This window comes from Condylostylus longicornis, unplaced genomic scaffold (genome assembly GCF_029603195.1).
Source record: "Condylostylus longicornis isolate FDR11 unplaced genomic scaffold, ASM2960319v2 ptg000017l, whole genome shotgun sequence".
In the NCBI taxonomy this organism is placed as follows: domain Eukaryota; kingdom Metazoa; phylum Arthropoda; class Insecta; order Diptera; family Dolichopodidae; genus Condylostylus; species Condylostylus longicornis.
Window position 1 is genome coordinate 1,532,731 of NW_026577986.1, and position 288,358 is coordinate 1,821,088.

At 23.1% G+C, this 288,358-nt stretch overlaps 4 protein-coding genes across 12 annotated transcripts; 1 reads left to right on the forward strand and 3 right to left on the reverse strand.

Annotated features, from left to right (window-relative positions):
* Positions 1 to 17,291: 17,291 nt before the first annotated feature.
* LOC129606150 (leupaxin) lies at positions 17,292 to 119,935 on the reverse strand. 7 transcript variants are annotated; one of them, XM_055516275.1, is made up of 12 exons: positions 77,366 to 77,549; positions 51,503 to 51,651; positions 50,037 to 50,283; positions 49,807 to 49,963; positions 49,452 to 49,558; positions 49,252 to 49,385; positions 46,789 to 46,863; positions 25,930 to 25,974; positions 22,054 to 22,210; positions 21,693 to 21,955; positions 21,395 to 21,625; positions 17,292 to 17,645 (listed from the first exon to the last, which is right to left on the reverse strand). In XM_055516275.1, the coding sequence occupies exons 1-12, from the start codon at positions 77,448 to 77,450 to the stop codon at positions 17,379 to 17,381; spliced, it is 1,917 nt and encodes a 638-aa protein (XP_055372250.1). In that variant the 5' UTR covers positions 77,451 to 77,549; the 3' UTR covers positions 17,292 to 17,378. The 7 variants fall into 7 exon arrangements, with proteins under 7 accessions (XP_055372250.1, XP_055372251.1, XP_055372252.1 ...); XM_055516276.1 differs by lacking the exon at positions 77,366 to 77,549 and adding an exon at positions 54,967 to 55,108 and having other exon boundaries at positions 17,293 to 17,645; XM_055516277.1 differs by lacking the exon at positions 77,366 to 77,549 and adding an exon at positions 119,763 to 119,935 and having other exon boundaries at positions 17,294 to 17,645.
* Positions 42,590 to 45,227, forward strand: LOC129606152 (PRA1 family protein 3). 2 transcript variants are annotated; one of them, XM_055516282.1, is made up of 5 exons: positions 42,590 to 42,649; positions 42,775 to 42,908; positions 43,946 to 44,068; positions 44,221 to 44,515; positions 44,691 to 45,227. In XM_055516282.1, the coding sequence occupies exons 2-5, from the start codon at positions 42,876 to 42,878 to the stop codon at positions 44,831 to 44,833; spliced, it is 594 nt and encodes a 197-aa protein (XP_055372257.1). In that variant the 5' UTR covers positions 42,590 to 42,649; positions 42,775 to 42,875; the 3' UTR covers positions 44,834 to 45,227. The 2 variants fall into 2 exon arrangements, with proteins under 2 accessions (XP_055372257.1, XP_055372258.1); XM_055516283.1 differs by lacking the exons at positions 42,590 to 42,649; positions 42,775 to 42,908 and adding an exon at positions 43,649 to 43,755 and having other exon boundaries at positions 44,691 to 45,221.
* Positions 119,936 to 128,700: 8,765 nt separating the features above from the next.
* LOC129606079 (CD63 antigen) lies at positions 128,701 to 191,628 on the reverse strand. 2 transcript variants are annotated; one of them, XM_055516176.1, is made up of 6 exons: positions 191,601 to 191,628; positions 134,477 to 134,894; positions 132,914 to 133,273; positions 132,003 to 132,224; positions 129,491 to 129,540; positions 128,701 to 128,783 (listed from the first exon to the last, which is right to left on the reverse strand). In XM_055516176.1, the coding sequence occupies exons 2-6, from the start codon at positions 134,537 to 134,539 to the stop codon at positions 128,780 to 128,782; spliced, it is 699 nt and encodes a 232-aa protein (XP_055372151.1). In that variant the 5' UTR covers positions 134,540 to 134,894; positions 191,601 to 191,628; the 3' UTR covers positions 128,701 to 128,779. The 2 variants fall into 2 exon arrangements, with proteins under 2 accessions (XP_055372151.1, XP_055372149.1); XM_055516174.1 differs by lacking the exon at positions 128,701 to 128,783 and having other exon boundaries at positions 129,266 to 129,540.
* Positions 147,638 to 148,240, reverse strand: LOC129606020 (uncharacterized). The gene has a single exon (XM_055516070.1). It carries the CDS (start codon positions 148,238 to 148,240, stop codon positions 147,638 to 147,640), a length of 603 nt encoding a protein of 200 aa, XP_055372045.1.
* Positions 191,629 to 288,358: the final 96,730 nt, after the last annotated feature.

The following is a 288,358-nucleotide window of genomic DNA, read 5'->3' on the forward strand; positions in this document are numbered from 1 at the left end:
CATTTTTATAAAAATAAATTTTCTATTTTCTAATGTTTCTGAATAAATTACTAGTTATTTTACAGAGGAATAAGATATAGAAAAAGAAAAAAATTTTAATAAATTAAGGTATTGAATTTTAATTTTGTCTCATGAATTTTTTACAAAATTCAATAGATTATTATATTTTCAGACTACATTCACATTCTGAATGGACATAGTCCATTAAATGCCTAATTTAATTTATTTTTAATATATTTTTTAATTATATTACTATTCATTTTTATAATTCCTTTTAAAAATTTTTATGCTTTTCCTTATCAAATTTTATCGAATTCGACTTTATACATAATAAATTTAAATTTTATATCCTCTCCAGCCTCTCACAACACTCCTCTGTAAATGTTAAAGAAATATTTACTTTATTTATTGCATATTCAAAGTTTTTTAATAAAAATCTCAAAAGTGTAATAATTTTGAAATGAACACTTTCTATCGAAAAATAACCTTTTTGCGTAAAATATTTTAACTCTCTACTGCTTTGGTCTAGTTTCATATTATCAAAATATAGTTTTTATGCTGTTAAGAAGACACTGTTTGGATCATTAGAAAATTAGTTTCTTTTTTAAACTTTTAAATCTATGAAAAATCGTTTGTACATTAAATACTGCCTGAGAAAAATAAATTAAAAAATTCATACACAAATTTAAAGTTTAATGAAAAAAACAAATAATTTTAGTGAGAAAAATAGTGATTAATTTTTATATATAAATTAAAATATGTTTTCTAAATTGTAGTCCTCTATTTCATTTCTCAACAGTATACTTAAATTTTTATTGAAATATAACCAAAATATTTGATTATAGGGAATATTATTATTTATAATAATATTTGGTTGTTCACATTTTAATTAAAATGCTCACATTTTTACAAAAATAAAATTTTCTTATAGTTTCCAGTTTCATATAATTTTTATTAACTAATTGGTTGCAATTTAAATTTCAAAGTTGAAATATTGATTTGGTATAAATTCAAAAATGCATTCAACTTTTTTTTTTGGTTAAAAAATTTCATAAAAGGTCATTAGAAGAGAATGAATATGAAAAAGTAAACAAAAAAGTCAAGTTTTATTTTAACATTTATCACAAATATTAGGTTATTAAATTATGATTTTTGTTAATTATATTATTATAATAGTTTAAATTATAAAATTATATAGTTATAGATTAAGAAGAGAATAAAAAACACACCACTGGTCATAAAATTTGTTAAGCTTTATTTAGTTATCGTTTAGTTTTTAAGGTTTTAAGAATATTAATAAATGCAATATATATATGTATATATATGTATACAATGTATTATATAATTTATAACAACGTACATTGTTCTATAAATATTTTATTATGATTAATAATGAATATTTTTTTTTAATAATTTTTAATTTTCTGCATTGTTCAATCAATTTCATATGCTAAAGAAAAAAATACTTAACTTTAATTGGTCAAATTAAATATCTGATTTAAAAATTTATTACAAACCTTAAACAACAAATGGTAAAAATTTAAATTATAATGTCAACTACAGATTCAACAAAATTGATATCATCATTTTTTAAAATGTATTTTTAAAGAAATGCCCTCAAAGAAAAGAAAAACTCAAATATCTTAATAATAAAAATTAAATTTAAAAATTTTATTTACGTTGAACTCTTAAACTCAACCTTTATATTATGTTAATAAAAAGGTTGTTCAAATAATCTTCGTTTTTTATTAATTATGTAGTGTGACAAGAAATTGAGTCATTACAAAATTTGTAATGCAGATAAGAAGAAATAAACTTTTATTTTTTTATTGTAAATTCTTAATTATAACAAAGACAATCCAGTGAAATCCAATTTGTGAAAATTATATTTTTAAAAGATCAAAAAATTTTATATGTAAATAAAAGAATTATAATTTAAAGTTTTTCTCACACCAAGTAGATAAATTTTTGTGAATTTAAAAAAAACATATTTTTTGTTTTTGGTTGTCGCCCGATTCTTGTCTTATTAAAATTATACGATATTAATTTTTAATTTTTAATCTAAAAACTGAATGTTTCGAATTTTCATCAAAATATTGGTAAAACATTATTTTGTGCCTTGGTTTGCAAATTTATCCTAAAAATGATTCATTTCATTTGATTACGATGGATCTTAACAATTTCCATTGATTGTTATCCACATATGTTATGGAAGATGTAATAAATATGAATTTTCTTATTATAAATTTGAAAATAATTTCTTTATATAATTAAATAAAACATTTTTCTCAAATCTCTATTACATTACTGACATAAATCTCTTTACAAATACCAAAAGGAAAATCAAGGTACAATCAAAGTAATCATACTAGTTTAATATTGGCTATAAAATTTTGCTAATGTTTTCCAATACCTTAATTTCTGATATTAAAATACTAAAATTATTGTAACTTCTGAGCTTTACTCAACTTATGATATTCTATAAAAATTGTAACAATCCATTTATAAAAATAAAATAAATACATTTCGAAATCTCTTTGCTTTGAATTAATAAAATAATTCACAAAAACGGATCTATTAAAAATTTTTCCTAAAATTCATACAGAAGTATTGTTTTTAAATGAAACTCAAAATTTAATGAAATTAATTACTTTTATATTTTTTTCTTTTTAAAAAAATTAAACAACATAATAATTATATATTAAATCAAATAATTACAACTAATAAAACAAAACAAGAAAAAAATAATCTAGTCGTGAAAACTATTAAATCTAAAATTAAAAACAAAAAAAAACCTAAAATTATGCAAAAAGCAAAAATATTTACACTTTAATATTAGGACAATTAAAGAATAAATTTTACAAAGATTTTTGTATGATCAAGAAACACAATATTTAAATAAGAAAATAGTTATTAAAAGAAAAACAAATAAGCATTGGAACAAAAAATAAAAAAAAAATATAGTAAATATTTAATAAAAAAGTCTAGTAAAAAATATATATATACATATATATATAAAATAATTTAAATTATTTAAATTTAATATTAAATAGAATTTTCTATGCAAAAAATAGAAATGAAATTCAAAAAATAAAAAAAGGAAACTGAATATATTTATATATAAAAATTAATACAGAAAAAAAATGAACAAAAAAAAACACAAAATATAGAAACTATTAATAAATTTTTAGTATTATTAAAATTAATAACAAAAAATATAAAATATTTAAATGAAAAAGCATACAAAAAACATTATTTAATATTATTATTAAACTTTCGTACATATTAATGAAAAAAATATTTAAATAGAGAAAAAAAAGGAAAATCTTTAATCTTAAAAAGAAAATATTAAATGGAATTCGATAAAATTTAAAAATTACAATAACATTAAAAATAACATTGAGATCCTCAAAACAAAATTTATATTTATGATTTTCAAATATTATAAGATCTTGAAGATTATTAAAAAAATTTTCTAATTGCAATTTTTAAGTAATCTAAATAAAAATTCTTAATATGCTGCCAATTTAATTTAGTGACTGTGATTAAAGTTGACTTGTTATGTTAGATATTCTGATATTTTTTCTCAGAGTAATTCATAATTGTCTTAAAATTAATGAAAAATTAAATACTTATTAATAAATAAAATAAATATTTGTCTTTAAATTAATAGAAATTTAATAATATTAAGAATAATTTCTTGTTCATCTTATAATATCTTGTATTTGTTTTATTTAATATTCGCATCATTTCAATTTATCTAAAGTTTCTCTAAAAAATATTTTATTATTTTGAGAAAAACTATTGCAGTAACAAAATAGATGGTTTATTATGAAAGTTGAACTTAATTTAGAGTTCAAAGCTTTTTTTGGAATGGCTGACACATTAACTATGCAATAAAATCGAATCGAATTGAATTAATATAATTCAAGACCTCATATCATAACGAAACTTTCTTTTATAACACATTCACACACAATAAATTTGAAAATTCTGAAATAAAAAAATTGATTTGAGATTCTCATGTTATTTTTATTATTTTTGTGTATTGCTTTTTTACAATTTTGTACTTGATAAAGAACAAATTTTTTTTTGATTTTACTGAATATTTAATTAAAAAAATTTAAATTTTGTTTAATTGTAAACAAAATTGAAAATTTTTTATTTTTCTTTTATTTTCCATATCATTATTATATCAGTAAAACTTTGTGGTATTTTTAAAAAATTATGCAAAGATTTGTCAATGAGTCTATTTTCCCAGTTCCTTTTAATTCAAGTAATAATTGAATATAGTTATAAAAATTTCTTTTTGCTGACTGTCACAAGTATTTCAAGTACACGGTTATTACAATTACCATGGTAACTGCATTGTCCTTTTTCTAGTTGCTAATTAATTAACTTTTCCATCTAGCTAATTACAGAAAAAGTATCGGTCTTTATGGCAGGTTATTTAATTTTTTCATTAAAACAATAATGTACACATGTTCGAATAAACGAATAACATTTTTGTGTTTTAAATTTATTATTTAACTAGTTAAATAATATTTGAAATCAAAATAATTTTGGTATTTTAAATTATCGAACTATACGAATCAATTAGAAATTATTTTATTTTATTACCATCAAAATTTAATTTATTTTCATAAACTTTACGTATTACAAAAATTTGCCATTCTTAATATTTTTATCTACATATTTACTAAGTTTTGGAAAACAATATTATCTTATAACCTTCCGACGCTCATCTTCCTCTACCTGCTTTTATTTAATTATATAATTTTTTTCTGGAAATCGTAAAACCAGGAAACCAAAATACATATTAGGCATTATCATATCTCATAGCTAAAAGTTATTCAAAAAAAAAAAAGAAAAACGCATATTTATACATAAATTCTAATTACGTAATATTAATTTATAAATTGTATATGTTATATATATAAAGTAAATAATATCATTAATAATAAAAATAAAAACTAGTGTTTAAAACAAAATCTTATTCAAAAATATTGACAAAAAAAAAGAAAAAGATTTCTGAATAAACAAAATAAATTAAGAAATATTAAAACTAAAAATTTAAATCAGAAAGAAAAAAAAAATTTGTTTGTGTTGTTAACAATTTAAAAAACAAAGCAAAAATAATTGGAAAATTTAAAAATTGGAAAAAAAAAAATCGAAATTACTAAGTTAAATATTTAATAATTAAAAAATTAAATTAGATAAAGAAAATATTTGTTTTTTGTTTTAATATTAAATAAAAAATGAAAAAAAAATAAAGTTAAATAAATGTTTTACTCCGAAATTCGGAGTATTATTAAAAGCTTAACAAAATAAATAATTAAAATATTATCTAGTTTCCTTAATCCTTTTATCATTTAATTGTTTTTATAAATAAATAAAAAAAAAAAATTAAAAATAATAGAAAATTAGGGTGGTTTGAATTTTTTTTTGTTTTTTTATTACAAAAATACATTTTGTATAAAAAATTTGTCATTAACATTCTAATTATATGTACATAAGTATATATTTGCTTTTGAATTGGAATTTAAAATCATTTTTATAAAAACGAGAAAAAAAATTAAAAGATTTTTGTTTATAAATTAATTTAAGATTTTCATTGTAATATAAAATAAATAGACAAATTGACATTGTTAAGATAAGTGAATTAAATCTTGTAAACAATTTAAAATGTATTTAATAAAATAACACTTGTGATCGTTAAGTAATATTGATATAAAGCTGTAATATGAGCAAACAGCCGTTTTGTAATTATTACAATAACAAGAAAAAATATAATACAAATTTTTTTATAACAATTTTGAAGAAATTTTATTCTAAAAAATTGATTTTTTAATTTCTGTTTTGATTAAATCAGTTAAAGAATAAATATTTTTAAATAAGTATTTTGGAAACCAAAAAACATAAAACAAGCGTATGAAAATGTATATTTTATAATATTTTAAAATTAAGTGTTCATTCAATGTTGCCAAAAATATCAAAATAGAAATAATATAAAAAGTTTTCACAAGCATTCGTTATATTCCAATGCATTTTTTATGCCAATAATCGATAATGTATAATAATTATAATATTAAAAAAAAATTTCGAAATAAAATGTACTTTGTATTAAATTGAAATCATTTAAAATTATCTGCCTTTCATGTTAATTCTAATAATGTTTGCTTTTAAATCAAGAAAACAAAAATAAACAAATGAAATTAAATTAGATTCTTCGGTGATCAATGAAATTAAGCATTATCACTTGTTATTCTAATTATAAAACTTCATCTATTTGAGAAATACTTATAGGCTCTTGCTCTCAAAGAAAAGTTTGCATTTTTATGAATAATGTTCCAAATTTTGTATTCTAATAATCGAATGAAAATAAAATGTTTAAAGTGAATTAAAAATTACACGCTTGGTATTTTGCTGATTCTATTACATGCAAACATAAAAAAAAGATATTTAATATTCCAAAAAAGTTTTTATACCAATCAAATCAAAATTCTTATTAATAAAATCATTACTCATGAGGGGCTATTTCTATTTAACTGATAATTTATTGAAAGAACTTCAAATATTTCGTAAATTATTTTGGTATTTTTAATACACTTGAGTGGAGAACACGTTCTACTTAGATTTCTAAAATGTTATATTTGGTTTTACTTGCATCTTTTAGTCAAATTTATTAATGAAAATCTTAATTTAGAAAGAAATGACGAAAAAATTTTTGAATATTTTTTGATTCTCTTAATATTTCATTGCATACAGAATTCTATAATATCATTTTTCAATTAAAAACAAATTAAAATGAAAATATTATATAAAAAATTAATAATTAAAATTATTAATATAAAAAAATATCGTTGTCGTCTAACCCAATTAAAATTTCTTTCCATTTTTTTTTTTATTTTGTTATATGAATACTAAAAATTTTTTCAAAAGAAAATTCAAAATAAAAAAACTAAATTTATATTATTAAAAAAAAAACAAAAATATAAGAAAAAAAAAGAAATTTGTAAGGGAAATATACATTGCCATTAAATTATATTATGTAATCTTATAAAAATAATTAATAAAAAAAAATTCAAAAAAAAAAAATTATTAAAAATAATGAAAAACTTGACGAAATATTTATACATTATACAGTTATATAATATATATACATATATGTATATATAATAATGCGTATATACACATATATTAATATATGTGCACATAAATTCAAAATAGTATAAATAAAATAATTATATTAAAAAAAGTATGTATTAATGAAAATATTATTAACTATTATTATGATTATTATTATTAATAATTATTAACAATTTTATAATAATTATGAGAGTTATTAAAAAATAAAAACAAAAATTTTTTTTTGCTAAATATAAAAAAATATATTATTAATTGATTAATTATTTAATTAATTAATTAATTAAATGTAAAACAGACACTAATTTATTATTACTATATATATAATTATTATAATAAAATAAATTAAAAAAAAGGAAAAAGAATAAAAAAAAAATAAAGAGCATAATTTGTGTAAACTACAATATGATTATAATATAAATAATAAATATATATACATATAAATAAATAATTAAAAAAAATTATTATTATTATAACAAGAAAATAATTAAAGAATAAAATGTTTAAAAATAATAAATAATGAAATAACTGCTATAACTGTAAATATTATTTCAATTAATATATTAAAAAAAATTATTATTATAAAAAAAAAGAAAATGAAAATATTAAAAATTATATTATTATTTAAAAAAAAGAAAAACAAACAAAAAAAAAAATAAGAAAAAACAAAACAAAATGAAATAAAAAGTAAACAAAAAAAAATAATATAACATTTAAATATTAATTGTTTTAATTAAATATTTTCTCCATATTCCTTAACTAGATTATCTTCACAATTGCATTTACGACGCATCAGAGGGCTTTTTCGATAATTCAGTTCTGTACTGAAAGATCTAACTTAGGTTTGTAAAAGCTTGGGCTTTTTCGATAATTCAGTTCTGTACTGAAAGATCTAACTTAGGTTTGTAAAAACTTTTTACGCATACTTACAAACTTCTACAATCTGAATGACATATCTTTGCATGTCTGAAATGTCTAAAATTTTTTTTAACAAGCTTTTATTTTGTTGTTTGCAAATTGTCAATTTTATAAAAATAAAAAAAGAAAGATGTCTGAAGAACAAAAAAATTTCTAAGCAAATATGTTACAGATCGGATAATTGATCTACTTAATGAAAAAATTGAAAAAAGTAATATACGTTTTTATCTGGAAAATAAAAGAAGACGAAAGCATTTGTTACTAACATACATTAAAAAAAACGAAAAGAACCTTGTACCTAAGGTACCCAATTACTTAGAAACAATCAATTTGGAGCGCGATTGTTTTGTAGTAGTTTGTTTCATCATCAAGTCTGGCTTGTATCAACATTTTTATTTTACATTTATCCCAAAATTTTTAATTTTCTAGCTCTCTATGAAAAAAAAACATAAATTATTAAATGTACAAAACAAAAATTGCATAAATTTACCCCATTAATTCTTCAATATCCGACATTTTTCTATTTTACTAATTTTCACTTTTATTGCAGTATTAAAAAAAATCTTTAAAATTGCCTAAGAACTTAAAGTTCAATCGTATTTTCGAACGAGCTTTTTTTGCAACATGCTACTTTTACAGATTTTGCAGATTCGATTTATCGAACGTGCTTTACATTCAGAACTAAGTTAGAACTGAATTATCGAAAAAGCTCAGACACATTGTATCATCTTCTAAAATATCAACAAAAAAATTTGTCGATGTATTATGCTCAGACGTTATGTGTCCGACGTTCTTAACACTGAAATATTTATCAAATTGTGTATCCAAAATTTTTTCAATACTGGTATCCCTTGATTCCCTTGATATACGGCATTTCTATTTACGCTCTTTTAATTTTTAATGCCACTAATTTACACAACGTCGTTTCCCTCGGTTTAAACTTTTTTTTTCCGAAGTAATTTTCTACCAAAAGAATTTTGTTTTTTCATTTTGACAATTAAATTTGTTGTCTTACCCTGAAAATCTATTTTTTTTATGTATGTACTTAAATATATCATAATATGTATAATAAATGTATAGCAATTTTCTATTAGTTCTACCTGCGAATCTTAAAGAATTTGAAAAATATTTAAAAAGAAGTTGAAATAATTATTTAAGTTTTCTTACATAAATGTATTTACAAAAAAATTTAAATAAATTTTTAAGTTTAAAGGGCATAATTGTTTTATATTTTTTCATAGATAAAAAGGAATGTGTATGTAGGTGTTTAATATAAAATTTTTTTTATGTACCTCGAATAATGTCATTTCGATTTACGTCGTAAATTTTCAGTCCCAAAAACGTACATATGTTTTTTTATAACTTTTTCCAGTTATAAGTAAGTAGAAATTTTTAAAATTAAAGTGAATTGAAACAAAGAATTTTTTTATTAAAGTAAGCAATGGAATGAAATAATAGCATAGCACCAAGATTTTTTAGTTTTCAAATGTAAAGTAATACAATGTCTTTAAAAAAAGATACATTGTATAAAAATTAAATTGAAATTTGATTTTTTTTTCGATTTTGACAAAATCGTAAAACTTTTATTTGATGATTCCGAACAAATCCTTATTATCCTTCGATAGCAAAACTTTGTTATTACTATTCTTATAATTTCGCAAAATATAATACTTTAGCAATATAAGTTGCATAAATTTTGAGAAGCTATTTGCTCCTACCGGTTCGATCGAGATTAGTACACATCGCCGTTTTTTTCAATAATGGCATTTTTAGCCTTATTCTGCTAGATGACGCATTTTAAAATTTATAAGTTGATAGATTACTATTCTAAGAGGCGCGCGTCTCGCTATTTGTCAAGAAAAGCGAACATAATGTTATTCTGCTAGACGCATTTTTGAAAATTCGCCATTTGACATTTTTTTGTATTTTTACATTTGACATTTTTTTTGTATTTTTTTGTATTTTTTGTTATATTTTAAGTGAATAAGTATAATTAGATATTTTAATAGCAATATTGAGTAATTTTATTAATTCCAGTCTAAAAGTATTTCATTTTATTAATTTTTTTTATCGTTTTTATCTTTGCTTTTACCAAAAATAAAAAAGAAAATTATATAAAAAATTATTTTTATATAATTTTCTAATTTTTTAACGTCCAAAAACTTCGAACCTCGCTCGTGCTGTCACATCTCATTTCGCGTCTAGTAGAGTACCAAACAAATGTGAAGCGTCTAGTAGAACATAGCTTATCATAAAAAGTGTAATCAAAGTTGTCATTCTTAATTCTTATATTTAGTTTAAACCCAATTTTAATACAAGGTGATTTTCGTTAATTGAGATATGTATTGAGACTTCTATGTTAAATCTTAAGAGACATATTTACAAATCTGCAGAATCTGCACTTTTGCAGATTTGTAATGTCATTATAATTATATCAAAAAAATACAAACAAAGTACTAGAGTAATTTTTCAATGTCGGAGATCTTTCTATTATGCTCTTCTAATTAATAATATTTTTGCAGTAACTATAAAAAAACTTAAAAATTCCTTTAGAACTTTAAGCACAACTGTTATTTGCAGACTTTTCGGTTTGGATCTAACTAACGGTACTTTATAATGGTCTAACTTAGAACTTTAACTTTAAACTTGAAATTGTTTCGATTTCGAAGATTCCGAAACAAATAATGTTTTATATCAAAATATAACTATCTTGCAAGAAACTAATTCAACCGATATAATTTTTTTTCTTCAATCTTTTCACAAATCAAAATAATTACAAACAACACACTCACGTTAATTGCAAGCTCGCTACAAATCAAACTTTCTGCCAAACATAAGAACCTTATAATGCGAAAACAAAACAATATTAAATTAAAGACGACCTTATAGTTGGTTATTATTACGTTTAATAATGACGCTTGTGGAACACCAATTTTGAAGTTAAAAAAAAATTTATAATTTATTTGTATCTATGTATATGAATAAATCGGAAATACATCAGCAACTGATCAAATGTCAAGCAAAGGAATATTATATATGTATATTATTAAAAATTTTCGTGACATTCAAAGAATTCGAAACTCACAAACAGAGCGTTAAAGTAAAATCAACAGAGATGTTTTTCCCGCAAGTCCAAATTGTGAATTTAATTAAACATGTGCATGGGATAATTAATCCACTTTTTCTAAACGTTTTATTACGGGATTAAATTCAAAAGATCTACAGTTTTTTATTAATAAATTGTATAAAAGTTTGTTATTATTTTATTAAATTTGTATAGATATTGATATAAAACTTGAGAAAACTTATTCAAAACCTTAAATTTAGAATGCCATGAATTAAATATTAAAAATCTGAAAGAAATTTTCATATTTTCTTTTCAAATTGTAGAATTTTATTATTTTAAGACACATGTAATATGTAATAATAATTTCCAACTGTATATTCTGAAATCATTTTACCCAAATTAAAATTGTTTAAAATTTAATCATATAAAAGAATGGCATATTTTGTATCTCCATTTTACCAAGAAATTTTAAGTTTGGATCATTCATGCAAACCGGCACCACCTGAATCAATATATAAATCATCATATCACAATATAACTGAAAAATTACAATTTATGGAACTACAAGCTGATCAAATTAGAGAAACAGAATTAGCAAAAACTGAACAAAGAAAGAGAAGTGCTCAATTTCAAGTCGGGTGTCCAATATTCAAATCAATTTATCAAACTGATTATGTTAGTCCTGCTTCTAAATTAACTTTATTTTCATCAATCAAAAACCATGAGAAAACGGAAGAAATAAAAATAGGGGAAGAGGACGCTATTAAAGAAAATGAAATTCCCAAGGAATATCATAATAAAGAAAATGAAGAAATTTGTAATAATAACAAAGGTAATAAGTTAACAAAAGTTCCGGAATGGAAATTAATCGGCTGGCAAGAGAGAAAATATTGGAATCGTTGTTTAGCAAAACCAAAATGAATTTATGTTTGTATGTAGTTAGTTTTCCAATTACATACTATGTATTTTAATTTTTTGTTCTGATTTTAGAAAGTTAAAAAAGTCTTAAAGGAAAATGTGCGATGATCCTTACCGCAATACCCATATTTAAGTACATAAGAAAAACGGAATTGTAATTGGTCATAAATTGTGTGAGTAAAAATAAATTAATTTACATATGTATATATGTATAATATTTTTACTTTTTTGTAAAGAATCATTACTGTAACCAAATTGTTTGCATTTGCCGAACTAAGAAATTTGTAATTAAATACTATAAAAAATTAGGTGTTCTTAGAATTTTCTTGAGAAGGATTATAACAGCTTAGCAAGAAAAATGATTTTTTATTTTTTATTTTAGGGATTTATCATAATCGGGAAAGCTAATGATATTTTTGACGAATATGTGTTTTTGGTACTATGATTGCCAAATTCACCTAAATTTCAAATGAAAATTCTGTGTGACAAGCTTAGCGAAAGAAAGGTAAATCACAAATAGGTATAAACATTAAAAAAAAATAATTTTGAAGGCACAATGTCTTGAAATACAAATACTTTAAATCTGGCGAAAAAAATTGTTCGCCAATCATCATTTGCAATGTTGCAAAATGCGCTAAATTCATTCGAATTGCTATGTCATTCGTTTTGCTGATCAGGCACATGAAAACAGTGAAATTATTTGGAACGTTTTTTCAAAATCATTAAAAATTTGTTAAGAATAAATTTAACGTTATAGTTTTTTGATAATCCAAACTTGCACTTAAATTGTCTCTTAATCTTAAAAATATGTTTTTGCGTAATAAATTACAAATTTGCAAACAAATGTATGATCTTATCTGCCGTTTGTAGTTTTTTCTGAAAAATTGCTTTTGACAACAGTTGCAAATTCCCGAAATGCTTTCTTTGTACCAGACATTTATAGAACGTTATAGAACAAAATGGAACTTTTGATTTCCCCAACGTGCATTATATTAAGATCTAAGTTAGAGCTAGATTATCAGAAAAAAATTTTGAAAATGTACGCATTAAATTTTGAATCGAATGAATTTTGAATTGAATTATTTTAATAAATTTATTTTTCTTTACTTTAAGAATAATAAATTTATAGACGAATATACCATATTATGTTTGTCTACAAAAGATTTAGTAAATTGATTTGTACTTTTTTTTACAAAAAGTTAAATGAGTATGCACAATGAATAAATTAGAAGTATACAGGTCGTCTGTAAAGTTCCCATACTTTTGGAAATTTTTCTGGTTATAATTCTGGTTTTTTTTTTCAATTTGGTTTCATTATTTGCATACGTCGTGCAATTTTACCACAAGTAGTACCTGTTAACTGTGTTTTATTTTTTGTTAGCCTAGAAATGAATCACCATAACAAGATAATAGAATCGCAATTACTATTATAGAATTACACAGATCAGATATGAAGACATCTGAGATTGTAGGGACGACTGGTTACAAAAAAACGACGGTCTATGATACCGTCAAACGTTACCATTAGTTGGGGAGCACGTAGGAGCGTCCTCATAGCGGTCGTTCTGTCACTAAATGGTCGAACTATATGATGAAATTACCATCGAACTGTGCGCGATCATTGTCAACAATTTTCCAAAGCGTTTCCGTGCAAGTGTTATTGCAAATGGAGCTAATTTTAGCATTTGTTAAAAATTTTATTAAATATTGTTATTACTATTCTAAAAAATGTCCCTGACTAGTTAACAATGTCAGTTAACGATTTCCTAATCCATGTAGTAGTTCTAAGTTATAAAAATATTTAAATTATTTTTCAGACTGCATAGTTTCCTGTATATTTTGAAACAGGTATCTGACTGCTGAGAAGCCTACTTTAATTGAAAATTGATTTGAAAAATTATAACAAAATTAAAATGTGCTTATCTAAGACAACTTTTTTAAAAGATTGCTTCTGTCTGACGTGCAATTGAAAGAGCATAAAACACTAAAATACTTCTAATGCGTTAATTTGTTTCATTGGTCAGTAATCCGAACCAACGACAATAATGTAAGTTATGTATAGATCTTTCATGTAACTTTTGTTTGTTTTACATTCTTTTCTATTCCTTTATATAACACATAGTTTGTGCCGTGATAAATAGATACCCTAAATTCACTTTATAATGTATTTTATAGGGAACTGAAATTAAAAAATATGAAATATTTAATCAATATTACAATAAAATAAAAATCGTTTTAGCTTTTATTTAAAAATATATTGTATATTTTATTATTATTATATCAAAAAAAAAAAAAATAGAACATCGTAATATTAACAGGAAAATAATAAAGCATTATTATTTAAAATAAATTTTATAAATACAATTATTGTTATTATAAAAATAGACGAAGAAAATAAAAGTGGAAGTTTTTTATTTCTTTTTAATTTCTTTTTAATTACAATAGTTACAAAGTAAACATTTTATAAAAAAAAACCGTTTAGCTTTCAATTCGAATAACCAAAAATTAAAAAAATATAATATTAAAATAATAAACCTATTAAAAATTTGAAAATAAAAAAGTGAGAATAGAAATTATTAAAATTTATTAAAATTTTATTAAAATAATTTCTATTAAATAGTAGTAATTTACATTTTTATTTTGTTATTATTATTTCTCATCAACTAGTTAAACAATTAGAATTCTTATTACGCTATGATATATGCAATTTTTTTAAATAAGTTTTCATATTACTACTGATATAAGTTTTTGATATATTCATTAATATATATTTTTATATATGTAATTATATATCAATATAAATATGCTGTAATATATATGAATGATATATATATATATATGTATATAGTAAGTAAATTTAATATTATCAATTAATTGGCACGAGACGGAAATTTTTTTTTCATATTACTTAAAAAACATAGAAATTTTCTTTACTTTTATTTTGCTTTTTTTTTAAATCATTTTTGTTGTAATTAACAAATATTAAAAACTAAATAAAACAATTAAATTGTAAATTAATTAATTAATTAATAATTGAAGACAATAAATGTTATTGCAGTTGTTTGTTTGTATGTTTTTTTTTATTTTAAACTCTTTTAATAATTAATAAATTTTTTAAATATTTTAATTTTTGTTTTTTATACTGTTTTTTTTTATGATTTCTATTTGAATTGAAATTGAGAATTTTAATTTTTTCAACAAAGTAAATTGAAATTTTTTTTCTTTAAATAAATTTACGGCAATCAATTCACATAATTCAAGTCAGAAATTGCTGTTTCCAGTTCGTATTTATTGATTCAGAAACGATTCAAAGATTAATTTTTTGATATAATTTGCAGACATCAAAATCGAATTTGTAGAATTTTGTTTAATATTATTATTTAACAATTTCATATTTGAGAAATATTTTTCTCTTTTTAATTTTCAGACCATTTTAGAATTAATCTGTATTAAACTGGTTTGAGGAACATGTTTTATATTAAAATCTAAGCTGAATTTTTGAAAATTCGGTTCTAACTTAGATTTTAAACCCTTTTTTAAGGGGTCAAAGATGCAAAATGCAAAAAGAATTCAAAAATTTTAATATCTTGCAATAAAATCATTTTTAGTACTAAGACAATCAATTCAGTTTTATTTTATTGCCATAAATTTGTTTAAATTTTTTTAAAAATAAGTAGTATAATTGAAAAAGAAGTAAAATAAATATAATTATGCAGTAATTTAACTATAAACAGTGCGTATATTTTCGTCTAAAATGATATTATGTGTTTAATTTTCAGATTTCAATTATTAACATTTTAGGATATTTAGTGGATTATGTAGCGGAAGAACTATAATTTTTATTGAATTAGAAAATTAATTTACACAGTTAAAAAACTTCTGTAATGTGTAATAACAGGACACACTCATTTTTGTTTAAGATCAAAAATAGCATCTTGCTTTTAAAGAAAGTGATATACAATATATATGACTTCTGTAATTGTTATGTGAGTTCAAAAAATATGAAATTTTAATAACAAAATATTCATTTTTTTTTAAAATAACAGGTGATCGTTTAAATTTTCACTTAAATATTAGTAAGTAGTTATAACAGTAATAATAATAATAATAATTATAATAATAAACATAGAGATTTGACTAGATTGAAATTAGTAATAATATGTATATGGTATGTATATAATTATAAAGATTAAGATATACAATATAATAAATATTATATAAACAGAATGAAAAGTTGGTGATAAAAAAAAAAATTATAATTCTCAATTTATTAATTCTTTGTAATACTTTAAAAGGAAGACTGTCAATGTTAATATAGAAAAATTTAATTTTCATTGAATTTTCGAATAAATTATAAGAATAAATATTTATAAATATATTATACAATAAATTTCATATGCATGTATGTATTTCTATAATCATTGCATTTAAGTAAAATTTGTGTACAAGTACGAGTACACAATGGATGATGTAATTTATTTAACATTTTATTTTATTGAATTATTTCTATTTTTTTAATTGAATTGAACACAGAAAATTGGCATGTTTTACATGATCGTCTCTTTGAAAACAGTTTTCCATTGAAAATTGTAATGTTTTGTTGGCTTTTAAAAATTTAATTTTAATATTGTACAGGTTTTATTACAATAATTATTTGGAAATATTACAGTTTTTGGAATAACTTACATGACTCTTAGTATGAATGAATTATTTTAGCTTCAGAATACAATCTTTTTCTCGTTAACAAAGAAACTCGTCTAGTTTTACAAAAATTAAATTCAAATAGAAATCAAAAATAACTGATTAAGATGCGTTAATAGTTAAAATTGAATTAATTAAAATTTTTTATCAATTGTTTAAATAAAAATTAACAATTTTTTCTACTTTTTCCTTTTACTTTTTACTTATAAAATAACTTATATTTTTTTTTCTACAAAATGACTTCATTTTTTAATAATTTTCTTTTTTTAAATCAGTAAGTGAATACATTCTATTCTTCTTTTTTTAATTTTATTTCAATTCGATTCTTTTTAAGTTCGTTTTTTTGATTTTTTTTTCTTCTCTGTAAATTATTTATGTTTTATAATTTTTCATGTTTTTATCTTCTTTTAGTTTTTTTTCTATATATATTTTAATTTCTTTTGTGTAAATATTTTCACATTTTAATTTTTTGTAAATATCTTTTACAGTTTATAATTAAAATTTACTTAAACTTCTACAATTTTTTTTTTTTATATTTTTTTATTTATAGTAATTAAAATTTTTTTTCATATAAGAGTTATTTGATTAGATTTCGATACATAATGGTTATATAATTTTTAAAAAATTCTTAACCAAATAATTTATCAAAACATCCATGACAATATGGTTTATCATTTTGTTCTTTGAATGTACCCTTATTTAATTGTTTTAAGCAAAATGCACATACAAAATGTTCTGGATGGAATTTCTTAAACATTGCTGTAATACAACGACCAGTAATTGGTTTTGAACAGCCAGCACATAATGAACCACGTTTTGCATGATAATGTGTTTCACAATATGGTAAACCTTCATGATCAAAGAAAGAACCGCCTTGAAATGGTTGTCGACAATCCTAAAATAAAAATTAAAAAAGGATTTTAAAATAAATAATTTTTTAAAAAGAAGGTGAAAACTATAAAAAATGTTGTTCGGAAATAAAATTAAATTATAAATAATTTGCAGTTTGATTTAAAGGAAATCATTTTATACTTTGCTTTTTTTCCTATTAAATAAATTTCGAATCAGAATACCAAATAGCGCACAATACGAAACGAAGTTAAATTGTTAGTGAATAATTTCATTTTTGTGGTGATGAGCTTTTACTGTGTAATAATTAGATGATTGACAAGAATTTCACTTTTTTTTCACATAAACACATTTATATTCTATAATTTTTCGAATATGTTGGTTTGAAAACTGTAAAACTGTAAATATGTACAAAAACCATTGTTTTCACTAAAATTTAATTGTTCTAAACAATTCTTATACTAAAAAAATTAATTTACAAATAAATAACGTATATAACAAAAGTATACCATGTTGTTTACAGGAAGTACGCTACCATATTTTATAAATTTTACCTACAATTAAGGGCTATAATGTACTTGTATAATTTCAAAATAAACTTATTAAAATATAAGATGAATAATTGTTAAATACAACAAATAATGTTAAATAGAAAATAAAAAATATAGAATGTAATGGAGGTAATCTGGAGACGAAATAGAAAATAAGAAATATAGAATATTGTTTGGCAATTTGGTATAACAACAAAATATTGACTATACCATTTTATTAAAATGTTAAGAAAATACTGAAAATAATTTATAAAATATTTAAAGATGAGTTATTTAAGGTATTTTCCATAAATTATTAATTCTTAATCAAAACTCTTAAAACTTTCTTAATCATAATTTTTAAAACTTTCTCAGCGAAAACTCAAAATTCGGATATTTATCAAAAAAAAATATAAGCAATAATAAAAATTGAAACTACAAAATTTGACCGTATTCTTTAATAACCTCAGTTTACAACTACATAGAATTCATCAACTTCCTTATCAACTGGAATTTAGTTCTGCAATTGAAATCAATTATCAAAAGGACTCTTTGAATTTAACGAAAAAATTGAACAAATAACTATAATACAAAAAAAAAAGTTTCCCTAACTTTTCGAACACTCATTTTTGTTTAAGATGAAAAATATCATTTCATTTTAAAGAAATAGATATAAAATGTATGCAACCAATTAATTAAAATCTAAAATAACTACCCATAGCAAAATATTAAAAAAAAAAAACAAAAATAGAAAAAAAAAATCTCTATAAAGGTGTGTAACCGACGACCTTGACAGACTTAGAAAAAAAAATAAAGCAACTAAATTTAAAATAAAAATTTTTTTTTCCTCTAAAAATAGAAAAATAAAATAAAACACAGAACAAAAAAAAAAAAATAATAAGAGCAATGACCGTCGTCAATACTTCGAGCCATAGTTTCTTATTATGTCATATTGTATTGGTATCAAAATAATAAACAAAAAAAAAAAAAAAAAATGAAAAACAAAAATACTATAATAAACAAACAAATTTTAAACAAAAAAAAAATTTAAAAACCTCACCACGTGTTCAAAGCGAAGAAAAAAAAAAAAATACGAGTACAAACGTTACTAATCGAACAAGAATGCAACAAGTATAGAAACAAATTACGAGTAAAAATGACGTATTGTAAATTTTTACAATAAAGGGTGATTTCTTGTCCGTCAAATTGTTATTATGTTTTAGGTCAGGTAAATGACATTAAAAAATTAAGAAAAACAAGACAAAAACCAAAAAAAAAACCATGAAATTATTTCAAAAAAATTTTCGTTGTTATTGTTCTTTGGTAATAAGTGTGCAGAAATTAATTGCAACAAAAAACAAAGAACAAATAAAAATTTAATGTACATATAAAATGCAACAATTACTCTATCACATATGGCAATGTGAAGGTCAAGACATTTTCAGGAATGACAAACTCATTTTAAAAATTTCATCTTTTTGTTTTTATTTAGAAATTATTACACCTTATACATTTGCGTTGTGACAAAATCAATTTAGATTTCACAACAAAAAAAAACGCCGTTTTAAAAATGTATAAGTTAATAATAAAAACATTTAAAATCAAAAACAAAAGTTGAATTTAAAAAATTGTGTGGGTTTGTAAGATAAAGATTACGACTCCGAATAATAATTTAATAAGTATATCATTAACCCATTAAGAACCAAAGTTTTTTCTAATAATAATGAAATTTTAATGAATTCGAAAGCTTTAATTATATTTCTATAGTAGTGAAAAATGTTTGATCGTGTTGATTCCCATTTGGGGAATCATCGGTTCCTAATAGGTTAAAATTAAATATTTCAATAATTTGAAATATCAGGTTACATTAATGCATACCGTTGTTAGAAATAACGTTCGAATGCGTATTCTTTATCTTCTCACCCACTCAAAATGGGAATTGTCTTAACCATTACACCATTTCAAAATTTGAATCTCTAAAACGAGATTCGAGGAGATGGTAGTTTTGTGTATGGTGTTTTTGGTATTTGTTTTGTTTTTTTTTTTGTTTTTATTTGTTTGTTTATTTATTTTGTTTTTTGTTTTTTTTTTTTTGTTTATTTTTTTTTTTTTGTTTTTTTTTTTTTTTTTTATTTCAATTATTTACAAACCAAGTAAATTAATTTAATTATTAAAAATGGTCCTAAATATTAAATTAAGTTTTTTTTTCCTGAATTCTTAAGCCTATCTCATATATAGACGATAAATTATTAAAAATAATTAAAAAAAAAATTTAATTTTTTTTTTTGAATTTTACATTTTTAATAATAATTACTTTTCTCATTGTTTTGAGTTTAGAGTGTTAAATGTAAAATTCATTTTCTGTAAATAGGAGAGAAGAGTGTGTTTTAGTACATTTCTTACAGTAAGTTTTTTTTTTGTTTTGTTTGTGTTAAGCTGAAAAATAAAAAATAAAGGGGCAAAATACAGGGGCATATTCTGAAGCATATTTTGTTTTTCTCTCATTTCTTCTTTGATTTCGTTGTGTGTATAGAGAAAGAGAGAAATATTCCATCATCATCCAATTGTGTAATTTATTAATAACGGTTTGTTTTGTATTTATATCTTAGATTTTGATTTTTTTTCTGTTGTTTTTTTTTCATTTAACACATTCGCCATATTATTTGATTGGATTTGTTTTTAATTTTTTCAATTTAATGTTGCTATTTTGTAAGTGTGTGTGACTTATTATGCGCTATAGTATTAAAATTATTATATTTTGTTGTTTGATTACTTCTGTTGATGTTATTTTAAAATTTATTTGCCGAAACTTATTCCCGAAGAGGGTCAGTTGTGGTCACAAAAGATTATTTGAAATTTTAATATCATTTTTGTTGTTCTTAATTAAATAAATAATGACCACCGGGGTCTAATAATAAATTTTTTTCTTCGCGTACAAATAATTTTTTTATTATAGAAAAAATTAATTTTTTCTTTTGAAAATTTTTGAAAAAAAAAAAAAATTTTTTTTTTTAATAATTTAAATAATTTATTCCTCTTCTTCTTCTTCTTCAACACCAGCACATGGAGGACACACAGGTTGACCTTCCATAGCATAAAATGATTTTCCTTTAACTGCTTTTTTGCAATCCTATATATATTTATGTGTATATGTAATATTTAAGTTGATATATAAATAAAATAAAAAAATATTTAATTCAATTTAAAAAAATTTAAAAAAAAAAATAAAATAAAATTAAAAAAAAAAAAAACGGAATAAACTTACCCGGCAAACGAAACAATCTGGATGCCATTGTGAATTTAAAGCGGAAATATAATTTTCCATAATAGCACGATTGCAACCATTACATTTTGGTGCAAACATTTCAAAATAATCATTACGACAATATGGTTTACCATCACGTTCATGGAAACCATCTTCACCGAATGGCTGACCACATTGGGCACAAAAGAAATGATCAGTATGCCAAGTTTTATCCAAAGCAGTAACACATTTCTATTTAATAAATTCAAAAATTAAATTGAATAAATTCGAAAAATATTTTTTGAAAAAAAATATTTACATCTAAAATAGCACCGTTACAATATGCACAACGTGGACTGAATAAATTATGATAATCTGGTTCACAATATGGGAAACCTTCTCTTTCAAAGAAATTACGTGTACCCAATTCTTGATTACAATGATTACAAACGAAATGTTCTGGATGCCATGTTTTACCTAATGCGGTAATTACTTGACCAACAATTGGTTTTTCACATGCGCTGCAGCATCCCTTTTGAACAGTATTAACTCCTTGACGTGACATATTTGCTTGGAGGTTTCCTGTTTTTTTTTTTTTCGCAAAAAATTTTATTTAATTTAATTTAAAAAAAATTGTTTTAAAATTTGTAAAATATTCAAAATTAAATTTTTAAATATACCTAGCATAGAATCCAACTGATCACCTTGTCTATAATCGTCCTCTTCCCGAATAAAATGTTCTTCGGTTTGAGTTATTGTTTGATAAGCACTTGATACACCTTTATTTGGTTTTGCGTAATCAGTCACCGTTTGATGGTGATGAGAACTTGAGTTGATCTGCAAATAGCAAAAAAAAAATTATGAATAGAAAAAATGAAAAACCTAAAAAAAAAAGCCAAAAAATAAAAGATAAAAAATATTTTTGTTTTCTATTTAAAAATAAAATTTTCCAAAAGAATTTTTTCAAAAAAAAAAAAAAATTAGAAAATTTTCTCGAAATATTACGCAAATGTGCGTTGGCGTTCATCGCAGTAAGAAAAACAAAATTTGTTTCTATTTTTCATTGCTTTTCCTTTTTGGTGTTTGTGTGTGTGTAAATGTTTTCCTCTTTAACTCTGACGAAGAAAATTTCATTTTAAATAGAAATTTAAAAAATTAAAAATACATAGAAAAAACAAATTATGTTAATTTTTCAAAATCCGATCCAAATGATTATGTCAGCATCATTGATTATAATCAACACATCAACTAAAATCATTAGCATAATTTTCTCAATGATAATCATTACTATCTTGATGGTGTAGAAGCAATTTGAAGCGAAATTACTTTTTCTCTTCTTTTTAGTTTTTGCTATTTCTTGTGTTTTTTTTTTCTTCGACGAAAAACTGTGGACAGGTGGTGACAACATTTCTATTTTTAATTATCGCAAAGATTTGGTTAAAAAAAATTGTTGGTCGGATGTGCGTAATTTGGACTATATAATTTTTTTTTATTTTGAAAATTGAACTAATTTTTGAATGTTTCTTTGTGGTTCCTTAAATTTTTTCTTTTATTATTCTCTCCGTATAAATATATATTTATATTTATTTTAATAAATTCCATTCTGTTCGCTTTCAGTTTTAGTTTTGAAATTGTAAAATTTCACCTAAAAGTATGCAAAATTTTTGTATATTTTGGTATTGTTGTTTAAAGCAGCAATTAAGTAATCCATTTTTTAAGTAATTTTAGTCCTTTTAAGCAATGGCTTCATATTTTTTTGTGTTTGTTCGTAATTTCTTACATATTTTCAACAATTTTCGATTGTTGCTCTCGAATTTCAATATTGTTGAAAATTTTTTGATTTTCTTTTTTCCTTTAATTCTTGTACGTTTTTTATTCCCCTTTTTTAAACGCCATCATTAAATCAATTTTTTCTCGCTTAATAATTTAATTTTTGTTTTTTTTTTTTTCTATTTTTTGATTGTTCAATTTTTACTTGCTTCCAGTTTTGGACGAGAATACCATCATCATCTGAAATTTATTGATGTTGCTATATGCGATCAAATTTTTTGTTGAATATTTTGGTTTTGTTCGTTTGTGTTTTTTTTTTCCGGTGCCTTTTAGTTGTTAATTGAGTGACAGACAGATTAACGAAAAAATTGTAAAAAAATTTCCATTAAAAATAGAATTGAAAATATTTTTTTGTTTTTTATCCACCGGCTATAATATTTTTCTAAAAATAATTTCTTTTTTAATTTAACAACATATGTGAGCATGCAACAATGCTCTCATTATTAAATTAAAAAAATTAACGTGAAATATGTTGAAAATTAAAGAAAAAAATATTTTTTCAATTTTTTTGAATTTTGCAGTTGATAAAAGTTCGAAGAAAACTTTCAAAGTTAATTTGAAATTGGATTTTGATCATCGCGGATTTTGTTAATTTTGAATTTTTTGTATGATTTGAGTTGAAAGGGTAGCTTCGTGAAAAACCAAATATTTTGCTTGTAATTTATATTTATACTCCGCTTCAATTTATTCCAAAAATTGAGTCCGAATTATTCAATGGTTTGATTTTCAGTTTTTAAATTCCATAAATATTCCAAAAAAAAATTTTAATCCTGATTTTCTCCTGATTGCCTCCTCAAAATATTTCGAGATAATTTTTTAATTAATTTCTTTTTTAATTAATTTATATATAGAAAATTAATTTAAAATTTTAAAAATAAAAAAATTTAAATTAATTTTTTTTTTGTTTTCTTTTATTTTGGCGATGCTAACCGTTTGGCTGAGAACTTTCAACTGAATAGCAAAGTAGACTGCATTTGTTCTTAAAAAATCTTTTATAAAATGGAAATTTTCTTGGCTAAGATTTTAATTTTTTTGATATTTTTGTTAATTTTCGTTTTGATTTTTATTTTTTTTTATTATTATTATTAAAAATTGTAGTTCTACGTTTTCGTCATCTTTTTGCTTTAAGAGTTTTTCAAAAAAAAATTGTTTTTGTTTTTGGTTTTTTTGGTTTATACGCGCATGAATATTAAATTTTAAATAGAATTATAACGTATTTTAACATCTTTTCCGAAAATATTATTTCGATATATAATTATAATCGTCCCTATATATATACCCATAATAATATTAAAGAATAGGGTACGTAATATGCGACTATGTTTTAAATATACAAAAACATACCTAACATAATATGCTTATATTTTGCATATATAAAGATTCCATTCCTTTATGTTTGTCTGTATGATTTAATAAGAGTATATGTACTTGCATATATTATTGTTCAAATCTACTATATATTTTCGACAATTTTTCAAAAATTCGAACAATTTTAAAATAGTTGTCAAACTGTCTAGTTTAAACAAATAATAAAAAACAATACAATAGAAAATCACTAAACAACTAATTATAAATTTAAAGAGAGTGTAAAGTAAGTTGAAAATTTATTCAATTTTTTGTTTATTGGAATAAAAACAGATTTTAATTTGTTTAAGAAGAAATTGTTAACAATATTTATAAAAACAAAATTTTCTATTTAACAAGTGATTTGGAAACAAACATTTGATTTTATGAGTGAAAATAACAATTAACGCCGTAACAATAAATAGTAGCAAGGTTTGTAATTTGAAAATTTTTAGAGTTTGAGAAATGCCGTATTCTTGGTTTTAAAAATATGGCTTCGAGAGAAAAATTTACGAAATTTGTAAATTTATTTGAATATTTCCATTGAAACAATTTACTGGTGCAATAGGCTAAATCAAAATTAATGAGATCAATTTGGTATACAGCACAATATGAACTATTACAATTATAGTCCAATACAGCCCAAATATGCACGTACATGCTATGTGCAAAGAACATATGAGTTAATTCGATGCACCCTGTATCAGAGGTTGTTTCTCAGTATCCCAATGATTTGATGATTACGTTCATCACTACATTCGGTTGATTTTGCAAGCAACAATCATCTGCAATTAAGCAATTTTTGCAAATTTATATTTTGTTACATACAACAATCACTTATGCATCAACCTTTAAAGAAATGTAAAAAAGAAAATCCTAAAATAGAAATAACTTGCGTTGGCAATACTGGAATTTATAATGCATAAGCCATGTCACGTTACAATTCCTGACTAACTGACTGACTGAGAATATTACCCGTTTTGACTGTAACTTGTTACAATCAATAACATACATGACTGAAGATATTTTAGAATCGAATTGTTACAAGTATTATTTCATAAAATGTGTAATTTTTGCGACTCAGGATCTGTATACTGTCTGAAGTATGCAGAAAAAGGGTAACGAGCTGAGCTATTATTACAAGTTATTAGGACCTGAGACACTTAATATATTTTTTCAACAAAATTTCATTACTTGAATGCGATTTTTTTTTCATATCAAAGAAATTTCTCTAAAAATAAAGACCAAATTAAACTCATTACATTCCAACAACGTGTACGTACAAATAGGAATGAGACTTGTCTCGTAATATTTACGAGACTCGAATTTTGTTCTTTAAAATATTGATAGGATCTTTAAACATTATTCTTAAAATAACTTACCTTTTTATTTTTCTCAATTTCATCTTTTTCAGAAGTTTTAGTCGGCTATTCATTATATAATAAGAAAAGAAAAAGAAAAAAAAATTCATAATTTTTGACAATTAGAACAAATATTGTATAAAATTCGATATTCTAGCTTCGATTTTGCAGCAATGCAGCTATAGTTTATGTGTTTTAACTTTAAAGCATTTTTAATAAAAACGAACTATATTTTAATTATTGCAATGCTCAACAAATTAAAAACAATTCAAACAAATAGTTTTTTTGTTCTATCACATTCAATTTGTACATTTTACAATAAAATGCAGTTAAAAAAGCGGAATTTTAATTAACCAAATAGTAAAAATTTATTTTATTAAAAATTTTTTATATTTATTCTCTATATTATGATTTAAGATCATTAATTTTTTCCATGTAAATGAGAAAATATAAAATCAAAATAATAATAAAAACAAAAACAAAAATCATAAAGAAAAAATAATTTGTTTGGTCCAAAAAGAAAATTGCTATTTCTGTACCTACTACCCAAAATGTCCTAAAAGCAGTTCAAAGTCAAAATCGAATTAAATAGCAATCTATTATAATAAACATCAACTAAGCCAGTTCTCTTAATATCATTAATTTCTAATAATTTAAGCGTTACTATATATGCAATAATAAAAACTGCGACTAAGTGATTTTCTGACTAGGTTTATTAATTTGTATTTACGATGTTTTGCCCTATGAGCACAGAACTATTAATTTTGATCAATTCTTATTTGTATACAAGAACAATATAAGTAGGTAATTTGTTTCTTTTTTTTTAAATTCGACTTTATATAGGGAAAAAAAACAAAACCATAATTATTTCAACCACATATAAAAGAAATTGTATTTGCATGTGTGTATGCATGTATATGTGCACTAAAATCCTCGTGCACACAAGGAATATAAAGGGAAATGTGTGGGATTTTTCAACAAAAAGAAAAACTAAAAAACCCCAAAAACGAAATTAACACACTGTACAAAAAAAAAACTAAAAATTAAAAAAATTTTTGATTACTATTTTTAGAGTTTTTCTCTCATATTTTTTTTCTTTTTTTGTAAGAAATTGGCCAAATCGGCACACGCTTTTTGTCTATATTTGAATTTGTTTATATTTCGTTTGTATAGAGAAAAGATAGAAATTTTTTTTTTTTGTAAATATGTGATTTTCAATTTTGATTTTCTTTCCAATTTTTTTTAATTTTTATTTTTGGATCCGAATCAAATTTAGGAAATTTTAACATAGAATTTTCACTTGTTCGTTTGAAAATTGTATGTTGTTTTTCTTTTTATTATTTTTACAAAATCAAAATTTTTTTTTTAAATCGTATGTTTTGTAAATTAAATATGAATATAGAAGAACAATTATTATTGTATTACAAAACGAAATTGGAGAGGTTAAAAATGTTAATAAGCAAAAATAAAGAAGAATTAAGAAAAATTAAGAACAAATAAAATTTGAAGACCAAGGAACGAAGAACAATATAACAAGAAAGCATGTAAACTTGCTTAAATTTTTAAATTTTTAATATGAGGGAAAACATGCTGTATCTATAATTTGGCAAAAAACGACGAATACAATATAGATTTTTCAGTTGAAATAATCAACTTTTTGATTATTCTACTCTTGTGCAGCAGAATTTATTTGCAAATTACCTTTTAATTTACAAACTACTCCGTTCTTATTTGGGATTTTTCGCTAGAACGGAATTGGTATTAGTGAAATATTCATAGTGACTCCCAAAAATATGCAATTTTTTCCCATATTTTGATAAAAGAAATAGCTATCACCATTTAATTTTAAGACAATTTTCTTATGCAAAAATATTAAAATTTTTTAAAATTTCAAAAACATTTATTTTTCATTTCTATATTTATAAATTATTTTCTAATTGAGATAATAACATTATATTTTTTGTGTTGAAATAAAAAAAAAAAAAAAAAATTGAGAAAATCAAAAAATGTTAATGAAAATTTTTATTTGAATTTTCATTCTTATTTCAAAAAAAAAAAAAAAATAATAAAATTTTTTCAATTACAACAACAATTTTCTATTCCAACGAAATTTTTTATTGTTATTCTTTTTTTTCTCATTATTTCTTTCATTACGAATTAAAATTTTCGTGTATTTGGTTTTATTCGATCGCCTTAGCTGTCGTCGTTCTCATCGTTTTTATCGTTATTGTCGTCGTCGTGTGCAATTTTTTTGTATCTTTAAAAATAATACACAACGAGTAACAAAATTTTGCGTTCAAATTTTTATTATTCGCGCATATTCTGTGTGTGTTTAAAATATTATATTGTTTATACAATAAAATAAAAAACAAAAAAATTAGGAAGAAAAAAACAAAAACAACAAAAAGTATCAACACAAACGTGGCTATAAGTATAATTTTAGTAAAATGTTATCCAAAAATAAATTCTCATCCCTCATCATTCGTTGTTTTATATACAAAATCGCTGCGCTGCTATTTTCAATATATTTAAATATCTAAGCACATACATGTATACATACATTTGTTTGTATACATATATGAAAGAAACATTTATGAATTTATGATTTTTTCAATTTATTTTTATGCTGTTTTCATCATCCTTCTTTTATCATAATTTTTAATATTTAATTTAGTTTAAATATTTTTTTTTAAAGTGTTTTAACGTTGATCTTATTTATGATATTCAACAAAAAAAGAAAAATTTAAAAATTAATAAAATTTAGAGAATCTGACAAACTAAGAGATAAATCGATTAACGGTATATAAGTATATGTTTGTATTTTGTTGTTGTTGTTAAACTTGTTCTAATTAACTCAAAATAACTAATTAATTATTGGGTCGTTAAAAAATATTAGGAAAATTTTAAAATTTTAAAATTTATTATAAATAAATTTTAGAAGTTAATCAATTTTAATGTAGTTATTTCTTGTAGGGAAAATTATCATAAATAAATGTGTATAAATGTATGTAAATAAGAAATTTAAATCTAAATATTTAAAATAGAATTTTTTTTTTAAGTTTGGAATAAAGAAAACTTTTGGCGAGATTTAATTTTTTTGTAAGATATGAAGTACGCACATATTGAATATATTACAGTACTAAACAGCACCATAAAGTCAAATTTAAATCATCATAAGTTTTAGAACCATTCTACATTTTTGTTAATTCTCGTATATACCCAAAGTTAAGGCATATTGGACAATTTTAAAATCATGAAATATCATTTTTGTTTTATATCGGTAATTTGCTGATAAATAATATTCTAATTTGAATACAAATAAAGTTGGGTCAAACCAATGGTTTGCATTGTAGCACTTTTCCTTTCAATAAGTGAAAATACTGCTTTTTAATATAATCTTTGCATACCTATCACACTATTAAAATATTATTTTCATTCATATAGGAAACTATTTCTAGGATTGCATATATTTAGGATGAACGATTTATGCAGTCTCAGAAATAAAGCAAAAATTAATATAAAGTGGGGTTAACATTATGCTCAATTTTAAGGGTTAATTGCGTGAGTTAAGAAAAATAATTAAACGTTTATAGAAATTTAAAAAAGCTTGCCGTTTCGGAAATATAGGGTGTTGAAAATTCAAATTTTTACAAATTTTAAGAGGCGATAACTTGAGAGGAAAACAAAATAAACTGTTTATTAGTGTCTAACAACTGTTAAAATTTTAGGCTCCTACAATTGGGGGTCTAGAAGAAAAACGACATCAAAAATTTTGGAAAAAACGGACTTTAGATAACGGTAAATTTGAACGGCCATTTTGTTTTCTTAAAGTTTAACTATAGTATATTGCGCTAGGGGAAGCAAGCCAGTGCCTTTCTGCGTTTGCAAAATTTCAAAAATGCTTATGGTTTCATTGCAACAAATAGTTAAAATAGGCCATTTTTAGTGCTTTGGGGGGGTATAACTTCTAGAGGGGGGGAGATAGGTAAAAATTTTGTTGTACGAAAATAAGTTTCTAGTAAAGATCTATGTACATGTAAAATTTCAGTTTTCTATCTTAAAGGGCGTAAGAGTTTTGTAAACATGTCCACGGACGGACGGACGGACAGAGTGAAACTAATAAGCGCTTTTTTTCAAAAATTTTTCGAAAAAGTGCTAAAAATAATGTGTTATAAACTGGATGAAATAAATGAAATTGAATATTTCATATATCATTTATTTAATACTAATATCCCCCATTGCCAATCGAGAAAATATTGAAATAGATGAGAATGTTTCAAAATATTAAAAAAAAAAATAAATAAAATAATTTTTCTTTTATTTTGATAAATGGTTAACAAATTTGTTTTGAAAATGCAAAGCAATTACAAATATTGAAAAAAAAAAATTTATTTTAGAACTTTTGAACAACTTACATCATAATATAAAATCTATATATCTGTATATATTAGGATATAGGTTCATAATAATATGCTAGATGAACATATTTCAAAATTAATTTTCGGAAATTTCAAAAATTATGATTTTATTTTTCAAAATTTTAGAAGTGTATCATTGAATTTTAATTGAGATGTTATGTACCTATACTGAAAATCTATCGTTTACTTCCACCACATAATTGTGTTCTTAATATGAAAAATTTAATAAAAATCGATAATATAAATTCAAAATAGCGGCAATAAAAAGAAAATACATAATTTTGATTTTTTATTTAAGTTGAAAATTTTATTAGTCAACAGAAAAATATTATTATATAATAATTTTTAATTAGGAAACTATGTAGACTTTAATATTCGGAAAATGGGATATAATATTATAATAAATGATATTCGGATATTAAAATAATATTTTTTTTTCTTAATTTTTCTAGAACAATCTTATATAGGACCATAAATACTTGAACATATCATATAATGTTTTTAATATTATTTTCCCCCCATGTGGAATATTATTACGTCTTAATGCTATAAATCAATAGAAATTATGTGACATTTATTATTAAATAAAATAAGATATCGTTAAAAAAATATATGTACAACCTGTACATAACATTTTCGGAATATAATAATGTACATACATATATACATAATATACCTATATTACCTAAAACAAAAATATTAAAACTATTTCTAATTTATAATAAAATGTCAAAGAAACAAAGAAATAATTTTAAAGTGACAAAATTTTTAACAAATTAAAATAGAAAAATATATATATATATATAGAAAAACCACTACACACATGTACAATGTGTCTATAATTATAATATTAAAAAAATCTCAAATTAGAAACATTTCTACATAAAGTACGTAAATTCTAATAAAAATTTATTTTTATGGTATTTGCAGTACCATTGTCAAGGTTAATTTTATAAATATTTAAAATCAAAACGAAAAAAAAAAAATATGAAGTGAAACAAAATTTTCTGTTTCCCCCATTTTGTTTGTCTTTTATATTTTCCAATTGTGATCAAAGCTTTTTATTGGTCGGCAACAATAATTTTTTTCTTTTTAATTTAAATTGAAAAATTAATTTATTTTTTTTTTTAAATTTAATTTGATTAAATTCAAAAATATAAAAGTACGCGATTTAAAGCTTTTTTTTTTATGTTGCTTTACCATCCCTTATGATAAAGAAAATTTACCATATCTTCGAAATTAATTATTTTTTTTTTTCAATATTTCCGGTATTCCATTAAAAATGTAATCAGTATACGGTACTAGGTTATTAAATCAATTCTGGTAATCAATATTTTAATAAATTACATATTAAAATCATTGCTTCTAAAAGAATGTTAATTAATAGCCCCTACTTTTATGCACTTTAAAGCACTTTTCCAAAAATTTTTTGAAAAAAATTGCTTATTAGTTTCACTCTGTCCGTCCGTGGACATTTTTTAGTTTACAAAACTGATACACCCTTGAAGATAGAAAGCCGAAATTTTATATGTATATAGATCTTTACTAGAAACTTGTTTCCGTAGAACAAAATTTTTACCTATCTCCCCCCTGTAGAAGTTATACCCCCCAAATCCTAAAAATGGCCTCTTTAGCTATTTGTTGCAATGAAACAATAAGCATTTTTCAAATTTTGCAAACGCAAAATTTGAAAAATGCTTATGCCTTTCTGCGTTTAAAAAAATATAATTAATTTTCTTAACTCATGGAATTAATCCTTAAAATCGATCATTATGTTTTAAGCCCTCTTTAAATTAATTTTTGCTTTATTTCAAAGACTGGATAAGTCGTTCATCCCAAATATATGCAATTCTACAAATAGTTTTCTATATGAATCAATATATTTTTAATAGTGTGGTAGATATACATAGACTGTAAAAGCAGTATTTTCACTAATTGTTGAAGGGAAAAGTTCTACAATACAAACCATTGGTTTGACCCAACTTTATTTAATATTTCGAACATTTAAATAGCAGTTAAGAAAAATTCAAGTAAATATGTAAGTACGGTTTTAAAATTTTAGGTTGAGATAGTTTTTTTACAATTAGATAATTATGAAATAAAAAACCATATTTTGTGATTTTCTTAAAAAAAAAATTCAATTTTATTCGAAAATGAGCAATCATATTCTGTTAGCTGCATTACTTTAGGTGATATTATTAATAACTATTTTGGTTTTCAGCGAAGAATTTCAAATCCAAAATTAATTTTAATAAGAAAATTACAAAATTTTTAAATAACAACCCATCAGTTCAAGCTATGGGACTAACAAAATATGGGTATTTATAACTTTTTGGTAGAGCAATTTTTTATTAATTTTTATTATTCTCAAATCATATTTTCAATTATATTATATACATTGAATTTTGATTTTATAATACCCAACATTTATTTAAATTTTAGCAATATTTCGGGATGTAATGGTGTTACACAAATATGTATATCATAATGCAATAATCCCATATATAAATTATAAATGCCACACACACTAAAAACATAAGTTATAAAACAGATTCCCTTAGACCCTACAAGAATTCAAAAATTTTCTGAGCTTTCTTCTAAACAAAAATTTATAAGAAAAATAAAATTTTACATTTGAGTTGAAAATTCAATATTAGACCAATAAGATCTTACAAAATCTGATGAACTTGCAAATTGGAAATTATGTATATACGAAATATACTCAAATATATTCTGTTAAGTTTATAATAATATCAAAAATATAATCTTTAATGGTTCTAGACCTTCTAATTGAGTATCCTGATCAATCTTATTCGCTATAAGATACACGCAAAGAATTGGGAAAACAAAAAAATAATATTGAAGTTAAAAATTTAAAACACACTTAAAATATGAGCCAAGTCGTAATATACAAATTTATACATACATAATATTATCCCACAAGTTACCATAACACGAAAGGAAATTATAATATTTTATTAGTTCAATAATATCCAAAAATATAATGACAGAAGATTAATTGCCAACTTTTATACATATGTTTCCAGAGTATTGTTTTTTTTTTTTCAAAAAAAAAAAAAAAATATTTTCTTAATCCTTTCAAAAGAAAATTTATTATACGTTTTTTAAATTAGTTTGCGTTTTTGAAATTCTTAAGAAATACTCGTAGTATATCAAAAGAAATTTTATGCGATTTTTTTATAAAATAATAATCAACTTCAATAATACATATAGGTAATAATAAAACATATAAGCTATATTTTATTTCATTTAATTTATAATATTTTATTTAACATAAATTAATAATATAATCCTTTCCAAAAACCAAAAAAAAACCAAAACCAAAACTACATACATAACACATTTTTCCCTTTCCGTACTCAAATTCATTTGTTAAATTTTTTTTTATTATAAATACGAGTGTATGTTTATATTTTGTTTTATTTAATTTTCGATTGTTTCTATTTATAAAAATGAACACGTAAAAGAAGAAAAAAACAATTATATACGAAAAATATTATTATTAAAAAAATTTTTTTTTAATTTTGATAAATTTAGAAATGACCGAATTAGAAATTTTTTTTTTGTTCTTTTTCATTTGAAAAATAAAAACCAAAATAATCAAAAATAACATTAAAGAAAAAGTATAACAAATCACATATGAAATTGGAACAAAAAGGATTGTCGTCTTTCCCATTAGACTGTGCATATTTAATCGTAAAATTTATTATAAAAAAATTTCTTTTTCTTTTTTATAATATTTAAAACATTTAAATAAAATAAAAAAAATTTATTTAAATATTTTTTTTTTTAACATTATTATTTTTAATGATCGCATGTTTGTACGTCAGTCTATGGATGCTATGTCAATAGATTAAAAATGTTTTAATAAAATATTAAAACGGTAGGGTACAATTAAAAAAATTTTCAATTGAAATTGCTTAATCGCCTTTTTTGGGTTGCACACATACAATAAACGTTGACATTCCCTAATTTCAATTTTGCTTTTTTTGGGAAGATTTCAAATTTTTTGTTTTTTTGTTCTTTTTTGAAAATTTTGATTTTGAAGTAGGGGAGTAATATTAAATTGTATATATATATATATATATATATATAGAACATTTAAATTATGGTATGTGATCGTTTTGTGATTTTAATAATAAATTTAACAATAATTTATACATGGATGAATATTTTGCATTTGGCACAATTTTTAATGACTTAAATTCAATTATAAAATTATCAACATTTTAAATTATTTTAATACTCGTAAGAGAAAACAAAAATTTTTTTTATTCTAATCGAAAATTTCAATTTAAAAAAAAATATTTTTTTTGTAATTAAAATTAAGAAAATGACTTGCCATAGATATTTTAATTTAAGGTATGATAAAAATTAATTTATAAATTTTTTGCATATTTTAAGAAATATTCAAAAATTTTTTTTTATAAGAAAGTATTTTTAATGTAAATAAAATCATAAATTTAGAAATTAAATAAGAAATTTTTCTTTAATTCTCTTGTATATTGAAAATGTAAAAATAAATTAATAAATATTAAAAAAACGGTTTGTAAAGTAGCACATTTTCCTTGACCAAACTAGAATTATCTTTGTTTTAAAAAATCTTATATTGAATTCATTCTCATTAATGATATACCGAAATATGTGACAATAATTATGGTATAGAATAGGAACAAATATTTAAAAAAACATTTTATAAGCGTTCGAGCTTGTTAAATATTATAAATGAATTTGGTGACAAATTAAATGAATTAAGACAAATAATTTAATCATATTTTTTTTAATGGCAAAGACACTTTCCATGAGTTTTTTGGATTTATAAAAATTTGCAAGGGTTTGCAGTCTCTGGTTAATAAAGGTATAAAATAATATTATAAAAAAAAACAAATCGAATTTAGTTTTGCAAAATATAATTTGATTTTTTTTGCGAGTCAATACCTTAAAAGAAAAAGGAGATGGAAAAAAACATTGTTTCAAAAAAAATTAAGCATTTATTAATTTTTAAAAACTGCTAAAATCTTTGACTTTAACAACTTTCTATCTAAGAGAAGAACTATGTCAAAAATTTATTAATAACGAGAAAAAAAATAGAAATACCCGTACGAATTTGTTATCCTATGTGCGAATAAAGATGCCATAACTGACTATGGGACAGACTATGACTTTAAGTTGCCGTATTACCGTATATTAATTTATGCAAAATTTCAGTACTATGTTCTTCAAAATGCTGTGTGTGCCAAACTACTATTGAAGTTGTACGGCAGCTACCAGAAAGAGTCAAGAAATTTTAACGAATTTTATCAAGCACATCGGCCCTACTAATATATTTGTTTGTGTGAAATTTCAATACCACAGCTTTTTTAGTTTCTGAGACATAGCCAAATAACTTTTGAAGTTGTACGACAGCTACCAGAAGGAGCCAAGCAATTTTAACGAGTTTTATGAGGCACATTGGCCCTATTAATATATTCGTTTGTGTGAAATTTCAATACCATAGCTTTTATAGTTCCTGAGATATACCCAAATAACTTTTGAAGTTGTATGGCAGGTACCAGAAGGAGCCAAGTAATTTCAACGATTTTTATGACACACATTGGCCCTACTAATACATTCGTTTGTGTGAAATTTGAATGCCATAGCTTTTATAGTTTCTGAGATATAGCCAAATAAATTTTGAAGTTGTATGGCAGTTTCCCAAACCGGTAACCTGATCATGTCCAATTTAAATAGGGTTCTGGCACTTACTACAATAAATCGTTTGTGAAAATTTGGTGAACTTAGCTCTATTAGTTTTAGAGTTATCGTTGGGACGGACGGACGGACGGACAGACAGAGCTAAATCAACTCAGAATTTGACGCTGATCAAAAAAATACACTTGAGTCAATATCTGCACCCTTATTTCTTAGCGTTACAAACGGTAAGGCAATTTTAGTATACCCTTCAAACATACGTTCGTACGGGTATAAAAATGAAATTCTTGCCTTTGCCGTTGTTGCCGTTAGTAGAAAAAATGAAACGCTGAATGTTCTGCTTCTGTAGAATTAAAAAAAAACAAATGTTTGTGTTTTCGGTACAACAAAATGGCGATTTTAAAGAACTTTAAACAGGGTAGGCAAGAGAGAAAAATCTTTCTCAAGAAGATCTGTTCGTATACACAAAATTTCAGGTTTCCATTTTAAACGATGTTAAAAGAACAGAGTGGAACTAATAAAAGTATATATTTGCATTTTCTATATTTAATTAGATAAAAACTTAGAAAAATTATTCGGAACTGACTCAACATAATCTAAATTAATACACTATATGTAATATAAAGATACACCTACTATAACCATTAAGAGGATTATGTTTTTTATATTGTTACTGCTATAATAATAGAGAATAAAAAACAAAACGAAAAACAATATTGTGTACGTTTTTTTCCCTGTTTTTCAGGTACTAAATTAAATTCTAAATTAAATTTTTATTTAAAAAAAAAAAAAATTGCAGAAAAATTATTCAATTCGATTTTTTTTGTTTTGTTTTTTATTAATTCAAGTACGCAATCGAAATTAATGCCAACATCACAAAAAAATTTTACTTAAAAGCTTTATACATAGTTTGTCATGACGGTGTATGTGCAGTGTTATTATTTTAATTGTCAAAAAGGTCGATTATAAATTAACAATCAATTAACATTAATAAAATTTGTTGTTGTTGTTTTGAATATTTTCATATCGTAATTTTTAAAATAATTTTAAAAGGAATAACGTAATTAATGAAATTAAAATAAAATTATTTGCCAAGTTTAGTCAAAATATCTTATGCAATCAAAAAGAATTTGACTTGTGAATTTAATTAAATAATTTTAAAAAATTTTTATATTTTAATATGCTTTGAACAAAATTATATAAGAATTAAACAATTATACTTATATTTAATTATTAAAAATTATAAAAGAAGATAGTTTTGAAGAAATGTGCATTTGTTAATAGTTTCAGTTTTTAAACCCTTATAATTATTTGTAATTTTTGTAAATACAAATATAATCGGAATTACAATTTACAAATAAAAAAACGCTTGTTAGTAGTTTGGAATATGCGCCATCTTTATGCCAATTATGAAATCAATAACATTTATAATATGTGCAATTTAATTAGCAATTTTATTTCCCTTTATACATATTTAAAATTTAATAACTATAGATAAAATTTTTTCTTCTAATAAATTCAAAGAAATCAACTCTAAAACCATTCTGTTTTATTTTCTCACATTTTGTTTAGAATTTTTACATAAATTTTCATATAGCAATTTTTGTTTACTTTACTTTGAAAATCTATTTCCTCTTTAAATAAAATATTAAAACCAAAAGTTACTTTATTATAAATGAAAATGAATTTATTTCTACAAAATAAAAGAGAAATTTTCTTGCAATAAAATTTTTAATTTTAATGTACACATTTTTATACAATGTATACGTGAATTTATAAAAATTTCATTGAGGTATAAGGTTAAGTAAATAATACTTGACTTTATTAAATATGATTGATTGGTTATATAATATGTTCGAATTATGTATAAACTTACAGCGAGGTAAAACTGACCTATCAAAATAATATAGAAATGGAAATAACATTGAAATTATTCATTAATATAATTATTCATTTTCAGAAATATTTGAATATTTCAATGTAACTAATAAAATATGATTGAAGTATTTATCATTCAAATATGGAAGAAATAGGTCTATATAACGTCTCATGTACACAAAAACCGAAAATAAATAAAAATTTTTAAAGAAAAATTATAATTTTAATTTTTAAGTTAATTGGTTTAGATTTGAATTTTTTGCATTTTGGGTAATGCAATTTAATTATCTCATCAAGAGGAAATATTGTTGATCAGCGAATCCATAAAGAATTCAAAGTATAGGGTTTTCGTTTATTCTGTTCTAGAATACTTCTAACATGTATAGTACGTTCGAAAATTCACGCTGCACATATAAAAAATATAGATCGTTCGGAAATTACTGGCTGCAATAAAGTGCATTTGGAAATTCAATCCGCAATAAGGAAATGTTAGAAATGTAGCGCAGACATCTAGTATAAATTTTGTCGCTGCCTCAAGAAATTTTTTTTTCTTTTTTAATTTAAAATTCAAAAAAAAATATCAAATTTCAAAATGGCAGATTCAGATATTGAAGGGTGTTAAAGTAAGTTTTCTTTAAGTCTTCAAATCTTGTTACTGTATTGGGATATAAATTTTCAAAGTATTGGGATATAATTTCATAAACAAAGTCATTTATGTTATTTTCGAGGTTTCAGAATTTGGAGACTGCGTAAACGAAAAAAGGTTAGCTAAATTTTTTGCATAATGTTTAACCATGCATCTTAGAAATTTTAGTTCTAATGTAGAACTTTCAGCGCAGCGTGCATAAGCGAAAACCCCCTATCTGCAATAACAAATACATTGCATATATAAACATCTTCAATATTTATGAAATTCATGGTTAGTTTTAATCCTAATTACTACTTCTCAATTTCGATTCACTTACTCCAACTTCCAAAGCTAATTATAAATACATATATATACAAAACATCGACTAGTTTCTAACATGATTTCGCTGATTATAATATTTTTAAATATTATTAAGTAGGTGTATTGAACATCAAAACGTGTGCAATGTTTTTTTATTTTTCATTTTAATTCAAATTTGATTTTTTGAACTTTTAAAGAAATACGTAAAAGTTTAGGCAATGAGAACATTCTATCCGCTGATGGAAGCTAAAAATTGCAAAGAGGCGTCTTATATATTATAATATAAAATTTCTTTAAAAAATTTTTTTTAGTTTCAATGTTATTAATGCCAATCTTATTTTACAAAAGATAAAAAAAATCATTAAACTTAGCAAATATTGAAACAAAACAAAAAAAACCATTTGTCATAAAATCTAAGATGAGGGTCATATTATATAAAAAGAAAATCTAAATATGAAAGATGAAGCAAATAAAATGTCCTTCATATTATTAAAAATTTGTACAATAAAATAAAATTTCTAAAAATTTTTAATTTATTTAAGCATGAAATATTTTTTTTTTTTATTTTTAAAAATCAACTTTTAATATAAACATTTAAAAATTTTGGAATCATCATCAAAAAGAATTAAAAACAAAAATATTTATTTAGAATCTTTCCTATTTCCTAACATATACATACATACACATATATATATATTTCTGTTACGGGAGTATTATAAATTTTGGAAGCTTACTAATTCCGGATATTTTCTTTTATAAAACATAAGTAAGTTCAGAATTTATTTATAGTTTTCTTTCCAAAATCTTTTCAACAATAAAAATTTTTTATATTTATACAACAAAGATCATTAAAATGATTGAAAATTTTAATTATTTTGAATTATTTTTTCAAATTTAGTACAATAAAATTCTAAATTACATCTAATGAAAAATAATTTTATGTTTCTAAATTATAGAAATTAAATAAAAAGTTCCTTTTTATTTCTTATGGCATTATTTTTGTTTATTAAGTAATTATTTTCCATTTACTGATTTTTTTTGCAAAAAATTTATTGGTCAATTAAATTTAATTTAAAAATTTTCATATGTACAACATTTTATAAATATTTTCAAAAATTTCAAATGAAAAAAGTAAGAAAATGTAGCAAAAGTATTTTGTTTTTTTTTTTTTGTATTTTTCTTATTTCTTATAATTTTAATTTAGAAATGAAATTTTATTTAATTTTCATATATGGATGTGCATATGTACATATAAATGTATGTATGTGCGAAAAGTAAATGTATATGTGTATTTGTTAATTTGATTTATTATCTTAATTTAAATTTAAATATTGTATTCAATTAAATAGCTTATTATTTTAAATAGTTTAGAAAAATAGAAAATTTATATTTAACTAAATCCATTGACTATATTAAAATTTATTGAAATATATTAAAATTAATAAAAAATTATTTCAAATTCAACAAACAAAGGGCATCTAGGAGAAATTAATTTATAAATATCAAATTAATTTATTTTTCAATAGAAAATTGGAAAATTTCTATGAATAGTTATAATTGCAATGAAATATTTATATTGAAAACTATATTGACAGTTTGTTTTAAGTATAATAATGTAATATGTAACGAGAAAAAATAGAATTGACTGTGTCGAAGTGCAGCTACCCGATCATTTCTACTGCGATCGTTCTGGTATTTACTATAATAAATCTCTTTTGAAAATTTGGTGAACTTAGCTCAATTAGTTTTTGAGCTATCGTTGAGAATGCTAAATCGACTCAGAATTCGACGCTGGCCTTCGAACATACATTTGTACGGGTATAAAAATAGTGTTAATGAAAATCAAGTAAAATTAAATAGGTATACGCGTATGCAAATTTATACAATAAAATTTTATTTTCGGATTAAACGATATTTTCTTTACTTTAAAACTGGCATGCTTATCTGGTATATGTTTAGCTGGTATTAAATATTTTTTGCGGCTGCCATAAATTTACGTAATAAAGACTATATGGCTCGAAATAAAATTTAATAATTTCATTAAAATTAATAATTTATTCACAGATTATTAAGGTGTATTAAGGTAAAATTACTTTTTGGAAAAATCAATTAGTAGAAAATTGTACTACACAATTTCAAGAACTCAATAATTTTTGTGTTTTTAAGAAAAATGCAAAAAAAAATATGCACAATGTGTTGAGAATATGACATAACAATTTGTTTTTCGATTTAAAGAAATTAAACAATATTGTGGAATTTTTAGAAATTTTTTCATTACAATTAACTGCCGATGTCTCGACTTTAGCCTTCTAAGGCCTTTTCTTCAGAATATGATGAAAATTACAAAAAAAAAATAATTGAATTGCTGTGGGTAGCTCTTTTCTATTTTACATTTTCGTATGTGGCTCTCTAAATGCATTTCTGCCTCAAAATCACCAAAAATTTGAAATTGAATGCAAAAAATTATTGGTATTTTCAATTAGTATTTTTACTAAAATTGTTGTAAATTTTGACTTTTTCCTAATAAACTATATGTATAATCAATTAAAAATGAACATGTGGTTTAAGATTTTAAATCAAAAAATTAAATTTTGTTTATAAATACGACAAAAATATTCAAAACAAAGAATAAATAAATTTATAAATTTATTCTTTTTTTTAAATTTTTGTTTTGTTCTTTTGTGGGTGCGAACGTCATACTAATAGAAGCAACAATTCAAATAACAAAAAAAAATTTATAAAAAATATAAAAATACATCAAATTTATTCTAAAAATATTTAAATTGTCACAAAATTAAATTTGTATTTTTGTAAACAAATTTAAATTTTATGTAGCTACATATATAAGTATATCTAAAAGCATATACAAACATACTTATATTTACATACGTTTAAAATACCTACATGTATACACATACATATCTAGGTATTATTATTTTAATCCGAGCCACATGTAGCTGATGTAATTGTTATATTTTTAATTGTTTATATTTAGACGAAAATAAAACAAATCAAAATTTGTAATAGCAAGATCGGTTCAAAAAAATCTAAAACGACATTTAAATTCGGGCAACATGACAAGAAATTCAAATTTTAAGTGGATATGAGCACAACAATTAAATACTTAATTAAAAGTTAACGAAAAATTGATGATTTATAGTTCCTGAAATAAACCGGCAGGCATAACGACTATGTGACATGACGCAAAAATACTCATTAAGTAATTGCAGTAATATTTTTTAAAATTAAAGTAGTTGACGAATAATAAAAATTTGGCAATAAGTACTTTACGAAATTAATTAATTGCATAACTATATTAACAAACTATTTTTTGAAATCTTTAATTTTAATTTAACATACAGACAATTCTAATTCAATTTTCAAAAGCTTCCCTTTTTAATGCAATTTGAAAAAAAAGCTGGTTGGTTTGGTCCTCGTAGAATACACACAAGAAGCGAAATTTTATCCGATATGATTTTCGAAAACTTTATAGTATTTATTTATTTGTTTGTTATAAATTTTTTGTTTGCTTATTAAAAACACTTTTGGATTTTATAACGTCCTAAAGGTACAAGAATGATCTTTAAGTAGTTAATAAATTTTGATCTTTAAGTTAGTACATATACCCATCCAAATACGAATGTTCATCTTCCATTATAAAATGCATAACTATATTGAACTTTTATTATTTTTAATGAATCATAACTTTACAGGGTGAGGAACGAGCTATTATTATATGCACAAAAGTCTTTTTATTCATAATAATGTACGTGTAAATCTATAGGTACGGAATATTGTTTTTTGAACTGATGAAAATTATATGCCAATAACATATTATGAACGATAAATAACTACTATTTTAAATTCATATTTCATATACACACATACATTATCTACAAATGTATGTAGCTACCAAATTCGTCGCAGAAAATTTCAGAATATTACAAATTTATTAAAGAAAAAAAGCTTAAGTACCTACCTGCAAAAATAAAAATAAATTTCCATCAGACATGGATATAGTGGAGAATATATTAACATATACGGTTGGTAATATATTATCAAGAAAATTTCAATTATGCCATGTGATTTTTCTTTTCTCCCAATCCAAATTCAATTCGCATAAAAACAATAGGACCTGTTATGTACATACTCATGTACGCAAACAAAAACCTACACTTATGCATAAACATTTCATCATTAATTTTTAATAGCATTTTTTCCCGTTTATATTTACAATAGCAAAAAGTACTTGAGTTTCTTTATTATTTTTTTTTTCTTTTTTTCTTTTTGCTTTAATGTAGAAAAAGTACTTTGAGTAAGTGTTGAATATTTGCGAGTGTAATGTATTTGGGAGAGTGTTGAATATAACAAATTTCCAAGAGAAAGAACTCACGATTTCATCCGATACCCTTTCAATAAATACATAATTTCATACATTTTTATTTTCACCATTTAATATTTATAACCTCTGTTAATTAATGTTAAATGTGAAAATTATACTATTCATATCATACTTTTTTCACAAGCAGCAAGAAAAGAGAGAAAAAAAAAGTTAGAAAAAAAACGCGTATTTGCAACTGCGCACAGCTACTTTGCATCAAAGTGTCAAGAAACTGTAATATGTACATATAAGCATGTATATATGTATATTTCTTGCTATAATGCGCATTACAGAAATATTAACCATCTAAAATTTTTATTGATTTCAAAATGACAAAGAAAATCGAAAAAATTCAACTAATTGTTTAACACATAAAATATTACCATCCCTGTTTGATACTTTTTTGACACATAAAATGTCAACATTGCTCAAAAGTAAAAAGAACAGAAAAAAAGTGATGTCATAAAAATTCTATCTGACTGTGACTGACATCATCATACTAAATTTGTGTAAATATTACGAAATATTAAAAAATTTTTGGAATTGAAGTTTTAAATTGAAAAATAATTTATAAAAAACTATTAAAGTAACAATATAAAGAGATTTTTTCGTTATTCAAATTTTATTTTTTGTTTTCTAATCTTTTTTTATTAAAGTGACTCATTGTATTGATTAAAAAATTTTTTTTGAAATTTTAAGAAAAAAAATAAAAAAATGTCGGCAAGTAATCAAATCCAAGGTTTACATTTAGCTCCTTTAAGGAGATTTGATGATTTTACAGCAAAATTTGAATTGCCTGCTTTTAATGATTTGGAAAAATGGGTAAATATCAATAAAAAATACTTATAAATTCTATGAATACATCCATGCATATATGTATAGTGCATATACATACATATGTGCATGTGTGATGTACAAATAGAAACATTTGATACTTGAATATCCTTATAATTCACTTTTTTTTTTCAATCTAGGGTAATCGTGTTGTAAAAAATTTAATGTATTATCAAACAAATTACTTTGCATTATTTATTGCCGTCTACATAATAATGTTGATAGCAAATCCAACTAAAATAATATGTGGTTTAATTGTAAAGGCAGCTATAATTGCGACAACAGTTTATTATTTTTCAATTGATGGTAGAACAACAAATGAAAACTCATACAAATGGGCGATATTAGCAGCACCATTATTTATTGGATATTTATTATTAACGTGGTTTGATGCGTTGCTATTGTCCGCATTTACATTACTTTTACCATTTTGTTGTAAGTAAAGTCTTTAAAATTTTTAGTAGGTACCGCATTATTATTACATACATGTTTATGATTTAACTCGTTAAAGTTGCAAGAATCTATACTTTATAGAGAAAATTGAACCGAATACATTGAACATTGCGGTTCTTTTAATGTTTAAATTTATTTTCTAATTTTCTAATTTTAGTAACGTTTGTGCACGCATCACTTCGATTACGAAACATTCGTAACAAGGTTGCTAATACTATGGAAAGTTTTGGACCAGCTACTCCTATGAGTGTATTCTTGAAAACAATTAATGTAACAGCTGATAAATTAAGTTTGGAATAAAAAGGTATACACAACAAGAATATTGGCACGAAAATCTTTAACATAATTTAAATTACAAAATCAAAGATCAGTCTTGAATATTAATATTAATATAAATATCTTAATATTTATTATAATGTTATTTCTTTGAATTCTGTTTAAGATGTGATAATATTTTAAAAGGCAAAATATACAATAATATTATATACTCAATAACAAAACTTGACTTTATTCCAATTAAAATGAAATATTACGTATATTAAATTATGTACATATACATTATTTATTACAATAAATAGTTTTGAATAGAAATTAAGATTAATATTAATTTCTTTTCGAAAATTTAGCTTAAGTATGATAATATACTGAAAACCAAAAAAAAAAACAAAAAATACAGCTTTACAGAATTAAGATAAAAAATTATTTAATTATTGTTTTAACATTTCTTTTGTGTTTTGTACATATATAATAATTTTTTTAAATGAAATAAATGAAATTTAACCATAAATATATGTATATGTAATTATTAAAATCGCTTCTTGTTATTTAATGCCAATTACTTAAAAATATGCATAAAGTACAAAATGAAAGGCAAATACCATATTTAGACAAAACCATTAAAACGCCGCAGCGGGATTGTGTAAAGTTTTATGAAATTTCTAATTTAAAATTCCGATTTTTAGAAATACGTCAAGAAGAACGATTTTAAACTATGCAGTTAAATATAAAGGACATAAAAACTAACTTGAGTATCGAAGTGCAATAATACAGCAATTAGATCGGGAATGATCGGGAGTTTTCTGTAATTAAATCCACTTCAACAGTAGTCACATTTCAGTAGGATTAGAATTTCTGCAACACTAAATTTTGGATTCCAGGAATTACAATACGTTAGAATAGAAAATTTTGAACAAGTACAAAAGAAATTCAATTTTATTTTTCTGGTCAATGTCAAAATAAATGCACTTTTTTTTATTATATTGTATAATTCGTATCTTATTCAAAATTTTTCTTTTTAAATCTTAATATTGTTTAAATCAAGAATAATTCAGATATAAATTATGTAGGTGTAAATGACAACGAAAAATAGAAAAAATAGAAAAGATTTTCCATTTTAATAAAAACACGTACCGAATTTTTATTTTTTTTTAACAAAACGAGAGAAAAAACGTAAATATCTAAAAATAATAAAAAGAATATCAAATCATTTTAAAATATATTTTTTAAAAGAAAAATCATAAATTCAATATATGAGAAAATTAAAATAGAAAATTTGAAAATTATGTGCGTGGTCCAGATAAAGTAAAAAAAATCACCAACTGACCTATTAAAATCAATGGATAAAATTAAAATTATGGATACTAGAGATTATTATCAAATGCTTTGTGTGTGCTCCTCTAAAAATGAAAAAAATGAGGCATTCAGAAAAAGCAATATTGCAATCTAATTATAGATTTTTATCAATATTTATTTTTAATTTTTTTAATAATAAATTTTCAACTAAATAAGGTCACAAGGCAAATACACAAAGAAATTCTCATTGTAACAATAACCATAAACTATAATAAAAAATTTAAATAATATTAAAGATACAGCCTGATATTACAAACGTACTGTTTTATTAAATTTATGTCATTCTTTTTTTATAAATATTTATAAATATTTTCTTGAGTTAATTTTTAATGAAATGCCTTCAAGGAGGCCATTTGCTAAAGGAATCTTTATTTTTGTTTGCGAATAATTTATGATATTTGCGAATAATTTTTATATATGTAAGCAATAATGTGAAATTTTCTTTATAAAAATTGAAATCTATTTGTTAAGATAACTACATAAATATGGTTTTTCAAATGATATTGAAAATTAAATATTTTAGCCTTGATCTATAACGATTTGAGTAGTAATACTGAATAACATTATGATCTTACGTATCTTTAATATAAAAATAATTTTACACAAAAGTTTCTTGAAATTACTTTATCTTGTCTGTAATGTACTTTCATTTTTAATTGTAGTTCAATTATTTGTGAAGTTGGTAAGGTGTTGATATTCTGTAAAAGTATATATACATATGTTATATTTTAATTTTGGTTAGAATATTTCTAATATTTGTGACTACTTCCCTAATTTACAGTAATTTGTTTAAATTTAATTGTGCAACTCGATTTAATGAAATCACCAAAAAAAAAAAACGAGAAAAAAACAAATTGGCTGCTTAATATGTTCTTTAAAAATATATTTAAAATTGTATCGTCTTAAATATTCCTAAATTTCACATTTAAATAAATATAAATGAATTTTAATTTAGCAGCACGGAGAAAAGTTAATACATGAAATATTTCACTTTATATATTGATTACTTTTCTCCATAAATGTTTTTGGCGATTTTACTGAATTGAGTAAATTAATTTTACTATATGATTAACGTATTGTATAATTTAAAAAGCAAGTTTAGCTACCTAATTAATTGCAAGTCTTGTATTTTACCGTTGTATGATTGGACTTTTTATTTATTGTGAATAATTAAGTTGAACTCTACAAGTAATGCGATATTATTGAACTTGAAATGTATATGAAAACTTATTTTAATGTGAAAATTAAGTAATCATTAAGACAGTCTTTAAAATTTATTTTCAAATTAAAACTACACCAAATGAGTAATTTACGATTTTATGAGCATAAAATGTAAGATAATTTAATTTTAAAAATCTCAAACTAATATATGACAAATAAAATTTATTTTTCCATTACGAAATGAAAAATTGGTTTGAAATTTGTAAATTTTATGCCCATTTATAATTCAAAACTATTAATCTAAAATTAATTCTTAAAAGATTTGAAAAAATTAAAATGCGTACAAATAAACAAATATGACTTTAAAACTGATTTTTAAGTACCAAAATTGCGAAAATGTGTATAACAATTATAAATATGATAGTAATAGACATGAAAGATAATTTCGTTTTCTATTATTTTCGATTTCTACACCAAGTTTACTTTCTACAACGAATTTATTATAAAACCAAAATTTACCAAATCCAAAAATCCATATTTGAAATTTTCGCGATATTCTCACCCATGGAAAAATCCATATGTATATAAATTTTTGTATGTCATTTATTTTCTAGTAAATTACTTCAAAAATAACAAAAATCATTGCACTAATTTTGAAAATAAAGTAAAATAGTTTTTTTTTTTTTGGCTTAGTATAATTATTTTACGCTTGACATTAATTTTTGAGATTTTTATAATAATTATTCGAGAAAATATTAAAAACAAATATCATTGCCAAAAACTAAATTGAAATTAAATTAGGAAAACATTTTTAGATTTTTAGTTTTTTTTCTAATTACAAATTAATTATTATTGGAAAAACATAATATCAGATAATTTTAACTAGAAATTAAAAATTCATAATTTAATGAACTAATTAATTTACAAACATGTTCATATCTTAAAAAATTTTTTGAAAATTTTTTTAAATATTTTCGTTTATTGCACATTTTTAAAGAGTAGGTACTTTTGTATTTTTCAAAATATAGATGAAAGCAAAAAAAAGTAGGTTTATACACGAAACATAACCAAGAGTTTATTTGAATTGATAATTAAGTATGATGTAGAACAGGAAGTATAATGTAAACATATTGTTACAATTTGATATTGGTTGAGAGGCTGAACAGTGTAGAATTAAATAATATTGAAAAATACGTATAGAAAACCAATAAATCAAATTTTTGGAAGTTTATCTAAATTTCTAATTTACTAATTAATTGGCATGTAGTTTGAATGTTTATATGAAACGCAAGAATTTATTATGAACTAAAAATTTTAAAATTTTGATGTTTATAGGAATTTATAAATGATAAGTTTTAAAGAACGTGTTGACAGGCAATAAATCAAGTAATGAAAAATATTCTAAAATGCATCTTAATAAAATGAAAAGCAAGGTGAATCAGATTTCCACTTCTGAAACTCTTATTCTACTAATAACTTTTGTCTAAGATTTCAAAGAATGATTACTAATATTGTACAAGTACTTCTTGTTTATAACTATATAATAGCTATGATAAACCAAAATATATCTTTCTATATATGTATCTATAATTCTATATTATTAACATAATTAAGTTTATAATTCTAATTAAAGTAAATATCCATTTTTCAAATGATTAAAATTAGACATAAATATTATTTTTACTATTTTGCGCAGCTTTAAATTAAAAAACCATCTCAAAATTTTATGAACGAATGCAGCTATTAAGCATTATAGTTATTTTATTAGTAAATATTCGTAATTTTTAAATATATATACATAACCAAACATAGATACATTTTTTTTATAATAATCTTGTTAAACAGTAGTTTCTCAGTGGCATTGGCATATAATATTTATTTGTTTTATTTAATTAATTATAATAAAAGAAAGAAAATAATCTTACCTTAAAATCAGATAAAGATGCCATAAGATCATCAAGTTCTTTAGTAGCTGATGATGCATAAACACGATGATGACCAGCTGGTGATGCATCTGTACTTATAGCTTCCCTTTGTTGAATAACTTCTTCATGTATTTCTACAAAAAAAAATTAGATTTTGATACAGAATGTATTAAAGATTGTTAATAAAAGAAATTCTTTACCTGGAGTACCAGAAGCAACTGGAGTTAATTTTTCTGTTTTAGTTTCACGAACAGTAATTGTGACATGTTTTCGTCCTGGAACACTTGGTAATGGTGACGTAGAACCACTAAAATTAAAAAAACAGAATTATAAATATGGGTAGGTAATTGATAGTTCTACATATGAGATAATAAATTAAATTTTAAAGAGACAAAATTATTATTTTTAGATTTATACGAACCGAAAGAAGCTACATATTGAAATATGTTAGAAGCAAGATTTAAAAAGTGAAAAAAGGAAGATTAATCAAGAAGTAAAACAAATAGATTTTATCAATAAATAGGAAAATGAAGAATTTTAAGAATAGAATCTTACCCATTTGGCACTGCATAAATTTGATTATTAGAAGCACTTGACAATTCTTCTAGAAGACTATCAACAGTAGGCCGTTTATTCGATTCAATTGTATTATAGGCTGATGATGTTGTTGAGCTAATAACATTCTTATTTGGATAATTCGAATGTATATGCTCTATAAAAAAAAAAGAAATTCAAATTTAAATTAGAATTTGAAAAATATTTTTATCTTATAACTGAATAATTACCATTTTTTTTCTCTAAATTAGCATTGTATCTAGCATTGCTCAAATCTTCTAATAAAGAATCCAATTCTGTTAAATTTGATGAATTTTGTGGTGTTGATGAACGCGGTTGATTCCTAGAAAGTGATGATAAACCGCCACTATTATGATGAAAACTATTATTATGACTAGTTTGATGATGACCGTTAAATGCTGGATTAGTTGTTGTTCTTGTAGTTGTTTGTTCAACAAAATGTTGTTTTACTGTTGGCTAAATATAAAACAAAAATAAAAAATTATTTTACTTTTCAAATTCATACTTGAAATAATTCATAAAATGTAACATTTTATTTTATTGTTCTATTTAGAAACAAAAATTGGTCATAATCTTGACATGATTTTTATGGAGCAAAAAATAATGCCAGCAATATAATAAAATAACAGACGTAAAGAAAAATTTAATATTCGCGTATTTTAATAAATATACAAATGTATTAATGTTTCTGTTTTTAATTTTTACAGAATCTAACAACAGTTGGTCCTTGGCTAATAGCCAAAAATAATTTTACTGTACTAATCTTAAGCCAAAAAATATTCATTTATATTTTGTCGAATTTTTTGAATGTGATACGTATATTAAGATAAGTGACCCCTATGTTCTTTTTATATTATCTTAAGATATAAATGAAAAAAATGCTTTCGAATAGTTACACACAGGTGTAAAGTGAATAATTGTTTTTTTTTTATTATTAGTGAAAATTCATTATATATAATTATAAGTTTTCAAAGTCTATACTTAGGAGGGGTTCAGTGTTGCAAATTCGTGTCGCATTTACGGTTTAAATTTAGATGAACTCTGAGGTATACGCGATGACACCAAGTAGAGTTGTCTTATAATTCTTACAAAATTGCAACTGTTTCTTATTTTTCAACATCAATTTAAGAATAATTGTTTTTAAAATTCAAAATATCTAATTAAATTTAAATTGATAAATAAGATAATGAGCATATAAAATTATTGATAATAAGCAAAGCACATAAAATTTATATTTATAAAAAAATTTATATGTAAGTATACATATATAATAGAAAATTATTTATATATACATATTTATATGTACAACTGTGTTCACAAAATTTTTGTACAATTTATTAATGTACACTTGAAAATATTTTTTAAAAATCATCTGTATCAAATCAAGCAATAATTCTTAACTTCAATGAAGCAAGAAAAATCAATAAATTTCTAAATAATAAATTGAATTAAAAGAATCAAAAAAAAAAAATTATTTTTCTATATTCTAATGCTATTGGCATCATAAATTTAAATAAAAATATTGAAAACGAATTGAAAATTAATTAGAGCATTAACACTAATATTTTTTTTTACGAATATCTGAATTTTCACTAAAATTATTCAATTTTCAAAATTTTATAAAAATTTTTCTTTAATATATAAAAAAAAACTGATGTACTTATCAGATTCTTACCGATTGTGGTGTATTTTTCCCTTTTAAACTTCCATAACCTCCACCACCACCTCCTGCTGGACCACCGCCACTTTGATAAGTTGTATGAATTGTTGATGATGAATTTAAATGACCAGGGACACTGTTTTGTAAATCAGCAAGAAGGGCATCTAAAATTAAAATTGTAATAAAGAAACATTATTAATTTTATAATTTTTATAATTCATAATAACAAATTAATTTAATAAGACCTAAATTATCATAATCCGCTCCATTATCATAAATTTCTTTTGATTGTCTTGTATTATTCATTATTATAGTAAGTATTTCTTTTATTATAATCAAATCTGCTTTCTTAATAGTAATTCAATTGTTAAAATCAATAATATAGCATTAAAAATATTTAAAATATCCAAAGTATATGTTGCAAATATGATCAATTAAAATAAAATAATTTATATTTGAACCCAATAAAATTTTTAAGGTATACTTAAGTTATAAATGATGACGCCACTTGATGAAAACGAAAAAAAAAAATACGTATGTATTCGATTTAAGATTGGCCTCGAAATTTTTTGATTATAATTTTTACCTACTTATGTAAAAAATTTTTAAACTATTTGATATCTTTCACAAAAAAAAAATAAAAAAAACAAATTCTTATCTTTAAATTTTATGAAAAAATTTTAAAGATAAGAAAACTTGAATAGCGCGGTTTTTGTTTTGTTTTTTTATAAAGTTAGTTTGGTATACGGAAAATTATTATTGAATTGAAAATAATAACAATGAACAAGTATTTATTTATAGTATCGAATCTTATATTGTTATATAACATAACAATTTTATTTACTAGGTGCAATCGGAATTATTTTATTGCTTGTTATTGCTACTATTGCTAGATACAAATTTAAAAAAAAAATGTTCAATAATATCGGAAATAAATAGCATATTTACCGTTAATATTTTGAAAAAATAAAAGCTTAAAATATGATTAAAAGCTTTTTGATAGCCATCTATTGGAATATTTTTGTATTAAAAATATTTTGGATCATAATTTTGGTATTGAAATTTTGGTATACATACACATGTACATATTTGTAAAATATGCTTTTTAAAATTCGTGAATAAGAAAAAAAAGTAAAACGGTAGTTGCTTTCGATATTTTGTAAGGAAAATACAAGAGTAGAGAAATTTTATATATTTTTTTGGAAACAATGTTGGCTATTAAATTGAAATTTGGATTATTTCTCAAGAATTTATTGAAATACGATCGAGAAAATAAAAGACAATTGTGAAACAGATTTAGATAAAACGAGTATTTTCTAATAGATTAATGAGTCCGAACAGTTAGAAAGGGTGAAACGCTCTTAGTTGACATTAAATAAAACCGCTTCCTATATTTAAATTTAATTAAAAAACATATTCCTACAATTTTGTTCAAAAAATAATCAATAATTTCTTAAAATTAAAAATATGCATTTTCTACATTTTTTTGATTAATTGAATGAAAAATGAATGTGTACTTATTTTTAAAATCATATACTTAATTCCGCTTCAGAATGCAGAATTCGTCGCATTTCCAATATGTGTTCTTATTTTCGAAAAGGAAAAGTCTTTGATATAGAATAAAATTTCACTTTAATTCTAAATCATTTGCGATAACATCTTGTTCTTAAATAACATTTTATGAAAAGTGTTTAACTGCAAATTTTATATGATAAAATTCTGTCATGCAAAATGTACTACGCATTTTAATTGAGAAGTAAAACAGTAATTATTATCAGGAGTTATTAAAAACAGGAGATATTATCCTATAATTTGATCGAGGTATGAGGAATATGTGTAACTGTTGAATTTTTCAATTTTCTACTTTTATAAGAATGTTTATGGATTAAATTATTTATGTTTATGTTTTTTTCTGTGGGATATTAGGATAAAGAGTCGTACACAAACTCCAGTACAGAAAGTTTTTCTTAAAAGTCTTAAGAATAAATCCCTTATTAACCATCCAATAATTTAAAAGTGAATAATTATTGCCAAAAATTAATTTGTTTTTTGTTTGTTTGCTTTTCTTAAAGTAAATAAGTTGTTTAAATTACATTTGATTTTACATATACAATATAAAAAAAAAAACCCTAAGAAGTTAAAAATTTATTATTTTATGTAGTTAATATAAAATATATAATTTAAACTTGCTCAGTTTGGACTCATTTAATAATTAAATAAAATGTTTACAAAAAAGCAGGAATATATTCTATTTTTTAATAATAACTTTTAGATTGAGTAACTTTGTTGAAACATTCACTCATATTCTGTAAGTCACACCACTTGACGTAATGGGTTTGTTATTTAAAAATATTTTAATTTTCTGAATAAAATCAATTCTAAAATTCGAAATTCTATACTGAAGAAAAAAATTCTTCTAATAACATCCCATCACCTTCAAGTGATACGACTAACATTATACGGGTATTTAGTGATACTAAAATTTTAGTCAATTAAATTATAAAACTTTATTGAAAAAATATTACAAGTTTTTCTTTCTATTCATGGATTAATATTAAAGATTTTCATAAAACAGCAAAGGAATAAGGACTAAACGCAATGCTGCAAAAACATAACATGATGAACATTCAATTATTCAATTTGTTCTATAAAATCAAAACAGTTCGTATGACTTTACAACTCTGCTCATAAATTAATTGCACTAAACTGCAAAAATTTAGCAATGTTTATGAATAAAATAAATTAGGGGGGTTTTCGTTTATGCATGCTGCGCTGAAAGTTCTACATTGGAACTAAAATTTCTAAGTCGCAGCGTTAAACAGTATGAAAAAAATTTAGCTAATACTTTGATAACTCTATAAACTTACTTTGATAAAACTTTGAAAATTTAAAATTTTTGTTGAATTCTAAATATAAAAAAAAAATTATGAGACAGCGACAAAATTTATACTAAATGTCTGCGCTACATTTCTAACATTCCTTTATTGCAGATTGAATTTCCAAACGCACTTTATTGTAGCCAGTAATTTCTGAACGATCTATATTTTCAGTATATGTAGCGTTAATTTTCGAACGTACTACAAGCTGGAACTATTCTAGAACTGAATAAACGAAAACCCCCTAGAAACACTTTTTTATGAACATAAATATAGCGCAGTTTTTTCATTATAAATATTTAATGGGATATGATGCGTTTATAAAAAGGTATATTATTTCTATACAAAATGAACTCATACTTCTGGACTCTGGTACCCACTACAGAATTAACCTTAGCCATAAACAGAGTTTGCAATAGTAAGTGGAGCTTCTATATGTTCATATCCATGAAGGATTGTACAATAAATTCTTAATAAACCAAACATAAATTTTTAAAAAATGAGATAATATTCCGTATTGCAAAGCAATTCATGTTAATTTAGTTGTTTAATTTATAAGTGAAGTAAAATTTAATAGTGAATTTTCTGTATTTAAACACTTACTTATATATCTCTCATAATCACCGACTTTGAAATCAGATGTAAATATTGAGGTTTGAGCTGCCATAATTTTTTTACACAAAAAATTTTTTGTTTTTTTTTTTTGCTATTTAAATTGTTTATTTCTATATAATAAATTTGCTTATTTCTTAAATAAGCAATTTATTTTGTTTTTCTTTTATAATTGAAATTTTTCTTAATAAAAAAAAATTATTTATTTATAATTTGAGTTCAACAATTTCTTTACAACTTTTAATTATCACTCTTAATTAATAATTCAGATGCGCTCTAAAGTGAATAAAATAATTATAAATTATAATTAATTGCACAAAAGAATTTTATTTTAATATAACTATATAATACACAACCTAACATTTATTAGTTACATATACACTTAATTGAGAACAAAAAGTCAAAGTAAATTGTGAAATGATAAAAAAATAAAAACTAATGAAAAAAAATATCACTTTGTTTTATGCTTAGAATTCAAAGGTCATGCAAAAAATAATTCACAAACTACCATATGAGATATTTTAAATTTTTTTTAATAGGGGAGAAATCATTTTTAAAAAATTTGCTAAATTTAGTCTTTAAGAACAGTTTCTGTTTTTTTTTTATTTCTTATCTATAATAGAAGAAACTTGTTAATTTTATGAATCTACATAAAAAGACTATGAGAAAAATCATTTAATCTTTTACTTAAATTTAAAATACAGATTTGTCTTTTGATATAGCGAGGCGCACATGTAAAAAAACAAAAATTATGGTACGCAATTCAAATACAAGCTGCTAAATTCTCATCCCACATAATTTTATATCTTTTGTACAAGCAAATCTCTGCAAACCTTAATATATACGTGGTAGATGTTACAATTTTTTTTGTTTTGTTTTTTAGAATGTATATGACCTTTTTCAGATATTCTTTTAATAAATTGCCATATATACATATGTATGTACATAGAGATTTAAATATCACGTGGGGGCTTTTAATTGTTTCATATTAAATAAAATTCCAAAATACTTAAATAGTTAAAAAAATTAAATAAATAGCGATTTCTTGAAAATGTCAATAATCTACTTAGATTTTAGTTACTATTCATTAGTTACGGAAAATTAAAATGAAGATAATATAACCGTAAGTAAAATATTAAAACAAAAAAAAAATCAAGTATTTCTAAAATTATTTAAAAATCAAGTTGGTATGAAAATAAAGTTTTTTTGAACGAAACATTTTTCTATGTGTTATAACAAATTATTCACTATTATAATACTAGTATAAAACATTTGCATAGATTTTCATTCTATATAGTGGCAATCATACGTTAAATTCAATACAAATCAGGAATTTTTTCGTATTGCATATCACATTTTCTAAAATGCGTATAAATTTTAATTATCATAAATTCATTTTGTTTTTGATGGTGATAGATTTAGTTGATAATTTTGAAAAAGACTGCAAAATCCAATTGAAAAAATGAGTAATCTTATTGGAAAAAAAATTCGAACTTAATCTTATAGCAAAAATTAGAATTCTGATTTGAAAGTGAATAAAAAGCGAGACGAAAAGCAAAATACATAATTAGATTTCAATTTGAATGATGTTATTCTTTATTATATGCGGAAGGATTAGAAATTAATCAGCAAATGTTAGAGAAATTGTTGTTTGGAAAAACGCCGTAGGATTGTGAAATCTATTGTTGTGGGATTATGAAATTCACTGTAAGTACACAAGTTAAATGTATTATTCAAATCATTTAAGGAGAAAAAAGTCGAGTTTTTTACAAAAGAATTTTTTATTTACCATATTAATTATGCCAACTATACCTATAAAAAGTACGAATTGAAGGTACGCATTTGCCCACCGAAGAGTTTAAAACTAATCATATACTTAATTTGTAAATACAGTAATTCATTTTTGATTGAAAAGTAACCTAATAAGGATTGAACCATCTTCATATAATAGTTCAGGCCTAAAATTTAATATACAGTATGTATATTTTGAACTGTTTAAATGAAAATTCGATAGCAACAAACAAAGAATTCTATAATGGCTTCCCTTTTTTTTTCAAAAAGTAAAAAAGAGTAATGTAAATAGCTCTCTTGCTTTCTCACACATTAATAATAAATGTATTTAATGGTTTAAATTAATTTTGGCTCTTTTACGAAAATATTTCAGTCTTTGGCTTTAGCACTTTTCATACGTATGGATAGACAAGTAGATAGACACATAATTTCAAATTTATAAAATTTTCGACTAAACAAATATAGAAAAACATTTTTTTTTGTATTTTTTATTAAATTTGAAATGTTACCAAAAAAGGGTTTTAAAGTAGTTATTAAATTAAAATTTCAAGTTTTTTTTTGTATTTGAATCGATTTTTTTTGCAACAAATCAATGAGAACAATGAACATATCAGAAATGGTTTTTTGTTTCTTCTTATATTATATAAGAACCAATAAATTTCAGTTTATAATTACAGTTTAGTTATGAAGACTTGAAGTAAAAAAAAAATTTAAACTAAATTAAAAAAAAAAAACTTTTTTCCGAAAAAGGAAGTTGCAATTTAGAAAATATGTGCGTGTATTAGATATGAATTTTGCTGGTTGCTGGCTCTGTTTAAGTAGACAAGTTTTTTATTTTATATAATATCAAAAAATAAACAGATTATCAGGAAGATGCTGGTAACTTACTAGTATAACATGACGGGGAAAAAACAAGAAAATTGTATTTGGGGTTTAAAAATTGTAAAATTATCAAAAAATTTTGTTTTTTTTTGGAAATTCTTGTTGAGTAATTAATGTACTAACAGTGATAATTTATAATTTGTCATTATCAAGTTTTGCTTTCAAAATTAAATTTTAATAAATTTTTGGCATAATAAACTTGTATAGAGGTATCAAATTCTAAATAAGTAGGAGTTTAAATCGCTAGAAACTAATTTTGAGAAATATTATTTTTATTTTTTTTTTAAATAAGCAAGTATTTCAAAATTATACCACTATTTAGTAAGTTATGAACCAAAAAATTTTTTATGAACTTTCAATTTAGTTTTTTCTACTGTGTTACTGTGTTTACGTTAAGTATACATAAATTTGGAACTTGTCAGCAATATACCGTATATTTTATATATGTATCTGTATGCGTATAAAGAAATATCACATTAAAGAACATTAGATTTGTTGTCAATCATCTTAATGTCAACTTTTTCCAGCTCCCACCTTTTTTTTTCTCTTCTACTGGAGCATTTACATATATTTTTTTGCTTTTAAGAAAATTTCGAAATTATGAAAATTTAAAAGTAATTTTTGTGTTTTTTTTTTATTTTCCGGTTTCGAAAAACAAACTTTTCGTTCATTAAATAATTAATAAATTTTTTTTTCTACATATTTAAAAAAGCTGAAAGATTAAAGAGATTTTTTTTTGATTTTTATTAATATTTTTATAATTTATGAAGATTTTGTAATTATATATAAATTACAATGTCATTTTCATAGAAATTAAATTTAGATTTTTGGCAATTTTATTATTTTTTTTTGTAACAGGTACAATAGACAAAAAGTTTATAAATTTAAATTTTATATGTTAATAAAAATAAAATATTACAATTAATAAAAAAAAAGAATTATCATTTATTAATCGAAATGAAAGTGAGTTACAAAAACAGAAGAGTTTAAAAATAAATTTAAGGTAAAATATTTTGTACATAAAATTTGAATGAATTTAGAATATCAAAAGGATAAGTTGGATATAGAGCGGTCACTTTAAAAATTTTGTGGACTAAATTTACAATAATGAGAAAAATCGTGAATACAGGCAGAATATTGCAGAAAAAAATAAAAAAGTATAGATAACAAATTCGTATCAAACCTATGGTGTTTAAAGTAGCACTTTTTCCTTGAATACCTGGATTGATTCATGCCCATTAACATATTATATGTATGTATATGTAATGATAGATAGTCAAAGATTTTGTTCTAAAGAAATAAGTTTCTAGTATAAAGATTATTTTATATACATAATTTTAATTTTCTATTTTGAAGGGTGTAGAAGTTTTATAAACAAAAACAGGCGGATGAACCTAAATGCATAAAAGGAATAAAGGCGAACATATAAAGTTGAAACAAAAAGGAAACTTTATAGTCAATTTTACTAACGAAAATTGTTAAGTTCGAATCTGTTGAACCAAATTGGCAACTTTTATTGTTGGCAGTTTGTCGATTTCACATGTATGTCGATTGAGTGTTTCAAAAATTTAATTTTTAAGAGTAAATCCAGTGAGAAGGTCTATAAAATTGACTGAAATATGTGTAATCTGAATTATAATAGGTTGACTAAATATACCAATGCAATATTTTTATTAGGATTAAAATATTGTTCATTTACATTTTCAAAGAGAATCATATAAGAATATGATCCCTTTGCTTGCGATATTTTGAGTATTTTAATATTGAATGAAATTTAATATATAACTGGTAACCGCACATTTATAATGTTAAATTCATTTCTTAATAGGAGAAATCACCTTATATAGCCTACACATTAATTAGCAAAGAGATTTTGAATTCATTAAATATTTGTTAAACATTAAAATTAAATTTGTAGTCCAAGTTTAAAAATACCCAAAAGGAATCTATTTCAAATTATAATTGTCCGACACAAAAATCGCTTATCCACTATAAAACTTAAAATTTATAACTCAAATACGTGTACAGTAATTTAAGACCGTACATATATTATTATATATGTCTGTATAAGGAAACTTTGTATACAATAAACTTAAGCAACTGTTTAGTTATTATAGAGGGAAAAATATATTGATGTTATATATTTTTTTTATTAAAATAATACCTTTGAACTAACAATAAATTTAATGAAATCTCTCACAAAAATAGTCTATTGTTCTTATTTATTCCATTGTTTTACTAGATCACCCAATAAATGCATTCATATATTTTATCTGTGCTTCTATTATAATGTATAATGTATATATTATAAAAGATTCCTGTGGTTAAAAATTATAACAGAGATTAATTTACTCCAGGAGTGGGTTTCCGTTAAAAAATAAAATAAAAATTAAAGACATACTATTAATTTTAGTTTTCTATTGTTGGAATTTTTTAGTATAAGTAGATGGTTTAACTATAAAATATTAAAGTTACAAATTAGTATATATAGATTGATTGTTTCCATTGTTTAGAATTAATATATAATTAAAAATAATGATTAGGCTCATAAAAGAGTTGTAATTTCCATGTAGATATTTCATTTAATTCGATTAAATTTTCTAACAATAACAAGATTTTCTAAAGTTTAACATGCCAAAAACTTTATTATAATTGTAAATAAACCGTTGCGAGAGAAGTATCAACAAATCGTTAAAAGAGCTTTCAAATATTTGCAAGAGCGTCATACAAATACATACAAGATAAAAGTATTTTTATCCTAATATGTACAACTAGTATTAGTGATATAAAGAGAATTGTCATTATTTTATTTAAAAAATCAGGCATTAATTAGTTATTAAATTCGCCGGTAAGACAATTTTTGCAAATTTTGAAGGGTATTTTTTGAAACAACAGTTTTATATTAAATATCAAATATTAAAATCTGTAAATTTTATGAATTTCTGACAACATAATATGTAAGTATTGGTATACAATAATTCTGCCAATTTTCTATTCTATCGTCAAAATTTATACAAATGAAAAAACTTTATGGAAACTATGCTAATTTTACCAAGCGTTTACTGTAATTTTCAGAATTTCAGAATTTTTTCTTTTATATTTCAGAATTTTGTTTGTTATTTTATAAATAAAAAATTGTTATATAAAATCTCGTTGTCTACAAACTAAATATTTTCAACACTTATTCACATTTAATAATAAAATGTTTTTATAGTGTTTAACAATTTCTAAACACAAAATATTATTTCACAGTAATTTAATATTATTTATTTATTATTTTTTTTAATTATCATTTCACAATTTAATTTTATTTCTATGTTATACATAAGTATTTTGAAATTTAATAACAAAAGAAAAATATTTATTCTAAGGTATTTTAAGAACATTTTTAGCCACAAAAAGCTATGTTTGTTTTTGGATTTTTATTTGCACAAAATCATTTCGAAATATTATTAAAATTTTATTAATTATTTTTATTTATTCTTGTATTTTGTTTTCATACAATTACAAATAAATAATATACACGTACGTACGTAAATTTAATAAAAAAATTTTGAATAAATGAGCGAAAAATCACCACTTAATTTTGATTTATGTTTTTTGATAATTTGCTTTTTTTTTATAATTTATTATTATTTTATATTTATATTTTGTTGAATATTTTGTTGAATTCAGTGTGCAAACTGTAGGAGAGACCAACAAAAAATATAAATAAATAAAAATAATTTTCTTTGCAAAACAACACTGAAAAAAAAATCACAATATTTTCTTATTCTTTTAAAAACTCGTTATTAATACATAAGTATTATTGTGAACGAAATAAAAAACAACAACAACAACAGAAAAAAAACATAATTTTAAATTATTTGCCAAAAATACTCAATTTTCAAATTTTATTTTTCTTAACTTAAATCAACGTAAGAAAAATTCACAATCATAAATAAAAATAACACCGAAAATAATAGAAAATAATTAGTTCTAAATTTAGGTCCTTAAATGAAAAATTGCGCATATATGTAATTCTTGTCAAATTTTTCTAATATGACTGACTACACATTATATACTTAACACACATACATATATGTATAATGTAGAATATGATGTTGGGAATTTAGTTTTAATATAAAAATTTAGGCATACGAAGAAATTCAATAAAATGAGATTAAATTATTGTGAATTAAAATAAGCTCTTAAATTTATTTGTATGTTTTTGTTCTGTTTTTTTTTTGCTATTTAGGAGATTACGATCGAGTAAAAATTATAAATCGAATCGTTTTTTAAGTAGTGGTCTATTTTAAATTTAATTTACTTTCACTTATAATTATGATTTTTTATGAACATTATTAATTATACTCGTATTGAGTAAGTAAATGAAGAAATTTTAGCTAATGTTGCGTACTAAAATAATAAGATTAGTACAACTTATATTCAGAATAAAAGTAATTTTGGATTAACTATAAAGTGATTATTATTTAAGAGATAAATGCAGAGAAAATACGGTTTGGTACTAAAATACAAAAGTGATTTATATTAGTAAAATAATTAACTTAAAAGGGTAATAGAATTTATTTCATTTATTATACATTAATTAAGTACAAAAATTATACATTTGAATATTATTTATGTTTAAATTTATGGCAATTAACTAATTTATTCTTTGTAATGGAAAAATTTTGGTAGAAACCCTGCATATTTTTATCATTTCTTATTATTTTGCATTCCAAACGTTCTCTTTTCACAAAACAAAATTCACTTTTTAATAATGTCAACAATATGAGTACTTTGACACTTTCATTATCCTTCAAAAATGATTAAAATTGTCATAAATTCTTACCGAAATAATAATTAAAATTAAAATAAAACAGAAGTTCATGACATCGACGACATATTTTGGCATTTCCAACATTAATCAAATCAAAAATTTTGTAATCACTATCAAAATTCCTAACACTAAGTATATTTCCTCTTAATAAAATAGAAATAAAATAAAAAATAAAATAAAAATTGTGTGTTTTTTGTTGTTGTTGTTGTTGTGTGTAAAAATTATAAAAATATTTTATGCGCTCAAGGTAAAAAACACACACCGTGATCCTACACAAAAGTCTAATTTTATTATAGAAACGCAAACGTTAAAATTTATTTATTTATATTTTTTTTTTATAATTTTTTCATACACTTTTTTAAAATTTATTTATTTTTTTTTCTTCAAAATAAAATCATATTAAAAAATATTACAAAAACAAATAATAGAAAACCGAAACAAAAATATTATTAAGAAAATCTAATGAAAAACCTAATTTTCTTTTGTTTTTCTTCTTCTTAATTTTCTTTTTATTTTTTTATATGAATCACACATATTAAAAACACTATATAGCAATAAGAAATAAAATTTTATGAAAAAAAAAAATAAAAAAAAAATCGGAAAATTGGCACAATGTTCAATATTTTACGCCAGCGTTCAAATGAAAAAAAAAACACTCAAAATGCGAAAACAAAATAAAAATTCAAAAATAAAATAATGAAAAAAAAAGAAAAATTTAGCGAACTGAAAAAAGATCACCACAAACAATTTTTTGTGTCGTCTACACACTAAAAACAGAAACTATAAACTAACTAAGGGAAAAACAACAAAGTAAAACTCAAGACGAAATCTCTGAATGAGTGCGAGCCCATCATATAAAATCATTCGTTCGTATAAAATGAGAAAAAATATGAGGGAAAATACAAGAAAAATAAAATCTAAAAAACAAACAGCAAAACAAAAAATCACAAAACTAAAACGAGAAAAGCGAACTACAAGAACAACAAAAATTCAAAAAAAAAGAAAAAATATTGTTTTTATATATTAACTATAGTTGTTTAGCGGCAGAAGTAACAGCGGAAAATTCTTATAGCACAGTACCAACATACTCGGAGCACAAACATAAGTATATATATGTTTGTAACGTATGTACAAACTGGCATCAATATTATATTATGGGTATATAGATCTTAACAAATAAAATAGACAAAATCTGTATGTATGTATATGCAACGCACATCAATAAATGTGCGTGTTATACACATAACTTAGATTATGAGATACGACATTATTAAAACAAAATACTAAAAAAAAAGACAATAATAATAATAATAAAATAGTGATCTTATGGAAACATAAAATATAAGAAATTTAGAATAGAATGATCATCAGTTCTGACTCCAAATATTTGATTCACGAAAATGAAAAATTATTGTCTGTATAGCAAAAATAAATACTTAAACAAAGTTTTTTATTCTTCAGTTACAAAGTTCGAAAAACGATATTAAATTTTAGTTCTTTCGAAGCAAAATTAGTAAAACTGATTTGAATTTCATTTCGATAAACAGATCTAATTTGTGTTTGCAAAGAAAACATTGCAGGGCTGCGGTAGCGGAGACTAAATGTTTCAATTCTGACTTTCATCCTGTTTCGTGTTTATTAACTTTCAAATTTTGTAAATGAATTAAAAAAAAATAGCTTTTTATAAGTATGCAACTCTTATAGGTATGCAAATGCAAAATTTGAGAAAATTCCGAAAATGAAACTCTAGTGAATCCGTAAAATTTTATTGATATCTAAAAATTTTCAGTTAGTAAACAAATTCTAGCAGTGTTTTTTCTATTTGCGAAAAATCTGAATAGATATTTTTCCTATGTCAATTGGCCTATAATTACTTGTAGGTCATTTCTGTCTCGAAATTTTCAAACAAACCACAACTTTTTTTCATTCAATTCATAAAACTCGGACACTTTGGGAAATTCTTGAAATATTTAAACATGATTTGCTCGATTCTATTCCTTCAGACTTGGACGATTTTTTTCTTATTGTGAATAATTCCAATTATTATAATGAAAAATGGTCAATCCAATGAACAACATTTTAAATTTTTAATTACCGTATAATCTGCTATTATTGATTGTAGTAAATATGCGAGCAGAGCTCATGTTTTTCTTTTTTTGGGCAGATTATATTAAAAAAATTAATACAAGTATGAATGTATGTTTGTAAGTATGTGAGCAACAAAATAAAAAATTATTTTTTAATAATTTTGGTTTTTTTTTTGTCTTAGATTTGAGATTATCAGCCACTGTCATTTTTGGATTACGCATGTTTGTTTGTATGTTTTTTTAGTATTTATTTTTCATATTTGTTGATTATTTTTGGACATTAAAATGCCGTTGTTCTTGTTTTTTCTATTTTTTATGTAATAATTGTCATTTTCCTCCCCACCAAAAAAAAAAAATGTAATGATATTAAAAATATAAAAAACGTTATTTTTTTTTTATAACTTATTATTATTATTTGATTTTATTTCATTTTTTTTTTCTCTGTTAAAATAAAATATGGTGTAGATTTATGAATAAAATTTTTAATTGGCTCATTTAAAGCAGACAATATAAGAATACGGTTTTTTCTTTTTAATGGGTAAAATGAGAGATAGTTAAATAAGTAATAAAAGAAAAATAAAAGTATTGAAATGCATTTTATTACAATATAGCGGAATGTAAATTAAATAATGAATATAAACAACGCACATAACAGCGCATTCATATACCTAAATGAAATATATGAGGGTATTTTTATTACCCGCGGTTGACCTAAGGTTACTGTAATATTATAAAGTAGGATTAAAAAATTTAATTGTTGATTCATACATGTAAGTATCTCTGTTTTAATTTTTTGAAAATTATGAATGTATTTATGTATAAAATGGGAAAATAAATAGTAAAAATGTTGAATAAGCTATAAAATAATGATTATTTTATTATTAAATTTAAAAATAAAATATTCAATATTTTTATTTAAAAGAATTAACAATAAATTCCTTGAATTTAAGATTTAATAATTTAGTTATAATTTTAATGTTGTCATAAAACCTCATATGTAAATGTATGTATTTCTGAAAAAAAATTTTTGATGAATGCGATTATGGCCTATTTTTTGATGAATGAAAATTCTTAGTCATTACAATGGGAAATTTGAAAAGCTAAAAATGTACGTTTGTAAGACTTGCATACATACGAGTATGTATAGCTATTTATAAACATTTGACTTATTGAAAATCAAGCAAATCAAATTTTTTCTAAATTTCATTTAAATTTCCAAGCAAATTTTATAGTGAAATTTACACAAAAAGCAAATATATAACCTACTGTATATGTTATTCGAAAATCAAATAATAAAAGGCAACTGGGTATGTATGTATAGTCAATTATGAAGACCATGTGCATAAGAAAATGTAGATATTGAAATCTTAAAGATTTAATATTTTCATTAAAAAATTAATATACTTAAAAGATTTTAATAGATAAAATTGTTATTCGGCTCCTTCAACTATAAATTCAGGAACTTAACTCAAACAAGTTTATGATCTAGAAAAGCCAAGTAAAATATGAAAATAGCTGATTTAGTTTAGATTTTTATTTAAAACCATAATTAAAAAAACGGGTTTTGTATATGCATTTATATTGGCACTAATTTATTGTGTTAACAATTTCTGCTAAACTAAATAAGATGCTGCAGAATTCTCGAATTGTAATTTACTGTGACTTCCACGAAAACGTGAAATTCACAATTCATCATATTCCAAAATGTATGTATGTATATTAAAAGTTCTTGACATTGTATATGTACATTATTTCAAAATGTATCAAACAAGTAGTCGGAGCGTAAAACAAAAGTAGAACTTGCAGCTAAAAAATCGAAGCTGTTTTTGACATACAATGCAGCGGTTCCTAAAATTTTTCGCTATTGTAGAACTGTATTCAATACCGTTTAAATGCAGTAAAAACTGTAATAAAACTTGTTAAAACTCTTTATATTACGTTTTGGAAGTCCCGATTGATTCGTAATTTACTTAAATCAACAAAAATACACCATTATCAAGTCAATATACAACTTTTACTTAAAAATTCATTTGAAATAATTTTTCTAATTGAATATTATTTAATTTATTCATTTGTTCATTTATTCTTATTGCACAACCATACAACATAAGTATGTACATGTCATACTTAAGTTTTATTTCACTTTTCAAAATCTTAATTCTTCAAAAAAAAAATTGCATATTGTTGTTATCCAATCTTATGACGTTTCACTTTTAGAATTTAAACAGAATATTATGAAAAAGAAAAATCAAATATGTACTTAAGATGAAAAAAGATGAATATATCTACATAATTTTTAATTAGAGCAAAACAAATAACAACAAAAAGAAAAATAATGAAAACAAAACGTCAAATCTCTTTTACATTTAGTTAAGTGTCTCTTTCTCGTTTATAAATATTGAAATTGCAGTATCCGATCGTCGGTCTCATTTTTTTTTTTTTACAGATTATAGAGAAATGAAGTCACAATTCACAATAATTTGAATACAATATTGTTACAGATATTTTCATTATGTGTACTTAGTATAAATAATAAAAAAAAAAACAAAAAAAAAAAAAGATTTTCAGTGCATACTATAATTTATTTTCTCTTCTCTTTGTAAATAACAAAAGAACCAATAACAATAAGTGAAGAAAAGAAGAGAAAATAAAAATAAAAATAAAAAAAAAAATAAATTGTAGATAAAAGAAAATGCAATTTAGAGAATTCCACAAATTTACAGTAAATTGGTTGCATTGCATGCAATGCATGGAATATAATAACACACAGCTGTTGGTGGCGTAATTGTTGTTATGATATTTGAGATTCTTTTAATATACAAACAAACAAAAATAAAATCGGCATATATGTATATACATATATGTATAGATTTAAATCTATTATTTTGTATGTATCAATTGCGTTATTGTACAGTTTTAACACGAAATATTTCAAATATATTAAAGAAAAATAAAGTCAAATAAACATAGGGTCATAGCAGCATTAAAATAATTTTTCTTGTTTTTTTGTTTTTTTTTTGGAATTCGACCTCTTTTTAATAAATTTTTGAATACCGTACATATATGTACATACATACATATGTATATACATATGTGAGTAAAATTTTTTTCTCTTATAATTTTTCTTCAGTTGGTTTGTTTTAATATTGTTGGCTGATGATAAGCGGGTGTCAATTAATGATAGTTTAGGGTAGATTAGGGTTAATATAAAATGAGACTGGTTTCAATTTTTAAATATAATTCATTTTTATTATAGTAAATATTATAGATAAGTATGTTTGAATGTAGTAAGCAACAAAATATGTTTTGATGTACATAATAAATTATTAAAAAATTTTTGTCTATTATAATTTTTTTTAAAATAATAATAAATGTGTAACTTATAAAATAAAATGATAATATAATTAAGAAAAATGTATTTATGGATTTTTATTTCAAGTATAGTAATATAACAATTTTTAATGCTATACATTTAATTTAATTTACACAAAATAATTTTTAATACAATTATCAGTCAGTAGAAATTTAAAATTTCTCTTACAATTGCCAATTAATTTTAACTATTTCATGGGTCTTCACACATCAATACAATATTCCTTTAAAAAATAAATAGATATCGAATCTTAAAATTTTTGTCCATAAATAATTTGAAAAATTACCAATTTTTCTTTTTACATGAACAATATTGTACTATTAAAAATTGCATTACTGTTCTAAACGAAAATAAGTCAATTTATGGAATTAAAGCTCTACACCTCAGTGATATTACCATCTAGGACATGTGATCCTCGCATGTCACAAGTAAGAAGTACTTCAAGAAAATTTAGTTTTAAGATCACTATACCACATTTTTTAGTAAAATTGTTTCCAAAATAACCATAATAATAAAAAATAATATTGTTAACATTTTACTCAAAAATATATTTAAAATATATTTATCTGCAATAATTATGCGAGGATATAGACATATTATACATACCTATAAATTTATAAGTAAATAGGAAATGGCAAAATTTATTCTTAGCATTTTTAAATATTTTTAACATCGTACACTTAACATGTTCAAAATATGTTTACAAAATATGTTTGTATAACATACTTATATACAAAAATATTGTCGTATAGCATATTGAAACATAAAACTGTCAACTTAATTTATTACTAACACCCTATTTTATTACATTTTCAAGATACACCTAAGTATATTTTCCTGCATTTAAAATAAACACCTGCTTGCAAAATAATGAAACACACAAAAAAATTCCGCATTATTAATTTTTCAAAAATTTTAATGTAATTTGTGTATAATTTTTAAGAGAAAACTGCATATCGCCACACAATATTGGAAAAAACAAAACAAGGTTAATTTGTTCAACTATAATTTTAAATAGAAAAAATTTAATAATGTCAATATACGCCATAAATATTTAAAATTCCAAAAGAATGTAGGCTAACTAATGCTCTTTTAATATTATGCAGAAATAAAAATTACCATTCCACATATACATACATACATACTTTTATTTAGAAAAGCCGGTGAAACGAAATTTTATATTTAATTTCAAATTTTCTACAATTTCTTTTTGTTTTGTTATAATATGATTGCACATATGTACATTACATAGTAAGTTATGTAGTAAGCAAAAGTACCTTCACATAGTATAAGTAACAAGAGAAGATAATTTACGAAAAAAAATATTTACAAATGAAAATGAAACCAACATAATAAGAATAACAATAGTGACGTCATACTTTCATCGTAATATTGTTATTTTTACAAAGTTTAACATAAAATTAATTGAGTCACAAAGTAAAATTTTTGTAAGTATACACATAAAGAGGAAAAGCCATAAACCGTGACGAACACAGCCGCATTACAATAGAGTTATTCGCTTGTTCTTTTGTTATTTATTTATATAATTTAATATAAGTACATAAGTAATTGTAACCTAAAACCACGATGATTTAAAATATCTTAACAATAATTTTTGACAATGAAAAATGTTATTCTATATTTTGTTATTAGAAAGACAATGAAAACTTAAAAATTTGAATGAATAATCACTAAAAAAATAAAAATTGCTACCTTAATTCAAGTTCATTGATATTTCCTTTAGATTTAATCAACAAAAATAATCTTATAAAATTTTTAAAAAATTATTAATTTTTCTTTTTTTTTAGTTTTTAAAAATGTATGGGTTTTCATTTACTTTATAAGGCTTTTTATTTCTTATTATACAAATTTTATATTATTTAATAATTTTATAAGAAGGCGTTTTGGTCATCAACCCTTTCAATTTATGTAACGTTATTTTGTATTATGGGTTCACGATATACAAGGTGTGCAATATTATAGGTGTTGGTGCTCCGAAGCAAGGTGTTAGAACACAATATGTAAGTGACAAAGAAGATATGGGATTTTTTTATTCTCTAGCTTTTATTCTTCAAAAGTCAAAGTTATTCTTCGAAAAAGCGTTAAATTTCAACATTTTTGTTCATAACTCAAAACTTATGACAGTGCTCAATTTTGGTGAAAATAGCATTAGATTATGTTCCTAAAGATATTTAACCAAAATTATCAAAAATTTTTAGGGTTTTTTTCAACAAAACTGTAGGTTATTGAAAATTATACGTTTATTTTTTATTTTTTTGTTAATCAAAATCTGCTTTTCCAAAATAATTCCTGATACAAAATAAAAAAGAGGAAACAATCACATAAACTATAGTAGCCCATGGAGTCAAATCACAAGCCTAATAATTGAAAAAATTTTATTATTGCTTTTGGCTGAATCATATATCATACATTATCATATGAAAACTTTTAATCAAAATTATTTAGTCTTTAAGTTTTCAAGTTTCTGTATAGTCATGGAGGAAACCCAAGATATTGAATGTTTGCACAATTTAAAAGAAATTTTGATTAAACTTTTATGATAATTAAAGTTTCAAACAGACAATACGTATAGAGAGTCTAAATTAAACCAATTAAACACATTTTAGAAAATCTTAAAGAATTTTCTTTGTTTCAATTTCAACCTTGGTTTTCATTGATTTTAAAAATCTCTCAAATAAAAATTTTATAAAGTTCCTAAAACAAAGTATTTTGAATAATATAACAGCATATTTTGTATTATTAAATTTGAGATTGGCCGTAATATAACACAAAAATTATATATTGTGAATCTAAAATTGACCAAACCATTATCAATTTTACTCGTTTAAGAGACACACCATCACATTAATCGGTCGTTCTCTAATCTATAATGTAAGAGATCACATTTTAAAATACGGCGTCTACTGCGTACATAAATGGTTGGCATCAGTATATCAAGAACATAAAAGACCCAACGACATTTGTACATATGAATAAACAATGCACATATTCAAACATTTATATACATATATATAACATAGATATGGCATTTGTAATATATGAATATATTTATTAAAATTATATCAAATCTGATAATCTCTAGAAATGGATTGTTTTTGAAAACAAAAAAAAAAAACTCGCATTTTTTTTTGTAACATTCTTAATAAAATCTACAACATTTAAATAATATAAATTTTGTATAAAAATATTAAGTATGCTTGATGTCATGTTTTAAAAACGCTTTTAAGCATTATAAAAAAAAAAATAAAAAATCTAAAAAATAAAACATGACGTGACATTGCTGTCTATATATCCACCTACGATTATTACGAATTTGTAAAAATTACAGAACAACAAAACCATAACAGGGGAAATAAATTTTTTTTTCAGTTTTTTTTTTTTTTTGTTTTTTAAAAAAGGAAAATTCAAAATAAAGAAAATGTAAAAGCAAAACAACAAAAATATTTTATCAAAATAACAAAAAAACATTTAAATTTTATGTATACAAAAGCATTTTGTATTAGAAATTCAAAAATTTTTTTAGTTGATTGTAAGATCGTGTTAACAATACCAACAACAGCAAATTGTACATATTTATTCATTTCATTAATATCGTATTGCATATTGGAATTGCCATGCACATTTTTCATGCCACCTTTCCTCTTACATTCATAAATTTCGTTGTGTGGTAGTAATGCATTATTAAAATGCACATGCAGAAAATATACAGAAAAAAAAAAACATATTTTATTACAGAAGAGAAAGGAAATTTTTTTTTGCTTTTATTTTATTTTTGTTGTAGTCATGCGATTCACACATCTGTCAAAATTTTTATTTTTATGGTTAATAATATGTTGTGTGTACCATACAGTCAAGCAGATATGCTAGCATAACAATAACATTTAAAATCACATCTGATACTGTTTATAATTAAAATTAATTTTCTAAATAAAATTTAAGAGAGTTTCATTTTAAAAGCGATAAATTTTAATTTTATTCTTCATTATTAATGAGAGAAAAATATGGTATGCATGCGTGCACAGAAATTTTTTTTTATTGTTTTTTTTTTTTTTTTTGTAAAGAATGATTCGGCCGATGGAGATTTTCAATTTTAATTAATTTAAAAACAGTAATGTTAATGCATTTATAATGGAATATCGTAAATATTGTATATGTATGAGTTTTACTCTTATAGTTTAATGTGTTAAAAATTTTTTGATAAGAAAGTCACGAATTAAAAATTGTAAATCAGGTGAGTTTGATTTTATGAGTCATGATTTGAGAATTTTTAACGTTGAAGCTTAATTAATTTAGGCAATAAAATATAAAATTTAAGAAATTCATGTGTAAAAGTTCGTGTACGAAAACCTATACGCAAGTATGTATGTGTATATATTTATAATAAAAGATTGTGTTGAATGGACGCCAGTTAAAAGCAATCATATAGCTCAGTTATTTGATCCATTAATGTCATTTTGAAACTATTTTGTTTTTGAAAGATTTTCAAAAAGATTATGCAGATCCAGAGCAAGAAATAAGGTACAATACGCATATAAAATCCCTAAAAGAAATTAAAAAATCTTTCATGTGTACATGAAATCTTGCCTTACTCGTAATCGACAATTTTGCGATCAAAACCATATGGTACAAAATATTTTGTTGCAAATTAAATGAGCTTAAGCATCCAAATAATAAAAAATATTACGTAAAAAATTTATTAATTGAATTTAAACTGTTTAAGTAGTTTTTATATTATACTTTGACGTTATTTGCTAAAAAAAATAATTAATCAATTAATAAACTAATATATTTACTCATGTATGTATATGTGTATGTTTAATGTGAAATATCTTTCTTATACATACACTTTAATTAATAAATGTTGTATAACAAAAAAAATATGTTACTTAACTTTGTATATGATGCAATAATAATGAGAACAAGGTTAAATCCTTCATAAATTTAAAATTCGAATTTGCAAGTATATAATATACATATTATATTACCGATTTTATTAAATTACCCGGAGTCTAAATAATTTTTAATATATTGTATTCCTTTTTAAGAAATTGTCACAAAAATTCAATTATATAACCAATCATTTTCGAAGAAGTAGGTTAAATTAGAAAAACCAAGTATAACTATTTCTATTGACAATAAAATCTTATATATAATTTCAAAATTCTAATTACTCAATTTATTTATTTAATAACTTTTGGAATATAACATTTTATGAATAAGAAAATTATCTTACCAGTCATCTTTGTAAAGTTTTTTAATTACAAAATTATCCAAATTAATAGAAACACCTGAGTGAATAGACTATATAAAATCCAAAATATTTAAAATATAAGTAATTCTATATGTATTTATGTATATATTTTTCAATATTTTCCGAAATATGTACACAACACTGATCGTTTATTTTTTTTTTATAATTATTTCCTTGAGAGAACAAACTGAAGCGCCACTACTTTAGCGAATATTTAAAAAAAATTTTGTTGCACTTTTTGTATTACTAATTTCAAAAACCAGAAAAATAAGTCCGAATAAATTTTTGATATTTTATTGATTACCGATTTTTTTTTTAAATTTTTTATAATGTTTAAATTTTTTGTTAAACTTTACTTAAGTTCGTTCCGTTTAAGACTGAAGAATTCTTTCTGAATACTTTATGAAAATTAAAATCAAGTTCATATTCTTGATGACGGCAATAAATAAATATTGAAATTTTTAATTTAAAAAAAAAACAACAACAAAAATGTTATAATAAAAATATTCATTTTAACACTCCAGCACATTTTTCTTACTTTTAACATTGGATAAAATACATACTTTGTTTATAATTGAAATAAATTCTATTGTGTACTTTAATGAAAAAATTTATAAAAACAAAAAGTGAATTTTTATAGGGTGCTTTGATTTCATTATAGAATATTGTTCGTAACATGTAAACTGTTATACATATTATGCATATTAAGATTCATAAATTGAAGATAAAATGCATTTATTTTTTCTCAAAGAAATTTGTTGTATTAAAAAACTAAGTGGTAAAATGTAAATTTCATTTTAAATTCATACAAAAATCACATTCTATAAACATCAGCCTGTCCTAAACATAACCATTTACTTTGCCTGACAAGCTCAAGAAATTTCGCAAAATTGTAGAAGCAAAATTTACCATAAACCATTACTGAAAATTAAAGAACATCCCGATAAAAACTGTACATACTATTGTAGTAAAAGACTTCTTAAAACATTCAAAATGGGAAAATAGTTATCTCAAATCTTTAATCCGTAATATTTTCTGATAGCTTAATGAAATATTATTAAAAATGTAATCATTTACCAGGTTTATAAGAAAATTTTCAATGCACCCTATACTAATAATTTAAGAACAAAAAACTCTATTCTTAAAAATATACATACAATTTTATTCAAGACTTTTTATAGAGAAAATATATTTACATAAAATATAGAGGCAGAGAGAAAAAATAAAACAAAAAGTGAAACCACTACTACCGCCGCCGCATTATTGTTTACATGTTATTTTGTATAGGTACATATAAACATTTATAATTAAAATATATGAATATTGAAGGCGGTTGAGGTTAAAAATTCATCAACAACTGCGAACGTTCGTATATAAAACAGAGTAATTATGTATTAAAAAATACAATCACAACATAACAAATAAACAAATTCTAATTATATTTTAAATCCAGTTTCTCCAAGTTTTGTTTTTTTTTTCTTTTTTTGTAATTTCATAGGTGTTATAAAACTTTGATGTATGCACATGTATTTAAATAAGTGATTATATGCTATGTATACATACATATATTACCTACATAAGTACATAAAAATAAAATTATAAACAAATTTTGCTTACATCATAATTTCTTACTATGTGCATAAAGTACAAAATTTAAAATTGTGAGCAGCACGTATCACGTAATCTTTAGCACATGTGCTCAATGAAAAAAAAAAAATATAAAAACATTAGCATACTAACTATAAGTATATAAGCATAAATAACATACATATATGAATAGATGCAAAAACTAGAATTTACTCTGAGTAAGTATGTTATATTATGTGGGTACATAATTCGTATACATATACACATAAAATTATAAATAATGTGTACATAGAAATTTTAGAAAATTTTAAAAAGGTTAAAAATAAATTGAAATTTGAAAAATCGATGGGAGATCAATCAATTAAAATTCAATTTCTTCTAATTGAAATTATATATTTCGCTATATTGTATGCATATATGTATGTATGTACATTTTTTATTTATATTAATAATATGTTACTGGGTTACGAATAATTTAATTTTAATAATTATGAAAAATGAAGTGAACAGATTCTGAAAATAATTTCACGAACGCTACTATTAAAACGAACTTGTTCTTTGAGTTTAATATTATTTGTTGATAGATTGAGGTATTTGTTGTTATTCTTCCTGATCATAAATAAATAATTTTGAGACAACCAATTTCACATTTTATTATGAGTTTTCATTCTCTAATATTTGCTTTTGCAATATCACTAAAATTGTACTTGAAATTATGTTCGCTTATTATTATCCAAATATTTTCTCTCATGATAATATGTTACCTATGTCTGATAAAGATTAATTTGACAGTTCCAATTAAAAAGTTTCTATAATAGGAACGAAATCGAAAACACCTTTTCTGATTTATTCTTCTTCAATGCTTTTGTAATTTTTCTCTATATATTTTAGTTGGATATTAATTCCAGAACTTTCTTAATTTCTAAATTTCTATTCGTACTCAACTAATAAACAATTTTTATTCTATCTCGGGCATTAAGTATTTATAGAATTTCAAAGATTTTCTCACTTCGATAAATGAATCTAAAAATTTATTGCATAATTGCATTTTTTTTATATTTGCATATCTACACACACATACATATACTTAGATATTACTACCAGATATTAGAAGCTTTTATCAATGAAAATTCAATATTATTCGGCATGTATGCATGTATGCATGTATGTATATGTACAATATTATATAAAAAATATTTAATAGTGAGTTTTAATAATGCTAAGTTGTTGCTTTCTATACTTTTACCATATAATATTTGCGCTCCCACAAATATAAATCATAAATTCATAAATGAGAAATGATAGAAAAAATAAAATGTATAAAATTCCAATTTTATAAAATAAAAATTTTCTAATGCTGTTGCTGTGGGTGATGAATAACGTCACCCACAATCAAAATTCAAAAATGTTATGTTTGTGGCGGAGTAAATGATAACCAAGTTGAATACGAGTAACAATTTTATATAAAAAACAAAAACTGTAAAAAGAAAACATATAAAAAAATATTCCAAAAGCTTTTTCGAATATAAAATTCATTTTAGTTAAGGCACAAACCATTTTTCTTTTTTTTTAATAGTTTTGAAAATATTCGGAAATTCGGAAAATTTTCCGAAATTAAGTTACATATAATTCATTATCTTGTATAAGAGAGAGAATAACAAACATACACGAAATTACAGTAAAATTATGTATGTTGAAGTGTTGATATCTTAATATTATGATGACAACAGGTGTTACACTATATTGTTTATGAATATACTCGTATCTTTTAGAGTGTGAATTTAATATGAAAATACAAAATTTATTAGAAAATGGAATTACGAGTATGATGGAATTGTTAATTTTTTTTTTTGAATTATAATTTGCAATTGTGATAATTTATGACAATAAGGTAAAACTCCCTAATCAGAATTCGTCGTTTTGAGTTAATTGAGTACAAAAATTTAAGCAATTTTTTGAAATAATTTGAAAAAGTCAAACAACAAGTTTATGTTTGGTGTTTAGGCTAAAATTTTTGTTTGATACCTATTTTTAGTTTTTCTTTCTGTAATAAATTTTATCAGTCTCATATCAGATTTTATGAGAATTTTTCTTGAGAATTGTACTGCTTTTCCAAAAAATAAATAGGTCGAATATTTTGAAGGATATTTTCCACTTTATGATTTTAGTTGATCTTTAGAATGATTTAAGACGATTTCAATTTTATTTATGCTTCTTGCGGTAACATATTGAATTTTTACATTCTCCAAATAAGCTTAAATAAGCTTAGGTTAGTTTTACTGATAATCATTATTTAGCACTATTGAATAGCTTGAAAAGCAAATATCCGTACATCGTATATGAATTTGGCCAAATAATTTTGCGAATATATACTATAAAATTTATTTAGGCAAACTGCGTAAATATTGGTGCGTAATATTTAATTAATAACAATTTTTGTTTAGAGTCATTAAATCTTACTATAATTTACGAAATTTTAAACTTGATATAAAAAGCTCTAAATTATAAATTTAACATTGAAAATTTTTGGTTCATTTTTATTTTATAACCTCAAATTATTTTTTTTGTTTACTTACAACCAGGTGATATTCCTTTCTCTCTGACACATCTGTATGGCTGTCTAGCAGCTGGATCATATTTACCATACATTGTTCTATCCATAATTGTTTTTAATATTTTTTTTTAAATATAATTAATAAATTTAAATTAACTAAGATTATAAATTAAAATAGTAGATATCACAAAAATAAAACGAGATTTAAAATAATTAGAAAATTTTAATTAGAAAATTATTTTACTCTTCTTTTAATTTTTAATTATTCATAAAATGTTAAAAATTCTGTAAAATAATTTTTTTTTACAATTTGTTTTATTATTTTTTCTAGTTTTTTTTTTTCTGTCTCTGAAATTAGAAATTATTTTTAGACATTTTAATTTTTTTTTGACTTTTCCTACTTTTGTTTTTTTTTTTTATTTTTTAAATAAAACTTGTCAAAAATTTTTTGGAACAATAATTAATAATGTGCTGGTGCTTTTATTTTAAAAATATTGTTTTTGTATTTTTTTTTAAAAATAAACTTTTAATTTCTTTAATATTGTATTTTAAGTTTTTTTTATTCTTGTCTTTTTTTTTCGACTTTTTAATTTTATTTGTAGATTAAAATTTATTTATTTTAAAAATATTTTAATTTTTACATACAAACTTGTTGGACAAATTTTTATTGGGTAAGGAGGAAATTTCCGTATTTTATTTTCTATTTTTCCATTTTTAATATTTCGCCAAAAAATATTTTCATTTCATTTTCCATTAATGTTTCGCTTGAATATCAGAGAGTCAATCATAAATTTTACATTGTATTAATTTGCAAATTGAAAAATTTTTTTTTTTTTGATAAAATGTCAATTTTGTCAGTCAAAAATGTCAAATGTTGTATAATGCCAAATGATTAGCAATTAATTAATTAAATTTATAAAATTTTTGTTATTAAAATATTTTCAGGCTATGTAAATATTACATTGAATGCAAACAGAGTGCAATTCAAATTTTTAGAACGCATTTATTTTTGGCATAAAACAAAATAGAGAAACTGTTACATTGAGTTCAATTGAGTTGAAAATTAAATGAAAATTTAAGAGAAAAAAAATGTTTTTCACTTTATTTGTAAGAGTTTAAGAATGAAACGAAATTTTAGTGAAAATGAATTTGCAAACAAATTTTCATAAGAAATGTTTTTTATTTAATCATTTGTAAGGGGGACTGACTTTCTTAAATGAAAACAGAAGAAAAATAATTATAGTAGCATATAAACTTCACCGACATAGACTTCGTTGGTGTTCACAAGTACGAGTACAAGAAAAACTCATTTTTTTTGTCACTCGAGATAATTTGAGCTTTCAAATGAAACTTGTGATTTTTCCGAATATCCAAATAAAAAAATTGTTTTATTAAATTTTTATTAGAAAAATAAAATTATAATCACTGCAATTAATTTAGTAACATGAGAATCAATTTAAATTTTAATTTTGCACAAAAATGGTAATAATTAATTTTTAATATACATCAATAAAATTTCGTTATTCATATTATTTTTCAATATGGACATTGAACAACCATATAAATCAATAGCACATAAATCAAATTTCTAACACGCGTACATATTCCATTATCTGTCAAATTAATTATTTATAAGATATTAACAACTTTTATTTAAAATTGACTCGATAACTTTAATTAAAATGGTGCTTTAAAATTAACTTTTTACTATATCACACATTTAAGAGCAAAAAAAAAACCAAATCCGTGTATTTATTAACAACACTGTATGAAAAATTTGAAAGCAATAAAAAAAAAGATAATTTGCAACAAATTGGCAAACAATTAGGAAGATGAAATCATAAAGTGCCCATAAAAACAGTATCCATTTTTTTCCCGCCTAATTATTATTAACAGAAATTTATAATTGTAAATGCAACGGTAAAACAAAAACTAGGAAAATATAAACACTATATTAAATTATTTACTGTTATTATTTTTATGTTATTTTTGTTTATTTTTTATTATTTTTTTTTTTCAGATGATATGAACACTATGAGATGATTGAATAAAATGTTGACTGATTGCTAGATATACGAATTTTTTTCTGTCAAAAATTTAATTCAATGTTGAGGAAAAATTCGAAGTTGGTTTCGTTGTATTTGTAAAATGTTCACCAATATTTATTTTATATACTATACCGTCATACTGTTATACTGAGATTTTTATTAATAGTGAAAAGTTAAGTGAAAAATTTTATGACGTTTTTGTTGTTTTTTTTTTTTGACAAAAACGTAGAAAACTAAAAAGTTTTTTTGATCTTCGAAATTTTAAAAGTTTTATTATTGCTTTTTTTTTTTTGCACCCACGATTTTTTTTTTCTTTTACTTTATGAATTAAATAAATGAAAATTATAATGTATAATCAAACATTATAATTTTTGGCAGAATTATTGCTCATTTTGTGATATTTTTAATGTTTTATTATTATTTTTCTTTTTTGAAAATTTTGGCACTAGAATGTCGTATTTTCCCTGTCTGTTATAAATTTCATACGTGTACATACGTACATATAAGTACAATTTATAACATAATACATAATGTACTTTTCATATACAAATAATTAAAATTTGGAAAATTCAAGTTTACTTCCTGATTTTTAAAGTTATGTGAAACAAATATGAAATACTACAAAACAGTAATAGTTATTTTTCAATTATGAATTAGACATAAGAGAAAAATTATGAATTTTAATTCATAATCTTTTAAACGAAATACCTATATACGTAATTATTGTGAATTGACCAATCTGGAGAAAGACAGTGTGTAAACAACATAAATGTACATTGGCCAATTAATTAAAAGAAAGTAAAATTTAAAAATACTTGCATGATTTATCCCAAACAACAAATAAACTTTAAAAACATAAGACAATTGCTGTGTTTCGACTTTGACAATACAATCAAATTTCAAGAAAAGAAAACCATTATTAATAACACAAAGTAAATAAAGTAAATTAACCGAAACATTTTGTAGATAATTGACTGAATTTTTGAAGTAACTTCAATAAGTTATGTTATGTATTCATGAGATTTTTGAAATTACAGCAACACGTTATAGGAACAAGTATGTTGAAAAGCACAGTTGACAATTTTCCAAACATGCATACGTGAAAGTGTGATTTTGAATATTATGTAGATAAAAACAAATTTTATGATTGAATATTTTATAACAGAGTTTGTTTGAAAAGAGTTATTAAAAAATAATTTATTTTGAATTTCCATAGGAACTTGGCATAGAACAAAAGAATAAAAATAATAATCTTTTTTTTTTTTTGTAATAAATTAAAAATGTTAAAAGACACAAATTAAAAAATTGTCGTAAAAAATGTCAAAAAATTTCAAAAATTTTTCTATTTTCACAATATTAAAATTTTCTTCATTTTTTTATGAACATTAAACATAAAAATATGAAATATTGTTTTCGCATAACCTTTAGTAATTGTTATAAAAAGTATATTTTAGATAAAATAAATTCTAATTAGAATCTTATTAATTAACTCTTAGTTAAATTTAAATAATTGTTGAGGCTATTAGTTATAATTATAAGAACTTTGATTCAATAAAATGCCTTTTTACTAACCCAAAGTTCAATAGTATAACTTGATTATTTCTAATTTTAAAACAAAGTAAAAGCAATTCATTTTTTGAACCAATAATATAATGATCTGGTTATGAAGAATTGCGAAAATATGGAAAAGCAATATATATACCAAAATTATTAGTTTCGAATTGTATAGAATTTAAGTTAAACTTTTTATTGAACTATTCCAGTTTTTGCTGAGTTTTGAAAGTGTGCCTATATTAATTTTTTTTTCAAATTTAACTAGAAATAACATTTTCTTTAAAATTGAAATTTATGTCCTTCCAAAAAAATATTTATTTGCAAGTGGCGTATTAGCCAATCTTTTGTTTCACCAAATTTCAAAAAGAATGCTCTAAATTAAATATTAATTCCAAATTTTGAACATGAATAATTTATTCCAATGTGACGAAATTTCCAATTCGTTCTAAGTTGTTTTTATAAACATTTCCCTTGTGGCCACAGATTTAATTAAAAAAACACAAAAAAGCAGCAAATTTCCTCATAAAAATAAATTTTCATCAAAAATATTTTTAATGATGTAATTTCGAAATATTATGTATTTGGTAAAATAACTTAATAAAATCAAAATAATAGTAGCTCATAATAATAACGAAAATGATCATAAAACAGAAGCAATTATTAATCGAATGTATAGAAGAAAATTTTTCATTCAATCATTTTAGGTAAATAAACATTTAAAATAAATTTATTTTAAAATATAATTTGCTGTTTAATTTTAACCATTTGGTACATTTGTAATCATTTCAAAAAATTTATGTTATTTTTATTTTTATTTTTTTTCAATTTTCATTGTGAAAAATTTAATTTTCCTTAACCTTAAACTTTTTTTTATATATTTGTGTATGCATGTATTTTTTTTGGACTCAAAATTATTTGATGAATAAGACTTTGAAAGATACCGCCTACGATTTTGACACCGTTTTTATAATTTTTGGCAGGTATATTTAGCATTATTGAGAACCAAATTTAGAAAAAAATAAAAAGAAAAATACAAAATAGAAAAAAAAAACGAGTCAAACTAATGTTATTTATGTTTTTTTATTTAAATTAAATTTAAAAATAGTTCATTTTTTTTTACTTATTTATTTTTGGTGGCAAATTTTGTTATGGTCATTGATTCATAAATTTGTTATTATCAATGTTTTACAAAATAAATCATAATTTTTTCTTTTTTTAAAAAATTCAGAAAAAGAAGTGTCAAAAATGTAAGAAAACTCTACATTTTGTCGTAAATACGACATTTGTATACGATATTTGAAATCGAAATATACGTATATATGTAGTTGTAGGTTTGAAATATAATAACGGCTCGGTTCTTTTAATTATGTACATATACAAGAATTCGCCTAAATATATGCAAATTTATGTGTTTTTCACTTTTAATTTGTTTTCGATGACATTTTTAATATGACGAAAGAATCAAGGTTTCCATTAACTTTACTACAAAAAATTAAAAATATTTAAATAAATTTTGTTGTTGCAAAGTGCGTGGATCTATTTTATACATATTTGAAATAGCGTACGATATTTGATTTTATGTAATTATTAAACCCATACAAATTATACAATTTAATCTCCATTATAATAAAAAATTTAGTTTAAGCTTCAAGCAAACACAAATTAAATAAGTCGAAAAGACAATGAATTTAGTTCAATAAGACATATTTTGAAGACATTTTAAAGACATTAACAAGACAAGTGGAGACATCACGTGCAACTTTATATTTGCGCAAAAATTGAAGCTGCATAAAGTTTTTCAATCGATTTTATTTGTTTTAAAGCAGTTTTGTTCATGAGTTTCGATTCCAAACTATGGTTAATAATTTGAGAACGAAAGCGATTGATATTCTTTAAAATAAAATGGAGTGCTCTTATTAAATCCAAAATATATAAAACAAAATATGGGAAGATTTTATTGAAAAATTTATTTAAGTTTCTGTTAAAAAACTGTGAATTCGGGATGTATTTATGGCATTTTTAATATTCATATAGCTTTGAAACCTGCAAAGCGAGATAATCTTACATCGAAAATTTTTAATAAAGTTTACATACACTGAACCAAAAAACTTACGTAAAATTGACGAAGTGAGCTTAGGTATTAATTTTTGTATGGAGTTTTAAAACTTAGATAAAATCACCTAAGATCTAAGTGACCTAATCTTAGGTAATATGCCTAAGTTTGCTTAGGTATTTTTTTTTATATGGAAACTAAAATCTTCTGTAAAATCACCTAAGTTATTGGTTAACTTAGTTAACAAAGTCTACGGTAATATACCTAAGTGCACTTAGGTGTTTCACTATTTCAAAAAAATAAAAATTTTGTTGGTAAAAACAACTAAGAAATTGGAAAATTACCTAAGTTCTTTTGTAAACCAGCAAAAAAAATTTCAAAAAACAAAAATTTTTTTTGTAAAATTTTTTATGACAAAATTTTTACTTATCTGCCTAAGAACTATGGTATTTTACCTAAGATTTTAGTTGTTTTATTACCTAAGTTCTTGATTCAATTTTTTAAAAATGCGGGAACTATGTTATTTGCGACCGTAAATACATTTTATTACGGCTCATCTAAGTTCTAAGGTAATTTAACTAAGCTTCTTAGTCAATTATCGAACGTAAAAGTTAACTGTAAAATTAAATGTAACTGTAAAGTTAACTGTAAATTTAAGTTTCCTAAAAACATTTTTTAAAACTTGATTATATACTTAAAGTCTGATGCTAATAAAACAGAATACCGGTAAAAATATTTATGTTCAACAAAGTTTTAGTTAAAACACCTAAGAACTAAGTTATTATTAATAAACCTGCTAATATTTTTAATTGTATTTGTTAAAATAAAGTTGTAGTTTGCCTAAGTTATTGGCTATTTTAACAAAGCTTCGTAGTCAATTATCGAACACAAAAGCTAACTGTAAAATTAAGTCTCCTAAAAACCTACTTGAAAATTTGATTATACACATAAACTCTAATGCTAATAAAACATAAAATTAGCATGGCGACAGAATACCGGCAAAAATATTTATGTTCAACAAAGTTTTAGTTAAAACACCTAAGAACTAAGTTATTATTAATAACCCTGCTAATATTTTTAATTGTGTTTGTTAAAATAAAGTTGTAGTTTGCCTAAGTTATTGGTTAATTCAACTGAGCCACATATATATAGCCACATATATAAATAGAACTTTGCCTATGTGTATGTAAAAAACATTTTTTCAAAAAAAAGCACACAGTGGAGATTTTTAACAAATTGAACATAGAAGTTTTTCAGTATATGTATATATACACAGTCGTTCATAGAAAAGTTTGTGCAAAACTATTTTTTTAAAAAATTACTACTCAATTCTTATTGTTATTATTTTCATTATTATTTTATTATACTCAATTAAGTTTTATTATTTTCCAAGATTTTGGTTTAAATTCGGTTTATTTAAAACCAAAACCTATTTGAGGTTCTAAAAATTTAAATTTTTGAAAAAAGTTATTGACTTTGTTGCTAATTACTATTAACTTCCTAAAATATTTTTAAAAAGAATATGTGAGAAAAAAATTTGCTGCACAGAAAATAAATCATGACGTAATGACTAATTAATAAATATTGCAGGTTGATTATTACATTTTTATATTTTTTTCATTACTTTCACTGGTTTGTTCTAGAAATATTAATAAGCCCCAAACTTCATCTGCAGTGCCATCATACCCCATATACGGTTTTTAATAATGTGTTGTATTTATATCTAGAATATTTTAAAATTAAGATAAAACCAAAATTTAATTGAGAAACAATTAATATTTAATTAATAAATAATGTATTAATACTTAAAAAAAAATTATTAAACTTATTTCAAATGCTAAAAGCACGTGGTTTGAACTTTTACAAATAAAGTTTAAGTTTCTATATAAACATTAGACTTATTTCAGTTGAGAAAATAAAAAAAGTTTTACAAATTTAATTTTTCGTTACAGATGAAGTAAGTTGTCATTAAAAAAAATGTTAAGACATTTTTTATACACTGTTTTTATACATTTTGGTCTAATTGTTTCTTTTTTTAACATTTTATTGTATTTTGCAATAAAACGTTTATAATTTAAACTTTTCGAATATATTAGAGTAGTGCATAATATACATATTTTTAAAAATTTGCTATTTATCATATAAGTATACATTAATGCAAATCTCAGGAATAATTATATAAATATATAAGCAATAAATGACTTTATTCTTGTTTTTTTTGTAACTATTGGGATTAATCCTAATAACTAACTAATAGAATTTAATAATAACATTAAAATGAAAAAAATGAAAACATTATCATGAAAATAATGAGTTTTCATTATTGTGTTTATTTGTCAAAATTTATTAAGCTTAATTTAGGTATTGGTCTATAATTTTCGGAACATCTGTAGATGCTGTGCGAAAAAATTTTATTTAAGTATAACATTAAACAGAGCACCATGTAGTAAAGCACTACAAAATTGATATATTACATTAACTGCTACTATATCACATAAACGATAACCCATATACAAATAAAAGCGTGAAAAAGTAACTGTAAAATCATCCGATACCCAAATACAGAAATAATTAAAAACCAGAATTGGCCTAAGTTCTTCGTTAAATTGCTTTAAAATCTTACAAATGACATTAAAATTTAACCTAGTTCTTAGGTAATTTAAGCCGCCACTTTTTACACATATGCATTCGTATTTATGCGTGTATATGAAATTATAGGAGATTTAATCAGTACTCAATTTGCATTTGCTGGTGACGCGTCGTTAATACTTATAAGTAATTTTTAAATATTTTAAAGTTTTAAAGTTGTTGTAAAAGTGCCGTTTTTTATAAAAATTAAAAAGAAAGTGTTTGATTTTGTATGAAAAACATATTTGATTTTTTGCAATTTTAATTTAAAGTTTTCGTCAATAAAGGTGTTAAGAAGGTAAATATTTAGTGAATAGAAGTAATTTTTTAAACATTTACAGTTTCAATTTAATTTCAAGTTAATCTGAATTAAGGTAAAAGCTTCATATTGATTGCATTTGCTCAAATGTGCAATTTAAGAATCAATTATGATTTCCTACTTATACAAAATTGAAATATTTCAATTGTAGGTTACTTCCATAAGTACAAATTTGAATACAAAAATTAATTAACATTGTGAAAGTTTATTTTTCTAATAAATAATTCAGTTTATTGGTTAATTATTATTAGATTTATTGATTAATTATTATTAAGAATTAGATTGTATTCGTAATCTCCTAATGAAATATTTCAATTTAGTACAAAGAGAAATTCTTAATTTATTGGCGCGTGCATTTATATACATATAATTTTTCTATGCATTTATTACGTACATATGTATGTACATACACGAATTTTGAAATTTAATGTATAATTATGTAAGCAGGTACATACATATGCATACCGTGTTTATACTTAAATGTGTAAATCTTCTAAAAAATAAAAAACAAATTTTGGAAGCGATAATTTTTTTGGTATATTCACACTGAAAGTTTTTTTTACAGAAAAAAAGTTTCAATGCGAATATACCAGAAAAATTAATTTTTTCATATTGTGTTCGCACCTTTATCTATTATAAAAAATTCCCGAAAAACAATTATCTATGAAATAGAAAAATGTGCAATTGTTTTTGAAAAAAACTTGTATATAACGTGCCGCAAAAAATCATCAAACTTTTTAGATCATTATGTTTCTTTTGAAATTATAAGTGAAGATGAAAATTTTTTGGAGATTTTACATCTAAATGCTTTCAATGGTCCACCTATAAATTCACATTTGCTTCCGAACGGCAAATTATTAATAAGGCTAAAAAGATATTTTTAATTTTAACGAAAAACAAATTCTTTGTACATTATATAGAAAATGGATGTAAATGTAAACAACGATGGCAAATTTCTTAATCCTACCTATGTCACATTGGAAAACTCAGATTTGATATTTAGTTCCAGTTCTGAAAACGCAAATAAAACTTCTGACCAAGCTGAAATTTTTTCTGCAACAAATGATCCACTTGCTGATTTATTGAGAAAATGGGATTTATTTGACGATCTTTATGAAGTCTTAAAATGTAAGCTTAAACTCAATTTATTTAAAATATTTTGTTTTTAATTAAGAGTTTGTTTTAGCAAAAAGGGTTACTCTGGAAGTACTAATGTATATGAAAGAAAGGCATGTAGATGAAATTTTTAGTGGGCAAAACTTCGACATTAAAATTATATTTGAACATAAACTTGGGGATTGGCAAAATGAATGTGTAAGTATTAAGAAGAAAGTATAAAACAAAACTTTAAGTAAAATAGTCGCACTTCATACATTTTGCCATGTGACATAATATTACTATTTTTTAAAAACTACTTTCGTTAAACTTCTACACATTCATTATATTGAAGGGAATATATAATTTGAAACCCCAATCATGGCCCGGAGCTTCTAAAAATGTTAATTCTCCGATTCATCAGTGGCTTGCTAATATTGGAGAAAAAACACCGTCTTCGACCTGCAGTCACTACTCAGAAGTAAGTACAAAAGTTTTTTCAATATTTTTTTTATAACATTACAAACACACATCAAAATTTCAATTCTGTCATGTAATTGTTCCGTGTTATTATCTTATATATAACATTACCTTATATGTCAGATAATAACATAGTATTATCGACATATCATTTTGGACACATGACATATCTTACATTAGAATTATTTATTATATATTTTACATATGTATATTACAAAATTAAAGACAATTATTCTTTCAGGCCAACGTTTCACGTACTTCTTCACGATGCTTAAATGTTTTTCAAATGAAGTGTTAAATATCAAAATATTGAAATTCGTCTGCTCGAAAATTTAAATTAATATAAAAAACTAATAAATTTAACTTTTCGTGTGGCATATTCTTTAAATGGTAGTACTTATTTCAGCATATAAATTATCTGAAATGTGTGCTGCCATTCGAATTTTGTTAACTTTACTGATATTTTTGAAATAAATTTTTAAATTAACAGACGTTTAGCGTGTTGAGTATTTTGGAAAAAGCTGAGCAAAGTAAATCCTTGTTAAAGAAGTATGAGGAAACACAAAAACTAACACCCGATGATAGAACTTGGATCGTGCATCATATTATACAGCATGTGGTAGAAAATGAGAAGAAAATAACCGTTAATCAGTGTAAGGATTTGGCGGAACAGATTATTAATATTTTCCCAACTGAAAGTGTGGTAATTAGCGAAAAACTTTCAAAATATTTTTTTCCATTTGTGCCTTCAAATATTTTACTTGTTGGAAATAGGTTACTTACTTTAGTCAAGATAATAAAAAAAATCCGCCGAAAGGAAAATTATGGGATCGTTATCAAAATAGGCAACGCTTACTCAAAAAAACTGTGAACCAAAACCGAAAACGAAAACTTGCTGAAGATTTCGAAAATATAAATCCTAGTGAAACGAGTGCTGACTTTGAGGAACTCAAAAGAATTTCGGCTGAATTAAAATATATCAGGGATTGGGAGCAAGTGCTAAAAAAATGGAACCAAACAATTTTGTATAGGAAAAAAAAATTGGACGAAAATAATATGACTCTACAGGAAATTTTAAAAGATTGGCCATTATTCAAATGCTCAAGAGCTCCTGAACTGGTATGTTTTTTTATTTTAAATATGAAGAATAAAGTGTTAATTAATTTTATAAAATTTAAATAATCTCAGGTAAATATCGATTATATGTTTTCGTACCCCGAAAACAATTTCAATTTTTCGAAATGGGAAAAATTTTGCGAGGTTGCAGAGAAAATTTTTTCTGAGAGGGTTAAAGATATAAAATGCAAGGGTTTCCTTAAAAAAACCATTGAAAAAAAGCATTCTCTTAGCTCAGGTAAGATATCTAAATTTTTGAAATATCCTTTTCCTAATATGCACTTAACTCAAGTATTTATGTATATAATTTTAGATAACTTAAACATATGTTTCATGAGATTACTACACGCAATTTTAATTCCTCACACTAAGGTTTTTCAAGGGTCCTTTATAAAATATACAATTAAAGATACTCAAGAATCTTTCACCATGCCTGTATCTCAAGCAAGTGATGTAGATAAAATTATTGCAGAAAAAAGAACAAATTGCATAAAAGAAAAATCAACATTGCAGCCTTTTATAGTTATAGTCGGAAAAGAATTCGAATATAACATTTTCTACGTTTGCTTAGATGACATTAAATTTGCTTTTGAGTCATACGTCGAAACGATACAATTTTGCTTTAAGTTAATGTACACGCTGAATTTAAAATATCCAAATGAAAGCGTTTCATTTTGGACTTTCATACAGAAATTCCTTTTTGATATTCAAACGCAAACAGTAGCAATTCCTATAGTGGATACATTTATAAAAGATTTGAATGATCTTATTTAAATATGTAAGTTTTCTCTAATATTTTCTATGTCTAAAGTTTGTTTTGTATTCTAATATTTCAGTTGTTATGAAGTTGTAAGACGATAAATAAAACAATTTTATCTATTCTTTAAATTTAAACATTTTTTTATTTTTTTAACATCATTAAAATATAAACGAAATATTAATTAACGTAATTAAAATTAAACGTTAATTAAAATTGTGTTATTTTTCATTTAATCCTATACCAGCTGAAATACAAGAATACTTAAAATAAAATTTATTAAAAGTAGTAAGCAAGAATTCATAAAAGTGATTCTAGTTTTTTTTAATTTTCATGTAAAACTATTACAATAAGTCGTAATGTTAGAAAATGTGTTTTCAGTTAAGAGTTGCAAACTTATACTAAAATATGTAACAATTAAAAACAAAAATAAATTCTTAAGAAAAGATACATTTACATTATATTCCATTTTCTTTATTTGAAAATTTTAAATTAAGCTTATTGCAGAATTTATAAAAAGCACTTGTGTAAATTTATTATAATATATATGTGTGTATAATATAAAAGATAGATTTTGTGCACATTTTTAATAAACCTCCACGCAGAATTCAATGTAATTGCATAGCCAACACTAAAAAATTAATTAAAAAATGATTAAAGAACAGATTTTTTTAGTAAACGGTAAAAATGTCATTTTAATATTTCTAATTTAAATGTCAGCAAACAAAGTAATTATTTGTACTTATTTTCCCAATAATGGGGAAAAGTAAAACTTTTTATGTTTTTTTCGAATTTTAAAGTGTATAAAGAATTTTTAAAGACAAATGTTGCATTTTTTAATTATAATTTTGCTTTAGTTTTAATTTATAAGTTGTAAATCACTAAAAAACTTGTAAAACTAATCAGGAACATATAAAATAAAAGTTTTATTTAATGAATTTGAAAAACAGAAATATTTGTTTTTGAATTAAATAATAAAATATCCTTGTACAAATATCAAGAAATTAGTTGAAATAGGTACGTGAAAATGAACAATATTAATATAGTTAATTCATATAAAAATGAATTATAATTCATTTATAAATTATTTTAAAATATTTATAGTTAATTTATGGGAAAGATTTTAATGGTAAATATTTATAATTATATTTCATTATCTTTCAACTTAGGTATACTTTGAGAAAGTTACCTAAGAAGAAGGTAATATTTTACCAAAGATTAGTATTTTAGTTGCCTAAGAAAATAGCTACTTTTTACCTAAGTCTTTTAATTAAATTACCTAAGAAAAAAGTTATTTTTCACCAAAGTCTTTTAGTTAAATTACCTAAGAAAATAGGTAATATCCTACCAAAGAAATTTAGTTGATTTGCCAAAGAAAATGGTTAATAATTTACCTTTGTTCCTTAGGTGAATTATCAAAGTTCAAAGTTGAATTTTATCGAAGTTTTTAGACAAAATTTACATAGACTAAGTTAATTTTTACCTTAAGCTAAGGCAACAATTACCTAAGAACTTCGGTACATACGTCATCATTTTTGTGACGTAAGCAAATATCACCTAAGTTTAAGTTAAAAAATTTAGGTAAATTTTTTGCAGCCTAAGACTTAGGTAATTATCTTAGGTGATATAACAAAGTTTTATTTTCAATTTCAACGAAGAAACTAAGTAAGAATAACATATAACTTAGTTAAATTTTGGATTTTTTTTTTTACTTAAGTTTCTTGGCTATATTACGCAAGATATAAGTTGGCTCATTTCGACCTAAGTTCTTAGGTATGTTATACTCGATTCTTAGGTGATTTTACGTAAGTTTTTCGTTCAGTGTATCAGCTTATAAAAGTTACTTAGATTTACCCGACTAACAAATAGAATTACAAGCTCAAATAACATTTTTATAAATCCTTTGCCAGACAAACTTTTGACATAAATCGTGTTTTTTCTAAAAAATGTAAGTTACATACAGGCTTGTTTTCGTTCTATGGATTATAAAAATTCAAAATTAACTAAAAGATTTGTTTTCTTACCTAATAAATACATTATTTATACAATCTATAAGTAAAACAAAACAGTTTGTAAACCGTGCAATCAATATTAAAGTTGTAAAGTCAAATTAATGTTCCTAATCTCTTGCTAATGTCCTATAAGCAATTTATGTTACAAAAACATAATGTAAAAAATTTATATGTTATAATAAATTGTATTCTCTTCTATTTACGAATTATAAATTCATTATACTTTCGAAGCCAAAATTATTGATTTTTTTTAGAAAATGCGAAGTAATTTCTTATTTGGTTTGAATTCTAATTCATAAATATTTTGATTTCCTGTATACGCACTCAGCTGATACATTTTAAACACCAACTGGTGTTAATTTTAGAAATATACATATATTAAGGGAGTGTTATACATATACGATTTATATATGAGTTTTTCTAAAAAACGAAATTGCAATTTGAATTGGAAAACAATTATTCAAGAAATTATTAATAAAATTTGACATTTGAACTTTATTTTTAATTTGTTTTTGTTCCATGTAGATTGCTCTTTCAAAACTTTAAACCAAATAATCAATTTTTGGTGCTAATGATGTGAAACGAATTTTAATTTGTGAACAATTTATTTATAAATTTTATACTAATGATTATTGTGCTTAATGATTAATTGATTGAATTTTAACATTTATTGTAAATAATGGTTTAAATGTAAAGAATTGAAATTAATTAGAATTAATTTTATTATTTCTATTGTTTAGCTCAATTGTAGACACATTAATTTTTTTTTCTTAAACTAATTATAAAATAATTTTCGTATACAACACAATGATCATGTGTCCGTGTATTTGTATTATTTCCTAAATTTTATTTTATTTAATGTTATAACAAAATTAATTTAATGAAATTACATAACTTATATTTGGTTGTTTTTTGTTATACGTGACTTCAAATTTTAATGTCTAAAATTATACAATTAATAATAATAAGGTACAACAATTTAACGTGCAAGCAAAAGTATTGCTGTTATGCATTGAATAGGTGCGTACAACTATAAATAATTTTTTTCCTTGTAATAGAAATTTCACTATGGAATAACACATGAACATTTTAAATGCGCACGGCTAATTGCACGCTATACAAGCATTCGTTAAAATAATGCACGTATATGAATTTTGCCCTTATTAGCGTCAATTAAAAATCGTTTGTGCGTTTTCAATTAATTCGATTTTCTGTTATTTTTATTGCACAAATGATTTGCATTATCATGTTTTGCATATTATTACAATTTGATTTCAAACTAAAATGTTGAATAAATAATTAATCATAAAAACAATTAAGTTTACAATGATTAATGTCCTATAATTATTATATAGTTAGGTAAACCTTTACTACTAACATACAATCCACTATATTAATGTCACGTAAATTCTATTGTTTATTTTAGAATTTGAAGTTAATGAAAAGCAAAAGTTGTTCTCATTTCCCTAATCTAATTTCTCATTAGTCTTCTTACTTCCTTAATTTATAATATGTATATATAGGACTTTGAACGAAAAATATAGTACGGAGGACTACTAAAAATAAATCAAAATATTTTGAACATTTGATAATTTTAGAAAGAAATTCTTTTGATATTCTGTGTACAGGGTGTTCTCTTAGTTGATGATGATCAGTTTTTTAATTGTGACATAGATGTTTTGATATAAAGATCTGGCATAGTTACATAAATTTCTGGTTAAAAATTTGTAAGAATACTTAAGAGTTTGTTTTTGAATTACAATCCAAAACTAACGTATTGACTTGACTAGTTTTTTTGATTTTCGCCTTATTTAAGTTATATGATTGCTCAGAGCTTAAGCTAAATTTTTTAATGAATGCAGATAACAATTGACTCAAACACAACTCTTTACATCAAGTATTTCAATGTGTTCTTTAATTTTGGGTGCTATAGTACCTAAATTTGGCTTTAGTTTTTGTGGTTTGAATCTTGACTTCCGATAAAAAACTTTGTCTACACCACACATTTTAAAAGGCAAAGTATATACTGTACATTATGTAATCACGTATTCAAAAAAAAATTTAAGTTTCTGATCCGATTCCAGAGCTGGATCTGACTTTCCCTATAGGAAAATTCAGATAAACTTTGAAAATCACTTCTATAGGAAAATTCGGATAAACTCTGTGTCAGTTAAGAGTTTCAGGCTTACGTTTCTTTCGTAATTCTCTCTTACGATCGACCACGGATCATATGCCATTTGTAAAAAAAAGCGAGCTTTAAAATATTGTCATAGTGAAGAAAAATCATTTTTAAATTTACAGCTTATACTGAATCACAGCATTTTATTTTTCATTGTTTGTTTTAAATTTCGTATTAAAAATTAATCAATTTCATAACAAGACAAAAATCTAAATTAATTAATCAATTTATTCTCTTTGGTGGTCGCACCCGTTTTCTTCATTTTATAGGAAGTTATGCAAAAAGATTGAAAGATAGACAGGAAGAAAATTATGTTAATCCTTTTTATTTTCAAACAAAAGCAAATCTATGTCAAAAATTAAATCAGTATAGCCTAATTTTTCGAATTGTCTTTTTCTTTACACTGACTTTATATAGGATCTTATTTAAATAAAACACAACTGCTATAGAATTTATGAAAGTCTATATTTTAGAAAAAAACAAACTTCCGAAAATTATTAATTAATCGAATTGGTTCGCTTTTAAAATATAGGAAGTTGTCATCATTAATTATGTGAAAATAACAAAATAAAATAAAAAAAAAACAAATAATTTTCTTTTTTAAAAATATCATAAATTTATGCCCATATTTGAAAATATGATATTTTCTTCTATCTATAGCCGAAAACTTGTATTTTTAGTCGGAATTTTTAATTGATAGTGGTGATACTTTTCTTTCCCTTTAAAACTCTAAATATATCATATTCTTTATGGAAACTGTTTCATTTGTTAATTAATTTTTGTGACGATACAACCTAGCATTATTATACAAACAACTAACACTTTAGAAATTATTATTAACTGCTTGATTTGAATCGATACGTTATTGTCGTCAAGTAAGTACATATATGTTACCATTTTAATTTAAATGAGGCAATAAAGTAGCATTTTTATATTTATTACAAGTGTTACTTATCATTATTTTTGTCAAATAAATTATTAATTATGAAAATTTATGATAATACATATTTTATAATCATAAGCGTACATCGATATACTGATGCATATGGAAACAAATCCATTGTAATCAACTCCAATTTATTTTCATCATTTTTCGTTCATAATACTCGTAGAATTTCAAGGAAAAGAAATTATTCAATACTTACAGTAAGTATAAAAACAACACATATATACATACATACGTACAACTGTTTTCTGTACATAATTATACTTGTTATTCGTGGTATTGACGAATGCATAACGGAATTTTTAACACTTAAGAAACGTATTACAACTGAGGCATAGAAGGCGGAAGAAAAAAACAGTTCGCTTCTGTAATACGCCTTTCATCTCTTCATAGTTGTTTGAAAAAAATAATAATTAATGATCTATATTTTTACATAACTATGTTTATTTGGAATCTAAACATGATATGCTTAATTAATACATGAAAACAGAGAATATATAATAAGTAGTAGAAACTAGTCATCAAATCAGATACATATATATATTCATATATATTCTACTTTTTATTTTACAGAAAATCAAATATTACTTAATTAATACAGCGTTTAGTTTATCCAACAAAGTGTCGCCCACTTCAACGGGAGCAAAAAGAATTGAACCAAAAATTCCTTATCATAATCCATGTTTCATTTTCCATAGAAATGCTACAATGGGAATTTCAAATACATACATACGTGTTCTTTTAACACACTTGATTTATATCTTGAAAAAGTGACTCTGTATACACTAAATGTAGTATAAGCTATAGGGTAAAACTATTTTTTCTAGCAAAATTCTAATGGTTCGCAAGAACAATAGTTAATTGATTAAATAAAAGTGATCAAATTTTCACAAATTCCTACGAAATCATTTCACTACATCGGACATTCCTCTAATACTCGTATATCTCCCCTAAAGAAAATTTGACATGAAAATTTTGTGCACACATTATAATTTAATGATAATAAAAAATAGAAATATTTGATGTAATAAAAAGCAGCTGTTGTTTTATAATTATTTATTGATAAAATCAAAATCGATATAAATTTAGAATTTTTAGATTCTTTTTCTCGATTCTCAAATTTCAAAGAGAAATAAAAAGAAAAGTATAGAAAAAATATTATAGGAAAATTATAATTGAAAATTATTTTTATTTTTCTACTTTTCTTTCCTCTATTCAATATTATAGAAATTTTAATGTTTCTATTTTTCATAACTTTTTAATTGAATAACTAAATTTCCTCTCAGAAAATGTATTTGATATCAAAGAAAGCTGTTGCAATGCTTTTAATTTCCATGCTTTTGATATTTTTTATTCTTAGTTTTTGTTTTTATCGTATCATATCGTAAATATTGAATATCATAAATTTATAATAGCGAAATGTAATTTTATACAATATTAATGTATTTATTGTAAGAGAGGAAAGAGGAAAGAAAAAACCAAAAATTTTTTAACCACAAAAGTTACCTTTAATTAAGTGTTTTTTTCACTTAACTATACGCTATCGTTATACCTACAAAATGAATAATAATTGCATATTGATTGTAATAACACTGTATAGGAATGCTTATTTTAATAACCATGATTTGAGTACTTACATATGATTTACTTCAAATTGATTTTAAAGAAAAACAAAAGCGTAAAAAACATTTATGTGGTGTTTTTGTAAATTCAAAGTGCAACTAAGTCATATAATTATTTTTCGTTTGGCTTTTGATTTTACTCAATTTATTCGACGTAACTACTTAACTATACTCAATTTATTTCGACGTAACTATTTAACTGACATAAGAAGAAAAAGAATTTACAGTTTCTTTATATACTTATGTACACACAAATAAATCTATATGCATATTTTGGAAATTATTTGGAATTTTCACTGAAATCGACAATAAAAAATAAAATTGCAAAAGCGACCCTTTGGAAGCGTTTAAATTTTATTTTGTCACAAAAATCTATAAAAAGGCAAGGCTACCTAACCTAGAAGTTGTAGTTCCGTATTAATCAATATAAAAAATTAATAATAATGAAAATAAAGCCAATCTGCGGAAAATGTGCGGAACTTAGAGAAAAAATTGTGACAAATATAGTAAGTATTTTCCTTTTAATTTGTGTTATACTGTTTAAGAATTGTTAAGATATGAACAATTTTGAAAAAAATATTGTAAAATTAAAATTGAATTTGTTGAAAATCAACATTTTTGATGGCCATTAAGTGTGACCAGATCAGGTTTGATAGAATTGAATCATATTTTGAGTCAATTTAAATTTTAAATTTAGGAATTTAAATACATAAATAGCCTGTATATTATGTAAAATAGACTTAAATCGTATTGTCTTATTGCTTATTATGTAGCTTGGGACGTTATACAACAGTATATCTATGTAGCTTGGAAAAAAGCTGCATAAATAATTTTTGCATATACAGTGGACATTTCTAATAAAGAAATTCATGTTGTATATTAAAATTTCATAATTATATTTTAATATTATTTTTTAATACTTAATTAAATTATTTCTTATTATGTAGGTATTAATTAATAACACCTAAACATCTATCTTCTTAATCCATAATGAGCATGTGATTTGTCATTTATTTTATTAACATATAAATCCATGAAAAATTTTAATTTTAAATAAATAAGTTTTAATCTCTAATAATAATAGTAAATTTAAGACACCTGAAAAGACTAGACATCTTAATTTATTTATTTATTCTTATTTATACGAATTTCCTGTAATACTAAACTTGTTTCTTAGTCGCAAAATTTTGCGTTACCAAAAAATTATTTGTAATATTTTTATATAGAATATTTAAAATATAAATATTAATCATATGTAGGAATGTATGTTAATTAACAATATTATGAAGAAATTAAAAACACACATATATTTTTTTTTAGAATATTCTAGCTTAATCTATACATGTATAAATTAAAATTAACTAAAATATACTTTTGACCAGTTCAACAAGTTATTTTTCACTTTTGTTTTTTTTTCTGCCACTTTAGATTTAACTTTTCTAATTTATTACTAAATTAAATTAAATGAATTAAAAATGATTTTTTTCTCCCATTGTTTTGAAAAAAAAAAAAATCAAATTAATGAATGAAATGCTAATCAAATTTAATGTTAACGCCAGTCTACGTTTTCAAAAATTATTTAAAAAAAATGACCAAAAAGTTGTCGAATTAATAACCTTTAATTACTAAGAATCAAAATAAGAAATAAAAATTTTCTTACAAATTGTGATAATGGGCCTACATATCTAACTAAAATTATTAGTTTGAAAGGTTCCTATTAGAGCGTATCAAATACAATATGAATTTCATACCCTAACTTTAAAATTAGTACAAAATGAACAGAATATTATTCCTAAATTGTACATCCCAATTCATAAATATAAGAGTTGAATATATTTTAATTAATTAAAATATGAAATTTTTAATTTAAAATGGCACATGGAAATTAAAAAAAAAATTGTAATATTGAAAAATTTTAATTAAAAGTGAAACAATTAATATGCTAAATGAATTGAGTAATAAAATAAATTATTTTTTTTATTGTAAAAAAATATAATAAGAAAAATTTAAAAAATTTATAAAGGATTTCTTAAATAGAATTTAAGAGTTCCTCAATAATTGACTGATACTGTATCTATGTACATATAGAACAAGGTACTATCAAAGAGTTAATAAAAATTTTAAGAACCTATGCCTAAAGAATATGGTCCTTAATCTATTAATTAAATTTTAATCATAGAATTAGAAGAAAGTAAATGCCTTCATAAGTAGGTATTCATATAAAAACAGTTTTCAAGTGAGAAGAATTATAAGCTTTAAAATTTTTGCCAGTATATTGTGTAGAAAGTTGTTTATATTCTTGTTTGAGTAACAAATTGCTAAAGGTCTAAAGGCTAAATATCAGTTTAACCTTGCTAATATGCAAATAGTTCCAAATTTCCGGCAACAGTAAAAGCAGTTGAAAATGGTTTCAATGCCGAAATTATTAAAATTTTTTCACTAGTTAGAACAAATATTAGAAATCTATTAAAAGTCAACTTAAAACGAAAAAAAATATCACGAGATAATGGTAAATGGACACCTGCCCATAATATTTGTTCTATGTTAAAGGGTCTAATTAACTCAGTTTATTTTTTCCTTTCAACATTAAAATAATGGAACTCTGACAACACATTAAGATTATTAGTGCTTGACAAATTTAACAAAAATTGCGTTCGGTGACTAATTAATTTCACGCTTCGGAACTATCAATTTAATGTCGGGATCATGCCATTTAATGTATCTAAATAATTTTGTTTGGGCGTATCATGAATAATAATTGAAATATTATAATAAACGCACCAATTGTTGACAGTATCTATAGTCAAAATTTGCAAAAAGTTACTTCAAAATGTAGAATAAAAACCATGTCGAAAACTTATAAACCGATTTCGACATTTACATTTTAATTTTAAAAAACAAAAGCTTAAAAAATTACCTATTACACTCAATTAAATCTATTTACAATTACGTAGGCATTTTAATTTTTCTTTTGCTTTAGTTCCACAATTTCATATGATAGAAAGAAAATTTTATAAATTTGCAATCAGAACTATAATTGAAATTTATTGGAAAACTTGAAATTTTAAAAATTGTTTCTTATTTCTCTTGAATTGAATTCGTCTTTTATTAATTGTAAAGTTTTAAACAAAAAACAAATAAAATCCAACACGTTGTTTCAAGTGTTTCTATTTATATTCAAATATTTTATTTACGTACGCATATACATACATATGTACATATGTATAAAAATATTCTTTAGAATTCAAATAGGTCGGAATTGATTTAAATTGAAATTCGCGATTTTATTTTTATTCTTTATATTTGTTCCGAATTTTTTTATAGGTTTTCGTTTTTGTAAGATTATTCAAGAAAACAAATACTTATTCGACCGCTAAAAAAATTAAAATGCGTTCTTTTTTTATTTTTTGTTCTATAATTGTAAAATAGAAGCGTGCTATTTCTAAATACATATTTTTTAATGATTTTACAAAATCAATGGCGGGGTGACAATTTATTTATTTTTGTTATTATTTTCTATTCAATTTGAATAAGTATAAAAATTTTTTATACTGAAAGTAGCTATTACTTACTAAGTTGGAATAATATGGAATCAATTAAATTTTTAAACAAAAACAAAGAGGGAAATAAAACAAAAATATAAATAAATTGTGTTCGTGCACATCTAATTTTAATTGGGTAATTGGGGTAATAGTAGAATTATTTAAATGCGGTGACTTTTAAGAATATATTTAAAATTTAAATAGAATAGTTGTGATTTTTAAATTCTATTACAAGAATTCTATTACAAGAAATTCGTGCCTGCTGAAATTTTAAAATATAAAAAGTATAATCAATCGAAAACTTAATATTTGTTAAAAAAATTATAGATTAGCTACCAGGAGAATGAATTTGGGAACTTTTTCAAGCCAACTCTTTAATGATTCTATAGAGTCAAGAGCGACGAGTCTTTCGTATGCAAGGCTTTTACAATCAAGCCTTATGTAACTAGAGTGCTTCGTTTGCTAGTTGCATTATTGTAAAGTTTTACGCCGGTGTATATAAAATTCACCAATCTTTTTGCAAATTACCATTCCCATTTTCCATATCCCAATTAATTATTTTTAATTTAGCTTTTAAATATGAAAACTATATTGTTATTGAAAATAATCTTATTCAAAAAATATTTTAGAACTTTCATACCTATACGAGTATTTTGGTTATAAATTTTCTGTAGTTTGCAAGATTTCTCCTCTGGTTAATACAATTGGTGTATACATATTCTTTTAATCTCTTAGAAAATACCAATGGTTCGGAATCTCTACATAATAAAGACTGGTGTTTTCAAAAATTACCGAATTGAACTTTTTAATTTTTCGCAGCTTCTTTAGGATAAACTTTAAAAATTAAACTAATTTACGAAAAATAAAAAATATGAAATGAACACCACTACACCCTTACCTATTTCCTACTATCAATTCCATATTTCATAATTAGTTATTTTGTCTCAGCTTTCATAGAACTTAATTTATTAAAATACCATACATAAAAGGAAAATATTAAATTTTAAATTCTTTGTACATTTAAATTATCAGAACTGCATTACGAATCATTCAATATTTTATTTACACTGCTGTTTTAATGAACAATAAAACTTTAAAAATCAATTAAAAAAATTTTTCAATTGCAATTACTCATTCGAAGCGTAAAAATTTTGATGATCAAATAGAGAGAAATTAATTAAGTTCTTATAAACCAATAATTGTTCTGCTTTTCCCCCTTAGAGGATGAAAATAATAATTTGCAATGATTGTGTAATTTTAATCTTATTTTGTTTTCTTTCTTATTTAATTCAATACAATTTTTTTTTGAAAAAAAAAATCTTTTGATATCATCAAATTTTCCGCATTAAAGAAAATTATTGAAAAACAATTAATAAATTTTATTTAGTTTTCCTTTTCTAAATTGGTTTTGTTGACATTACATCATCATCATCGCCAACATCATCAACATCGTGTATAGAAAATAGAATGCATATAGAATAAAAGGAATACTTTTACAAACAAAATATAAAAGAACAAAAGATAATGAAAATTAGATACACAAATTTAAAACAATAGAATCACAATCGACCATGAAAGACTAAAGCCATCCCCTATATATCCAACAATAATAATAATAGAAAGCAAAAAAGAACACAAGTATTACACACTTATAATACTTTTCTTTTCAAAAGATAATTAGTATAAAAAAACTAAAGCAGTGATGACCTAATTCTAGATTCAAAAAATATAGATATACATAAAGAAGACAATTTTATCGTTGGTCAAACTTCCCCGAGGATAATTTCACATAGTAAATTTTACGTACTTTTTTTTATGTATGTGCATATTTTAAAATTTTATTCATCTTTTTCAAGATTTCAATCCTACTCTTTATATTATTATTATCAGAAATACCCTCATGAATTTTCATTCAATCCTACTAACTTATAAGGTAAAATACATATGATTTTGCTTTGTACAAGGAAAATGTAATTTTGTACCATGCTTAAATTTAAATAAAATAAAGACAAAAGGGCTTGTGTTGTTAATGGGCCCGAGGTTACACTATTTAGCATTATCTATAAATTTAAAAAACAGAAGAATCTTTAAATAATGAATATTGTAAAGCTGCAAGTTTTATTGGGCAACATAGAGAGTTCTCAGAATAAAATTAATGCTATTTTCAAAAAAATTTGTTACAGTTGGTTCAAAACTGCTTTTTCAAAATTTGCGGAAATGGCAAGTATCCAAAATTTCACAAAAAAAAAGAAGTTAAATTTAGAAAACAAAAAATTTAACTAATTGCAAATGCGTGTAATTTTGGTCAACATTTACAATAAAATATTTGACTTTGAATTTGGGGTTCACATATTTCAAAGCTTTTACATTATTTTAATACTTTTGCTTTGAAATCTTTTCGAACTATGTAAAGAACTATATATTTTAATTTGTGAAATTACGATAAGCTAATTTGAAGTACTGCTAATATGAAAAGAATTTTTGCTTAATATTTGAATAAAATTAGTTTGAACCAAACAGACTCACAATATACGGTAAACCAAATTCACACCTCGCACAACAAACATACTCTAGCGGCCCTACTATGCAATTGAATTTTCGTGAAACGATTGTCGTGTTTGCAGAAATGGAAAGGTAGTATCATACAAATTTATTGGTACTGCCTTACCATTTTTATGTTTAACGAAAATGGAATTGTATAGGAAGGCCCCAGAACTCCATGATTGTTTGATAAAGCAAACCGACTTTCAACTCGATAAATTACTAAAATTATTTATTATAACAGTTTACATTTGATGACTTATCCTTGATTATATAAAATTTTGAATTTATTATTTGAATACTTAATTCTAGCAATATATTGAATAGAAGCGCTAATAATATAAATCAGTTGAAGCCAAAAATTAATGTTGCAATTCCAAATATAAAGTCATAAATTTAAAAGCATACCATAACAGGTCTCTTTCTTTTTATTAGTTAACTCTCATTGCTTAACTTTTCGAGTTTGTTTCTTAGATGCTTTGTCATTCTTTATTTAGCCATGAAAATTTATAATACCAATTACATTCAAACAATATAATCCTCATACCACATACATACAGACATAGATTGATTTAATAATGTTGCATTGATCGATTATCGTAAATTAGAATATTAACATAATAATAAAGTGAAAAAAGAACAAGACAAAAGGAATGATAAATAAAGTATTTTAAAACATAAAAAAAGAAAATGGAAAATTTGAAAAAAAAGGAAATACAACAACAACAAAAAAAAAAACAAATTATCATAAAGAATGAAAATTGAATAGCCCTAAAATAACTCTATAATCTCCAATGCCTTAAAAGGAACAATGTTATATGCCTTTTATATGAAAGCACACACAAATGCACACACATGTATAATATAAAAGTATATAAAGATTATCTCATATGATGAATAATCGTGATTTTAGAATTAATTTACAAAAAAAAAGAGAAAGAAGAAACAAAACAGGAAAAAAAATTATGACACCTTTAGGAGATGACATAATATTTTTGTTGTTTTTATTTATTTTATTTTTATTAATGCAAAACAAAACAAAGTTAAATATATCAGGGTCGGGCTTAAAAAATTTAGTTTTTAAAATTTTTGTATTTTAAAGGCTCGATCACAAATTCTCATAAATAAAATCGCAACTCTTTTTTGTACCTAAGGGATTTTTTTATAGCGAAGTTTATTCTCTTTCAAATTTTTAAAAATCTATTCAATAAAAAAGATTTTCATGGGATTTGAATAGACACAATTTGTTAAATCAAATTTTTTTTGTATTTTGGTAACTAATTTGACAATGAATTTACAGTTTATAAAGTATAAGTAATAATGTTAAATTTTCTTTCGTAAAAAGCTGAATTTTCCCTTAATCCGCTCCTGTACAAATAAATACTTTCATACAAGTTACATTTGGCTAACATGTATTTGAAAAAAAATAATTTATATTAAATGAGAAAAAATTGGGTCATTTCTTTATCTTCTTGCCTTTTCCTTTTTATTTATTTTTTAAGAAAATTACTTTTAGGTTGAATTGAAATAATGAAATATTTTTTACAGCCAAATAAGAAATTAACTAAATTCCTTTTACATAGGATGATGTTAAAATTTAATGCGAAATTTCAGCAAATTTACAGCACATTTAAATTAAAAAAACATTTTTATTTTAAAAACAAATTTCTAATGGCTTGATATAGACGTTAATAATATAATACCGCATGTAATAATTTGAACACCGTAATAAAATTTTTGAAATTCTTGCAAAATGTGCTGACTAAAATATTTGAAATTACTCAGACTTTTAACTATGAAGTCTAATAATTTCAATTATATTTGATCCGAAAATAGAATTTTAATTATTATGTACCAAATTGACCGAAACAAATAAATTGTAAAAATTGAAATTTTAATTGCGATTTATAGAATTACTTATTGTTTTCTTTTTATGTAATTCCAAAATTTAATGAAAATTGATTGTTTTTCAATATTTTGAAATTTTGGAAACGAATTTTAATTTTTTTGCAAAGATTATGAATTTGAAGTTAAGTACGTAATGCTTGCCAAAATTTTTATATGTAGAGATTTTAAGGTAATGAAATATCCCCAAATTTAAACCTTTAGAATTAAAATAAAGTCAATAAAAAAGGTTAAACTGGGTTTCGTAACTGAAAACAATGTTTTTTTCACATATCCTGTAATTGCGATAAATTGCAGTTTAATAGTTTTTACCGATCACATTGCATATAATAAAAAGATTTTATATTTTTGTTTTGTGCATGTTAAGAGAAATAATCAACAAATTTGCTTGAAATTTAATATTTAGATTCAGGGTGTTAAAAAAACGAAATTATTAATTGAATGATCAGGATTTGGAAATCGAACTAGGGACCGATTTTCTGTTTTTTACCATATATACAAAACTAACTGTTCTTTCTTGAAATTTCTTGAGTTCTGGCTGTTACCGAAACTAATTGGTGAAAAGTGAAACTTTGCTATAAACCAAGCCTACATTTTTCTTATTAAGTACGTTAATTTCCTCAAAGTTGGATAGAAGTATTTAAAAGGCATTTCTTCATTATCTTCTGTAACAATTTCATTAAACTAGACAATGCACATTGCGATCGGTTATATGCTGACCACATTAGATTCCTCTTTTCTGATCTAATTGCAACTCTTTTCATATTTCGTATTCATTTTCGAAATGCGTCTACAAATGTGTGCATACGATTAAATATACTTATATAGGCTGAATCTTCAAAGAATATTTTATAAAAAGATCTTTTTCATTCCAAATAATATAAAATATTTTTTTATAGTATTAAATCTCAAGATTCTTGTTGATACAAAAAGATTACGATGCAAAAGATATTGTAATATGCAATAATCATAAATAATTCCTTGTTTACAAAAGTATTAATAAAATATTAGTGTTGTACTTGTATTTAACCCTCACGGTTTTCCAAATTAAGAGTTTTATATATGGAAACGATTTTTTCATTTTCTTTTTTCTATTTTTCCACAAATTAAAACTTTCGTATTTTTTTCCTTTTTTTTTGGTTGATTTAAGCTTTTAATGCTGTTTTTGTATTATTAGAGTTTTGTGTGAACTCTTAGTAATATTAATTTTATTTTTGTATTTTGTTGATGAATATATGTATATGAAATGTTTACAATATGATAAATGAGATATTTTTTATATCAAAAAAATTATCATGTAAATTTATCATGTAAAATGCCACTACTAATAATAAAAACAACAAGTTTTTTTCGTTTATATTATTTGTGCTTTAGATATTCAAGGGGTGCATGAGACGGGAACTCTTTATAAAGAATTCTCTAAAAATATACATATATAAAAAGTGCGTTTCTTATATTATATAGACTAAGAGAACAGTTGTGTTATACGCGCATTAATTGCTGTAATATTTTAGTTACAAATGATGTAAAATTATTATATAATATAAAATATATACAAAATTATGTATACAAGGTGTATCCGTTCAGAACGCATAAATTTTCTGTTTATTTAAAATTAAAAAAAATTGTATTTTTGTGATTTTAAAGAAAAATTTCACATAAGTAAATTTAAAAAACAAAAAAATAGCGTTTCAAGAAAATTAAATTCAAAATTCTTATTTAATTTTTCCAAAAAAATAATGTTGGACTCTTTAATAATTTTGGGACTAAAATTAACATGAAACAATATAGTATAAAAACTAAACTATAGCGTATACTAGAACCAAACTAAATTGTTTGGTTCTATTGACCAAAGATTTCCATTTCAAAAAAAATGGATGATCAAAATTGACTAGTGTGAGCCAAACTAATATCATACACACATAACACCTCTAATGAAACACTACTAATGAAACACATATTTTTTTTTTTTTTGGTCAGAAAATTAAATGATGCCTTTAAAATTTTTCAATCAGAATTTAAATTTACAAAATTTTTCAGTACAAACATGAACTACTTTTTGAACTATTTTGGTTTTGAAATATTTGCATTTTTCTTATTTCATTAACGAGAGCGCACACGTTCAAGAATAAATAGAACTTGTCAATCTTCCCGTATCAACTCTAACGAATACAAGATAGTGATGATACATTTAATCATAGGAATTAGAATAGAAGATATGTAATCATTTTTCACTAAAAAATCAAATATAGAAAAATAAAGAAAAAAAAAATGAAAATATTTAAAATATTTTTTGACATTTTTAAGACAAAATATTTCAAAGGCGAAGTAAAAAGATGAGAGAAAACAAAAAAATATAAGAAAAAAACACACAAAAAAAAAGTCCCACAAATTGTCAAGGAAAATTTTTTTTGCCTTATAACCGGTGAAAATTCTTTGATTTTTTTTTGTAAAAAAGTGGAAAATTTTCTATACTTTAAAAATCGTGACTTTTCTCCAATTTTTTTATAATTTTGCAATTTTAATGTGATTGAAAATTATTTTTCTTTTCGACCATTAGCATCACAGCAATTTCTATAATTGGCACTTTTTTCAAAAGCATTGATATTTTAAAGAAATTATAGACACGATGATGGAACATTAAAGATGAATTTTTTTTAACACACGAATTTCACATGAATTATTAAAAACTTAAAAATATTAAAGTTTCGAATAATTTCGAAAATTATATACCACAAAGTATGATTATACCAAAAGACCAAGTGCTAAAATAATAATCAAATTATTTTTTTAAAGGAATTTAATCATATAGAATTTTAGAACTGTAGGCAAAAATGGCAGAATTTTTTTCATATTTGAATTACAAATTAAATTATTTTTCGTTATTATAGAAAAAATTTTTTAAGTTAATTATCTATGTGTTTCTGATTTTGGTAAGTGAGCTAAAATAAAAGAATAAAGGAAAATTCGTGAATTGTTTTCTGTTTTTATTTTTTCTAACAATTTAAAATTACCTTAAAAGGATTTTTATTAAAATATCATTTAATTTTTCCTTTTTGTTTGAATTTCTTTAAAAATGTTTTTTTTTTCTTTTTGCTTTACACATAGATACTTAATTTTAAAAAAAAAAAAACTTTATTGCACCAAAAATATTTGCTTATAAAATAAGGAAAGCAGGAAATTCTTCTACGTTGTTTGTATGTTTACTTTTTTGCAACAAATCTGCTTAGAATGACAATTATGTAGAAATATTTTGTTGTAAATTTCAACAATTCCAGCTACTTAGCATTGTTAGTTTCACGAATTTTCATTTTTAAATTTATATATTGTTTAGGTTATTCCAATTGAATTCAAAGAATGAAAGTTAATCTATCCTGTATTACAAAAAAATTGTGTAAATGAAAGAAAAAAGTATGTTTACAAGAACCTGAGAAAATCTATAGAATAGAGTTTAACGTTCTTAACGCTTTTATAGAAAGAAAACAGATGCGAAATTTAGGAAGAATTTAAAAATGTATTCACAATTTGAATTTATTTTGAAGACTAATTAATTTGACTGTGAACAAAACCTGATTTAGCATATAAAACGTTTTGCCAAGTAATTTGCGAGAAATTTTATAGAGACCATAATTTATACCATAACTTAATAGCTCTGTCAAAAGTGAAATATTTTTATGTGTTTTTAATATTCACTTACACGCAAATATATTTTTTCTAGGACACTTTTTAATAAAATTATATTGGGTATTATTCTGAGTATCGAATCACTAAGTAATACGAGTAGTGATATTTTATTGTAAAAATTTCAAAAACTTTATAACAGACGCCAATTGAATATTACATTTGCATGAGTTGAGTGTTTAGAATAATATCGAACTTGTAAAGTATAGTGATTCGAAACTCAGAATAAGCCCTATTATTATTAATCAAAACGGAATTAATCCAACAACAATATTCTGAATATTAGATTTTTTAATCAAACAATAAAATGGGTAATAAATAATTTTTAATTAAAATAGTTAAAATTTAAGTAATTTTTAATAAAAACATATAAATAATACATTTGTTTAATACATATACGTTAATATTACAATTTAATAATGTAATGGAAAATATTTCATTCTCACAAGCTTATCGCGTATGCCAAACACATGGTGTCGTTATTATAAAATTCATTAACATTTCACTATATTTGAATAAGTATAAATTATATTCGCAAAGTAATATGAAATTAGGCATGCAACAAAAGTAAGTAGGAATCAGTAAATCAATTAGGAAAAAAAAATCTTGTGAAACAAAATTTGTTAAAATTCATTAAAAAATTATTCAATCTTTCAAAAATGTTTTAATTCCTTCCTATAAGTGCTATAAAAATTACTTCTTCAGTACACATTTTTCAATAATTTGAAGTTCAATATGTAGAGAAATGTTAAAAAAATGGAATAAGAACCATAAAATTGCTTTGCATTTCAAAGTTTATGATTTTTAAAAAACTACAAATAATGTCATAAATAAATTCACTTATAAAAATAAATGAAGCATAAATTTATAAAAAATTTTTTTAACAAATTTTTTTCCAGGAAAATTCTTATCTAGTAAATTAGTAAATTTTATAACAAATAAATTCGTTAAACCTCTTAAAATTTATTCTCTGTTAAAGGTTCAAGACAAACTGTCTAGTTATACAAATTTCAGACTAAAATTAACGGTTAGTCGTTTTCGACTAGTTTTATTGATTAGACGTCGTGGGTGTTTTCAGTGGATTAGAGTCCCACATTACTGTTACTCTTTCGTCTAGCAGTGTTTTTCGAGATTTTCCACACGGCAAAAAAATAAATATACAAATTTTATAATTTAAAAGCTAAGATTCTCTCTCATGGCGCTACAAAAATTGGAATACATTAATTATATTACTCTACAGAATTAAAAAAAAATTATAATTTAAAATTTATTTAAAATTGTGCACCTTTCTTGAATATTAAATATTGTTCCAAAAACAAAAAAAAAACATTCTATTTAATCACTCTCTTTCATATTTACACACATTTATTTTATTTACTTGGTTGTTTCATTTTTATTTTTTGTTTTTATTTTTATAAAATACCTGAACTTTTACGGACAGGTAATGCAAAATTAATAACGTAATCAATACAAATTTATCTTGAAATATTTGTTGTTTTGTTTTTAATATTCATAAATTTTTTTAATTAATTACTCAATTTCAAAATTTTATAATTCTTCATTCAAAATCAAAAAATTAAGAGAATTTTATTCTTTTTTTTTTTAATTTTAGTTTCTTAAATATTTTTCAATATTTATCACTTTATATTTAAATATGTAGAGTGGAGGATAAGAAGAGCGGGAACTAGAAAGATAATTTTTTTTTATCTAAAAAAGCTTTCCGTTTTTTTTCTATTTACGTCAAAATAATGATCAATTTTTTTTTTATTATCACCACGTTTAATGAAGACCAACAAACAACAACAATGTGAATTACTCAAAACGTAGATAAGAGCACGATAATGAAAAACCGGCAATAAACAAAATATACAGTAAGCTCCCGAGAGTAAAAGAAATTAATTACAAATTATTGTAAATTGTGATAAAATTTTCTACAAAAACAACAAATTTAAAACAATTTTCACACTCTTCTTCTTAATTTTATTTATTTTAATTTTGTTTTGCTTGTCGCATTCGTACACACGATGACAGCACTACGGCTGTCGAAAATCTACTGAAATTAAAATGAGCTATCGATATTGCAGGAAAAGCAATAATAATGAGAAAATTAGAAAAAAAAAGAAAACACAAAAAAAAGCTTATAATAGACCAAAACAAAAATAAAAATCGTCACATAAAATATAAAAACAAAAAAAAAAAAACAAAAAAGTAAAATAGAATTATAGTTATACTTGACAACCATTATTATAAAGAAATATATACCACAGGCATACTGTAAAATGTAGAATGCAAAAATATCAATAAATGCATCTCTATATACATATATTATGTATGTATGCCAGAAAATGTAAATTTGTATTTCAATGCGGTTCATTTGAATTCATATAAAAAATATGAACCTGCGCAACAACAAAAGAAAAAAACAAAATAACAAAATACGGTAAATTTACTCCAAAAAAATAAATTGGAAAATTATTCAAGGTTTTATTTTTAATATTAAATACCTTACTATTATGTAAAATATTCTAAAATACTATATATAAAGACAATGTATTAGCAAAATGAATTATTGCATAATAAATAATAATTGTATAGATAGGATAACACTTTCAAAAAAAATAATACATGTGGTGAATTTATTGCATAAATGTTGGATGAACCTAAGTATTCGCATATTTATAATTTTCATAATTTTGTATACTAAAGAGCTAAAAACGAGTCTGTTTTGAGAAAACTTGTCAATAGAAAGGAATTTTTGCGATATCCGGCGGTACTTCAGATATAATTTAAAGGTATTTGACAGTAATCGGATCAGAAGTTTGATCTATGTACTTACACATTGAGCTTGAATTAAGAGCATCATTAATACGTTTTGGCAAACATATACGTGATTTCTACGAATATAACAACGAAAATAAAAATTAAGAAGAGCTTTCGCGTTGACCTGCTGATAATTGATTAGCACTGGTAAACTTTGTTCATAATATACATTATTTACATTATGACATTAACAAAATATTTAAGGCCTCATTTTAAGGATGCGAGTGGGCCTAAAATTAAAACTTATTCAGTTATTAACACTTTTGCAGCCGACTGCAATTAAAATCAATCATTTTCGATAATGGATTACTAATGAGTTATCACTTAAAATTTTTCATGAAACTGTAATCAATTTCATAATACAATTTAAAATTTATCATAAAATTTTCATAATTTTAAATGAATTTTTAATGAAAAACGTGATACAAAAACAAGAAATAATGAAAACAAAAAATAATGAAAACAAAAAATTGTATTTTCATGTAATAAGAATTTGTAAAAATAAAAACAAAAAAACGCAAAGAAAAAGAAAACAAGTGAAAAATTTTAGGCTCTACACTTAGTCAATTTTAAGAGTAATATAAGAAAAAGTAACAAAAATAAGGAAAAAAAAGTGGCATAATAAAAAAATAAGAAAAATAATTTTGTTTGGGTGGATGGACGACAATTGGGTGGTTTGGGTGTTTTAAATTATTTTTCAAATAGATTAAAAAAAACTTCTAGGTACATAAATGTGCTTACACATTATATGCATTTATATATGTGTATTTATATATATATTTAGATATGCGTTCTCTTAGAGGCTTATTATAGACAGCAATCATAACTAAAACGACATAGAAAAATATGTAATAGTGCAAAAACTAATTTTAGTGGCAGACTATATGCTAGACGATTTAAATTACATAAAAATGAAAAATTCAATTATTTTTCAATTTAATTCAAACGTTTAATACTATATATACACACAACTTATATAAATGTATAAGGTAAATTGTATAGTTGTCGGTAAGCGCTATGTTGACGTACAAAATTTTCTTATTTTTTTTTAAGAAAAGTTGATTGAGTGTACAATTTAGAAGAAAATGCTAATTTCTCTGTTGCAGGAAATTAAATATTATTTTTAAGATTGAAAAACGAATAAATAGAAAAATATAAAAATTTCATAATTTAATTTATTTAATAAGGTTGTACACGCCTTATAAGTATTTTACATAGTTGTAATTTTGAAATAACATTAGAAAAGTATATTTAATTGGAATGAATAATTTACAGAGCCGATTGGATTAAGAATCAAATAAAATTTAATTTAATTTCTAAAAAAATTTTTAGCAAGATTGAAATTAGGTTCCAATTAGCGCTGTGGCAATTTTAGAACTCTTAATTTATTGCAATTGAGTACCTGAATGAATGAAATTTAAACCGAATCTTAAGATAAATTTAATGATTAAATCAATTTTTTCCCTCTTCACACCTAGGGCTGGCATAGGGCTTGTGCAATATATCATAGATAGCCATGTCCCAGTTTCGTGTGTTTTTTTAACAAGATAGGTGAATAATCTAACATGGTTTGAATTTATCTAAACCAATTTGATTTTAAATTGATTGTAATTTATTAACAAAAAAATATCCCCAATTACATTTTATTTTTATTTAGAACCAACGGTGTAATAATCGTTTCGACAGTCCATCAATTTACTTTGATTGATAACCTTTGACAATAGAATACTAATGCAGTAGTATACATATTTTTTATGCAATATTAGACGTGTTTTTTATATTTATAACATCTTAAAGAAGAAAGCATAGATCGAAACGATTGAGTTACAAATCAAAACATTTTGACAACTAGTTTAATAACATCAATTCACCAATATTTGAAAAATGATAAAGAGCTAAAAAAAAATAGCAGAAAATAAAAATCATGCTAATATCAGAGACCTCACGCGATTTACTTAATATTTGTCGATCGTCACTATCCATACTTTTTTTTTTATTTTTAAACCAGCTCCATTGTAGATTGTAGACTGCAAAGAAGGGGTTGCAAAGTACCGCGACCAGCTTAAAAGTTGCATTGTGCCGCCCAACTAAGTGTGGAGCCGTACAAGCCGTACAAGACCCCCTCGAGATTCACCCTCCTGATGAATTCGAGTAACTGCCGCCTCGTTTCCTTCTAAGCCAATATGTACAGTCATCCAGCACAGAATAATTCAGTTACATCTATCCAATTTGTTGAGCCTCTCAAGACAGCCCCACGCTATCGCGCAGGATTGAGAAATAAATCAGAGCTCCGATGGCATCCTGACTGACACCAACTCCATATATTCAAGTTAATATAAAAAAAACTAAATAAATATAACATTCATATGTATGTAGCGTTAAATTGAATTTTTTTTTTTTGTAAAACTGAATTTAAATTCCCTTATCGCGTTGTAAATTTCATAAAAATAATAACTATAAACCAATTTATATTATGTAAAAAAAAAATTAGAATTTTACCAAAAATAAATTCAAATTAGTCATATAATCCAATGTTATAGAAGAATTTTGCATGTACGTGTACATTAAATGTAAACTAAACAAAAAAAAATAGGCGACAAATCAACCAACATATTCGTTTTTCCTTTTTTACAGCAATATCTTTATTTATTTTAAATTTAACACCCAACCATATATGCAAGTTCTACAACTTTGAATGCACATATGCATGCACGTATAAGTACTTTAGTATTTTGTTATGTTAATTTTAAAGAGTAATGCAGTGAAAAATTTGCAAAAATCAATTTATGAAAAGATAAAACTTAATTTAAAATATTTTTCAAGTGTGTATAGTTGGGGTTTGTGGGAAAACACTTATACATATATGGATTTAAAGAGTTTTTCTTCTTTTTAAATTGATTTTAAAGAGAAACGAAAAAAATTTAAATAAATTTACATAAAAAATATTTTTTGTTTTTGCAATTTTCATTGTTAACTCTTGAAATCTTTCTTGTTTAAATTGAATGCAACTATGTTGCAAATAAGTTCTTATTGCAAAGTAAACGCTTAAAAAAATATTCTGGAATCACTTAAATCGTGCAACATTTCTTTAACCAAATGGGATAATAAAGGTTATGCACATAGCTGACTTATATTGTGTGTGACAACTAAAAATATTTATAAGGTTTGTTACAGTGTAGCAGAACAATAAATTCTACGCAAATTCAATAAATTTATTTTTTAATACATAGATTTTTGTTACATTTATATAGATTACAGAGGATTTACATCTTTAAAGAATTTCAAGTAAATATAAAATAGAATGACATTACATTTGACATAAATTACTTTAATAATTATACATAAACTCAAACTAGACCTTATAAGAGTTATAACCTTATAAGAGTTGCTATTGTCATTTGACGATTAATTAATGCACAGTCTTTTCAAATCTACTAAGTTTTTGTTGATTGCTAATTATTTTCACTGATTTATATGACTTAACGTACATATCAATGAATCTCGAAAACCTTAATGTTAAGCTAGATGGTAGCTCATTATATATTTACGATAGCTTTTGTAAATTTTAATTAAAGTTATTTAAAATAACATTTATAAAAATCGTAACAAATTGACACGGACAATTTATCGTCTCTATGTTCTATTCTACAACAGTATAGCATTTAATTAGTGGTATATGCATATTCTCTTCATTAATTTAGATTTGTGTCCCATATTTCTATTTTATCATAACTGTATATATACGTATAAAATAGAATTTAAGGTTATTTCTAAAATTGTGCATTAGAGTATTTTTCTTTTGAAATAAATTGTTTCTTACGAATTTTTCAATTAAAATGTAAAAGTGAAATATAATATCACCTACATATTTTGCGAATACATAAATGCATAAAAGTACATACATATTATATAATATAATATAATTATAGAAAAAAAATTTTCTTTAGAAGTCTTAATTATGAATCTAAGATGTTGTAACATCAATTAAACGCAAATTTTATGTGGCAAAAATATAAGATCAATTCAAATATTATTTTTAGACTTTGTAGTACCCTTTTAGTTTACTTACGTTTGTTTTTTGTGTGTTAAAAATTTATTCATAAAAAATATGTACAGGGTGTTTAATTAAATGAAAGAAATTGAAATTTAATTATGGCAAAAATGCTGGCAAGATCAGAATTAGAAGTTTTTGGATTTAAATCCAATATATGAAAAGTTTTCACCAAAACCAAGAAGATTGTACTAGAGTTAAGTTACTTTTGTTTTCGTTTAGAAAATATGTTATCAGATTTTATTAAAAAATTTCTCTAAATTTAATCAGACTTTTGAAATGATTGCATGTTTTCCCAAAATACATTGTGTTGTGTTCAATTCTCTTTTACCAATCTAGAATTGCCGAAATAAAATAAAGTTTTAATGTAATAAGGACTTGAATTTGAGGAATTTAAATATTTTAATGATATTTTGATTTTGTGCTAAAAAGTTGTCTCAGGCAACTATACTTTATTACAACAAATTTATATTTTAAACTCTCATAATGTATAACAAATTACGATTATTTACAATTCTCTTAAAGTCGGAAATATAACCTAAAATATGGTTCATTTTGATCGAGCGTTGTCGCTGCTTAAATCCAAAGTTATAAAAGAACAAGGTACTCATATTTTCTTTATACTCATATATCTTTATATATCTTTCAATTTATTTGAAACAATAATATTATTATTTGCCCCAATTTATTCCTGAGACCGTACTCGTTTATAAAGGTATAACATCAGTACAGAAGCTCAAATTAAAATATTAATAACATTGCAATCAAAAGCAACCGACATCCATACGAAATTGCTCTGATTGAAAAATTTTAATTTATCTATTTTTATCATTTGTAACTAAGAATTTCAGAATTATATTTTTTATATTAGTTATAAGTGTCACAAAGAAAAATATGATTGCTTTAATTTATGCTAAGTTTCTTTCTACCCTCATTGTATTTTTAAATCAGAAAAATGTCCTTCTTTTTTTTTACGTTTTACAATCAAAATTGCACAGACATATTTATAACAGTATATTACCCTTATTGATTTGAGGGTTCTTAAATTTCATTCGTTTTTTTTTTGTCTTCAAAGAGAAGAAATTGCATATATGAAAGATCATAAAAATGATGATGTAGCATACTAGTATAGCACTTTTCAATTGACTGCATTTTCTTGGACATAATCCAGAGTATATAAATGTATACATACATATGTGTATATAGACAATTATTATACATTTGTATATAGCACAAAATTATTTTTCTTTGCTTACGTTTTACAAACCACTCGAATACATCAGACACTTACAAAATATTTATTCAATTTTTAAAAAAAATATTTAAAAATTGAAAAGTCTTGATAATTTTATTAAAGTACAAGGATGTAATAATTTTTTTTGCACTAAATTTATTTTATGTATACACTTGTATACATACTAATTGTATAGCAATATCTTTTAGTTTCCTTTTCGTTTTATTATGAATTAAAGAGAGACACAATGCGCGCAAATGGACGTGTAAAAAAGAAAATATTTTTTTAAAAATTCAAAGATTTTGGCAAATAATTCGACGGTTTTTTATTTTCATTTTTTTTTTGTTTGGATAAGAAACACCGAAAATGTTAATTTTCTTTTAATTATTATAAGTAGCATACGAAATCTGGCAACAATATTATAATGTCGTCATATAGAAAAGAAATTTTTTTTTGGTTCTTAAAGCAAAACTTATGTGTTGCACTTTTAGTGTCATCAATATGTGTATATATATATTATGTATGTATATATATGAGAAAATAAAAATATTGCAATTATGTATGATGAAAGACTGAAAAAGAATAAAATTAAAAAAAAAAATAAAATATTTTTTGGCAAATTTAAAATGAATTTGTGAAAAGAAATTATTGTTGTGATCTGATCTGTGATAAATTTATGAGATTTAAATATTTATAAGTATATACATACATACACACACATTTAATGATGTGTATATCGGCAGTATGTTGTTGTTTCAATTTAATTAGCAATGAATATTTTAAGTACAATGAACTTTTGTTGTTGATTTTTTTGTTAATGATTTTATTTATTTTACAGAACACATTTAAATTGCAATTGTTATAAGAGATGCAAAAACAAATTTGTTATTGTGGTATTTAATTTGATTTGTTTTTATATTTATTAATCTTATAAATTTTATTTTAATTTTTTTTTCAAAATTTTTAAGGACTTTTGAATGAATTTTAATTTTTATATATGGTAGATAAAGTATATGACATTTTGATATGATTAAAAAATTCATTTATTTGATTGAATGCACAAAAATATATTTTTTTTTTGCAATAAAAGTAAACAATTTTAATTTGCCTTTAAATTTATGTCAAGTACCTACGCAATACAATAATATTTTAATTATATACGATTAATTTATTTAAAAGAGGAAATTTCATTTATGTTAAGATATATTTATGTACATGGTTTGGGATTGAAAATGAAAGTATCTGTGGAAAAGTTGTGTGTTGCATTGAACATTATGAAACGAAATTTCATACTTATACTTGTTATAAAATATGATTACTCAAAATTCTGTTAAGCGGAAATAATATTCATAGATATTAAATATTAATACTACTAATATTAGATGAATTACTTGGACCAAGAATCAATTTAAGAGGTAAGTGAACAAAGGGGTTAACTTATATTTGCATTGTGACACATTTTTTCATTAACAAATTGTAAAATAATCACAGTTGAAAATATATGAAATTTCATGATGTTCTATTTGAGATGCTCGATTTTCGTTAAAATGTTAGTTAACCCCTTTGTCCACTTATCTCTTCAATTGTCATACGAATTAATATTGCACGGTCGAGCCAAAAAAATCATCATTTAAACTCATCATTTAAACGCACAATAATGCGATTAAAAGATTGCCTAGTAAAATCATCATCATTTGATCAGAGAGAAAAAGAATAGTACCTAACAAAATGACCCAATATATGATTCCCAACGTAGGGGTCATAAACTAAATAGCGATCATAAAATAAATAGGGATTACTCCTTATTAAATATTAAATATTAGGCTGATTTAGGCCTGTTGTTAACTATTTTATATGTTGACAAATAAAATTGTTTACAATTTTAATTTTTATATCAACTTTTTCAATAATATTAAAATTAATATTCTGAAATAATTTATAATAATTACCAAATATTACCAATAATTATAAATTATAATAATTACCAAATGCTTGTACAATATGATCTAAATCAAGTGCTAAATGCTTTCTCATACACATATGAAATTAAAAAAGGTTTTATTTAATAAATATAAATATTTTTTTCCTTATCTAGTTAGTCATTAGTCAAATTAATTAAAATTTTCATTTCTCTAATTAGAAGCTTAACATTTTAATTTATTCTTTCAAACATTTAATTAATTATTTCAAACATTCATAGCTAATAATAATTATTTTGCAATTAAGCAAAATTTTATTATAATCCCGTATATTTATTGCCTTTTTATTGTACATACATACATATATAATAAAAAAACAACTTTCTATATAATTTATGAATGAAATTATCACATAAATAGTAAAATTATTATAATCTATTTTTAATTGAAATTAATTATTTTCTTCTAATTAATTATTGCATTAAAAATTTGTTTATTATCAATTGCATGTCTAAAACAGAGAGAGAGAGAGAGAGAAAGATATTTAGGTGAAAATTTTTGCAATGTTTACCTAATTAATCACATACGAGTACATACCAACATTAATCACTTACAAGAAAGAGTTTTGCTCTACTAAAACAGCAAAATTAGCAAAATATTTTATATTTAATGAAATCAAAAGAAAAATGTATTAGTCATAAAGAGTCACAAGCAATATGTATGTAGAGAGATTACGATTTCATTAAAAATCTTTAAAATAAATCTTATATTACCTGGTAATTTTTTTTGCGAATAACCAAACAAAAATTAATAATATGGACCTATGGGACATGGTAGTAATATACAAAATAAGAAATATATGTAAAAAGTTTTGTAACGTTGAATGACAGTTAAATTTAACACACAGGAAATATCGTTTTGATTTTGCATTACTAATATTTATTTAAACAAGCAAAAATATATAAAAAAAAAACAAAATGAATCAAAAATTTATGTAGGTAGTTGGAGTAAGGTAGATAACGCGACCATTTATTTGTTGCATATGTACGTATACTTGTATATCAACAACGTATTTCTGCATTCATCTCTTATACATACATACATAGTTCATTATTTTCTTACATATTGCAAATTGCAATAAAGTTTGAATCCTTTTAAGGAGTTATTGCACTCGTGGCGATTATTAACTTTCAAGTGTTGTTTTTTTCTTAATCTTTTCTTTTAACTTAATTTATTTACTTATTCAACGATTTTCAATTACAATAATATAATAAAAATTTTATTTGTCAAGAAGAAAATGAATGATTTTGTTTATTTAATTTAATTCCAATAGGAATTTGGGTACTGTAATTCAATTACATTATTAATTTAAAATCTGAAATATATAGATGCCTATGTACTTGCTTACATACAATCTTACTATATAGTTACCTACTGGTTTTTAAACTTAATTCCTTTACTATTTTAATGAAAATTTAAATTTATTAAAACATCTTAGTTAATTTTCATAGTAGTATTAACAGATGTTGCAATTTAAGTCTTTAAAGACTTCAATTAACAATAACTATAAAATCAATTATTTCCGCAAATATTTCTGCGAATTTCTCTATATGGTTCAATACAACATTGAATAGAAAGCATAAAAAGTGTTGTTTTTTATGTTTTTTTTTTGGAAAAAAACTTTTTGAACCATAGAAAGAAGCAAAAAAACTCGAATACTAAAATATGATGTCACCATCCAATTTTAAACTTTAAGATAAAATTATTTTACATACAAATATCCATATATTATGATAATTAAGGGAATCATATAGTGATGTTGAAGAATTTCTTACATACATTTATAAAAAAAAAAAATCTTTAAGGTAAATAAAAGCAAAGAAAAAAAATTAAAAATTCCAATGTTTTAAAACTCACCTAAATCGTCCATGTTTCTCTAAAAAATTTCTTGTTTTCTAATTAAATTTAATAATTTCACTTATTTTTCAACACTTAATTTTCTTTATTTAAATATCAAAAATACTTAGTAATACTTTTTTTCTATTTTAATTTCTTAAAAATTTATTAATCATTTAAAATGTAAAAGAAAAAATTAAACAAAAAAAATAATAGAAAACTTGAATTGTTTTGAATTCCAGAATTCGCACTCACTTGACTTCTCTTTTTGACTGATGAATCGATTTGATATTTACGCACACATATACAAAATTAATAACAAATTTCCCCTTTCATTTTTTGACTGACATTAGCAAGAATGACAAACAAAAATATAAACAAAAAAAAAATTTGTTTGAATTTTTTTTTGCATTACAAAATAAAGATGTCGCTTTTATTATATATTTGTCGATTATAGCGCTCAAGTGGTAAAACTCAAAAATTAATATAATAAATATAAAAACTCCGTTATAATTTAAATTTTTGTTTTCAAATTTGTAAATTATAAGAGTTTTATTTGTCAACTTTTGAAAATAAAAATATTATTGTTACAATTATGACATTTTGATGTTTAAGTACTTGCTTGGGTTATTTGAATAAAATATAAAGAAATTCTATTTGTAAATTATATTAGTTCGGACTAATATAATTTTAGATGAAATAAAATTATATTGATTTAAATGAATAAATACACAAAAAAATAAAATGGACGTTTTGAGCAAAAATTAAAAAAATATTTTAACTATGAAGCTGTAAAAATTTATTTAAAAATGGAAATGTTATATTCTATTATTATTATAGTAATCTGATATTTCTCACTTTGAAGAACACTTATTCCCGGAATTCGGATTATTTTATCCCACCTGCTAAGAAAAAAAATAATTTTTTTTATAAAAACTCTGTGAACTCAATTTAACAAACAAAATTAAAACTTTTTCCTCCATAAAATTTCAATTCTCCCACATTAAAATATTTTATGAAAACTCTTAAATTAATTTCTTGAACTTGAAAAATATTTTTTAACAATCAACTCGACAGTTTCTTTTTAAAAACATTTTTATAAAATTTTAATACAAAAAATAAAAAATATCAGAAATACGCTTTTGGTTGGTCCATTTGCACTTCTAGCTTAGAACTTGCTTCTGAAAAAATTAAAATTGGTATAGACAAACGTTAACTACTTGTTGAAATTTTCTGTTTTGTAACAGGATTTTCAGAAATAACATGCATCTTAAACTTAAGATCAAATTTTGAAAATTCCCTAACTTAGATCTTAATATAAAACATATATTCAAAAAATCAAAATCTTCAAATGCAGTACTTTTGATAAATCTTTACTACAAAACAAGCACGTTCGAAAATCGTAACACACTTAAAGTTCTAAAGATTTAATTTTAAAATTTTAAAAGATTTTTTAAAATGTTGGAGCAATATTTCAAATTTAATTAAGCATCTGTAAAAGCAAAATACTTAGTTCCTGCAGATCTGTAATAATGCAAGCAAATACTTTTAATATATAAGTTAGAACTTTAAGTGCATATCTGCATAATAGAAAAGCTCCTTCTACATTCTAAAATATCAGGCTCGGAGTGAAAGTTAATTGCTTTTTCTAATAATTTAACAAAAAAAAAATTAAATATAAAATAAATTAAAAAAAGACTACAATTAATTTTTAAAATTCTTTTTTATTACTTAAATGCTTGTGAAGTTGTCTTTTTTTATTGTTTTTTTTTTTATTTTTTTTTATTTATTTTTATTTATTTATTATACAATTTTAAATACTTTGTGAAAATATAATTTTAATTTTATTTAATAACATAAAAACTATAATCCAATTATTTAAAAAATAATAATGAGAAAAAATGTAATTTTTAATAAATTACTTTTATTTTTTTAATTAAATATTTTTCATCATTTCATTTTTTTTTTTTGAACTATTAATTAACTAACATAAAAACTTACCAACAATTTCGAAATAAATTATGTCTAGAATCTAAATAAAATTACATATAGCTACATATATATATATTATAGAAATAACGTTATCAAGAAATATATAAAAACAAAAGTATAATATTAATTTTATAAATTAAAATATTTTAATAAGATTATTTAAATTGTTATTAATCTTATTTTATAATAATTGAATTTAATTATTGTTTTAAGTTAATTTAAAATAAAAACTGTTATATTACTACAAATAACAGTAGAAAAATTTTAAATTAAATTTATTAAGATTCTAATGGTGTAATTTCATGTTATCTGGTTATATAGTTGTTGTATAACAGTTTTTTTTTTTAGTGAAATTTAAATTTAAATAATTTTTACATTTAATTAAAAAAAATTATAAATGATTTTCTGTAGATTCAAATATAATTTCCAAAAAGTTAAATTTATCTTCATAATTAAATAAAAAATATTTCAAATTAAGTAAAAATTTTTACAAATTTTCATAATAATATTAAATTCATACTTTTTTTCTCAATATAAAAATTCATAATGTTAAGAAAAGAAAAATAAACAATTAATTGTAACAAGAATAGAAATAAATTTCTTTAAAATTATAATTTTATTTTTCTTTAATTTCAATAAGAATTCAATGTCATTTAAAATTTGTTTTTTATCTGTATTAAATAATTAGATAATTATATGTTTATTCTTTTAAAAATCACAATTATTTTATATGTTAAAGTTGTATTTTTTCGTTTTATTTATTCATTTTTATAGTTATTTTTATACATTATACCGGTGTAGAACAAATTCAATTCAATTAAATATATAGTTCAATTATTTAGTTTAAGGAATGGTTTTTATTTTAATCAATCATATAATCTATTAGTGATGCAGTCACTTGAGGCGTAATTGGATATTATTCAAAAATATTGAGATTTTCAGATAAAGATTTCAAAATTTCAAAATTGATTTTATTTTGACCTCAAGTGATTAATCTAAAAAAAGATATAGGCAAAATTTGTTTATAATCAAAACAAAAAGATATGAAATTTTACATATAACGTCGTATGTGATAATTTCACATTTGCAACAACTTAAATTTTTAATACTAATGTGAACCAAACACAAAAAATGCTTACAAATTGAGCTATTGAGTTTAAAATAATCGGGCGGATACAAAAATATTATGTAACAATTTGGTATAAGTTTTATAAACAGAAATTTTTTTAATTTCCATAAAAACAGAATTCATTATATTGTATTTTTATTACATATGTAGGTATTTACCCCCAAATAAACCTCATTTAGAAATTTATAATTAAATCGATATTTTTCATAAATGTAATTTAAAAATAATAATTTAAGTCTGAGCTATTACTGTTATTGTCTGTACATTTTGATCCCACTGTAAAAATTGTGTAAAAAATTTCAAGTTAACAAAAATGAATCTGTCTTAACGAAATGAATATATTATAGTTGTACAAATATATTTAAAATTCCATTTCCTTTATTTACATTTATGAGAATAATTTACATTATAGTAAATCAAGAACATTGAGTGATTTTATTAAAACCATTCCTTTTGCTTTAATTGTCTATTTATTAAACTAAAATAAATTATTGTTTTTTTTTGTTACGAGTATACATTCATATATTATGTATATTAAAATTATAAATGTTTGTCGTTTTTGTTAAAATTTAAATGACAATGTAAGAGATTTATTTTATAGATTTACATTTTATTTTTTTGTTGTTAAATTGTTATTATAATGTTGTAATTTAAGTCTTCCTTGATTTCAGTTATTTTTAAAAGGCTTATCTGGCAAAAGAAGCTGTATGTATGTATAAAGAAAATGTATCGCCTAATATGCATTATGAAAGGTTTATTTCACTTTTTAATTTCATATTTAAAATTTGACTTTGTACTACTAATTAATGAACAAATTGATATATTTTAATGTAAACATGTAATGTTGTAATGTAAACATCGTTTTAATCTTTATATGCGTTCGGATACTCTAGTCGACTGCATTGAGAAATAAAATTTTTAGTTTAGATATTAGAAAATTGACTTGCACGTGCAATAACAGCTAAGGCTAATAGAACAATATTTAAGTAGTAGCAAGTGTTTAGTAGTAATAAAAGCGTTAGTAATTTTATAATATGTAACTTTTTTATAATCAGAGTAATTAGAGCCTTTTAGAGAAAATTTATTAAAGTTATTTTTAATGAACCTTTTGCCTTTTTTTCTTAAAAAATGTACATTTGCATTGTGATCTGTGAAATATTAATTTTAAATTGGTTTCGAATTTAAATTATGTAATTTACAAGATTAATTATTCAGACTTTATTTGTTCTATTTTAGTAAACATTACATACATTTAAATTATATTCCAGTATGTCTTTTTATTTATTGTTTCTTTTTTTTTTTAATAAAATTTATTTTAAGTTATATAAAATCAGTTCATTTAAATATTATTATTGTTGTTGAAATATGAATTTGTTATGTATATTCTTTTTTTTTATTTAAATTTTATATAATTATATTATAAATGCATATTCATATTTTATACATTAATGAAAAGTCTTTTATTGTTAAGTATACATTTCTTAAATGTTAATATTTTCATTAAATCAAATCTTACATTGCCCATCATAAAATTTATAAATCTTAATCAAAATAACACTGTTCACAGATACTAAACTTGCAAAACCATCTAATATATAAATATATATATATTTACTATTAGCATTGCATTCATAGTAATATTTATAGCAGAGATCTAAAAAATGATTCTGAACGCTTTTACAAGTAAATTTCAATATTATAATTTATATTTTACTTATTTTGAAATCATCCACAAAGTAATATTTAAATACATACATTTACATATATATTTTTTATAATATTTAATTTCGTTATTCTTTTTTTGTAGATTTTCAATATTAATCATTTTTTAATAATAGATTTCTATTATTTTTGTAGTTTTTAAAATATGAATGTAGAGAGAGAGAGAGAGAGAGAAAAAGAAATAGAGAGCTCAATTATTTTTCCAGGGCAGGATTTTATAATAAAAAACAAAAATTTCAATTTTATAGCATAACACTTTAAAAAAAAAATTTAACCGATATATTGCTGATTTTTGTCATTTTTGAAACCTTTCTTTTAAAAACTATTTTTTATAATTTTTGACTTTGTTTTACAGTATTTAATTTTGATAAATCCTAAACTTTTTGAAAAAAAAAATATTTATGTTAAAAGTTTTAAATAACATTTTTAAGGTTGGTTTTTGAAAATTAAAAATTAAGAACGTGAAATTTGACTTTTGATTAGAGCCCTCTTTTAATTTAAGCACCGTTTGATAAAATATCTAATATCCCTGCTTTCAAATTATTAATTCTGAATATTTTTCTGAAAATTAGTTAAAATTAAAAATATATGTAGGATAGCTGGCTATTGTTTATTTTTGCATCCGATATACTTGGTTTTTTCATGAAACAAAATCACAAAATATTAATTGTATTTCAGGAATAGTTTTAATTTCCGATAATTTTAAGCTGAAGTTAAATTTTAAAATTATAATTAAATTTGAAAGCAGAGAATATTTTATTTGCTTTTTATTGGCCTATTTCTTAAATTTTTACATTATTTTTTCTACTATTATTTTAAATTATTGAGAATGCAATTTTACAATATTAGGTAAATTGTCTTTTTTTTGTTTTATAATTTTTTTTTCTGAATTATTTTATTTTATTTTCAAAATTTTTAAAAATATGTCTTACATATCTCACATATACATTTATATGATTAGAAAAAGGTGTATATAAAAATTATTTTTTTTTTTGTTAAGATTTTTTTTTACTTGATTTTATTTTTTCATTTTGATTTTTTTTTTATTATTTTTTATAATAAAAATTTAGAAATTATGTGAAAATGAACATTTATATATTTAATAATAAATTTTTGTTTTTGTTTTTGTTTTAATAATAATAATAATTTAATAATTTAAATATAATATGGGTAATTATATTTAATATAATATTCTAATATTATATTGTAATATTTGCTTTTATGTTACAATTTTTTTTTAAGATATTTTTCTTATGTTTTCCATATTTCTAAATTCATTTAATTTCGTTTACATATTACTTTTTCAATAAAGCACAAAAAGTTTTTTATTTTTATTATTTTGAATAAATCTTTTAAAAAGAATGTGTCTTTTTTTTTTAATTTTCTAATATAATTTTTTAGTTTTTGTAAAGAGACTTTAAAATTTATAATGTAAATTAACAATGAATTTAAAAAATCAGTGTTTGTTTTTAAAATTTTTCTCAAAATATTGTTAATTTTATAGGTATGTAATGTTAAGTGCTTTGAATTAAAATAAAAATCTGTTCTTTTTCATGAGTAAAAATAAAACGTTAACTAAAAAAGTAAAAAATTAATTTCGGAAAATTTGATTGTCTTTGATGCAAACACAAATATGAATTTAATTTTCACTGATAACATTAAAAATAATTTAAAATTTAAATATTAAATATGATCTGTAAATGATTTTCTTAAAAAAATATTTTATGAGTACAATTTTGAATAAATTGAAATAAATTTGGCACTCCGAGAAAATGTGATAATGAGAGAAAATTAAGAAAATATTTAAATTCTTTATTAAAAAAATATAAAATTGTAATAATGTGCATGTGAATTGAAGAAAAAAAACAAAATTAATTTTTAATATTATAAATGATTGTAGAACTTTTGTTAAAATAAAAATTTAAATGTAGGTACGATAAAACATGTATTTTGCAAATTAATCATTTTTGAAATTTATAAATTTTGAGTTTCTTTACAAAAACAACAGTTTTTCTTTCATTTTTTGTTGTTCTTTACATTTACATATACATTTAATATATTTTAAATTATTATTTTATTATATTTTAAAATTTTATTTTACAAAAATTATAAAATTATGTTTTACATAGTTATATTTTTTTTTTGCCTCCTTTTTTTTTTGCAAAATTTCGTCTTTTGATTAAAGTTAATTTTTATTTTATTTATTTTTTAATTTAAATTTTGATTACATATCATATTTTTCGCTTGTTTTTGTTTTTAATATTATAATTATTTAAAATTTTCAAATCATATTTATGATTAAAAAAAAAAAAATTCTAAGGATTTTTCTTTGTTGATATTTTTGTTTTTTAAATTCTTTCTATTTTAATTTCATATTATTACAATGTATTTTATTATTAACAGACTTAATTTACAATTATTATTAATTTTATTATATAAATTATTATAATTTTTGTTTTTTTAAATTTTGATTATGCATTTTTTAAAAATACTTGATTATGATTGTTATTATAACCGGAGATAAATATAAAGGGAATAATAATGGGGAAAACAAAAAGAATCGTGTATTGTGTATATTTTTGAAAAAAAAAATTTAAAATAAAAATTAAATTAAATGAATAATATGTAAATATAAATGCAATATTATAAAAATCTTAAATTTTTTTAATTTATTTTCTAATTGATATTTTATAGAATGAATTTTATCTGTTACAAAACATTTACAAAAACAAGAAAAGTAAATAAGTTCTAGGAAAATAACTCAGGCCTACAAAGTTAGTCGATGGAACAGTCGATTTTATATTAACGACTTTGAATAACTGTTCTACATTATTTTAGATAAAATTTTGAATATTTAAGAGTTTTCGTTTGTATTGTAACCATTTGTTGTTTGGGTTTTTATATTTAATACTTTTTAAAATATCTAAATTTTCTATAACAAATTTTAGTTGATATCTTGAAATTTTTGGTATAATGGCAAATTCAATTTTTTTTTTTTTAATTTTTAAATTGCAACAAAAATCGTGGGTAATATTTATAAAATTAAAATATTATATGCTGAAGTAAATGATTGTTATGACTATTTTTATAAAATATATATGTTTATAAAAAATCAGATATTAGTGAAATAAATTTTATGTAATATGGGCAAGAATTTATGTTTAACATTCCCTTTTTGAATTTCAAATTATTTAATAATTTTATAAATGTTTTGCTTCGAACAACTATAAAATATCAGAATAAAAATAAATCAATCACAAAATAATCAAATTAATTTTAAATTATAATATACTAAAAGTATTTTTAGAAAAAATTAATTTTAATTAAATTTTAATGATTTAATTGATATTATTTTTTATATTCTATATAATAAAAAGCTTTTCTTTTCAAAAAGTAAATTATTTTTAAATATTCATAAATGAAAAATAGAAAAAAAAATTGTTCGCCAAAACTTTTACAATTTTTGATAAAAAAAATTAATTAAAATTATAATAATGAAATTACAAGAATGAATTAATTAATCTCTAATGAATTTTTAATCTTCAATTATAAAATATTTAAATAAATGATGTTATACAATTTTTATATCGTAAAAAACACAAATCAATATACAAAAAAAAATTTTTTGTACATATGTAAATTCTGTGGCAACAATAAATAGTATATTTTTTTTAATTCGTATTTTGCTAAACAATAAAATTAATATTTTAAGAATAAAACAGTTATAAATCTATCAAAAATTTTAGCTACCTGTTCTTACTTAACTTTAAATTATTAATTTTGATTATGAGTGCACAAATTGAAAGAAAAAAAAAATTTAAATGATGGTAAAATATTAATATTATTTTATATTGACTTAAGCTCTACTGTTTATTGTGGCCACAGAACATATAAAGGATCTTTAACTCAATAATTTTTTATTTTAGTAGAATTCCATTTTTAATTTTTGATAAACATTAAAAATTTGTTACAGAACTAAAAATATACATTATATATATGTATATTAGAACCAATATAAATATGTCAAACATTTTAAATTTTAATATTTTAATATTTCTGTATTTATATAATATACTCTATCTCTATATTATATTATTATAATGTCTTAAAAATTTTCTTAATGAAATAAAATTAAACTGATGAAAATTTATGAAGTTTAATTAAATCAATAAATTAAAATAAACTAATTTGTTTTTTATCTGAAAAACAAAGGAAATAAAATAAAAAAAAAATTATAATTATAAAAATTAATACAAAATGGACGTTTTACAATATAATAATATGTTAATTTTTTGTTATTGTATGTTAACTTGTATGTTAAATAATAATGTATAATAAGGACAAAAGAATTCATTAAAATAACAAAAAAAAAAAATTGAGATTTTAAAACAATTTAGATGGGAGTGAATTTAATTAATTAAATAATTTTTTTTAAAAATTTTTTTGTTTTTTTTTTAATGATTTTGCGTGATAATCTGTTAATTATTTTGTTAATATCTAATATTTAAAATAATAATAAATTTAATTAATTTTAACAAATAAAAAATTAAAAAAAAAAATCAAAACAGTGTTATAATTTTAACCACATTATTTAAAAAAAACAAAATGAATTTTTTTTTTTAAGTTTTAATATTAATCCTGTTTTTGTTTTAATTATTATGATTTTATTATTATTATTCTTTTTATTATAATGTTATTATTATTATTTTGTTGTTTAAATATTATATCCCTTATAAAAACATAAATATATGCAAAATATATTTAAATACAATATTATGTTTGAATGTGTTTATTTTTATTATTATTTTAATATCATGATGAATACATATGTATATATATATATATGTGTATAGTATATTATTGAATTTAAACAACAATTCTATTTATTTTCTATACTGTCTCATACCTTCGACGAAATGATCTGAATAGGCAGAAAGCATAAAATAATGTCAAGAGCTAAAACAAAAAAAAGAATAATTTGTAATGATTAATTTTATTCAATTTAAAAGAAAAAAAAACAAGCAAAAAAAAAAAATATTTTATTATCATACAATATATTATCGGCTTAAAATGGAAATTGACTATCTCTAAAATTGTCTTATTTGACTTTATTTTCAATAAGTATTTCGTTCCTTTCGAATGTGTTCGAAATTTCATTAGCGAATTAATCACTAAAAAAATAAAATTTTGATTATTACAAATTTTTGAATTTATATTTTTGAAATTGCGATTTCCGAAAACTTAAATATTTTAAGATAGTCAGTTTCCCCTTTAAGCCGATGATTACGTATTTGATATTTCATAATAATATTTATACAAATATAATAAAATTCATGATGTGGAAATAATATTTTTTATATGGGATTTCAAAAATATTTAAAAATTAAAAATAACAATAAAAGGAAATCTAACATAAAATGTTAAGGTTTTTTTGGTAAAATTTTTGTTTTGATAGATAATGTAATGGTATAGAAATAATATTTCATAACTATCATTATATTTTTAACACTTAATATACAGTAGAATTTGTGCAGATATATACTTTCCTGCTTAGGAGCTTCGCTTGACTTTATAGTTGATTTTAAAAATCTTTGTTTATTTTATTTCAGCCAAGTGTTTCAGAATTGTTTCAAAGTTTCAGAGAAGTAGGAGATGCACTTAAACAAGTATTAATGTCCTATAACAATATTTAGCTTCAAATGTCTTATTTAATGAAAGATTCTTCAACGAAGAGAAAGTATATTTGAGCCGAAAGGGAGGATCTTTCCTCATGTGTAAACTAATTTTAATACACTAATTTTCCTACTTCTTTTTGAAAACTAATATTATAGGAAGTAACCCCAAGTACCCACTTGAACGAAAATAAAGATATATTTTTTGTTGTCTTTGCTTTCTTGTCTATTTATTTATTGAATTTTGTCCATTTTATAATCGAATATAACAGTTCGTAAAATATCAAGCAGACAATTCAAACAAAAATAAATTTATTTTAATTTTATACATTTTCGCTTTTTAAATTTAGACTAAGAATCTTAAAATACACAAGGTTATAGAAGTTAATATTTAATGAAACTTATTAAAGAAGGCTCATAATAAAAATAAAGACTTTTAAATGTTTTCTTATAGCAAGAAAAAGCATCACTTTCTGGAGTGTGGAGAAAAGTTACTAAAAAAGATATGACTTTTCAAAATGTAAGCCCGTTTTTCCAAGTTAAAAACAAAAAAAAGCGAATCTGGAAAGATTACTTTAAATTTAATTTTGTTCCTTACATTATGGAAACACATTTTCACAATAATATTTGTTATATTAGACTTAGAGGAATTTAATTTAAAAATTTTCCAATCGAAAATACAGGGAAAAGGTTAATATTTTGGGAAGTTAACAAATTTTTACAAGTCGTCTACTATAAGAACATTTATAATCCGTGAGTCATGACCTCTTTTTGCGAACTCTTGTCTTACATTTTCTTTTTTTGAAAACGGTGCCACCTTAACCTCAATTTTCAACCACTATGCGTTTATAAAATTATGAATGTAAAGAAAAAAAAAATAATTTAAATTGCGATTAAGTTCCACAATTGTACAGTACAATTGAAAAAATAAAATCTCAAAAATTTTTCTATTGCAATTTTTTCTACTTTAAATTCACTCATTTGCTATACGAGTGCTTCTGAAATACTCTGTACAAGAAAATCATCTAAGCATTTTATGACGAATAGCAACATCTTAAAATATTTTTTGCTTGTATTCTTAAAGAAATACGTAACGGGAGCATTCAGGGGTAATTATTAAATAAATAAGCAAGAAAAAACAAAAACAAGGATAACAAAAAGAAAACATAAGATATTTGCGTTATTCTATTGTATAAGAAATCACAGACATTATATAGCGATGAAATGTAGAGAAAGGCGGCTCTTTATCACATATCATATATTACATTATAAAATATTATTACACTATATACGAATTTCTTTTTAAAAATAATGTGCTATAATATACAGCAATCTAAGAACAATGCTTTGATGAATAATTAACGTTTACATTTAATAGAACATAAATTATACGTAGTCATTGTTATATAACATTTTTCATCTTAAACTTATACAAGTTTTACGCAATATTGCAAAAGAACAAAAAAGCATTTTATTCTTTTTTTGATTCTTCTGATTCCTTCTTATAAATTCAAATATCTTGATGTAAGTTCAAAAGGATATTTTAATAAATAGGTATATGTATATGTGTAAGACTTTAATTTATTTTTGAGGAAATTCTTTGTGTTCTCGAATAAAATATTCAAATACATTGTTATATAATAAATATGTAATGGATGGATGGAAAATTTAAAAAGGATTATAAAAAGGAATGTAAAATAGAATAAAAATTTTTTAATTTATTTCTATTTTCTAGTATAATTATACCTGAATCAATACAATTGCTAGCACAGCAGCACCTAAAGCAACTGTTTTCGAATCCAATAATATCCATAATTTATTTAAGCAACCTTCTTTATGAGCATGTTCAATATCGCATACCGTTGATTTTTCCAAATTTATCATTGTACAACATGATGCTGGTAATTCATTACGTCTTGGATATATATTTTCCCAGTCATTTGGTCCATTAATACCGCAACATGATAACTAAAAAACATAAAACAAAATTAATCTCATTGATGTTATTGCAATTATTAGTAAATTTCCAACTTTCTTTAGAATAATTAAATTTTAATTTCATTAAAATAATTAATTGGAAAATTGAATTGGAATTTTACGATTGTTTTCGATTTTGGTCATTTTTACGATTACACTGAATTGGGAGAAAATGGAGTTATGGAGAATTGGAAAAATTTCTTTTATTATATGAAATTTCTAATTTATTTAAAAAACAATTTATGAGTTCTTTGTATTATAATCAGTAATTAATCTAGTTTACTGTACGACATTGAAGCCATTGCGGGCTCATTTGACCCACATACAAAATGGGACTAGTTATATGAACCGTTTTTATAGATTTTATCGCTATAGGAAAAAAGAATAAACATATCATTTGCGATTGTATAATAATAGAGTCAGAGATAGTATGAAATTTTCATATCAAAGCCTCGAATCTATCGTGTAAAAAGCTTCGACAGATTAGCTTTTTAACTCTTAAAGTTTTTAAGTCTTGAAGCTCTTTTATAAATGAGACAAACCATAATAAGACTGTATAAGAATGCAATGGTTTTATCAGGAAGTTGAACTCAAATCAAACTCTATTTCGTATAGTTTAATTCTAGCAATTGAAAAATTATTTTATTAATACTTACAAATTAACAATTATATATACTTACTTCACTTTGTGCTACCTTCCATGTATCTTGATAATCTTTACGTTCATTATAATGCACCAATGTATAATTAAATTGATTTTCTAATATACCACGTAATTCATCATGTTTAATATAACCAGCAATTGCAATACCAATTTCAGCCAAAAATATAACAATTATTAAAAATGCAAATGTTAATATCATACATGAATTTTCTTTACATGCACCGCAACAACCTAAGAAACCAATTATGAATACAACAATACCAACAATAATTAATACAATTGGTGCTGTCCATATTGTATCACCAATTAAATTTGAATAGTGTATGTAATTTATTTGTACAATAGCTCCAATTGTTAACATTAATAATCCAGTTAGCTAAATTATTATAGAAAATAAGAAAAAAAATGTGGCACAAAAAAAAGAAAATGTTAAAAAAAAATCTTTTAAAATTTTTATAAACGACATTATATAAGTAACATTTTATGTATGTATGTAAATTATGCATATATATATGGGGGAATATGCATTATAGCGTATAACATAGAATTAAGTTAAAAGTAAAATCCTTTTAAGTAGGTCATGTCACTTCTTTTATGCATGCTAGTTAATTTATTCTTTTAAAATTTTTATTTTTATAATCGTATATGAAGCAGGGTGTTTCTTTATTAAATACCTTAAATATTCGCATATATTGAAGAATTTTTGAAAAAATTGTAATTTTTTTTTTTATTATTTTTCGATTATTAATTAATTTAATTGTTGTTTAATCCAATTTAGTATGCGCATCTATAATAAAGATTAATTTCCTTTGTCGACAGAAAGTTTAATCAAAAATTTCCGAAGCTTATGTATTAAATTTCCAAAAGCTCTTTTGGAAATTTAATACATAAGCTCTTTATACACAATTTAAAGAAAAACTCAAAAAGAACAGAAAATTAGGCGGCTGTTGTCTTAAAATCTTTGCAATTTAATTGTGATTTAATTCAAATTTTTCAATTACATTTTGTAAATCTTGTTTAATGTTTTGTATGTGTTTTATAAATTTTCCTTACAAATGGTAAACAATCAACGAATTTTAACAAAATATTGCAAGCTTTTGTAAGACAAGCGTTTGTGCACTTCTTTTATTTGCAAACGCTTGAAATTGTCCTCCTTTATTCTCTCTTAATTTTCAAATTTCTTTAGAAATCTCAAAATTAATTTAATTTTTTTAGCATATTCTTAAGAAAAAGTAAGTAGACAAGCTTGTTAACATAAAAGAATTCATAGGAAAAAATTTTTAGAGAAAATTAGAAAATAATTGTATAAATTTAATTGTGAGAGAAATGTATAACTTGCATGAGACATTTTGTATGTAATATATAAATTAATGCATATTTAATTATTAAACAACCTATACATGTGTATTTCTTATAATATGTACGATTTTTATGTTTCGTGGTTAGCTAATAAGTTCAATCACCAATATATTATTTGTAAAGGAATACAAATTTAAAAATAATATTTTTATCTTTGAATACATACAAATGTATATATATATTTTTAATATATAAAATGCATAATATATGATATACTTACAGCAAATAATAAATTACAAAAGAACATGATGTATTTTACACAAGTTACGCCGCCTTCACCCATTTTTATAATATTTTATTTTGTTCTTATCGTCGTTGTTGGTTGTCTTCTTCGTTGTTGTCTAGAGATATAGACAATAATTCTTTGCTTATATAAATCTTTTATTTTTCTTTTTATAGCTTTTCTTGTTTTTGTTTCGAAACACTATCGTTTTCGCAATCACCACCAACCACCTTTTTTCTATTTGCTTTTTTCGATTTTTTTTTACTGCTATACACCACTAAAACTTTTATTGTTTTAAAATCGGGTTCCCGTCTCCTTGATAAATACAATACTACTGTACAATGGCCTCTTTTATCTTCTCTTTTTTCTTCTCCTTTTCAGTTATAAGCATACAATAATAATATGTTCTAGTTATCTGCAATGTTTAAAAGAAAGAAAAAAAAAGAGAAATGAAAAATTAATCATGAGAATTTATGCAAATTTTCCTTGAATATGAAAATTTTTTTTATGTATGTATTTAAAAAAGAAAACAAAATTAAAAGGCAAAACAATAATAAAAAAAAAAATCTATATAGAAGTTTTTCTTTTTAAAAGCAATGGAGAAAGTTGATTTTTTTCTCTTGACATGGTACACAAAAAAAAAAAACAAGAAACTGAATGCCTCTCTGCCTTGATGTTAATCATACCTTTGAACTTATACGAGTATGTACGTGAAAAGGAAAACTTTCTCATATATGTGAGTGGAAAATGTGAGATTGGTATTAAGAAAATGAAATATTTTTAAGTATATTATGACAATATTTTTTAAAAGCTAACGTAGATAGAGTAAGTAGGTGAGGGATGTGCACCGCTATTATAAAATAGTACAATATATATTTGAAGAAATTTGCAAATCACATCAGAAGCACATGAAATGTTGAACTTTTAAAAGTCATACATATTATGTATATACATTTATACCTATGTACACAATATGTTTAAAAATATTTGAAATAATTTTTCAAATCGGATGTGGTATACAAAATTAACATAAGAAATAAAAATGGAATTGCTATGTTTTACGAATTTCGATGAAAATATAAACGAAAGAATGACAGAATTATTTCAAAATGGTGTTGAAATAAAAATATTACATATGTGAAAAATTTCTGATAGCCTTGTTGATTTTAGGATATTTTTGCATTTATTTAAATGTAAAAGTTTTAAGTATTCATTTTGCGTGTTTTTTTTTTTCTTTTTACAAGATTATGGAGTCGTGAAATATAATCTATTCACCTTTTTTTATAATTATTTTGAAGCACAGCATATGCAAGTGTTAAGGCCGGTCATAATGTAGTTTCTTAGAATTAACAAATCAAGTGTGAAATATTTTAATATTTTTTTGATTTGAAAGCCTTATATAGTTTTTAATTACGCCTTTCATGAATTATGATGAAATAAATCTTTAAGAATTTCAATCTACTATACTTAATTAAATTAACGTGCAGTTAAAATATTATGTACTATGTATAAGGCTAATTGATTATAAATTTAACTAGGTGTAAAACTTTTAATAATTAATCTTATACACAGTGTTACATAGCGCCGGATTTGTCTACAAACTGAACAGATTATTTGTCTAGGGACCAACTTTTGCAATCAAAAATTCGGTTTTTATTTTGTTTGTAATTTTTGTAATTACAAAAATTTATTTAAACTAGTTTAATAAATTTGCATTTTAATTAAAATAAATCGCTTGCAATTTTTTCTTCGCCTCATTTTAATTGCTGTCTCTTAATTTAGAAGTAGATGCAATATTTCGTTGTCCCTTATGTATGGGTGTATTACCCCTTTTTTATATTGAATACTTTTTAATGCATAAGCACATTAAGTATTTTATTTACAGAAATTTTACTAAATTTGGTGTATTATATGTAATAAATTTAACTTTAAGCGAAATCACTCAAAGCAATGAATTTCGACTGGACATATGAAAAACTACCTCTTAAATTTTGGGTTTACAAAAACGCTGAATTAGTATAGTTTAAATGATTTAAAGTGAGCAAGTAATATTAAAAATTTTAGAGACTTATATGGAATTTTTCTATGTCGTGATTACTTTACTCGACGGATTACTGTAAATATACTGTAATTTAAAAATTAAGTTGCAATTTATAATAATGTACGCCTACTAGATTACCCTGTTAAACAATGAAAATTAACAATATAACAAATTATGAATTTTCTCACAAATAATTATACAACTTTTCTGAATCCCTTAAAATTTAATTTAAATTGTAAAAGACCTTAAAATTAAATTGTGCCCACTTTAAGTCGGGATAATAAAATAAATAATTTGATGATAAAAAAAATATCATAAAAAACAACCTGTGCGAGACCTACAATTACATTTTATATAAAAATTGGAATAATGCTATAAAAAAAATACAACACCCCTTAAAACACGTATAACGTTGACAACAAAATTCTTTTAGTTTTTTAAAAGAAAAATTCTATTAAATGATAATTTTGTTCTAAAAAATTTTCTTTTTATTTTGAACTTTTTAAAATTTTTTAACAAAAATATTTTACTTTTGCAACTTTGTAATTCAATTTTTTCATCTATTGTAAGTGCATACGAATATTTGTATATATATATGTGCATTGTTAATGTCAGTCCAAAATAAATTGAATGCAATTAGAGTGGAATTCAGTATTTGAGTAATAAAATTTCAGTATTATACAAAACATATATAAAATATTTTACAAAGTTTTCAAAGAAATTTTCTATATATGTATGTAGAATAAATTGTACATAAATAGTTGAAAAATAAAAAGGAAATTGCTTTTGGAAATTTTCTCAAAATGTTCTTTGAGAAATATTTTTTAATGAAAAAATTCTTGAACTTCAAAAAAAAATTTTTCACCTTAACACAATTATCACAATATGACCCCGTAATTTAAATGATATTTTGTTTGTAGATATTTCCAGGTATACCCGTATACAACGCGATTTTTTGTTGTAGATGTAGTAGTTGAGAAAATAAATTTTTTTTATTTTTGTGATAAAAATAAATAATTAATTTAAAACTTCTATATTTGATTGGGAAATTGGCATATCACATTAAAATACAGGAATATGGAAAATTACTTAATCAATATATTTCGGAATACAAGGTGTGCTCTTACAGTTAAAGCTGAATTAAATGAAAAATAAATTTCAAATTAAAAGTGTTCAAGCTATTTCAAATTTAATCGCAATTCACAGGATACACATTCAATCACAAAAATAATAAAATCAGACTGAAAATAAAGTCAGAATTTTAGAAAATTGTGTATAGAATTGGTGCAACGAAGGTTTTAAAATTAAACAAATGCTTTCTCAAAGTGAAAATAAACTCTTTAAAATTGGTTACAGAATTCATTGAAAATACTGAATGTAAAATATAAGAATTCTTAACAATTTTGAAGCATTCAAGTTTCTACTTAAACCACAATAACATTATACACCTTGTGCCCAACGTATACGTGCAGACATTGCATTATGTTATATAAAATTATATTTTATATCTAAGACATGCATACACGTTTTTATCATTAAATTTATCGATCAATAAGAATTGTTTTTTTTTTCGATTTTCGAACATGTTGATTGATACAAAATGTATATATTATAAATGATGTGTGATAAATAAAGCAACGCGACGCACAAGGTACAAAAAAAGGACGATAAAAAGCAGTTGTTTTTTTTTCTTTATATTTGTCAATAATATAAACTATATTGTGTTATGTTTTAATTTAAAACTTAAAGTATGTTATTTATAAACTTTTTTTTGTAATTTAAAAGAATATTTGTTCAGTTTTCAATAACTAAATTGACTCTCTTTTAATACTCACTTAAGAAGTAAACTCTCTTTAAATACTCTCGTAAGAAAAGTTAAAGTATGGTGAGAAAGTAAACTCTTAAAGGAGAATAATAGGTAAGGGCTAAGAAGTTAAACCAAAACGATAATAATGATGTTATATTATTTAGGAGACCGTTGAGGTTTATAGAGGCTATAGATATCAGACTAAAATATTGTATTCATTAAGTTGGAACTTTCCTAAAGAAAAAAGTTTTCCGAAACTGCAAGTAAATATTTTTGATCTAATATTTTAAGATTTAGATAATAAATTAAGTTGTTGTGCATTTTACAAATTTGTTTTATAAACCTAAACAATAATTATAGTTAAATAAAGTAATTAGTTTTCTCGTATCATTTGTTTAGCCCTCAAAAAATTTTGAATTATAAAATTTGATTAATTTATGCGATTTTTAAATTAATGAAATTAATTCAGTATAGAATTTTCAGAAGCAACAAAAATATATTTCATCCTAAAAGTATGCAATCGAGAAATATTACTTTAGTTATTAGAAATTTTTATATTTGACATGCAGTCTAAAACGAAATCTTAAAAATAAAATTAAATTATACTTTTGTGCATTATTATATTATAATATATTTGGAGATACAAAGAATAGTTGCAGATTAACGACTTCAAAACCCTGGGAGTGGAATATTTTCTAAAGAAGTTAGCAAAAATTTGGTACGAAATTTGATTGTTACGTCTTGAATTCGTGCAAATGTCACATCCAGCATTTAACATTATAAACGTTCAGCGTTAATCGTTTAATTATTGCAACATTTTTATACAAATATTATTCATTTTAATAAATTATTGAATTATTTTTAATAAATAAATTAATTATTTAAAGTATTTCTTCAATTTATTTAATCTGTTGTAATTAAAATAAAATGTTCATAAAAATATTTTAAAAAATATGAAGCAATTTCAATGATAAATCTGGTTGTGCAAGAAATAAGAGCACATACATATAACATGTTTGGAAAATATTTACACAAATCTCATCTAAAACCACACAATAAACTTTATATAACATAATATTAAATTTAAATATTATTTTCAATTTCCAATCTTCCACAGTGAATTTCACCAAAAAAAATCCTTCAAGATTTGAGTGCAAAATTAACAAATATCTTAAGTTTGTTCAAATAATTCGCCGCGTTATTCATTTAAATTAAAATCACATTTAAAATTTATTTCACATCACATTTTTCTTTTATACATTTACGCCAAATTCAACTCCCATTTCCATTTATCTTTTTGATTTAAAGATTGCATTAAATTTAAAAATGAAAATAAAAAAAAAAACAGAATTGTGCAGCCTCCCAAAGGATTTAAAAGAAACCAAAAAAAATCACCTCTTCACCTTCAAATCCCAGTTCCTTTTCAGTTTTTCTTTTTTATTTTGTCGTTGGAATAAAATTCTTATCTCGGAAAATTTATCAATAAATTTAATTCAATCCGAAGACGAGAAACAAATCACATTTTAGTTCAAGGATAAAGAAAAAAAAAAGTTGTAAAGAAGGTGTAGAGTAAATTCCCTGCAATATAAAAGTTTTTTTTTTATTATCCTTCTAAATAATCCTTGAAATCCTATCACCACCATTTTCACTCTGATAGGAATAAAAATAAAGTGTATAGTTATCCACAATAAATATTGATTTTTTCTTTTTCATTTTACTTTTTTGTCATTCCTGTCCAAATAAATTCCAAATTTATTCAATTTAAATATTTTCCTTTCCCTTATTTTACTTTTTATGTTGCTCATTTTTTTTTCTATATTCCTGGTTTTTTTTTTATTCGTTGAACATCGATATCTCATTAACAAGGATTGTAAGTAAAAGCTGATAATGTAATTCTTTGTATGAGTGTGTGTGTCTATATTTTAAAAAATGTAGTTGGTCAAAGTAATGGCTTGTAAAACAGCACATTTAGATTTAGCAACATTAATCTAGAGTTTCTTTTTATTGATGTAACATAGCAATATTTTATTGCTATATAATTTTGCATAAATTTAGGAGAAATAATGGAGTAATAATTTTTGAGTACTAACATGAAGCTTTGAGCAATAATTCCAACGAACTCAATTAAAGCATGAAGTTAAAAATACAGTTATTCTTTTATATTTTTTCTATTATACAAGTGCAATAGAGCTTATTTACAGTGTCAATAGTGGATCAAAATCTTACATTTTGCAAAACTTTATGGGCAACAACGAAGGATGTGTCAGAGTTACAAAGTAATTTTATTTAATTAAATTAAATATTAAACATTTCTCGCGTAAAAGAGAAAAGTTCCTACCAATATGAAGAAGAACGGGTTTGAGAGCTCGTTTAATTTGAGGAATTAATTTGACACTCTGACATTTATTTATAGATTTTGTGTTTTGTAAACAGACGGACAGAAAATTTTCCTTAAAATTTTGGAAAACGAAGGAAATGGTATGAATTAGAAGCTTATATCAAACGACACTTTTTGCAATTTTATAAAAATAGACCTAAATACCTTTATATTTGTATTAAAAAAAATTACACAATTTAAATTCCACTTTCTTTTTTTTTTAACATTTTAATACCATTATGAAATAACGGAGTATCATCGTAAAAAATCATTTCAAATAGGGGATTAGAGAATTTAGCTTTACAGTTCATGAGGTCGTATTGACAAAAAATGAAAATATGTGTGTGTGTATAAGTTTGTAAATACAAAGCAAATTAGAGCCAATTTTACTTTGTGTTTTCACACATTACAGAAAATTGTTTTTTCTCTTTTGTCTCTTTTGTCTTTGTGTACCAATTCCTTTATCCATAAATTGATTTGATACTTAACAATTTCACAGCTTATTTCGAATCTTGTCTATGTCGTATAGTATATTAAACTATAAAAAGTAATTTGACTGATTCTCAATGACGATTTGCCACTCTCTTAATATCAGACCAAATTTAAAAATATTTGGAGTTGTTAAATTAAAATTTAAATTTTAGTGAAAATAAAGTAAATTAAATTCACATTCTAGGAGTAGATAAAAATTTTTTAAAAGAGTACATTCACTTTTCAAACACAGGATGTCGTTCTATAAATTGTAAACAGGGTATTATTCAAATAGCTATGTTTAACTCGAAAAAAACGTGCAGTTAGTTGAATAAATTTTTTGATAAAATTATTATCGAATTTTAAAATTTAGACTTTTTAATCTAGAAGTTTTCGCGAAAAGTCCCATAAGTAAATGGATAAAAATGGCCATTAGAAGCAAAAAGTTGGTACATTAAATTGAATGTGTACTGAATTTATTAGGATAGTTGTGTTTCCATGTCCCTGAAATTTGTATAAAATAATGTAAATATTAAAAATGTTTAGTTTATATGAATAGCAATACCTTAGTTGAGGTACCTTATCAAAATATTTAGAGTAATATTATTAATTTATGCCACATCCTGCGTCTAGGCTCCTATTTTTTTAAACAACGTTACCGTAAATGATTGAATTATAATTTAACCATATTATTAAATATTTCTATAATTGAGTTTATTTAAAAATTTTAATTTTTAAACACAAAATGTCTAATAATTTAATTATTTGCATCCTGTCAATATATTATTATATGCAAATAGCTTTTTTGCAGTAGCACTACTATAAATTTATAAGATTCTATAAGAGTATTTAACTATAGGTTATAGTTGAGCAAAATGACTCGTTTTCTTTAGACGTTTAAAAATCTAATTTTCATTTAAAAAATTTGAATTTTTTTTTTTATTTCCTTAAATTTTTATTTTTTTTTTGTTATAAGGGCAATTTTATTTATATTTGAATTTGAATGAAATTTGGCTTAAGTGAACGCTATAAAATGATAAAAATTTCTATAGCAAGATTTAATGGAATAAAAACTTGGATATTTTAGACGGCATTTTTTCAAAAAAAATTTTAGAAAAAAAAATGTTTTGTAGTTAATGCTTTTTTCCGTCCATCTGTTAGGGTGTCTGTTTACAAAACTTCTACACTATTTGAGATAAAAAGCTGAAATTTTGTATATAAATAAATCGTCGCTAGAAACTTATTTTCTTCCCAACCCTAATTATTTCAACAGGTTTCAGATACTAATAAACACTTCATTTTGTCAGACTATAAATCGATCCCCTCTTTAGTTATCGCCTCTCGAAATTCGTAAAATTTTAAATTTTCGGCTTTTTATATTTCCGAAACTGCAACCTATTCCAAACTTCTGTTAATACTAACATCATATCGTGCCATGAAAAAATATAATTATTTTTCTTAAAAGCAAGCGAGTGCTTGTCACTTATTATTAACTGTTTTTCTTTGTCATCTCTCCACTGATTTTTTTTTTGACTCATCCTAAATGTATGCAATAGCCTTATATATAATATAGTATATAATAAAATATATCAATAAACTAATTGAAATAATGTAGTGGATTGCTTTTAGAAACAGTATTTACTCTTGTTGAAGGGTTCCAATTCTGTTCCCAATTTGAAATTTTGATTCCAATTTTGAAATTCATTTCCCAAGCTTACCCTAATATAAGCCAATCTATTTTAGCATACTTTTTTGTGCTCCTAATAACAAATTTTATTTTTAACTGATTAATTTCGAATTTTAGAAAAAAAAATTTCATAATTGAGTCACGGAATTTTTATAAATTGTTTAAATTTTTTATTTACTTTTCGTTTTTCTTTACTCTATATAGAAGAGTCTATTAACTAGAAACCTATATTTTTTTCACTCAAGTCATATAATTTTTACGCGTAATACTTACTTACATCTACCACTTATTGGTAAAAAAAAAACCAAAAAACATACATAAAATCCTTTTAAGACTCTTCTCTTGTAATATGAAAAAAAAAAATTTTTTTTTACCAAAAACACAATTTTTTTTTTCGAATACATTTTTAACAGTAAAAACAAATTATCAACCACCAATGAGGTAGTTTAATTACCCCACCTCCTTCTACTTTCTCCCCAAAAAATATGTTACATTTTACAATATCCTTGAGTTTTAAAAGAAATGCACAGAGAGAAAAAAAATAGAGAAAAAATAAAAGAGAAAAATAAAAAATTCTGGCATCCTTGGCTTATTTAAAATAAAATGAAAAATAAAAATGCAAAAAACGAAAATTACATTAAAATAAAAAAAAAAAATTAAGTGAGTAAGAAAAAATAATAATAAAAAAATTACAAAAAAAATTAAAATCTAGGGCATATGTTTGTTTGTTTGCTGGATTATTATTGCTCTTGTTGTTGTTTTTTTCTACCAGTTTCTCCGTCCTATTCTCATCTCATCTCTTGTATTATTTCTTAACACACCATATAACATATACTTATACCAACCATTACATTACCCCCTTCTCCCGTTTCTTACCATACCAAAATACCATACTTTAATTTTTTTGTTTTTGTAGGTGGTTGATTATATGTCGAACTCATAACTAAGTTGTTATCCTCTTTTTAAATATTAAAAAAAAAACAACGAACGAATATCCATTTTATTCTTCTATACCTATCACACTCCAAAATTTACCCTACATTTTCTATACATATTAAACTTTTACATCATATTGTATGCGGGAAGGATTTACATATTTTATATATGGTGCAAGAAGAAACAAGACGAAGAAAGAAAAGGAGAATATAAAAGAACTAAACCTACAAATTTCAAAAGGGTGCGATTTAATGGAGCATTGCCACTTTATATTTTTATATATTATGTGTTATATTCATGTCTATTTATATATAAGTATATTTAATTTAGATGTTAACAATAGTACAAGACAACAACAACAACAACAACAAAAGAACAACAATAATAAAAATAACTTTATAAAAATAAAATGTACCCTATACATAGAAAGGATAATGCTTTTCTCATGATTACTATATTAAAGATACAATGATTTACATAGTCATCATAATGTAAATAAGAAAAGTAGTTATTTAAAAAAAAAATATGCTTTAATATATTTAATCAAAATAACAGAAAAAAAAGTAAAAAAATAAGGTGGAGAAGGTGGAAAAAATCAAAAAGGAATTCGAAGGACAGCAACAGTAACAGCAACAACAATTACGACAATATTTTACATTATTGTGTATAACTTATTTTCTGGATCACTAACTTTTTAAATATTAATTTTATTCAATTATTATACAAAAAAAATAAATTCAAAATATTTCCAAGTAGCTATACAAATGCAGAGAAAAGAAAATTAATAATTTTTTAATTAAAAATATGTAAATAATTTATACACACAAAAAAAAGAAGAAAAAAAAATCAGAAAATAAACAGATGTTGTTTGACTTACACAAGGTTACAGACATTTTTTTTTCTGAAATATTTATAATTTATTAATATAAAGGTCTCATTTTTATTAATAAAAAGGTCTCTTTTAATTATTGTTAATAATTAGGGAACTATGTTGAAAAAATGCATAACAGGAATTCGAGTTTTTTTTTTCTTTCTTCATTTGCTTTTTGGAACTGTTTATATAGGTCGATTACTTTAATTTAAAATTTTATATTTAAATATAAAAAAAATTTAATGAGTCCTTAGTTTTACTTTTATTATGTTAACCTTTCTCATTCACAATATATAGATTTGTAGATTATATACAGATTATATAATCTAATAGACTATGGGGGGGTTGTACTATCTCCGGTATAACAGTAAAATGCATTAAATTATTTTATTTTCTTTAATGATTTATTATATGTACGCCTTTTTAAGCATATTCTCTATAAAATATTTAAGGAAATGCAGTAAATGTTTTAAGAAGACGGGTTGTTATTGACTTATGGTTGTTAATGACTTTTATTTACTATTGTGAAAAAAAGGACTATGAAAATGGAATCAAACTAATAATACGAGTAATTATAATGAAAATTTCAATTGGTATACTCTGTACTCAGTTTGAGTTTATAATTAATATTATCATAGTTGATTTGGAAGGGTTTTAATTTTTATTCAGTGAAGTTTTTCAAAATTTTAAAATTTAATTTACAGTAGTAATGTACATTATATAATTTTCTATTTAAATCTATAATTCTAATCCATTCTAAAGGGTGTTAATCAAATTTATTTTACAAATTATTACGAAATTAAGAAAATTATTACAGTTCAATTAATCATATATTTATTATGAATCATTAATTTTGAAATTTGAACATAGTATAAATTAAAAAATAACAAAATAATCAAAAGTTAACAGAATAATAATGTAAAAATTATGATATGATTAAAAATTTTGTTTAAATATTCATTAAAAATCATTAAAAATAATTTATTATCGTTTGATTATAATTTACATTTGATTTATGTGTGATTCATACTCACATACTTAGGGTTCTAACACAAAAGTATCTAAAGTACAACAGCTGATAGCAAAGCAAAATATGTACGCATATAGGAATTATATAGAGAGTATTAAAAACTATTTTATTTTTCGTTGCATTCTTATTTACCATTTACACCCAGGAAAGGTTTTGTTCAATAAAATTTTGTTCAATATTAAATGCAATCCATTTTACTGTATCTTATCTCCATATTAGAAATTTAATCAAACAAAAAAAAAAATCTTATCAACTAGAACACTAAATAAATAAGAGGTTTTTTATGGGTGCAATGTAATAATGTCAGAAGAAATAATGTAAAATTGTTATATTATTTACGGTATTAATTAAATAATCGTATAAAATTAATATTTTTTACAATTTATTGCCATTTAATTTTGTATAATTCAAATTCAAACAAAATATATATTTTTTCTGCATGAAATGTGAATTATTGCTTGCAATTTCATGCAATTCTTTCTAGTGCTACCACATATTTCAAAAAATAAATAAATAAAACAATAAAATTAATTATAAAATTTTTTAATGAACACATTTTTTCTATAACTTCCTTGTAAAATAAAAGAAATTTTGAAACTTCAAAAACAGCAGATATGGTCATTAAAAGAATTAGAATTTCCAAAATCTGTAAAAGGGTACCGCTCCAATTTACATAGGATTCCATTTGAAAGCGTATGATAAAAATGTATTTGATATTGTTTCCTTTGATTTTTTTTCTATACTTCTTCAATTCCTCTAAATTTTTACTTTACAATAAAATTCGTGCATTTCACTAATTCAACTATATTACATGTTGCCAAACAAGTCAGGTGTGGTTGTTCATAACAGTGTTCCTACACAGACGTAAAAAAAAAATAAACAAAAACAATACTGAAAACGTATAAGTCTAAGTATAACTTTGTAAAAAATGTGTAATAGCGATAAAGGTGCCCTTTGTATTTATTTATTTATTTTGATTCCGGTATTGATAAGCTGCCAATAGAATGTGTTTTTACTGATAAAATTTATATTCTTATCAAAACAGATTAAGATTTTATTATACCAATTCAATTTTTTTCTTTAATTTTACCGGGAGTGAAATTGATTTAATGGATTTGAATCAATTTTGTTGTAAAAATCAAATTGTTAATTGAAATTAGAGATGCAGTATAAAATTTTACTCATTGGTAATAGATTTTAATAAAAAAAAGCAATTTACCTATAAAACTAATAGGTCATGGATCAAAACTTAATATTGTGAACAACAAGAATCTTAAGAACAAGAAACTTTAAATTAAAGAGAAAAAAAAAATTTATTAATCTTTTACCACAACACAAAAAATTATTAAATTTAATAAATTTATTTTAAATACCAAGTTTAAGTATTTCAGAAATTCGTACAAGTGTTGTTGAAAATTTTTTATAATGAAATTTTTTAAATTCATGTAGAGCAAAATAATTAATATTATATCGTAATATTAAAATTATTATTATCTTCCAATCAGATTGTCATAATTATAATGCATAACAACTATTGCGAGTGTACCTAAGCATAATATCACTCTAGAAAAAATATGTTGCATATAAAAGTATTCAGAAGCATAAATGACAACGTGCATATAGTTGAACAATTAACCTACTTTTAGTATTGCATAAATGCAGTCGAACAACTTTTTCATTAAAAAAAAAATTTGAATAAATTTCGAATATTATTCGATTAAATAAGATTTTAGTAATAAAGTAAAAGTCAAAATTTTCAGATTATCAACGTGAATGCTTTCCAAGATTTTCCTAGATTTAAATATTAGAGGTTTTTATCTCGTAATTGATTTTATATCCCGTGTATTTTATATTAGTTTTGCGATTATTTTTTCTTCTTCTTCTTCTTCTTGTGTTAGGCAGAGTGCCTGTTTTGAACATTATTTACAGCTTTATCGTTTATTGTTCTTGTGAGGTTGAGGTCCAACATTCGCGCCACCTTTTGGGCGGTCTGCCTACTGGTCTCTTCCCACTCGGTTTGCTGGTCATGGTAATTTTCGCAAGTCGGTTGTCACCCATTCTATTGACGTGATCTCTCCAGTATCGCCGTCTGTCACGGGTCCAGCGAACGATATCTTGAATGTTACACTCCTCTCTTATGTCGGTACTGCGTTTTTTGTCTCTTAGTGTGTACCCACATATCTGCCTTAGTGTCTTCATTTCTGTTGTTCGCAATAATTGTTTTGTTTTGGACGTGTCAGATCTTGATTCCGCGGCATATGTCAATATAGGACGCACGCATGTTTTGTAGATACGTATTTTATTATCTAACAGCATGTATCTGTTACTCCATATTACATCACGCAAGTATCCCGATATTGCAGCGCCTTTACTGGCTTGTGCCCTTACTTCTCTATTTGAATCCCGGTCACTGGTCACTTCAACTCCCAAATAATTGAAACTCATCACCTGTTCAATTATAGTGCCGTCTATCGCCAATTTACAACGGAGTGAATCTTTCGAAATGGTCATAGATTTTGTCTTTGACACTGATATTTTCATATTGTAGTGCTCTGCAGTAGTCTTGAATGTGTATAACAGCCTCTGTAAATCATCTTCATTTTCAGCTAGATTATTTTTTAGAATTTTCATTAAATCAACTGAGAATTATTTTAAACTGCAAAAAATCATAAAAATTTAGGAAAAAATTCATTTTTAGATGACAAATATTGTCAATAGTCCGAGATTTTGATATTCATTTTTGAATAAAAAGGAATTTAAAATTAATTGCTGTAGTTTATTTAAGTTTAAAACAATTTATTCAAAACCAACCTTTTTGGAAATTATTCAAAATTTAGCCATATACATAATATACACAATGTTCCAAATACTAAAGTTCTACTATTCTTTTTTCTATTTTTTAATTTGCAAAAATTATTTTAATAGTAAAGTAAAAAGAGCAAAATATTCAGGACGTAAAATAAAGAAAGAAAAAAAACTCAAGGATTTTCATCAATTTAAGTAAATCTCAATTTATTTTGAAAAACTATTTTAAATATTTTTTTTACAAAAAAAAAAAAATAGAAATAAAAAAAAATTAAAGTAAAACATACGGAAAAAGATAACGTTTAAAACAAAGAGACAAGAAAAATTACAAAAAACATAAAAAAGAGCAAAAATAGGAAAAAGAAACGTCCTCGATCTCCTAGAATATTTAATCATATTTTTATGCTTACTTTTTATATACTTATATAAATATTTACGTACTGCATACAAATAAAAAAAAAATATTGTCCTTATTTTTTAATCATCCTAATTTCATGCATCCCTCACATTCATTATGAACTTTTCATTAAAGTTTTTCTTTTCAATAATACGAATTTTCCCTTCACTTTTCGGTTCCAAAAAAATAATAATAATAATAACAATAATAATAATGATAAAACCCTGGCATTTTTTTTCCTTCTTAAAGTAAAATCCTTGTTATAAATTTACATAATATTATTTCCTGCCTCCTTCTTACTCCACCCATATAATAAAAAAATTTCTTTCATTTTCATATCTCTTTAGACTTTCTTTCTGTATACACATAATTTCAAAATTGAATAGTAAATATTCAATTGAGACAGTCAGTTGATTCAAATAAATTGAAATTGAAAGAGGGAAAAAGAGTGAGAGAATAAGAAAATTGAGATGGATATTATAAATTTATGCCTACTTTTTCTTTCTTTTTCTCTTCCTTTTTCTTTTTTGTTGAATAATCAACATTTTCTGTATTGATGACGAAGATGACGACAATGATTATGATGACGATGATTATGATGATGTTGATATTTTGTTAGTAATAACATTTTATGTTTAAAGATGACGTATTATGGGACTAAATTGAATGTGCATATGTCTATATAGTCGTATATAAGAGGGTGGCATATTAAAAATATGATAAGAGAAAGATATGAATGAAAATATGTTTTTGAATGTTTTTTTGTTAAGTGGATGAATTTATAGAAATAAAATTTTTTCATATTTTCAAGAATGAAGTGGGAACTGGGAGTGCGTCTTTATTTTGTACTCCAACTGAATGATTTTGCATAAAATTTAATTTATTGTTGTTGTTCTTCTTCTTTTTCCATTTTTTTTTATTTATTATTTTATTAAATTTTTTTAAATAGAATTTTTATAGCATATACTTATGCACATGGCACATCTATATATTAACAAAATCTAATATAGTCTCTGATATGATTTTAAAGGTCAACGAATTAGTTATGTAATATTTTAAAAGACTGAATGGGCACAAAACACCAAAGTTCAACTTTAAAAAAGAAAGTAGAGTATATAGAAAAAGGGAAAGAAATTTAAAATTAATTTTAAAAAAGTATGACTTGTGAGTTTCTATTCTATTTTTGAGTTACACGCGAGTCATATGACAAATTTTTATTAAATAATAGACCAAATAAAAATAACATTATGATTAATTTAAAAATATGCTATAAGTTCATAATAAATCAATTATTCTTTGTGTTAAATTTCAGAATATACTTTTATAAACTAGAAATATATATAACTCATAAAGTAACAAAAATAATATTATACGACTGTTATACAAAGTAATTGCAAGTTAATAATAATATTTGAATATGTATGTAGAAAACAATTCGTGAATACTTCACATAACATGAACAGCTTAATGTTTTTAAGGGAATATTTTTTTGTTATACTCAAATGAGATTAAATGAGAAGCATTTATAATAAAGAAATTTTAATATTCGATTGAAAATTTTATTAAATCAAATGGATGGAAAAGGATTTTTATTGAAATTCTCTAATTTTGTGTTCTAATTGCATACTTACAGGGTACACGAATTTGTTAAAATGAGTAAAATTAAAATGATTGAATTACATTCTTTAACATGATCGCACACATATAAACAAAATATTTGATAGAGGGAAATTCGGCAATATATTTTAGAATTGATAAAAAGTAGATAAAATTTATATTAATTTTAAATTAGCATGTAACAAATGTGGCTCAAATTATTTATTTAAACCATAAAACATAAAAACATTCATCAAACCGAAGAGAAAAATGCAAAATTATATAGGGTAAAAAAATTAAAAACTTAAAATTTTTGATTCTTATAAGTAGTTTGAAATCACAAAATTTTAATTTTCATATATTTCTGAATAATAAGCCTCGAAAATAGAATTAATTAAAAAAAAAACATTTTGATATTAAGAAATTTGAATAATAATTTCTTGAAAATTTTCTGGAAAGGAATGCCTTGAACTGCGAAACTGTAAATTTTTCATTTAAATGTAAATTTTCTAAAACTTTCCAGTTTTAATTTTAAAAAATGTCTTTCCAAAAACCACTTGTTTTGATAATCTTCCTTAATTTTCATTCTTAATACTATATATGTAATTCAATAATTTGTTAATTAGACTGCTTCTATAGTTCTTACATTTTGCAAGGATTTGAAAATGAAATCAGGAAAACTTTTGCCAAAATTTTAACTTTTAATTTCGTATTCTTTTTACTTTAAATAACATTTTAATTTCATATATAATTTTCAGAAATTCAAAAATAAAATTTACAAGAAATTCAATATTGTGCTTTTACACGAAATTAAATATATATATTTAAAATAATATAAATTTTATTTTAACCCAGATTTATTTTTATATTGAGTACATGGCAAATATTAAATGCAGTCATTTATAAAATTTAATCTTTCAACTATCAAAAATATTTGACAATATTATCGAAAATCAATTCTAAAAATTTTATCAATAATATTACCTATAAAACTATAATTCAAATTTAATTAAAATTTCTATAAAACTAAAATTTAATTAAAATTAAAGTGCAATTGACTTTTTGATTTGAAAACTTTGCAAATATTATCGAGTAAAATTTTAAATAAATTCAAATCAAGCTTTAATTCCCTTTTTCATTAAAATTAATGGGATTAAACTAAAAAAAAACAAAAATTTCCCATATACAACTATTCAGATATTCATTTGGAATAATAAAAAAAAAAATCAACCCAAAAAAATTTTATATAGTTATAGTTTTCAACATAAAAAACCTCAAATATTTTTTTATTAAGGATCAATATTCTATTTACATAAGTATCTATGTATTCGTTAAATATAAGTATTAAAATTACTGCTAAAAATTTTAAATAATTAATTATATTGAATTTTAAATTAAAGTACATACGAATAAGTATTAAATACCTGAATTATATGTGTATAATCCAAGTATACATGATTGCGTTCTGAACAAACACAATAAGTGTATACTTTTAAGTATATGTACATTTGTATATATATATATAGGTAAAAATTTAAATATGTATAATACAATAGTCCTTATGGTAACACAAAATATATTTGGAAATAAGTATATCTAAGGTTTTATCCAAGTATATCCTTAAATAAAAAAAAATAATACGCAATTTCCTTCTGCCCTAAATACAGTTGTAAATAAATACACAAAATATGACACTCGTATAAACAACATAATATCATATGTATGTACATAAATAGAATTCTAAAAACATATCTTTATATCATACCTAATTATATGCGTAGGTATGTAATGTACGTAAGTACTTGTATTTCAAATCCTTTGTGTTTTTTGATTAAATATTGTTTCATTAATTATTGAACATTTTTTACAATTTTTTTTTTTATAATATTACATTTTACCCTAACATGTTATTGTAAAGTATGATAGTTATTTTCCATTAAATTAAAAGTACAAATAAAATCAATGTTCAATTTATAACAATAATTTTATTATTTTTTTTTTTGTAGTTAAAAATTACGTTTTTATGACCTAGAAAAATTTTCAAAATAAAACAGGTGTGTATAATAGTTATTTTTATTTTGTTATTTTGATTATTTTTTATTTAACCCATCAACTTATCAACTAACCAATCAATTTTTGTACACCCACAGAACGTCATGTTTTAATGACATATAAAAAAGAAAAATAGACCAGCAATGGAAAATATTTTTATATCCTTTTTCTCATTCACGCTGAATATTTTTTTGTATATATGTATGTATGCAAGAACTTTAATAACAAAAAGGATATTCTTCATGTTTCCAATACGAAGAACAAACTGCATATTTAAAAAGTTTTTAATAATTAAAATTACTATTACAAGAGTGTGAATGTGAATTAGTCCGGGCTTTTAGATTATTTCTTAATAGCAAATGAACGCCTTCCTTAACAGTTCAAAATTTACTTTTAGGTAAATTTAAAGAGAGAATTAAAAAGTTTGCAACAAAGGGTGAAAAAGAGAGAATATAAAAAGGAAAGTAGGGCGAAACAATTTAAATTTTAAACCAGATTTAAACACATAAAATTGAAAAGTAATGATGGGGCGTATAGAAAGAATGAGCAGAGAGAATGATTATGAATTTCAAATCAATAAAACTTAAAAAAACAAACTTTCTCCATTCATATATTTCTGGTATTTATTCCTGAAACAAGAATAAATTTTAAATATTTCAACAACAATAATAAAAAGAATATTTAATGTGGCATTCCATTTCATACCCATTTCAAAATCATTTAATACTCATTTTGTGTAAAAATATAAAATATATTTAGTTAAACTTTATGGTTATAAACACAAATTTATAAATACCAAGCGATAAAATATTAAATACTTACATAAATGATAGGTAAATTTGTTGTTATGTCTATGTCTCTTCAATATTTATATGTATATGTATATAATATGCAAACAAAACTTAATACACAAAAGAATTGGATCAACTCACTTCTCTCATTTTTCTATGCTCTTTTCCACATCATTCCTTCTCTTTTCTTTTCTATCAAAAATTTTCTATTATTAAATATACAAAATAATCTATCTCCCTATCAACACTCTTACAATAATGATAACAAAAAACAAAGAAGAGAAAATCAAATGGACAAAATGTAATGATAAAAATAAATAAAGAAATAATATAAAAATATATGTATATAGGAAGAGAATTGGAATATATAAGAAAAACAAAAAAAAGGACTCTATATTATATTTTGCCTGTAAAACATTTGAATACGAAAACAATTGAATTGGAATACAAAAAAAAGGAATGAAAAATGAAGTTTTATTTTTGAGGGAAAGATGAGGGTTTGTTGGGACGATGGTTTTAGTTGATTTAAATAGAACTGCTGTTGCTTTTGTTTACGGTATTATTTTTTAATGGTCTTGTTGCTATGTATAACTTATATAATTCCCATTTTATAAATTCATATTAAATATAAATACAAATATAGGTATTCTAAATTCTCTTAGGTATTGTAATTGCTATTATATATACTATACTTAAGCTTGTTGAAAAGTATTGTTGAGAATTAAATTTTGTTTTTTTTTTTTTTTATTTAAATTTTAAATGAATTTTTAAATTGATGTTAAATATGAAAAATTAAATTTATAATAGTATTTCTGTTGGTGTAAAATTAAATCGTATTTTAAAAGTTGTACAAAATTTATTGATTTTAAATTATATTTCAATTATAGAATCGAATGATGAGAGAACATTGACTTGGAAGACTTTATACATTAAATTCATTAGATCTATTGTATATTATTCTTTCGTGAATTATTTAAAATATTCAAACATAATTGTATTTGCACTAGTCCTTCTTATTTTCTATGTACCTATGTTTACATTAGAATTCTAAATCGATGGTGGGACTATGGATGTGATTGAATATTGTATATAAATCAAATTGTAAAGCAAAATATATTATTGAAATGGCAAAAAAAAAATCAAAATCTCTCTAAAAATCTATATAGGTATTTATTACTCAATTTTTTTTTCTGTTTGCGAATCATTCTCATATAATTTAGAATGGGAAGATTATTCTTGCTTTAGAAAGTTAATTATTATCTTAATTAACTTCTAAATGGCTTTGGCAAAGTTAATTGATGAAGACAAATATATATAGAAAAAGGAAATCTTAAATAAGTATATTACTATCAGTTGGTAAACAAAATGGTAATTAATTAGTTACCAAGAAATAAATTTTTAATAAGAATATATAACATTTGGGCAGAACATGATTACATTAAAGTTGAATTCAAATATTACAACCTTAAATCCATTACTAATTCGAAATCTGAAATCCACCTTAAATATTTCTGCCAAATATGAGGCAATTAAATCAATAAGACAACAATTAAATCAATCCCAATTATGCTCTAAAACCACACAGATTTTTTTTTATTGAATAGTTTTTAAATGTCGAAATTGGGATTTTAAGTATAAAATTTTAAAAAAATAAATTTCTATATTCAAAATGAAATTATGAAATAACAATCTAATTGCCGAAATAAGGAATTATAGTGGGAAAATATCTGACATGTTTACTAATATAAAAAGTTATTAGAAATCAGATACTCACATTGTATAACAGTGGCCTAGTTCGGACTCAAAATTTTAGCAGGCAAAATACAATTGACTTTACGATATTAGAATCAACCTTAATAAATTCTATATTTTATTCAGTTTTATGTACTTCAAATTTAATATTAAATTAAGCATAATATTAAAAATATATTTAATTAAAATCCTCCTTAAAGTTACCAAGAAACACGTTCCCTTAATATTCAATAATATTCAATATATATAGTTAGTTGGTTGGTTAGGAGATAAACAAATAATTTTCTTCTCTTTAACAAAGCAAAAAATAGAAAAATAATAAAAAAACATTTAATTTACCTCTGGGACATTTTTCTCTTCTTCTATTGTTTTTGGGACTCAATTTTATTTTTGTTGTTTTTGTATCTTTTGGGTTTATAACAACTTTTTTATTTCCTTACTTTATTTTATCTTTTTTTGAAGATTATGTGGAAAATTTTCATTTTTTTCTTGTGATATGAAAAATAAAGAAAAACTTAATATTTTCTCCTTTTTTTTCTCTCCTCTTTCTCTTTTTTATGTTCGCAATAATTTAAAGTTGTCAAAATTAAAAAGAAAAACAAAAGGAAATTAAGTTAATCAATTTGTAATTTGGTATTCAAAAACTATACATACAAAAAAAAATAGAAATTAATAAAAAATACAAATAAAATGAACAAATTGTACACAATCGGAAATGCCCCTTTCTTTTTAAATGGTTTCTTTATTTATAACCATTTTTTTATGAATTCGGACAGACTATTATGTATGAAACAAGAGAAACAGAGGGAGAAAGAGAAAATGACAATACCGAGAGAAAAAAAAAGTTAGTAAAACGACATAAATAAAATAAAAAATTGTAGCAAAAATATTTTAGCATGGGGCTAGCCCAAACCCCAATTCTATTCAATGTTTATATTTGGTTTTTTTCCATTTTGATAAAATTTTCAAGGGGAGAATAAATTGTTTATAGAAGCAAAGGTACAATGCGAAGGAATTTTAAAAACAAAAAATAAAAAAATTTCTTTTTTGGTAACGAAATTTAGTTTTTGCACGCGATAAATTTTTTCAAGCGTGAAATCAAAATATTTTATAAAAGAAATTTTTCTTTTATCATTATAAAAAATATTGCAAGAAATTAAACAAAAAAAAAACAGGGGCAGGGATCTGTTTAGAAATCATGCATTCTATAATCTATTTTTCTATTATTTATTTACAAAAACCAAAAAAAAAAAAAAGAAATAAAATAAAAATTAAGAAGGGCGAATGTCAAAAAAGAAAGAGAGAATGGAGACTTCAAAACTAATACAAATGTCTATTTCAGATTTCAAAATCATCGTCAACGTGAATAGAATATTAATTCTTTTCTTATATTTTTCCTCTATCGAACTCTCGATTAACCCCCTATCCAAAATGTTGTTTTTTTTTTGTGATTTTTGACAAATATAAAGATTATATTATAGATCAGAGGGTTAATAGGCTGACCATTATTTTATAAAATCAAAATATAAATATTAAATAAAGAAGAAACAAAGAAAATATTTTTAGGATTTTGTTCAAATTTAAAAGAAAAGCAAATTTCACGTCCTTTTTAGTTTTAATAGTTTTTTTTTGTTAAATTTTAAAATATTTGAACTAGCATTAAAGCAGTGATGAAAATGGTTAAGGATAACAGTGTTCAATAATCAAGGTGAATTTTAAGTGGAATTCTGAAATCATGAATATAAAAATCGAAATATAAGAAAAAGGATATACCAAAAAAAAGAAAACCTTTTAAGATTTCAAACACCTGCTTATAGATATAGTTCTATTCTATAAAAAGAAATGGAAAACCTTTTCGAATTTTTAATTTTTTTTTTTATTTAATTTTAAGGTCAATCAATTTTTGAAGGCGATTATAATGAATTCATGTTTTTTCTATTTTTTATATATGTATGTAAAAAATAAAGATAGGCGAACGATTTGAAAACATTTTTATTATTCTATTATAGGGTTTGTTTTTCTTAACCATTTTACATTTTAACTATTAATAGAGACCTATTATTGTTTATTTATAATATAATACTAACAACACCTACATTTACGTACACACCAATTCATTTCTAAATTTTGTAACATTTTAAGTAGGAGTTTTTGATATTTTCATTTCTGAAAAGTGGGAGTATAAAGACACAATTAGGGAGAACACAATATTATAGAGAAATGGAATGATATTTAAATAAAAAACAAAGGCAAAAAATTCAGCTCTATTTTTTAAATAGAAAGAAATTAATACTTAGCCTATGTCTTATAATGTAAAATATTCTATAAAATATCAACGTAGATGTCATAATAATGAACGAATATATATTATATACATATATATATATAATTTTTAGTTTATTTGCTGTTTCTGTATTGAATATGAGAACAAAGGTTAATTGATATAACCTAATTTTAAAGTTAAACGAAAAATGCGTATATGTATGTATGTATGCACATAAAAATCAAAATTTTTTAATATATAGATAAAAAAAAAAATTAATTTAAGTATTAAATGACAGTCTCTAGGCAATTAAATTGCACGTATAAAATTTAGTATCTCACAATATAAAATTATTTTAATTGGAAAGAGAGAAAAATATCTTGTACATCTAGATCTAATTAAAAGTATATGGAAAGTTTCTAAGAGTTTGAATTAAAATTGATATTAGGAAATATATACATGATTTGACTTTCCAAAAATGTTTGCAATGTAGTATCAAATACATGGTTTACATTCATATACAATTTATTTAATCCAGATGGAATGATTTTCAATTTTGAAAATTGTATTCCAATTAGACTTATACTCGTAAATAAGGAGCTCAGCACATTAATTGCCTACTTATAAAAATAACATTTCGAATAAATCGCGATTGAAATGTTAAATATGTAATTTTAAAAAAAAATTTTAAAAGGTAAAAATAAACTTATGTCAAAATTGAGTGAAAAGAGGAGTAAACTAAATATTTTGAAAATATAGAACAATTCTTTAACCCATTACAGCTCTATTGAACATAATAACTCATTTTTGCTAAAATGTAAGATAGGCCACTAATGTGCTGAGTGCCTCAAATGTTTGGTGAGAAAATTTTTAGAAACAATTTGTATTACATAAAATGAAATAAAATTTATCATATCAATCTAAAATTTCACAGTAATATTATAGGTTTAAGCCTGTAAATTCCTATGTCCCTGGGTTAAGAGAGAATTGGTATAAGAGCGAAATGCAATGATTTCGAAAGAATTCCAGAAATTATTTTTTCGGTGTTTTGCATGCTCTTTTACACCCTAAAAAGCAAAAATTTTTATATTAGACCTAAAATAAAATTTGTGAGTTTAAGTCTCTAATTTTGTACGTTCTTACCTAAATTTCGGATTTTTTTTAATTCCTTTTTAAAGTGTATACAAATATGTCTGTATTCTATTTAGAAATATATATTTTTTGAATAAATATTTTGTTTATACAAGTGTTTTTTCGTTTTTAAGCTTTAAGAGGTTATTAAACTTTACTTTATTTGAAAACAAAATAACCTAGAAAATACCGTAGGACAGGTCACGGAGAAATTGACTGAGCTGATAATTACTGCGAATTGAATTTTTCATTAATATGTACTTTACTATATTTAAAATTTTTATATAATTTTGATTAATTGGCACCTAAAACAGTATGTGTTCAGTTTCCAATTTTAATATAGCTAATTCATTTTCTAATCTACATAATGTATATACATTTGTATTAATAATGCTAATGAATTTTTTCGAAAATTTAAAGTAACTTCTTTGTTGTATATTTCTTTACTTTATATTTCAATTTCCAATCAGAAAAAAATTAATTTCTGCTCTGATTCGTTTTATTTTTATGAATATTGTCAATAACTTTAGCTAGCATAAATTTAGTTATCATAAATAACTTCTAATACCATACTTAATTTTACAATTTAAGAAAATTAAAGTATTTAAGAACAACAATAAAAAAATCACTTAACCAAAATAGTCACATAATTGCTGATTCTAAATATAAATTAAATGTTTCATAAAACTTTGTAAAACTTTCATAAAAATTATTTATTATATATAAGCACTTATAAAAATTAAATACATTAATAACATATAGAAAATCATATAAATTAAAAAAAAAATCTTAAATGTTCTAAGTATAAAAATGTGTGTCTCTATTTCAATGTTTCAATGACCGCAGAGTGTAACTTTTAAGCACAAGCATATAGGAGGTCCATATACATGTATGCATACATAAAAGCAAGAACAAAACAAAAATTACGTGACACATTTTATTAATATGACAAATTTTTGTTGTAATAATGTTGACCATTATTTAATACATAAGTAAGAGTAAGTATGTACTTGTACAAGAGATTTTTATTTTATCCCTTATTATTGTTAAATATTAACATACTATACATATATATTCGCAATTTAAGGGAGTAAAACTATATAGAACAGTTTATACGTTGGTCACACACTCGTGAGAACTTCGTATATGAAAATTTTCTTTGCTTTTGATTTTTTTTTTTTGTTTTCTCGAAATAAGTTACAATATACGGCAATATGCTTTAATAAAATGTTAAGTCATTCTCATAATTAAGTGTCAATTAAAGAGCTCTTAACAAAAATTAAAGAGATTCCATTTTTATACAAAGTGGGGAAGTTTTTTTTAAAAGAAAAGCAAATAAAATTGAACAAAATAAGAGAAAAAAAATGCTTTTAAAATAATAAGAAAAAAAAAGTAAACATATTTTTTTTCTGACCTAAATTTAAAAAAGAAATGTTGCATCAAACCAATGGTTTGTATTTTTAGTGCTTTTTCCTTGTATTGAAAGCACAAGTGAAAATACTGCTTTTAAATACAGTCTATGTATACCTACCGCACTATTAATATATTAATTTCATTTATATAGGAAACTATTTCTAGGATTGCATATTTTTAGGATGAACGATTCATGCAGTCTTTGAAATAAAGCAAAAATTAATATAAAAAGGGGTTTACATAACGCTCGATTTAAGGGGTTAATTGTGTGAGTTAAGGTAAATAATTATATTTTTTAATGTCATGGAATTTACCGTTAGCTTTTTGCGTTCATAGAAATTTGAAAAAGCTCGCGGTTTCGGAAATATAAGGCATAAAAAATTCAAATATTACAAATTTCAAGAGGCGATAACTTGAAAGCGGGTGGAGATGTAAAAAAATTTTCTTCTACCGAAATGAACTATTTATAAGTGCCTAAAAACTATTAATTTTTCAGGTTTTCACAACCTGGGATCTAGAAGAAAAACGACAACAAAAATTAAAAGAAAAAAAACGGATTTTAGATAACGGTAAATTTGAACGGCCATTTTGTTTTTTTAAAGTTTAACTAAAGTATGTCGCGATAGGAGAAGCAAGCCACTGGCTTTCTGCGTTTGCAAAATTCGAAAAATGCTTATGCACTATTAAATAGCATTTTTAGGGTTTTTAGGGGTATACTTTCTAGAGGGGGGAGATAGGTAAAAATTTTCTTCTACGGAAATAAGTTTCTAGTAAAGATCTATGTACATATTAAATTTCAGCTTTCTATCTTAAAGGATGTAGAAGTTTTGTAAACATATCCATAGACGGACGGACGGACAGAGTGAAACTAATAAGCACTTTTTTCCAAAAATTTTTTGGAAAAGTACTAAAAATAACAAACGGCAACTTAAATAACAACATGAAAACTTTAAATTTAATAATAAACCTTTTTTTTTGTTTTTGCTGACTATTGTAAAAGAAAATATTTGTTTTTTTTTTTTGTCTGAAAAAGAAAAACTTTTAAGGCGCAAATTATAACTTTTTTTTTCTAATACAATTTACAAAATATCCTTTTTATATATAATCAGGAATCAGGATAAAATGATATTTATCAAGTTGAATTATTTATTATACGGATATTTTTATGATTATCTCAGAGGAATCGTAAAACAAATGAATGAAGAAAGAGAGAAAGAAACAAAACCAGAAAATAACAAATTATCCTTTGAAAATATTATATAAAAGCTTATATATTTCTATATTATCCCTTTTTTTCATCCTTTTTTTTCCTGTTTTTGTATTGTTTTTATTCATGGTGTTGTATTATTAGAGAGAATACAAAAAAAAAAAATCAAAAACAAAGTGTCATCTATCCCAAAATTATACCAAAGAAAACTAACCTTTATTTAACAAAAAAAAAAAATGAGAGAGAAAACGGTGAAAAGCATTGCATTCCATTAAACTCAAAGAAATTTATATAAAATTTTATATTAAAATGTTTATAGTAAATTCAATCGCTTTGTTAAGCTGTACTGAAAACTTTATTGATTATTGAAAACTTTATTCAACAAAATAGTGAACTTTTATTATGAGTGCTTAAAATTGAAATAAAATTTTGGATTGAACGAAAATTAATTTATCAATTAAAAAATAATGGTTTTAAATTAAATATTTTTTAGCATTGCTACTTCTACAAAATATTCTTCAAATAATATTTAATTAATAAATTCTTTCAGTGTAATTCTTATTTAAATTTTCTAAATAATAAACGTGCATCAATATTACTTTATATTTTCATCTTACACGATCATATTGGCTTTGAATATTGCAACTTTTCAGAAGTTAGAAGAATAACATAAGCTTTTAAGAAAAAGCAAAACTGCACTATCTATTAAGGAATTGAAACAGAATTTTCCATAATGATTCCAAAAGTTTCCAGTAGCCAGCATAAGATGCAGTGAATTAAATAAATTTTACTCTTTATTCGATCGTTCTTATGTTATCAGATTTAAGTCAAAAATTGATTCTTTTATTCTATTTAAATAATCAAATGCGTATGAACACGTATATACGAACCCCATACATATAATTGAAGAGTTTTGTGTCTGTGTACTGAGGTATAAAAAAAATCCTTTCATCTATTATATTTTTATACTTTATTATTTTAGTAAATTATTATTTTTATACGAAGTGTTTCGTACAATACTGCAAATATTGTCATAGTTGATTCTTTAATCAATTAGAACCTGACAATTCACCTGCTTATGACGTGATACTTATAGGTAAACATGCTTTACTTCTAAAACAATTAATGACCGAGAAGAGTGATGTATTGAGGACTTTTATCTTGCATTTGTATTGAATCTAAAAAAAAGTCAAAATGTTCAATATTTAGCTACCTTCGAAAACCGTTGGTCCGTCCGATTAACGGACAAATCTGATTAATCAAGACAAAGAAAAATGAAGAACAATTAATTTCATATAAATGAAAATGTCACTCGGTTACTCTTATTTAACAGATTAATATATTACTATTAATTTGTATGAAGCAAATGTTTGAGAATCATATTTACAATAGGCTGTAACTGGAAACCCACCATATCTATAATTACCAGTCAATATCATATTTTACTGGAACTAGATGAAAGAATCATCCCTAAAATTATCTGAAATTTTATATGAAACACCCTGTATATTTAAATATTTCACATAAATTAAAGTATACCACAAATATACATAATAATATTTTATGCTTCGCTACATATTTATGGCATCTGTGAATAGAAAGGTATTTTGCATAAATGAACAATGATATTTAAATAATATATGGTTATGTATTTCTATACTTTATTGTATATTTTAGATTTTTTTCATTTTTTAAAATAAAAGAAAATTCTTTTTTTTTCCATTTTGCGAAATAATATTTTATAAAATTTTCTGAATCAGGTTTAACAAGTTAAAAACAGATTTTCTTTGTTTTAAATAACGATTTATATAAAAAGAAATTTCATTTTTTTTTTCTTTTCTCTAGTTCATTCTTAACATTACACTGATTTTCTCTAGTTCATTCGTATACAATACACTGATAAAAAGAATGATCGAAAAATATGTTTTAACTTTGTTTGGTTTTATCTTGTTGGTTTCTTCGTCATTTATACTAATGTTGTACATAGAACAAATTCATGTATGTATGTATGTATGTTGTATTGAATATCACTGAGGAACGATTTATTTCTAAAACAGATTTCTTTTTAGACAGTGATTCATTTATGTTCCTATATACTTTATGTTCTTCTTATGTTCAACACAACAGTGTATATGAATGTATGTGTATATATTGTGTACTCATATTTTATTTCAATAGGAAATTTTTAGGATTTTTAAATTATTTATTGATGTTCATAGTTGAACAGATGAGTGACAAATTTTTATGTATAGTTAAATTTATACTTAAACAATAATTTTGAATGATTTACGATTATTTTTGCGTTTTCTTTAATATTAAAACGGAAAAATTAAAACAAAAAAAAAATTACTGGTGATTTTAAAAATTAAATACTCGTAAACTATTGGGAAATTTGATGTCGATAATATATTTTGTAAATCAAAAGATTTAATAAAAGATTAGGAAATTGGACAATATAAAACAATATTGTGAGGATTGTAGGGAATTTGATCTTAGGTTGACCATGTTTACTTGATTGGTTTAAGGGATATAAGCTTTATCTTTGAAAGCCTTTTTTGCCAAAAGTCGTAGAATAAAATTTTCTTGTCTCATCTACTATGACATCACAAAGTTTGAAGCCATTATGAACAAAGATATCACTAGTAAGGACAAGTTTTGAATTATAACTGAAATAAAGACAAAAGATTTTTTTAGAAGATAAAAATTCCTTTGTATAAGGAAAATTCCTACGGAACACGCTACAAATAACAAAATTCTTAACAGACCCTCGTTCTTAAATTGTCCCGAGGGACAAAATTGAGATAAAAATCAATTTAGAAAAGCATTAAAATAAGAGTTTTTGATATTTTATTTTCATGTTTAATCTTTCAACCGGAATTGTACTGTTTATAAAATATACATACGACAAAGGATTAAGGTTTGAAAGAATCGGAGATTTATAAAATTTACTAAAATGTACAACCACAATTGTACTATTAAAGTGGAATCATATATTTCAGAAATGTCTACAAAGAATAAATTGTTTGAAAATTTTGGAATGAAATTCTTTTATATTTCTTATAGCTGATATCCAACTAGTTTATATTAAGCATTTTGAACGTGATAACAAGCCCAACCTCTATCAAGCATATCTATTAAATCTAATGTATATTATAGATAAAGGCTTATTCATGATCTAACATCATCTTGAAAGAGTATAATATTCTGTTCTTTAATATACAATTATATAGTTTAATATACATACATGCTAATTTTAGATTTCATTTAATATTCTATTTTCCAACATAAAATTTAATCTCTAAGCAATGCTCACATCAAATAATATAATATAATGCGTATATATTTATGTATATGAGTATGTGATACTTTAAACATTTTAATTTTCAATATTGTGTCCTGAAAATTTTCCAAATAACACTTTTATGTACATATATTAATTATGACTTTGACCATTTTTAACTTTTGTAGGACATAATGAAATCAGATCATATTCTTCTATCTATATATGTAGGCGCCTTACACTCTCATGTTTCAATAATTAAAAAAAAATTTTTTTATGATACATAGCACGTACTATTATGGTATTTATTACATGATGTAATTAAATATTTTAATTAACTTTTTCAAAAATTATAAATTCTTTTCATCTCTCATACACATATATTAAATTTTTTATATATGTATTAGTAGTAAGTTTAAATAATTTTGAAATATGTATTAGTAGTAATAACAACTATTGTTATGGCAACTAAATAAATACGATTTGTTTTAAAAAAAAAAATATTTTATAGTTAAATGATATTGAAGGACATTATTAGAGAGGGTGATAGTGATGAAGATTTTAAGAAAATAGAAATCTTAATCTGATTTTAAAACAATTTTTTTTCATTTAATGTTTTGCGCTCCTTTATACTACATTCAATAATTTATAACGTATTCAATACTAAAAGTATCAGATTTTTTTTATTATAAAGGTCATTTCGCGCGTGATATTGCATCTACTATATATATTGTCTATTAGAGTGAATCTTTTAGGATTCACGAAGTGTTCTTTGCATGAAAACATGCTTTATACTTTTTATGTTTTATTTTATTGTTTAAAACTTTTAAGAAATATTATAAAATTTTCTCTAGTTGGGAACATTTTATGAAACATTGCAATTTTTATAAACTTTATAATTGTTCTCGTGTTCTTATGATATCTCAAAGAAATTATGATAAAATCCATATAGATTTCAGAATGAAAATGCCTTTTTAAATGAAGAAATACTTTGTTAGAAGCTTTTCAAAAAATTAAAAATTCTAAGGTGAGGTGCCAAATAAATTTCAAAAACTATTTTTGAAATTACGAAATTTTCGCCTTTAAAAAATTTATGTCTCAAATCATGTTGAAGAAAAAGTCACATGATATGAAAATTTCCAAGTTTTGCGATATAAAAATAGCCCTGTTATGTTATTAACTAATATTTAAAATATTTCTAATACTGAACGTACCAATAACCTCAAAAATAAATTTTGTCATTACTTAGTTGGTAAAACGAATTTCATATTGGTAGCAATAATTGAAACATAAATTAATTATTTCTTGTGTTAAACACTCTCCTTTTCTCATGTACATATATATGTACATATAGATCGTCTTTGTATTATACAATACATAGCAAACCAATTAAGTACAAATTATTTTAATTTTATATTTTTTTTTTTATATACTTTGTATCCAATTTACGTAACCTCATTCAACTTTGATTATATTGTAATAATAGCATAGTTCAATACTTTTTAAAATAATATAGACTTTAATTAATAAATTAGCCCCAATATATGATTATAAAGAAGCGAGTTGTATATATATTGTATAAAAAGTTTTTCTATTGTGTAATTTTGTCCTTGTACTCATAATCATATTGTATTACATTATTATCGTTGATAATATGTCCTTGCTTTAAAATATAAAAGAAAAAAAAATAAAATTTAATATTATGACCCAATTATAATTATATATTTCAATATATTGTTTTATTGTAAAACTGACCACTACAAGATATAAAATAAGTATTGAATATAATAATTGAATGACGATAAAAGGGAACATTATACAAAGGAAACCAATAAAAATTTAATAGTTTTTTACATTGTACTTATGAGTTGTTTGGAAAATAGAAAGTAGAGTTGAATTTAGGTTAGTTTCACCTCAGCGCATATGCAATTTAATTAAAACATTTCCAAAAGGCTCAGAAATCAATTGAATTACTATAGATAAACTGTGCCCTCAAACTCTCGAAATCCAAGAACCATGGATAATAATCTAACTATTTTTTAGAAATTTCTAATATTTTTTTTTTTAAATAACAAGTTTAATAAAATAATTTTTACAAATATCATTATGACTACTTAATATAAAATCCTACTTAATTTAGCGTAGAAATCAATTAAAACCCCTTTAACACATACTAAATAAGTACTGAAAAATAGTTGAAAAATCAACTATTGATGTTATTGCCTTGTTTAGCACATCTAATATTCGCGTAATAAGATTGTTATTGTTGTGAATCAAAAATTGAAGTTCTTTTGAAATTTATGAAATTCCCCATAACCCACAAAATCACATATTTCTTCAGCAAATTATTATTACCAAACTTTGTCTTTTGCCTCATCCAATCTTGATTATACCTGAATTTCATTACATTTTATGAATCAAATTTCCATGATATCTGAATTTTTTAATTGAAATTTGCCACTTTACAAAAAATTGGTTTGATCTGAGTTTACTTGATTTCAAGTTTCGTATATTGTCTTCTGTAACAAGTTATTTAAAATCTTTCTAGTACTATTCTTCAATACTCTGGAATATTCCAATATTTTAATATTATCATAATGCGTTTTATTCACATTATGTATGAACGTAATATATTAACATATAAATATACATGTATATATACACATATACAATATGCCTTTTCATAAATCCATAAATAAATAAATGACAATCGATATTAAAAAATATTAGTATTACTACTCCCTCTATGTACGAACACAATAATACCAAAACTAATATTACACTAAATTATATACATACAACTAGGTATATGTACATACACGTAGAGATTATAATATAAAATATCCTTTGTATACGAAAGTATATGTTTTACATAAAAATTAAGTAGTGTCTTTCAACAAAATATAATCCTTTTTTAAACGAGTATACAATAATAATCATACACATTTTGTATATATGTACATAAATACCTACTTATAAAACATATTCTATATTTTGTAGAATAATAATATTATATAAGCAAACAGTTCAGTCTCAATAAAATAAATCATTCACAATGGCTAAATAATAGTACATATTATATTATATTTATAAATATTATAAATAAAAATTTTATTTATTACATTTTATATTTTATATAATGTTATAAATATTTTATGTTATTTAATCATATCAAATACATTTTTATTTAATAAATTTTATTTTAAAAATTATGGCTTTCTATATATTATTTAAGTTTTAAAAATATTTATTATATTAGTCTTGAATGCTATTATATTGTATTCGGTATGTGTTGAATTATTTCAAGTATGATTATAGAAAATTATTCAAAATTATTTTAGAGATAGTAGTAATGTAAAACTTTCAATTCCCTTTTATTACTTATTTGATATTTGAAAATTTGTATATGGTTTAAAAAATGTTTTTTTTTTCTTTAAATACTTTTCTACAAATAAAATTTCATATAATATTGAAGAATTATTATTGTTATGTTTAGATATTAAAATAATATTGCAATTAAGGATTGTGGGGAATTTATATTTTGGAATTTAATAAAAATAATACAATCGAATGCTGATATTAAATTTTAAACCCTAACAAGCGTTGTATTATTATATATGTGAAACTAAATTGAACAATTATTTTAACACAGCGACTGTATTTATAGTGATATTCTTTAAATTTTTTTCTTTATATTGGATTTTCTCCCAAAAATTCTCAAGACTTGTAGAAAACTTTTCTACTAATACAAAGTTAAAAATATTCAATTTGACTTAAAACAACATTTAATTCGATTTAATAAATAATGCTCAAATATAAGCAATTATAATGCTCAAATATAAGCAATATAAGCAACTCTGAAATTGGGAGCAAAGCTTAGGAACTTTCTTAAATTATTTCCACCTCGCAAAACATGTGCCTACATAATTAAATTCAAGCAAAATGTATTAAAATTATCACGTTATCATACACTTAGATGATTAAAAAATGTTGTATATCATAGATGTTACTGTCATAACAAAATATTCTTAAAATGTTATACGAGTATTAATCATTCCTTTACTGTGTACCTAATTCAAAAAAAAATTTTGAAAATTCAAATTTATGTTCTTTAATAATACATTTATAGTAAATTATTAAAGTTAAGTAAAATTAAGTAAAGTGTGGGAATAGTGAGATCGGAAGTTATTAAATAAACTGATATGTGTACTTTACACATACATAATACATAATATACAAGCGTATACAACATTATGGTCAATTTATGGTTCTCATTTCATACTTTTTAAAATATTTAACTTTAAATTCTATTTTGCTATTATTATGTTTGTCTATCAATATTATTACAAATTGTGTATACAATTCAGAGATATAAAATTATGGTTGGAGAAAAAATTATTATCTAAACAAAAACAAAAAAAAAAATCAAAATATTTGAAAAATTTTAAAATATTTTTTAATATTATTTCTTAAACAAAAATTTAATATTTTTTTTCAAAAAAAATGTACAACTCACATATTTTTTACATTTTCATCTGTATGTGGACGTAAAAAGGAAGTGATTTGAAAAGAATATATAAGGCAATGGCTATTATAACAAAGGATTTTTCTGATACATAAATTATTATATTATATTTACTTGCATATACTAACTAAACCAATATTGTGGATAGTTATGTGTACGCACTCTATGTATAACACAATCTTATATAACACAAATCAGGTATGCTTTATTAGGAATTCTAGATCAATATAAATGAAAAATTCTACTTTTTGTATATGTATGTTTGGCTATACACACACTTTTTTTTTGTACAGTTTGCAATTTAATTGAAATTTTTGCAATCGAGCTTTGAATCCTTACATTTATAAATTTAAATATGTATACGAGTATATAAATAATCTCATATATCATATAGATAGAACCCTGTATTAGTGTGGGCGTTGGTGTTGAAATGAAAATGCAATTATCTATATCCTTTCTATATTCATATGTATATATAAGTAGTATAAGTAAATTAATGTCCATTTTATACTATATACAGTATATATAGGAATTTGTTGATATCCTTTAAGACCATTCTCTTCTCCATTCAACATTATGTTATCGTTTGTATTTTTTCAAATTTTTTTACTCTATTTTTTTCTCTTTGTTCATTTCCAGTAAATTCGATTCATTCGATTTGTTATATTTTTCGATTCTATGTTTTGTAAAAAAAAAGGATTATTAAAGATATCCTTTTTTTTATTCACAACAAAAAAAATACTACGCGTCAATAAAATAAAATTCAATCAATAAAAAAAAATGCTAGAACGAAAAAGAAAAAAAAGAATTTGAAAAATAAATGAAAAAAAAACACGAATAAACAAAAGAGTAAAAAATGGTATCTGCGTGTCAGACATAAGTGGTATTTTAAAGATAAAAATTGTGTAATTCATTGCTCATCCTTACTACTTTTATCCATTTAATAATTTTAAATTGTACGAATACATGCACATACATTCATATACAGGAGGTGGTAGGATTATTCAAACAGGCACTGAAAATATAAATTTATTGTGCATAGTAAAAGAAAAAAACATTTTAAACCATTTTTAATATTGTGGAAAATTTGTTTGTTCGAATATCAATTCGAATCGAAATAAATAGGAGAACAAAAGTTTCGATTGTATTTTGGAATTAAATAATATTAAAAGATTTTGAATTTTATTTAAATTTATATTATATGAGTAGTTAATACATTTAATTTTTTTTAATGAGATTTGAAAATAGAAACTTTTAATGAGATTTAAAACAATGGGCAACACAGGTGTAAATGTGCGTGTAGAAGAACAAAAATTATTCAATAAAAGTTTTATTTTATGCTGTATTTAAGTATAGCATAAAATAATTAAAAATTTCGTAAATCTAAATCATGAAATCAATATTTAATTAAAATGAACAAAAGTAAATCGTAATAATTGTATAACAGAGGATTGTGCAGACAAAAACAATTTTCAAATTGAGCATAGCAATTTCAATGTATCAAAATAAATATTACATACAGTAGAGGTTCGAGTAAATATATTAAAATAAATATAGAACCTATAGTGGAGCTTCGAATAAGGATTGCTCTAAATAATGGATATGAAATTATATTTATACATAACAAAGGGCATGAATTTTAATAATGACTGGTAACACTTAATTAAATAAATTGACAACTAATCACGTATTCAAATTGTAATTATGTCCAATTCGAAACTAAATTGTTTAATTCAAAAGTGTTGCATATATAATCCCCAGTTTAATCCAGGGTATGAATTAATTATAAAGGATCTACCTCTAATTTTATGGTAGAAGTATGCTTACTTAACATTCGTACTCTGTCACTATTCAAAAAAACTGTTAAAAACTAAAATGCGGTTACCTTTTAAAGCTTTCTGAAATAAGCAGAATACTCCAAGTTTGAATGAAAGTTTGCTTAAAGTAAGTTTCACGAAAAAAATATTTCAAAATTTTACTTTAAATTGAATTTAAATTCTACTCTAACAAAGATAAATTCCGCTCAGGCACGATTTTTTGCATTTTGAATTAACTTTAAGAATTTGATTACTTTTGTCAGAAAGTATTCACATACCTATTGACTTACTTAGAGTTTTAGGCTATAAATAAATTATATCACACACTTAATATTAACTCACACTAAAGATCTTTAAATGTGATTTAACAAAAAATTTAAATTAATTTTAAATAAGTTAAAATATAATTGAAAAACCTTTTGTATACATTTCAACCTTAATCAATAATGAACTTTACATCACTATATTAATGCCGTAGAGGCGTATATTATATTATTTAGGCGTATATGGTATTGATATCCACGCATATTATGTATGTACTCATTTAATCATAATTCGAATTGAATTTCTATTACATGTAGATCACCTTATATATTTTTTTATAAAATATTTAAAATGTCGAAATGTGTTAAATGAGAAATGATTGAAAAAAGACAAAATAAGTAACTGTATAATAGAAATAACAATACTCATATAAAATATAAAAAAAAAATATAAAAAGTTGATAATAATGCCTATCTATCCATCAACTTCTATCAAAAAGGAATTCCAATATTATATTCCATAAGTTACTTACATACCTAAAGGTCTATATACCCCTATTTAAAAAAGTTTATGAAAAAAAAAAAATCCAATGAAACCAACTCTATCTCATCATCTCGTCTGCTACATGCAATCACATTGGTTTGTAATTGATATGGGGGTCTTATAATATGTACATTATACATACATATAAACATATAGTTATTTTCACATACTTTAATGTAATATATAGGGTTAAAATATGTATATCAAGTATATAAGTTTATACGTATGGAGACGTGTTAATGTGATATCATTAATTTTCAAAAGGTTTTGATTTTCACCTAAAAAAAAAAATACACAGAGAAAAAAAACAAGACGAAAACAGTAAACTAAACTTAAAAAAAGAAACAAAAAAAAAAGAACGACCGTGTAACAAGACCAAGGAACAAAGAAATAACATGCACAAACAAAGGAAAAAGAAAAATGTTAAGGATTACATAAAGAGGATTTGATTGGGTTTTTTGTTCTTATTTTTATTCTTATATTATATAAATATACACACACTTATATACTTACATATTCTTATTCGGTTCTTTAACCTCTCCTCAAACTTCGTTTATCCAACAATATATACAGATACTTTTTCATTTAGATCTTCCTTTTTATTTAAAGGATAATGATTAACGTTAAGCTACTCGAATATTATACAAATAAAATGATGCAAAAAAAAAAAAAATTTTACCGAATATTAAAAAGAAAAATATTTTTTCCAAAGTAATGAAAAAGATATTTTTGTTGTCTTGAATATTAATAAGGATTTCAAAATTAACATAATATATACAGGGTGTTTTTTTTGATATTCAAATATTGATTTGAATTTTATACTTAATTAAATTATCTGCTATATAGATTGCCTTTATTGTAGATGGTATTAATTGGCCTTTAATAATATAGGAATTAATTATGATAAGTAAACAACTTCTCAATAAAGTTGTACCTTAACGGATTATCTATTGAGTCAAATCGAAAATTTTTAAATTATTATCAAAATAAAATTTAAGGGCTGAATAAATGAGAGAAATAAATAATAGTTTTGAATCACTAATATTTTTAATATACATTTTTCATATAGAAATTTTTTAACGGCGCTCCAAAGCCCTAATAAGTAGAGCCACTATTGCAGCTTTATAAAATTAAGTTCAAAAAAAAATTTAAAATTTTCCTTTAGCTTTTCATTTATGATACCTGATTTTTGTGTGTACGTAAAACTATAAAATGATTTTAAAATAAATTTAAATTCTGTTGTTTAAGCGGAATCGAATCCAACAGACATAATATATTCAATTTTCTCTCTATTCAATTTATGTACTCCATATTCAATTTATTGATTTAATTTACTCCCTATATTTGGGAACAAATATATTAATCAAGGACCAAAATTGGTTTAATTCTTTTGATTTGATTTCAATTGATCTCAAATTGTTTCTGATCAATTTGTTTTGAATTTTAACATACGCATGTATGACGACATTAACACGAAAATAATTGCTATTATAAAACATGACAATAACATGAAAATGCGTCAGAACTTCATATACTTTACTTCCAATTATTTTAAATTTGAAAAAATAATTTTACTTATCGTGTAATTGTCCTTGTATACATGCACAAAAAAAATTTCCAAAATTTTTGATTAAAAATTTTCATGTAGTCTTTAATTAAATCTATAATAATTTTTTTTTATACCACAATAATAAGTAAACAAAAATTTTTCCATTTCCCACAATTTTCACATTCACAAAAGGATGTTGTTATACGAGACTCAGTATTATCCATTCATCGTATTTCCCACAAAAAAAATAATTTTTAAATTAAAGCTTTCAAATTAAATATCATTCAAAATTATCCAAAAAGTAAAATATTTAATTGTAAAATTCATTACCCGTGAAAGAGAATTTAAATACGTATATATTCAAAATAGAAGGTTGTTTTTAAATAATAAAAATGAATGAATAAAATTTGATTTTATTATTTTGGGGTAAAAATTTTTCAAAAAGGCTTCATTTGATTTTTCACCACAACAAAAAAGATTATTTTTATTTTTACTGCAAATTTAATTTTAATGGAAATTTTCTGCTTGTGTTCGTGACATATTGAAATTGTAAAATATTATTAGTGATGATAAAATGAATATGATAAAAATATTAATTTTTTCTAAAGTAAACATTTGCTTATACTAAAAAAACAAAATTTTCGTTTATTGTGAATCAGTAAATATGATTAAGAACTAATCTTTATTTTAAAATGTGGAAATTAAAGTCATGTAATTATAATGAAAAGCATGTAATTTAAATTACAAGTTAGAATAATAATTTAAATGTCAATAAAGTGGAAATATATTACAAAAACTGTCATTTCAAATGAAATATCAATTTATTTTTCAGGAATCTAAAATTTAAAATAATAATAATTTTAAATAATAGAATTTTACAAAATTTAAAACTATTGGTCAAAAACTGAAAGGTGTTATGTGGAAAAGTATTATATTGTAATTAAAAACGAAATTAATTTTAGGAATTTAATGTTAAGAAACTTCATTTAATGTTTTAGAGCAAATTAAACTGAAACCAGGATTAATGCGGAAAAACGATTAAAATTATTATGTGTTAGAGTTAAAAAGTATGTGAACGAAAATACAGCTCTCCGAATTTTTATATTAATATATTAGTTAATAATTTCGAATTATGCAAATGAATAAAGAAAACTGCGATCTTGCTAAAATTTCTTTAAAATTATATTTAATAAAATAAAATTAACTAACAATTTAATTTTCAATCAAACTTAAACAATTATAATTTTACCATGCAAATGTATTACATTTCATATGCACAGCACTCTTATGTATTTGAATTAAATGCAGAATCCTTTTAAGCATGAACTGATTGTGAATAACAGCTAACATGTGAATTCATTATTTGCACGTCGTTCTATATCTAATGTACATATGTACATATGTTTAATAAATTTTGGTATATTTGTACATTATGTACATAAATATCAAAAATTTTAAGTTTAATGAACTTGCAAATCATCATGATTTAAGAACTTTAACAAAAGTGCATAAATTCATATATGCATAAAATTTTTTAAAATCATGCACGATATTTAATATTTATCTAAAATTTAAGTTATATATAGCATCTTTATACATAAAGGGCGATTTTAGATGGTTTTTATAAATCGAATTTTGTGGCTATGATGGAATAAGAAATTTTAGTTCTAAAATTTTTATCAAAGCTCCCCTGAAGTTAAAACTTACATTTGAAACTTAAGTTCAACTAAAAATCAAAGGTAAGACTGCCAGTTTGCCTTTCATATGAGCCGTGCAAAATTTTTTATCGTTATTAAAACATAATGCTCTTTTATAAAACATTCGAGTTCATTGTATGGAATAATAACTTTTTTGGTTCGTTACCTTCAACTTGCGATGTTAAAATGTATACTTTTGCTTTAATGGGCTAAGTAACATAACTACAAATACCTTGAATTCAGTTATTTGAACTATATTTTATTATAAAAATGTTTTTTTTTTAAGATGTTTTTTTAAGTGTCCTGCGTTTCTGTCTTATAAAGCAATTTTAAATTCAAATTTAAACTCTTATTTAATCTGCAGTTAGACCAGATGTCAGAGCCAAAAAACGTAAAATAAAAGTGTCGTGACTGTCATAAATTATTCATAGTTTCACGAACTCAACTCATTCACCACAAAATCGGATCATGTGTCTACCAGGAGTTGTAGAGATAGGCTGAATACTTCAAAAATAAATCATTTCAGTCCCATTAATGAAAGTTACCATTGTTAACAGCAGAGTAAGTCGAAACATAGTGCATACAAACCATTCACACGATAAATAGCACGTATAAGCAAAATTAAAAATTATTATGAATATTTTATGGTTTTAATGAAAATTTTGGTTTAAATCTCATATTAAAGAAATGTAAAGATCCACCACATAATATTTTATCATAATTTTTATGCATAATTTATGAATATAAATATTTACATGCTCCTATAAATATGCAAAATATGCATTTTTTTTTTCTCTCTCTTTTGTATAAAATCCATATATCATTTTTCTCTACATTATAAATTACATGTATGCATAATTTTTTTTACAATATAACTACACACAGAAATTATAAACTGTGCGACGAATTCGGACATACATACGTTTATAATGCGGTATATTTTTTGCATTTACGTATATAACTTATAATAGAACATATATATATATATAGTTACGATTTATCCTATATGTAACTAATATTTTGACCTACATTGTATTGAATATTCTTGTTTACAAATCGATTTTTTTAAATTAAAATTTTTAAACTTTTTAGAGCAATAATTAAAAAAGAAAAAAAAAATTCTATTCGATTCGAGCGCCTAGAATCTTTCATAAATAATATTTTGTTTTTTTTTTGCCCCTTCAATTTTCTTCCATATAATATTTGCAATATAATTTACTGTAATTTTCCATTTTATATTTATGAAAAACAAAAGAAAAATAAAAAAGTTTTTATTAATTTTTAAGTTGAAATTGAAAAAGTTTATTTTTTGCATGTAACTTTAGAAAATTGGATGTAAAATAATAATTTGTTTTTTATATTTATTTTTGATATGCTGCTAATTGGAAATGTAAATATTTTTTATAATTAAAAAAATATTATTTTGTTTTATAACGATTTTACAAATTAGAAGTATATTGCTGAATTTTATTTATTTCCAATTGAATGATTATTTTCACATATATAATTTAATAAACACTAACAAATCACTATTTATTGAGAAAATTCACATAGTTTTTAGAATTTAAGTAGGTGTGTAAGATAAATTTTGTATAAGAATTACAATATATTTAGAAAGTTTTTCATAAATTCTTGCATAAATTAAATACAACTATAATTATCATTAAAATTGTTGTGAATTATATTTAAATTTTGTAAATTAATGAGATCTATATATGAAATCACGTAATTTGTAATTGTTTTTAAAGTAGAAGATACAAGATTTTATAAATATTTTTCATATATAGCTCTTTAAGATTAAAGGATTTAAAGAATTTATAAGTGAGTTTAAATATTTGATATTCTTAATTATGTATGTAAGTATGTTGGAAAAGTATGGAATTAAAATATTTGTTATATTTTATAATGTAAGAAAGTTTTGAATAAATATGTGAAATTTTGAACAAATTATATCTATTTAACTTTGGAAAAATTTGTAGTTAGAATTTTTCTGTTCAAGTTTGTTATAACTTTTTTATAGTTTTGTGTTAAAGAGCAAAAATAAATATATTTTTGCGATTCACAAAAAAAAATTTATATCTTGAATAGAAAACAGTTTTGTTATTTTTAATTCTGTATGTTTAGAGTGCGAGTTTACAATTTAGATTTAGTATTATGAAAAATGGGCATTCTCCTATTTTTAATATAAATTTAAAGCTGTAAGTGTTTTACATTTATAACACAATAATTGCAGATTATAGCACGTATACAAATTAATATCAAAAAATCAAATTGTATCAAATAAAAATTGGAGAGAAAATATAGTTCAGTTCCCGCTGAATTTAAAAACGTATTTGAGAGAGAGAACGACACAAAATATTAGTTAAAATTTATGAATATTTTGAATTTATAACAATATTATAAGAACTACATAATATACAAAATGCTTAGGCGCTTGTTTTTGGTAACCGCAGATTGTTTCATATGCACATTTTACAATTGATAAATAATTAACTTTGGGCTATTTGATGAATTTAATAATTAAATTTACGTTGTAAATCTATGTCTAATATTATATCTTAATTAAATTTCCATAACCTACAATATTAGACTTAATAATATTAAAAATTTTCATTTATTTATTTTTATTTTAATTCAATTAATAACCTATAAATGAGATTTATATATTGAAAAGCAATTCAATTTTCATATACTAAGAAAAAAAGACAATTTTTCATGTCCGTTCGTACACATAATAAAGAAGGTGTTATTTTACATAATTACATCAGTAATGTAATATGATGTGGTCATTAAAATGTAAGCATGTATATAATGTTAACATATATAAACATATTTTTCCTACCAATTTACTGTATAAAAATTCACAGGATATGGTATTTACACTGAAATGAATTTTTGTCGTCTTTATTAATGAAACAGTACTTTTTTTTTCTTATATTTATACTTAATAACCCAAAGAATAAAAAATTATTTCACTCGAATGACAAAGTCATATAATATAATTACGTTATTATTTCTATGTTTGTGTGTGTACTTATGTAAAAAGAGGGTGATATTTTATTATAAATCAATCAACTGTATAATACTTAATGTAAATTGATATAAAATACTTAATAAAATTAAGAAATTAAATTAATTATTTTCTTTTGGTGTCCGTATATTAAAAGGGACTTCTTATACAATAAGATTGGACACCAACAATTGTATAATTAATTTTGATATACATAATACGCACATGTAAAATAGAAATTGTATACAGTATAATATTGCTTATATAAAAGTACTTACATAAGTACGTATTATGTGTACGCCAATCAATTTATGTAAATATTTGATTAATAAAAAAAAAACGTTCGTATACTCAAAGATTTTAATAAATAATTAATATTTATTTTCTTTTACACATGAACAAATAATGCTGACATTTATTCTGATAATGGATTCAGTAAAGCAGAATTTACATGGTACATTAAATTTTACACGATATTATATGTTAATTATTAATATTTAAATATTATTAATAATTTTAATAAGTAAATTTACAAATATTCATGATTTTTTTAAATACCAGCATAAATTTCTCTTATACACTTTAGTTTAAAATGTTATAACAACAGATTCCATTAAATTGCAAATATGTATTACTAAAAATTGGGAAATTAAAATAAATTAACATTATTCATTCATTCCGATTCCTGCCATACTTTTCATTTAATAAAATTTCATTTTGACAAAAGCATTTAAAAATTTACAATTCCAGCAATTATTTGTCCAAAATATATAAAATGATCATTAAATTTTTACAAAAGAAAATAATTTTAATTAGATGGATTGTTCTTATATTATTAAAAATTTACACAATATGTTTAATTTCAGCTCTTCATATTTAAATTAATAAATAAAAACGAAATTTTCAATAAGTGTAATTTCAATAATAAATTTTCTTTCATTTTATATTTCCTCGAAAATAAAAATAATTGTTTATGAAATTATTATCCAATAAAGCTCTTATAACATAACATAAAAAATATTTAATCAGATTTCAATAAAAAAAAATATATTTTTTATTCGTATTTTTATTAAATTAAACTAAAATATTCATATTTTTTATTAATTTATTAAAAAAAATAAATAAATAAATTCATATTATTTTTTCTACGAAATATTTAAATTGTAAACAATATTGAATAAATTTAATAAAAATCCATATATTAAAAAACAATACTGAAATTCTTAATACATATGTAGAGTATAAGAGGGGTAGTCAAATAAAAATTCATAAAATATTTCTCTATTCCACAAATAATTGTTCATCATTCAAGTTATTTTTATAAGATAAAGAAACTATATACAAAATTTTTAACTATGTACTCGATAAATGACATTATATTAAAGTATTAAAAGTTATTTTGTCCAAAAAGTGTATTAAACTGATGAAATATTGGATTTACTCTTAGTTGGTGACTCGTGCAAAAGAATTCATTGCAATTAAAACCATAATAATATGTCGATGCATACATTTTTAATTTCAGCATAGCCTTAATAATATGCATCATAAAGAAATAAAAGCGCAAAACCAGTTTGATAAACTAGATGACGCAAAAAATCGATTATTACAAATGCTTTTTGGAGTAGCTATAATTATGATTAATAGTTACATAATTTTTGACGATTTTGACGATACACTTCAGATTTTTATGACATAAAACAAATGCTTCATAAATAGTAAACAAAGCAGTAAGTAAAACTATATTTAATGATTTTGTATATTGTATGAGGTTGTAAAACTATAAAACTAAAAATTAAAGTTTTATGAGAGCAATGTTGAGAAATTTACAACTAGTCTATAAATTCGAGTAATTCGAGTAATTTAATAACACGGCATGCAACTTGAACCATAATCAAGTTGCTTTAATATAACCAATAACAGAAATATTCATAGTAGCTTTGTTATTTGCAATATAAATTATTTAATTTAAAAAATAAACGTTAATCATACTTTAAATTATTCGCACATTATGAATGAAATAAAATATCTGTCATACCAAGAAAAATATGTGAGTAAGTTTTTTTTTTTCAAAGCAATTTAATTTTTGGGAAAATCAGCAATTTTTTAACATTTTTTTTTTTTGCACTCGATATTTTATTATTATTATTGTGGGCTTCATTTAACGCTTAATAAACAATATTTTCGATACAAAATAAAGTTCGGAAATAAGAAAAAAATTTATTCATAAGTACTTCTCATATTGTTTTATTTTTTATAGAATAAATTACAATCAAACAATTGAGAATACACATATTTTGATAACATGAAGTGAGAGAATTTAACATTTAACAAAGCGGTTATACAAACAAAAAGAAACACCATTAAAAATGTAGTAAAGTTTTTGTTAAGGGCGAGACGAAATATTTTTTCATTTCATTATTGCATATTATCAAATTATAAGAATTGATTACATTAAAAAAGAATTGAAAATATTATTTTTGTATTTTGCAATTTTTATTTTATTAACGCCATTATTATTGAAACGCGTTCAATACACGTTCTTTATATTTTTATAAATAATATACAAGTAAGTATATGAATTCAAATGTATAATTGTATTTAAGTTGACTGTTTATATTGCACATACCATTGACAAAATTAAATTAAATTGTATATTTTGCTGTAAATTTTTTCATTTAATCAATAATGTCAGAGCTCATAACTTAGTTATATTTTGATAAATTTATGGTTATTTTCATATTATATATATGTATGTGTATATATACTTATTGTAATAAATACAATTTACTTATATTGTAACGTAATGGTGGCAAAAAATTATTAGTTCTTTAATTCAGTCTGTTTGATTTTTGTATTGAAAATAAGTTGAAAAGTATCAACTTCAATTGAGAAAATTTATATTGTACTGCTGTAATGGCATTGTTCGAATTCTATAATAATTTTATTAAAATAAAGCGTGCGAGCAGTCTGACTATGATTTTCTCTACAATATTATTACTCGAGTTAATTTTTCAACAATAAATTGTTGATCAAATGGTTGCGGGCAAACACTATTACTGCAGCATTAATTTTAGCGTAATAATCATTTACGTAATTTAAAATGAATTACAATGCACTAAAACAAACAAATTCAAAATCTCTTATTGAAATTACTTTGCTTCAGCAATAAATAATTTTATTAAATTTAATTTAATTGAATTTCTATATGCACTATATAATTGATGTGTCAAATGAAATTGATGTGTTTTCTTATTTCGTTATTCATTAACACGTTCCCTGTCCCAATACAAAAATGAAAAAATTGACCGACAAGTCCAATATTTTTTCGTATGTCCCGGCGTTTTTCTTTACTTTATTATCGTACCAGCACGAGCAGTGCAGAAACTGTACAGTTCCGTTACGTCCAGTCGAATAATTTACTTTAGAAGTTTCATATACCCCCTGACGCACATATGGCTCAGGAAAGTATCAGTGTTTATCAAGCGCGTGTTTATCAGGGAACGTGTTAATACCTATATTAATAATTTTATCAACAATTTTTAATAATTTTTCGAATTTAATTCACAATAATTCAGAGATTATCTTTGCATATTGATTTTTCATATGCAATAACAATAAATGTTATGATAATAATATTAATTTGAGATGTTTTCACTTAAGTGAAGTAATACATTATAATTGATTGTTATTCATATAACAATATTAATAAGTTGTCATTTTAAGTCAAAACAATATTATAAAATAAGAGTGAAAATGGATGTGCATTGGTTGAATGATTTAATACGTAAATAGTCATTTCATCAAACATACTCTCTACTAGATTATTATTTCATTTCTTTACACTACCTACACATAATAATTAATTAACGTGACATACGTGCCATTTGATGCTATTTATCATATTGGATACCATTAAAATAATATCATTGTTTGTACAATTTTTACCGGTATAAAAGCTAGTAGCTATATAGATTAAAGTACTTATATATTTGAAGTATTTAACACAAAAACGAAAAATAAAGTGTTTTTATATAAACAATTGTATATTTATAATAAAGACACTTTTATTTCAAATCAAAAACAAATATCAATTTTTTTTTGGGAAAAAACCAAATGATTTTTCTGACAATTAAAGAAAATAAAATTTTATATTGTGAATGAAAAACAAATAAAATTAAATACCGAGAACCATTTATTTTACCACTTATTCAAACAATTATTCATTGAACCACAATAAATGTTTGTTGTACATTATATATACAGTTACGTGCATATATTGATATTGTATATATACATATGTATATGCAATATTTGTTTTTTATTATAAAATTCTTTGTGCGCTCCCCCAGAAGTTAAATCCCTAAAAATTAAAGGGAAACAATGAAATCAACAATAAAATAAAATCAAATTTTAAAATTCTTCTTTTATTATCATTAATTTTTTTCTCCATTTATTTTGTATTTAATTTGAAGACGATTTAATTAGAGTCGTTTTTTTTTGTTGCTCAACGGTTTTGGTTTTTGTTATTGTCATCCCCATGATTAAAGGCAACCCTATACATGTATACATAGAAGTTGAGTATATAGATAGAAATTAAGCATTATAATAAAAGGATAAAGCATCGTGGGTGACGCGGGTTTAACTTTTTCTTTTTGAAATTTTTTTTTTATATTTAATGGGTATCAGATTAGTGGGTTTTCTATTACTCTTTTTTAAATCTTTCTATGTATAATATATAATGTATATGTATAACAAACAGTTCTTCAGTTATTCTGTTATACGGTGCAGTACTTAAGTTTTTGCATTTTTTATTTCCATTTTTTTTTTATCTCATTTAATCTTTTATTATTAATTTGGTTGGCAAAAACTGATGGTACAGTCGGTCTACATTAAATGTACATAATATTTAATAAAATTCTTTTTGCGGTTTTCCATGAAATATTCATTGCATATACATATATAAATATATGTATATCAACATTATAAAAAAGTGCATAAATATATAAACATATTTAAGTATTATGTATGTATTATAGGAATATGTATTTATGCATAATTAAATGTATTTTTTAAATAATGAACTTTAGTCTTATTTGCAATTCAGTTGTTGAATTTAAACTGATCAATTTAAGGTTCATTTTTAATTGATTAATCAATATTAATTCTTTACTTAATTCCTTTTGATAAAGTGACTTAAAATAATACTGAAATACATTTACATTCATATTGTATATGCATATAGGATGTTGCAATTTATACATACATAGATCACAAGAGTCTAATGCTAGAGAATGGAAAAATTTAAAGATGGATAAATTGATAATCATATAAAAAAAGTGAAAATGAATAAATTTTAGGTTGAGAATTTTTTAATGAATAACTAAGTAGACGTAGAAATATTGATAAATTACTTTATCACATTTCCCTTTAAATTTTCTTTAGTACCAATGTAAGTACATAAGTAAAATCGTCAATATTATACTGTGATAAATGTATGGCATTATTAATTATAGTGCCGAAGTGTGGAATTCAAAATAACCTGAAAATATTTATGCATTTGCAATACGTACAGATATTTTCCTTTTTTATCCAATTCAACTTACAATCCCCCATTATTTAAAATGCATAATGTATGTAGTTCCATATATGAACGTGTTAATGCAAAAATGCATATTTTTGTAAATTATACTAATAAATCATTAAAAAGACACACATAGCTAGAACGATTTAAAAAAAAAATTTTTTTTATGAAAGATGACTACTGTTAATCATGTAATTTAATGTGTTAACAAGGTATAAATGTATACCCTTTATGTATTAATTATTGCATTTAATTAATTTAATTGATTTTCACTATTTTTCCAATTTCTGGTTGCAAAAATTTATTAAATTTATTTCTTTTACACGCAAGTTTTTTTTTTATCGATGATTTGTGGTGAAAGTTTGAAAAATAATGTATGTACATTTGAAATTTTAAATATTTGTACATCCTTGGGATATAACTATAATTTATTAGTACGTATATAGGTACATTTATTACATATTGTAAAGGTATGATTAATTTGCCCGCATTTTTACTTCATTACGTTTTTGCACATTGAATAGATTATAGAGTATTCTTTAAAAATAAATTAAAGTGTTGTTAAATTAAAAAATTAAATTAATATTTTTAATGATTTTCTTAATTTTAATAAAATTGTAATTGAATAAAAGTAATAGACATAATATATGTATATGTTTGTGAGAATAATTAAAATTTTGGGATCAAAAACATATTGCTTTTCGACGCTTAGATTTTTGAAACTTAACTTCAATTCCTCATTTTTATTTATAAATTAAATTAGCCGCCAATCTAAAATTTTGAAGATGTATTATAAGTTTAGTTGTACAGTCAAGTAATAGGCTTTTAAAAATAAACAAGCGCAAAATTCGTAATACTTGACACAGTTCTAAATTCTCTTTAAGACACCATTTCACTCTATTTCACTCAATCAAATCAAATTCTCAATCAATTTCAAATTCTTTATTTCACTAAATCAGATGAGTGAAAATTTTTATTGACTCTAATTGAATTCTCTGAAATTTAAAATCTAAAATTATCAATTTCTTTACATTTTATGGTTCTTCAATTCAAAACCAATTTTTGTATATAAAAAATACTTATGATATTTGTTTTTTATAAACTTTTACACAAAAAAATGCCCATGTTTTCTGTGGTGCCTATGAGTTTTTATAATAGCTTTGATAATGAATTCCTTTACTTTGTAGAACACTGTTCCATTCGGAGAACATGAAACATTTTCATTTTATTATTCATCTTAACACAATCTTCAAATTACAAAGAAAGTATTAACAGTTTTCCAATTTAATTTTTTACTGACAAAGCAAGGAAGGACAAGTAAAATATTAATTAATTTTTTCTTGCAATTAATTAATGTTTGCTGTTATTTCAAGTTGTATAACATTTTATTAATAAATATAATGAAAATTTACTCTTTTAATAATGATAGTTTGCAATTTCCACTACTACTTTTTATATGCTAACTTTCAGTTCTTAGTTGTATACAATTATTTATTATATCAATAAAAAAGATGTATGTACATAATGTCTATGCATTTTATATTTCAATAATAATAAATTATCTATTAATAAATCTCTCTTTCCTCTTCTCATCTAATTTTCCTTTTTGTACTCTTAAATACTTTTAATTAGTAATCTTTTAAATAAATCTCTGCAAAAATTAGTTAGATTTAAATGAGAGCAAACAAAAAAAAAACCAGAAAAAAAATACAAACAAAAGTCTCTTAAATCTTTATACCTACTTATTTTATGATTCTTTTCATCCTATTAGCCCTATTTATTTAATTATTTATACATACTAGTACTTTTTCTTTTCAAAAAAATAAAAAACATACATAGTTTTTGAAATTTCTGTCCTAACAATCGGCTTTAAGCTTTTCTCTTTTACTTTTTTTTTTGAGTTAATTATTAAAAACTCTGTCCTCTTTTTAAAATTATTTATATTGTCGCTTTACTCTATTCCCTGCTCTTTTGTTTTTCATTTAATTCTTTCCTCCTCTTTCATAACTCTCTAATAAAATTAATTAAATCACTTGTAATAACTACTTGTGTATATTCATACACTTATATTTCATTTACATATGCATAAACATACATATAACACTTATATAACATCAAATCTATGTCCATACGGTAAAGTTAGTAAAGTAGCCCGTGCACTGTACTTATGCACTGTACTATAAAAATAGTTTTGAAAAAAAACTTTACTTCTTTCGAGATTTTATTACGATTTTGTTTTGTTTATTTTCTTTTTTTTTGTTACATTTTACTAGCTGTGCTTTCATTATAAAAATTAAAAAATGTAGAAAATTACAACGATTAAAAAAAAAAGAAAAAAAAGATGAAAAATATTTTAACCTAATTTCAAGTTTTTTCTTTTTTTTTTATTTGCTTTCGTTGTGACTGACTTAAATTGCTGTTATCAAAGAACCCGTATAACTAATTTAAATACAAAATACTTTTCAATTAGTTTTAATTTTTTTTTCTTATTTAACTGCTTCTTATTCTCTTTATTATAAAATATAGTTTAACATTTTATCGCCGTATGCCCCTAATTTAAAAAAAAATGTACATAAATCGGTCCCGTAAAGAATTAATAAGTATATGCACTTTTACTTCACTACACTCCCCTAGACATTATTGCAAAAATAAAGAAAAAGACAGCGTATTAAAAAATTAATGCAAAAACAAAAAAGAGAGAAAAAATAAAATAAAAAAATCACTGTGTTCTCAATGTGCGAAAATGGAGTTGAGCAATTATTTTTCTACACCACCGGAAACTAATAAGTAAAAAATAAAAACGTAAAAAAAAAAAAACTGAATTGAACCGAACCCAAACGAACGAATGAATTAACGGAGTCATGTGACACGATTCAGTTTTTCATCTCTATTCTCCTCTCTTCATTTCCCTTCTCTTTCCTTCTCTTCTCTTTACTTCTCCTGCACAACTTTTTAGGTTTTACGAGTACATAATTGTTTTTATTTTATTTCTAATTTTCTTTTCTTGTTTGTTTGCATTTTTCTTTCTTTAACTCTTTTGTTGCCTTCCTTTTCTATATAGCGTGCATAACATATTACTCCTTATTATTATTTGTGCTCTATAAACTTGTAACTTCTTTGCCTTAAGCGCACTCTAAACCCATATCACAGTTATGATTTTTTTTCTTTATTTTTAATTTCTATCCTATTTCTTTGTCTTCTGTCTTATTTTTGCTGTTGTTTTTGCTTTTCATTTAATACGGTTTTGCAATATTGCGATATTCTTAAGAATTGGTCATTCCAGCATAGAATAGAACGTATCTACTTAATATATAACATACACATACCATATATGCACAAAGTATGTACATATGTACATAAAGAAAATAATATTGCATACAATCATACATACGTACATACACATATACATATACTTACAATACATACGTACTTGCAAAGCTATAGGAACATGTTAACGGTGAAGAAGTAGCGATACAAATACGAGTATTCACAACGATACATACAAATTTAAATAAGTGCATAGACTATGGATTTTTAAGTTTGAAGTTACGAGTATAACGGTAGTCTGACTGAATATTATTGTTTGTGTAGCACAAAATTATAATATGAAAAAAAAAGTGCAATGCAAATGTTCTTATTACATAGAGAATAATTTTTCTCTATGTATTCAAAGTGTTATTCTTTTTTTTTCGATTTTCTGTGTTGTAAACGAATGGAATAGCAGCGCTTTGTTGTCCGTGATCATCGGAGCTGCTGTCTACACTCAAAATGTAGGTATATATAAGGAAAATGCATAAAATTTTTAATTCTTGATTTTATTGCTTTTTTTTTGTTTTCTATATTATTATTTTTCAAACTAATAATAAATTCTGTGTTCAGTGGTAAATAAATTTTTTTTATTTTTTCTCATTTTATTGTATTAGCATTTTACTTTGTTACTTTAAAAATAATTGAAATGCATATAATCTTCTTTAACGATTAAATATGAATTGGAGTTGTGATACTCCGAATTGATAATTTTTATGAAACAAAGGTTGTGTATTCAGTAAATATCTTATAAAATTAAAATTTTGCAACGTGTAACATTCCAGTGACAATTCAATAAAATTCGTTTTTGAAATGTAGACAAGTTAATAGCAGCAGATTTAAAACATACTTTGTTTTTAATAATACGGACTGCTGCCATAAATATAAAAACTATATAAAAGTTGCATATTCATCTTAGGAATATCATTTTTATTAACCCGTTTTTTATTAGTTTGTCAACATTCGCACAAACTATAAGATTACTTCAAATAATCACGTTTTGAAGCAATTTGATGGGGCGGAACTTTAAAATTTTTGCCCATATTGATTCAGTATGGAGACGAAAGGCTTTAATTTATAAAATTTTTTAAAAATCTTTATTAGTTTTCAAAAGTAAAGAACACCATCATGTCTACTATGACCTATTCATCACATAGCTATACAAAACTACTTTTATTAAAAGATTTTTAATAAAATCACCAAGCAACTTCTCAAGAAAGCCAACGTTTTATAAATTTTACCTAGCGATTTCTGAACAATATTGTAAGGGCAACTGCTGTTATATCGATTGAAATTTTATATTTTAATTAAAACATTTAATTATATTCTAATCAAATTTTAATTACTGTCAAGGCGCCAAAATTTTTTAATTATTTTTTAAACAAATATGAAAACTTTGATACTTTTTAGATTGTTCTAATATTCGCTTAACTAATAATCCTTATATACACTAGAATTTGATGGAAATATGATGAAATTATCAACTATAAAGTTGAATAACAAAGAATAGCAAAAAATATATCTAGTTTTTGCTTATTATAAATTCATAATTCTGTAGAAAGTTTGAATACAACACGTTTTTTTTTAGAATCTTTTGAAATAAAAAACTTAGAAAATTACTTTTTATTCATAATAGTATTTTGGAAAAATGTTTCTCATTTTCGCATATCACCCATAAATTAAACATTAATAAATTTTTTTTATAACAAAATTAAATTTCTACAATTATACTTTTAAAATTATTAAAAAAGTTTTTCTATTATTTAAAAAAAAAAATTGCTTTTCGTGCCAGCCACTTTAGTTTTTTTTAATATTCAATTAGCATATGAAATTAATTAAGTCAACATTTAAAATGTTAATTAAATTTATATAAGTATGTAGTAGTAGCCATCATAAAAAAATTGTTTTAGAACTATAATTTTAATAAAAGAAAAAATAAATACATATTTTTTTTTACTACTTTATAAGCACGTATATGCATACGTTTGTATATGTTAAATAATCTATTTTTGTATATTTTTATTATGATAATTTTTTCGGGATTGATATAGAAAAGCAAAAATATACTACAAAATATAGTGAGTTAGTAGGTATGTTTTGATGAATATTAAATTAGTGTGCAAAACCTAATATTCTAATGAATTTTTTATAGGTTGGTTTTATAGCAAAAAAATAGAAACAAGATGACCTAGAATAAACATTTTTTTTTTAAAAAAAGGTAAAAGTTCTAAATTGTAACAGGTCAGTAATGTTGTAATAAAAACTTTTTATATAATTATGTGTGTAAATGTGACAAGGGTGTATTTTTGATGCACTTAATATTTTTTTTATTTATAGCTTCGTTTTGAATTTCTGACAAATATGTTAACAAGAGTTTCACCTGTTTTATATAGTTTCATGTATTCAAGGTTAGATTACAAAATTATTTAGCAATATTTTGAAAATTTTTAAATAATTTAAAAGTAGAACATAATATTCAAATTGTTAAGTATATAAATTGTTACATAAATGCATATTGTGTGAATGGAAGATAATTTGAATAAGAATTGAACCCGTTAGAACAGGTTCTTTTTTCTACCACACTCTTTTTCAAATTATTTTATGGAAATTAGAAAAAAATTTCAATTTTCCGAATTCTACTTCTTTAAAGCTTATACAAATTTAAACGAAATTGAATAAAATTTTTGAGTCTTACAAGTAACACTGGATATCTTCTTATTTAAAATTATAAATATGTATAATAAACCGTCTTAATAACTCTCTTATAATTGAATAACAATGTAGAAACATCTTTAAATTTTTATTTTTGCCCTAAAAGTGTATTACCAAAAATAGGTAGTACAAAGTATTATTTTGAAAGAATAATAAAAATAGAATCTTGCTATCATAAATCTTTTTCTACAGTTACACAAACCCCGCCAGATTATCGATCTGATAATCTCCGATCACACACCGATCATTTTTATGCTAATAAAAATATGATTGCCTCCCTAATAATATCGTTTACATTTTTGGCATGATTTTTGCGTGAAAAATCAATGGGATATGTAGGGAAAAAATATGCTTATTAATATTAATCTATAATTTATAAGTAAGCATTCATTATTATATTTATAAATATCATAGTGTGACATAATAAAATATAAACATTTTACGTATTAAAACTATTTCCAATGTCATACTTATATAATACAGGGCAAACAACTTGTAATTTACATACCAATTATAAAAATTTATGTCAATAATAAATTATAATTTAAACGGAAAAGTGAAAGATGAAAGCATAATTATTCATATACTTAATCAATCCATTTTATTAACATTTATTAACACTTCATAATATTCACACCTTTCATTGCTAAATATCAATAAATAATACTTACGTTTTAATGACAAACTTAAAATAGTCTGGGTACTTTATTTATTTTAATTTTTTAATTATTTATTTGAATTTGTAACTACATTATAGTATAAAGCATTCATTTTAGTACCACAAAATAAGTAATAAATAGTTTCTATTTAAAATTATTGTGAAACCAAAAAAAACAAAGGATCTCTTTCATCGCATTTAAACTGTTCTCATCTCTTCACTTTTAATTTTTAAGTATTGATTAATTTTTAAAATTTTTTTTTTATATTTTTTGAAAATGATAAAATATTTTGACATTTAATATTAATTTATGTCTCGACTTTTTCAAGTGCAGACACACATAGGTATATTTGCACGCATATACAGGCATACATATAAAGTGTATTACACTTGTTTTTAAAATTTCACTTTTAGTTTTAATTAATGAGAGTGCAACTATTAAAAAAATAAAAAATCATTACTCTTTTATGTTGTTTTAAATACCTACACATTTGACATGATAACAACAAACACAGGCGATATAAAAAACAAAAATTGCTCCCCCATATATGTAGAAAGTAAAACGACAGCACTCACTATATACTTAATACCTTTATTATGGTAACTGTTTTTTATTTCATATTAATTTTCTCTCTTTGAACTGTATGATTCCTTGTTGACGAAAACCAACATAGAGAAGACCCAAAGGGAGACGGAAATGTGAAAAAAATTAAAAAAAAAAAAACAAAAAAAACAGAATTAACAACAACACAACCAAAACAGCAAAAATAACTATAATAAGATGAAAAAATGAAAAATAAGAAAAGAACTAACAGATGAACAGTAAAAAAATGCAAACACAAAGAAATAAGAAAAATCAAACAACAGAAAATTCAGAAATTTGCAAAATACAAAAAAAAAAACTTTTTACAGCTTTAAACCATTTACAAAATACAAAAGAAATACAGAAAATGCTCAAATAGTCTTTTACTGTATGTACCGTTCAAGTTTTGGCTTTTTTTTCTCTTTTTTTTTAACGTAATTCTCTACTCGCTATACATAAAATAAATAGGGAATAAAATGACTGAAACAGAGTGAACAGAGGTAGAATTGAGTATAGAACCAAGCAGTACCAGAATAAAACAGAATAGACCAGAAGTAACTGATAAAGAATTCATTTATGTTGATATTAACGACAGAAAGAGAATAATACAGAAGGGTATTACAAACAACAAAAAAGAATAAAACAACAATGGTAATAAAATATAACAAAGAAAAAACAAAATATATATAAGAATTTTAAGACCCCGGTTGCCTGTAATGAGTAAGTAAACTCCCTTGAATCTTAAATCGGACACAGAATAGAACAAAATAATAGTATTGTAAATGTAAATGTACTTTATGTGTCTATAGAAGTGTGTAGGTATACATATATGCATTCTTGGCAAAAAAGAAAAAAATACGCAAAGCAAAAATGAATTTATTCCAGTTGAAAAATGAATTTATTTAATTTTTGAGTTGCCAGATGATTTACGAATATTTTATTTAAGTATAAGAGTATATAGGTACTTACTTTTTTTAAACAACACCTTTTATATTCTGAAAAGAAAAGAGTAAAAAAGAGAATTAGAACAAAATTTAACATGCAAATTTAAAATTTTTAAATTTATTCTTACAATTTTTTTTATTATTTTTTTAAATTTATTACTCTTCCCTCAAATGAGTACACTTTCTCAATAAGTTTTGTGATTTCTTGGGATAATAATTTTTACCAATTGTTAATCCTGCACAATTTTCTTAATATATGGTCATATTTATATTATATTTAAACTAAAATTTGAGTTTAAAAACATTGTTACTGACATTATTCTCTTAACATTGAACAATTTATAGCATACACCTTGGCGTAATGATAATCCTACCAATTATGTATATTTTTAGATAGAAAAGTTTACAGAAATTGTCTATAGCTCGCGAGTAGAACAAACAATTTTTGATCATGTTACCAGCAAATTCTTTCAGAATTTCAGAACATCTGGTATCCACAATTTAATATTGAGTATTGCGAATGAAATGTAAACAATACGGTAAAGTTGAGGAGCATAATAACTACATATGTAGGTACATACATACACATGCCTATTTAAATGCATATGTATATTATGAAAGTTAGATTATAAAGTATGAAATGCAGACCAAAATAAGACCAGATCAGATTCAGGCTATTTTTTAATTCATTTTGTCTTTCATTTTTTTTTATTATTATAATTTTTCCTCCTTTTTTTCTGCTTTAATATTCTGTTGTATTCTTCTTTGTTTACTGTCGTGTCTATTTTTTTTTAACACTGATATACCTACTTATATACCTACTTACAATATTGCAACATATAAAGTACATTTTTAGTAAGATATTAAAGTTTTACTGGTTTATAAAACACTTTCATATGTACATACATACATAGTTACATTTGCATATAGGTATGTATATGTATAAATAAATTGCATTCGTAAGGCGTCATATCCATGAGCCAAAGAGACATAAAAAAAAAAATAAAAATAAAAGAAAAATATAAAACAGAGGCTAGAGAAAAGAATGAAAAGCAAATTTTTAACATTTTATTTCAACTTGGTTTGGCAAAATTTTTACTTTTGTTTTAAATATATGATATTGATAATAATGATGAACATGATGATGATGATGACATTGATATTGATGACAGATAGTGTAATGGTATAATCATCATCTTTTGAAAATTGTAACCATTATCATCTGATCATTTTATCTGTTACCATATTTTATTACTCGGTTTGATATTTTACTGCTTTATCCCATATATGTGTATATTTGTGTACCCACCCAACAACCAATAAAAATATATTGATATATGTATACAGCTCTATGTGTATACTAATGTGTGTGTATCAAACCAACTATAATGTTTTCATATTTCCTTCGTTTTGTTTTTTTTTTAATTTTGTCTGGTTACTTTTCACATCTTTTTATATGAATTTTCCTTCACCGTTTTCATACGTACTTGAATCTTCTTTTCAGCATTAATAAACATTTCATTTCTTGCTTTCTTTATTTCTATTTCTCAAAATTAAAATTTATATTATTTTCTTAAGAGTTTTTCACTATAGCATTTTTCTTAACTATTTTCTTTTTTTTTCTTTGTCTTTAAGATATTCTTCACTTCAAGTTTTTCTTATTACAGGCGGTTTTTTGTCTCCTTATTCAATTTTAATACACGTAGTACATATAGTTCGTGTTTGTTTAATAGCTAAATCGCGAAACCAGCATTTACTACTACCATACTATAAATACTTGTAAGTATTAATAGAGGATGGAAAGATAATAAGGGTACAATGGCATAAGATATAAAATATTTCTTTGATATACATACTTATATGTAAACATGTACATACCTACATACACATAAATATATGGAACATGATATATACATAGCATAGGTATAATTGTGATAAGTAGGTATCATTCTATAGTAGAATACATAATATATAATTTATTTAGACATTAACTATAGTTTTTGAGCTTAAAACAGTTAGAGAATGAAAGGAGAAGCAATTATTAACAGTTAAATATTATTATATATAATTTACACACAACACTATATCTATGTATTATACCTATACATACTTATTCATTAATATGTATATAAATATGTTTTAGTTAGTTCTTTAAAAATTCGTGTTCTAAGAATATTAAAGAAAAGAAGTAAAAATATAAAATTAAAAAATTAGGTGAAAAATAAGGAAAAATAAAAAAAAGTAAAGTCAGTCAGTCAGTATTCTTATCACACAATATATGTAAATTTGTATGTATGGGTGTAAAATGAGCATGGATATAAAAAAGACTTCCATCAAATTTGCTGTCTCTAATGAAATAGAGTAGCAGTTTTGAATATACACACATGTATAACATTATCTTTTGTTATAAAATATGACGTGAAAATAATAAAAAGGGGTGCGACAGAAGCACAAAACTCATAAAAATTCACATCTTATTTTGGTATAGTTATAAAATATGTATGTATGTTTTTGAATATAATATTTATATGCATTATATAGGTATTGTGTATGTGAAATATTATAAAACATTATAAAAGGAACGAACATATCAGAAGCTCAATGGTAATGATGATGGGCTGTTAGATGTTGATTTATAAAGTGACATTCTAATAATTTTTTGTTTATAATTATTATGGAACGTTACATACTTCCATTTATTGTGATGATGTACAAACACAAGTATTTTTCATACAAAAATGCATATAAATTGTACTAAGCACACATGGCATATATCAGGGATGGCAAAAGCTATAGTCATTTGTAATGAGTTTAGCTATGGAAAATGACCACAATATAAAAATAGTAAAATTAATTCCACAAGGCAGAACTATATCCAAATTTCCACAAAATAGAGCTAATTTAAAAGAATTTTGATTATAATACCCTTGGGTAAATACACGCGGGATAAAAATATACCATAGGTTTTTAAAAGCATTAATATTTTTACGTTTTTCATTAATTGTTCAATAAAAACATGTTGAATGTATAGAACTAACCGCTTACACAGAATTTTACTCGTTTTATGGCAAAGCCTGCGTAGAGTTTCTGTACAATCAATAACACAGCCCGTTTTACATCCAAAAGCAATCTATAGTTCTGAATTGTTCTTCATATACCCATATTAGTATAACTTGAATGCCTGACTGTTCAAATTTAGCCACTATATTTGTAAATTTGCTACGAAATATATTTTTTTAAATGTAACAAAAAATATTCTGAATACAAAGAATTCAAGGAACTTTACAAGACTTTTTATTATTTATTTATTTTGAAATATATTTAAAAAGACGCTCCAAGCGGATTTTATAGTAATGCATAGGGAAAATTTACGATAACTTAAAAGTTTCACCAAATAATTAAAAGTCGTTCAAGCTGTTTAAAGTTTTGACTGCTCTGATAATAAAAAATAAACGTCATGTGAATATTTTTGCTGCTTTATAATAATTTTACAGTAATATTTACTATTTTTACTATTTTTTTCAGGAGTAGATAATAATAATGAAAAAAGTAAAGAGTCGAAGAATGTTTGTATGTACATACATAAATCTAAAAGTGGTTAGTTATAAAAACGAAATTATTAATATTAAAATTTTTTTTATGATAAAAAATTAATGAAAACGTATAAAGAGATAGAAAATAAAAAATTTTTTAGTACACTTAGACAGAACGCTATATGTAGGTATAATTGTATATTTCATACTTATACACATATACATGTATAAGTGTTACAAGTACAATGTAAATTATAGAAATAAATGAGTGGTTGGGTTGACGTCTCGTTTTTGTTTTGCTGTTCTCGCGTTTTAATTTCTCTTATAACCTTTTAGTTTTAGTTTAGTAAAAAAAAACTCCTTTTTATGAGTTTATGTCATGCCATCATACACCAACCTCTTTTAAAAACAGAATGAATTTGTATTTGTTGTTCCGTTTTTTTTTTTTTTTTTTGCAATTTTCTAATTTTTCATTTTTCACATTCTGTAATTATTATAATATTTTCATAAGATATTTAGATAGTTCAGTTTAGTTTTCTCTCCATATGAGCACACATTCAAAATATTCACAGATGGCGTACATAATAACATATATGAGATAAAGAGGAAAAAAGGTAAGTGTGCTATAATTTAATTTTCTGCTATATATTCAAAAAAAAAGAGTTTTTTATTCTCAACATATTATAGTTATATAATATATTTGTGTATAAGTATGAAAAATATGGTGAGTTGGCATGTGCATATAGTTGGATTCTAAAATATGAACCTATTTCTGAAATTTTATTCACAAGAGACAAGAATCACAATATAAAATTATTATTTGAAAAGAAGAAATGAGTGCCTAAGTAGTTACACATAAGATCGGATATGTAAATATTATCATTTACAAACACATACATACATATGTACATATTATTTAAGTATTCTGCATAAATTACTATAAAATTTTAAATCAAATTTGTAATGTATTATTACCCTAATAATTGTTTGTATTTCCTCTTTTTATATAAATTAACAGGATTAGGTTAAAACACTATATTATGCCGGAAATCTCTTAATTAAATTAGATAACATAAGATTTATGGCGGAATCAAAAAAAAAAATTATTTTGTATATGCTTTATATAGGATTTTAAGGAGTATGGCACTAAAAAAAATTCTCATTTTAAATTTTATGTACATACGCATTAAAATTCAGAATTGCATATACAAGCACTTTTGAAAAATATTATAAATGTATACATAATTTCAACATGAATTCAAACAATTTATCATAAATTTTAAAATGTTGACTGGAATGTTTAAGTGAATGTTGAAGTTCAGAAATTTCCTATATATGATGCACGAACTATAAAAAATAATAAAATAGATTTTATAGTTAATTTTGGATTAAGAGTTTAAAATTTTCATTTAATAGTACCCACCCATAGTTCATTTGATATAGTATAATTATATTCATTTCTATAATATTATAATTTTCAAATCAATAAATTTCGTTTTCAACCCGTTTGACTATTATTTCATTCAGCATTTTAAGAAATTTCGTAACAATATGGTATTTTGTGCAGGAAAAGGTTCAATTTCTTAGAATTATCAAAATTCCTATTCAATATGCCCAAATAAATATTTTTCTTGCATTTTCCCATCTGTCCCATTGTAATTTTACGTGTTTAATTAGTAATTAAGTAAAAATCAGAAAATCATAAATTAATTAAAAATTATTCCCTGTAGGAAAGTGAAATAAAAAAAAGATAAATTCAATTTGAAATTAATTATGGCAGTCCTATATTATTTTTCAATTTGTCAATGCAATTGAAATTTTTATTGAAAAAAATTTAATACCATTTTAAACCATATACTATTCAAAAATGAATTCAATTGAATCTATCAATATTTTGCCAATTAAAATAAAAAATTTTTGATTGATTTGATTGTTTACGAAAGTAGGTAGCTATGCTTTAAATCACGTAAAAATATTTTAGAGTGCCTAATTGTATGCAATTTCATCTAGTTGCAAAATAATTGTAATTTATCTTCCATGAAAAATTATGAATATAAAATCAGATAAAATTAAAAAAAAATATTGGACAAATACAATATTTTAGTGGCAAAATAATCATTTTGAAAACGATATCTGTATTTATATGTAATTGATTCAAAATTCTATTGAAATCATGATGACCAATGAAGAAAAACGAAAAACCAATAAAAACCAGAAATATTTTCTATACCAAAAATCTACATTTGAATGCCCAATATGCAAATAAATATTATAAAAAAAAAAATTGTTTTTTTTTGCAAAATAAAACAAAAAAATTATATGAATTTTAAAATATCAATGAAAATATATGGATGAAAAAAAAAAATGTATATAATGCGGTCAGCCATCAGCAAATCTAAAATCATACCAACTATTCATCATCAAATATCAAAATTATTCAATGAAAGTCGCATATAATATAACTGACCATTGCCCATATATTTTATCAATATGAGCATTCAGTTTACTTAATTGCGGGTATTCATTCATTGCAATATACCCACATTTGAATACAAGAATAATAAATTTTAAAATTCAATGCATGAAAATGGATTTTTCATCATTTTTATTTCACATAAAAAATTTTAAAATTTAGGTTATGCTAAGATATAGTTATAGGAAGTGCATTGTAACTATAACAGCATATACGGAATATAAATATTGAGATTTTGTTATTTTAAAATGTTGGATATGCAAAAAATTTGAATCAAAATCTGATCAAAATGTTAATATCATTATTTGACATATGTATGTGAATTCTATTTAAATAATATTTTCCAAGTATAATATACGAAATATTAATATATTCAAGATATATATAGAATTCAAAAAATTAGGAAATTTAATTTGCATTTATTGGGAAAAAATTCTATGACAAAGCATATTTGAATTTTCTTTTTTAAATTAAATAATTCTACAGACATAATTGCTGGAATAGATTTTGAAAATTGAAGATCCTTTATAAATTTTATATAAAAGTGGAGTAAATAAGTTTAAGTATAATACAAGTGTTATTATATGATTAAGCAAATTACACTAGAAATTTTGTTTTGACCATTTTTATGTCAAATTTATTGTTTAAACAGTTGTATCTCAATTTTTTTCCCAAAAGGCATTAGCGATGTTAAAAAATAAATCCAATATTGAGTCGTGAAGAAATCAAATCAAATTTAAAAGAGCCTTGTTTCATTATAGAGAGAATTTGCATTATATAGATAAGGAGAAGAAGTGTGTATTTTAAACAAAAATTCATAATTAAATTCAGACTGGAAATTTTAAAATTTAAAACCTTTTATGCAGACAAAACTAAAATTTTGAATTTCAATTACTAAAATTTTAATTTACTTTTAAATAAATTTATTATAATAATTAATTAAATTTCAAGAATATTCCTTAAATAGGTATACATGCAAATATTTATTCATATTCCAAAAATCTTAAAACTTTGTAGACACAAATTTATTTAAATTGAAGAAGTTTTTCAAAAAATCTCTATAAATATTGATTTTCTTCTAAAATTCTAAAGATGAGTAAAATATAAAGCGTATTTAATTTTCAATTATTTATAATTGAAAAGAACATAATTTTAAAAATCCACAAAACTTTTCACATATTTAAATTTTTTTTTTATTAGTTTAAAGCACAGATCTTGTTAAATAAAGAATAAACTAATTTGAGAGCACAAAGCTCCAATAGCATCAGATACTACTCTAAAATCTCGAAATGAAAAATATAATAAACAACAAATTTCGTTTCGAATGTACAAAAAGTTATGAAGCCGCAATATTATAATGGGTTGAATAACCTACAGTATGGAAATTTTCAATAACAGCAACCTGAGTTATTGATTTAAAAATTATTTTCGACATTAAACGTTCTTGCAATGTCAATATTCTTATATAAACCTTATAATCTTAAATTCCATGATACAAGCTAAACATTTATACCAGAAGTTGCAATAAAATTAATATAATATTTTAACCGTAGAGTAAATTTTCAATAATCCATAATTTAAATTTACCCTTCAAGTATAATAAATTTTCTAATTTTGATTCTATTTATATCTCAACATTTATCATTTTATAAAATTCTCAAATATCCTTCGTCTTTTAAATGCTATAAAAAATGATTGCATTATTTTAAAAATATGCTTCATACATACTTAAGTACATGCATATAATACAACACAATATTAAAAATCACTTCCAATCAAAATGTAAGTAAGTTGAAAATTCAAGTTAGAATTTTATTATGCGAGTATAAAAAAAAAATTATTTAATTTATTATAAGACATTTTATAGGTGGGTATATATAAAAAATAAAAAATTCTTGAGATAAAAATTTAAATAAAATTTTTGCACGTTTTTCCTATTCGTCCTGAACAATAGATTGTTAAGAGAAAAGAAAAAAAAAATTGGATCAGAAAAAAAATATCAACTTGTTTTGCGTTTTTTTTTTTCTTCTTTTATTTTTATATCAAAAGAAAAATTCATTCACAATTTTCACACCTCTATATATACAAATTTTTTCAGTGATTCCCATATTGTACGTATAAACAAGAACTTACGTAGAATAACAAAATAAATGACGACATAGCAGCACAGGACTCTCATCTAAACAAAAATTTTATTCAATATTCAAATAGAGTACCTTACATATCGTATTTTAACCTTAAATAATCTAAATTGTATATATTGTGGTGCAATCCAGTTATACTAATCAAAATTTTAGAAAAAAAAAAGATCCTTATATTGTTTACCATCGTGTCTACCCCCCAAAAACAAAAAAATTCAAATTTATAGTAATAAAACATTAAAAAATGAAGAATATTCATTCCCCCTTTAACGATTTATAAACAAATTTTTCAATCAAAATTCTATATACAAAAAAAAGCCAAAACAAAAAAAAAAAAATAAAAATTACCCACCTTTTTTGCTATAATAATAAACAGAACGTTTAAATTCCCGCGTGATTTTAATTTGTTATTGTTGTTATTATAAATAATATTTTTGTTCATTTTATTTTTTATTTTGCTTTTGTTTTTTATAATTAATTTTCAATGTTTGAACACCCCAATTTTATTCAAACTTGATACACTCAATTTTTATAATAACAATATTATACTTGTGTTGTAAAACAAAAGAGGGAAAAATTACAAATTCTTTACTTTTCTCAATCTTATGCCATCAATCTCTTTTTTTCACCCTCCAAAAATTTAAATTATATTTTATGTTTAGCGAGAACAGTGTTTCTCAGTGTGTTTGAACTAAAATAAAATTTTAAATTTTTCAATTTTCAAATTTTAAAATAAAATTTTATAATTCGAAATAAAAATTTAGATCTGGTCAAATAAATGAAGTTGTTGTAAAAATTACGGAATTTTACCCTATTTGCAAAATACCAGATTTTATTACAATTTTCTCAGTACTTTTCCTTATTACTCGCAAATAATTTTCTCTTTAAAATCTGTAGATCTTAAACTTACATACGAGTAAATACTTGTGAATTTTAATAAATTAAAAAATTTTTTGATATTTCAGGGCTATTCTGAATTCCTTCAGTTAAAATAACAATAAATTATTTGTTTTAATTTCCCAACATTTAAAATTGAGTTTAAAATATCATATTTCAAGCAAATATCCTTAAAATGTAATCACAGTAGAAACCGTATGATAAGAATATTTATTTGTATAATTTTTATTGTAATTTTAATTATACCCTAAAAAAATTATAAACGACATCATACACAATGGCAATTAGCACCTAAAATGTTGCAGCAAATCTTTCAAAGGATTTGCTATCATTTGCTACCCTGGCTCTTTTAATGTAATTTTAATTTTGTTTGTTAGTATGTTTAGTAATTGTAAAAATTATAAAATATAACTCTCTGTACCAGCTGATGTTCTCTTGAGATGATGAATAAATGAATGAATAAATAAATAAATTTTTAAGAAAATTTCCATAAGACTGTAATTTGAAACACTATTCTTTGTAGACATAGATTACTTTGACTTTGGGACTTGTTTTTTTTTTTAACTTTTAGAGTTTATAAAAAAATTGCCGTATTATGTAAATACCACAATAATTATAAGTTTTGAAATTCATTTAAGAGTTTTAATATTTTCAATAAAGTGTTACACACATACTCTTTTTCTAAATTATTAAAATAATAACAATAAGGGGGCTTAGTTATCGTTTATTTATAGACATGAATAACTTGCATCATATTGGTTTGTGTCAAGAATAATACTGTCGAAGTTTTTAAGATAAATATCACTATTTCTTAGAGATTCGATATACAGAATAAGCCCCATTAATTTTAGTGATTTCTTAAATAATTTTAATATTTGCATTATTTTCTTGATCTAAGTAATCTATCGGCAATTATACGTAATATATCATTATTTGGTAATTAAGTTCGTGCTTAAAGTTGAATTATACTTTTTACTTTTAATGTTATTAAGGCCAAAATCCCACCATTAGTAAATTTTTATGTATAAGTTATTTTTTAAAAATTTCTCAGCACTATTTTATTCTTAGTTCTTGCGACAGTTGAAATGAATCCCAATTGTTACAATCCTAATTCTGATAATGCTTATTATACCTTTGTGAAAAGTAAACTAATACAGTATATATATTACACTCTTTGGGGAACACTGTCCTAAAAGTTTATTCATTTATAAAAAAAAGAAAAACATTTTTTTAAACTAAAGACAAAAAAGTTTTTTCATCCCTTTCAAGTAAATATATGCTTCTAAAACAAAAACAAAACAAAAAAGAAAAACACAGAAAACAAAAACAATAATAATAATTGTATGTTCCGTATAACACAATTCCCAGTTTCTCAACCATATACAACACATCATATGAAGCACCCAAAAAAAGAAAAAATTAAAAATATTTTGCTTACTAACTATATGAAAAAGAAACCGCAAGGTGCTACAAGTATGAAATTTTTTTACGAACAAAAAAAAAATAAATAAAGACCAAAAGGAGGGAAAAATTGGAAATTTTTGTAATATTTTTATTTTTTTTTTCTATATTTTACATTTTATTATATGTGAAGTTATTTTCATAAAAATTCAAAGGATATTTTTTTAGAAAACATATTTGTTTGCATGTATGTATGTATGTATATGTTCATATGCATGTGTATGACTACATAATTCTCTACACATAACATTATTTTTAAAACAAAAACCATAAGGATAATATAATGATGAAAAATAATGGGAATAAATGGGACGCTGGCATGCGCAAATCGAATTTTTTTACATAAAAAATTAAAAAAAAAAATTTTCCCTCTGCTTTTTTTCTTGTTTTTTTTTCTAATTTTTTTTTCTTCCTCTATAAGCATTTTTTTTTTTGTATTTATCCTTATTTTTAATTTTTCTTCTCTGTTTTTTCTGCAAATGTGTATTTATTCTAAATGTCGACTTGACATATTCATGACTTTTCTATATATGCACACACTTCTTTCTACCTTTTTTGGAATGAATTTTAAAAAAATTTTTTTATATATACATTTTAACAATTTGTTTGAATGTGTTATACAAGTATACTTATATATAAGCATTGAATTTATTCATACATATACTTATATATCAATCGCATAAATCTCTATAGGACTTGTAAATATTATAATCCATATATGTACATATATATATACACAAATACGTACATATTTATGTGTGTATAAACGCAAATAAATATGTGGTCAAACATATAAATTTTATGTTAAAATAACAAAATAATTTAAGATACAAATAGAATCCTTATAATTTTAAGGACGTCGGGGTTGACATCCTTAAAGCAAAAATATTAATATTGTGTACTTAATTTAAATGAATGTGATATATATAAGAGAAGAATAAGAAATCTGAAAATAAATATAAATAATGATAGTAAGTAAGTATAAAGATCAGAGAAAAAAAGGGAAATATTTAGTATAGATTATAGAGCAATTTAATTAACTTAATGGTGATATAATTTAACGCTTAGCATTAATATTTATGTACTGTAATAATTTTAAGATGAAAAATTTTGATATTTGATTTTTTTATGGAAAATGTTTAGAAAATATTGTCTATTTACTATAAATTAGAAGAGATAAAGGTAAAGTTAATACATAATATGTGAAGAACTTATTTTTTACTAATGTACAACAAACCTTTACCGTGTGAAATTGTAGTACGTGAATAGATCAGAACAAATATACTAATAAATTTGTTTATGTGACTGAATAATGTAAAGTAAATGATTGAGTCTTTACAGTGAAAGTATAAAATATATGAAAATATGAAAAATTACCTAGATTTGACGAAAAACGAGGTTACCTAGATTTGAGGAGAGTAAGTGTATTCATTTTAAATAATCAAAATGTGTAACTTTTTCGAATTTAAAGAGACAAAATTAAAAAATTCATTTATATTTTAAAAATTGCATATTTTTAGGATAATATTAAAATTACGAGATTTTTGAATTTCTAACAACAATTGTGTTTAGTTGAAATTTTTAATTTAAATTAATTTAAAAAAATAATAATAAATGTTTTTAAATTTTTGATAATTTCAGAATTAAATATGTGTTCTATATAATAATTGCATATATTAAGGCAAAATTAAATTTATTAAAATCCTATTCATTTTTTTTTTTAATCCTTAAACAATTTAATTTTAATTAATTTTCAAAAATAAATATTTTGACCACATTTTTTTAAATTTTGAAGGGAAATTAATTTTTTTATCAAACCGGAAAACATACATACATACATACATAAAAATATTCAATTTTAATACATAAATGTACATTTATAACATTATATAGAATATTTATAGAAATTGGCAACTCATTTAATGAATATAATGACAATAATAATTTATATATGTATATGAAAGGTGGACTATACAATCATAGGATCAAAGAGAAGAGAAGAGAAAAAGTAAGAGAAATAAATGACAAGGCTGGAATAAGAAAAAGTTCCACAAGGATAAATTCTATTTTATCCTTTTAAGTTTTTTTTTTTTTTTTTTTTTTGAATTTTTTCCTCATTCAGTTGATGAATATCATCATGACGTGGAAAAATATATATTTTTTATATAGGTATATCGTAGACATATTTATATTATATAATAATTGGTATATAAATGTCTTACCCTATAATCATATTATTGAACACACACATCCATACATACAAAATGTATACGTATGTAAATATTAAATATAAGAAGTTAAGGGTTTTTTTTTTATTTTTTCTTTTTTCTTCTAAACATTTTTATAGTGATGCAAAATCTTAACACTCCTCACAACACTTTTCTATATAAAACGTATACAATCATAATATTAACATTCTTGTAGACATTATGTATGTATATGCATAGTTTTGTATTGTTATTGAATTTATTTGTATGTGTGAATAAATTTTGTTCCTATATATACAAAATAATAATTCCAACATACTAACATCGTCCTTATGCCATAAAAGAAACATTTCGTTATCGTTCTTTTTTATTTATTTTTGTTTTGTAACTTGAATTTAATTGAAAATAACAAAAAAAAAAACAAAAAGAAGAGAAAATATAGAGATTGAGAAAATAAGAAAAGGTGATATCTGACAACTTTAATATTGTCAGAATATTGTGTATAAGGATATTATTAGTAACATTTAAGGATACATACAAAAAAAAAGCATTCATATTGCAAAAGTATAGTTGAAATAAAGTTAGAATTTATTTATACTTTATTTCAGACGAACAATATAGGGATTTTGAATGGGATGAGGAGAGATAGACAACATGGTAAGGAGGAAAGGAGATTGCATAGAGTATAAAGTAAAAAATAAATAGAGAAAATGACATAAAATAAAGAAAAGTTGAACAACACAAACACAACTAACAACAAAAATAAAAAGCAAAAAAAACAAGAAAAAAATTATAATAAAAGAACTGGAAGCTGGAAACAAGATAAAAAAAAAGACTAAAGGAAAACTAAAAAATATTATCAGAAAATAACAATTGTGTTTGAATATCCTTGAAATGAAGAAGAATAGCCGAATATAAAAACTGACATAAATCGAAAATGTATATATATAAATGTGGTATTTCTTAAATTTTAAGTAAAAAATATAAAGAAACTTTATTATTTTCAACTCAAACTATTTTATTTTTTTATTTCGTGATTTGGGTTATTTTTTTCGTTTTTTTAATTTGGTTTCAATACAAATATATAAAGCACATTATTTAAACTTGTATTCTGCTTGTATGTATATGGAATTTTTATGGTCTAAATAGGAAATAATAATATGCGATAAGAAATCAAATTATAATCGGTTTTATTTATTTAACCTCCCGTAGGCTAGACACATATATACCCCAGGAAATTGATAATTCTGGGATAAAGAAGCATAGAGAATCTGTTTAATGAATTTTCTAATGAAATTCTTCAATTTTTGTGTTAAAATTTATGAAGTACTTATATGAATATGTGCAGTTTTTAAAAGAGTGTATTAGATATTAAAAGTAAATCAACTAGTAAACTAAAAATTGAGGACAAAATTTATTTTTGTAATTACCTTGCTATTTTGTTGTATTTGATAGTTCTTAACCAAATGAATTTTAAAAATTTATAATACAAACTATAATGAAATTTATGGTTGGTAATTAAAGCCACAAATAAAAAAATTTTTTCTTTTGCTGCAATGGGTTATATTATGTACATCTTCTAGAATCAGTGATATTAGATTTCCAGTTTCGAAATAGTTTTTTTCCTATTTATTTTTCACAAAAATACTTTTGCTTTTGTAAAATTTTTCTGATTTTTCAAAAGCAAAGTGGCATAACGCACATTGTGGTTTACGCCACTCTGCTTCTGAGCCCCTCATATGTGATTATGGTTGATTAATTGTAATATATATATATATATCAAAAAATTTAGCAAAGAGGTATCGATTTCTCAATTATCGGGTAATCTCAGAATATGCTAATAGTATCTATTTCTAGAAGGCCAATTTACTTTAATGAGACTAGTCAAACTTCAATACCTAAAAAAAATTTCTCTTATCCAGTTCCTATAATTTCCACATGACTTGAAATAATCACTAGATAAATGACAATATCAACATAATATCAAAATTCAACTCAGAATTTCAAAATAACTCAAATCATGTATAACAATATACAAATAATAACAAATTCTTTACATTTTACCGTAAACGTACAATATTAAAGTATACAAACATCTGCTCTTTAAAGAAAAAGTTAAGAGTGAAAATAAAAATAAAAAAAAAATAATTACACATAATATAGAAGAGTAATGTGGTGTTGAGTAAAGAATTTTTTTTGGAATTATGGTGGGGTAGAGTAAAAAACAAAAAAACAGAAAAAAAATTCAGAATATTTTCACACAGCAGGATGTACAATTATTTAAATTCATTTTGTATTATATAGCATAGCTATAAGGTGGTAATATTTAACCATAATACCATGAAATTACAAATTCGAGGACCTTTTTTCAATTCAATATTAAGTACGATATATACATATATAAAATTTTATTGTTTCCATATACATACTTGTTTACTAAATGAACATACAAAAATTACATTTAAGTATATACAAACATAATACTTAAATAATATACATAAGGCATAAATATGTTATCAAAGGTCCTTGTGGATTTGTTTTTCTTCTCTTATTATATTTTTGCCTATTTGGTATTCTAATGGTGAATACAAAATAATTATATTGAATATTAGAATTTCCGCCTTAAATATTTTTTTTTCTTTTATTTTTACAGGAAGAATGAGAAAATAATTTAAGAATCATGGAAATATTATAAATTGTGTCTATAGCTACTTATAAAGTGTTACTTCTTTTATGATTGAATACAGACTAGTTATATATAATATCTAAATAATTTATTCGAGTACTTGTTGATATTGTTAAGTAGATATAGAGACACTATATATGTATATATATATTGAAATTATATTGGTATTCAATATAAATTGTAATTGAACACTTTTAATGTTCAATATTGAGAATTTTTTTTATATGTTGGAAAATTAAAATAACTTTATTCAATTCAATTTTTATAGTTAGTTGTTCAATGCAATTATTTTGATTGTTATTTTATATGTGCTTATAGACGAGACTATTATATTATTTTACTCCTAATATACTTATATTATATTATATATCATTATACACACTGTATATAATATAATCCTTATAATGTGAATGCATAAAATTAACAGCAATGTACCAGCCTACAATTTAAAAGTTATTTTATTGTATATAAAATTATAATAAATTAAAATTTTTGTACAATTATCAAATTATATATAGAAAAGTTGTGTTAAGTAATTAGAAAATTACTATTATATAATTGCCAACGGGTGGTATATAACCAAATATTATTACACATAAGTACATGTAAGGGTTTATAATATATGAAGAGTAGACCTTTATGTTTTTTAAAACAAAAAATAAAAAATAAAAACCAAAAGTCCTTGGGTTACAGAGAGGATATTAATTTACTTTTTCCCTTGTGGTTAATTAAAAAACAATTTTTGAAAATAGTGTTGTGAATGAAATATGAAAATTATTATAATTTTTTTTTTTTTGCTTAATTTTTTTGTTTGATATTTAATTGAAATTTAAAAAAGACTTTTTTATGTTTTATGTAAAATTTAATTTTAAACTGGAACAAAAAAAAAATAATAATAAAACTTTAATAATTGAATATTCAAAGTTTTTGAAATTTTATGATAATTTAATAATTATAAGGAACTAAAATTTTTCAATAATTTTACATAATACGAGTATCTTGCAGGATATTTAGTTTTTAGTCCTTACATGTATTAATATATAGACACATGTATGTATACAAATTTTTTGCTAAGTTTAAAAGTTACATCAGTATTGGTTGCAAATTTATTTTAAAAGCAAAATTAAAGTTGTATAAAAAGTGCAAATTTATTGTAATAAAATTTGAAAAACATAAAGAAAAGAATCTATTAAAAATTATATACTTTGATTATTTTTAAATGACATACTCGAGTGTCAGACGAAGCTTCAAATGGCATTATGAAAAATCAATTACCATGCAAATATATACATGAACTTTACACATAGTGTCTTTAAAGAAAGTAGTCGAGCAAATGGATAATAAATGATAATAATTTAATTCGTAATTTCAATAAGTATTTAAAGTTTGATTTTAACTTATGACATACAGCAGATTTTTTTGAAAATTATTAAAAAAATTGATTATTAATTCAATTCTGTTACATGTTCGAAAACTTTAATGCTTACAAAATCTTCTTTAAAAATAAAAAATTAAAATTTTATATAAAAATGGATTACCAGCTTTTCGACTTTTAAGAGAAATCAAAATTTTAAAGGAAGCGTGTTTGTTACTTTACAAATCATTAGTTGAATTCAATGAGTTTATTATTATAATATCTATATAGACATTATATAAATACGGAAAATTTATTTCTGACTGGTTTGATCAAACAGTAATAATATTACTAATTAGGTAATACAATGTGTAGTTGTTTATATTTCATTATTAATTCTTATGAGAATAACTAATGGAAATTTCTTTATACAACTGCAGAACAGATGTATGACGTATAATCAAAGGAACGAATTGAAGAGAAAAAATTTATTAAAAATTTATTTTTCTCATCGAACTGGACTCGAACCAATGACTAATAAAAATATATTTTTTTTTTGCAAAAACAATTTAATCATGAAAATTCGAAATTTATGATATCAAAATTACTTACTAATTTAAATAGCAAAATAATTTTCCAAAGTTTCCTATATTAAACCTTTATAATATAAGAGAAAACCCTTAAAGCAAATACTGGAAATTAAAGATTTTTGATTTAAACCATAATCATTTTCTCAATGACACCTAGTAAGTATTAAAAAAAAAATTTTTTTTTTTTTACTTGACAAATTGACACCTTGATAGGTAAAAATTAATAAAAATTTATTTTTTATTTTTTCGTTATTTTATGCTGTCGACTGTCGATCGATATTAAGAAGGATTTTTGTTGTAAAGTTAAAATAATTCTCAGATAATAATAATAAACATATTTATGTACACATTTTACTACATATACAATTTTTACTTAATATGCAAGTATTCTTGTATTGCATTATATAATATATATGTATGTATGTTTATGGAACTCATTTATATAAAGTTGTAGTGAGTTGATGAATTACAGCTGTTACTCAATAAAAATTTTATTATAAAATTTTATTATTATTATTATTTATTGTTAAAATAATAAAAATTAAATTTTTTTTTATAAAGGTAAATAAGTATATTAACTTAATAACCTTATAGCATGTTGTATCATACAACTTGTATGTATTGTAAATTTTTGTTATTGTGTTGTATATGATTATACGGTTATAAACTAAATTATCATGTGAGGTGGAAAAGATTTATGATGATTTTTAAAAAAAAAATGTAATGTGAGAGAAATATAAGATTTTCGTGGTGAAAAAAAAAATTTGTTTTTTTTTTTTTTTTCTTTAAATATTATATAAATTATTCAGGTAGGTACCTACACTTAAGTTATACATTCATATTATATGTATGTGTCTATATTTTCTTCTATATAATTTTGAGTAATTTTTATTTATGAATGGTGAATATATATGTGCATATGTACATATATATATATAAGGATATAGAATAATATTAAAGTATAGGTACCAACCTAAGTACATTTTGGTATTTCGTGCGTGGAATATTTTGTATTCGCTAGAGATTGTTATTTTTGTTCGAATTTTTGTTGTTCTTTATATTGTATAGAATTCTTGTTTGCTTTTTTTATAATTTTCATTTATATTCTTTTAATTTTTATTTAGTACGAATTGCAATTTATGAGTTTTTTTTTTCGTTTTAGGTTGGCTGAGTTTTTTTTTCTATTCTATTTGCTTTTTTTCTCTAACTTAATCCTATTTAAACGATTGTATGTACACATTTTTACGTATATATATATATATATATAATAAAATATACGAGCATTCAATTTTTATATTATCCTTGCAGAATTTTAATATAAAAATAAAAATAATATTATATAATAATAAATAGAGATGTTAATATAAATGAAGCCGGAATAAAATTGTATTTATTTTTTTTTGTTATAAAATAATATTGCTATATAATGTACAGAGAGCTTATGTTATATACATATACATTGCAATATATATTATATATTTATTATACAATATGTGTAAGTAATTTTTGTACATATACAAGGATTCGTATTTTGTACAAAATGGTTCTCATAATATTGCTTGTTATTTATGCAAATTTATATTTACCTAATTATGTATTTAAATACAAAGACTGCTCGAGAAGAAATATACATATACATTATTATTAAATTAATACTAAATATATTTTGTATATACATAAACCATATGCGAGTATATACATAAAATATGTAAATTTAGAATATCCCCAAAGGATATTTTCTATTTAAAGAAAAGCATGTATGTGAAATAAAGGAAAATTCTTTAGAAATTGAAAATTGGTTTTAATTACTTTCATACCAAATCTTAATTACAAATTATTCGAAACACTCACATACATTCATAGGTATATATTTCTAGATAAAACATAATATATATACAAAGGTATTTTGTAAGAAGATAAGAAAATTTTTAAAAATGCGTGAAAATAATATGGTAAGAATTATCAAAATTTAAGGATAACAAAATTTAATACAAGAACAAAATAATTTTTTAAAATTTTCTTTGTATTTTTTAAAAATTAATGAATATTTTAAAAAAAGTAATTAAACATTTCGAAGGATAAATTCATCTTTCAAATTTAAAGTCTCATCTCTATTAAGTTTGTCTAAGAACCTCATACCGAAATATTTAAAAAGGAAAAATGTGATCCTATGCGAGCCACTCTGTATGAAATCTATTATTTTATATAGGTTGTGTGGTTATTTGTTAGAAAAAAATAACAAAAAAAAAAAAGAAAAATATAAAATAATTTTGTTTTTTTATTAAAGTTTTTGCAACAAAAAAAAAAATATTTTTTTCGTAATTTTTACTGCCTCCTTTTATTTTTCCTTTTATAAACAAAAAACAAAGTTTAAATAACTTTTTTTTTCTATTTTTTGTTTTTTTTTTTTGTTTTTCTTCTGGAAAACAATATAATAATAGGAAGGAAATTTTGTATAAATCGATTGAACTGTATTATACTCGTTCTTATTATTCTTATTGTTGGTTTTGTACTTGTTACCGCTGTTGAATGTTAGTTTTATACATTTATCTCTACAGAATATTGAGAAAACCTCAAAAAAAAACAAAATTGGAAAAATAAAATGAGGAAAATAAAAAACTAGGAAGAGAGGGAGAAGAGAACAAAATAAGAAAAAAAAACAATTGAATTTATTTTTGTGTTCTAAAAATGTCAAATTCAGAATTCTATACTAAACTATAAATGTTTATAAACTATAAATTACAGTGATTATTCAATAAATTTAACCGTTTAATCTATATAAACTTATTTTTATACTTAGTATATGTGTAATTGAAATCTTGGTTAAATATTTTAACAACAGCATAGCATGAAACCTATCCGATAGAATAACCGTATAGACGTAACATAACACAATACCAATATTATCTCATTCATAAATGTTAAATATAGGTCAAGAATTGAAAAGAAAAATAAAAAAATAAAAAGGAAAACTCTTTTATTTTCTCAAAATAAATAGTTTTGAAATATTTTTTTTTAAAATATTATTATTATAATTTTTTTTTTTATAAATGGAGTATAAAATAAATATGTAGTTCAAAAACATATTTAGGTGAATTTTTTTCTTTTAAATGGGCCGAAAATGATATATTACATCGGTGTCACAGTTCATATATGTAACAAGTAACAAGAATGTTATTTTGTAGGAGAAATTTTTTAATATAGAAGAGTTTTACCGGGAATTAAAAGGATTGTTAATACCATAATTATGTTTTGATGTAAATTAAGGATATTTCATGGTAAAATATGTTGAAAATTTCAATCATTTTCGAAACTGTTATTTGACAGTTTCTTTCCCTAATTTAACAAGAACCAGAGATATTAAAATTTAAATAAATATCTTGTATTGTACGGTTCATTTGATATATTAAAGAATGCCAATTAATTTAAATTCATGAAAAGGCTTGATATCTTTTTATTTCGTGCAATTTTAATTTTCGAAAAATTAGACTTAAGAATGGGTTAATTAAATATTTCATAAATATTGACAAACACACTGACATATTTGTACATTTATTCTGGATATTTCACTGTACATTTATTTTGATAAATTTTTAATGGTTTTTGAAAAACAAAGGATACTACACTGAAAATCGCAGTTACTGTAATAATTGGAGAATTAATTATTAAAATAATTAAAAACGAAAAACTAAATATTTTTAAGCGATAAAACACCTAATGTCTTAAAAAATATTAATCATAAAGTATATATGTAATGAACGTCATTTCGAATTTAACTATTTTAGTTTCTCAAATTTTAGGGTGAGTTCAAATTTTGTGACTTATCTACATATATCTAGCAGCATGCATCTAAAATACAATTTATTAAAATTCAACCAGTCATTAGAAAATCTTTGATTAGAATTATATTTAAATTTAAACTTTATTTTCTCTTGATTTAAACTGAATTCGATTCGAAGTCAATTTGATTTAATCCCAGTTGTACTGCATGATTAATAAGTAACTGAACTGATAAATAACTAAGAACCTAAACCCTAAGTCATTTAAAGTTAAAAACAACTGAACTTTAATAGACAAATTATACTTTAAAAAAATCAAATGTAAAGACTCAAATTTATTAAAGGGTACTGTGCTGTTCTTGCATATAAAATATAAGCAAATGCAACATACCTATACATACATTTACAATGAACATCCGTAACTTAAAGTATAAGACAACATTTTGTATTTTTAAAGTCATTGTGTCTTCTTGTTACGAGTATTATTTTGTTAAACAAAAATAAAAAAAAATAAAAAAATAAAGAAAAACTTTTTTTATTTTTATCAATAGAAAAAAAAAATATTTTCTTCTACACCTCCTGAAAGGAATTCAAAGAATATCAAGAAAAGCAAAACAACAATTCAGGAAAAAAGGAAATAAAATTATTATGTTAAGTTTTATGAAAATTAAGGAAAAAGGATACGTTAAGGATACGTTTATGTATTTATTTTCAAAGTAATTTTTTCTTGATTTGATTTTCTCTCTTTTAAATGTCTCAAATCAATTTATTTAATTTTATTGTTTTGTCTCTATATAAACCCAAATTATTGATTATTGTATAGATTTTTTATAAATGAAAAGTGCCTATATACAAAATAAAGAAAAATTTGGGTAAATAAGGAAAATAAAAAGTTTTTTTCTTTGTTCTTTGATTTTCCAACTTGTTTTCACTACTCTACATTGTTAGAGGAAAATATTTGTTCTCTATTCTTGTTTTTTTTTTGTTATAGTACAATTGTCTGAAAAAAAAGGGAAAAAATCTGAAATAGACCTATTTTTTATCCTTTTTCCACTTGTATGTTAAAATCATTATGTCATCTGTCAAAATTTTTTTTGTTATTTTGTTTTATTTTTCATTTTTATTTTGATTTTTTTTGCTGACATAAACACATACTTTTATTGAAAAGAATAGTCTTTTTATGATAGGGGAGTTTTTGTTTTATATATGAGCACATACATACACACATTTGTACATATAGAATTTTTTTTTGAAATTCCTCATGGGGCTTTTACTTGGGCCTTTTAGATAGTGTATTTCAAATACAACTTTTTTATATAATATTGCTTTGGTAGTCATAAACTTTTCAAATTGAGGTGGCCTTTTAATTTTTATTTTTTATTGATATTCAAAAAAAAAGCAAAAAAAAAAAGATGTTTGCAATTTTTATTGTTATTTTTTTTTTATTTTAATTGACACAAATAAAAAATAGAATTTTATTTTAAAAATAGACAAGATAATTTTTTAATGTACAAGCGTACAAACATAGCTATGTATATAAAAATGTTGATATTGTAGATTTTAGAAATTTAAATTTTATTTTAGCCTACATTTCGTCATAAATTTTTTCTGCGTTTTTTTTTTCTTTTACTAATAAAAATAATGATTTTGTATATTTAATTGAGATGCAACTATGAATTAAAACAAAATTTATGACTCTGTAATTTATGCAATAGTTTTAGTATTTAAAAAAGAAAAAATTAAATAAAATTATTTTAATAATGAAAAACTTAAAAAATTTAAGAGTTTCATAAGCGAATTTTTTTTTTGAAATAAAAAATATTAGGTCTCGGTCCCCTATGGTCTTTTTATGATTTTCTTGTTGATATATGTTTATACTTACGGTAAATTATACGAATCATGAATAATGTATAAGTGAAATGTTGGATTTATGCAACAAATACAAGCATACACACTGTAAATTTCACATGAGAATCTACTCAACTAGGGAAATTTTTGTTGATTTGTGATTAAATATAATTTTCTCTTTTGAGTCAGTGTTTAAGCCTGTAATTAAAATATTTTAGTTTGAATGAGAACTTTATTTGAATCTAGTTTTCAACGCAATTTACGTCAAAACACTTCTGTTATCACAACTTGTATAACACGCAATTAAAATTTTTCTTGTTCTCTATAGCCCAGGTAAAGCAAGAAAAATATTTCCAAAATACGACCTTAGGAAATCGGATAAGCTACTTACGAAGTATTGGGTGACATTGCACGCCCAACTAGTCACTGGAGGAAGAAGGACACTGGAAGAAGGACGCTATATTTTTTATTCTCTCTTCTAGTGCTCGGCTCTGTGCGGGGCCATACGATCACGTGGGACAGAGAGAGTGTGACAGGGCTGGACGAAATATCGAAGATTACAATCGGAAAGTTAAATATTTTAAATACCTCAAGAGAACCGGGTAGTTTAGATAAGCTACCTGTAAACATGCGCTCAATGAAAACCCGGTCATAACGGGGTAGTGGTAACAAAATTGTGGTAATTGAGATGCTCTGGACTTGCTGTAAAGATCACGTCAGCCCCACAATCATCGTTCTCATATCATATAAAGGCTCGCTTTAAATGTATAAAGGTTTTAAAAGGTATAACAATCTGAATTACAGCAATTTATTCTAATAAATTAAACTAAATAAAATATAACAATTATTGATGATTATCAAGTATTTTATTTGTATTTTAAATGTATTAGGATAAAATTGTTTATATAAATAGTGTTTGTGACTCTGAACAATTTGGACACTATAAGTACTGTGTTACATAAAAAATCCAATCAAAGAATTTAATTAAGTTCTGTTCTTATCTGATATTTTCAATGGATCAACTTATAAGACATATTCATTGTCTTCGGTCAATCAATTGTAGTTTTTTATACTAAATACGTACAATATTGACTCCCTATACCTTATAATTCTTTACAAAATTCAACTACATCAAATATAAAAATATTTGGAGTATATGTAAGGTTGTGAAATTAAGATTAATGAAAAGTCAACAATATCTTCTACTTTCTAACATTTTCATTAATCTTTTTATACTTATATAAAATTTTAGTTCTTTTACCTTACAAATTTTCTTTGTTAATTTTTTTTTCTATTTATATGTTCAAGAAATTCCAACAATAATAAATTATAAAGGTCTATGAATATTTACTTTGACTTATGATGTATGAATATAATTATTAACTTTTTTTTTCCCCAACTAACGTATAATAGTTTAACAAAAAATTACTAAAAAATTCTTGTACATAATTACTTCTTACACACTTAATTCATAATTCTTATGTAATTATAAATAAGTATGCTTCTGGCTTTATACTGTTACTAATAATTATAACAATGTGTGTAGGTACACAATATTTTAAGGTATACTTAACGTTAATGTATCCAGTACTAATCTATGTATATTTTATAGGTATAAGAAAATATGTAGAAAAAAAAGTATTAAATTTTAAGTGCATTAAGCATACAATGTGCACTAGACTAAAAAAAATATTTCAAGAGAAATTATAACTATAACACTAATTTTCTTTTTTAAAGGATTTTGACAGTCGAAAAATAATAAATTCACCTTAGACTTTTTTAGAACTTTCACAAAAAAATTTTCGTCTGTCCGTCTGTATGTGTATCTGTTTTGTTCACAAAACTTTTACACCCTTGAAGACACAAACCTGAAATTTGCCTCAAACACCCATTTTTCAAATTTTGCAAACGCAAAAAAGTAGTGAGTTTTTTCTACTGCGAAATTTGTTTGGTTAACATTTAGAAAAATGAATTTGTCAATAATAGTCATTAATACTAACCGTTATCTAAAAGCTTTTTTTTCTTCAAATTTTTGACACCGCTTTTCTTCTCTAGATGATAAGCTGTAGGAGTCTAAAATTTTAACAGTTTTCAAATACTAATAAGAAGTTTATTTTAACTAACTCGATCCCCTGTCAAGTAAGCGTTAGATGCAGAACGCTGACGATAAATTTCATGCTAACCAAAAGTATAATTATTTTTCTTAATTCACTTACTTAACCAATATGTTAATGCTTTCTTCCATTTTCCTTGTCGCTCATCTTTGATATATGCAATAGTTTTTTATTTAATTTGGTATACAATGAAACTAATTCAAATACTACTACATTATTTGAATTAGTTTCATTGTATACCAAATTAAATATATTCATTGTACACCAATTGATTTTAGAAGCAGTATATTTTAGCTTTCTGAAAGGAAAAGTGCTTCCCTACAAACCATTTGTTTGATCTGACTATAATAAAATTATCCCTGTTCCTTTTTTTTATAAATAACAAAAAAAAATTTTTTTTTGAGTGCAAATTTTAATGTAGCGCGATTTTGACTTAAAAAGACTTTAAAATTATTTATGATCTCAATATTTATCCTTTGACAATAATGTTAAACTATAGAACTATATTTATATCATATGTACCTGTGTATGTACATATATAATTCTAATGCGTATGTATTGTATGTACTTTAAAAGTGCTGTGTTTAATTTGCCTTTAAACTTTTCTTGCACCATTTTAAACTATCTATGTACACATCTATTTAGGTACAATCTATTCATATTGTTATACATAAAAATGCTTAAAGCTGCGCTATTTTAATTCTTTAATTAAATGAACAATAGAATTCTATTGTTAAATATTTTCTTTTATATTTAGAAAAGAAAATAAACACATATTGTATTTTTGTGAAAAATAAAATGGAAACGTTTGTAAATATTTAAAAAACAAAACTTTTTACATACATAAAAAAAATATGTATGTTTCTTTCACATACATATGTGCATTAAATCTACACAACATGTACAAAGTGCGTCACTATATATAAGTATATAACGCTTAAATATAGTGTAGGAATTATTATACTTAGAAATAATAAATGTTATATAATTATAAAAAAGTTCCAAAGAGAATTTTTTATAATGAAAGAAAAAGTTTTATATATTTTTTTTTTTTTGGAGAAAACTATAAAGTAAACAATTTAAACTTAAATTTTGCAAATTATTGTCTTTTTAAGTTTGGTTTATAAACTTAGTGTTGAAAATAAATTTTGTATTTTAAAAAGTGTAATTATAGAGTCGCAACACATTTATGTAGCTAGCTTGTATGCATTCAAATTAAGTACAAATAAAACTTTTTGACTTCAAAGTAGTTTTAAAAACAACTTTATAATTTAAAATCTTAAAATTTTCAGTAAAAAAATAAATTTTCAATTGATTACAACTCGTTTTTTGTTGAGAATTTGCATTCTTCGTGATTTAATCATCTTAATAATTGTGAAAAAATTCAATTTAGGGAATGCATATACAGAATTTTGAGAGTGTAAAGAAGCTTTTGAGTAAATGCTCATATTGTCAAAATTAAATTTCCTAACAATTTCCATTAGTTCAAATTATGGGAATAGTGTTTACCGCATAGTATAAGAATTGGTATACTATATAAAATATAGATAAGAAGTGAGCACAAAGAAGCGGCCATAACAGGTGGTGACTACAAACCAAAAATTGCTTGTTTTCGCCAGATCATGTATCTTTTCAAATTTCAATTACTTTTTAAAAATTAATTAAAAAAAATTGCAAATTTTCTGTTGCACCAAGAATCAAAAAGCACTTAAAATTTCTTAAAAATTTAAGTAAAAACAAAAGTAAAAGTTGTTGGTGCAAAATGGCTCTGATTTATCTTGAAATTGCAAGGTTAGCATGTAAATACAATTAACACAGCCCTTAACGAATGTGAGAAATTTATGTGTTGAATCAACAATATGTCCTAATTTTCTATACATGATTTTGTACCGAAACTGTTCTAAAGAAACATTAAAATAAAATTGTCAATGAATTTATCAATTTAAAATATTTATGGGCAAGTATAAGTATTTGGCTGAAACTTAAAATGATTACTCGTGCCTAAAATTTGGATTAAATAAGAACATGAGTAAAAATCTTTGTAGCTTCGCCTCAAATTTTTGGTGATTGAAAGTTCAATTTTGGAGTGTAAAAATTTTGGTCTCCACAACGAGACTAGTACTGTGCATATCTGTATTAATGCATATATAGGACACTGTAGCACTTATGCAGATATAGCGCAAGGACACTCTGTATTAGTGCATATATAAATCTCGAAACGACTCGTTTATTAACACTTTTATTTTAATTTGCCATATAGAATATTTTCTCTCAATTCAATATAATTTTAACATAAACATTCATGTATATTATATGACATATACAAACATATGTATATTTATATTGTCATAGCTACATAATAAGATCAATAATAAATATAATATATAATAACTTAAATATTTTCTATGATTAAAAAGAAGCTTTTCTTATACGACAAATATTCGAGTAACATATGTACATAGGAGCGTTTCTTATACCCGAAAGGCACTTATAAGCAGATGTTTTTTATTTGTTATAGAAAAGTTTCGAAATAAAAAAGACTAAGAATACTTAATTTTTGTTTTTTCCTATACTTATATTTTATTTTCAAAACTTACTTATATAAAGAGAGCGTTATAGATTCTCTTATTTTCAGTAATAATAAAATCTCTTTAACAATTTTTTTTTTGTCGAGTTGAAAATAAAGAGCGCTGGAGGGCAATAATAATATTTAAATTCTTTAAAAGATTTTCTAAATATTATTGTCTTATTTATTTTATATCCCTTAAATATAATACTTATTGCCTTACTTTTTAAAAATATTCTTAAATAAATAAATCGTTCAATGACTTTTACTTTAAGAAAGATAAAGAAATATAAAGTTATCAAAAGTACTTAAAACAAGATTTTCATGAAGAAGTTTATATCAAAATTAAGCTATACACGTATATAGCTGAAGTTGTAAAAGGAATAAAAAAATTTATATATTTCTTCCTCTTTTTTTTGTTTTCTTGATATTTTGAGGTTATATGACATTATCAAATTGGGTATTCAGGATTGCTGCATTTTTGAATGAAGTTTATATTTAAAATTTCATTTGTACGAATTGTAGCTTAACTATACGGTAGTCTCGCCACTTAACTAGTAAACAAATTGACGCTAGGAACTGGTTCATAATTATCATGCACCAGCCTATATTCCGTGCAGAAGTACAAAAACAGTTTAAATATATTGTTTTTAAATATTGAATATAGCAAATCGATTCTGGAGCGGGTAAAATCAAACATCAGAACTAAATCGATATAAACTAAATTAAACACTTTGAATGTCAAAACTGCGGGAATGTGTCTTAATTCACACTTGAGAGCTTTATAAATTTTTAGCAACACTCTCATAATAATATAAATTATATTTGTGGTGGAGCTTTCAATTAGTGTAAGTCACATTTCAATAAAAAATTTGAGTTATTTCATGAAAATCACGATATATTTTGAAGCCCACTTCCGTTTTAGAAAATTTCCCAAGTTCGTTCATTTTGGAGTAGTTGTAATTTTACAAAAAAAAAAATGGTTTACCAACTGAATTTGTTCAAGTTTTGTTTTATTGTTATGTTTTTTACCGAATTTTGCATTGATTAATTTCTGAGTGCTTCACTTTATTTCCACATATTCTTAATAAAGCAAAATAAGAGCTCTTCCTGTTCAGAGATAAAATTACCTCTCGTTTTATAAAATTCTATTTAAAAAATCGAATTTAAATTTAAGAAATATATCGAAAATAATCGAATTTTAAATTTAATGAAAATCGTAAATAATTTAATTGAAAACGATAAAAACCACAACAGTCAGTCAATATTAAAATTTCTTTTTAAATCTGTAAAAAAATAACCAAGACTTTAATTACGTTCTCATTGCAGAAACAAAATAAAAAAAAAAATAAGGAAACAAACATTAAAACTTTGATACAATTTTAATTGCTCTCTGAAAAATTGTTAAAATAATTAAAATTTAATTATGGTAATTAAAGTAAATGCAATATAAGTGCTTATATAATGATTAATGAAATTTAATTAATATACAAATTAAAAAACAATATGAATTTTAAGTATATATAGGTTCATACAACAGTTTGTATGAATGTATATTAAGTATATATACTTATACTAATAAATTATGTATTTCAATCAGATTTGAGTTTTAATTCAGAAAATTAATGAATCATTAATTTGGTAATGAACAATATTTTTTTTTAATGTCTCGTTAGAATTGATGTGTAAACATAAACTGCGAAAAGGCAGTCAGTTATTGTAAAACAAAATTTAGTTTATTTAAAATTAAATTATTCAATTTCGTCTTGTTTATTATAGAAATTATATAAATAGTAATATTTTTCAGAAAAATTAACAAAGTTTCCAATTTTAAAAAAGCAGGATTTCACAATATATTATTAACTTTAATAGAAATTTCTTCATACAACTACAGAACAGATGGATGCCGTAATCAAAGGGACGAGCTAAAGGCAGAAAAATTAAAAAAATTTGCTCCTGGAACTGGACTCGAACTAGTGATCTACCGGTTTCTAGGCGGACGCTCTACCAACTGAACTACAGAGGTATGAAGATTTTGCCGACGAATTGTTCTTCACATTGCTTTATACTGTAATCCAAGTAATTACTAAGTAATATTAAGATTCATAATATATTTTTAAAAATTAAAAATTAAATAGCAAGATTTGTTATTTCTCGAACATAAAGAGCAGTAGTGAATATCGATAAAATGTTAAACTAAATAATTTATACAATTTACATTTTAAGAGCAAATTAAATTTAAGAGGTAAATAATACACACCCTCGCCTTCTATTAATTTTGAAAGTCGTTGCTGATTTTTCATTTTCTTTGAATATTTATGTTTAAGATTCAGAAATTTTAATTATTTGAGAGGGACTGATATATTTGCATATGGTGAAATTCTCACACTTAGAACAACGTGTGTATTAAATAAAGATTATGTAGAATTTAATTATGTGTACAAGAGTACATTGGATTATAAAATCCATTATTGATGACCTCCTTTTTTTTTACTACAATTATCTAGTACACTGTATGTACTTTAAATAGTTTATTATATACAAATTTATTATTGTTTTATTTACATATATTAAATTTAGGCAGCACATTTATACAACAAATTTATTATTCCGAATCGTTTATTTTTGAAATTTTAATTATCATTATTGTGCCACTCATACACACACGAACACTTACATATGTATAAGTGTTTAATTATGATATTGGTAACAAAAATCCCTAGACATTACTCTTGTTTCTCTTTTGTTCTATTTTTTTTTTTAATGAAATGTTCATTTAACACTTTATGAACAATTTTGGCTGGAACACGAACATTTTATGTAAGTATTGCAATATAAATAAGTAATTAAAATAATTATGGCTAAATAAATATTTTTATATAATAATTAAAAAAAAAATTTTTTTTAGGGTCTAAAATCAGAAATTTTTACGAAGAAAAAATTTTGTATATAAACGCACCATGTAGATTCGCATTTTTAATTAATTTAATTTTAATAAAGGGTAAGTATAGGGTATTTCAGTGTGTAATACACATATACACTTTTCTAAAGTGATGACACATTAAATAAGCGTAAATATTATTAAAATTTTATCGAGGCGTTGAACTTAACGTTATTGCCTAAAATTAGAAAAATATTTTGTGTACAATTTCGGGACTGCAATCATAATATTTATGAAAGTAAGGTTTAAAATGTTTAAAAGTTGACTTAAGACAAAATTATAATATTATGTTATTTTCGAAATTTTCAATTCGGACAAACTCAGCGTGATCAAATTAATGTGAGAAACAAGTTTCCCAAAAATTTTTCCGAAACTCTTTTTTACAGAAAACATACTGTGGTCTGCAATTTCAAAAATTTTGTTAAATTTGAAAAAAAAATTAAATAAAACAATAATAACAAACTTTTAAAACAAAGCTTAACATATGAAAAGTTTAAAAAAATTTTGACCGCAATTCTATTTACTCGATTTTAGTTATAGATTTATGAAATCAAAAATGGTTTAACTTAAAACTACCATTTTTGAATTTGGTAGCTTCGTCATCTTACTACCAAAATTATTCCATTGAACGTGTAAATTTTTTCAATTTACATAATCTCCTCAAAAGAAACTTCAGGGAATGTTTTTATTCAATTCATAAATTTATTCTGGTATTATTGAAACTCTCTCGCTTCCAACAAATTTGTTTTATGTGAAAAACTAACGCATCTCATTTCAAATTCGTACTTTTTCATCATCACAAATTGAATTTCATATTTATTCGAAATTCAGTTTTTTACGCTTTAAATGAAGACTCCCTATACGATTTCTTTGCACAACTTTTTAAATTTGTTTAAAACAGATTATAGAATTGCCATATGTTCACATTTCTATTTCACTGGCATTTGAAATTGAAAATAATTCAATATAACAATTTATCAATTGAATTAAATGAATCATTTTAGATTATTTTTAATTGAAAAACCCATTTTTTTTTTCTATTTAATGTTTAGATGCACACTAAATTATCAACCCTGGGAAATTTCTCTGTGTAATTAATTTTTTTTTTTTGTTTCATAAAATTTGTTGATAAATTTATGAAGGAATATAGAATTTTATAGTAAAACAAAAAAAAAAACAGAATTTATTTGCGTTTTCATTTCATATTTCTGCTAAATTATTTTCCGCCCTAAATAAAAGTTTATCTTGCTGCTACAATTATTACCCACTACCACAAAAACTTACCATACTTTTGCTTGAAATCCCATATTTGTACATAAAAATTGTGCCCAATATGCTTAATTTTATGACCTTTTTCAATTTTTATTTTTTTTGTCATTAACTTTAATTACTCGCAGTTCACACACTGCTTTCGTATATATACAGATAGTGATTGTACATACATATATAAATATGTACTTAATTATCATTGCGAAGATTTCATAAATTTAACAAACTTTTTGCGGTGCAAACATACTATAAAAAGCACATCAAAACGTGTATAATAAGTGAGAATTTTTATAAATTATAGCATTCATGATCATCGCAACCTAACATCTCTCTATAAAATACATAAATCTAACTACAAACTTTTACAAAACATTGCTATAAAAGTTGTAATGAACATAGAGCAACATTCATGTGAGTAACCAAATAGAGAAAGGCAAGTCGAAAAATAAAAAACGCAAAAAAAATAGGTTGACGACATTTAATTAATTTAATTTTAAATTTTTTATGTTTTTTGTTGATTTTTTTTTTTTTGTTTTTTAATTGTTTTTAAAGTTTTCCATTTTCCCTGCGCTTGTTTAATTTTCTCGCAACGCCATTTCCTTCTAAATTATATTTTTTTCCGTTGCAACATTTTTTTTTTTCTAATTTTTTCCTATTTTTCTCTGCTTCACATTTTTTTTTATTTTAAAATTTTTTTAATTCGCAAAAATTTAATTACAAACGCTACGAAAAATAAAAAAAAAAAATTTACAGATAGGAAAATAATAAAGTGCATTGCCTTGTTCTAAACTAAACGTACATACACATACATACTTACATACTAACCTACATATATCGGTTCATCATCAACATCCAAAATCATCATTATCATCATCATCATTATCACTATTATTCACAAATATTTTTTATCATCATCATCATTATTATTAACGTGAGCAGTCATAGAATCATCACGAGTATTTATTTTTTATATTCTACGACCAAACATGTACATATGTGTGTGCTAGGTACATGCATGTTCAATCTTTCTCACTCTCTCAGTCTCTCACACTTTTTGCGTATATATCATATCCAAATTCAGTAGAAAACTATCATCATAAGTTATATTGAAATAGTTTTTCATGATTTTACGTGTATAATGTGTGTACATACCTATGTACGTAATGAATTTACGTACATACTATACCTATATGTACCGCATATAGGTATAGTATAAGATTTTTTTCATAATATAAAAAATTCTCTTTTAGTTGCAGTTGCAGTTGCAATTACAATGATTACATCTTTCTATTATCGAATGAATAAAATACACATCATACCGTATCTACTACTGTTCGGTCGTTCATACAAAATGTTCTGTATATATTATCTATGCTATATAATAAAATATCATCTAAAAGTGATGCACACTTAAATATTCATGTAGGTATTTAATAATATATATATATATATATATATTACGATCGTTTAAAATTATTGTATATAGGTAAATAAAATATTCTATCAGTTAATATAATAAATTAGATGTTAAAATTAAATGGAAGTGGTGAGGAACATATTTTAAGGATGACAGATGACTACAAGTTAAACATTTTCTGCAATACCTAGTAAGTATATGTTGTGTGTTGAATTTAAAACCCAAAAATATTACATGTTATAAATTAATAATATTCATTTAATTATGTGATAAACAAAGCATAAATTTTTACATAAAAACTCTTTATTATACTTGTAGTGAATACGAGTATTTTTTATTTTAAAACTGGACATTTGGAAGTTTTACTTTTAGAATTTAAAATTTAATATATATGGAGGGTTTTATTAATTTTCTATAGGGGCAAGTACTAGTTTCAGCAATTTAAAATTATTTTTTCAAAAATCAATTTCGAAACATACATATTTTGATTTTAAAGTAAAAAATTATGAGTAAGAATCACAAATTCATATTGAATGAAATTTGTGGTATCAGTACTGAAATTTTATAGAAAACTAAGGACAGAAATTTTATAGGAAAACCAAATATTAAGCCCTAATCCAATTAATTTAAGTCTTACTTCATAAAAATGTTAAAAACTTTAAATGTTTTTGTTCTCAGTTTTTCCAACATTTGTAAAAAAAAATAACTATTATAAATACAACAATCCCCTCCCCCACTAATGGACACTTCTTCAAGAATTGCCACCATCAATGAAATAAAGAATTGTGTAACATTCTCTTAGGTGACCGCATATGTTATTTAATAAATTTAATTCCATCTTCCATTTGTATCAGACTGATTTTATTTCAGTCATTTTATCGTTGTATCAATATAAGCTCCAATAATTTTTGATTTTAATCTTATTAGGATTAAATTCTACGGAAAATTTAAATTGCGTGAACGAATATACACAGAATTAAAGAAAAGGTTTACAATCATTGGTTTTATATTTAGACTACCAGTCACAATATTATTTATTGTATATGAATAGAGGAGACAACATATGCTCTGTACCTATTTACTTACATTTTTTATATTTTAGTAGAAAAGTGTTTGACAGAAAACTTTTATAATATTTTATATTTTTGGAGAAAAAAAATGCACATTCAACTGTACACTTCATGTGTCGTATTTACTTTACATGTGTATACATACATCCATAAGCGTATATATAAATATGTATGAATTATTATATGCACATGTACTGAGAATCAACCAAGAATGGGTAACAATTTATCCAGCGATTAAAAAAAAAATTTTTTTTTACATAACTATTGCATTTTAAAAACTGATGGTGATGGGCTCCTCTCTTATATATTCTTTGAAGTTGATTCTAAAATGGTAGCACAAAAACAAGCATAGAAAAGGTAATAACAAAAAAACAATGATTGCATACACATAGATTTAACTTGTATTTACAGGTACATTTACCGTTTTCTTATTGCAATTTCATTGCATTAATACACCTGATGGAGTTTTTATTTATTCTTTTATAGCATTCTTTTTTTTGCTTTTTCCTTGTAAAGCTATTATATTTTATTGCATTTGAATGTATGTATGTATGTAAAGATTTTATATAGGTAGACATATTAATATATAAATTGTTATAATTCTTTTTTATTCTCGTTTTTTATTATAAAGGGTAAAAGAAAAAAAAAACTAAAGTTTTTGTAGATATTTTTTTTTTCTTCTGCTTGAGATTTATAGACATTTTTTCCCATTTATAATAAATGTGTACACATGTGCACATATGTATATGAAATTTATTTGTTATACATATATATACAGGATGCTCTTTATATGGAAAAGGAAGGATAAAATATTTTCTAGATACAGTTTATATAGAATTTTATTAGTTAAAGAACTGTTATACAAAAATAAATGCGTAAGTTGAACATCTTTCAAAATTTAAAGATCAAAGATTTCCGGTAACTAAACTAAACTATAACTGTTAGTTCCTAAACAGATCTAATTTGAAATGAGTTTTATTATGTTATAGTTATCGCAAGGTAATTATACATATTATGTTCGGTAAATATGTGGTAAAGTTTTTGTGCTGCGGATATTGGTTGCATATTGTGCATACTTCTAAAACTATACGAGCTTCTTCTTTTAAGTATATTATTCTTATAAGTATATGTAAGTAAGTATTTACGATTTTCTGTAGCACAGTCTAAATTTAATTTCAATTGTACGGAAAGAAAACCCAATATACCCTTAGGATTACTCTGAATAGCTTAAATTATTGCTACAAATATAATCAATCAATTAATTAACAATTAATCAATTAAAATTCAAAATTAAATTTGACATTATTTTCAAGCGTTTAGTAATCGACAAAAATAGAATGGAGGATTAGAGAGAATCGAAAAAATGGGAGAAAATGGAAACTATTCATAACATTTTCGAATTGAATTACTTTATTAAATGAATTATGTAAGTGCGAAAATTAAAATGAATAAAATTTTAGTGCAACAAAGCACTTTCTATGTCTTTCAGACAGTGAAATGTCCTATTGCAAATTGGAATTCAAACTCGGTTACCTTAATTATCAGGTAATTTAATTTTAAATAAAATAACATAAAAAATTACAAATTTATTAAAAACGTTTAAGAATTTTATAAAATAGGATAAAAATTTAGAATTACAAAAACAACAATAGAGAATCTTATATAATATTTATAAGTTACTAATTATTTTCTTCTTTGATTGTCATATTTTGTGAAGTGGCGCATATTTATTTTATTTAGAACAAACAAATTTCCGACAAACTCTGTACATTGTATGCATATACTACGTATGGGATATATGAAAATTTTGCTAGTATATTTAGGCATATATACATATTTATAGTTGTATACGCTTAACATATAATATAGTGAATCTGTTTATATCCCCATTTTGAAACAATACAAGAATTCCTGTATTTTTTTTTTTTTTGCACTGAAATACTTAGGTATAAAAATAAAATTTAACATAAAATTTAAGCACCTTTAAGCACAAATATTGAAAGAGTTTTAAAGAGTTTGAACAAAAAATAAAAAATAGAAGATTTCATTCTTTAAAATCTAGATTGTAACACGTTGATATGGGATATGACTGTGTCAACTACCTTGGCTCTTTATTGTTTATTTTAAAATAACTATATAGGTTTGTAAATTATGTACGTACTTCTATGTAAATACTTTTATATAATTGTAACTATATACATATATAACTATCTATATATAGCACAAAAAGAAAGGAAAAATTATATAGAAACTAAGAATTCACATATTCATTTTAGGAGGAAGTTTGATAGTTATGAGATTTCAAAGAGAATTTTTTTTTCTTTAAATTTAGAAATCTTTGAACTCATTTTATATAACAGTGGTGGTAAATATTTTTTTTAAGAAATTCTTCGAATTTCACTAAATATTTTTTTCAATGGATTTTATAGGCTTTTGTTTAGGAAATGTTATTCTAACTCTATATTCATAGGCTCTGATTAAACGGGCAATACATATTAGCTCTATTTGGGAATGCATCTGTTAAAACGATGAAAAAGACTGTATAGCTGTGAACACAATTAAAGCTGTTAATGTCAATCAATGGTTTAATTGAATAGACTGAAAATGTTTTTTTTTTAAGTGAGCCGAAAATTATTATTCACTATAATTCAGTTAGTTATATACAATGTTCATATAGGGTAATTCAGTAAGAAGTTAGGTGCCATATACTATCGGGTAAACCATCGAAAATGAGTAAAATTTTTGTTCGAAAAACATACTGTCAAATCGGACCTGCTTCGGAGGGATTTTATAAAAATTTGACGAAATTTTAACATACCAAGTTTTTTTGCCTATAACTTCCATTCCAAAAAAGATAGAAGTTTCAAATAAAAATTTTTTGAAAGGGTAATTCAAGGGCTCAAAATAAAGAATAGTGCATTATTTCAGGAAAGTTTTAATTGTCCTTATATTTAATTTTATGTACATTTTTTATTCCGGAAATTTCTCATGAATTTTTTTTTAAATTTCCAAAATGCTCTATATAGGATTTTGCTTAGCTTCTTAAGCTTTAATTTAAGCGAATAACCGTTAACAAATCTTTTATAGTAAAGAAGATATAACAAAAAAAAAACTATTTGTATTTCTAGATTTTACATACATATACCTGCGTCTAGTACCCACATAAATGTCAGTTACATACAGCGTTCTTGTAACGTCCTTCGAAAATTTAACTCTCACTATTTTTAACTTGAATATAAAGCCTTACAGACCGAAACTGAAAAATTTTTGTTAAACATTTTTTTTCTCTTTTCTATGACTAATAAAACAAGATTATAAAATGAGTGTATTATTTAAGAAATTTTTTGGAATAATCATGGGTTCTCCACCACTGATGTAAAATAATAAATAAATGTACCGAAAATGTAAATGCAAATATGATCGATGATAGCTTTCCTATGATCTGATATGAATACAAAATTTACTTTTTGCATATGTATGTATTCATATTATGTATACATACGTATACATTAACAAACATAGTAATTTATTTGATAAATCACTAACCTGACTAGGACTACCCACTTTATTTATATTTTATACCTAAATGCATAGTGTTTATTTTCGAAAAAAATTTATATGTAAGTATATGCACTTAATTCAACATGATACTAAGAAATATAGGTAAGTAATTAAATAAAATAAGGGATAAGTATTATTTATAAAAAAGTGGGTTAAAAAGTATTAAAAAAAAAGTTTTTCTCAGGTAAGTAGATAAAATTTAATTTTACATGTATTTTTAATTGATTTCACTAATATCTTCTCCCTTTATTTTTATTTTTTTTTTCGCCCTTAAAAAGTCTCTAACAAAATGTTTTTTATCTTCTTCTACTAAGGAGTAAAAACTTTATTATTGAATTTTATAGAGCTGCATAAAGAAATTAAGATAAGCAGAACGAGAATATTTGATGAGATTTTAAATGAATTAAGTAAGGCAAAATGTTCTAAATTACAAGATTTGTTGAGTAGTTTTAGCAAAACAAAATCTATATGATCTAAAAGTAGACGTGCAAAATAAAAAATTGTAAATTTTTGGAACTTATACCCCCAATTTTTTGCCTTTATTTGAAAGTTTAAGAAATAAAGAAGTAACTAGAACAACTGTAATGTATTAAATGCTGCATTAATGGTTTGTTCTTACAATGCTTGAATATTAAAATGGGATGCGTTTAATTTATAACTGAACTGAATGATAAATCGTAATAATTTAATGTAAAAGGTTCATATTTTCCACAAGTTGACTAAGTACTTGTTAAATACTTATTTTCAAAAGAAAGGTTTAGAAATCATTACAATTTAAAACTATTCAGTTGTTTTGAAAGATTGGTTGAATCCACTATGGGCTGTTTATCGATTAACTTTGAGGAAACAAGGTTATTATTAAATTTTTGATTAAGAACTCGGGCAATTGAAAATCTCTAAACTCTAAATGAAGAGCTTTTATACTTGTACGTATAATAAATGAAAAGCTGCAAAATTCTGACAGTATTTTGTACATTATTCGCAATTATTTAATCTTAAAGAATTATCTAGAATTTATCTAGTAGAATTTTGTCTCAAAATCAACTTATTACACAAATTTTGCACACAAGTACATAAAACGTTATTCTTATTGTAATACACTGCACTGTATTGTAATAGTGCACTAGAATAAAAAAAAAATATGATGTGATCAGCACATAACCGACTGCAATATTTCTATTTTCTAGTTTAGCGAAAGTGTTACAGAAGATTGTGTAAATGCCTTTTAAACAGTTCGTTCCAATTTTAAGGAAGTTTGCAAGGTTTTAGATAAATATATATACAAAAATGTAAATTTGCCTTTTAGTACATTTTAGCTTTGTGCCATCCGAATTTCCTAAAAATTTTGCCAGTTTGTTTCTCTAATAACCAGAATTCGAATATTAAAGTTCGAGAAATTCCATCAAATTATTCAATTAATATTGTAAATCGTAATGAAAAATCAGCCCCTAATTTGGTTTCAGAGCTCTGATATTTCCAAAAAATTTATAGGTTGGTTGTTTCCAACACCCCAAATTAAGATATAAAATTTCAAAGAAATCGGTTGGTTATTTCTATTTATATGCACAAAAAAGGAAAATTGCCCCGCAAAAAAGTCCAGTTCCCGAGACCTAATCATATCCCAAAAGTTGACCAATCCGTGACATAACCGAAATAAAATCACATATATTTCACACTCACATCACAATCGGTTTAGCTGAATTTGAGATATACGCGTGCACACACAAACATAGGCCGATATCTTTCCAAAAATAGTTAATATACTCTTTTTACTACGGGGAAGAGCGTTCCTACCGAAACCTCGATATCTGTCATCAAATTGTCGCCATCAAATAACCTCCCTTATTGTATACAATACGGTCTGTAAAAAGTGTAGTAAAATCATTTAGATTTGAAATTAATCGTTTTATTAATCTGCCAAAATAAAATTATCCAATTTATAAATTTTATTACTTAGTTTTCAGAACAATGACAGCTTAAATATTTTCATATTATTTTTTATTTCAACTTTAATTTTAACTTCAATTTTAATAATAACAACAAAAATTTATAATATATTTCCCAATATCGAAAATATTCATGTAGGTACAATAATTTAACTACAAGTACTTACTGTAATAATAAATAACTATTCGAAATCTGATAACTAAGTACCTATAAGTATTCAATAAATTTTTGTAATTTAAATTTGTACAAGTACTTTTGTATGTTTATGTAGGTATCATTGTGAATATAAATTTAAACATTTTTTTTGCATGTTTCTTGTTTTGTTAATTTAATACAAGGCTGCGTCCAAAAAAAATCCATTCAATTACATATATTATAAAAATTTATGCATTTATTCATATTTATATATAAATATTATATACAAAAGTAATTCGCATCAGTGCTCATATATAACCAGAGACATTACACATTTAAATATTATGGTTATATTTACTAGTCACTCTACACATGCAGACATACGCGTACAATCTTAAATACATTTTATATGTACATAATTTATTTTGCTATAATAAAATCATTGCGCCAATTTCAGTTCACAATTATGTTTGTATTTAATATTTACATTTTCTTATGTACAAAATTTTTTTATAGTATTTAGGTATGTATATAAACCCAAAAAAATAGCAAGTGACCCGTGATAGAATAATAATATTTAAATTTTAAAACCACATTAAGGTTAAATTTAATTATTTTAAGTGTACTTATACTATAAAAATATTATGGTTAGTAGCAGGCAGGGATACCTACATATTTCTAATATTTTTATGTATGTAATATGTACATGCCTATTATAAATCCGAACATTCTAATGGAACTAATTTTCATTAGGTACCTATAAAACTTTATAATACAATAAAGTAGGAGTACTCTAAAGTAGATATGCATTACTTATGTAGTCGTTTTTCAAATACCTTAACTCTATTTTATCCTAAAAACATAAGATAATTAATTTAATTTGAAATTTCTTTAGTCCTTTAAGAATTTCTTTTAACATAGAAGAAAATTTTAATAAAAAAATCTTCAGATTATACAAACCATAATGTGTGTTTGTATACACACATGTACACCCAAGGAAATTTTGTTATAATCTTTACATTTTTTTCTTTGCTTCTCATTTTTACTCTATTATTTTACTTAAAATCTAAATATTTATGTGCATACATACATATACGAACATAAATATATAATATGTTTGTATACAAAATATTTATTTTAGAAACCCAGCCAAGCCGCCATATCATAAATAAATAATAAACATCAGTCAAAATAAAATAAAATTTATATAAAATTTATGTATACCTACTTATGCTTAGACACTTGTATATTTGTTTGTTTCGTTGTGCTTTGTATTACTAAATAGTGTGTACATACATATGTACCTACTTACATTTATTTATTAAATAAAAAAAAACAATACTCATAACAGTAAAAAGTAATAAAATATATATGTATAAGCAACAACTACAGCAGCACAACAGCAACTGCAGTAATAAAACAAGAGAAAAAGAAATTCACATAATTTCAGCCTAATTGATGATGCGATGTTATTTTTTTCTTATTCTTCTTAAAATTTAGCTTTTCTTTCATAAATTTATGTACATACATACCTACACATACATATGTATAAATGTAAGTATTCTTGGTTCTCTTAAAAAAGAAGATCTCGCATAAAATCATACAAATATCTCAACATAAGATTTTATACCAACAATAAGTAAAAACATACGGAATAAAAAAAATACACACATATAAAATAAACATGGTACAAAACAGTAAAAAATAAAAAAAAAATAAATAAATATGAAAAGCTAATAAAAATATAACCTTTAAAAATAATAGGCATGAATAAATTTTAAGATTGCCATCTCTATTGTAAAACTAAACTAAAGTATCGTATACAAAACGTTCAAACATAAAATGTAAAAACACCGTCAATTTATTTACCCCATTTGGGTTGTTTCGCTGCCTCGACATATTTAAGACTAAATAGTTTTAACAGAACTAGCATATCCCATAAATTGAATCCCAAAAAATAATTAAATACAATAGAAGTTAAAATAACCCTTTGGAAGCAAAATAGACACAAATTTGCAAAAACACAATTTCCACATGAGGTAGGTTATTACCTATGTAAATAAATATTGAATTTTAACTTAAATGCAAGAGTTCAATTTTAGTGATATTTTATTAAAATATCACTAAAAAAGAAAGAAACTTATTTAAATGAAATTATTCGCATTGTTCTCGACCAATAACTTAAGCCAACTATAAACGTATTGCCTACAAAAAAAATATGATATAAAATAATCAATAAAGTTAACAATAATGTTTAAAATCATCGTGAATAGTTATAATTTTACTGTGAATCGTTTGTGGAACTTCAAAATTTAGTTTTGTATTTTAAGCCGGCCACTTAAATTGAGACAAAATTGTTATAAGAAAAAAACTATTGAAACAATATTATTGTAAAAATAAAAATCTATGCAATTTCAATGCTTAGTCACAATTTGTGTAATGCTAATATTAAGTTTACTATCGGTACTTAGCGTTAGCATTTTATGCTTTCTTTTAACCTAATGTCATGTTTAAATTAATTGCATTCTATTTACATGTTAAAACAACTCATGAGTAGTCGAGCTAACTACTACACTGCTTCGAGTAAATGTGCTAGATGATTTGTGTAGTTGCGACAAGTTTTCTGGTAGGCGAAAATAGTACTTTTAATTTAAAACAAATGGAAGGCGTATTTTCGAAGCTATTTTGAGATTTAATTATAAAAATCGCAAAGTAAATAAAAGTATACCAAAAAATTACGTCTCATTTATAAACAACATATATATGTATGTTTATTATAAGCTTATGACTAAATAAAACAAAAATTGTATAATAATTTTATTATTTAGGACTTAAGTTTTCTAAAAATTAATTTTTTTTTAGAGTGGAACATATTCTGAACAATTTCAAATAGTATTGACAATAGTATTTGACACATTTTCAACACTTCATATTCAAAATTTCATCCAAAAATTTTCAAAAATAATTTTAAAAATTTCCATTTTATTTAAATTTTCCTAAAGATGGTAACCCTAAGTTTTAAGTATTTATATTCATTTTGCTTATTTCCATATAAATATGGCATCGGTATACAGGTAAATATTTAATAAAACATATGTATGTATGTATGTATACGTATATATAGGTACCTACCAGTAGGTACCTAACCTAGGTAAGTGAGTATGTATATCCCTTTATGGCATGTACAGCAATTATACATACATACAATAATATTTATATCAGATCAGATGAATGTTTTGTATCATTGCTCTTGGATTACTTTACATTTGTTTAACAGTTAAAATTTATGTTTGAAATGTAAATGTTTAACTCCTTTATTTTCTCTATATTAAAATAAAAAATTTCAAAAATAAATCTTCACTAATGATTTTTTTTAGGTATTCCAATAGGTAGGTAGGTAGGTACATTATGTAAACGCGAAACTTTGCATTTATTGCAGGTATATTTTTGTTAAATTTCATTAAAATTATATTTTAAATAATCACAAGGAATTTTTATTAAAAAAAATGTGAAAGGGAAGCTACTTTAATAGGCTCCCATGTATCACATAAGAATTTTGAAACTCACCACCGACAAAATAACTTTCTTCTCAATACAGGTGTTTAGCAATTTTAGCGATGCTTTCTAAATTCTTATTTATTTTTGGTTGATCCTTTTTCTCGGTTCAAAGTTGTCAGAAAAGCAAAAAATTTATTTCACAATTTATTTATAAATTTCTTTTTTTCTTCAAAATTAAAAACACAATTAAAATATGAAAATTTTCACTGCTTGATTTGTAAATCTTTTTCCTTTTCACCACAATTAATTAAAATCGAATGATTATCAATTTATAAATTGATTTTATTTATTCCGCTATGATAAGAAAAATTTAAGCACTTTTATTTTTACCTTTTTCGTCTTAACACAACAAATGCTACTCGAAATCTGAAACGTCTGAGATTTTTTGAAACTGAAATTCTTTACAAAAATAGAAAAGAAAAATTTTCTTTTTGTTTTCTTATTTTTTTTTCTGCTTTTGATTTTCTGATATTTTTTGACATTTGACAGTATTTCAATTTCATTGTTTCAGATTTAGTTTATTTTGATCAGTGTTGAGGCTAAATTATTTTAATAGGAAACACAGCACACCAAATACACAATATTGAATGTTTCATAATTGGTGACATTAGTGTGAGTTGGGAAGTTCTAGTAAGAAAATTTAAAAATAATAAAAAATTAAAAAATTTCATATAATATACGCGCAAAAGAAAAACTTTTTTTAAAATTAACGCTAACCAAATTCTTGTATCTTAAAAAAATTTAAGTCGCACTTTTGTAAAAATGACAAAAAATTTGAAGTGTAATTAAAATTTAGCCATCGGGTATTGTTTAATAAATTTTGCTTGATGACAAATTAAAATAAAAGTCGAAATCGTGTTTAAATATGAAGCAACCTTTCCGAAAGAATTAGTTTTATTCTGCACCTGTACTAATTTTTTAATGCAGTAAGCGGCAACGGCGGATGATTTCCATTGCTAACCAAGAAGAAAAGCGAAAAAGAAAAATTTATTGAACAGTATTCTGCATATAATGTCACTTATACATTGAAACAAATAATGTCAAAAAAAACACTAGCGATAAAATAGGAATTTGACTTTAGGAGAAAATTTCGCAACGGCGGTGAAACTCACTACGATAATTTGCGTATTCTATGTGAATTCTGATAATTCGCAGCGGAAAATTACTTTTGTTTTCTTCTCAACTTAAATAAAGTACTAATTTTGTATTTGCTGAAGGGCTAATAACTAACAACTTTTTGTATTAATTGGAAATATTTTAAATTAAACATAATGATGATGCGACTGACATTTGAATAAAATGTCAAAAACAATTAAATTGATATTTAAGTTCGAGCAACGTAAGCTTAGAGTAAACATGGTGTTGTTGCCGTGCGACATATAAGATTTCGGTAATGTCAATTTTGGTAGTGTAGAATTAAAATTTTTTAAATATTTTAAATTAAACATAATGATGATGCGACTGCCATTTGAATAAAATGTCAAAAACAATTAAATTGATATTTAAGTTCGAGCAACGTAAGCTTAGAGTAAACATGGTGTTGTTGCCGTGCGACATATAAGATTTCGGTAATGTCAATTTTGGTAGTGTAGAATTAAAATTTTTAAATCAATCGAACTTTGGAACCAATATGGAAACTTTTTTTTAACAGCCGCATTTGCCTACCGTGTCCATTTAGCTTATAAGTCATTATGTATCAAATGAAGTACAATTATTGTGCTCCAATATAGGTGGTGTTACATTTGTGCTAATGTCAAATTATAAAAGCCAAGTGGCAAACTAATTCGAACTTTGAAATTTATTTTGTAAGTGTGGCAGACTTTGAAAACTTTGTAATTTGATTGATTGGTCTGTTTAAAAAAGTAAGTTTGTTTTTTCAGTTAAGCTTGGTTTAGTCTTAAGGAAAATTTCATTTTGTTTAAAAATAAATTTTCATTTAGCTTTGTTTAAAAAATAAAATTTTGATAAAAAATATTTAAATGTATGCGACATCTACGAATAGAAAGTAAAAACTTATCTAAGTATCAAATTTTTTTCAATTGTTTTACTTCTTGCAACAACCACGTTAAGAACCTATTTTTTATGGGAAATTTCTTAAATAATAATAAAAGTGTCCGTTAGATGCCCCTGTAAATATTAGATTGATTAAGTTTTAAAATCTCCTTGTTGTTGTTGATTTCACTAATAGATGGCACTAAAAGAAAATCTTTAAATTATTTTATACTTAATAAATAGTGCGTCACTTAGTGGTGACATTCAAAAAGATATTTTGTGGAAGAAAATATAAGAAAACGATAAGTATAATTATTTATTAAATAATAAATATTCTGATAAACACTAGATGGTGCTTAAAATATTAATATTGAATAATATACTTTGCTTAATAAATAGCTATACTAATAAATATTTTCCAAAACGTCTGCCTTAATTTTTGATAAAAGAAAACATTAAAAACTTTTGTATTTTGTGAAGAAGAAAACATCTTCAATTGTTTTTTATTTTACGTCAATTTTAAGTCAAAAACTCCGAGTTTATTTTGATTTAAAAATTGTCTTCCGAACAATTTCGTTGAAAACGAAGTTTAAAGAAAATAATTATGCAAAATATGAAACAGTTAATCTGAATAGTGTTTCAGGACCTATAGATTGATCTAAAAATTTTTTCAATCAACTTGAGGTTTTTAATCTGAACAATCATGTTATTTTCAAAAATTTTCTTTTTTAACAAAATCATATCAATTTCTGACGAAATTTGTAACACATAGACCACAATCGTCCGATATATAATAAAGAGACTCAGGAGCATATGATTTGAAAATTACTTTAAAAGTTAAAAGTTTGAAACCTTATATTTTTTGTTTTGAAGTGCTTTTATGTTCAAATATTTTACAATTACACCACAATAATTTCAAGTTTCTAACAAAATTTGAATCCCTTAATACTAAAAGTCATATTATTTGGCATTTAAGCATTAATTATTTAGTAAGACATTAAGGATTTAGAGAAAATTCCATATATTTATTAACCCTTATCCTTAGTGCGGCTGAAATTTCACTTATTTTGAAAAATAAAATGCTGTGATTTCTAATGTACTTGGTTTGCTTCAACAAATTATTTTTTATTTTAATGTGTTTAGCGAATATATGCGTCTTTAGAGGAACATTTTGTTTCAAACGCTTTTGAAAATAATAGTTTTGAAAAAAATTTTCAAAATTCAATTACAATCTGATGTTATTTTTTTGAAAAAAACAAAACCTTATTGAGCTACCTATTTCTGATCGCTTTGGTGTAACGCAATATTCTGTAAGTCGTGTAAATAGTGCTGATAATGAATTTGACTTAGCTTTTCCTAAAATTGTTAGAAAAATTATTGTTGAAGTGGTCCTGTAAATTGGAAAGTTCAGTATTACAATACAGGCATATTGCATAAGTTGTAATTTTTTCCTGAAGTTAATGACTCTCATATCGAATAAATTGATAATAAACTTACGGGAAGAGCAATTATTCATATCACAACAAGACTGTCGTTTCATTTTTGGGACGAGGAGCAGAAATATCCAAAAAAGGGAGCCATTTTCAAAAAAGTTGAGCCAATTCCTATATTTCATAAAAACAATTTACCATACTTCAAATTTTTCTTACCGTTAGTTAAATAAGATCACAACTTGGTTCCTAGTTCTCGCATCAATATTTTTAAATAAATCTTTTGAATTTAAAATGTTGCTTAACATTTTAGATAAAAGGAATTTCTCAATTTATAGTTTTAATTAAATCAATAGAAGAAATACCCTTTCAGCTACCGTACTACAATGCGCTAAATGAGGGAGCATTAAATAAATTTTTCAAGTTTTTAACAATATACGAGTACTCGATCGACTTTAATTAAAATGTCAAAACTGCAATATTATCGTTTATTGAAAAATTTCTATTCATACATATTTTATCTGCTGACATCGACGAATTTTCCTAAGTTTGGTTATTGTGTTTGTATAAAAAAAATGTACAAGAAAAATATTTATAGTGACGATTAACCTGCAACATATTTCTGCCCTACGGATTCTCATATTCTAATATGTAAAACGTTTCACACCTCTGATTTTTCAGTGAATTTTCACCCTAATGAACATTATTATATGTGATTATTTATTGAACGACGTATATATGAGGGTTAAAAACATTACTTATCGCTACTAGGCTTTCATTGAATAATAATTAACTAAGATAATTTTTATAAAATGATTAATTATTAAATTATATTCCATTTAAGATTAAGATCACAAAAAAAAATTTGAATATAAAACAAAAACCAAATCAATTAATTACAAATTAAACACTTTAGTCTTAAAATGACCATGGATTTAATAACACCAGTTTTAATCCTTTTCAAAATATTTGGAATTTTACCATATTCAACAGCATTAATTTTTACAAGTTTAAAAGAAAATAATGTTAATATAAAATTAATTAAAAATCCAATTAAAATTGGAAATCGAAAAAAATTATTAAAATTTAAAATTTCAATTTTTATAAATGCAATATTAACAATTTTTGGTATTCTAATAATTTTTATTGAAATCGGTGCTGCTAGATTATTAAAAGTATTTCATGGCTTAGAAACATTTCGTTTTTCAATTGAAATAACAAGATTTTTTAGTTTACTTAGTGTTCATTTAGCATGTCTTATTGAATCCTGGTATACGCGTCATAATCAAATTGATATTTGGTTATTAAATTCAAAAGCAAATCAATTATTTAAATCAATTAATTTAAATCAAAATAATAAAAATGATGAAAATATAAAAATTAATAATAATTATTTAAATTTAATTAATTTAAATAGAAATTTTCGTACAATACATAAATATTTTTTATATATATTAATTATTGAAATATTAGTTATAATTAAAGGTGATTATTATCGGCGTTTATTATGGTGTGTTTGTATATTTTCAACAATATTTATTAAATTACGTCATTTACAACATATGATGTACACCATTTTATTAAAATTATGGTTTAAAAATATGAAAATTTTAGTTAATGATATTAAATTTGATGCTAAACAATTAAGTGCTAATAAATTTAAAAGAAATTTCAATGATATTGAAAAAGAAATTTTAATTATAAAAAAATTTGAAATATTAAAAGATCTCTATAATATTTTATATGATATTTTACAATGTTTGAATTGTACATTTGCAATATCACAAATAATTGCATTATTAGATTGTTTTATACAATTAACTTGTAGTTTATATTGGGTTTATGTTCTATTAGCTAATTCAGATTTAGATGATTTAGCAGGTTGGTATATGAAATTTGACATTATTATTAAAATATTTTTTATTTTATATATAAAATCTCGGGTTTGAAATTCAAGCAGGGAATTCAAATAGAAAATCATATATGGGGTATTTATTCAATAAAATCTAACAGCTCTGCTCTGATTCCTGATTCGCTAAGCTATTGAAAAAATTTGGAATTTTTTTTAATTTAAGAAAGAGAAATTTTTTTTCCTTCAATTGCATTTTTAGTTAAACATCATATTGAAGTACAAGCAAAACTGTCACTTGTTTTAGCCTTACTAAAGGCTTATACTTTAAGGAAAACAAAATAGCCAAATTGTTTTTATGCGTATGAAGTGTAATTTTCAGCACGCACAAAATACATGTCGATTTCGGAAGGTTTGATTATCAAATTTAGAGAAAAAGATAGAAAAACTCTTGGTTATAACTACGTTTTCTATAGATGATCCGGTTAAAGGACACCATTTCAAGCTTGGAATCGAGATGGAATTAGTTAGAATAGGGGAGAAATCATTAAAAGTCCTAAAAAAGTTCTTAGTCAGTTTAATGATAGACTAAAAATTCTTGATGAATGGTCAAATACAGAAAATAAGTTATCATTTTCAGTTTATTGAGTTAGACAAAACTTTGTCTTTTTCAGATGTTTTAGCGGCTAGAGGAATAAAGATGTAGTAATTCATAATACAAAACATAATTAGTGTAATTGTAAAACTGATATATAAGCTTAATCAACTAACTGGATTTCGCTTGTTCAACTCTGTTATACCCGTACAAATGAATGATTTCTAGTGCTGTATGTTAATTGTCACAATGTTTACATATATGTAATCCTGATTTTTTATATATTCATATAAAATTTCAGCACTAAAACTTCATTATTTTCCATTTCGAAATTGTATGACAGCTACTACCACAACTCAAGAAATTTTAACTAGTATAATCAAATATAAGAGTCCTAATAAAATATTTGCTTGTGCGAAATTTTAATACTGTAGGTTCTATAATTCTTAAGATATAGCCAAACAACTTATGAAGTTGTTAGGCAGCTACCCAAACCACTGCCTCGATCACATCCAATTTAAATGGGGTTCTAGTATTTACTATTATAAATCATTTGGGGAAATTTGATAAGCTTCACTTATTTTACTTATAGATTTTGAGTTACCTTTGCGACGGACGGACGGACAGACATGGTTAATATACTTATGCCTATATTTCAGACCATTATTTCTCAGCGTTACAAACGTTGAGGCGAATTTAGTATACCCTTCGAATATAGGTTCATACGGATGTAATAAATTTGATGCGCAAAACTAAAAATCAATTAATTTTCTCATACCGATCATATGAGATGCTTAATTAACATTTTTGTTAGATTTATAATTTGGAAGAAACATTCAAGCTTTAATTCAAGGGAGGACTAATCAGGCTTAGTCAATTTGAATTGGTAAATAAACCAAATTCTGCGTTAACTTTAACAATTACTAACAAGAGAAAACAAACAGCCAAAAAAATATTCGTTATTACATATGAGACGGGGGGCGACATGATTGTATTTCAATAACTCTAACTGTCCATCTAAATTCATCTAGTAATTTTTAATTTATATTGATGATTTGAATTTTTTTTTTCATTTCAGCTGTACTTGCTTTTACAATATCAACAATAATTTTCCTATATGGTTTATTTAATTCATGTGAAAAATGTATGGAACAGGTTCGATTAACTGAATTTGAAATTCATACAATTGATATTGAATCGAAAAATTATGATTTTGATGCAATCATCGGGAATATTTCACTACAAATTTTAAATTTACCATTTAATTTTAATGTTTCTGGATTTTTTAATATGAATTTTGAATTGATGCAATCGGTAAAATTTCAATTTTATTTTTTATAAACAATTTATAATTTTAGAAGTTTTTTTAATTTTATTTTTAGATTTTTGCTGCAATCACAACATACTTGGTTTTTCTAATACAATTTACACCATCAGACGGTTTAAAGAGGAATGTAACAACTTAAGGACTAGCATATCCTTATTTAATATTCTATGAGAATTTGGAAAGGTTTGAATTTTAATAATGTATGTGTTGTGTGTATGCTTGTTTTAGTCGGGGAATTGCAGAAGTTTTTGTTCATGTACTTGGGTGTGTGGTTATTTTTTGAAATTGTAAGAAATAATTAATTCACTTGAATTGTAAATAAATAATGTTTATTAAATATTAAAAATATTATTTTAATAAATTTTGAAAATTCATGTTGTTTCAATAAGGGAAGCTTAACACACTTGGTATGAAATATTGAGTTTGTTAGAAGATTAAAGAAAATAGAATTTAAAAAATTAAAATATTTTAAATCTTAATAATGGTCCTAATGATGCGTAATAAAGAAATTACTGTGATCAAGAATTTTAAATAAAATTCACCATAAATCTTTACTTTCATTAAAGATCTGCAATTATATACAAAAAATCTAACCGAAAATTAGACAAATTTCTATTACATGTACACAAGCTGCTCACTTTAGTGGTGCATTACATGCAGTAGTCTCTTGATCTTCGTTTTTTTTTGCAAGGGGGCTAACGCAACGGATTTAGAAGGTATAGCCACTTAAAATCAAAATTTTTTTTGGCTTACGTTATTAAAGTCAGGCTTAAACTTTAGTTGCTAAGCCTAATCGTTTTAAAAGTATTGTTTAGGTATGTGTGCTAGAAAACTGATACTATGTTGGTTATTCAACACACAACGAAGACATCTAAACAGATTGCGTTAGAGAACTCTTGTGAACCTAATTTTTTCCTTACTAACGATGATCTGCACGCTTGTATATGTGAATGTGAACGCTAATATATGGGAATACCCTGCATATAATAATCGAATATTTTAAAATACGGTAAGTATCAAATTGGAAAATTTGGAATAAAATTTTTATTGCATAACCTTAATATATCAAAAATACAGGTTTTATTGAATCAGTTCAATTAACATTAGATCTGAATTAGAATTTTTGGTCTATAAGTTCTTTGTACGCAATAATAAGGCCTATATATTTTTTTCATTCGCATCTTCCAAAGATTGTAAGCACATGCAAAAGTATACCTCGCACTCTAGTATCATGGTCTAGAGTCAAAAATTCAAAATTATAAAAAAAATATTTTGTTGAAAAATTTATTACTTATTGTTTTGCCTGTTTACCTTTAAATTTGTTCAATAAACAATAAATGAATTTTTTTCGTAAACGCATACTCTGTGTATATCACAATTTATTCAATGTTTATTGTAAAAATTATAAATAATTAATTAAAATAAAAAAACTAATATTAAGTTATCATTAAGTTCTTTATTCATTTCGTAACTTGGAAATAGAATTTTACAAATGAAAAATTCTTAAAGAATTTCAAGATATTTCTAAATGCCTTTAATTTACAATTACATAACTAGTAAATTTGAAGTTTTTTGCTTCGTCAAGTCCTTTTTGGTGTGGGTGTATAAAAAGTTACAAAAAATTTATTTATAATTTATTTTTTTACTTAAATCAAAGTAACGAGAAAGGTTTAGTTGTCACCCTTTCCATATTGTGCAATTATTATATTTAATAATAGTTTGGTATAAAAATTTATTTGATTTCTTAGAAGTCTTACAATGTAAATTTATTGATATTTTGGTAAAGGAATTTCAACTTAACCGACCACTTGAGTAAAATGTTGTATTACGTACGTATGTATTTTGTGTATATAGCTATTTGTTAACAAATGTAATAATTTTTGGCTAAAATATAATATTAAAGAATAAAGACCATATGTAATTGACATTAAATTTATGCCTATATGGGAATTCCAGATTTTATTGGAATATTGCTATTTTAATGTTATGTTTTGAACACCTTTAAATTATATGCAATGTTGAAAAAATATTTTACAATTATTGGACTTTGACAATTTTCTGAAAGAAATTTTGTGTAATGAAAAACATGACCCAGAAAATATACTCGGGTAAGTATATATAGAGATTTTAAAATGATTAATTTGGTCCAGATCTCCACATTATTAAGCTCGTACATTAAATTGAAGCCTCTTCGATTTTGAGAACAATTTGTGGTGGTTTCTTATAGATATACTTGAATTTTTCATTTCTAAAGATTGAAACTATTTCTAGATAGAATTAGAATAAGTTTGATTCTTTTTGAAAATCACTACAGAAATTATGTATCATATTTGGCTAGAATATACAAATTTTGCACTAAAATTTAATACTTATATGAACTAAAAAATATTATAAGAGATTCAGTAATAGGATTTTGTTTTTATACAGGATATCTGTCGTGTCTAAGTCATCATCATGTGGCTCTACAGCTCGGGGTCAACTTTGGCCTTCTTCACAATTTGTCTCTATTGGTCTCTATTTTGTGCCGTTGATATCCAGTTCGAGGCATTTAAAACTCTGGTGTCATTTTCTATATTGTCCATCCATCTAGTCCTTGGTCGACATCTTGCTCTTGGGTCCATAGGTTTTGCACGGAAGATATTATTTTGCGTTTTATTTTCTTTCATTTTAGCAACATGGCCAACCCATATAATATCATCATGCCCAATTAATTGGCTTAACTCGTCATTGCTTCTTCTTTCATACTCGTCATCACTTATTCTTCTTGCACCAAAAATCTTTCTCAGTATTCTTCTTTCAAATATTCTTATTCATGTGCTGTTAGTGTCCATACTTCACATCCATACGTCACTATTGGACGTATTATAGTTTTATAAACTATCAATTTCGTCTTGTGTCTAAGTGCACTGCTAATTTCTATATACCATTAATTGTATAGAATTTCATGAGTAGAAAACAATTTTTGTATTTACAAAGTTCACGCAGCTCAAAATTTTCAGTTTTCTTAAATTTTTGCACAATTTAGTATATAAGGTATCCCACTGTCTGTTATAGTTTAGGACCTATTAAGAAAAATAAAGTATTGGTAATTTTTCTTTATAAAACCGTTATAGGAACCGTTCAAAATGGTACTTAACAACTGAGTTTCCCCTACATTTAAAAAATTAATAACCTGGAGAATATCTTATGTCACTCTTCGTTTAAAAAGCCTTGTAAGCCTGTTTTTAAAGTTCGCTTTTATAAGTCATCCTTGAACTACTCACATTCTTCCAATCTATGAGTTTTGAATTGATTTGTATCAAATGTTCATAGTTATTTTGCACAATCGTTAAATAAAGCACATATTGTTTTCTGTTTTTTGTAAAAACACGTTACAAGTATCATTTACCAATTCAGAGATTATAACAAATAAGAGTTAAATTGTAAATTATTGAGGTAATGTTCTTATTTCGGTATACCCTGTGTTTGTAATAATTGTTACCTTAGAGTTGTACACTCAAACTCAATACTTATAATTGCTAGCAGTATGATAGTTAAATTCATTCATATTATACATATATAATATGATAAAATTTTTCTTCTCTTTTTCTTGCTTTCATCCTCCATATACTCGTACATAGTTCAACTAATAAATTCCAAAAAATTATAACGAACTTTTCTATCTTTATACAAATATACTTGTATATAATTATACATATTTGTTCTTCTAAATTATTATTATTATTAGAGTCATGTATAAGAGAAGGTAGAGGGGTAAAGAACTATAACCAACAAAAAGAAAAAGTTATTCCGTTATTCAGCGGTTAGTTTTTTTTTTCCTCAACCCCCAAAAGAATTCTTGTTAATGACAATTTTAATAAGTACACATAAATATATTTGTGTCGTTGTTATTCTTGGTTAAATTGAAGATGGGGGGGAGCATATTTCTAGATTATAATATATTTAATTTAGGGTTGAATGAGGAGGACATTTGGGAGAAAAAAAAAATTTATTAATATAGAGGAAAAAATAAAAAAGTTTTTTTTGTTTTTTGGGGAATTATTAAGTGAAGTTGTTTTGGTACCTTTTTGTTTTTGTGCCTTTATTACATTTAACATCAGCTATGATTTCAGTTATTTTACTTTATTAGTTTTATTCAATAATAATGAAATATTTAATAATATTTTTCATAGGTGATTTTAATTTTTTTTTGTTTTTACTAAAAGAATAAAGGATAAAATTATGTCCTTTTTGTTTTGATTTTCTTATTTCTTTTTTTTTGATGCAGTGTTAATATTTTTGTTCACTTCTTTCATATAATGAAATTGGTCAAACCCAAGTGGTCCATTTAGGTTCACATGAAAAAACTACCTAATATAGATTGTTATAGTAGTGCAGAATCGAGAATAGCATAGTGAATATTCTAGATTCTAAATTTGAATTTGAATTACTAATTTTTTTTAATGCAACTTGTTTGTTTACTTAATTTTAATTATGAGAAAGACTCTAAATATAGCAAGACTTTTGACTGTTATATTGTCAGGCTGCAATTAGTCAAAATTATTCAATTAATAGATTTAATTAGTTTTTATTTAATAGCATGAATTTGTAACAAAATAATGATATTATTTAATTAGTGATGGAATGCAACTCATATAACGTTTAGACTTATATTAAAATATCGATGTTCTTAAAACAATGCCACTTGGGAAGTTAGTGAAATTTGCAAAGTAAACTATATACATATGTACATTCCAACATGATTTAATAATACAATCCAATTTGATTTTAAATATTTACATGTTTGGCCATTTTCTATATTCAATTTACACTCTGGTGATTTGTAAATTTCGCTGTATATACAATTTTAATAAGTACCTAAAGACAAGGTGACTACAGATATAAGAAAATTTAACTTACACTTTGAACAACAATAAAACAAACACTTCGTATCATCGATAACTTATTAATTTGCTAAAATCCTATTTTATTGCTAAATGTGCTCACTGGGATTTAAAATATTTTCAATACTCTTCTTCATATTAATTTTCCCTAATATTAAAGTGAGATTTTTTGCTTGTATATTAAATATATTTGAATTCAGAATATTTTATGATTTTTTAATCTTATTAAAAAAAATTTATGAAGGAAATTTGTATTTATAAATAAAAACGTTGTATATAGTGGTGTAATAATCGCGGGAATTTGCATTTGTGACATTAGAATTCTATTTTCAAAATAATAAGTGTCAGATATTTTATACGTTGCATCTGATTACAGTTATTTTTGATTATCTTTTATAATGTTATTTTAATAGTTAATTTTCGTTAACTTAAAAATTTAAAAAAAATATGGCTATGAGTTTGTACTTGTTCATTCAAAAATGGTTCTGTTCGTATTGTTTATTAAAAATTAACGAAAAACTACTTAATTTAAAATTCAGGACTTGAACATTTAACAAACAATTCATTTGACTTGAACATTTTTCTAATGAACAGCACCGTCTCCATTGCATACTTTGATTTACAGAAAAGAATTGAAAATTAAAGGCCGAAAAATCGATTTAAATTTAACAACAAAGTATTTTTTTAAAACTCGAATCCGATCAAATTCTTTGCTTGCAAAATAACACATTTCCATGTAGTAATTCAAGTCTAGACCTGGTATTTATGTTATCAGATTGGATTAAGAAATATGAAAGCCATCGCTTTGAATGATTTTCTTATTAACAAAATATTTTGCATAGATTTAGAAGGAATCTTTTAAGAAATTTTTTGAGAATTTTGTTCGCCTAGGAAATCGTAATGCTGATTAATTTAGTTAACTCATAGAGCATTGCTTTGGCTATGAAGGCAATTTCAATGACACTCTTAATTTTACAAAAGATCGATAGATCATAGTGCCGAAGAAATAGGAAGGCGAAAAGTTAAATTTTGCGAACTTTTAGGAGCATTTCTACAGAGGACGGAAATCGATATCTGTAAACTGTTGACAATATTGAGATTTCTGTAAGAGCAAAAATTGCTCTGAATATTTGCGAGAAAACCGCTTTTGACGATTAATTTGAAAAATTAATTTAATAGATTGTTACTTTTTTATTGCTTTTTATAATATAGGACGAACAGAAAAAGCGAAAATAATATTTGTAGTTTATTTGGAAATGAGTAGAAAACTAAATAAATCAATAAATTTTAGTATTTTGAAAGTAAAACAAATTAAGAAATTTAAAAAGTTAATTAATTTACAAGTAAATAATAAAAAGGAAATAATGAAATTTCAAAATAGCTATGAATTAAATATTTTCATTGTTTACGAAAAAAACAATTATGCATAAATTGTAAACACAAATAGTATATAACAAATTAATTATCATAATTGCAAAAAAAATAATTTGCCCATAATATTTGCCCATTTACATATAATATAGCTTGTGTTATTGGCTACATATCTATATATATAGAATTTCTAAAGAAACGAAATTACTATTTTCTGTAAATCTACATTTACAGAAAATCGCTGCAAAAAAAAATCACAATCAAAGTTTTATATACCATTTTAATTCACAAGTCACACTGTCTGTTTTGTATTGTACTCTAAATATGGTCTTCCTTTAATTTATCTGCAAAAAAAAAATTTTTTTTTAATAAAAATATTTCTTTTCACTCAGTTCAAATTCACTCATAAGTTATAGCCGTTTTTATCTATGCAAACATACATACCTCTATAAACTGAATTTAAGAATAAAATTATGTTTTAGTAAAAGAAGAAGAAGCAAAAAGAAGAAGAAAAAAGAAACACTCAATTTCTCCTTTTCTTGCTTTTATTTATTATTTATTTATTTATTTTTTTTTGCTAATTCTATTTTTCAGCTGAATTCATTTTTCATTTTTTTTTTTCAATTTTTTATTTTAACCGGTTTATGTTGTTCATTTTCTGTATTCACAATTCATTTCATATAAAACTCATAATTTTTCACTCAAAACAAAAAAAAAAAATTAAATACTCACTTTTCGCTGAATAAATTAATTGTTTGTTTGTGCTTCTTTCTTTTTGATTTTTCACTTTATCAAATCGTATATATGTATGTACATACTTATATATATATAATATTTCAGACTATATTATATTCTATAATTACATTATCATATACTATGTCAAGTTTTTGTGTATACTGAGTAGTTGTATTTATTAAAATTGTGTATGCTGAGTAAAATTTAGAGATACATATGTATGTATATACATTTAGATTGTACACATTTTATTTTAATTTCTTATTATTGTTATTATTAAAGCTGAAGAATCACTCAATGTATTTTGTAAGCGCAATGAGGAGGAATAAAAAAAGAATTGTATAAAAATTCTTTTTATTATATCTCAAAATAAAAATACTTGAAGAAGAATAAATGAATTAAGCCCATCTAAATTAAATGTACGTGAGCACAATTTGAGTGTATTATGTTTGCTTTCCCACACACACACACACAAACACACTTATAAATTATATTTTAACTCATTTTATTTACCGTTTTCATAATGAAAATTTTTTACTTAAATTATTTTTTTCTACTATCTCAGTTTACTCTTGGACTTCGTCGGTTTTACCACACAGAAAAAAAGACGATTTTGTTTAAAGAAAACGTGTGCATCGTTTGTATACGGTCGGATGTTGTTAGAGAAGGATTTTTTTTTACAGTAATTTGCTTTTTTTTTTCTACAATAAATTTTGGGCTTCATTAATTGTAATTGTTTTATGCTTTTTATAACTTATTTATTAAAATATGTGTGTGTGTGCTTTTACAAATATAAAAATTAATTTTTTTAATTAAAATTTTATTTTAATTAAAATCATTATTTGAAAGAAATAAAAATAAAATGGTTGTTAAATAAAAAATTTTTTTATATTGTTGTACACATAGTATAAAAAATATTAAGAAGAAAAAAAAAGAAAGAAAAAAAAAATCATATTTATTATTTTATTCTCTTTTATTTTTTTTACTGCTTTTTTCTCTCTTCATATCTTATTAGTTCTTTTCTTTATGAGTAGAAATTTTAAAGAAAAAGAAAAAAATACAATAGCAAAAATAATGAGAAAAAAATATTCATATATCCTTGAAAATAAATTTATTGTATCCTGTGAAAAAAAAAAATAATATAAAAAATGAGGAAGAAATAAGTAAAATTTCTTATTAGAATTTAAAATGATTATTTTACAATAATACAAAAACCAAAAAATTAAAGAACACACACTCAATCAATTAAAAATATTCTCTTGTATACAAAAATATTAAATGGAAAAAAATTTTGCTGAAAAAAAAAATAAAAACCTTAAATTAATAAATACAAAAAAGAATAAAAATGGCCTAAAAATGTGTTGGTATAATTACTATTACTGTTATAATTAATTAAGAATATCTTAAAATAAATAAATATTATTTGTTCTCAATAAATTATTATACATATGTAATTGAATTAATGTGATGTCTATATATACACATGTGTTTTATCTCAAAAACCCTAATTTACATACACATTAAGTATGCCGATTGAATCATAAAATCATAAAACGAAAATATTCTAATAAGTGGATTGTATACAACCATACATATAACTCTATACACATAATATAATAAAAAATTTAATAATATTTTGTTATTGGAACCGGCATTCAAGTAATATACAAATACAATATATACACAATTTTATAGTATAAACTATTTAGGATTCTAAAAATAATTGAAATTAATTAAGTGTAATAAAAAATAATTTATATAAAATTTAATTAATTAATATTTATAACATTTGATTCCTGGATTTATTCAAAAATTTATTTTAAAAATATAATATTAAAAGTTATTTTATTTAAATTAAAATTTATTTTAATAAATAAATAACTAATACAGAATTTAAAATTGTGTGTGTAAGATTTAAAATTCCTATTAATTCCTATGTATATATATAAACACAATATAACAAAATATATGCCTACATGTTAACCATAAACTTATCTATCTCATATCTAATTAAAATAATTTAAATACATTATTATGTACCACACTAATCTACATGAAATATTAAATAAATGCAGAGTACATAATAGCGACCTTATACATACTAATATTTATTTAATATACATAATTATTAATTAAATATTATTTAATAAAATTAAATACATGATAATATAGTGATTTGACTGGAATTTTTTAATTTTTATTTAATTATAAATTTTAATAAAAAAAAATTACAATATTTTAAAAAATAAACAATAATTTATTTGTTATTTAATTTTATTTTTGTTTTTTGTTAAAAAAATTTTATGTAAATGTAATGGTGGGATGTATATATAAATATTTATTTAATTTAATGAACGTATATGCATACCATATGTAATAATGATCATTTTAACATAACGATACTATGCTAATAAAATAAAATATCAAATACAAAAAATAATTTTTTATATTTCGAGAATAACAATAATAAAATATTTATGTTATAAGAATTATACAATAACAATTTTAATAAGAATAAATAAATAAAAAAAAAATCTAATTAGAATTCTAAAAAAAATTAAAAAATTAAATAATAAATTTTAAATAAGAAATTGAACTTGAAAATTTCGTAAAATTTCATTTTAAATGCCTATAGTTGCTTTTACTATGAATATCAATTAATAATTTATATAATAGGAATAAAAATTCTTTTGTTGAAATCATTATAATATATTCAATATTTATTTTACATATTGTTATACGTACATGTGTTATTATAAGTAAACATAATCGTATATACTAATTTAAAATTTTATTTGTTATATTATTGTATATGTGTTTTAATAATTCATATTCAACATAATAGGTATATACTTAATACAAATAATGAAAAAATTTTATATTTTTATATAAAACATAAATTTTAATAAATTAATAACAATATTTGAATTAAAAATCACTAAATTTTTTTATGTAATAAAATATTTTTTTTACAAAATTTTATTTAAAACTTAACAAATTTTAAACAAATTATATAAATAAAAGCAGTGAATTAAAGCCGGTATATTTATACATGTATATACATATATATAAATACATACATACATAACATGTTTACTAAAATAATAAAAAGAATATTAATAAAATTTAATATAAAATAAGAATAAAAAAAAAAACAAGAAAAACTTTGTGTCTACAAATACTTGTATATCTCATATTTCTAAATGGAATTCTAAGCACTTGAAGGGTTCTCTTTAATATTGAATATAATAGCATAAATGATATACAATTACACATATGTTAATAAATACATGGAACGTACATATATATCTGTTAGAATATTATGTGTGTAGGCTTATCACATCTTATTTATTATACCCGTACGAACGTATGTTCGAAGGGTATACTAAATTTGCCTTACCGTTTGTAACGCTAAGAAATAACGGTGTTAGATATAGACTCAAGTGTATGTTTTTGATCAGCGTCAAATTCTGAGTTGATTTAGCTTTGTCTGTCCGTCCGTCCGTCCGTCCGTCCGTCCGTCCGTCCGTCCGTCCGTCCGTCCGTCCGTCCGTCCGTCCGTCCGTCCGTCCGTCCGAACGATAACTCAAAAACTAATTGAGCTAAGTTCACCAAATTTTCACAAATGATTTATTGTAGTAAGTGCCAGAACCCTATTTAAATTGGACATGATCGGGGTACCGGTTCGGGTAGCTGCCATACAACTTCAAAATTTATTTGGCTATATCTCAGAAACTATAAAAGTTATGGTATTGAAATTTCACACAAACGAATATATTAGTAGGGCCAATATGCCCCATAAAAGTCGTTGAAATTACTTGGCTCCTTCTGGTACCTGCCATACAACTTCAAAAGTTATTTAACTATATCTCAGAAACTATAAAAGCTGTGATATTGAGATTTCACACAAGTGAATATTTTAGTAGGGCCAATGTGTCTGGTAAAAGTCGTTGAAATTACTTGGCTCCTTCTGGTACCTGCCATACAACTTCAAAAGTTATTGGACTATATTTCAGAAACTATTAAAGCTATGGTATTGAAATTTCACACAAACGAATATATTAATAGGGCCAATGTGTCTCATAAAAGTCGTTGAAATTACTTGGCTCCTTCTGGTACCTGCCATACAACTTCAAAAGTTATTTGACTATATCTCAGAAACTATAAAAGCTGTGATATTGAGATTTCACACAAGTGAATATATTAGTAGGGCCGATGTGCTTGATAAAATTGGCTAAAATTTCTTGGCTCTTTCTGGTAGCTGCTATACAACATCAATAGTAGTTTGGCACAACCGGTATTTTGAATAACAAATAGTACTGAAATTTTGCATAAATTAATATGGTAATACGGCAACTTAAAGTCATAGTCTGCCCCATAGTTAGTTATGGCACATTAGTTATTCGCACATAGGATAACAAATTCGTACGGGTATCACAGAGTTGACAAGGTCAACTCTATTTTTTTCTCGTTTTAATTAAAAATTTTTTCATATATATTTTTACTTTTTACATTTAAATATAAATTATAACCCAAACAATATTGTAGTATCATAAATAATATTTAAATTTAATTATACACATACACAGATATGAAAATTTAACTATATTTTTATGTAGCCATATAGCAAATCATAGTAAAAATATACTTACGACAACAATTATGTGTGTATAATTTAAATAGTATAAAAAAACAAAAAATGTGTACTGTAATAATATAATTATGAAAATAGTTAAAATGTCATGCTTTAATATAAAAAAATAATATAAAAAATAAAAAAAAATTATACTTATTGTCATGTTTTATAAAAATCATAACACCGTGAACTAAAAAGAATAAAAAAATTTTAATAATTCAAAGGTAAATATTAAATAATTTGTATAATTGTTTTAAATTCACCTACATATGAATACGAGAATAATAGAATTGTGTTTAAAAGTTGAAAGTTTAAATAAAAAAATAAATTTTTTTATAATTACAATTGAAATAGAACAAGAATTTTTGTGTTTAAATGATTAAACGCCTAAAACAAAAAACTGAAAATTTTAGAGCCAGACTTACTTTATTCATCAATATTGGAGAAATTTTTTTTTACTAAGCAGTAACACAAAACCTTAATACTTACTCAATCAATAAGTAATTATATAAAAAACGATAAATAATAATTAAGTCATTATTAAAAATCAATTCAAACTGTAAATAAATAAAAAAAATTAATAAAAATACCAAAAACTATACATACTAAGTTTTAATCCAAAAAAAAAAAAAAACAACGGTACCACAATTAACTAAATTTTGTTGACAATTTACTTACTTAATACATACAAAAAATTTTTTGTTTATTATTTTTTTTATTATTATATTTTCTCTCATTAATTCTCATTAATAAGAAATTAAATTAAATTTAATTAAATTGTTTTGGTATCATTAAAAAAAAATTTTTTATTGTTATTGTTGTCAGAAAATGTCAAAATATTTTGATATTTTTTTTAAATTTTATATACATATGTAAGTAATTCAATATAGTTGAACACATAAGATGAATGTGTATAGGTCTTTTAATAGAAAAAAAAATACAGTAATTGACAAAATTACTAAAATACTTAATTATAGTTTGAATAAGATATTTGCCTAACATATGTACATGTGATTATAGTATTGGTAATTTTCTTTAAGAAAAAAATTGAACTTTACAATTTATTTATTTGAGTTCTTAATTATTAATATTAATTATTATTAATTATTAATTTTTTAATTAAAATTCACACGACATAATTAATGCTGAATTGAATTTATTTCTATAATTTGCTGAATTTAATTATTCTAAACTAAATAAATTGAATTAGTTTAATTAAATAAATTAAATAAATTAAATTTCACTGTTTTTAAATTAATAATTCAAATTATAAATTAAACTGAATTGATTAATATTAAATTATATGAATAAAAATGTTTTAATTATAGAGGGAAACAACTTTAGGACGTCAATAACACAAACTCAAATAACAATAAAGCTCTAAAATACTCAAAAAAATTAATTTATTTTTTAACGCACGAGTTGATTGTCACATATGAGATCCATTTTTGGGTTAAAAAATAATACGCTCGAAAAAAAAACCGACTTTTCAAAGACATTTTAAATAACTGGCAAGAATTGGAAAACACCTGATTCATATTTTTGTTTTCGGCAATTTTGCGGTAGTAATTCAATGAAATATAATTTTTTCGAGATAAAAAAATATTTTCGGTTCAATACAATGTTTGACTACAAATTGAACGATTATGCTGATTTCCCCATTCATCTTAAAGACTAGTATTCTGTTAATATTATTATTCCAATTTCATTATCAAAATATACAAATATGCTATACCTAGTCTGACTTAACAATTACTTAAATTAAACCTAATTACTTACTTACTTAAAGAAAGCTTTGTGGCATGAAAGGGATAAATACTTCTTTAGTTACTTAATTGATTTTATTTTATATTAATTTTGGTTTTATTTTATTTGTTGTTAAAAAATCCATAAAATCCATAAATTTCAATCCAGGTGCAATAAAATTTTCAATCTATGTAAATTTAATACAAAATTATACAATAAGTACGACTTTATTGATTTGATATTTTATTGCTGTTGCACCCGGCTTCTTCATGTATTTTATCATCTGCGCTTCCTTATCAGTTAGACAGAGTGAAATTTTATTGAATTTATGGATTTATTTTGGTATAGTTTACAAATTGTATACAATTTTTGATTTTTCGCCCAATTATTTTGAATAAATTCCAACTCTACACTGTAAAAATTTTGAATTTCTTCAATTTCTTTTCTAAAAAATATAATAATTTTAGTATTTATGAAAGTATATAATAATATTTTTTTATAAAATAAAATAAATTCATTCATTATGCGTATACCCACAGTTCTCTTGCCTAATTAAACTTATTAAAAACAAATTATATTTTGTTTTATATTAAGAATTTGTAATTAAAAAACAAATATTTTTCCTACATAAAAAAATATTTAATTAATTTTTTTTTTCTTTTTAATTATTGCATGTTATAATAAAAAAAGAAAACTCAATATAATATTTTATTTATTATATTTTCTTATAAATTAGTTATGTCATAAAATTCTACATATTTGGACATTGCAAAATGAGTATAATATCATGTATAGCTAACCTATACTCCATATATTCGTATATACATACATCTGTAATATAAATACATTTATAATATGCAACTATAATATTCTTCTTCTCAAATCTCAAATGTACCTTGGCATAGTAGTATGAACATTCATACAATATAGTAAGTTGTATGTGTTCTGGGTTATGGGGATACTGCATGTAGATAGTTGAATTTTTATGTCTGTGGCATTAACCTAAATTGCAATTTCATATTATAATGTGATCTAACTAAGAAAAATTATTGTTCTTTTTTTTTCTTTTGTACTCATATATAAAAAAAACATTATTTATACTCGTATTCAAAAAACCTTCAAATGATTTTTATAATTAAATTCATTTCTTTGTTAGAATAATAATTAAAGTTCAAGATGTTATTGTAGAAATTTTATATACTCTTGCATACATATACACTATATGTGCTTAAATATGTACAAGGTATAGAGTATAAGTTTATATAAGTATATAGCAATTTTTATGAATTATTTAACGATATCCTATAATTAAATGAACCTAAAAAATAGTACAAGGGTCTTAATATAAATTTATAAGTATAGCATAAAATTGTATAATTATTAAATTAAAGTTTACGATTTTCTGTTTCAGAAATTGAAATTATAAAATAAAATTTTTTTTACAGAAAATTGAAATTACTTTATCTTCAAATTATATTCATAAAATATTTATAATGTGAGTTGAATCAAAAGTTATAATTAATAATTTTTGCCATCTTTTATTCTTCTCATAAATTTTTATATTATTTTTTTACCATACGTTTCCACTAATAGCTTTATTATTCCGGAAAAAAACTAACAAAAAATAATTTAAAATTTGTTATACTATGTATATGTTCATAAATTTATAGAAGTTATAATTAAATTTAATTTATTCTTCGTCTTAATTTTTAATTCAAATTAATTCAAAAATCAAAAAAATAAAACTATCCTTTAGTTTTTTAATTTAAAAAAAAATGTGCGGATGACCAGATGTTTTTTTCATTAAATATCTTTTCTTATACATAGACTTTCGATTCAAATTTAACACGTCTTTTGATTTCAAATGATAATAAAGCTCTGATTTAAAAAAAAAAATTTATTTTAAATTTAAAATTGTTATTTTAATATACAATAGACAATAAATTTAATATAAAAATTTTTTCTTTAAAATCATGTAGACAGATTCCAAGCATATTATTTGATTTTGTATTTCCGTTTTAATTTTTATACAGTAAATTTTAGATATAATGAACTAGGGGCAGCTTTAGTATACGAGTAATATATTCTAATGGTTTAATAACTATAATTTTGTTACGGTATAGAGGCATTTTCAAAATGCAGGCATGATTTTTTGACTAATTAAAGCAATTCATTTGTAATTATGTAAGTTATTTTAAAGCCAGTGACTTTTCTAAATATTGTCCATTCTAAAATTTTAATTTACTTAAATGTTGATTTAAATATGAAATTTTTTTTGAAACAATTAATTTGTTGTTTTTAAAATCTAAATGTCATTAATTGAGAATTTTAAAACTTTTTTTTTCAAAAGAGTTGTCATTTGTCTTTAAAGTTCATTAAATTATGCATTTGTGGGAAAATATTGCAACTCACGTAAGAATGCCTAATGGGCTATAAAATAACATTTAAACAACGATCGTTTTTTAGCACTTTTCCAAAAATTTTTTGAAAAAAAGTGCTTATTAGTTTCACTCTGTCCGTCCGTCCGTCCGTCCGTCCGTCCGTCCGTCCGTCCGTCCGTCCGTCCGTCCGTCTGTCCGTGTGTCTGTTTACAAAACTTCTACACCCTTGAAGATAGAAAGCTGAAATTTTATATGTACATAGATCTTTACTAGAAACTTATTTCTGTAGAACAAAATTTTTACCTATCTCCTCCCCTCTAGAAGTTATACCCCCCCAAAACCCTAAAAATGGCCTTTTTTAACTATTTGTTGCAATGAAAGAATAAGCATTTTTGAAATTTTGCAAACGCAGAAAAGCAGCGGCTTGCTTCCCCTAGCGCGGCATACTATATTTGAACTTTAGAAAAACAAAATGGCCGTTCAAATTTACCGTTATCTAAAGTCCTTTTTTTGCAAATTTTTGATGTCGTTTTTTTTCCAAACTACAGCCTGTAGAAGCTTGAAATTTTAGGAGCTTTTAGACATTATCAAATAGTTCATTTCGCTAGAAGAAAATTTTTTTCCATCTCCACCCCCTCTCAAGTTATCGCCTCTTGAAATTTGTAAAATTTGAATTTTTGACACCTTATATTTCCGAAACCGCAAGCTTTTTCAAATTTCTATTAACGCAAAAAGTTAACGGTAAATTCCATGAAATTAAAAAATATAATTATTTTTCTTAACTCACAAAATTAAACCTTAAAATCGAGCATTATGTTAACCCCACTTTATATTAATTTTTGCTTTATTTCAAAGACTGCATAAATCATTCATCCTAAATATATGCAACCCTAGAAATAATTTTGTATATGAATCAAAATAATTTTAATAGTGTGACAGGTACATAGACTACATAGACTGTATTTAAAAGCAAAATTTTCATTTGTTGAAGGGAAAAGTGCTACAATACAAACCATTGGTTTGACCCAACTTTATTTGTTTTGCGTTCAATCCTTATTTTCTGCTCAAACTTTGTTCTCTGTAATATTTTTCTACAGAACAAACCTACTGTTGGAACTTCTTTTAGAGAACAATTAGCAATTATATTTTCGTAAAATAATTTTACTTTTAATATTTTTTAATTACTTATCGATATCTACCAAAAAAATAATTTATTTATACCAAGCAAATTTTTGTACTAAAAATAAATTTTTGAATAGAATTTTAAATCTCTGATCGAGAATAACTCTGAATGAAACATCTGCCAATTTAATAAATTCCTTACAAACTTTTAGGTTATAATATAAATTTGTCGTGAGTTAAATAGACAATAATTTAGAAATAGTACAGTAGAATGATTTAAAATTAGATCGCCAAGGTAATAATAAAAGCATTACACTGTTATTTTAAAAATCTGCTTAATACATAAAGCCAACAATCGTACTGTGTATGTATAACTAAATATTTTCTAATCAAGAAAATTAAACCCATGAATAATAATGGAGACTTATGTATATACTACATGAGCATTTACACATTCTATAAAAGTATATTGTTAGTAAATTACGGTTATTTCACTTAAATTAGGTTATTGGGCTTGTAGGCGAGAACCTATTTTTCTTAAATTATTTTCTTTTTATATTATAGAAGAACTAGTATTTGATTGTGTAGATATTTGTTTTTTGATTCTACAAAAATACATAAAAGTTTATTTGAAATAAAATCAGGACTATTTCAATAAAATCCTTGCTGTTAAATAATTTTTTTTAACAATAGCCTTAATAACATATAATTTTTTATTGTATAAAAATAAAGTTCATATACGCATACATAGCACTTTATTTACGCTGTACTCGTAAAAAAAACAAAATTATATTTTGCTTTTTAAATATGGTTTCATTCTTATTTTTTAATGCCATTTAAAATTTTTTGTATTACAAATTATTAGTTTGTCATCAATCTTTGACCTTCTAAAATCTACATATACAGTGTCAATTAATAATAATCAGAATTTGGGATAAATTTAGAAAGAAAAAAAAATAATCGAATCAGTTGTGATAAATTTTTTTTGTCTTAAATTAAGCATTAAAAAAAAAAAGTTACAAATTAAGAACGAGATCCACACACAGCTAGTAGCGCCTACAATTCTTAAATCATTTGGATTGCGGCTACATACATATGTATCTACATCGGTCTTAATGAATATTGATGTGATGGAAGTGATCTAACAAATTTCAGTCTGATTTTTTATTATACTCGTATTTTTTTTTGGTTCAAACAAAATTTCTTTTAGATTAAAGAAGAAGCTAATATTAATCAAATTTTTCTTGTTTTTTTTTCAATTTAATTTAATTTTTATTAATTTTGATTGATTTTTTAACCATTTTTAGGTTAAAAATTTTTTTTTCCATTTTGCTAATATGGAATATCTAAAAAAAAAATAATTTAGCTCAAGCAATAGTTTATGATTCCATCTATAATTACTCGTATTAAAATTGCTATAAAATCTTGAACCTTTTAAAAAAAAATATTAATATGAATTTAAAATTTATAGCAATAAATATTTAATTGAGATTATTAATAGATTAGTAGAGTTCAAGGCTTTTATTTCCATTACAAACAGATTAAGGGAGTGTTGTTTATTTAAATTAGGTTTCGAAAAATTTAAATTTTTGTTATATTATTAAATGCGAATATAAATATAAAATATGACAAGAAAATTATTCAAATTTATTTAAAATTGAGAAAAAGCCCTTATCATCATAAAATAATTTTGAAATAATTGAAAAAAGTAGGCCTATTATGATAAGAATTAAGTTCTGATGATAATTTTAACAAAATTTCACTTATAAAAATCTGAAAATTTTATTATGATCAATGATGAAATCACTATCTTTGCGATTGTCCGGAGCTGGACGAGATATCCAAGATTAGTATCGCTGATTCAGATAGATTCCTTAAAAGAGTCGGTAGCTTAGATACGCTCGCTGTAATCGTACGCTAAATGACGTCCGGATGTTAACGGAGAAGTTGTAGTAGAACAGCACATTTGTGCAAATTGGGCTGCAGTGTACCAACTGCACCGGCTACGTCAACCAACTAATGATGACTTGGAATTCATTTTTTAATTAGAATATGAAATGATTATGAAATTTTAATATGATATGAAAACACTACTTACTAATGTTAGTTGCTGCCAATCGATTTGAAAAAAAGCCAAATGTATATGCTAAAATAATTATTTCTTATTAAAATTTTCAAAAAATGGAATAAATTTTATAACACAAGTAATGTGCTAAAGTTTTCTAATAATCCATTTTAATAACATAAGTTTGTATTAGCATTATAAAACTAGTAAATTACCATAATGTAGTTCAGAAATCATATGTAAGCCGTTTGTATGTTTTTATATAGAATACAAAATATGACTGTATAACACAATTTTGACGCATCTTCATACATATATATATATTATATATACATATATACCTACACATTTGTATGCAAATGACATTAGATGTATGAAAATTATAAATTTGATACTAAAATTAAAAAAGTTTTTTTTAACAATATTTCATTGCCATTTTTGTAATAAATTTTGATAACTTCAAAAATTAAAAAGAAAAATAAAATAAGCAAACCATATATTAGTAACCTTGACAGTATATTGATTCATAAACAGATGTACATACGTATATGTATGTATATGTATATATAAACATAGATAAATATGCATATTTTTAATACATATGTATATGTATGCTCGATTAATAAGTATTAAATATGCAAAATTTTAAAGATGATTAAAATACGTGAAAAATATTATCGTTTGTATAATGGTTAACACTGATTTTTATATACATACATAAATAGATATACTTATAGGAGAAATATAAATTCTATTAGCTGGAATTGGATCACAAATAGAGCCACTAACTTTTCGAATTTCTGTGGGTAAACACATGGTATTAAGAGAGTTTGACTAAGAACTTTTAATTTTATTCATGCAAAATATGTAGTTTGGGATGTCGCCTAATGTTATGCTTTGTATTAAATTTTTGAAAATGAATTAAGGCCTAAAATTGAATCATCTGACCATAAAAGGTGAAATTATGTAATAAACAGTCATCAAATTCAAGTGAAATTCTAAAAACTTGTAAAACTTTAATATTTATTTTTAATTTTAATATTTTTTGGAATATTATTTTAATTAACTAAACCGTTTTCAATATCGTCAAAAGTCACTGAAATGAAATTTTCGATTTCACTCTTCTATTCCATAATAATAGACGGACAAAATATAACAAAAGTGTCGATTCATTTTGAAACAAGAAAAACGGAAAATTAAATATTATTCAGAATATGAGCCAGAATTATAAAAGTAAAAAAAAGAAAATAATTAAATACATACATAGAGAAAAAAATCCATTTTAATAATTTTGCTAATTTGCCAAATCATTTCTATTAATAAAATAATGAAGAAGAGAAAATTAAATGACATAATTTTAAAATTTCTATGGTAATGAGTTTTTTCTCTAATTTATTCTAGTTGTTGTAAATCATGTAATATATGTATTTATAGAGATTAATATGCTAATCTTCTTCTAATAATTTAATTAATTTTGGAAAAAAATCTATAAATAAATAAATTGTTAATAAATTTTTGATGATGAGTTTCAAATTTTTAGATTATTTTATTTTGTTGTCTTAAATCATGTTTTTTATATGCGTGGTATTATTAAGGGAATTTGATATGGTAATGTACTAACATAATGTATGTAAGTGGACGTAATTATAGTTATATATATATGAAATTTACATAACATACTTGTAGGAAAAAATTATTACCAAAAATGTTACAATATGATGAATATTTCAAAGAATCGACATATACATACACATTTTTAATTTTTTCGAAGTGTAATGAATAAGTTTAAAACTAAGACCTATTGCGACTTTCAAAATGATTGACAGACCTAGTATTTTGCATACATTCAAATAATTACAATGCAAATTATGGATATTCAACGTTAAAAGTAAAATATTCGAAGTATTATTTGGCTCGTCTTTTTTTCTTAGAAAACACACCTACGTATTTAGCACTTTGCGATAAATAATACACAAAAATATATTGGATTAGAACAAAATAGTGTCTTTATATAGGATTCTTAAACTCTAATCCTTAAAATTATTTAAGTACATAAACATTTTTTAAACGAGATGTTTTTAAGGTTCTTATCAATAGGAAAATTTAAATCAATTCGGCGAGTATAGATTCAAAATAAAACACTGATTTGTATGAAACTCTTGTTACACTAATAAACAAATTTGTTAATTGAAATATTGAAGATTTATGGTCAACTTGAATTAATTAAATTAAATTAATTTCTCCTACAGTTTCTAAATTGAATTAATTAATTTTACAGTGTTCCTTCTTATACATAGCGTCTTATATAACCTTCAATTGAGCTTCTTTTTTTAATTAATTAACTTGTGACTTAAAATATACAATATTTAAATAAGTGTATAGTTTCATAAATTCTCAGAAAAGAATAAAATTTAACTAGATTTACGATAAAATCATTTAAACATTTTTGCAACTATACGCTAAAAATTTAAACAGATTTTTCTGACGGCCGGTAAGAGAAATTACTCTAGTCTCTCTCGTTCAGATTTTGAAAAAGTAAAAAAGTGACGATTACTTTTTTTGTAGGAATTCTGAAATGTGATCAAGCAGATTTTTGTTTTGGTTATAATTTTTTTAGCAAAATTATTAAATTTTGACGTAAAGTAATGAGCTTCATCTGACAATATCAGCCTAAAATCAGATTTTCTCGCCTAGACTTAATCTTAGATTATGTGGTACATGTAAACCGCACTTTAGTAGAAAAAAACAAGCAGTACTGACAATAGCTACATATGTACTTATAATATGTACATATGTACATATTTTTCGAAATTATTTTAATTTAAAACAACAAAAAATAAATTCCAATCTAGTCTGTTTAAAATATTTTTCGTAAAATAATTTCCATATAAATTTAAAAAAATATTCAAAGTATGCTTTTAAATTCTGACAATAGCAACAATAAATCGGAAAGAAAAAATTTTTAAATTTTAAAATTTATAATAATTTTTCATTTTAATATTTTATTTGTAGTTTTTGGGTGGAAAATATTTCTTCTGTATTTCAATTGAAAATAAAACTATTTATTACCGCAATTATTTTTGCAAATAAAAAAAAAACTTCAAAATAAATTAAGTGAAAATTGTAAAAATTTAATTTTTAATAGTAATTATCTAAAAAATAAAAGAAAAAAATATTTATTGAACTTCATTTGTGAATTTTAAATTAAATATTAATAATAATATAATAAAAGAGTAAAAAAGAAAGCTATAACTAATTATAACAGTTTCAATAAGTTGAAAGTGAATTTAAAACAAAAATATATGTAATAATAATAGTTGTGCTTCATTTAAGAGAAGAAAAGAGATAACAATAATAATTTAATTTTATTCATAAACTGATTACGTACACTTGAATCTTTTATACAAAAAATAAATCATCAATTAAGTGTTCCAAAGAATATGATTGTTTGTGGATATTTTGTTCAATAAAGGTAATTAAATTTTTATATTATTTGCTATATTAAAATATTTTATTATAAATTATATTTTTAAATTTAAAATGCTTATTGAATTCTGTTACAAATGAACCGAAGTTCGATTTCAATTATAATGTGTTCAAATGTTAAACTATTCCCTCATTAAGTCTAACAGGGCCAATTGACTAAGTTCACCTAAATTTTATTAAAGCTCATAATATGACGCGCGTATATATAAGGAAAATTTTTATTTTTCCTAATTTAATTCGCATTTTGTAGTTTATTAAAATTATTACGCTTAATTTTTTATTAAATTTAAAATTGACAATTTTTTAATTTGAAATGATTACTTTTTTAAATTTTTCCTATTTTATATTAAAATAATATTTGTTGAGCTGAGAAAATTTGTAATCTGCTGTTATTGAAAATTGGAAAGCTTCTAAATTATTTTTATATTAACAATTGGTAACAATTGAGATCATTGGTGCTAAATATAAATTTTATTTAGAATTATTGGTAAGGCGATATTTCTGGTATCCGAAGAAATTATGTGCAATTATTCTGTGACATCCAAATTACAAGTAAAACGCAAAGTTTACAAAGTTTTATGATCCAAATTATTAAGTGAAAAATTTTTACATTGTCAACTGATCCAAAATTTTTAGCAAATACTAAATAAAAGCAAGAATAAGAATAAAGCAAACTGGGTATTTAAAAATTTGAGTATTCCTTAAACTTTTAAAGAAATTATATACATAGTATGCTTGGCAAATTTAAATCGAAAAGCTGAACATGAAATTAAAATTTTTGTTAAATTTAAAAATTGTTTTCAATTTTATTTTTTTAATGAAATAGTGATCCAAAATATAAAAATAAATTTTGTATTTTTTCCACAATGTATTGTTTAAGTAACATAAATTTATGTTAGTGCGGTACATAAACTTTAATAAAACTTTGTTTTGAGACGATTTGGATGTCACAGATTTTTAACCTCTTTAATTGGCTGGCTGTTTGTTGTTTCCAAATTGTAGATTTAATACATGCTTTTTTTCATAAAAATTTTAATATATTTACACATATATGTATACATATGTATATGATTTTAATATGTATGTAGGATAGAAATATAAGCAGGGTTGTAAATGCAAGTAAATCATTTTAAATGTTATTGAGAAATTGTTTGATTGATAAAAAAAAATATTTAAATATGCAATTTCATCGGTAATTAAGAATAAACTTTATTTTAATTTTTTTTAAATTTACTAATTATTAATTTAGTAAATTTTGAATTTTGCTATATTTTTAGAGAATTATTATAACAAAATGAGTAATGACATTGTACTTTTTTCTATAACTAAACGATTTTTGTTTTAAATTAATGTCAATTTTATAAAATGGAATTTATTCCTCAAATAAAAGCGAAATATGAAATACTTGCTTAATTTTAATTGTTAATCGAAAATCAATTAAAATGCTATATGTTATACTCATACGAACGTATATTCGAAGGGTAATATAAATTTGCTTTACCATTTGTAACATTAAGAAATATAATGGTGTGAGATAAAGATACGTGTATTTTTTTTATCAACGTCCAATTCTGTTCACCAACCAAATGTTAATTTCACGAACTTTTCACAAATAATTTATATCTCTTTGAGGGTATTTCTTGCATTTCATAAAGGCAGTGGTTCGGGTAGCTGCCTTACAACTTTGTTATTTGGCTATTCTTTGGGTAGCTGCCCAAAAGCTATTTGGCTATAACTCAGAAATTATTGAAGTTATACTCGTAATATCGAAATTTCGCACAAGAAAATATATTATAAAGCTGTTATGTTGTTGAAATTTCTTGGCTCGTGGTGGCAGCTATCATACAACTTCGAAAATAATTTGGTCGTATATTGTAGAAACTATATATATACTAAAATTAAAGTGCTGAAATTTTACATAAGCAATATAAGAATATGGCCATTATTTTCAGTAGAAATCTTTGAAATCGTAGGAGAGTATGGTTAACTTCCGTATTCGAATAAAATAGCACTATACATATAAAGAATAAAATAAAAGAAGATCAGGTGAAACCGTTTGACAATTGCAGTACAACTTAAAAAATTTATTTTTCATAAGTATATTTTCATAATTATTATCTATATGCACATACGAGTATCTTAGACATTATTTAAAAAAATTTGAAAAATGACTGTTATACATGCTGGTTTTGTTTAGTTAATTAGTTACTTTTTTTTTGTCTGTCGAACAGACATTATCAAATTAAATAATAAAATATAATAATATAGGAAATTGGAAAAGAAAAAAATATAAAAATTTTTAAATAATCACCTACTCGTAGATATGTAGGCTGTGATGTGATGTGTTTAATATGACGAGCATTTTTGTACTAATAACTTAGGTGTTTAATGAAAATAGTTTTATTATTATTTGACTAAGAAGGTGACATTCAAATTAAAATTGCCTTATGGTGACATTCAAATGGAATTTCTTTAGTCTCTAAATTACGTGGTTTTGTTGTAATAATTACTTACATATTGTAATTTTTCATAATGCAATTAACTTATAATTAATGAGTGTAATTATAACATTATATGAGCTTTTATAAACTTTAAATGATTTGAAATATTGCATATATGTACTTAAGTACTTAACAAGAAATTATTGTTCTAATATCAATCTGTAGCGCCTGACATCTATCTTTTGAAATTTATATAAAAATATTAAGAAAATATGAAAGTATTAATGAAATATCATGATTACAGGAGCGGAACTATATGTACAACCAAGTTTTTATCTTCCTGCAACTCCTGTTGCGTGGTAGAGGGAGAGTGCAAAGTATATATTTATTTTAAATTTTACATTTGACAAAGATATCTCACGTTTTATTAGCTTCAATGATTAGGTATTAAGAAAACGAATAGCCGAAATGTAATAAATAGTTTTGAAACAAGAAAAAGGGAGAATATAGTGTAAGTGTGCCTTAATGGCATATTTGAAGCATAAAAAGTTTAATATACCAAGTTGACCACAGTTTGGTAATTTTTAATATTGAATATTTTAATTAACTCGAATTTTTTATGCTAGTCTCAGTCCAATATTTTATTTTTCGAATTGATTGCTATTTGATTTTACGCAAGCCTTACAATAAACATGTTAAGGACACAAATTAGGTTTATTCTCGCTTTTCACATCTTGTAGGCTGAATTCTATACCAGTTTTAGATAAACTCAATATAAACTATTTTGCTTTTACTAATCTTGTTTAAGCATTTGTAGTATTTTGAATGAAAAGCTTTAAGATTGTAAGAAGGTCATTCAGTGATTGTTATGTAATTTAATAAAAGATATTTATTATCTTAATTTTACTGCCCCATGTTGCTTAATAATGTTTTAAATCAAATTCTTAAAAGTATTTTGTTACATAACCTATTTACATAATGTTGAATCATCGGTGTATTCTATAGATCATGTATAACGGAGAAATTTTTACACATCTCGTAATTATTTATATATCAATATACAAATAAAATTTATGTCAAGCTTAAGTATTCTAAAATTTGATATTAATTTCTTAATTCTTATATAGATAGGTATATGAGTATTATTCATTTTGTCAAACAGAAAACGAAAAATTAAAAATAACAATGGATGACTTATGTATTTTGTTCAAAATCAAAATCCAAAAAATCTATAGAAGAAAAAAAATCAAAATTTTTCAATTGACATTGAAAACACTCCATTTGTTATTATTTTGCATATAAGTATATGAACCCAGTTAATTTATATTGTATAAGAGAATTCATAAGTATAGGTTTTTTTTTTTTGTTATAAATGACAAAATAAATATAAAAACTATTGTGAACTTTCTGTGAATAAAACTAACAGAAGAAAAAAGTAAAACGTAAAAAATTTATATTCACGATCGAACTTTTTGGTATTTTATTTCACTTTCATATCTTTTAAGTGAGATCATCATTAAAGCTTGAAAATACAAAAAAAAAAAATAATTTCCATTTTCTGCTTTATTGCTATAATATTGAAAAAGATTCGCGAATTGAATAAGCGACCGACTAAGCGAATAACAATTTAAGTATAAAATTTACTATATTAGTATACATAATATACATTCATATACATAGATATGAATTTTGTTTTTGAAATAAAAAAAAAAAAGTGAAAAGAAAAAATAAATTTAAATCTTATATTGAATTGAAAAAGTTGAGACCGGCTGGTTGGATTTTCAATATAAAATTTAAATGTATACATATACATATAATAATTTATATATCTGACAGTATAACAGTATGCATAAAGCTATGTAATAAATAATTTTCTATATTTATACATGCACAAATAAGAAGATCAAAGTTTCAATTAGCTTGTATTTATTTATTTATTTAGAGAGAATAAAAAAAAAAATATCTGTCAGTGGAACATTTTCAATAAAAAGTTTTTTATTTCGCAGTTCAAATTCTAATGATGTCGTAATGTTGTTTTTGTTTTGTTGTAATAAAGAAGTATAAATTTAAATTAAGCATCATACTTATTTAAGTTTCGTTGTCGTAATATACATACATAATTATGTAGGTACTCGTATGTATATACAATACAGATATTGTTAGATATAATATGACAGACTTGAATGACATTAGAATTGATTTTGCTAAACTAGTTTTTTTAATAAACAGTGAAAGATTAAAAATTTTAGATTTAAGAACATATGAAATTTCTCTTTAATATAAGTACTTACATATTGATGTATGTAAATAATACTATTTTTCCTATACAACATGTACTACTTAGTAATTGTATTTTCTGTTACTACATTGTCTAATTAAAAAAATGCACAAAGGCGTATAACATTTATAAGATCTATCTATGAACGCCCAATTGCTTTAATATTGGGGTTTGGAGTACAAATGTAAAAAAAAACATTTTTTTGTTGTGTCCGAGGCTCGATATAGTACTCGTGAATTCGGATAATAGAATTGGTGGACGCTTTCTATTTTTTCCCTCTCTTTCTCGAGTTTTCAGGCTACAAATTTGGGACATTTTTCCTTTATAGATACGGACATATTTTTAATTTGTTGATATTTGACATTATAATAATGATTTTTATGTGTAATTAAAATATGGGCATCTTCGGAAAGGAACTGATTTCAACTTTTGAACAGTTGCTTGTCCGATTTAACGATTCTACGTAGTTTATTTCCATTGGGTCACTCGAAATTTCTAGCTAATATCGAATACATGGGAAAATTAAAAAAAAAATTTTAGGGAATTAAAAGAAAATTTTTGGATAGAAAATATTTTTTTTGATTGTAATTTCAATATTTTTTGCCAAAAAAAATTAAAGTGTCGCAAATCTATGTAAAATAAAATCCAGTTTAGTTTGCTTAGAACCTATAAATTAGTAGGGTAATCACGAAGATTTAAGGAGAATTATATCTAATTATGAGTAGGTATACCAATGTATTATGTCTATATTCTCATTAAGGTACAACTTGCTTTCGAAGTAAAAGTGTCATTTAACACTTAATGAATACAACGAAATTTAAATATAAAAATCTTTAAAACAATTCAAATATTTTTATTTAAAAGAAAATAATCCTCAAATTTTATAATGTTACTATTAAAAATTGGTTTAGAAGCATTCATTCATAATTTTTTTCATATCTAAGTATATTTGCTTAACTTTAACTATTTCTCTCAAATAAGTTTTATTTCCAAAATTGACAAAATTTATTTTTGTAATTATTAATATTTCCAAATGGTTTTACTTTAGATAGTATCTATAATAATTATTGCCTACAAATTTTACTACATCCCAGCATACGATAATGAAAAAATCAATACGGCTGTGTATGTGTTAATAGATGTCTTATCTTAATATCATTAAAGTAAGTAATTTTGCACTATACTAATGCTACACTTATAATGGAATAAAATTTTGCAAAATAAAATCTATGCCTTGTGGAAAAACTTTTATCTGTACAAAATATAATTTCAAATTCACCATTCTCAAATCATATGTGGTAGATAAGCTGTAAATATTGCTAATAATTATAATTACAAAAAAAAAAAATTTTCTCATTTCTCAATATTCTACTCATACATATGTACATATATACATACAAATATCTGCAATACAACTTATTAAATTGATTAATATAAAGTTGTTTTAGGCTATTTCAATGTAATTTACATAATATCGTAACTATAAGCACATAAATATATGAATGTGTATTTGTTTATTACTTTGTTAATAAATTGATACGAATATAAAAAAAAAAAATTTGACACATTTGCTAAGAAGATTTTATAAAATGAGTGATTGCCCAATTATAATTGTTACAATATTTATACATTTTATATATTATACTAAATTATATACCTATACATATGTAATTATATAAAATTTATTGTAATCAGTAATAATGTTGTTGAATTTTCTCATATTATACATAGCAATATGTTGTTGCTAAATTCACCAATAAATTAATGCATATCTACACATATTAATTCAATGATAATTTCCATTGCCTAAAGCTATATTAAAATTATTATTATATCATAGTGTATATAAATATAAGTATATAGGAATATTTCCAAGTTAAAGTTAAATATTAAATATTCACCCTTTTATATGTATAGTAATATGTACTCGTATTAGTATAGTTAGTTTATTTAAATAATAAATCTACAGGACATTAAATATTGTAATATGGTTAAGGATAAGAAGACCATTATAACAATATAATATATGAAATTCTGTATATGAGTATAGTAAATTATTAATAATATAATAAGAGAAAACAATTAAAAATGCTTACACATTATAAAATAAGTATATAAGAATTGTGTATGCTTTAATAAAAGAATAAATAAAGTAGGTCATAATTTATAGTTAGAATTCGATATAATGTTATACTTATATATGAAGTTACATATTAATTGATATACATACATATGTGGGTATAAAATGATTTTCATAATTCTAATTTGATTTCAGTATATACAATTCTCTATTCACTAACTTTATTATAACGCCATGTATTTCAGAGTGTGTTCTACAATTATATCTATTAATATATATTATAATCTCATTTGGGGAGAACTAAATGTGTGTGTAGGTACTATAAGAAAACCACAATTTTATTTTATTTCGAATGTAATAAATTTCAAAAAAATATATATAAAATTTTATATGTGATTTTCATTATTGTATGAATTTATAATTTTATAATTATTATAAAATAATTAAATAAAATTAAATTGAATAAAAATATTTAATTGAGAAAAACTGATTAGTATAAATTTTTGGGTATATCAGGCCTTCAAGTTATATTCAACTTGTAAATTTATTTAATTGTGTACCGACTTTTAAGTATGTAATTTACTTTTAACTGTATTTTTCTTAATAAATGTAAAATATAACAGTTTTCTAGTCTTAGAAACGAATCCGTCAATAACTGCTCTAATTCTTGTGATTTAAGCAATTTGCAGCACCATGTGTTGACTTTTTGAAAGATGAAACCAAGCTCCAAAATTTACAACAAAAATTATATAATTTTATTTCAAGATTATGTTTTGTATTTGAAAATCGTTATAACTCATAATTATACCTAATTTTACTCTTGAAATTTAAATGAGTATAAGTGGCATAGGATTATCTGTTCTATAAAACAAATTTATAATATGTATATTTATTGTATACATAATACATGATGATTTTCTGACCTATTAAAAAAACTTGATATTTATTATGAGTCATGCACAAAAAATTGAACCTTTTTATGTAATTTATTTACAGGTACAAAATCTCAAACAATTCTTAAAAATTTTAAATTTAAATATTAAATTTATATTCCTTATTACTACTTATTTTTTCGCAAGGGATTTCATAAAATTCATTTGTGATTAATCATTTGCTTACTCAATTAATTAATGTATATCGCGTTATACTTGCTGCCATTATTTACTTTACGAGTGAATTACAAGCATGATATTTTACCGATTTATTCATTTTAAAATTGAATAATTTTATAATTTAATTGAAGGTATTTTATAAATATACAAGACTTCCAAATGATTTAAAGTATATATTATACAATACTATACTGAAACAAATATTATTGGCTACATTATAAGAATTATCTTAAAATTAATATTCAATAATTTAATATTTGCATTGTAAATTCTTTTTAAAGTGAATTTCGGTATCTAGTTCGACTGATGAAACCTGAATACGACGCATGTTATTTTATCTAAGAGGAAACTCTCAACTTCTCTCAAATTTCATATGGGATTCAAATACAAATTTTTGTAAGTTCAAAAATTTTAAAGTATCAAAAGGTGGAGTGTCCTATTTTATTTGTGATGATTAATTCCCCAAATCCAATTGATTTAAAAACAATTACAACAAAATCTGATAAAATCATTTTACCAAAAATTGGTAGGAGTAAATGTCAATCTCCTTCAAATTAAATCAAAATCATGGTAACAATTTTAATTTTCTTTTAATATGGAAATTTTCAAACACTTATAAATATTATCCACAAATGCACTTATACTTACATATACACGATATACCCATAAGTAGAGTTTATTTTTGGCTAAAAATTTTATTTGACACATACGAATTAGAAATGAATTTTTTCTTTTTAATTTAAAATAAAAATGTTTTTTAAATTTTGTTACTTTTTATAAACATAAGAGATAAGAAAAAAAAACGTTTATAAGCTAAAAATAAATGCCAATTTACAAGTCAACTTTAACATTTTAACGCAAAAGACAAGACGCAACCTACGCACTTAAAATAAAAAAGAAAAACAAAAAATAATTTTACATGTATATACAACAACGACTATATGTGTATTCGAGAGCAGATTAAATTTATATTAAAATTGAAAACTAAGCTAATCACAAATTGTTTTCAAATAATTCCATGTTGCCATTAATGGAAACTTGGAATTTTAATGTCATCTGGTAGTACTTTCATTCTTATATAAAATTTTAATGAATAAATTAATATTAAATAGGTACTTGCATGTTTAGAGATTGCTTGGAATTTTAAGTTATGCTGAATATTAAATATGTAGAGCTGTATATTATATATGGTTGAATGTGAGTGCATGCTAAAATTAAAACATTTCAATAGAAAAATGAAAAATTTTAACATTTAATGGGGGTCTGTTTGCTTATTATAATGACAATTATGAACTGTTATATTTGTAGATTCAATAACTATAGATATATTGTTAAATTTTTAAAAAACTAGACGGGACAGTGTTAGAATTTTTTCAATATTTTAATTTCACTCAATGGTATACTAAAAGATATTATAAGATTTTCTTTCGCTTAAGCAAGCTAAGTCTCTTCAAGTATCTACTTAAAATTTATTTTATGATTTTATATTATCTTTTGATGGACCGACCCGTAAGTAATTTTCTATGCGTACGTGATTTAAAAGAATAAAATGCAATTTAAAATAATTTTCAATTTTCTATGCAAGTCAATTTATTATGTTGTAATTTTGTATAAATAATATTTTTTAAATTAATCTTAATGATAATTGATTGCTCATGATCTTTTAAAATTATATGTTTTTATTGAACAGTTAGGTTCATGAGTTATAATCATCGTTTCGCTCATATAGTTATCATTAATTGGATTGAAATTGCAATATGATTTCTCTTACCATACCTTTTCCTATATTATAATGTTGTATTGTTTCATTAATTTATTGAAATGTAAAGATTCCTGAAGATAAAATTGTAAGCAATGTAACAGCAGCTTTATGCACGCTGTATGTGTATATAGCATTATAATTATATAAATGCATATAAATGCATTGTAGTATAATAATGTTTGAACTTTCTTGTTTAACTACTTCGAATATTTTCACTAAAACAGAAGTTTAATTTTTTTTAATAAATCTTGTTGCAGTTAAACTACCCACTATCATCCATAATATTTAGTTCCATCATAATATTTAGTTGTATACTTAATTATATGTATGTGTTTCCTGTAATGTGTGCTTAAATAAAGATAAAGGAGAAAGATACAAAACTAAACTTATTACATCGACTATATCGCATAATATTCAATCAATTAAAAAAAATATTTTGGGGTAAATTGAAAATTAAAATGTTATTATATGCAGTCTACATTTATTCACAGCCTGTAGAATGATTTCGAGCTTAACACGGTTTTCTACCATTCACAGTGAAGAACTTTCCTTTGTATACTTATTGTTATACCAGTGGAAATTTTTAATTATTGAATAGAATTTTACGTACAGGCCAAAACAATACTTGTGATTATAATTATAGTTTTTCCAATTATTTCGCCGTATTTTTTCAAAAAGCGTTTAAAATATTTTATTAAGATTTTTTCTTAGTATACCAGTATTGATAGAAATTTCTAAATTATATCGAACAATTGATTTTAGCGGTAATTTTTCCCGTTGTAGAGATCATCTACATCTGCTTAAAATAATTAATATAAAATTTTAATATTAATTTCGGTTTAAATTGTTATTGAATTTGTGTACAATAGTTTTTTTTAGTGAATACCCCACCATAGCTATTGTATTTTTATTTAGCACAGATCCTACTCACTTTCAATTTTAATTTTAAACTTTTATTTTCAAATTAAAATTAAAAGTGTCTGTTATTGTCGTTTTTAAAAAACTTATTTATGCTAAACGTTAAAATCACCGGAAATATTCTCATTCTTGTCTCTCTTATTATTTTATTATTTTAACACATTTAAAATATTATTTATAGTTTTAAATTTGAACTTTTAATGAATCTAATGAATAAAAATTGTTGATCTGGTTTGGAAATCTTTAGAAAACAAAATATATGATAAATTTGGAAAATAAATAAAGAGTTGAGAGAAAGAAAAAACAATTTTGTTATGAAGTCGTGGGATATTTAAGCATTAACATAAAAAATATATTAAAAAAACAATAACAACAAAAAGAGTGTAAATTATTGAATTGTTAAAAAGGTTTGTTTGCTTTTTTCCGCATTCATATATCGTTAAAATAATCAACTTTCTTCCCAGATAAAGTTCAGAATTATAAAAATGGAAAATAAAATTTTTAAAAAAAATCAGAAGCAGACACATAAGTGCGAAGGTGGAGTAGATTTTCCTTTTTTTTTACTCTTCTGTTTTTAGTCTTTTTAAATCAAAAGAAAGTAATCATGAATAAAAGTAAAAAAAAAAAAATTGGCAATAAGCTGTTTTAAAAGTTTATTACACCTGGAATTGTGAAATTTGTATTTGTTTTTATTTAGAGATTTTTAATTTGTCGTGTGTTTTCAGTTTCTACTTCTTTTTTATGATCTTACGAGTATATAGTTAATTTACTTTTATTTAAAAGATTTATAAATCATGATTATTATTTAAAAAGCAGAAAATATGGAAAATTATTTTATGTATGTATATTTGATAAAAAATTAAGTAATACTTTGGCGTAAAAGAAATGATAGTGAAAGTGATTTGAAATTATTTTCACTGATTAACATCTAATTTTTGGACCGTATATTATCGTATTTAAGATATCTAATGAGATATTAAATGCAATATTATTTAATAGTTTGTTGTGGCTGTTAGTTTTTTGAGTTATTGTTCAACGAAACTGAATTAGAATACGATTTTGCCAAAATATTTTTGTATGTAGTTTATAACTCGAAATAATAACATGTAAATTCAAAAGGCGAGTGATTAATAGTAAAGGGCATGCGTGAAATACACTATATGTAATGAAAAGAATTAATTTTTTCTTGAAAGGATTCAAATATGTAACTTTTTCCTTGATTTTTTAAGTGTTAAAACATTTGGCGAAATTTTATTTTACATAAATGAGCATCACGATTTTTTATTCGATCACTCTTCGGAAAATAAGTCGCCTCTTCGAAACTAAGTAATTTTTATTCATAATAAATGAGTTAATCTGATTAATCAAATTTTATTTTTGTTCGTTTTGCGATTTAATAATTTGTTGAGCAGCATTTTTAGGGTTGGATTTTGTTATTAATAAACAAAATTACCTTAGTCATATGGATATTAAATTCTGGAATAAAATAAACAGATTATTTTTTCTTGTTAAACGAATTCGATTAAGAAAGCTAGCTGTCTTGATAACAAATACTTAACTCTAATCCAAAGTTATCGAATGTTTTTGTATTAAATTATTATTACTTAACATTTGAGAGAGAACACAGTAGTATAAGAACATATTTTACTCATTATATAATTTTTTGATATTCAGTTCTCATATCATTCAATATACAATTTAGTAAAAATTGCCCCAATACCCAAAATATTTGTGCTGATAATTTTATTGCTAATTTTTTGTGTTTTCTCTTGCATCATTTTGAATACTTTAATTCACTCCAAATTGGTTGCCCATTATGAGTTTTATTGCTTCAAATTATCTTAAAATTAAGGTGCCCAATTAGTTATAATTGAAATTTCGTTATCTCCTTCCTTATGCTAAATAGAAATTAATTTTAATTTAAATTTAAATGTTTTAAAAAAGATTTTAATTTTTTTTTTCCAAATTTTACACTTTTTCTTGTGTTTATAATTAATGGTCGAAATTATGAAATAATCGGTGAATAATGAGAAAGTGAAAGCTTATGTTATAAAATTGTTTTGAATAACCAAATTTTTTAAAAAGTAATTTGTAAAAAAAAATTTATAGAAATGTTTTTAAATTTTTTTTCTCAATTTTAATTATTTATGTTTTATTAAATCACATACAATAACTAAAAGTTTAGTATACATTAACTTCATAAAATTTTATAGTTAGTTTCGTAATTTTTTTGTAGTTATTCAATTACTTTAAAAAAGTATTGCAAAATATTTAAGTATGGAATTGCTCATTTAAGATATACGTACGCACAGATAAATCATGTCCAAGTAATATGTTTATATACCATTTGGATCTGGCTATAGTAACCAAATTGTGAATTATATATTAATAGTTTATAAAATTGATTAACCCTAATAGAGTATTTCAACAGCCTAGCTTGTAGAATGTAGATTATAGAATGGGCGATGATGCACCGCGACCTTAAAGATGTATTGTGCCCTCCATCACGAACACCCAGCGTCCCGCCTAGAACACCCCCTCGAGACCCACACTTTTGATGAATCCGAGTAATTTTTCCGCAGGGTTGTCCCACAACGGCATACCCACCAGCCAGGTCAAGCCCAAGCTGGCAGTCTAGCTTAAAACTAATGTTATTTGCGATTTCAGATGTTAAAAGGTGTTCCGTTTAAATTAATTTGTTATTGCTGAATTTTGTTGGATACATTAAGGCTGAATTTATATATTTTTTCAACAATACAACACATATGTGTGTTACACTGTCGCTCAATTGAGGCGGAATATGAAATGTATAATTTCGAAAAAGGCACTAGAGTAAAAGTACAATCATGGCCGTTAATAAAATGGTTTCGCTTAGACGTATGGGTATTCGATGAGAAAATTATGTGTTAATATTAATCCTCTCCTTATCCATGTGTTCGGTTTTGTTAAAGTTATTACTGTAATAAAATTTATAATTTCGAAAAAAAATTTATGTAACTTCAAGAGAAATTTAATTCTTACAAAAATCTTTTTATCTGTAAAATTGCTGTCGCATCAAGTATTGATCCCCAGAACGAAGCTTTCTACCAAGTCTTGAAAATGAAGATAAATGAAGTTTTGACTTATAAAATCCCATATGATATTATTTTTTGCCTTATAAAAATGGGCGTTAAATTGTTTTCTTAATTAAAAATTTTTAGATATTTTTACACTTATTCTTAGAGCGTTCATTTCCAGTTTTCCGAGAATAATATATTTTAAGTTTATGGAAAAATGTTTCATGTTTGCAGTTTTTTTTTTCCTTGTGCACTCCTAGTGAGGATCGTAGGGCTAGTGCATGATATCATGCCTCAATTTCATTGCATCATATAGTTTCAACTAGGTAGGTGACTAGCCTGCCGTAGATGTTTATAATTATTATGACAATTTACGACCTGAATTCAATAATAAAACAAAACTGTGAGAAAAGTATACCAGGAAGAAGAATTTTATTCAAAGAATAAGTACATAAACACACCATTGTACAAAAGCTTACATTGTACATAAAATATTTTCATAAGTCTTGAAATATCAATGAGGCTTTAATCTCTAAAGATGTTTTAAACTTAGGATTAAAGTTTTGAAAAACATCTATGAGTAATTCAAGGAAGAGAAACGAAATAAATAAGGTTTCAAATTTATGTTGATGTAAGGCTGCTTTTTATTATATTAATTTCACGTTGAAAAAACAATAATATTGTTCTATTTAACATGCTAAAAAAATATTATTATTTAATTTATTTTACTGGTTACTGGTTATAACAATACTTATTTACATGTTTTATGATATTTTTTAATGCAAATTAATCCTCGTGGAACTCAATCTTGATTTTTGCTATGCAATTTATTTTACATACATTCTTAGTGCAATTGTATACCTACGAGTACATATAATAAATACTTGTGACTATGTATAGTTTTCTCCCTATATACGTAATTATATAGTGTTTTAATGTAAACTAGTTCTCTCAATTAAGAAGGGTTAAATTTTAACGGATACCATATTGTATAATAAATACCGCTTTTATTATTATTTTACAGAATATTTTATTGCATGTCATTTTTTTATTTACTGGCTTGGAATTTCCATTAAAATTAGTCCAGACATGCTGACAATTTTTATTAGGTTTATCTTTTGTTATTATTATTAAATTCCCGTTCTACATTTTCTGCTTTGAATATCACTCTGCTCTAAATCATAATTCTGCGTTTTTTTTGCAATATTGTCATATTTAACACAATAATAATTGTTATTGTGAATTATTTGTAATTATAATTTTTTTATATAATTTGCTTTATAAACATTTTTAAACAACAATTCATAAGGGGTAAAAATTTTTGTATTTTTTATAACGTAAAACAAAAATTGTATTTTTAACTGATTTTAATGACTATGTACAAAAATGCAAAACAAGTTAATAAAATTATGAAAAGTTAAAATGATGGAAGATGATAATAGAGAATTGTTTAAATTCTTGTTCTTTGGGTTTTGAATACAATTTTGTTATACAATACGGATTTAATATTGTGTTTTCTAAAGGGTGCATAATATTAAAAATTAACAATAGACAGTAAAGTTACAATATTTCTAAAGAAAATTTTAACTACGCATTTAGAGTTTTCATACTATTATTGCATTTTGGAAACTTGTTATTGTATACATTGTGACTTAAATCGCATATAATTGCACCCAAACAATTAATTTAATATGAAAAATTTCAAGGACAAAAATACTTCAGTTTTAAGATTTTGGAATTCACTCACGAGAATTTGAATATAATGTAAGAATTTTCTTTTTAAGAAAATTATTCGAAATCTTAAGATATAAAATATTTTTTAAATTAAAATTAATGTTGAGAAAATTTTTATTCCGGAATCATCAAAACTTTTTTGGAAATTTTATTTAAAATCTAAACTATTGGAAAATTGAAGGGAATAACACTACTCATGACATATCAGTTTCATGGAAGCGGATATAGTACTTCTTTATTTTTTAAAAATTGTAGCGAGTTCTTAGCAGTGAGAAGCTTTTACTTCAAAATTGCATTTAAGGAATATTTTGGTTTCCAATTCAATTCATAACCGAAAATTCTGCATTGTTTAAGATGTAAAAAGTATTTCATATATAATTACTGCAATGATCAAACAAACCTGAAAGTCTTAATAGAAAAATTTGATGGGGATAAGAAGTTGAACGATCGAACAATCAAAAATTGTAATGAGTATGTTACTAAATTTTTAAATTGAGTAGAATTACTATTAAAATAGTGCAGGGTAACGAAACTACTTTATGATTGAGCATTGTACTATCTATGAACGAGTACAACATCTTTTGAATTTAAATATTTTTCTCTGTTTGCATGATCTAACACAAAATTTATTTGTAACACATTAGGTATAGTTATTAATTTTCTCGATTTTAGAATAAATTTCTCTTATTTGGTTAATTACAAAAAGTTATTTAATTAAGTTGAAATTTAAATTACATTACAAGTAATTTCATTTATTTTAAAATGATTCTCAACAATTTTTTTACAGTGTAACTATGGGAAAGTATTGAGATAGTAAAAACTTATAAATGTTTCAATTTTAAAGTTAGTAATTAATTCCGAAATTGTTCTCATCAACAATAAATTGATAACATATTTGTATATATTTTTGTTCGGGAGAATTTTTAAATGAGAAAAATCAGAAATTTCTTGAAGAGAAATTTCTGCTTTGAAAATGAATAAAATTAATACTCAACTATTTGTAATAACTACTTTGTGATAATTCGTTTCTATGGAGAAAGAAGTTAGAGAGATGAAATTATATTACTACTAACATCTACAATTTATTATCATACAAAGTAATTTTTTTTCACTTCATTCTAAGTTGACTTAAGCATTTTGGCTTAAATTCACAGAAATCCTAAATAAAAAGTAGCTAATGTAAATAATTATATTCTTATACTCGTATACATTTGAGCCTTCCCAAATTCTCTTTGAACATAGACTACATATTGTATATTACTTTATGTATACACATAAGAGAACAAATTATAAATAATTTTAAAATTGGCATAAAGAAGGCAGTAATTTACGTAATTATTTTATTTCGTAATATTATATTTATGCTTGATTTTAAACATAGTCTTCGCAGTTAAATTCAATTTAAGTACTATGATTCAAAAGATTTAACAGTAGTTATTTGCAAAATAAGATTTGTCTGTATTTAAAGGTACACGAATATGCATTTTATTGTGATTTCATCTAAAATATTCATTTATATACCTACAATATTTGTATGCAGTTATATTTTAATTTGAATAATAGTAGAAGTATAACGATTGTAAAATGGTTGGTTGGTAGATAGATTGTAGCAATAAGGGGCATATGAGCATTTTTTTTTCATGAAAATGTTGCTTAAAATTTGCAAAGAAAAAATATTTTTATATTTTATTTTGTAAAGTGTGGGTTTTTAAATTTTTTTGTGGTTTCATGAATTTTTATTTGGTTATAATAACAATGAAGTTAGTTGGCATGATACTTAGCAACTTGGCATGAATATTTATGGAAAATAAGAAAATAAGAAAAAAATGAATTAAGAAATTGGGTAAAAGAAACCAGAAACCAAAAACAAAATCATGTTGCACAAATTTGCTTTTATTTAATTTGATTTAAATTCATTTTGTTTTACTTGTTTTTTTTTCATTTTTTTTTGGTTTTTTGTAAGCCCTACCAAGTTTTTTTTTCTTTAAGTTCTACAGTTTTCTTATTGGAGTGTATTTTCTTGGCATGATTAAAAAATGTAAAACGATTTTTAACAAAACATAGATAATTATTTTGTGATAAAATTGTCTATTACTTTGTTTTGGTATTATAAAATTATTCAAAAAGGAGAGAGTTTTTGGGGGTGTTAGGAATAGTATTACAATTAATTGCCAATGTTAAGTAAAATATCACTTATAAATATAAATAATATAGTAGTACCAGATAGTGAAATAGAGGAATGATATTTGCACCCAAATATATTCACTATTGCGACCAAATATTGTGTAATATTGTGATGTTCGTAGAAAAATAAATTAAACCTTTACTATTTGATATTTAGAGAAAATTGAAGACAAATATATAAGAAAAGTGCCCTAACCCACTGCATATATACATATGCACTTGTAAAAGTAACATCCCAAGTGAGTGTGTAACGCTGTTAAATGTGTGTAATGTTGTTAAAATGTTGTTAATATTGTTAATGTTGCCGCTACGTGATGCTGCATCGAATTATATTAACGAAATAAAACAGAAAAAAATTAATAACAAAACATACTGCCTGTAAAAATATACTAATAAATGACTATACCCCTCAGTATAACAATAAACTTACTCTATAATTTTTTTTCCGTTTCTCCTCTTTGGAGCATTAAGTCCTACCCCTTGACTTTAGCTAAACATCAGTTTTAAAGGTCATTGAGGTATCTAGGTGGTGTGACCAGCCTTCTGTTCCTTTTTTTATATTAATATTTTTGTTTTATTGATATAAAACATCGAATAATTTGGATATGTGGGCAATTACTTTTATATTAACATTTTATTTTATAATATTATATATTACCATAACCAGGATTTGAGTCCGGGGCCCTTCGGTTGAAGGACCATTGCCATAACCTTTTCACCATTGAACAGGTATACGCTCTATAATGTCATATCTAAAATTTATAGTCGAATATAAAATTGTATTATATGAATTTAAGAAAATGGCTATAACTTTTCTTATTTTGATAATTGACGGAGATTTCATGAATTTCTCAGATTTTTAAACGACATGACGTAGTGGAAAGTAAGATTATATACTCTTTTTTTCTATTTTTCTTAATTACTATACCGAACTTATAACAAACCTATTTTTTCCAAATATGTACTTAAGTAAGAATTATTGACCTACATTTTAAACAAAAAAAAATTCTTAATACTAAATCTCTTCAAATAATTATTAAATTCAATTATTTTCAAATTTAAAATTGACACTTTTTTAATTCAAAAGTTGTTTTCACATTTTTTGTTAATGTTTTGAAAACTAAAATTTTAGTAATTTGGCATGATATTCTAAATTTGCTTTTCAGATCATAATTATTCTTATGGGGAAACTGTTATATTCTGAACGTATAGGTGAAATTTGGCAATTGAATTTATATGAGTTTTTATAGAACATTTCCTAAATGCCAAAGTCATAAAGTATTTTTACAAAAGTTAGAAGAGAAAGCAAACTTTAATTATTTCATAATTTAATTTTATTACTTAACCGGTTAGTTCCATATCTTGCTCAACGTTATGACAACGTTTATTCCGTTTTCAATTTTTAAGCACAAATTAGAGTAAATATACAAAGTAGAGTAAATGCTTATTTTTATAATTTTCCGTACTTAATAATAACACTATTTTATCAGAGTTTTTTGTTTTTGTCTATGCTTGTATTTTACATAGGTACCTTAATATATTCAGTAAAATGGACATTTTGTCGTTGTTTTTATTTCGTTTTTTATTTCTGTTTTATTCTACCTTATAAAGACATCATAGTGCTTTGCACATAGTATTAAAATTTTTTGTAAAAAAATTATAAACATTTTTCAGCGAAATTTCATTTTATTCTTTATTCAACTTCAAGCTATCGATTTAAATTGTACAATTATTTTCGAACATCTTTTACAACTATTAAACAACAACACACAGTTAAGTAAGCCAAATCGGTAGAAATAAGTCTATGCCATTATATTTTCTTTAATATTATTTAATTTTTCACTTTTTGTACACCATTCATTTCCTTTTTGGGTGAACTTTTAGTTTTTCATATTTTTTTTTTTTTGGTACAAGAAGATTTGTGCTTACTTTCTATTATAGATTACAAGAGAGAATTGATAGAAAGAAAGTATTAACATGAAAATATATGTAATAGCATTAAAGCAGAACAATTAAGCAAACAAGCGAGCGAACAACTTTATAAAAAAAAAAATAGTGAAAAGAATAAACTTTAATAAAATTTATAGTTGGTAGTGCTTATTGTAAGATAATGATCGCAAGTATATGAATAATATGATTTACAATCTAACTATACCAATATCTGATTAACGGTTTTATTGGGTTAAAATTTTACAGAACGAAAAAAGTTTTGAATTCAATTTCAATTTTCATGTTGCCCAACTTTATTTGAGCAAGACGATTAAATATAAGTTGCATAAAATGATTGGATTGGTTAGTCAACATATTATGACACACAACATAACGGTCAAAATGTTCTTTCATTTGAGAATTTCTAGATTGAAATAGAAAAATTCCTCCAATTCAAAATTTCTAGAAACAAGTACAAATTTGTAATACCTTTTATATTAAATTTGTTTTTCTTTACCAAAAAAAAAAAATGAATCTTTTCCAAAAATTTTTTTGTTTGGATGCGAAACATATTATTTGTCATACCCAATTAATTTTCTAAAAATATTATGTACATATGTATTTGCAATAGAAGTGTAAACTGTTATATGTATGTAAGTAAAAGTAAAAATAATTTTATTAAAACGGTACATAAAATTATTTTGGAAAATCAAACAACACTCTAACAATTTTCTTTGATTAAGTATTTTTCGGAATTAAAAGGTTATTTTAATTCCGAAAAATACTTAATATTTTTAGAATCTTGGTTGCTAATAAAATTATTATATTCGAATATATTTGTAATAATTTGTCAAATTTCAATTTAAAATCAAAAGTGTGTTTACAATTTCTTTCGTGAAATATTCACTACATTGGTGTATTAACTTTTATCCGGGAATTTTTCGTTAATTTTTATGTGATTTTTACGTGATTATAATGAGAGTAGTAATGAGAGTTGATTACTTACTGTATGGTCATTAGACCTTAGAACAAATAATTTTACAATGAAATGTTTTTGAAGCAAATAAGTAGCTAATATAAATTCTAGAAGATAGAAAAGTTTTGTTTATATACTTAAGATTTACATTTAGGAATATTATTGGAAATTTGAAATGTCGGATGTTGAAATTAACAATGTTAGATTTAACAATTGTTGCGTTGCTTCCATACAACTATAGTTGAAAACAGATCTAAAACCTTCAACTTTAACTTTTCATGTGGAATTTTAGAAAATTGACTCTGCTTCCAATTAGTTGAGGTGAATACCCGCAAATGCATTGCATTTTTTCAAAGGGATACTTGTGATAATATTGCATATTATGATCTTCGTATAAAATTGTAATTTGATTAAATAACTTCAAAATTTATTTCAAATCACCACTGAAATTAAATTTAAAAATGCAACATAAATTAAAAATTATAAAGACATGAAAAATGAACTTTTCTATAAAGATTAGCACATAATAAAGTTTCTATTTCAGTTTATCTTTCAACATTAAAATAAAATTAATGACCTTTTTACTTTAAAATGTTTTTCCCGCCTCTCCAATAATATTAAAAAAAAAAATTTTTTAAATTTTTAAAGAAAATGAAGGAAAATAAAAATCTCGTATTATGAGTAACTTAAAGGCGTTTTAGTGATTTAGTATCTGCATAGAATGAAAATTTATTTTTTGTGTATTTCTATATTAAAAATTCAATTTGACAGAATCATTTAATTATTATTAGATATATATTTTGTTGGGGACTTTAAAACTTTTTTTTTTTAAAATTCTCTATGCAATGCCCACTTGTGATAAAATGATAATTTTCTATAGTGACACATTTAATTTACAAGCTATTTATTTTTGTATATCTTGTAAAAGTCGTGATCATTTTTCTAATAAAATGAACAAATTGAAATTTTTTCTTATAATATTTTGTAATTAACACTGCTTAAGTTGGTGTTAAAATTAATTGGTATAGTGTGAACTAGATTAATTTTTTGTAAAAAAAAAATTATAGAAAAATAATTGACCTAAAGAATAAAATTTTCTTTAATTACTATTAAAATTTTTTGATTTTGTGAAAATTTATGAACATGCTAATTAATTTGTAAGGAAATTGTTGTCAGATGAAGAGATTTTTTCAAAATTTTATGTAGATTTTTACAACAATATTTGATTTTAATAAATAAAACGGATGTTGTCGTTATTAGAATGTAATTAATTGAAATTTTTAAATATATTGCGTTATATAGCGTTAAAAGAGAGATTCTTTCTAGGCAACTGTAGCAACATTATTATAATCTTGGTATAGCAATTGGGTAATAGTAACCACTTGCATTATATCTCGTTAAAAATTTCAGTTCAGTTTTATTATACTTATTGCTGTACAACAAATTTCAATCAAAAACTCTCTATCATTATATTATTCAGTCTTTCAAAAATAGATCTAGTTTTCCGTAATTTCTTAGTGCTTCGTATGAAAGAGTTGTCAAATTTTGACAAAATTTATTATTTTCTGATTGTCACCTTTAAATTGAATGAATTTCGCATACTCTTAGTCATATTTTTGGGAAATATGTGATATGTATGACGCACATATGACTCGGCAAAAAAAAATCGTCTCATTCTCAAAGTACCATTAATGGAATACATGATATTTACTTACCAAACCTTTTGCACTTGCATATAAAAGTTAGAAAAATATGACAGAATTAAACATCAATTTTATAAAGAATTTGCTTGAAATTTTGAGCCTTTCTTTCACTTAATATGTGGAGATACATATTTATGTTTAAGTTATAGAAAGAAACGTGGAGATCTCATTATTTGGCTCTAGGGCGTTTTTTTAGGTATATATAGATACAAAAAATTTTAGCTAAATTTAAATTTTAAACAACTTTTTCTTTCAAGATAATTAATAGACTGTTGTTTTTTTTTTCATGAAATACGAATACGAAAAGAAACAAAACAGAAAAACGTAAAAAATAAATATTTTTTTTTAAGCCATCACCACCTACAACTATTTTGGTATTATGAGAGCATTTATCAAATGGTTCAAAAGTTTACATCTGGTTAACCAATTTTTTGAGATCAAACATATATACTCAAGTACTTATGTAAATAAATTATGTATATATACAAAAATATACTATGTAAATGGACAAATATACTATACATACACACACATTTATATATTAAATGTAATTTTTGTATACGCACACACACATTCTTCTTGATAGGTTTATGCAAAATAAAATATGTATTAAAAAAGTTTTCAATTTTATTAAGAAAATAATGTTTAAAAACTTTGTTTTTTTGAAAAGAGAAAAACTTTTTTTTTTGTTATTCTTATTTGAAGTATTGAAATTGAGTTTATATTCAAATTGTATTTTAATGCTTTGATTTCGATTAGCTACGCATATAGGCATAGAATGCTAGTATACTACGAAAGTAAAGTATGCATAGACCAAAGTATAAAATTATTTTGTACTTTTATTTTTGAAAAACTCAATTTTAGAATTTTTGTTTTTAAATAAGATCGAATTATAAAAATTCTTTTATATATTCTGAATTTTAATTGGAAATTTTAGACAAAAAAGCAAAAAAACGAAACCAAATGAAAAAAAAACACACAAACAAATAAGTAATTTAAATTTTGCCTATATTTTTTCGATATTGAATAATTTATTTCTTTAATTTAATTTTAAATTAGATTCTAATAATAATGTTTTATAAATACAAATAAAACGAGAAAAAATAGAGTTGACCTTGTCAACTCTGTGATACCCGTACGAATTTGTTATCCTATGTGCGAATAAAGATGCCCTAACTGACTATGGGACAGACTATGACTTTAAGTTGCCGTATTACCATATTAATTTATGTAAATGTGTTTCACTACAATGTGTTTTTCAAAATACTGTGTGTGCCAAACTACTATTGAAGTTGTATGGCAGCTACCAGAAAGAGCCAAGAAATTGAACGAATTTTATCAAGCACATCGGCCCTACTAACATATTTGCTTGTGTGAAATTTCAATACCATAACTTTTATGTTATAGTTTCTGAGATATAGACAAATAACTTTTGAAGTTGTATG

Bases quoted from the DNA above. Each gene is read 5' to 3' on its own strand.
- LOC129606150 (XM_055516275.1), bottom strand. From the start codon at position 77,450: ATGGATAGAACAATGTATGGTAAATATGATCCAGCTGCTAGACAGCCA. The intron at 51,652-77,365 runs GTAAGTAAACAA...TTTTAATTTTAG, and splicing joins GAAAGGAATATCACCTGGTT to ATGCCCTTCTTGCTGATTTA. The intron at 21,626-21,692 runs GTAAATATTTTT...TTTATTAAATAG, and splicing joins GTAACGGTGCTATTTTAGAT to AAATGTGTTACTGCTTTGGA.
- LOC129606020 (XM_055516070.1), bottom strand. From the start codon at position 148,240: ATGAAAATATCAGTGTCAAAGACAAAATCTATGACCATTTCGAAAGAT.
- LOC129606152 (XM_055516282.1), top strand. From the start codon at position 42,876: ATGGATATAGTGGAGAATATATTAACATATACG. The intron at 42,909-43,945 runs GTTGGTAATATA...TGAAATTTTAAG, and splicing joins AGAATATATTAACATATACG to AAAAAAAATAAAAAAATGTC. The intron at 44,069-44,220 runs GTAAATATCAAT...TTTTCAATCTAG, and splicing joins TTAATGATTTGGAAAAATGG to GGTAATCGTGTTGTAAAAAA.
- LOC129606079 (XM_055516174.1), bottom strand. From the start codon at position 134,539: ATGGGTGAAGGCGGCGTAACTTGTGTAAAATACATCATGTTCTTTTGT. The intron at 133,274-134,476 runs GTAAGTATATCA...ATAATAATTTAG, and splicing joins TTTGTAATTTATTATTTGCT to CTAACTGGATTATTAATGTT. The intron at 129,541-132,002 runs GTATAATTATAC...TTTTTGTTTTAG, and splicing joins TAGCAATTGTATTGATTCAG to CTCTTGACATTATTTTATGC.